This window comes from Pseudopodoces humilis, chromosome 3 (assembly GCF_049639895.1).
Source record: "Pseudopodoces humilis isolate 2021_Gansu_Grassland_sample_001 chromosome 3, ASM4963989v1, whole genome shotgun sequence".
Classification (NCBI taxonomy): Eukaryota; Metazoa; Chordata; class Aves; order Passeriformes; family Paridae; genus Pseudopodoces; species Pseudopodoces humilis.
The window spans coordinates 95,221,130-95,473,267 of record NC_142202.1 but is presented as its reverse complement, the minus strand read 5'-3'; the positions used below and the strand labels follow the sequence as shown (position 1 = coordinate 95,473,267).

The window sequence follows — 252,138 nt, the reverse complement described above, 5'->3', positions numbered from 1 at the left end:
AAAATAACACTCTTGGAGATATACACTTATACATTTTTAAAGTGCATCTCTTCATTGCTACAATATTTGATTTGGTAATTTACACTGTACATTCATAATTTATAAAAAAAATAATTGGTGAATATTTCTCCAGTTGGATGCTAATAACAGTGACAAGGAGCACATATTCCATTGTAGAAATCACTTTTGAAGTGTGAACATATACAAACCATTCATATACAGATTTAAAGACAATACTGTGACAATAGCAAGAGTATCACTACAAAGTGGAATTACAGTATACTGTACGATAATAGATTCTTGTTATAAAAGGTTATTTAAAAGTGCAAAATATATACACTCTGCCTTTATATTACTTCCAAGTTTAATTTTTACTACCTATTAAATCCCTTTCTGACTTCCTGAACAGATAAAATTACAGTAATTTTACACTATGCAAATCTATAATCATGCACATGTTGAGAGGCTGCATTTCCAATAAAAAAAGGAACAAAAGCAAAGCTGCACACACAAAAAATGCTGCATTTCAGATGTCTTTTTTTAATTTGCCAACTGAAACACATAAAATGTGTAGTAAAATATATAATGAATACCATTTAGTTGTGAAACACTATGAGTATGAAAAATTTTTGTTCATTTTATTTTGATCATAGCAGGACTACCTGCAAATAGTTCCCTATACTAAGATGATCACATATATGGACTCATTTTGTTGCATTCTAGCCCTCAGTACCACCTTCCTTCAAAAAGGAAAGAAACCTGCAATATGAAAAACCCCAAAGAGCTTCAACAAATACTTAATTACCACATGGCAAAGATAGACAGCATTCAGTCTTTATGTGTCTATATAGAATTTTGACAACTATTTAGGTTTGGATCTATTATGAACTGCTGAACTAATGCATTTTTAGGATAGAGATAGTGAACTGTCAGGAAAAAATTAATAATGAATAGTTACTGGCTGCAATAGAGTATGCTAATTCAAATATTCTTCCAAAAGAATTTCTGAGATCACATTGTGTAAAATTTTAAAACAGCAAATCTTGTGCCAGTTACCTGCTGTAGATCACTTTTTTCCCCGTTCCATAGACTGAAATATACTTGATTGTTCAAAACTTATGTCAGTTACTGAAGAAAATATGATCTTTCCCTTTCAATAAGATTTACAGGGTATGAATAAAAATAAATGGCAATTAGAGGGGAATACCTGAGTATTAATGTCAACACTGAATATTTAATCCTAAAGCCCTGAGTTCTTAAGGAATTCTGCCAATGCTCACTGACTTTCAAAGGCATGTCTGGAAGTGGTTTGAAACATTTCCTATAAAGCGTCTACGTATCTTTTTCTTCCTTGGGTGAAAAAAACATTAAAAGGAATATCTGAAATATACACCTTTTTTTCCATGAACAACAGTAGCCAGGAGTCAGACTTATGCCACATTGAGGGTTACTGATCAGAATATGAAACTCTGGACATCATTGTCAATGACGCTTACACACTGGAGAAAAGCACTGATTTCATTAAAAATCTCCACACTTCTCCTCCATCACATATTCTTGCATGTTTTCACTAAGAAGTGGCAATTGCCTTTCACTTTGCAAACAAGATTGCATGATGGAGGGGCGGAGAAGCATCAGTTGCGCATTTCAAACTGATTATTTTGGGATGGAAATTCCCACAGATGTACTGTGGGATGCTCAGCCACTGATGGTGCTTGCCACCCGCACTGGACAAACTGTGGTATTTAGGATAGTAATTGCTGGGAATATTGATAAGAAAGTACATGTAGGAATGCATGTACTTGTTGTGTTGAAATTACACAAATTTCAAGGACACATAACAACTAGTTTTTTCAAATAAAAAGTCAAGTAGCTTTCCCTTCTTTTCAGTTAGCATTTTCAGAAAGAATAAAGTCATCTCCATTTCTTACAGCTAAGTATAACCTGAGAACATCCCAAGAACCTTAAATACCTTGCTTTAAATCATACGTGATTTATAGATTGTTGTCTCTTTCAACATAAGTAATTGGTCATGTTTCTATTGAAACTAACAGACTACAACTCAACTAACATACCACAAAATATGCCAAAATAGTTAAATTAAAAGTTGACATCCCCAATGTCATTGCAAAATGTTTCTTTTTTTTAAAATTTACTTTCCAGTGGATACAAAGATAAATACAGATCTGAGCATGTAACAATTTATGAATTGTTATTCCCTTTTTAAAAAAATCATGGCTTATATAACAAATACACAGTTTTTTAATGTCATGGATAAAGAGAATGCAATAAGCATGAATAATTAATCATTTATGTACACCTGATACAGTCAGTGTAAAAAATTTGAAATAACTGACATTTTGTATTGTCAATATAGTAAGCTATCAGAAAATTCCAAATACGGCTAAAACTCCTATCTCCATCTGTTTTTAAGAGACTTAAGAACTCCAAAATATTGGTTGTAAATAAAAAGTTTTGATTAAATTAAGAGAACACAAAATTTGTTTTCCAAAGGCACTAGACAAGATATGTGGAAAAACCCAACCATTCAAGGATGCTCAGTGAAAAAATACAGTAAATGGCAGAAATACATCCAGTGAACAGACACCTGCTGTGGGAAAAGTGAATTCAGAGGAATGAAATGAGAAAATTTTCAGTGAACCACCAGTGATTTGACCTCTTGGAGAATGGAACTGCATCCTCTGAGAGAATGTTTTCATAATTAATATTATAATCTGAGGAACAGGGCAGTGAGTTATGAATTTACATGCTTCAAAAAGAGATATAGAAAGTACTTGCACTTGCAAAATCACTCGCACAAAAAGGGAACTGAAACCCAAAGGTTTCACTTTCTCTGATAGGACCACTGTTTCATAACAATTGAGCAGTATTTCTGCTCACACTGTTGTTACTCAACAAGTAATTGCTGAATAATTCTCTTTTACTTCTCATTTGTAACCGTGCATGCTGCCTACCCTGGTTGGCATAACAGCTTCTCAGGAGTTAGTGTATTCCCAAGCACCTGCTTCCATGCTGTTCCAGTTGAGTTCATCAGTTTGCTTTTTTTGTTTGTTTTCTGTTCACATCCCAAGTTTTTCATTTGAGTGAGTGCTTTTACAGTTTAAATGTATTCTTTTCCCACCACTGAATTAATTACTTACTTTTAAGTATCAGTGGTGTATCTAACTGTTCATAGAATAGAGCATGTGCTCCTGCTCTTTATTTCAAACACTGCCACAGCTATGGCATAAAGAAAATGATTCAACAGCAGTTAAGTTAGCTGTGCATAAAAGGTGGTTACAAGTACTTATATGTGCTTTTGCAGACCTTTGTGTTCTACAGACAAGAGCCTTGTGAATGCAGCTATCTCATTTACAAAATGGTTTTTACATAAGTTTTGCATTTATGACTGTAATCATGTAATGCATCACAACTACTCTTTTCTCATGAAAAAAATTAATTATGTTTGAAACTAAATGACAAGTCGCTCCAGAAGACTGGTCTCTACTCGTATACTTAAAATTAGCACATTGTTGCCCTTACAAGGTGAACAAGAGACAACTGCACAAATTGTAGGCAGTGAATTAGCCCAGCTCTACGTCTTTGGCATGAACAGACAGAATTTTCAACAGTGGTGGGTCCTGTGATCATCATGGTGATAAAAAGCTGAGGACACTCAGCTAAAATCATGGAATCATATGGAACCAGCATGATCAGGGAACACAAAGAGGAGATTCAGGCACTGCTCATTTCCAGGACTTCATAACAGTGAATTTGCTTCTGCCCTGATCTCCAGTATGGGGATTTTTAATAAAAAAAGGGTATTTCTCAGTTTTTGACTGGTTACCCCCAAAGCTCTGCTGCTATTAAAAAGAGAAGAACTTGGAAACATCTTTATAATCCAGGGCCTGTTTTCTGAAATGAAGCGTGGTGGCAAGAAAACTGACAGGCTGAGAATTCCCCAAGTGCTGGATCCCGGAGCCTCAAGTCTCTGCCGTCTGGACTTGGACAGATTGATTGCTGGTTGGGAGGCAGTGCCAGATGCACAACAGTTGTGCTGGGATGCACGGAAATCTACTTTGTTAATTCATCCCAGTAAGTACTCTTCCAAATTCAGCTTATAATTAATGTTAGAGTATCAGAAAAACATTTTTTTGTGTGGGTAGAACAGTTCAACTAGGAAAAAAAGCCAACAAAAGTGTAGATGACCAAAAAAAGTAGAAGAAGAAAAAATCAAATTAGAATGTATTTCTCTATAAATACTCATCTTCCTTCCCTTGTAACAGTTGAGAATCATACCTTTATTTCACCCTGTGTGTGTACAAGACAAGTTTAAGCCACACTTGCTAGAACATTTGGAGTTCTTGTAATCCTATTTGACCAATTCATGGAGGCTTAGGGGAATGCAGAAAATATTTAGGAACACTGTGCTAAATTAAAGGGGTTTTTCCCCCCCTTTAAGATAACTTTCAGAAACTTATGAACTCTTTGGATTGGAACAGAATATTTGCCCCTTTTTATTTTTGTTTCAGTTTTGATTCAAGGAAGGAAAGCACTTTTCTTCCAGGTCTAAACATAAAACTTCCTCATTTTCAAAAATCTGAGACAAAATGCACATAAGAAATGGTGGCTCTTTGTTTTCTGACACAGCAGCACAGGGACTGTGTAGGATGAAAGGCCTCCAGGAGTAAGTGGCAAAGGCTCTGCTTAACAACACAAATGAGTCAGGCATGCATTTAAAGACAGAAACATAAGCAATGATGCAGCTGAACAGGCAAATGCTCTGAATGTCATTTCACATTTGAAAATATGACAATACTACAACTTAAAGTATGACTTTCCTACACTACATAATTATGTTGCCACGAGTACAAAATAAATGGGTAATTTTGATATAATTAGAAATCCTTGGAGTTAAAAAAAATAGAGATGGATTTCAATAGACTTTTCAAGTACATCAAGCGTGCTTATTTTCCTTTACTTTTAATACAACTACTTGCTTGCTCTTGCCACACTAAGAATATTTTGTAGAAAACTTCTTATATTTTTAATTTAATTATAAACCCACCACTGAAGCACACTTCCACTGGAACTAATCCATTTGACCTGCAAAGTCCAAGGATAGATTCACAGATAAACAGCCACAGGTAATCAAGCTATTACAGCTTAATGATGACTTCCACTCATCAACTAAGGCACAGCAATCATTTATATGCACACTCCCAGCTGGCTGTAATTATTAACTGAAATATGCTCAGTAAACAACTGTGAAGGTCTAGGAATTAAAGGTGAGTGCCCAGTGTGAGTAGATTGTTGTTCACTTAACTCATTTTCATGTAGGGTTATCTAAATAATCACTTGCACATAGTACTAGAACAGCTGTATCTATTTCCCACTGCAAGATCTCCTTAGCAAGGTGGAAGTTGATTATGGGAATCTGTTTCTTGAGTTTCCTGTGAAGAAACTCCCAAGGACATTTAACAGTTTGCATTCTCACTGTTCTCACTAACTAGAGTTCACAGAGGAACTGCAGTTTTATTCCACCTAAGGAAGGTCTTGCTTGACCAACCTGATGTCCTCCTATGACAAAATGACCTTCTTAATTGATGAGGGATAGGCTATGGATGTAGCCTACCTAGACTTCAGTGAAGTGTTTGACACCATCTCCCACAGCATCCCCTTAGAACAACTGTCTGTTGGCAGCTTGGATGGCTCTTCAAAGAGCAAAAACTGGCTGGCTGGCTGGGTGGGTCCAGAGAGCTGTGGTGAATGGAGATAACTCTGGCTGGCAGCTGTCTCTAGCAGTGCTCCCCAGGGCTCAGTATTGGGGCTGGTCCTGTTTAACATCTTTATTGAAGATCTGAACATTGGGCTTGAGTGCACCCTCAGTAAATTTGTGTATCATACCAAGCTGGGTGGGAGGGAGCATTGATTTGATTGAGGAGGACAGGAAGGTTCTAGAGAGAGACCTAAACAGACTCCACCAATGGGCTCACTCCAACTCACTTCAAAAGGGGTGTTGAGGTACTGGAGTGTGCTCAGAGAAGGACAACAAGGTTGTGGAAGGACTAGAGAACATGTCCTGTGAGGAACAGCTCAGGCAGGTGGGTTTAATCTCAAGAAGAGGAGGCCCAAGGGGGACATCATCACTCTCTACAAATTCCTGAAAAGAGGCTGCAGTGAGGTGAGGGTCGGTCTCTTCTGCTGTGGCTGCAGTGAGAGGACAGGAGGAAATGACCTTTGGCTGAGACAGGCAAGGATCAGATTAGATATTAGGAAAAAAATGTCACTGTTAGGATGGACAGACACTGGAATAGCTTGCCCAGGGAGGTGGTGGAGTCACCATCCCTGGAGGTGTTTATAAGAGCCATCCAGACCTGGAGCTGAGTGTTATGGTTTAGTGGTTACAGTAGTAACTGGGTAGGCAGTTGGACTTGATGATCTTGGGGATCTCTTCCAACTTTAATGACTCTATAACTCTACCTTACCCGGGTTAAAAACTCTGTATCCTTTTTGTGGGTATTTAAAATACATCTGTCTGTTGCTTTGTTAGATGGAGGTTGTTTTCTGATGGAAAATCCTACAGGTTGCAGATTGCAAGTAGCACACAGTGAATGCTGCTGGGTTATACTGTCAGGTGCTAGAGTTCAGCTTTTAAAGTCTGGTATATAATGCTTTAAAATGACAGACACAAGAAGTCTGTCTACACAAGAAATTTTCTGAAGAGTTGAATTTTTCTGGAAAATTCCTCTCTATGTGTTTTTTACTGGTCCCTGGCTTTTCTAGGTGATATAAAACAGCCAGATACAAATTGGTAGTTACTATGTCCACATTGTTTGCAAACCATTTTAATATAAAAATAACCCCACACGCCTGATACCAAAATGTCCTCTCTTCCTTATGCTATAGATACTTAATGGAACACCTATTTCCTTGGTTGCAATTTTATTTGCAGTTCAGATAATTAAAGTAGAGCTGCACACAATTCTGGCAATTTCCAAATTCCGGTGTCAAACAATAATGCCCAGTAATCTGCCCATGTATATACTTGTGAGGTTATTTCACACAGTTTGAATTCTTAATTTTTGAATTTGGATGGCATGTTTTCCTGCCACACAGACATAATTCTGGGTGTGTTTTGAATGTCAGAATTAAAAAGGAATGTGAGAAAAATAGGATGGAGCATGCAACTAAAATTTACAAATATAACTTTCTTCTCATTTTTTGTAAAAAGAAAATGAAGAGAAAAAATAACTTCAATGAAGCAAGTTGTTGGAGAACAACTACAGAGATTTTTTTTCAGGCAACTGAATTCTTTCAGACCAAGAGCTGAGAATGTAACTCTAAAAGAAAAAAGATTTTTTTTGAAGAGCTGTAACAAATGAACAGAAAATATAATCTTTCAGAAAAATGACCTTGATAAAATGGAAGTGGTATGATAAACCTAAGGGTAGTTTTTATTGCAGATTAAAACCTACCAATAAAAATGAAGAAATTGATTAGCTAACATTGATCAAAAATGGGACTCACTCTTAGACACAGTTTACCACGCAAGCATTTTCAGTCTATTGGAAAAGTAGTGCAGCTTTGGATGGTAGAGAATATACTGAGCACGCTGAAAATAATTAAATAAATAATACCTACACCTTACCTGCCTGCCTGTATCGTTACAAAAAAAAGTATCAGTCATGTTAAACTAGGAGAATGTTGTCTTTGAAGGATGAGGACTAAGCAAATCTGAGTGAAAAGAACCACTTGGAGACTGGCCATGCAATTTAAATTAAGCAAAAAAAAACTCCAGGACACCTATGTATCTTTAAGACAGATTAAGTAAAATCATGAAAGCATGCCTTATAAATGTATTTACTACTGATGAAAGGCATATATTGTTGAAGGCTGTATAACAGCATGGCAAAGACCTACTGCACTGCTGTGCATACTATGACAAACCAGACAAAACTGAAGTATGGTACAAGTTTTTCCAGGAAGAAAATCAGTGAAAGATCTTCATGACTAAAACAGAGAAACCTTGTTTACATAATTTTCATATGAGCATTCAGAAACTATCTTTTTAGGGATAATTTCCTGATTGCAATTGAAGATATTTCTCTACAGGATATAAAATGCTGAGTGAGAAACTTATTAAGAAATTAAAAGGAAATTAAATAATGTTGAGGGAATGGAAATGGTTAATGTGTCAAAAAAAGGCATTAGAAGCACTTGGCTTTATAGAATTAGGGTGACAAATACTGTAATGAAACAAAAGAGTTTTAAGAGTATTTTGAGATACTAGTAAAACTCTAAAGTGCAAAAGAACTCAAGAAGCAAATAAAGGGAATTTGAAGGTTTGGGAAGAAATGAGCTCTGTGTAAAGTGACCAGGAACCCAGAATCTGATGTTATCATAAGAGCATTTTTACCTACCGTATGGAGTGATTTAACTGAAATTCCACAGTCCCTTGGTCCAAAGGAAGGAAAAGGGCAAATTAAATATGTTTGGTTATGAATCTGATTACTTTTCCTTTCATCCTGCTATGAATATCCCAGTGATGGGGAAAACTAGATCTCTAATAATACTACAAATGCTGATAAAAATCACTGACCGGAATGAAGAACTGAAGCCCAGAAATGTCTGTGACATTCAACTTCGCAGTCATTTGGAAGTTGCTGTTTCCTGCTTCTCTCTGACTTCACACATTTCCCATTTTGAGTTCTGTGAAAGCATCAATATGTCTCAACCACCATGATGTGATATGTGCTAGTAACTGCTGGGGCTTTTGTGGAAGCCACTGTGCTTTTAGTTATAGTCAAATGAGGAAAACTCCTGCCTTTACTCCAAAGATTCTTCATTGTATTGAAAACATAATTAAAGTACAAGACTGAAGCAAATCATAGCACTTCTCCAAGTCTTAGTGCGAAAAATTCAAAAAGCAGTTTTTCCAGTTCTATCCAGGAATAAAACCTACTGGTTCAGTAAAGGACTTCTACTTTAAAACACAGGGAAAGCTTTATCCCTAAAACAAATTTAGTATTCATATTCACTCCACCAGGGAATACTTGTCTGTCTTCTGTGCAAAAAGAAAACAGTGAGCTGATTATGTACTCTGCTTATGGATGTTGTAGAGTAGTAATTTAGCTCAGTTCTGAATGTTAATTGAACAAAGTGCTTAAAGACACAGTAGAATGTCTCTAATATTTTTTTTATGAGTAGCTGTGTTCCAAGAGCCAGTGCATCCCCTGAGACATAGAACTCATCTATGAATTAATACAATTTCTACTATTTCTATTTCTACTATACTATTATAAAGCATTATAATCTATATTTCTATTTTAGAAATATCTTCTAAGCCCCAGGTAGTAACTCCTAGCTGGAAAAACAGGCTAAGACCTTTTCTTCCCTCCCCTCTGCCAGTTACATGGGATGACAAACTTCTGATTTAAATTTCTTTCACGTCAGGATTGTTTTATTTTATTCTCACAATCCTGCAACACTGCTAATTATTGCTACTTTTTATTGCATTGGGACATAAATCTGATATTAAACCTATCGATAGAAAATTGAACTGTCAAAAATCTGTGCAGTAGTATAGCTTGTTGATGGAGAAAGATGACTTCTCAGAACATTATTCAGTCCACTGGTTTTCGGCATCTATTGCAGGAAGGAATAAAGCACTCCTTTGGATTTACTGGTTATCAGTTGAGACCAGATGATTAACATAGACTGGATACCTAATTGCTACATTAATTCATTAATAAGCATTGAGTATGACATTTCCATTATAGTTGGGAATTTAAAGACTTGTAAAAAAACAGTAAGTTAGTCTAAGAATATAACAGAAATAATGTTCCAAGAATTGTTGGTAGGGAGGAAAGACATATAAAGTTCTTACATTTAACTTCCTTTCCTTGCTTGGTTGTCTTGCAATCTTAGATATCTATTCAACTGAGATGTTTCTGCCACTCACACCTCCTGATGTATATACTTGCACAATAGATCATGTCCTTGCACTGAAAAAAAGTCTGTGATCCATTTAAACTTGAGGTCGGAATACCTGCGTAAGTGCAACTTGTACAGGGCATCATGACAGCTGTTCCAAAAAAAAAAAGATTATGGCTTTCAGCCCAAATAGTTCTGATTTTGATTCCCAGTCAGCTGTTTTTTTCAATAGGAATGAATCCTTTAAGTGAACATGTAGGCTCTATTTATTATTTAAAATCATGTATCTTTCTTTCAGGCAAAGTCCTGCATAATTTATCGGGACTTAAAACAGCAGTAGATTTTGGCTCATGTCCATGGAGCTTGATAACTTCAAATTTCCTAAAAATACTTTACTTAAGAATTTTTTGTGGCTGAGCCATATTAGAATGCATATTTGATTTTATCTTGCATGCTACACAAATGTGTTTTGCACTTAATAAAGTTACAAGATCTTTACTTCACAAAAGATAATTGCTTCTTTACATACTTCAACACAAAAGTATCTAAACATTTTTGAAGCATAGGTTAAAAAAACCCCAACATGATTACATGATACATTTTACATATTTCTTTGCAGTCTTTAACTCTTCAGCATCCATAACTGAGTGGATAGAAACTCAAAGTAAGAGAACTACACTAAAATATTAATTTCCTGATAAAGTTCCAAAAATGAATCAAATGAGTTCCAAGAGGTATTTTTAGCTTGCATACCTAAGTGAAGGCATTTTTTAAGATTTCATGGTCTGTCTGTCCATTCCTCCCCTGCTTCCATTTTTGAAGTGCCTTGTCCCATTGCTCATGCACAGGAAAGATGGACAGAAATCCCCACTTTGCCACTCATAAGAGCATGGAGAAAAATACTTCATTCCTGACACTGACCTTCTTTGCTCTGAAAAAGCTTACTGGAGGACACAGGCAAACTATATTAAAAAGAAAATCAACCACAGAATAAACAAAAAGCAGAAAAATTGCATTACCATTATACACACCTCACTTTGAGCACTGTGAGAGGAGATACTCAGGTGGGCAAAAAAGTGTTATAAAATACTGACAGTATTTTGATAGAACCATTTATGGAGATGTACTTAAACAGAAATTCAGCCAGTTTTAAATTCTGCTTAGGCCACTACAAAGATCAGACTACACATTAAAGGTTTTGTGGAAAGGGCATGCCTTGTCTGAAGTTACTTATGAATTAATGTAGTTCAGACAGAACACAGGAGTTTGGATTAATGGTTGCAAAATGGTTCTAGAGCTTAGTGTTCCTCCCCCAGAGAATTATTTTTTAAGCTTCAGGCCGACTGGCTCAAGACTGAGAATAATTTTGAAATATTTTTTCTAAGATCCTAGCCTTAGAAGAATTCAGTCAGATTTCCACAACTTGAGCTTTGGATCAGCACAGCTTCAGCCTCCCAGGCTTTATGATTACAGGCAAAAATAAAACAAAATATTTTAAGTCAGATTAAGTCACTGAAATGCTCTGGTAACATATAAATTTATAACTATAATTGTCAGGGCTTGTTTTTTCCCCGGGGGCCATCTGGCATAGCCTAGCCATGTTCCCTCTATTAAATGCTCTGGTGTTTTCAACAGGGTAGCACAACCAAACCATGAACTGAGAACAGAGCTCAGATGACTTCAGTTTGATTGTGAATAAAATTTTTTTCTGCAGATTTTACTCATGTTATAGCAAAAACTGTCTGAAATTATATTAACAAATCATCGGTATGATTCAAGTCCAGTGCCTAAGTCCAGGCTGTACCACTCCTTAATTTATAAGTCACTGATGAGACTTGTACTAATTTCAATTAACAGTACTACCCATTTGCTCAAAATCATGTTTGTAGATGGGATTATTTTTAGCCTTTTAACCAAGTATTGAGTTTAAATAAAGGCATAAAGATAATTTGGACACACAGAGACTGTCCTCTTTTTACTGATTTCTAATCACAAGCGGCTATCTTGATTTTGTGATGGGGTCCACTTTTATAACTCTATGTTTTCATGCTTCCTTCCCTAGCCTGCTGTTTATGGTAGTGCTTTAGCAAATGCTTGTCTTTTCCTACTCCTTATTCAATTCTGGGACACTTGCCTCCCTAGGGAAAAAATAAAGAACTATGAACAAATACATAATGAGGTAGCAAGACTAAAGCTTAATATATCACAAGTATTAACAAAGAATAATAAAATTTGTTTTATGATCTCATTAGAAATTAAATATTTGACATTTGAAAAGCCTAAAGCAGGTGTCCTCTGAATCAGCCTGCGATTCCTGAGGGTTGACTTGGGAAGGTATCTACCAGCAGATCTATTTGTGAATCCTAGTATTTTTCTATTTTGAGGTGTTTAGTGAGCTGAAATGTGGTGCAAATAATCAAAACTTTGACAGAATAAAACACATGCATGATGTATGATCCACATTCTGAGGGCAATGACTAACGAATATGCTTTACTGATGATTAAAAATCTGACAAAGAAACATAAGCAACCAAACAAACTGGGAGTGCAATATCTTCAAATACATGTTATATGACTAAGAAATGCAAGGTGCTGTGGAAGTCCTACACAGCCTATATAACAGCTGAGTAACTGGCAATCCATTAGTTTTATTCCAGGCTCTGGCAACTTCCTCAAAAAACTGGCCTTTAGTCCCTGCCTTGAGACTGTTGCAGAATGTGAAAGGAAAAAGCAAGTGAGCTAATAGGAATCTTCAAGTTCCTCATTAAAAAATATATTTGGAGAATTATTTTTAAAATACAATGGTAAATTTCAGAGGGTGAATTAATAAAATTTTTTCTCTAATATTCCTTGAGATTGATTTGGACATACAGAATAAATCTACTGTCTTGCAAAAAAAGCAGCTTATCAAAAGACTAAAATAATTTAGAAATTCCATTAAGCAAATAACAAAATTAATTAAAATCAGCATACGCGACTTCATATAAGAGATTTGAAAGTGCTAATGAAAAAGTGAAATATCCAGCTGCTCTGGAAAAAAAATCAGTTTTGGAAAAATGCTCTTTTTGAATTGCAAAACTTTATTTTTTGGTAGAAATGAAAGATTACTTAATAAATTTGGCCTAATTTGTTTTAAGGTTTTTTTACAGTATTTGGGGAGATATGTTAGTTTGTAATCAAACGGTACTTAAAACATTAAGTCAAGATGTCTGACTGTAGTACCAGTTCAGCACTAGCTGGTAGAGTTTTCTACTGTAACTAACATGTTAGTACTGAACTTTTTAAGAAAATATTAGAAAATCAAAACTGAATTAATTCTTCATCCTGCAGAAACTGTGACGTTTTTAATTATTCATGCTAATAAACTGAATTGAGAATTGGTTGTAAGAAAGATATTGTAATGTTAATGCGGTGATTTGTAAATGTTAAAACCTTGGTAAATACAATGAGCTGAAAATAAAAAAGGCTGAGAATTAAATGAAACATTTTCAATAAATGCTCATTCAAAAAAGAAAAGGTTTTAAATTTTTTTCTTGAAATAAAATTATTATAAAATTGCATTACAAAAATGTCTGTTAACAATGCAATAATGGCTCTAAGGATTTATTAAAAATAATAAAAAATATTTATCGCATTTGCTAAATACTGTTTTACCAGAAGCTAGCACTCGTACTATGCCTCATTGCAAACAATACTGGAACCTTAAACAACACTGGAATTAGAAAAAGAGTCCACACTGCTCAAATTAATTTCTCGATGGATAACACTTAGAAACAAGTAATCCTTCTGGTGGGAATAAATCACCTGCATTAGACACTTTCTTTGTGCCTAAGCTTTAGGTGGACAGAGAAGCATCTGTTGGAAGCAAGTGCCCCTCAGTCTGCCAAGACAGCTGAAGACCTGAAGGAGAGAATTTAGCTGACTAAACTTAAGCACTAAGTTTATGTAAAAAACACTCCTCTCTTGAGACCTTTCAAAGGCGCCAACCTCTTTTCATTTGGATACAGTAACTTTAGGCCACAACTTTAGCAGGACATCTGACAAGACTCCTAAAATTTAGGGAGGACTTTGATGAATTCACTCCTTATCCATACTTAAGATATTCTGCTTGTTTGATTTTGATTGTTTTATTTTCTTGATGCTGCCTCAAAAATACAAGTGAGAAAAACTAAAACTTCTATTACAAAAACCCGCAATATCTGGTATGACTTACAGGGAATATGTCCTAAGAACAAAATTACTTATTTTTTAATAATTTTTTCAATAGCAGGAAGAATTATCTATGCATTTAAGATTATGATTTCAGAAGGAAGGTTAAGTATATGTCAAAAGTAAAACAATGTTGTTTCCTCAGCAATGATAAAATCCACTTTGCTTGACTATAAGTAAAGGTTAAAGCTACAGGAAAAAGAAACACAGATGTCTCAGAAAAATATTTGTATTTTATGTTCATCTTATCTTGGAAGCATTTTACTCCACATAAAAGCTGTTCCCAAGCATACAGGATAGGTGTCAAGTCAATCTGTGAATGAATAAACAAATGGATCATGGAAGTTTTATTAAAAGATAAGAAAACCCTATGGCAAGTTTCTTAAAACTAAGTGTCTATAGTCAGGCTTCTTAGTTGAGTCTAAAGCTCTTCACAGTTGATCTACCATGATACTTAAATACATACTTAACATTACCTTGCACATACACTGGGGCTACTGAGTATTCTCAGAGCCAAGTGTGTGCTTAACTTTGTTCCTGGATCTGAAATTATTTAGTATTCAGTGTTTTGCAAGAGCTAAAATCTCAGGCCTTGACAGAACCCAACCATGGAACTACAATTTTTCAAACATATAAAAGGAAGATGGAAGTTCAATTTGTACAGCAGTTGTCTTCCATAATTACTTCTTTTCTACAGTGAAGACTGTCGTGATTGTCTGTATGCCCAGTATTTTTCAAAAGAGATTTAGAGGCCAAATTTTGGACATACACTTTTGAAATGTTACTCCACATTACTATCTAATAAAGGGGAGAATGTATCATCATGAGAGCAGAAATCAAAATGATTCTACAAATATTACTGAATGAATATTCACTTAGAATTTTAGATTAATACTGAATATAACAAACTGTTTGACTTAGTATTTTTTCACTCATAGATTCAAAATAATTATCAGATTGTGAAAACTCTTAACATTACAGATAACACAATTATAAGCTTCTTATAAAATCACAAAGTTGCAATATTGTGAATGAAATAACTACTTTTGTTAAGAAAATAATTTATTTTCCATAGTCACAACATATAATCCTAGTATCAGTTACTGTACATATATTTTCTTGCAATACTCTGACTGTCTATGAATACTGGATCCACAGATGCCACTTTTGCTGCTATAAAGGAGTGAATACAGTGTAAAACTGCCGTCAGATCCTGAAATTCAAGTTCCTGAAAGTAAGAGAAAAAAAAAGAGAAAATTTGAATTCATTTCAGGTTTATGAACATTTTACATGAACACAGACCAGGCTACTTAGAAAAAAATAATGGCCTTTACAGGAGAATTGAGGTTTTATAGGAAACTGCAAAATTAAAATAGTTAAGAATAAAAGCTGTATATCCATACCTTGTTAACAGGCAGTGCCACGTGTAAATTTAGTTTTCACTCTTTGCTACTCTATTGTTTACATTGTACTCAGCTTGGACAATGAAATCAGTCAACTTGAAAGAACATTCAAATATTGTAACATAGAATAATTCAGGTTGGAAAAGATCTTGAAGATCGTTGAGTCCAACAATTAACCCAGCACTGCCAAGTCTACCAGTAAACCATGCCATATCTACACTTGACTTATCTCCTGGGATGGTGTGATTCAACATTCCCTACGTAGTCTATTCCAGTGCTTGACAACCCTTTTGGTGAATAAATTTTTCTTAATACCCATTCTAAACTTCCCCTGGCACAAGGTAAGGCCATTTCCTTTTGTCCTATCACTTGTAACTTGTTTCAGGCAATTGTAGAGAGTGGCAAGACCTTCCCTGAGACCCCTTTTCTCCAAGCTAAAAATTCTCAGCTCCTTCAGCCACTCCTCAAAACGACATGCCTGTGTGATCCTTAACCAGCTCTGTTGCCTTTCTTGAAGTGAGTGGCCCAGAACTGGACACAGCACTCAAGGTGTGGCCTCATGAGTGCTGAGTACAGGGGGACAATCCCTGCCCTGCTCCTGCTGGCCACACTATCGCTGACTCAGGCCAGGATGCCATTTGCCTTCTTGGCCACCTGGGCACACTGGCTCTTTAGCTGTGGTTAACCAGCATCCTCAGATCGTTTCCCTCTCCAGGCAGCTTTCCAGCCCCTCTGACCCAGCCTGTAGCACTTCCTGGAGCTGCTGTGACATCCAAAACATGCTGCATGGTTTACAAGGGCAGGACTTGGTACTTGGCATTGTTGAACATTATTAAAGTATTTGACAAATTAAGGCTGTTTGAGGATGATGTGGTATCAAGTAGATAGGGGGAGGAGATCACATCTTTTGTCAGCCTCTGAAGGAGAGATGTGAAGCCAGAGGCAGGGTGAAAGATAAGGTGAAGTCACACCACACACCACACCTGAGAAACAAACATGGCTGGGTATGAAATTCATACACATTGATTCACAAGGAAAGGCAGAATTATTCCCAAACAGTTCTCAGATTTGTTTGCTTTTTACAACATATTTAATCTTGTGTGCACAAGTTAACCTTCTTTTTCCCTATGAACCCAGACAGTAATAGATATTCTGATACAATGACATGTAAATATAGTAAAAACAAATATAATGTAAAAAACGTGTTCAATTTAAGTTACACCACTATGTGTGAAGTCTGCAGCTGGTAAATATATTGTGGGGACACCCGAGACAGTTTTTGGTTTGAGTAGAAGACTATTTTTACCAGTCTGATGGCTAACTAGTTGTTTGTTGAGGCACACTCCCTATGCTTGTTTTTAAGCAAAAAAATAAAGCACTAGACTTCTGCTTTTTCTGTAACAGAACTCTGTAGTGTGTTCTAAACAAAACTGGCCCAAACAGAATATTTGGAATTCAAGCTTACTGCTCCAGAATAGCTAACCATCACATAATTTTTTATCCAAGGCCAGGATATTGTTATGTTATGTTATATTTATATTATTTATATAGGATATAAACCCTATTTACTAGGCACAAGTGGCCCTTACTACTAATGAATTATTCATTAGTATTTTTGGGGCATGATTTTGTGAGCCTATTTGGGGCACAACTGGAAAATTTTTGGGAGTAGAGGGATCTGCAGGCACAGCCTCTTCAAGGAAAGTCTGTGTCACATACAGAAGGTTCTAGACAGGTTCAACTAATGCACCACCAGGCACAGCTGAGCCCCACAGTGAGGCAGCGGTACATCAGGGAAAATATATGTAAGAAAGGGCAGAAAGTTCCCCAAAAAGGTAAGCAAGGCCAGTGAAGCAAGAGGTGCTCCATAGCAGAGCAGGTAACACACCTGAAGGGACTGAAACTGATAGAGAAGCCATAGCGGAGCAAAATAAAGTGTGAGTGTATTTAACCACATGTCATCTTTATCATAAATTTTGGGAGCAAAATGCTCCTGTTGTTTCCATTTTAAATGACATTTAACTGACATTTGATGAGAAAATATAGAAGTTTCTTAAAATACATATTATTGATAGCAGATGTTGACTTTAAATATTAATACAAATTAATATAAATACTTCCAGGAAAAATCCGTGCAATGCCACTATTTAAATCTCTTTATCTAAGTTGTATAAAACTAAAATTTGGTACATAGTCATGATTATTAATGAAATATGAAATAATACAGGCCTCAATACGTAAGTTTTGGCTCAATCAAATGTTTTACATCTACTGAAATTCCATCTTCAAAACCAAGAAATTAAAAAATATGACCATTTCCATTAATCTTAGATTTGCTCCAAAATCAACTGAAATCACCCAGCAATTTCACCTTAGGTTCTGACATTTGACACAATGACCAAACACAGGCAAACAGAGAGAAGGGAGCCTTTCACAGAATTCCCATTTCTCAACTCCAGCTTTATGCACTTCCAATCTATAAATGTTTATGGATACAAGCAAACAGAGGTAACCTAACATGTACTGCAGGCAGGATTTCAGACTGTTCTAACAATATTATTTGGAGAGCTCTGGGTTTAGAAAAGGGCAAAGACAGGAACATCTTATCACTGTGAGTTAGTCTTTCCCAATGTCCCAGATGCAGAGTCCTCTGTTTCCATCGCAGTTCAGAGCATCAAACTCCAGTAGCCCCTCCTCAGTATCTGAGAGAAGTCATCTAATCTGTTGTGAATAACCTTTTGAATACTAACATGCTCTTGTTTCTGTAAGATACAATCTACATAGAGGTGGAAGACTAGCAGTAACACTAAACCTGTATTTTATGTAACAACAACACTATTTTCTACAGGTAATACTGCAAGTCTTCCCTTTTTGGATTATTTTCAAGCATGGTGTCAATTCTGAAAGTTATTACAGAGTTGGAAAGCAAAATGTGTTGCATATAAGCACTCCTCATGCAGTTTACCAGCTGATCCTCTCTTGTCTCTCACATCTTCACTATTTAATGTTAGGTTTGTGCAGTGAGAGCAATCATCTGCGATCATAAAACAGGAGCAGAGCTCTGGAGATGTTGTCTTGCAGGCCTCAGTTAGATGTGGCCTCCTATGGTGGCATCAGAAAGGTGGGGCTCATATGAGGCCTCATGCACCAGGACTTCCAGAAATTCAGCTTGTCACAGTAGTATATGATCCAGAAGTCCACTAATGGGGTAAGACTGTGGAGCTCTGTGTCTGAGGGATGTTTGATGCCTGTGCTGACTGTCTTTGCAATCCTGCAGCCAGCTAGTTAGCTGTAGATAATGAGGAACAGTCACACAAATCTAAGGATAAACTAGGGTGGGGATTTGCTTGCATGTAGATTACAATAGGGGAAGGGGAAGACCTTGACTGGTGGTTAGTTTGAGAATTTGGATTTAGTAAAAGATAAGGATGCCTTTCTGACTTGTGAAAATGTAGATGTTACATAGTCTGAAGACTCGGACACAATATGTCTCTTTGCTATCTTGAATACAGTTTTATAGGTGGAAATTTAGCCTTTTTAGCTTTGGAATGTAGTATGAATTCTTCCTAGAAAACAACACCATGACACTTCTTTCAAACAAATACATTGCTCTGATAGATTACTTTTTTTAAAGTAGCATTTCTCTCTGTGCTCAGTCAGGCAGATGAGTAACTGGTAATTTTATTTGTGCTATATCATCTAACAGCACTTGTGGGAAATGGAAAAATAGAAGCTTCCACAGAAGCTGAAGGGTTGAATCAGCAGCCTTGGAAAGAGCTTGGGTTAATGTAATGATAAAGGTACACAAACATTAATTAAAAAAAAAAAAAAACAACTCATGCTCCTATAATTGTAAGTAAGAATACGCCTTGAGTAAGTAAGAAATTATATTAGATAAAATAGTAAGAAGTTTAAGCTGTAATAATGTGACTTATAGGGTAGGCTAAGGATCTAGAAGCTATAATAAAGGTGTGTATGGGTATGTGACCTATCAGTTTATTGGCTGAAAGACAAAAATTAGGCAAAATTAGGCAAATGTGATAGGTTATTAAGCAGAAACAAATTTTGTGTTGTCTATTGGACCAAAATGTTATATATTGCTGTGTGAAGAAGAAACCTGTGACTACCTTTAAGCTATGGCTGACTTGTTGCTTCTCTCCAAATCTCATGCCTTTGAGACTGATATCTTATCTGGCTTACTTAAGCAATAAATCATCTTAAATAGCACGGTGGCCCCATCCCTCGTTTTTCATCTCGACAAGCATCCTTATACTTGATTTCATTATATGAGTTTGCTTTTTTTCTTTAATTGAGATTGTCAGTTTTTAAGGAGAATCTGTGCATGTCTAATATTTCAATATCTGAAGCTATTTCAGTTTACTGTATGTACCATAATAAGCAGATTAAGTACAACAAAAGCACTAGAAGGAAGACACTGTGAGAAGAACACAAAAGGTTGGATTAAAGCAGTGGGAGGACAAGACTGCAAAACCTCCTGCTGGTACTGAAATTATAAAAAATGAGCACACTGCACTGACCTCCTTCACTGTATGTACAGAACCAAGGAAGAAAAATATATGCTCTTATTTCATCTACCCACTAGGAGAGTTGGATTTATTACATATCATAAACACCTTGACAGGCGTGTTGCGTTATTACCATGCATGCAATTTTACAGAGAACTTCTGAGAGCTGTTGAGTCACTATTAGAACAAGACATGAGCCTGTAGCACATAAAAGGCAAAAATAATGGAGATGCTGACAGAGTTATTGTGCCCTGTGCATTTCATGACTTTGAAGATATTGGTAAGCCTCAGTGTATTTGTTGACCAGAGCAGAACTATTACCATTGTATTATTCAACATATGTTTTCCAATCAGACTGATTTTCTTTTTAGTTATTGTGGGTTTTTTGTCTGTTTGCTTGTTTGTTTTTGGTTTTGTTGTTGTTTTTGTTTTCTGTTTTTGTTTGTTCGTTAGTTGGTTTGGGTTGGGTTTTTTATCAGGTTAAAAGCCCAAATAAAGATACCCAGGTTTTAGCTCCAGATAACATCCAAGTCAAAATGGAAATCAAAATTCTAAATTTGGTTCAATATCTCAACAAGTATAGCATGGCTTAGCTGCCATATCATGGATGAGAAGAATATTCAGGGCTCTTAAATTATCTTCTTGTAATAGATAAGAATTTGTGAGACCAGCAACATCTACTTCAATATGGCTCACAATACTCTATTGATCACAATGGTTTCTTTCTTCAATAAATATTTGAGACTAATATGAAAAGGGAATGGTTTCTTACCTTTCTTCAATAAATATTTGAGGTTAAGTAAGATGAAAAGAAAAAGGAAATGCTCAATTAAAATATGCTTGGGAAAATAGTCTTATCTTCCAGATATATACCTACTGTTTAGCAAAGGGGAATAAAGCATCAATACAAACTTGAAAGTATTAATCTTATTTTTTTTCTTTTTTTAGAGCAACCTGGAAAATTTGGTCAACAAATACCTACTATTATTACTTGTAATTTCTCAATACTAAGGATAGGTTCAGGGAAGTACTTTAGTGGGAAACTATAGGAAGTTGTAGGGAATATGAAGAACCTGAAGGAGAAACAGGAATCTTTTCTTTATTATCTCCTTTCAACAGACAGCTTTTTAAATGGAAGAATGTATTGTTCACCTAAAATTAAAATGCAAAGGAAGATGTCCTTGGCTTAAAATTTAGAAGTCAAAATAGGAGAAGAAACATCACATCTAGCTAGTAAACAAGAAACAAAAATAGAATTCCCAACTGTGATTTTTTTTTACCCACCCCTACCCCCCCAAGAATTCATAATAATATAAAATTAGACATAGTCTGGAAATTTCTTTTGCAACCTTGATTCTCTGTTTTCCACCAAGGGAACATTAGTCATTTGCATCAAACTCTCTTTCTTGCATAGTGGCTCATTTACACAGGAAAAATGAAATTTCTATTTTTTGATAACATTCTTGTTTCTCATTGTTGGCTGCATTTCACTGTATTGCACCATCTGGCCCTATGAAATTTCTTTCAGTGCAATAAGCAGAGGCAAATACTAGACTGAACTATGGGCTGGGCATTTTCCAGCCAGCCTGTAACTCTCAAGTCTAAGAAATCATACCATTTAGATGGTGGGCATACAATTGATTATATATACCAGTTATTGGAAGTTGAGAGGTTGCACAGCTGTGTCCCAGTCCCATTTAATGTAAAATCCTAGTAGGTAAATTCCACTTTGCAGAGGCAATTGTAAAAGGTGTAATCACTGAAATGCTGATAAATCCTCAGGTACTTAGTATCAGCTTTTCCTCTGGCCTTTAATAAGCTTTTCCTGGAATCTTCCAACATTTACAACTCATATGTACTTTTGGATACATAGATATTAAGAATTCTGTATGAACCAATCCCATATCAACTTCCATCTGATACTTTCAAGGTACCTCACAAATATTCTTGTGAATTTTGCCAATTACAAGATGTTTTCATTAGAGCCATGCAAAAGAATAATTTTTAATGTTTTAACAAATCTGTCTCCTGAAGAAAATTTACTGCAAAATTATCATAAGGACTCACTTATAATAATTTTAGAGATAATCAAATTTTCATAAAAATGCTAAAATTTACAATTTTTCTATCTAAGGAGTAAAATCAGGTAAAACCAATTAAAAACAATCTAATTTTCACAAAAAGTAACATTTAAATAAAATTTAAAAGATCAGATTGTTTACCACAACAGAAAGAGGAATGATACATTATTACAGTAATAGAATTTTACAAACAATGGAACTTCAGCCCTCGGCTAATCACACACAGGGACTAATGATTTAATGCACAGACATACACGAAGTAGTTTATGCATGAGTACAATCTTCCTGTCTAACCTGAAACAAGTTATGTAAGCTCTCTGCAACAGATATCACATATAAAATGAAGACACTAGTCCTTTTCTGTCTCCAAGGACTACTGTGAGAAATGAAGTGGAAATGTCCTGCTAGTAGACAAATTATTATACATTTTACCTTTTGTAACAGATATTATAATATCTTTTACAGTAGAGCCAAGAAGCAACTCAGGTCAAGCTTGCTGATGAAATTCTGAATCGTTTACTAATACAGATGTATAAAGAAAGATATATTGCATGTACTGTAACTTTATGATAAATAAGGAAGGTTATGGACTTCTTAAAATTTTTTGAACATCAGAAGAATAGGCAACACAGATCTTTTGTGTGTGGTCAGTATAGAAAAATATCACTTTAGAAGTGACTTTAACCTGTACAAATCCAGGTATGAATATTTGAAAACTTTCACAGGTCTTCAGATACTTTTTCAGTTGTTTCACTGGCTTTTGTCAACCAAAACCCAGCTGAACCACACTCTTATCTTCCTCTTCTGTGTCATTTCACACGAAATTTCTCCTAATTCTTTTTAAAACCACATAACTGAATGTATTTACCAATTTGAGTTTCCCAGCCAGTGCACCAAATAAACTGTTTATTTTTCATTCAATAAAATCAAATTTTACTTTTATCTTTTTTAAATGCAGATTTTAGACACTGTATCTACTATAGGTTGACAGAATAACTTCAGAGAAATTATTGTTTTGAAAGAGAAAAATACTATCACAACACAACAATAAGAGGCTTGTAGAAATAGTGCAATAAATCTATGGGTATTACATTGCTTCCATGTATTGTGGAGTTTCTACAGAACTGGCAAAAAAGGATAAGCTGTGGTGTGTTCAACATGTGTATGTCCCAGTGAATGGGATTTCTGATTCTTTGACAGTAATTTTATGTCATGTTTAACTGAATTGAAAAAGAGGATGTTGCTTACCTTTGTCTCAATTTGTTTGGTGTCTAGATTTTGAAAAAGCAGCTTTACTCTTGTTTTCCCATCATCTGATGAGCCTTTGAGCTGAGAGAATTTAAACCTCCACAGCACATTCTAAAGGAAAAGAAATTTGATTAAGGACTCTGCTACATGTTTTTACCTAGAACTACAGAATGATGATAAATGTTTGTGTAATAAAATAAAGCACTTCAGCAGTAATGCAGTGCATGAGAAAAGGTTCTTTGCAGTGCAATTAAAATTAACATTTCTGTACCCTTTGTGAAAGCAAAAGTTGCAATATTAAAATTCACTAATTAAACAATTTTAAAATTCTCTGTGATATATATGTTTCAATTGCCTACACAGCATAAAGATGTCAAAAGCTTAATTCCATAAAGATCCATGAGGATATTTGTATCAGTTTCAGTATGAACACAATTCCATGCCATATCTTGATCTTTCCTCTTTCAGCTGGTTCATTTGCATAACATAGGTAAGTGTGAATTACACAGATATTGCAAAGCTGAACTTACTGATGTGTGAAAAGTGGTCTGAAATTCTAAAAAAAGCGTTAGCAATGCAAAAATATTATTATTGAACATAGCCTCTGAAACCATAAACACGTGTCCTACATTACATAATGGTTTGTAAAAGACTTCTAAGCTTCTTGGTCTCCCATAGGTTTATGTATGGCATCTTACTAGTGTTGGAAAATTCTAGATTGACAGATATGCTGTAATATTTATGGAGATATTTTGTAAAAAAAACAATTGGGAAATTATTTTTGAAATCAAGGTAATTTTCTGTATTTATCTGAGTGTTTTCTATTCATCACATGTGTAATTAAAAAAAAACCCCACAAGGTAACAACTTGCACCCGGACTTCCTGCTGACGTTTCCTTTAATGCCTATAATCTTAATAAAAATTCTCTGCACATGTTGAAATGTGCTTCAGTCCCTGGACATTGCTGAATAAACACAATTGAAATACTTGGGAGGTTATCTTAAAAGTACACATTGAAAAAGAGTTTGCTGTGTTCCATTTTCCAACCTGCCTCTTCTCAAGGTATTCTTTTAAGTAGACCAGTGCTACTAGTGGTCTTCAGAACCCTACTCGTAGTTTAAAATGGAATGTCCTATAAATTAAAAACTCCTAGTTCCCTGCAGACATAAATGTCACCAACTTCTTAGAGAGATATAACAGATGAAGAAAAACTGAAGTATGCTACAGCACTGTGATGCTGCTTAAACTTTATATTCACAAACAGATTTTAACTGGGTCCAGAGGGCCTAATTAGACCACCTGAAAAGTGTTCAAAACTTAATGAGTTTGTCTTATACATCTAGGATAGATGAATGTTCGCTGTGTAATATAACTGCTAAGGTGGAGATGAATCAAGAACTTAGGAACAATACAGTAATAATAAGCACTGCTGGAGTCATCATCTCTACCAACAGTTGACACCGAGTGGGAAAGACAAGAAATAGAGAGCACTGGAAGATGGAAGAGAATGCACACTTTGGGATTCCTTTATACTGGAGTGGCTGGAGGCACAGGATGAGGAAGATGAACCAACCAAGCTGACAAGATAAAAAGAATCTCTATAATGAGATATAAAGCAGATGCAGGCTACAGAAGTATCTCAGTGATGGGCCCAAAAAAAGATAAAAGCTGAATGAATTAAGCCCATCAAGAGCCTCGAATGAAATATGCAGGGAAAGAAACTGTTCTAGGAAAGTTCTTAAAAGAGACATTTATTGCGCTGGAGAGACCAGTGCGAATAGGAGAGAGAAAAAACGCTACAGTTACCATGGTCAGTGAAGAAGAGAAAGGAGGTGCTGTTCCTGAAGGATTGCACCTAGTGGGAAGGACCCATGCTGAAGCAGTTCATGAAGAGCTGCAGCTCATGGGAAGGACTCATGCTGGATTCTGGAGGACTCCATGCTGGAGCATGAGAAGACTGTGAGGAGCTTTCCTCCTTAGTTGGGAAGAGGGGCAGAGACAACATGTGGTGAGCTGGCTACAGCACCCGCTCCCAACCCGGCTGTGCTGGTGGAGAGGAGGAGATAAAGAAAATTGCAAAACAGAGAGGGGTAGGGGGAAGGTGTTTTAAGATCTGTTTTTTATTTCTTATTAGCATACTCTGATTTGATTGACAATAAATTCATTTGTCCAATTAGTCTGTTTTGCCCATGATGGTCACTGGTGAGTGACCTCTCCCTGCCTTTATCTTGACCCACAAGCCTTTTGTTGTATTTCCTCTCATTTGCCCAGCTCAGGAGGAAGCCAGGTAAACCACCCACACTCCAAAGGAAAAGTTCTTGTGCTCTTTATTTCAGAATTTGTAATAAGAAGACTCTTTTAAAACTGTTTTTCAAAATGTAAAAAAGAATGTTTTTCAATGAGTACATGAGCTGGATGTCCAAAATTTGAGATCCAGATTTAGAGTCATAGAGCAGACAGAGGACTGACCTTTATTTTAATAATCCCCTTTGAACACTTGCTGGGATGTAAGAGGATTCTTTGCATCAGTAGAAGACTTAAATTTTTTCATTAACTCCATGAAAAAATAGATTCTTCAGTAAAATTGCTATGTCCCTAATGAACTGTTAATTGCTTGACCACTTTAAGAATCTTTCTCGCACTGGTAGGAAATATTCTGAAATAGCTATGCATATGGGAAAACACAGTAAATTTCAGGTGACAATTATGGGAAGATGAACTGCAGAAGTCACCCATTACTGCCTCATTCAGGCTTGAGGATGCAGAAAACATCTCTCACACAGATGAAGAATAAATGAACTTGAGCTCTCCAGAATTTTTACTGTTTACCAATGGCATCAGTCTATACGTTGGTATTGTGTTTCTTCTTAGTTAAGCAACAATGATTCATCCAAATCCTCCTCCTCATCAATACTGAAGGTAGATACTGTGACATAAAGTCCTATTAATAAAGTAAGGTTACAATTTTAAAGGTGGGAGTATATGCAATCATTCTTCACATTTAAAAGAAACCCTTTCTATAGGCTAGAGAGATTACTTCTTACAGTTAATCTGTGGTTACGTGCAAAATGTGTATAATAGTTCAAGAAGGAAGATTCCAGAATGCAGTATAACCTGAGGAAAAGAGTATATAAAAGCATTTTCTGAAATTTTTTTCCTGCTTCATGGGATGCACACTTAACTTAATTAGTCTAAATTTTCATGCAATTTTAGTCATTATTTCTCTGCACAAAGATTTCAATAGATTTGAAATTTTGGGGCATTTTTTCTCCAAGCCCAAAAAATGCCAACATGCAAAAACTAAATAATGTATCAGTATTTCAAAAGGCAATGTGTTCCCTCTTTTCTCAGAATTTCTACTGAAATTTCTGATTTTTTTTATTTTTAAAAAATATTTGAGAAGACAGACCTTCTACTTCACAGTTCTATCAATGCAGAAACATTTTTTGTATATATGTTTATTTCTATTGCCAAACAAATGTTAAAATCCACACAGAAAAATATACATTAAAGTACAACTAAATTATATAGAAAATAGTAGCATTATAGACAGGGCTTGGAAACTGGCATGTATCATTAACCATTCCTTGTAGACACTTTCTATATAACCACTGTTTTGCAAGATAAGTGTGTGTAATCTTTCTGATTCTGACTTTGAAAAACATTTGCCTTTATTCTGTTTATTTTAGACATGACCTAAATTTCTTATGATGGAAGAATAATTAATCCTATTTTATATCTGTAGCATCAAAACAAATAGAATCAGGTGACATCTCATTTTTTTCATTCCTTATAATCTTTTATAAATCTTGAAGTTGCTTCATTGTAACAAACCAAGTTCTCTGCTAAATATAACCTTCCTTTGCTTTTATTACTTGAAAAGGAAGTTACTTTTTTTATATATTTCACAAAAATGTATCTTTACATGCTACACAGCTATAATCACCCCTTTCAAGTCTCAAACTGACTAAATTTCAGTAGGGCTAAATAAATAAATAAATAGTACAGTATACTGGAGGAATAAATGCTGGACATAAACATAAAGAAAATGCAATAGATGATAACTTCAATAAATGTAAAACAATACAGATATGTTTTCCTTTTCTTTTACTCTTACCTTTGTTTTACTGTCAAAACAGGTAAATCCTAGAGCAAAGTCGACTGTGAAACACAGGGTATCCCCTTGCCAACTGCACATATATGTTTTAGACTGAAAAAAAAAGTATGATTTTTGAGAGGACAACCATCACTGTAAATTATAGTATTAAAATAATATTTTATGCAGGTATTTTTGGCTGAGAAGACACTCAGCTGACAGCAGTGGTACTGCTTTATATTACTGTGTTTGAAAATGGTCAAAAACTTCTGCCTGTAAATCAGTGTCACATCTGTCAGTTAGACATTAACTGCAGGTCTTTTACATTTCAAGTCACTCTTCTACAAAATATATTCTTGAAAACCAACCCCTGAAAAACACAACATAGAACAAAGAAAACCAAATCTGACTACTCTAAACTTTTGGAAGACTGCTTAGACCTCAGCTATTAATGACTTCTGATATCACTTCCAGAAAATATGCAGGCAACAATGCCTAAATGTTTAGTCATTGCAATCTAATTATAGAAAAGCATTCTGTCTGCTTGACCTCTCCATCTGATTTAAACTTTATAGAGAATCTTTCTAATTTATAACACTTTTTAATTTGGGTCTGGTGATATGTCAGCACGGCCCTATGATAATGTTAGTTAATGTAATTTAATAGTAAGACCTAATAACTGTCATGTCATAGTTAGCACTGATACTTGCTAGACACCGCTATATCTATACACCAATTCCATGGTGACCTTTCAGATTAGAAAGGAAAAAAGTCTGTTTTATTAATGAAACCCAGTAGTTCTGGTTAAAGTTTTGTAAGTTGAATAAGCTTTACAGTAAAAAGTCAGTTAACTCTTTCCAGGCATTTTTAAGGCTCACTAACAACTTCTGAGAAGACATGAACAAGATTTGCTGTAATATGGAGCAACTCAATAACGTTCACCACTGACAGACAGTTAATAGAAAAAAGCTCATTGCCTTCAGCATGAGTAGAGATCAGATCATGTCTCCAGTCTTTCCTTGCCACACCGTACCAGCTATTTTTAGGATTATACCCTTGTCCCTATGAAATCTGGATTTTTTCTGTTTCTTTCAAGGAAGCATTACTTCACTGTCATTGATGTATCATAAATCTCAGTGTTGCCTCATGCTTAGACATGTGTTTACACAAAAGTTTTGTATCTGGATAGTTTATTTTAATTAAAAAAGACCTAAACCTTTACACACAAGAATGCTCTAGAGGAGACTGAAAGCATTAATAAAACTTGCCTAAAATTCAAACTGCCATTTGAATTGGTTTTTTTAAGTTCTTTTTTAGTATAGTCTAAAACTTTTGGATTATTGTAAAGGTTTCATCACTCTAGTATTAATAAAAATAGTTAGTTACAATAAAATAAGCATTTTTGCGTTACAGTTGCAACATTTTAAAAAGGATTTGGAAAGAGCTAGGAGTAATATCAGTTAATAAGTGCAGATTAGTATTATAATCATCCCCACAATAATGGATATGTATAATATTTCTGAATAAATTAATTTGCTCATTGGTGTTCAAAGACCATGTTATTTGGCATTTAAAAGGTTTCAGTGATTGATTTTCAATTAGAATGACATTTATATATCCTTACATTTCATTCAGTAATTAAAAGGTGGCATTAAGCATCAGTCATAACTTATTCTCCATTATTTTCCAATTAAAAAAGTCATACTAGCTGAGCTCTGACTGAGCAAAGCAATTTTTAATATGAATAAAATTAGATTACCCTAATGGGTAAACATCTAATTGCTCAGCCACAAATGGTGAATACTAAAATGAACTATGCACAAATAATGAGCTTGGAGTACTTTAAAAATATTCAATATTAGGACATAATGGGACCGGTTTTGAAATTATTCTCAAATACTAGAGACAAACATAACATGCTTAATTTTCACTGTTATTAAAAATAGATATGTGTTTTGTACTTATAAAATAGACTCACAGGGTTTTCTTTACAACAAAATTAGTTTGAATTTTTCCATATAAATTTAAAAGCCTGCTCATGGCACCTCCTCAGTGGCTCTGAACAGGTTCTCAGAAAGCCCTATGGTAAGGAGCCTCATCTCGACACATTAACACTAGGACAGAGTCTCATTCGTTTCCATTTTTGCATTTGGAATAAGCTTCCCATACACTTGCAATTGTGAACACCCTTGGCTCTCCACAACAATTTTTTACATGGAAACTTAACATCAGAAATCTAGGCTCAGCTGTCTTTAAGTGAATTTTGAAAAAAAAAAAAAAAAAAAAGCACTGCGTATTAGCTAGATTAGTGAGTCAATATTCTTTTAACTCATGAAAAGATCATTAAGTTGATAATATCACTGCTCAAATAGCAAAAGAACAGTGTGTCTGACTCATTTATGACAGAATTCCTCAGACAGACCACCCGTTGCTGATAAGAAGCATGACTCTTGTCAATCTCTGGCTCTGGAATCTGTACTCCTTAAGGACAGATTAACTGTTAAGTCTGAGAGGGCTTAATGGTTACAATGACTACACATATACACTCTCTCTCTTTCCCATAGACAGAGATTTCCCAGAAATAATTCTGCTTTGAACTATGGTGGTCAAGAAACAAGTGGGCATAGCACTTAGTGCCATGGTCTAGTTAACTAGGTGGTGATCAGTCTAGTTTGACTTGATGATGTCACAGCTTTTTCATCAGTTTTTACAAAAGGGCAAGGACAAGGGACAGTTTGCTTCAATACTCTAAAAGAAAGCCTGATGTAGGGTTCTGTCAAACAGAAAAAGACATTACAAATATAAACAATGACAAGCCAATTAATTCCAAAAACAGTTTCTATGGTTATGAATTACTGTGACTCTTTCCCTCAGGGGAGAGAATGTGTTTGTAAACAGATCAGCTAACAAAAAAACAAGGGCTTTGAACTCAGTTTATCGGTGCTGGGTACCCAAGACAAGAGGTGAGTAAACACTCAAACTGGAAAATGAATGCATGGGAAAAGACAACAAGAGGAACTTATTTCCGCTCAGATAGGAGAGCACAAATATACCTCAGATATATGTGAGAGACAAAGCCTGAGGGAAAAACAGAAAGAGGGAGCACCTCATGGGATATTCACCAGGCTGTGATGAGGCCAAAGCACAAACTGGGTGGGTACCAAGCACCACTGCAGCCCAGACACAGATGTCTGGGGAAGGAAAGGCAAGGATACAGAGGAACCAAATACTTCTAAACAAATCATGACATGCAACAGATTTTTTGCAATAGACTTTTGTTTTTCCTGGAATATGAATTTATTTCAATACTTTAGATAGAGGGCTTAAATTTGCCCAAGTTTTGCCACAGGCATCCAGTGTAGTATCTCTGGATTCTTTTTTAAAGACAGAATCCTTAATGTTACTCTGATGTGAGAGGGATTGTGTTCTGTCCAAGAAACAGGAGTTCAACTTGCTTTTGTTTCTCAGTAAAATTCTTTTAAATCAATATAAAAAGAATAACTGTCAATTGAGATACCACATTCTGAGATCATCAACTAAGATTCTTAGTAAAAAATACCATTTAACATAATTTTTTAAGAATCAGGGCACTGACCTTTTTCAGTCAGTACTCCTTTTCCTAAGTTAATGCTAAGTAAGTTTTCTAAGGATCAAGCCAGACTCAGTGATGTTGCTGATGTAAGTGTAACATGAAAATGACATAGTGTATATTCATTTTAAAGGATATTGCTTTTACAACTCTAATGCCGTTGGTCCTAATGTCCTTCTTGATTTAGTTTCAAAAATTCAGCTGATGATTGGCTACATTGCAGTTAATTATTGTCTTGCATGAAGGAAATCCTCATTTTGTTTTAACTACAGTACCAATATGCAACATATTCACTAATTTTGGACTCAGACACATTCTATTGAGCAGGAATTTTAGTGTTTTTAATCAGCCAAAATAAAGAAATAATACCTACCTTCTAGTCTAAGTGAATACAAATTGGGCATGCACATGATTTTGCTTGTTTATTTTCCAAAAAGCAATTGGAAAGTTGGCAATACCATTACACTTTCCCTGCTATGCTGTTAACTATTGCATAGATATAGATATACATCTGCTCTAAGATGAGCTGTAAAGGTTTATTACATGCAAATGGGAACACAGACATTATTTCTCAATATATTCATAATATAGAATTTAACACACACTTTCTAAAACGAAATTATAACCAGAGAGCACAGCATGTAGGCAATAGCCATATCCACGAGGTGCACATATTGTATACTGTATTCACTTTAAGTTAAAATATGTGCTATGCCTCTGTGTGGAAATAATACGCTATCAATGTAAAAAATGCTAAAATATTTCTGAAAATTTGCCTTTTCTTAGAAAAAGTATTTAAATTAAAATTAACTTATGCTATGAATCCAAAGAATATATTTTTGGAGTAGAAGACTCCAGCATTGCTAACTTGAACTGATAAAATTTTAGCATCCTCCAAATATCACTTCTACTTGTTTCTTTTTATTTCTGCTACCAAATCCTTCGCCATGTTATATTTAATATTTTTCTTCATTTTTCTGTCAATGTCAGTAAAAACTGGGAGGTATTTTGTAGGACTTGTCAGAGGAAGTTAATGCCTGAAAGACAGAAGGACCTAAATTATATGTTATTTTATTCTGCATTAGAAATAAAATAATGCACACCAGCATTTAAGATACAGTGAGAGGGAGGGAAAAAATTATACCAACAGCAGATGGTTTGGAACACATTTTTGCATTAAGACTTTACACAGCAGCTTTTTACAAGCTTCTAAATCATACAGACATGAGAGGAGTAAGGTGTCTTAATGCATCCAATGTATTTACCAAAACACAGAGTTTGGTAAAAGCCTTAATATGGGACCAGTTATGTAAAAAAAAAAAAAGTCTTTATGAAAATTCCAATTTCAGGATTAAAAAAATCCAAGTAGGATGTGAAAATGAAGATAAGAGGAACCAGAGTTATTAAGGTTGTACTTAGAAATATATATATCAGCCCACACAGAGAGAGAGTACTAGAAGGCAAAATTAAACCCCTTAATTCTGAACCCAGCCTGCAAAACCTTTTAGAGTCTTTTTGCATAGAATTACTAATGCTAAACAGAAATGCTTTTTAAACTCTTTGAAACAGCAGAATAATTGAATTAAAAATGCAGATGCTTTGGCTTTCTCAAATTTTATAAAGATATTGTTTTAGCATAAAATATTTTATATATATATATTTTTTAAAAACAAAACTTTCAGAACATATTTATAAAGTACACCAAAAGCATTGTCACTCTGAATTCACATTATGTATGAGAAAAATGAAGCAACAGTGAAATCTGTCATCCATCAAAAGCATGAGAGTTTTCAAAAATTTAATCTAGAATGGACTCCCAAAGTGCAGGTGTATTCCTCTTCCAGATATCAGTAAAAAAGGATCAGTGAAATAATTTCAGTGAGAGTGTACAAATGAATATCATCTTCACTTAAAAACTGTGGCAGATCCCCTTATTTTCCCATACCTTTAAGGAATTTGTTATGTCACAATTAAAAGGTTACAGAACTTTAATAATTATGGATAGATACAAATAAATCCACTTCACTGAAACAAACCATATCTGATTAAAAATATTGTATATTCCTTTAAGATCTGCTGCTGCTGCAGCTAAAGGAATTACATCTTCATCTCTGAAAATGACTGTTTTCTACATACCTTGCTGGTATTAGTATGAAAAGTGCATTCTCTTATAAAAGATGGTAATGTAATCTGATGATTTCAAGAAGACATTATAGTTTTTTTTTTTAAACATTCATGCACATTTGTGGTTCAGCATATATGTATGCAAGAGACAATCTGGCAGTAAGATTTTTTCAAAGCAATCAAATGATGGCTCATTGTATTTTCTCTGAATTTCAAAGAAAGCTTCTATTTATTTCAGTAGAAGTGGAACTAGCTCTGTGCTTTAGAAAATACCTAGGTTTAATACATCCATGTTTTAAATGATGGCTTTCTCAGGATATTGCTCAACTTTTCCCTTCAGGTAACTTATTGAAATAACTATGTGATCTATTTGTAATTTTAAATTTGTAATGCTCATGACATTACAGCAGCTAAATGCAAAAATGGTTTGCTTAGTAGAGCACTCATCAGATAGACTGTCCTTTCAGAAACTTTCAGCATCACTGAGATTAGGCATTAAACCACCATTCAGATATTAGGATTACATGTACATGTGGGATGAAGTGAATTTTACTCCATAGGGAATTGTGTTCCTGCAGGAAGACCGAGGTGAACTTGTAGGTTCAGCTATTCCTTGGCAAGACAGATAATGCAGTGGTGGGTGCCTAGCCTTGGCTATGGCATTTTCCCTGTAATACAAACCTGCAACTAAAGTAAATCTAACAGAAGAAAAGACTTGCTATTTTCTTTGCTGAACAGGCAGACAATGGCCTAAATTGGTTGTAGGAAAAGGCAGTGAGAAAAATGGATGCAGGAGAAAAATATATAAGGGCAGCAGCTTAAAAATGTTTATCTTCTATCAGGGAAAATTCAAATTGTGTTCTTTAGCCTTTGCTTATGTCAGGATGAGATTGTGCTTCCTCATCTCGGTGTCTCAGCAATGGCTTCATCATTTTGCAGCAACTAATTTTTCCATAAAGAAAGGCAAGAATCAACAGTGACATCAACGTTAAGTTTCCTACATTTAGCAGATTTTTGTAAGCCTGAGGCAGACTCTCAGTGGCAATCACAGCAACCAAGCTGACACCGCTTGTTTTAGTAGAACCAGTAGACCACTACTGGCTAACTTCAACAAAGACAATGACTTCATTCTGATGCAGTTTGTTATTACATAATAATAAACATTTTTCTTTGGTGACCTATAAATTCTGGAATTTCACAGTTGAAAGGGGAATTTACAGAAGTACCATCGAGAGACATTCCTGAGTACACAATTCAGTTGTGAATCAATGATGCTTTGACTTGGATTTTGCTCTTCTGCCTGATTCTCCTAAATCATGGGTGGAGAATAATAGGGAACACCAAAATTAAAAACAAAATCCAGCGTCAAAATTCTAAGGTAATATTACTCTATAAATATGTAATTCCATGACAGTAAATTCTTGACAGATTTAAAAGAATCACAGAATGGTTTGGGTTGGAAGGGTTCCAAAATAGGCCCATCCACCATGGACAGGGACACTTTCCACTGCACCAGGCTCGCCAGAGCCATGTCCAACCTGGCCTTAGCCTCCTTCAGGGATGGGGCATCCACAGCATCTCTGGGAAACCTGTTCAGTGCCTTCCTGTACAGAATTTATTTCTGATATGCAATCTAAACCCACACTCTTGATTTAAAGCCATTCCCACTTGTTCTATCACTACATGCTCTTGAAAAAGTCCCTCACCAGCTCTCATGGTTTCTTCCTTATTCAAGTCTATAAGATCCTCTGGAAAATAAAAACAAAACTAGATTCCCATGACAATTTTTATCTAAATATTTGGATTTGTAAATAAATATATGTAATATATAAAAAATTATTTACATTTATTCTTTCAATAAAAATAAATGCAATTTTAAGAATATATTTTATTTTCAGAAATAATGGTGAACTTTTTATATTAATCATATTTAAAATACAGAATATAGAAACAAGTTTGAGTTCAACAGCCTTGTAAACTGGTACATTCTTTCGTTGTTTTAAGAATTCTAGTAAATGCACTGCCTGATTTTCATTTTTTATGTGAATTGTTGAATTATTAATAACTATTGAAAATGTATTTACTACTTATCTGTATGGTTCTCAGAACCTTTCTCTGTGGTAGAGAATGGTGGGTTTTTTGCATCAGTGTAAAAATGAATTAGAATCTAACACCATTTCTAAAGGTGACCAGTTAAATTGTAATTTTAATTGTAATAAGCTTTCTGTGCATAATGAAAACAATCTAAAACTTAATTGTGTAATTAAACTGAGTGCTTCTTGTAACAAACCGGTGAGTATCTTTTAATGACACTTTAAATCTAATCTAATCTAAATGCTATTTAATATCTCACCTGAATATAAGGAGAGTATTTCCTTTGTTTAAATGTTTGTCTCAGAAATTGGTTCTGAAATTAGCATATGGTGGCATTTCTGTTCTTAAAGGAATGGAAAAGTTACATACAACTGTGTTTCATATATGCTTTGCAATCATCACAGAATAAAATAAAAAAATCCCACTGCCAATTGTATTTAAGATTTTTGCAATTCAATACATTATTTGCAGCTCGCAAGGCTTATGCTGTGATCAACCAATCATGTTTCATTCAGCCTCTCAGGTCACCGTGAAGAATTAATAGAATCATAAATGTCCAATAATGGATCACAGAAATGACAATTACTTCCTATTAAGACTACTTAATTTCTGCTAGGTTTTGCTTATTTAAGTGGACTTCTTCTGGCTCAGTCTCTGAGGGTGGTTTAGACTACTATTTCTGCAGCACCAATTAATTCCCAAAATGCCCAGAAACAATGACTGTGTTTGTTTTGATGGCAGAGTTAATAAGACAGTCAAAGTTCTGAGCATCTCAGAGTCAGGTAGCTAGAAGAATTAAGCTTTGATAGATGAGTGAAAAGATAACTAATCTCTGGCCAAGTTCCAGTGGGGACAACGTCTCTAAAATCTATTCTGATTATGTCTAACTTGAGTTGTAGTAGGATCAATTCAAAATGCCACTAAAGAATGACTAGAAAACACATTTTGTATATAATGTTGCAGGAGACAGAGGAAGTGATACAGCACACATCAGTCTCTTAGTGACTTGTTGAACACTCAAATTCAAACAAATATAAAGGCATGTTGCTAAAATATGCATTGAAGTTCTGTTTTCAAAAATAAATTATTTAGAAGCCATTTGAACTTCTATGTAAGGGATTTTCTCATCTGACTCCTAATTTTGAAATCATGAGGAATTTATAATTATCTCCAGAAGACAAATAATAAAAACCTAACTAAATTAATTCTGGCTCTTTCTTGAGCTGCTCAGTGCATGGTAGCTATTTATCCACCAATTTGGTGAAAATGTGAAGTCTTAAAATGTCAGTGCCATTTTGCACAGTTCTTTCTTTTTGATCTTTTATCATTATGTGGTTTTACATACCACAGAAGCAAGTATGTGGTTTAAAATATAAACACTGGTTTTCATGTTATGAACCAATTACTGCTTGTGACTGGTTAGTAAGTAGCATGTATGCATACAGTTACTATTACACTGTTATTTTATACCATATAGGCAACTGAATGCTTTTAAAGGGAAATTCTGAGAAAAAATACTAGTTTCCCTGAAAGGTTATTGAAGTCAGTTGGAAAGAAGTTATTCACTTCTGCATGTCTTAAATGAGTTGTAGTGAACCCTTTCAGAGGATTTTTAATAAAGATATGCATCTAAAATTAAGTAACAGTCTAGAACAAACAGCAAGCAGTTGTTGCAACAAGGAGATGTTGCACAGATTATTTCCTGAGCTGCAAAGGAAGCATAAGAGGGAAGCATTACATGGACAAGTTTTATAAAGAAATCTTTAAACCCATAGCTCTTTACTTGAAAACCAAGAAGTGAGAATCAAAACCTGTCAACAGTATTCTGAAAGGATTTGTACAATGAACAATGTATGTTTCATGGAAAGAAACTTAATTTTCTCAGATTAAAATCTGAGAAATTTCTACATTCATTTTCTCAGATGAAAATATTATGAATACCTTATAAGTTAATTCAAACTGATGAACTAGCAAAATCTATGACAAGGTATTACAAAGAAATTAAAAACATGGATAGAAGAGAGGATACCAAAAAGTAGCCAGGACCAGACACTTAGTGTAAAATAGTCCATCAAGCAATAAGGTAAAGACATATAAAGCTGAGGAAAGGTTATTGAGTTAAGCACTTCTTCAAAATAATTACATGATTTTTTGGTTGACTGGTCGGTTTTAAACATCAATAGATGATTGCAGACTCCTCATGTATTTAATACAGATCAGCCTGAAGAACACACACTGTATTGGGGGAAAAATGGACCAGGAAGATAGTGAACTAAGCATTGTATAAGGTATGTCACTCTCATGTCTGTCATCTTTATTAAGCGTAGAAGACTCAAGTTCACAGAGGAAAACAGTGACTAGCTGGAAAAACTAATCTGCAAAAGCAATTAACTGTTACTTACAAATAAAAACAAAATTATCAATTGCACTTGTCTATTATTTAATTTTTTAGGAATCATGGCATTTTAGCAGCACGATATTTGTAGAAAGAAAATTAAAAGTTTAATGTGGAAATCCTATAGAAATGAAGCTCCAGGTCTGCATGCACAATTATTCCCAATCATTATTTTTGCTTTATCCAGGAACAGACATAATGTGTCCGAGAGCAATTCTGAGTCCTATATGCAGCATCAAGAATCTTACTATAGTGAATGGTTTGGTGTTTACTCCTAGGAAAATAAAGACATGTCAAAAATGCATACAAAAACATAAAACATCCACAGAATATGGGATTTACATTAATTGATTTTAAAAGAGGGGAAACACAGGATAACCGCATCATACATTTATGTTCATTATAAAATGGTTTTGGATTTCCAATAGTGATAAGCGAAGTAATCTGCAACATTAGTTAATCTTCATTTGTTTACTTTGTTTGCTTGCTTTATTTACTTTGATTTTATTTGTAATATATATTCTTCACATCAGGACCCTGTATCACAGGAATATGAAGTTTATTGCTAACTTTTCTCTATATATTCATATCTCTGACTTGAAAAAAATGTATTATAATTTTATTTCAATTTTAATTCTCTGTCAATGTCAGTCACTGAATCATGAAACAAAATGGAAAGAAGTCAACTAGAAGTACTTACCTTTAAGCATGGAAAATAATGAGGCAGCAAAACTTCTTGATTATTCTGTTATAATTGAATGGAATACAGCTTATTTGAATTCTTGGAGTAATTAATATTAAACAAATATTTTGTCCAAGTAACACAAATGGTTTCAATACATTACGTTATTCAGCTGTATGAGGATTGGAAAGAATTTGCAGCATCTTCATCACAGATGGAAGTATGAAGGGAAAACTTGTGTTAGAATTGCTAGTGAGGAGAGTTTGTAACCATGTCTTATCACTGTATGCCAACTGCAGCTACTTTAGAGCCACTGTGGAAGATAATTTTTCCACTGCATGGGTTTTTCAGTCTCCTGAGAATTCTTTCATTTGTAAAACAGATTCCTCTCCTCTGTCCTCTTCCAGCCATCAAACAAAGCTTACATGTACAAGGTTTCAAGATGATAAAACTGTTGGTCTAATTTTTCTATAGGTGACAGTAAAATATATTACTGTCACTCTTTCCCCTCTGTCCACTACCAGATACTATTCCAATATTCTCCTCCATCCTCCTGCTGAACAGAACTGATCCAAATCATCCCTTTGAGATGTTCCTGCATTAATTTAGTAATCATATTCAAGACTCAGATGAGTCAATATAATTTCCTTTGGAAAAAATAGTCTGAGGCAATGGAGGAATACTGATTGAGAAATTTAAAAAAGACATTAAAAAAATGTGGAATGATATCCTATGCTACTGACAAGATCAACCTGAAGGTTCAAAGAATTAGTAAGAGCTCTGGAAAATGCGCTAGTCTCTGGTTTTTGAAGATTTTATACACCATAAAAATAAGGAAAATAAAAGAAGAAAAATTTCCTAATCTGAGCTTCATTTATTCTTCTTGCACTGTTCAGGATGTTCCAGGTGAGACAAACATTTTTGCTGGGATCTGTGGGAGATAATTTAACTTCAAGATATGACTGAGGGGATTTCATTGCCTATCTTCCACCATTGCAATGCTGACTTTTATCAGCTTCATGGAAATACTTTTTAACAGCACTTTTTCTCTCTTTCAATTGCCTTTCTGCCTTAGTTCTACTGCATTTTTATTGCCCCCATCTATCCAAGTTATGCCATCAGCAACCACAACAGTTTTTCTGGGAAAAAGATACACATATTTCTAGTACATGGATTCAACATCTGTTTGTTTGTTATCATTGTCTGCAAGTAGATTAATTTCACCAGGGTCACTGAATTTCAGAGTTTCTTGATAAACTTTTTGTACATAATTGCAGCTTGAAATAGGGCTATAAGATAGCTGGAAGGGGAACAATAATGTGAAGGTGTTTCCTCCTGCTTTATTGCATTCTGTCATCTACTGCTGCTACCATTTTCAAAAGAAATCACACAACATGGGCAGATAAAATTCAGGAGGACCACTGCATCTTATCATTTCTTTTCATAAACTGTGTAAGGACAGAATCTTCTCAGAAATACAGCTCTCATTATAGAAACACCAAGTACAAGGGGTATGTACAGCTTAAGATTAACAAAAACTCAAAGGCAAGATCCTAACTATACTCAACAGTAAACAGGACCAAGTCCCATTTAAATAAGAATAGCTAAAATGACAGAGTACAATCCAACAGCTGCCATGAACCTTGCCCAATCATTTATGACTAAAAAATAATTTCCAAATTTCTCCAAAAGAAAGAACTTTTACAGACTGACATACCAGTGATAAGCTCAGATTTTTCTGGATACTGGAATGCCAGTTCTTTTTCTATGGCTTGAAATGTTCTATGTAATATTACATTGCACCTCATTCATGCTACTCTTGACATCATTCTCAAAAGAAAGGCACTCACAACAGCATTTATGCTTTGAAGGAAGAAAGAAAATAGTGCAGCCGAAAGACTTTTCACTGCTGGAGAATGATCACAGTACTCTGAACTCTACTGACATAGTGGTTTACAGTAAATCTGAATGTATCCAACCATGTGAGAGAAAATTAAGACATAGGAAAACACATATGGAGACTTGAGCACTGTAATCAGGATTTTATTTGAATGACTTTCCTAGGGGCTTCAGATAGGTTAAACCACAGATGCAGGAAATTTTAATGTCTTTTGTGTAAAGTGAGTCTATATGACTGACTCAAATGACAAAAGATCATTCCACAAGCAAAGAATCATTCCTCAGTCTTAAGGATGTAAAGGAAAAGCAAGTTTTGAGATTTAATAATAAATATTCAGAAATTTAATCAGATAAGTAGCTAGCTAATCTCCATACTTGTTATACTTAATTTTAATTATATGTTATCTGTTTTTTATATGGATAATAAATATGAGGATTAAATGGTTGGTCAAACACTTGTATCATAATTTCTTGAAGAGTTCATGTGAAAAAATACTTTATGCATACTCAATATGCATTTTTATTCCCTCCTTGATGCCCAAGAGGATTTCAGAAAAAATCAATTTTTTCCTAAAGAACTGCACAGCTTCTCAGAAGTTTTGGATTAGGAAATGTTACAAATTTTTTTTGTGCCTTCATCAGTCTAAACAGACAAACAGAAGAGAACCCAAAAAACTCTTTAGAATGCTAGAGATTTGGAAATTTAGACGAACTAATTAACCACCTGCAATAGGACTCCTGCTCCTTGCAAGTCATGTTTATACAGTCATCCAGTGTTCTCAGAATTTCAAATACCTCTAGGAGGTCCACAGGGCACTGCAAACCTGAGCATACAAAATCAGGCTGGCATTTGTGTTAAACTGTGTAAAGGTATTTTTAACTGGAGAAGGCCTATAGTCTCAATGCATACACTCCCATAATATTTGTCCAGTTCACTTCAGAGTATGGATCTAGATTTACTAGTCATCAGAAAGTGATAATTTGCTGTTTAATTTTGAGAATTCAAGACTATTACAAACTTCTTTTCACTTTTATGCTGTCTTTAAACTCTTCTATTGTTAACAAGGACAATCCCAAATCACAACTAACAATGTGAGAGAAAAATATTTCTTCTTTGAATACAGACTCATTATGTAAAACATAACATGTTTACCTTATGCAAGAGGAAAATTAGCTTTCTGGAGGAAAATGTTCAAGGAGTGAATAAACTCCTGAGAGTTTTCCATTGGTAAAATATATTAATTTCCAGTTTTTAATAATCAAGGTGAACTTACGAATGACTTTCAATTTTCTATCTGTAATAACATGCTTATTGACTGTTATTACACAGTCATTGACAGAAAAATATTTGATGTGATGATGAAGCTTTCAGAAGTCTTCAGTGTATTAAATGTACTCAGATCCTTAGTCATGGAGGACATCAACTGAATGCAATTATTAAACATACAAAGAATTTAAACTCTTGTTGTGCTTATTTTACAGATTAAATGATTTAAATTGTTTACTACTTACCCCTGTTCTTTGAACTTCCAAGAAAATTGCTCTTTGAAATGATTTCTCCCACACTGCCAATTCACTGCCCAGCTCTACGTTGAAATAATGGCTCTTGCCATGTCCAACCATAACACTGAAACAATACGGCCTCTGGTCTTCAAGATCGAAGTCCTGGTGAATACCTAAATACAAGTTTGCTTGTAGCCAGCAATCATCAGCAAGCCAGAGCTGAAAGACATGTTTCAGTATGTGATTCTTCATCTGGCAAAACCAAACAATTGAGGCAACACTGTCTTCTGTAAGTGATGGGTACTTGGATTATACTACGGCATCATGTCAACAATTATGTTGAAGAAATGTTCTAGGAGTTAAATAATTATTTCAAAGACACCTTCTCTCTTTGCTTCTTCTTTGCTTTATGCCCCGTCTTTTAATCCAAGCAACTACTGCAGCTCCAAAGTACTGTCAGAATAATGTAAGCAATACATATATAATTTAAAATGTGTTTGTACCAATATATTGCTTACAGTGAAAAAAGAAGGAAATCCCTGAATGCTACAATACATGCCAAGAGCTGTGTACCAGCTCGACAGGAGGCTATAATTACTCTGTTCTATTTGGGTTCCAATATTCTAAACCCCAAGGAATGCAGTAATTTAACAAGCACCCCAGGGCTAATTCTGGAAATGACAACATGAGCATGTCCTCTGATAGCTGGCAATGCTGTTCTGTAATTACAAGGAGACTGAAGCAAGATCCTGCCATAACCTTCAAGATCAAGAGAAACTTTGCATTAAACTTTCATAATAAAAAATATACCTGCAATAGAATGTTTTGTAAATGCAAACAAAGTACTACAGGAAACTTCCCTAATATTTCAAGACTTCATTGATTAACATAAAGGAAAAGAAAACTAGATTAAAAAGCTACTACTTATATATCTAAGTACTTTCACAGCCTGAATTTCCAAATCACACGTATTTTTATTTTTCTATTTATTAGATAGACCCCTTCCCTATCTCCATTTCTCTGTGATATAATGGGCCAGAAAAGACTGAAACCCCAAAATAATTAGCAATGATTTCTGGGGCATCTTGGAAGCAGCACATATTGCAACCACAGTACACATCACTGTGTTGTCAAAATTGACCCGGCAGCTATCTGAGGAGAGAACCGATTTGAAGAAGCTCACTTATTTTACAACACTCCTTTGCACTGTTGAAAAGGAAGTTGAACAAAATTCCTGCATATATTCTGGTGTTTAGCAGCTACGGAGTGACTTGCATTATATCGGCTTCAGGATTCAGTGCTGCATATCCTGGCTTGTAGATTTACTGTATTAGCTGTTTTAGTTTTTGTTTTTTTGCTGTTTTTTTTTTAATTTGCATGTGAAAATACCAGGCAATAAAAGAAAATAAAATGTTCCTAAGTGACTTTAAAAATGTACATGATTACAATAAGAGTCTGAATTATGAGGCAAGCTAGAAGAATAAACACGTGATGCAAGACATTACATTTCAAATCATCTGGTTGCTACCACCAAATGACCAGAAATATGCAAGGGCATATTTTATATATATATATATATATATATATATATATATGCATGAATTTTAATTCACGTATTTGTACGTATGTATTCATACACCCAAATCTAAAATATATCAAACATTCTGTTTTAAATTTAAGATCCATATTGGATTCTTATTTACCATGTTCAACTCTTGCATCATAATAAACATAGATGAGAAGTCAACAATTAGGTGTGTAAAAAGAGTACTTCTCCTTAAAATCCATCTTTCATGAGAAGGTACAATAACACTCCCCTGCAGTTTTGCACTACTTCTAACCAGCTTCTGAAAATCCTTACGAACACCCTCCCCAAATGGCAGCTTTTACAACATAACTCTATCATGTGTAATGCAGAAACTTTAATCCCTTACAATTTTTTTGGATTTGTTCTGTTTCCCTCATTGTCATTTATACCAAAGAATCAACAGAAAAGAGGTTAAGGAGTTCAATTTGAGCTTGTGCACTTTAGCTTACGTATTCATGAAGACTGGCAATTAAGCATTCATTTATTAAAATGTCAAGGACATTAAAGAGTTGAATCTTGGGTAGTTTATTTCCCTACTTCTTTTTCTTAATGAAAAAGTACTACAGAAGTTGCTGTAAGGACAGAATATCCTTGAAATTACCATAATATTCCAGGAAGAACTGAGTTTTAGCAGTAATACTTCTAGGAGAAAAAAACAAAACCAAAAACCAAGCCACAGCAAAATCTTCTCAAAAGGCTTACTGTCTACATACTTCATTGGTGCCTGACTTATTTATGAACCAAAAGTAAAATTATAAAAAATATGAAGGAGACTAAATAAATGATCTGTGACAGAACATTTACTTTTGTTGGTATCTTAGCGATGGGCAGGACCTGAATTTGCCCATGTGCTCCCAGCTGGAGACATGGTCACACAAAAGCAATCCCATTCCTACAAGAATATGGCTCTTCTCCAGCTCAGCTCCAGTGCCTCTGGAGCTGAGCTCTAGTCCTGAACTCCAGGACTACTGTTTTCCTGGCATGGCAGTGCCAAAACACTTCCTTCCCATGTCCTGAATAACTGTTGCACATCAGAAAAAAACACAACAAATAAAAAAGCCATTACAACACAAAACCCACCCCCACATCCCAAATTAAACCAAAAAAAATCAACCCACCAATGCTAAACAAAAAACCTTAAGCTGCTTCAGTGCAGGATCTGCTACAGATAACAGCAACAACTAGCCTTTCGATGACATCAGTGCATGGTCAAGGGAGAAACAACAGAGAAGGGCAGCAGCTGGTGAGAACTAAAGATGACCTTTAATTTTTCACTGAAAAGATGATTTTTTTTTTCCTGAAAATATTCTTTACTCTCATAAGCAAACACACTCTCATCCTAGCATAGCCTTATGTCACCTGCAAGAGTTCTGTTTTCGCTGGCGAACAAAATTAATCTATCTGATGCAATTTATTAGACAATATATTCTGTAAGTCAATTATTTACACAAAGTGCTAAAATTTTGCCCCAAATCTTTGCTAGGGACAAGCTAGACAAAAATAACAACTGTGTCTTGTTGAGGGAAGAAAATTAGTTCTATGGGACACAAAACAAACACGTTTCCCTTTGTAAAGAGAAACACACTATAGTACTTGATACAATAATCAATACATATGATACAACAAGGAGATAATTTTATATTTTACTTAATTAAATGAAAATATCTTCATATAGATCAAGAATTACAGTAAGAGCATTTTTTGTCATATTTACTTGAAAATCTGACCCCCTAAGAAAAAAACAGTATCATTATGCTCAGCAGTGTGTTTCACTGATACTTCATACAGCTCTAATACTGAAAACTTCAATAAGAAAGCATTTTAGTAACTTGTTCATTTGGAGCTTAACCCATTTTCCATATTCTCTTATACTTGCACAGCTAATGCACTAGCAATTGCAAACAGTTTTTTATAACAACAGATGAACTATTTCAATGCTAATTATTCCTAGTTAAGATTAATTTGAGTTTATCAACACCAGGAAAAGGTAAACATTCTTTACTAAATAAAATCATTGGAACCATTGGCAAACCTACCTTGTGAATTTTAAACAGAACCTCACAGAGGTTATATATTTTTTCAGCTCGTACCCAGTCTAGTGTGCTTACCTATAATATAAAAAAAAATTATCAACATATTCTGTATTTGAAAATCCTGTTCAGATAAAGAAAACAAAAAAGGTTTCACTCATCATTATTCTACTGGATCCTTTAAATACAGACACATCACTACATTTAACATCCAGCATTTAGAAAAGACTGTCAAAAAGTATTAAATTTTTACAGACACAAGAATTAAAAGGTGTTTTTTCTTTTCCCGGTATGATGGAAATCTCTTTGTAATCTCTATGGTTAGTTACATAAGCATTTTTATTTCTCAAGATGCTAACACAGAGATCTCAGTCTCAGAGTCATTCAGCTTCACGACTCAATATTAAAAAAATCTTACGATCAATAGACCAAGAAGTATTCCTAAATTTAGTTTTGAGTTTACATGCACTAAGGAGGCACTAACTCAATATTTAGTCTAAAAATAGAAAAGGACTTTGTGACTGAAATATTTAAAATCAAGAACAATATCAACTGTGTGCTCAATAATATGAAAACACCTGTTTTTTTTCTTTTGATTTCATTACTTAATCCTGTTGACATGACAGGCTGTAAATATCCAACAGCAAGAATGATGTTTGAAGTTTTTACCAAAATTCTACTTATGATGTGATAATCTGATAATCTGTTTTCTTTTAAAAACAGTACCTAGCCTACATAGTTCAAGGAAAAAAACAACAGAAGTCATAAACAGGAAAAATTCAACAGGAATATGTATTGTTTTTGCTTACATGTTTTAGAGCAAAATTTAGGCTCTTGGGGAATGCCCAGGAATGGCTGATCAACAGATGATGGATTTGACTAGGTTGTAACTGTGCAGCTTTTGGCATATGGAAGTAAGTGTTTTGGTAACTTTAGTAGTAACTTGGATAATTTAAAATTCTAGGGCTGATACAACTTTCTTATTCCCTCCCCTTACCCAAAAGGAAGAAAACAGTAAAAATAGAAGATTAAAACTATTAACATAAAGAAAAAGTTGTTTGTCAAACATCTTGTATATGTGGATGAAACTGAACAAGAAAAACTATGAAATTCAATAGCAGATTCTTTTTCTCTATGTTCACAGTAGCACATAATTCACTTTTAAAAACATCTAGCATTTCTCCTGATGACTTGCATGGAGACATCGACATGTTCTGGTTCTTTTAAAATTAATTTTAAAGTTTAGTTTTCAAGTCTCTTTAAATTCTAAGCTGAATTGTGATATGTTGATTGTAATAATTTGATGAGAATGCAAACCACTGCAACACTTACAGGCCTCTGATGGGATTTCTGTTGATTATAAAATGCTACTTCAGAATCCTTTGGAGAAGTAATGTGGACTTGGTGTTAGTTTCTTTCTAATCTTAACAATCTGAATTAATTCTTAATAATCTAGCCTTCTCCCAGTTTCTCTTAGTCTTGGATTAATTTTTTGGGATTATTAAATTTAGATATTATGAACCACTACTGAAGTGGGACTGAAGAGATCTGTAAGTTCTAGCGCCACATCTTTTCAGGCTATAGAGGGACTCTATAGGATTCTTCATTTCACAGTTTCTATATCTTAACAATCAAATGGCAAACATCACTTGAATACAATAAATCCACTAGAACATGTAAAACAGGTTACACAGTTTGTTTTACGCTAAGCAAATTAAAGTTAAAAAAAATTAAAGCTCATAATATTACATAGCTAATTTTAAAATTACATGATAAAAGCACGTAGCACTACTTAAACTTTTTCAAATTTAGATCTAATGTCAGCTGGTTTAGAAGTTTAAAGAAATTTTATGTATTAACTTGTCCTCCCATTACTTTATAAAAGGTAGCAATTTTTAAAGACATACCTTTCTATTTTTTAGGTTTTCATTTCTATTTTATTTCTTGTACGTCCATTCAATATTTTATTTGCGTTCTGCAATTTTAAGTATTGTACAAATAACAAATTATTTAAGTTTTGAAACAGAGGACTTATAAAGCTAATTCATCAAGAAATATACATCTAACAGCCTCACAATAGAGTAAGTACTGCAGGTCTTTGCTTAATCTTATTTCCAGGGAAATATTTTGTACTTTGATGGTTGTTTTGAAAAGAAAATAATTAAATAATATATGTTTTACCCCATTACTGTTGATCCTCCAACGGGGTACTCATGCTTCTTACAAAATAAGGTTTAGAGTAGAATGGGGGTAGTTCATTATTTGGTCTTGAATTTCTCAAAGGGAAAGGATCTTTTCCATCTCATCTAACAACAGGAGAACCTTTTATTGCTGTAAGCGGCTAGACACAGAAGTGTAAGTGTTAATTCATTTGCTGTTTTTGAAACTGAGTTTGGTGACATGGGCTGTGACCTGAAAGCTGTTGAGATATGAATGGACTTTAATTTGCTCATACCATTTGTTTTGATTCCTGAAGATTAATTTGAACTGCTGGGGGTTTTTGCACTATTAATAATGGACGAAGGTGACACTGCTGTGCCATTAAATTCATTCTGAATACTTCAGACTTCTTCCCATTATTCCATGCATCTCTTTGATCTTTTGATGCTGTGTAACCTCATATGACTTTTTCAGCATATGCAGGCAGTGACAGTGACAACTGCTGGCACCTTCATAAGCCAAGGTTTTCTTTACCTGTGTATGTCAGAGAAAAGCTACCATACTTACAGAGTGGAACAGTCTGAATACCACTGTGTGCAAGGTGCTCAGAACATAAATGACATGGTGAGAGGAATTTTAAGGAGGCAAAATAAACATATTACAAAAGAATACTAGAATCTAAACAGACAGTTGACATTATTTATAGTTTTATCAGAACTATCATAGTACGTCTAAATTTAAAATGTTACTATTATAGACTGTTTTACTTTCAAAAAACCCACAAATAACCATATCTTCCTAGTCAAGGAGAAAAACTGGAAATAATCAGGGAAGTTCATGAAAATTGCAATATCCTTCATTTGATTCAAAGAATGTTCCAGTTTATTGCAGGTTATCCATCATCACACATGTAATAACTGGGTAATAAGTAAGTAAGATAAATGAGATACTCAAGTATATTTCTTAGGCAATAAAATAGTTTTTCTCATTATTTCCCCTTGGAATTGTTCCTGCAGGTATTCTATACATTGCAATTTCTTGGCATGACAGTATTATTATTTTTTCAAAGCATTTGACAAAACATTTCAAACAGCTGTATTCAGAATAGATGACTTAATAAGACATGCTTGAATTCATATGAATTTAGTTCAGACAGTTTCAGAAATAGTGTCAAAATGCAAGAGAGTTTCAATTAGCATTCAGTAAGCTTCTACTTTAATTCATGCTTGTCAGCTATATCAATTTATGACCAAGAGGAGCTGAAGGTTGTTATTTATATTATTGGCAGACCAACTCCTTAGCTAACCCAGTGCAGTATCTATTGAATATTTGGTTCTGTAGACATTTAGCTATATTAATCCTTTCAGGAACACTGAAAAACTCAGACATTTGTAAAATCACAGGTAACACTGAGCTTATCAGAAAGATAATAAAACCAGAGTTACAAAAAATAGGAACCTGAAATTACAATTCTAAGTGTTTAATGAGGGGCTGAAATAGGTACATGGAGTTACAAAAGTCCAAAGTGTTGCAGAAGTGCTTTTTACTTTAGCATGAGTTTCTGCAATTTCCTCATGGTTTAAAATCAAGCATTACAGTGGAGTTCTGAAAATAAAAAACACTGGTAAAATCTAGCTTTACACAGATCAGGTGATCTCAGCAGCAGTTCAAACTCATATTCCAAATATACTTACCTTTAAATATGTGTGTTAATCATTGACTTTTCTTAAAAAAGTTATGATTTAAAATAAAGAAAAAACAATAAAATTAAACTCATTTTGACACATACATGCAGTAAACAATTAGGTTACGAAGTTACTCCCTAGAAGAGAACTCTGCAATTATAAAATAGGCATAAAAAACTTTCATGCCTTATCAGAGATCACCACTAGATAAAGAAATATGGGGTGAATGTAAAAAGAGACTCATACTCCAAAACTTACTAAAATCAAATTAACATAACATTCTCTTAGACTTTCTCTGAACACAGAATCTGATTCTAGAAGTCTCCAGAGCCCCCCAAAATATTAAAAGCATTTGAATAAATTTAAAGAGTAAAATGTAAGAGGGGAAAAAAGCAAAGTGTGTATAGTATTTATTACTAGAATACAGCAAATGATGCATTATCTGAGAATTAAGCAGAAGCATCCAATCTGCCTAGAAGTATTTAAAAGGTCTAAGGAGAAGATTAAATACTTCTAGGTAAAGAGTAATTAATTTCACTGGTCTCTTCACTCCTAAATGGAAAAAAAATAAACCAAGAATAATTTTAAAAATTATTATAAAGTATTAAGAAGGAAAACAAGAAATCAAGGCCTGTTCCTGAGATAAACTATGATATGGCATAGTAAGAAGCCTAAAGATGCCCCAAACAGCTCAAACTGGGTGATACAAAATGCACACTAAAACACAGTGAAATCCTAGCAAATCCTGTACAGCAGAAATACAGCAAAAATGTGTAGAGTTAGAAAGTTCACCAAAACTGTTCATGGTCAAGTCTAAGCCCTCCAACTTATTTCCACCTTGCTCCTAATACGTTACATTGACATCAAGTGTAGTGTAAATTACCAGCAAAAGTATTTAGAACTTACATGGCAGTATTAAAAACACTGCTTGTCTTAATTACATTGTGCTTCTCTATACTGTCAAATGTGGAACTATTTCTGTTACTTTCACAATATTCCATTTATTCTCTTCTTAAAATTATAAACAGAACATGCATTGATTGTCTATCTGTCTTCATGTTAAATTGCTTCAGTGCTATTTATTTAATCCCATTCAAAAAGATAGTTTTGCAATTAAGGGTTACATAGGAAATGTAAGGATATGGCTATTTGAAGACTAATGCAAAAACATAATGAGCTATAAGGAAAACATAAAAAAATAAAACAGTAGAAATGTTTCCTACATCTAGCCCATATTCCATTAAAACATTAAATTATTTTCTGAGAATTTTCAAAGATATAAAAAATAGCTTTATTTTAAATGACAGTTTAGAATACTTTTCCTAAATTTCTTCTGGGATCTCAATTTAGAACTTTTCCAATATCTGAAAATTGACAGGAATTTTATAGATGCTTTTAGAATATAATACAATACTGCTTGTATATTAAAATTGACACAAGAATAATTTCTATTGTTTCAGTGGTGTTTCCAGTTGTGCAGTTTTCAGAAATGGGTCACACTTCCAATACAGCAGTCTGTAAATGAAACCTGTAAATTTTTTAAATGCAATCAGATAACCCACTTCAGGAATGCAAAAAAGACAATTCTCTGTTAATCACACCATTCTTGATATTTACTTCTGTGGTGAGGCCTCAACATTTCTGGAATTACCATCTGAGATATTGTAGAAATAGTGTATAAATAGAATATTACTTGTCAGAGTGATTTCTTTCATGGTATAATATCCTAATTTTTTCCACAATTTTCTTTATTTTTGCTCATATATAACTATGTTTTCAATTCGTATGAATATCAGCAGCTGTATTTACATTCACATCATTTTTTACACACAATGAAACAGAAAAAGGGTGGAGATTTTACTACATCCTTTTACAAACAGCTGTAAAATTATGGATAAGGATTCTAGAGTGAGCCATGGGGAAGGCGTCAACAAAAGCCAGGGCTGGAGGTGCCCTCAGGAGACTGAGGCTTTAGTGTGGCTTTAGATCCAGGTTTAAAGTCTCCAGAGAGGAGGCTGCTGGAAACTTCTAATTGGGTGTTTAGTTTTTAGGGGTTATTCCCCGATGAAGGACATCTGGGGTATGTTAAAAGAGCAAGAAAACTGGTCAACAAGTTTTACGATTTATAGATTCTGTCACATTTACTGGTGCATCATAGCATTGAGGGGACACAACACATTGATCAAAGGGATCCCCTTTGTTCATTTTTTGAAAGCTAAGGTTCGTACAAAAAAAAATTTAAAAGCGTAATAGATTCTGTCAAGTAATTTATACTACCAATCATCCCCACTTGTCTGTTCTCACTCGAGTGCCGAAAATGGTAAATGAAGTAGTTTATCCCAAATTAGTATCATATAGATGTATAATTTTAATTTCTTAGAAACAGGTCTGAAGACAATAACTAAAATTTATTTAGGAAAATCATTCATATGGTGTATTATTTATTTGTTTAATATTTCTGCATAATTTTCACGTTTTAATTGGACTGTAGTAATTTACTCAAATTTTAGTTCCTTGGTTTAACATATGAAACTCCCAATTTTTAGACAGGGAAATTCCTTGCTTTTCCCAGATGTGTTGTCTCATTTTAAAAAGAATACTGTTGGCCATTTTAGGATGCTGGAATTTAATTGGAATCATTGGATTAGTAATTTCAATCCTGAAAGGGGATATTTTGCTTATTGCATTTCATTGAGGTTCATAAATAACTTTTGAAAAGTATGTATTTCCCCAAGGTACTGCAAAGAGTACACATAAAAGGATCAGATTTTCTTTATATCAGCAGACAAAACTGGGAGACTGAGCACCTTCTGAACAAAACTGTAAGCAAGTGGTATAACTGAAATTGCATTCTAAGTCCACCTTTTAGTCTTTTATGATATGTTTAAGGCAAAGGTTTTCTGGAGAAAAAAGAAAGGATTAATATTATTATGAGTTAAGTATGAGTAATTTTTTTGAACAGTTTAGAATTCTACAGTTCATTTCCATTTCACCCTTCTAAATTAATTTTTAAAAAAATATTAGATAAGCCACCTGTTGTGAAACAGAATTCTTGTCATGAGGTATATAAATTATCAAAGTAAGACTTGTTCAAACTGTACACTTAGTACTTTGATCCCCTGCTTGTGTGAAAAACCCACAATTATCATCCAGTATTATGGATGGTTTATTTCATGATGTATCTTGTCTTTCAGAAAGCAGAGTAACTACCAATTCATTACATCTACAAAATACTTTAGAATAAATAAGGGAAGAAATATTAGGCCTAATTAACCCAAATAAAACCTGACCTTGACAACTTCAAAAAAAAAAACATCCCATAAGGAATTCTTTACAATATTCAGATACAGCAAGGTTTTCAGAGGACCTTGAAACAGGCTAAATATCTACAGTTTATTGAAATTCAGTGGCAACTGTGACTTTCACTTACATTGAAATCTTAGCTGAAAACTTCACTTGATAAAGGGAAAAAACCCCAGACATAAGAAACAGGTTTCCATTTACAATGAAAATTACACAAAAATGTAATTTTTTTTTACCGGTGGAGTGCTGAAAATGTAGAAGGATGAACCCTTCAGGGCCAGAAACTTGAATCTGTAGAGCTGAGATGAATCAGTTCCTTCAAGTCTCTCATTTACCCATCCCATATGTATGACCTGTAAAACAAAATAATTGAAAATTAAAGATCTCCTTCTCAGTAGATCATAAGAGTGATTTTAGTAGAACAAGATGCATCATCTACTTTACATTTGCTTTCCAACCATTTCCATATTCTTGAAGTGCACAATGTCATACCAGTGTGTCAGAAGTCCTTGAAGAGACTTAAACTTGTAGTACAGGTAGTCTGAATCTTATCTGAAATAATCCCTGTTTTAAAAGCCACCTAGGCAGGTCAAAGCAGACTCTCATTTGAGCCCACAGAAAACTTACGTGTACTGAAGTAGTTCAGCAGTTTATAAAAACTGTAACAGCTTATCTATAACAGTGCCAAAACTTGGACACACTGACATTTCAATTACATGTACCTCTAAAGAAATACCTCTAAGCAAATCACTAGATTTATCTGAAATCAAACAGTTTTCATCATGCTCATATTTGTAACTGTTAACAAAGTCTTTGTAATACTTGTTGTCTTTCAGAGTTTATATCTTTTTTCATATACACTTTAACACATTTATGTTTTCAAAGAATTAGATATCAAATTCAGTTGGTTACACAACGTTAGCAGTGTTACAATGAATGCCTTTATTTTTCAGATAAATTAATGCTAAGAAAAAATGAAATGAAGAAGTAGAATTGCATGTTTCCCTTTTCAGGTAAATACAAATTTATAAAGGAATGCCATAAATAATAATGCCATAGTGTGGTAGCAGAATATCATGAATGTCTTTACTGAAAAATAACAAAGCAAAAAACATTCCAGGCTCCATTTTGCACACATTAAGAGGATATATTGCTCTTGAAACAGGTACTCAATTCTAGAGTGAATCACCAGTCTGAATTTGCAAGTACTGCTGAGCAGCTTTCTCATTTTCAATGAAGGCTACACTTACAGACAGAAATGAGCTATATGGGGAAGAAATGCCAAAGCACTAGCTAATAGTATGGATGAATGTTCATACTTATGAAAATGTCACAAATTGTTTTCTAATGTTGGTATTCAATGTATCAATTATGTCTTTTGTCAATAAATTTATCAATAAATGAAGAATAAATCAGTATGTTGAACCAGACAATCCTTCTCCATACTGTTCTACTGAGCTCCAGCACTAAAAATTTAAGAAGAACTAAGAAACAGCAAAATAAATACAGCAGCCCTTCTAGTTCTTGATTTGCTATTCTGTAAATTGAATAACTCTCACCAAAACATTTTTTCTGTAGTAGTCAGCAAAAGCGTAGAAACAGGATGTTCAGACACTGCATTACTTTAAAAAAAAAAAAAGATATTATTGTCGATAGTCTACTACAAAGATATTATATACCCAGTTAATTGGGGTCTTAATATCAAGTAACACAGATGAAAAGGATGATATCCAATATAATTTTAGGAGTTTTTACTTTCTTTCTACAAATCTTTCTTATTGACTGCTTTATTTAATGATCATTTAGACCTCAGAAATGGAGAAAGAATAGTTATTCAGTTCAACAAAATCTGTATGGAACAAAAGCAAACAAGTTGGTTGTTACTCAGTAACAAGCTCTCAGTGGTTTACTGGGTTACTGAAATTTTAAACAGATTTTTATTGAAACCTGCCATTTGAAGTTTTCAGGAGTGCTCATAAGGCATTATTCTACAAACTGTTCCTTCTCAGCACTGCTTTCACTACTGTTTGAAAACTGCCCATACATCATTGATATATTAGTTTCTAACATGCTCTGATACACTTTCCAAAAGTTCCTGTAAGAAGAAAATGAGCAATGGCACCCATTACAAGGAGATAAAACAAGTCACTAACAAAATGCAATCCAATCATAGCAGATAAATGAAAGTTCTTATTTGCACTTATTGTTTCCCTACAGCAATAAAGCAGCTAGATGGTGCAATAACTAGAAATTCAACACGTTAAATTTAATAAAGCACTCAGTACATGTTGTATATTGTATTTTTTGTTAAATACTTATGAAAAAGTAAATGATGCAAAACACTCAGGAGGGAATTGAAGTAAGAAAATCAAGTAGATCTCTATGCACAACACATCAGAACAGACAGATACACTTATGTAACTGAAACGGGATAAGAATCTACAAGATATGCCAGATTGACCTACAAGTTAAGAACCAGTGTCATACCATGAGGCACAATGGAACTATAACAAATTAAGAAAGCAAAGAGAAGTACATCTTAAGGCACCTTAAAAAATCATTTTTGGGGGTCTTTTCCAAAACAAGTGGTAGATGGTAAATTTTGAAGTGAACAGCCACTGGGACAGGACTGGGAGGGGGGACAAGCAGTCCTTACAGATACATAAAGTTTAACTAAAAAAAAAAAAAAAAAAAAAGGGAGATTGGAATGCTGTAAGTTTTAATGTATTACATTACTGGTTTCCATTGTACATCAGTTGCTTTTACTTATGTCTGAATGGCCACAATTCAAAACTAAATGTTCTAGAGAGCAAAGTATAGAGGAATTTAGAAATTATGACACTCAAGTGTTTAATGTGCTTTAGTTCAACAATGAAATTTGTAACTCCAAGCTGGCACAGATTGAACACCACAAATAGCAACATATCCACACTATGCTGAAGGGAACTATGAAGACAGCTATGTATCTGAATTCATGCATCCTCCTAGGCATTGTCTGCCTGGGCAAAATTAAGATTACAAGTCCTTTTGGGTAGCAATAATGATTTCTTCTCTTTGTTTGCTTGTTTTAACAAGAAGGCTGGTAAATTCGACCTGATGTCTCTCACCTTTACTCATTACAGCCTTCTTGTTCAAGTTAGGATCCAAAGCAGAAAACTCTGTCTTGAAGACAGCTACCACCAGTAAGTTGCTTTAATGGTTATGCATTCTTATAGCAGATCAGGAACATTATTTATGCAGCAGGAACTAATCCAACTGAAGAAAAATGGAAAATTCACATCCTTCACAACTCATTTATTTGTTTGTTTATTTTTATTATAGGTCTGCTTTGTATTTTAGCAATATTACAACAATATCAACAAGTGGAAAAATAAAGACAAAACCATTTCAAACTATAGTTGTTTATATCATGGAGCATATTTACCTCACAGCACTGCATATTAGCTGACTAGAGGTTAAAACATTGAGTGTTTTTAAGTGGTACTTCTTCTGTTATAGTACGTTTTTTCAATTTATGATCTGAGGTGACAAAAAAAGTCTCTGAAGCAAATCAAGGCAATTTCATTAGGAAATTAAAAATTGTCATCCCATATAAATAAAGTAAAAGAAATTACCAAAGAAGATCTCCATTCTATCTTTATTTGGTCTCTTTATGCTTAAAGAAATTTAGTCCTTCTCCCTTTCAACAAGTGTAAGCTGTAAAATTATAGTTTTCAATAACCTAACTTTTCCAGACTATTAGAATAAAGTAATTTTATTGCTATATGTTATATTTTCAAAAACATTTTTCTCTGTTTTGAGAAAAAAAAAAAGAGGAAGAGAAAGGAACAAAAAATGGTCTTTCAAGAAAGGTACAGGGTTTCTTGTATGCAGGATGAAGCCAGGCAAACATGTTGATGGCATGCCTGCATTAGCAGTTCTGCTATGAGGAACAATGAGAAAACCCTTCATATTTGACAAGTTTCTTATTTAGAATTATGATCTTATAATTATCAAACCAGAATAGAAAAAAGGCTTCTGAAAAACTTATTCAAGGGAACTGGATCCAGATCAGACCTCTTTAGCATTTCTGAAAATTTCATTTCATTTCATTTCATTTTGAAAGTGAATCATCTATACCTAATATTGGATTATACAACAAAATCTGTGCAACTGAAATCTGTACAAGCAAGTATAATACTTTTTAAGAATATTTAAAGGTCAGAAGTTGTCAAAAACCTTTCTGGAATCAAGACAGCAATCTCCTGACACAGATCTACAGGATATATACAAAAGAAAATTAGATTGGTTGTCACTATTTGTTATTGACAAATCCTTCAGGGCAATCATTTCTCATATTTCTGCTCCACACAGGTATTTTGTTTATTTATTTCAAATTTCTTTACAGGGATTGAAGTCAAATAGACTAGTCCTTAATTGTCCAACTTCTCCTTCTTTATTCAATTAGCAACCATAATTTTTGCTCTTTCCTAATGTTTAGATATGCCATCTGGCAGACACAAAACCCCTGAAATAATCATGATAAAAGCTTGACTCTTAAAAACATAAGAAACTATTCAGCAAACAAACCAAAAAACATTGCAAGTATTTTTAGTTGTGCAGAGAGAGAATGGTTTAATTTGCATTAATAAAAAATAAAAATCAATCCAGTAGTTAGTATTTTTGGAAAACTGAGTCCCAAATCTAACCAAGATCCGAGTGCTTTCAAATCTCTGGAGTATTATAATAAATTATATCAAGCAAAATCAGAAGTTATGATGCTTAGTTGCTGTGTTCTTCATCCTTGACACAGGTTAAATAGACACTTAGAACCAGAGCTTCAGAAGTGCTACTTATTTAGTGCCTTTTGAATTTGTGTAATCCCTGAATATTTCTTAAAATCTTGTAGTCTTTGACTTGGAGTAACTATCATGGCAAGTCTTGGTATACCTAGAACTTGGCAAACAATTTTCACAGATAGTCTGGGATTTCAGCTTTGGCGGAAAAAATTTCCAACAGGCAGTTCAAATGCAAACACCTTGCTTTGGTGGGAAAAAGGAATTTAAAAGTGTGGAAGTAGCTGGACCAATTAACTTCATGACCTGGTACTGTTTATTTGAATAGTATAAATAGATCAATAATAACTACAGCTTCTACTACCTTGCCTAATACCTCTAACTTTGGGCCACAGACACAGCAAAAAATCATAGAATCAGAGAACCACAGAATATTCTGAGTTGGAAGGGATCCACAAGAATCCCCAAAGTCTAAATTACAGCCTTGCACAGGCCAAACATCATACTATGTTTGTTTTACATCTTTTGGCAAAGAGACCCATAAATAAAGCTGGTTTAGGCCCAAGAACCAGTACCTTAGTCCTTTCCCATATTCTTTATTTAAATGCATATCAAATTCATTATGTTCTGGAGATTCAGTTTGCAGTAAAACCAGTCGGAGGCAATATCAAAAACAAAGAGGAAAGCAAGGTTTAACGAAATAATGTTTTACATTCTCAATAACCCTGAATTCTAGTTTGTTAATGGCCTGTGATAAACAGAATCTGAATGAAACCTATCCACATCTAACCTCCTCCCTTTATTAAAGGTTAAGTTGGACTCTAAAAGCGATGAAGAAAACTCACCACAGGCAACACAGTAATGAAACTCTAAGGATCTGTTTAATTCTTCAGGAAATATCCATGCTCAAAAGGAAAGAAAAATTTGCAGCTATCACCAGTTTCATTTCAAGGCAGTTCAAGTGACCTTCAATCTCTTAAGGTTATCCTTTCTCTAAATTTTAAATCAAATGCCTGAATAAGAACTATTCAGGTCTTTATAAATATTACACATCTGTCACTAATAGGCTCCATTAATCTAGGGCAGAACTAGTCCTCTTCTGTTTTCAGTTTTCATTGACAAGTTTTATATGATGCCTTTGTGATATATATACCCAAGAATTCACATTTTGATTGCTTTTAAAGCAAATTTTCCCAAGACATATATGAAGTCTGAGTTGTTCACAATTGCTCCTTTAATATTTTAATGTTTTCTAGTTTTGTTTACTTGATCTGCCCAAATTCATTACAAACTTCTTTTTTTCTCACTTTTTGACAGAGAACAATCCAATGTTTGTTGCTCTCCAAACTGTTTGGAGAATAATGCAATGTCTGTTGCTTCAAAATTTAAGCTGTACCTTAAATTTTCCACTTCTGAAATTAAGGTCCTAATTGTTCTCCTTTTTATACTTGGAATGGAAAAAGCGGGATAGATTTGTCCCACCTAACTTTAGGCACCTACTTTAGATGGTAGACTGAGGCAAGTCAAGATAGTAAAAGTGGCTCCTCTAAAGGATGATTTAAAGCTCTGTTACCAAGTTTCACATTTGAACAGCTCTCTGGAACAGAATAAGTTTCTGCACTGATTATTTAGGCACTTTATGGAGACTAGCCTGTTTACTTAGGAAATCAAATTATGTATCTAGTGGTATCTACATAATTATATGACTGTCCCCAAAATTTCTGAAAATTGAGGGAAAGTCCTTTTTTCAACTGAACTCATTATGTGTGCCCAAACTGGTAAGTAAAAGCTCTGAATAGTTACTAAAGTACTTGCAGTAGACAGTTCATACAACAAAAGGTATCCAAATCAAATATTTTTTCCCCTGGCACTCATAGTCACGTGTTTTTCATATTGGTTTAATTAATAATTAAAAGCCATAGCAAAGAGAGTACTTAAATCACAGAATTATAGAACAGTTTGGGTTGGAAGGGAGTTTTAAATGTAACAGAGGTCAACCCCACTGCAAAAAGCAGGCACATCTTCAACTAGATCAGATTGCTCAGAGCTCCACTAACTTGACCTTGAATGTTTCCAGGGATGGGGCATGCACCACCTCTCTGGAAAACCTTTCCCAGTGTTTTACCACCCTTCATGTAAGAAAAACTTCATCTTTATGGCTAAATCAACACTCTTTCAGTTTAAAATCAGTACCTCTTGTCCTATCACAATATGTTCTGCTAAAAGCTTGTCCCAGTCATTCTTATAGGCCACCTTTAGATACTGAAAGGCTGCAATAAGGTCACCCTGGACCTTATTCTCCAGGTTGAACAGCCGTAGCTTCCCCAGTCTCTCCTCAGAGGTGTTCCATTCTTCTGACTGTCTTTGAGGCCCTCCTCTGGATCTGTTAGAGTTGGTCCATTTCCTTATTTTAGGAGCCCCAGGGCTGGATGCAGTGGTAGTGAGGTCTTACAAGAACAGAGTAGAGAGGCAGAATCACTTGACCTGACCTGCTGGCCACTCTACTTTTGATGCAGCCCAGGACATGGCTGGCTTTCTGTTCCCCAAGTCCTCCCTGCCCTTCAAGCGCTCTATCACAACTTCTAGGGGGATCTCTTCCATGATTTTCCCAGAACATGGATGAGGCTCACAGGTTGGTAGATACTGGGTTCCTCCGTTCTAGCCGTTTTAAAAACGGGTGCAATGTTTCCTTTCCACCTTTCTGCTTCTCACCAGGGGCTTCCCCTGACTTCTGTGACTTTCCAAACATCACGTAGAGTGGCCTGGCAACTACATCAGCCAATTATCTCAAGACTTTAGGATGCATTTCAACAGGTCCCATAGACTTAAGCATGTTCAGGTTCCTGAAGTGGTCACAAACCTGATCTTTACTTACAGTGGGAGGGTCTTTGCTTTCCCATCATCAATCTTGCAGTCAGTCAGTTTTAAAACCAGTTAGTTTTAAAACTGACTAGACGTGTATATGCAAGCTCTACAAATTTTCCAACAATGTAATCATACAAATTTAAAAAATTGGATAATATAATGGAAATCTTACCTGGTCAGAGGGAGAACAGCATTTATTTGCCATTTTCATCTATGAAAGAGAGATGGAAGAACACAAAGAGCTATTAGTATGCTGAAAAGTTTCTGTGATGCAATTAACACCGATTGACTTAGTTATTGAATAATATATTAATACTTCCAAATTATATTTGTAAGAAATTTTTTCATTCAGTGCCTAAATACTAGATTTTTATTATTATAGTGAATTTGCAAAACCAAGGACTTGAAAGACAAAAGCCTTTTATCAGTGTTTGCCTTAAATACCTCATAAAGATTTGCATTTATGAATTTTACTTTGCCAGTCTGAGTGAAAATACTATACTGTACTGTAGATATCTCACTTAGGTCTCAGTTAAACAATTGCTTAAGCAGATTCTTAAATGAGGTCTGTAATTAAGCTCTTGTGAAATTATGACCATGGAGTATAAGATATATTTAAAGCTAAAATGAAAATGGAATGGGCTTTCCTCTTAGTTTACTCTTCAAGACAAAGTTTTTCCTCTTTGTTTAGATACAGTTTCAATAATTTTGACTTTTCTCTGGCAGTCATAGTTTGTACAGATAAGTGGTAGACAAATACTGACATATATAGTACACAAATACTTCTTTAAAGTGTAACATTTTCTAAAGTGTGATTTTATTAAAGTACGTGTAAGAATTTAGAAAGAAATATATTAGCATGGAAAATCACATTCACTACATGCTAGGAGTAAACTGAAAACTATCCTAGAGTTGATGAATACTTCCAAAGGACCATGCTGCCAAAAAGCCCGTTTTATTAGAAACAAAAGGCTTGTGATGGAAGAGCAAAATCCTACACCTATGCACAGGGAAAACTACAATTGCCATTGGAAACGAGCAAAAGAAATCCAGGGTTATTGCTTGTAAAATAAAATCTGTGGATGTAACTCAGTTAATATGGTGATGCCATTAACTGTTGCGGTGGGTTGACTCTGCCAGCTGAGCACCCGCATAGGTGCTCACTCCATCCTCCCTACCAGCAGGAAGGGTGAGAGAATAGGAAAAGCAAGAAAACTTCTGAGTCAAGATAAACAGAGCTTAAGTGAAAGAAACAAGAAAAATTCAAATGATATAAATTCAATTACTCTCTGCCTCTGTGGTGGATTTGCACTAATTGACATTTGGTGAGGAGGGAAGAAGCCATCCACAAAAATGATTTTTCTGGGAGGGGCTGCTAAGAGCTTCTTCTGTGCCTACCAAAAACCAATAGTTGGCTAGCTCTGAGAACTGACAACCTACTGAATGATTTAGAAGCTGTGTCCACCTCTGTGAGATTCACATTTTAAAGATGGGCAAGCCTGGGAGACCTCTCTTGGCTTCCAGCTTTTGAAGAGGGCGCTGGTTGGATCATCCCCATGCAGCTGGACTGGGCCAGCCCCATGTGGCCCAGCCAAGATTTTCAGCCCCCTGAGGGGTGGTGAGTGGGCTGCTGAGCCCCTCACTGGGGAGTCCACCAGGTCCCGTCCCACCGGGTGGCTAGGCTCACTTCCCAGAGGGGCCAGGCTCCTTCCCGGCAGAGCCCTCAGGTCTTTTTTCCAGCGGCACTGCTAGCCCATGCCACCCAGGGCTATATTTGCACCGGGAACAGCCATGTGGCCAGGACCAATGCCAGGAGCGGCCCTGTGGTCAGCACTGGGGATGGCCCTGAGGCCAGGAGTGGCCAGGGGCCAGGAGTGGCCACTGCCATCCCGTACTGGGAGCAGCCATGTGGCTGGGACTGCACGGCTGAAATCAGCGCAACCAGGCCAGCGGCACGTGGCCGTGGCCGCTTCGGCATGGCTCGCAATGAAATTTGTTTGTTTAGCTGCTTTGAGCCAGCCATGCTGTGGACAGAAGGACAAAAATGGCAGCAGCAGCTTTTCTTGTTTTTGGCACTCCACATAAAAAAAAGCGCTGAGTGGATCTGGCAGCCGGAATGGCTTGCAGGGTGTCGGCAGAGACTGCGTGACCAGCAGCAACAGGCACAGCAAGTGATCTCCCTGATGCATAGCCTGGGTGAGATCAACATTTCAGCGCTGCAGAACTGTATAAAAACTGTTTCAATTGATAAAGCTTGAGAACAAATGAACCTACGAACACCAATTCTCTCCCAAATCAGGAAAAGGAAAGGGTGAAGACACGTAAGGAAAACAACATGGGACACTGAGGTCAGTAAAGGAGTCAAATTCTAGTTAGGAGAGGATTGAGGAGATGCCTTGGTCTTGGGCTGAAATTCTCTTTGTAAGGCTATGGTGAAGATATATTTTTGACATATCACACTTCGTTTTTTCCCTGTAATTCATTAAAGACATGGGGGGATGCAGCATTCACCTGCAGCCCATGAGGAAAGGGCACTTGTGCTGGAGTATGTGCATGCTAAAAAGCTGTAATCTAATGAGAAGCTTGAACAGAGAGAGAAGAGAAACTCTGCCCCAGGGATAAGAAGAAGATAGAAGAAGATTCCAAAGATAAAAGAAGAGAACTTTTGGGTTTTTTATGCTAGAACAGCTCATCCTTAATACCCCATAGCTGACATGGCCCATGAAAGCAGCTTTGGGAAAGCTGCAAGGCTTAGGAGGAACTTTTACACTGTGAACAGATTTTCCTTTCCTGAGCGGCTGATTCACTGTGACACTGAAGCCACAAGAGAAGCGTTTCTTGTGTTCTTCTTGTGGAGAAGTCTCCATGGCATGGCGAGAGAAACTCCTCTCCCTACGAGAACTCATGAAAGACTATTGTAGAGGTGGTAACTGATTGAAAATCCCAGGTTTTTTCTCTACATTGTCAGAGGGAAGGAAAAGAGATCATGGGAAGGGGAGGAGAAGTGTTCAGAAGATTCTATTCTGATTTTTATTATTATTTTAGTTCTGTTAATAAAGTTTTCTTTTAAAAAAGAACCTTTTAAATTTTAAGCCTGCTTTACCCTCCTCCTAATTCATATCTCACAGCAAGAAATGAGTACATACTTCTAGCAGGTGCACTGGCGATTTTAGCCAGCACTAAACCCACCACATTATTTGGTGCATTGGCTGGGAAATTCAAATTGGCGAACTTAAACCACTACAGACTCCCACAAGCAGGCTCCGAGCAACTTAGAAGACAAACCCACACCTCCTTTCTCCACTATGTAATTTCAATTGTGGAGCACAGTGGTGTGGAATACTTCTTTGCCCACTTTCGGTCAGATGTCCCATTCGTATCCCTTCCTAATTCCTTGTTCCATCCTTTGCTGAGATGGGTGGGGTGTGTCAGAGTGAGAAAATGTCAAAGCATTCACCTCGTGTAAGCACTGTTCAGCACCAATCAAAACACTGGTGTTTTACTAATACTGTTTTAGCCACAAATACAAAACACAGCACCTGATGCTAAGAAGAAAGCTATTCCTACCCCAGCCAGACCTAGTACACCTGTATGGGCCAACAGACTTCATGTTAATGGCTTCATGGTAATGGCACAGGCCTCAGGATGTGTCAGGATTTATACACACACATACATACACACACTTGCACCTAATTACAAGCCATTGTTCTCTACAGAGTGAAGTATCTATGATCATAAACAAAATAACCTTAGGACAAAAGGCAGTGTGGTGGAGTAGGATGACAACAGGAATCTTGACTGTATGGACAAAGGGTGATAGCAATGCTCAGGGCTGAAGTAAGTCCTAACCCATCATGGGCCATCAGGGTTTCTTCTTCCTCATATGCTCATTTTTACAGCCCTTTGGAACGAACTGTGCCGTTAAATAGTGCAGGTGTGCTGGGGGGTCAGACAGCTGGGAATGTCTGAGGTAGGGGTGACCAAGCTGCTGGGGGCCTGGGGCATCTGCCAGGCCTGTCTGTCACCCTGGACTGTGGGCTGGGAGATCCTGCCAGGCTCTTACAGTGGCCCTGCTAGCTCCCTGCCACCCTAGAGGAGGAGAAGGGACTATCACAACAGCTGCAGGTCACAGGCACCCACAGCTTAGCACAGGCAGGGAACAATGATGAGAATGGAACTGAAATTCAACTGCTGAGCAGACAGAGGGGTACCAGCAAGGCTCCTGGCAGGTCATGCACAATGGTGTGCCTTTGTCAGCCTGGCACAACTGCAGGGCTTCACTGTGCTGGAGATGGCCTGGAGGTGACTGAGCTTCTTGGTGCCCACAGGACCCCATCAGTAAAAACTAGCTGGAAACTCAAGAACCTCACTCTGTAACTTGATTAAAACAAATTGCTGACATGCCCAGTGTTGCAGAAGGAAGCAGTCACCAGTCCTTTAATCCTGCTAGAGCAATAGTGCAGGACATAATGAAATGACACCTGGAATACTTCAATGTCAGTAGAAATGCTGATACACCCTGCCCATCATCAGGTCCAACCTTTCTCCTGTGCCTCAGACACAAATACATACACAAAGTAACTATACAAAAGCCATGTTATATGCACAGAAAATATAATTTTCTCTCAAGTATCCAAAACCATACTTAACAAGAAGATTATTATAGCACAAACCAGAGCAAGTAAATGGGTTCAGATGTGCCTGGAAAAAAGTGTGTCAGACTGGCCATGCAGGTTTCCTGCACCAAGTGGGTAGAATATTGTGAAGAGCATCCTCATCACCAGCTCAGTTTTCCACTGGTAAGGGTAATAGGGAAGAATGCTTTGGACTCAGCAGCTGTTCACTGCACAGACAATTCATTCCCTGTTCAAAGCAGGACATCTGCAGCCCTGATGTAGCAGTGGGGAGAGGAAAAGATCTGCTTCTATAGCATATCTATATCCCAGTGTCATGGGGCTGAGAAGTATGAGCTCTTCACTTCACCTGGCACCACATGTGCCCTTCACATGTCTCCACAGCTGGTGAAGACAGACAGGAATGCAAATGTGCTAAATTTACCTTGCTGACAGCACATGAGCAGTACTCAGTACTGCAGTGTAGAAATGCGAGCTGGACACAGCGGGGGAGCTAAAACAGAAAACCTGGGTCTGCAAAGACTGCAGGCAACCTGGAAAGGAACTATTAAGAAAATTGCAATTCCTATACTCTGTTCTAAATGGATGCATATGGGGGCAGGAACTGAAATGTTTCACAACCACTTAAATCTAAATACCTCCCAGGTTGGGATTTATCTCACATATAATATACCTTTATACTCTTTCAAGAAAACGGTGCAAGTGAAGAATCTTGACAGGAACCTATTTTTTTCCTAGCTGTATTAGTATCCTATGTGACTGCCTGGCTGAGTTTAGGGGATGTGGATCTTATCCTTATTGACTTCCCTTTACAACTTCTACTGTTCGAACTGTGGTACTTGGTACTTTCAACTGAAAATTTTGCATTTAAAACAACAAAAAGCAGCAGTGAAAAAATAGTGTGTGTTCTGATCCTGGGAATAGAATTGTTTGTATAATCATTGAAGCAGTCAAATTTGTATACTGCTTCCTACACACAAGAATTTCACTTCCATCTACATGTACCCCATATTCTGCTGCTGTGTAAAAGCAAGTCTGTCTCAGTCTTCTTTCTTTTCCTTTTTTTAATGTATGTTTAAAGCTTGTATTTCATAAGTCTCTTCCTATTACAACAGAAATGTCACACAACTGCAGTACAGAGTATCACTCAGATATGTGTTTACATGAAGAAATAAAAAAGGTTTACAGACTATGACATATATAATTAAAAAAGCTGTCATGGGCATAAATGTAATCTGGATTAATAACCCTACTTTAATACCAAATTTTAAGTTTCTACCATCCTCCAATAAAACAGCTGCAATGATTTATAAAAATCATAAATAACGTTTAAAGTTGAACAAGTGCATCATAACTTGTTCTATGATCTGCTTATGACCTACTAATTTATTTGCTGTTTTTTTTTAAAAAGTAACATGATTAGATTATATTCAGAAAAATCTACAAAACCTTGAGAAAGTTTTAAATATAAGAAAATCTCTATAATGTAAATGAACTGACAGCATTACCTTTAGGTGCTTCTACTGATTATGACTAAAGTTATGTTCAGTGCTAGATTTCAAAGAAAATAATTATGATCCATGAGAAAACCTGCATACATCTAATAGCTGTCAATCCGAATGGTGAAAAACAGAGAGAAAAATATATATTATCCCAAAGACCTTCTCCTAAAAAATCACAGCCATTACAGCATTGTCACCTCAGCCTACAAAGAATCCTTTAGCTCAAGAAATTAAGCACAAGAGCAGAAAGAAGCACATACAGATTAACTTGTTTCCTATGCTTCTTGTTTCATCATGCAAGACTCACTGCCAGTTTCTGTTACCCTTTTTCCTCCAGTTTCTTCAACTTTTTCCTTCTGCAAGAAAAGAGGTGTATGAAGAAATAAATTTGAGGTGCTGATTCACCTGTATTTATCTCTGCCAAAGGTAAATGCAAAAAGCTTTGAAAACATTTAAAATGAGGATTGAATCACAAAGGAAGATGATAGGGTAGTTTCATGCTGGTAGAAAAATATGTGAAAAAACAGAATACGAACAGAGAGATGAATCATTTGGGGCAAGGGTCCTCAGAAATGAAAGTGAATGCATCTTGCTTGTAAAGCTGACTGTAACTAGGAGATTCTCTGAGCTAAGCATGTAAAACATGTATCAGCAATGAGGGCTGAAAAGACACCCTTACATTTTTCTCCACATTGCAGCATTCCCTGTGCTCCTCTGTCATCTAAGAACTAAGCCCAGGCTGGTACCAGAATCATTATCTCTCATCTACCAAGCAACACTCTCTAAATATGCTAACATACAGGGGCAGCACTCCTATGCAGTGACAACTTCCCACTTCTCCACTGTTGAAAGATAGCTCCTCCTATACACTTCATCCCCAGAGAGCTTGCCTTTGTACAAAAGTTAGATGTTTCAGTACTTCAAAAGAGTAGTCTGACATTAGCAGAAGTGTCACATTGTGGCAGAGCTATTTTTGCACTACCTACACTAGGACGGTCTCCTGGCATCAGCAGATCTGACTAAGAGCTGCTGAACATGACTATATTTGGTTAAAATAAAAAAAACAAACAAGTATATTAGGGTAAAGTGATACAGGAAAGATTGGGTGCCCTGTATAAAAACAATTAATTCCTATAAGGAACTCTTTAAGAATTAAAATTCTGAAAGAAATTATTAAAATTTAATGCAAATATGTAGGGCAAAAAATGTATGTAAGACTAAGACAAATAGGTCCAGTTTAAGTTAGAATGACTAAGGTGTGAGAAAAGTTGCTAAAGTAATGAAACAAGTACCAGTAAACTAAAATATAAAAATGTGTGGAAGTAAAACTTGAATAATGGTTAAAATAATTGCTTAAATACCCAGTAATAGCTCAGGTAAGGATGCTGTTATTATGCCAAAAGTGTTAGCAAAAAAGTTCATTGTGATCATGTATCTAGTAATTAATTTCCATACTGAGATGATGGCATGGGACAGAATAAGAAATCAATAGTTTAACTATTTTGAGAAGCAACTGAACTTTGAATCAGAAAGTTCTCATGGAAATAAACCATAACCAGATAAGGAACTCTCTGAAACAATTTCTGAATGCGTAGTGATTTTCTCCAGTCCTGGAGAATGGGGAGATGCTCTACAGAAGTGGAGAAGTTCAGAAACAGGAAGAAGCTCTGAAGAAATTACATATTCATTCCCTAATGTCAATGTCAGAGGTATGATAAGAAAATAATCACTTTTTGAAATTATAAAACCAAGGTAATAAAAAGGATTCCAAATGGACTTCCAAGAAGCCTAATTGAAAGGCCCTGTCCTAAGCACATGGATGTCCTAAGTGTGGATGATGGTTTTTGGTTGCCCAGAATCACAGAGTTGTCCAGCCTTCTGCTACACTCCAGCTTCTCAATCCTCACCTTAAAAGTAGTTTGCAACAAAAGGGATTCTCACTGACTCCATCTCCCCTTTTGATGATCAATAATTAAATAAATGCTCTGGTCAGACCTTTCCAGTTGTACCACAGGCTGCATGCCTGACAAAACCTCTAAAGCTACTGTCTAAGCAAAAAGGTTAACATGCTTCTTGTATGACCTGCATAGAGTTTACTTTGTAACTCACTAAGAACACAAAACATAGACATTCATCATGACTTGGTTCTCAAGCCCTTCCTGGAACAGCCAGTTACAGGAACACCAGACGGACTATTTTGTTGACAGAATTCACTATTAATAGATAATGGAGAAGACTAAGTACTCAGTTTATAATAAAATATTGCTGCCAACAGGTTGCAGCACAATGAAGATACTGTGTCAGGACACACAGTTACTGCACACAGTCCTTTGAAAAAAACAGACTAGCACCCTATGACTAACAAAAGCTGCCTGCATTTACTTTTATTCTTATTCACTTATATCCTTGGAGTGGCTTTTATTCAGTTAATTTCTCTAGAAAGAAAAAAAAAAAAAAAAAGCAAGCTTAGTAACTATGAATTGGAATTGCTCTAGAAATATTACCATACACTTTCTTAGAATTATGGAATAATAATACCCTGTACATTATGTGAGTCACCAACTAGTATTGAAAAAGAATGCATCATAAGAAAAATGTCTTTTGACAGAGATTGCTTAAGCAATTGAATATTTTAAAAGAATTAACAGAATAAATGAATTATTATGATCAAATGTGATTCATGTTTTTTTTGAAGACTAAGAAAACAAATTAAATATTAAGTCTGTTTTAACCAACAGACTTAAAGTTTTATGTTGAAATCTAATACAAATTCTACACATTATAATCTGGAGACCTAAGCAACAGTTTGTTTAGAGTATAAAGCACAAATAAAAGGCTACTAAATCATAATTTATGAAAGAAGTTACATACTTTATACATGTAGAGAAAAAAAAGATTAAAACCTGCACAGGCAATTCTTTCTTTTCTTATTGTGTTTTTATCACTAAATTTTATCATTTCTTAAAGACAAATATACTTTCATTATTGTAGATTATTGAGTTCCCTATTTAGCTTTATGGTTAAGTCTGTAATTATAAATATTTTTAGCTCTTTGTTGGAATAATAAATGTGCTATCCAAATAGTAATTTTCTGTTTCTCTGGGGATTAGTTAATACTTGCAATACTTGTGCTTGCAAAGGCAGTTTTTACTTATTAATTTAGAGGAGTAATTTAAAGTAGTATAAGCATCTTTATACTTCTAGGACGTGAGATGAAATAATCTGACCTTAAATAAATCAACTCTTAGATAACTCAGAGATGTCAAATTACAGTCTCCAGTAAGCCTCAGCAAATCATACTTCACTGTGAGAAGAATTTTCACATGCTTCACATGCTTGTCTCAAAATCAACAAGTGCTGATTTCAAGCACAGTTTAACTACAAAAATGTGAAAATGAAATACTAGGTCACATTGAAAGCTCTGTGAAATTACCACTATGGATAAATATTTTGCCATAAAAATATTTAAAATTATAAACGTAATCTGAGTTTCTACTGGTTTCTGTTCTATGCTAATACTGCAAGCCTTGAAAACTTATTGATAAGTTTGATCAGGCAACCTCTCGCTGCTTTTTCCTTTCTCCTTTTCCACCCCATACACAAGCATTTTATATGTTGTTCTTAAAGGTGAATTGCTTCTTGAACTAGAAATAATTTTACAATAGCATAAACAAGAAAATATGCAGAAAGTAACATACATTTTGAAGTGTCAAATCACTGATGTTAGTTGACATTGCTCTCAGCCAGTCAGCACTCTCCTGGGCTGTATAAAACTGAAGTATCCCAGTACTAACTCCATCGAGTGCCAGCACTTCAAATGCATTAGATCTGCAGCAAGAAGAAATATATCCGTAAAGGAAGATATATCAGTTTTCTGAAACTGCCCAATATTTATCAGTGTTCAAGTGATATTTATGCCTTTTGACAAACTTCTGAGTGTTTAATTTGCCAATCAATTGAAAGGCAAGAAAACCAAGGATAATAGGGCAGTACCAAGAGCAACAGATACAATAAGTACTTTCTCTGTACCAATACATACATGTGCCGATGATCATCTACTTCCCCTGGGCATACATATGTTCATAATTACTGAACTTAAGGTAGTGTATTCAGGAAATATGCATTGGGTCTTTTTGAAAAAAACAAAACAAACAAACAAACAAAAAAAGTGTTTTTTTAAACTAAAATGCCAATTTTATTAATTGAATTTTGACTTCATTTACTAGGAATGTATGAAGATTCAAAGCACTGTCTTCCCTAGCTTTCATTTGTTGGATTCCTAAACTTTCCCATGTAACATTCAAAGTAATGCTTACTTCAAGCACATTTATATCATAAGACTTTGAAAAATATTCTTAGAAATTTCTTCAAAAATTTTCCTTAGCCTTCTCAAAACAGCACTGGCACAGGCTAATGTCGTCCAACTGCACTTTATACCTTTTAATCAACTTTTATGTGTTTATAGCAACTTTATTCTGCAAATGCCAATGCTTTCCTTTCCTTACTATCTGCGGTAAATTAGGCACTGTGTATGTACCTCTGAAATCCCTTGCATTTGAATTCTGGTGGGATATGCTTTTTTAATTTAAGATTTTCCAATAGGAACAAAAAAGTCTCATTAAGTAGAGGTACAAAAGTACACTGATCTAAATTTTAAAAAAATGACATATAATACTTGCAGTAACTAAACTTCAGAAAGATATCCAGATTATTTAAATGCCTATGATAGCTAGGAGAATTAGATTTTAGTTATATACTATTGTGAAAGAACAATTATAATTATCTCAGTGATTGTGCATAAGTTTGTTTTGTATATAATAGAGAGAGTATCACTGCTACCTTTTACATTTGTAAATTATGTATTTATACTTATATGCTATATTGCTCAATTTTTGGTACCTACCTAGAAGAAAGCTAACTACTGAATCAGAATACTGCTCTATGAAGTTGCTGAATATTCCTGGGGTTCTCTGATGTAAGGTGAAGACCTCTACTGCTTAATTGATGATATGTCAACATTGAAAATGACATATTTAATGTCATTAACGGGCAGTTATTAATTCCTGATTTACCAAAAAAGTTATTAACCTAACCTTTGTCATTTCTAGGGAGTTTGATGGTGAACATGAATACTGAACTCTGCATACTTGCCAGAGTAGGTAATATAAACTAGCCATCATACACAATAATACAAAGTATCTGAATAGGTAAGTATGAGATGCTTTGCTTTTCAAGGAGTCGTGAAGCATTATATCTGCTGTTTTCAAAAATTAAGATGCTTGGCCTGGAGACCTAGATATGTATCAGCTGATTGCCTGTTTTTGTTTCATGATTGAATAATCACAGTAACTACTAAAATTTGACGGCAATGGCACAATTCTGTGTCACTTTCATTTCAGTAATATCTTTCACCTCTTCAGAAAGAAAGAAAAGATAAAATAAAATCATTTTACTGCCTTCAAGTAAACTGAGTAAAATAATCACCTCCCAAGCATATTGTTCTTTTTACCTAGGGTTCTGACAAAGATCCCAACAGTGCTGTAACTTATGGTATGATCACTTCAACATCCCACTGAGACAGTGAGAATCTGTCAGCCCTTATGCATTGATACACATTGCCTGGAAGCAGACCTAATTTAATTCTGTGAGGAGAACCATTCCCAATGCCCAGCTTAGATACCCCATTCAAATATCAAAGCTAAGATGCTAGGATCCTTACACAGCAAGAGGACTGTCCAGAGCATTCAAGAGAGGCAAGCAACAGTATGTGCTCCATGGAACCACGGGATGTCTAGATAGTAACTCAGCTTCAGCAGACACACAAAGACTTGAATGCCTTATCCCAGTGGCAGGAAGTTACGCAAGTGGCTGATGAAAGATCACAGAAGGGAACTCCTTGGCTAACAACTGATGCAACCAAAACAGGCAATCAAAATTTAAAAAAAAAACCAACAACTTTTATTATAAAAATTACCAAATATTTTATCATTTGAAACATGATGCTGGTGATAGAGTGGATTACACTAAAACTCCTGTTCTTTATCTTATTAAAACATGGCAATCAATTACAGACAGTTAATAATATTCAATATTCATCTAGAGATCTAACACTTCACTAACAGAATTTTTGCACAGAATCAAATAGGGTGTGAGAGGTCCCGCAAGTCCTCTACTCCAGCCTCCTCACTAACTTTCTTGAAATACAAATCTTTCCCACAGGAGGACCAAAACTGGACACAGAGGGAGCTATCTCAGGTGTGGCCTCAGGAATGCAAGTAGATGAGAATAACTGAAACAACCATTTCCCTTGCCTTGTTGACTATGTTATTGCTAACACAGTCCCTTATATGGGACTTCATCACCAGACCTGTGCTCAGCTGATTCCTGCTCAATGGGGAGACTGCCAAGATCCCCAAAAGCCCTTTCTGAAGCTTGTTTCCTTGCTCCAGCACACTGACACCAGGATGTCTGTTCTCAGAGCTCAGGCTGGTTCAAGGCTTCTGATGTGCCAGTGGTGGTCACATTACCAGGCACATGAGACTGAGACCTACGGGGCATTGCTGTCCCCACTGTGCTGACTTGGCAGGAAGATGGTTGGGCCAGAAAGCAGTTCAGTGTAAATGACGTAAGATAAAAAACAGGCAGGGTTTTCAAAGTTTATATATGCCAGTCATGAAGTCTATGGTAGTAACACAGTGTTTTTGCCCTGAAACTTAATCAACTATGATTGTTTTTTGCTTTCAGTTACAAAAATTTCACTCTGAAGACCCATAATATATTGATATTGTTCCATGTACCACACTGTGTTCTGAAAAGCATAGTGTACAGAATGCTACACGTAAAAACAGATATCGTAACTAAAAATAAAAGCTTAACAAAATAAATCCTAAGGCTTTTGTTTTAAGTGAAACAATCAAAGCATGCACCAAGATGGCACAGGAATCCATGAGAAAATAAATCCTACAGCACTATTGCTGTTAGCTATCAAGGAGGAGCTTTTCATTTAGTATGAAATAGTAAGTTTGAAAGGTTTCAAGATGCTATAAAGTTGCTGTAGGCTTTTTATTTTCTTTGCTGGTTTGGATTTTTTGGTTTTGTTTTGGTTTTGGGGTTTTTTTCTGAGGCCCTAAGATCATTTTAAAACACAGAGTGAATTGCTACATCTCCCATTACTGCAGTTATGCTACTGACTACTGCAACTAGGACAAGAAATGAATATTTTCATTTCCTAAATACTAGAAATTTGTGTTGCACTGCCATCATATTTCTTACCTTGCGATTTGTCTCCCTGTCTGTAACATTGTTTCCTTCAAGCATTTCTGCTAAGGATCATGAGGCACCCTTTTCATACTCAGTATCTTTCTATCTGACTTTCATAGTGAAATGATGAATGGATCTGCATTCCTGGTCTCTTCTGGAGTTTGATTTATTTCTTTATTTAGGCATTAATTTCTTGTAATAAAATAAACACTACCTTTGTGAGTGTATCAGTCAGAATAACAGATGAGCACTGGTGGACTTTAGGTTCTCTTCTTGAAATTGACACCTTTAAACAAATATTATTAATTAATATTAAGGAAAATTTTCCATGCAAGCAGTTTGCTACTATAGAGGTGTTAAATCCAAAGATTTCTAAGATAAAAAGTATTTTCAGTGCCAGCTGAAATGGGAATAGCTGAATTTTTGCTTTACTGGAGAATAAGAATTCCAGCAAAGCATATTTTTATATTTTTTAGTATCTGTGGCATGTGAAACCATCTCTCTTAGACTTGTATAGGTATTTTATTATATAGATATTTCTACAAAAATCTAGATGTAGGTTTGACAGCATCTCTTTTATCTTTACTAACATACTGATACAGACAGATTTGATCAGCTTTGCATCTTCCCAGATCTTGAATCAGTATTCCCTCCTGTTTGTATGATTTTTTGATGTTTGAGTTAGTTTTCATTGCTTTTGTTACAACATTTTCTTGTGGCTTGTTTATAGTACTACATGGCCCTCTTGCTAGAATGTCTACTTAAACTGAAGTTTTAAGGACTATGGGTAGATGGGAGTGGAAATTCTCCAAAAATAAAGGATCTGAAATAAGGATCTGAATTACTTAATCTCTTTGAAATGTCATGTTAGAAGTAATGGAATTCTGTATTGTAAATGTCACAGAATCTCATATCTTACAAAATGTTTAAATGTGCACATATAACTGGACTATTAAGAGAAACTTCATAGCTCAGAAGATCAAAGCATTAAACATAAACTTGGACTGCATTTTATGTTTGTGGTTTTTAGGTGAACATTCTGCTTCCAGTATTGTAACTTTTATTTTTATTACACTTACAGCAATCAAATAACAACTGAAGTAATACAGACACTTATACTTCTACAGATATTTTCTAACTGAAGTGTCAAAACTATGGGGAAGCTCACTCAGGTTTTGTAACTCAGTGAGATTATGCAATTAATTCCTAGATGTTTTTCAAAATAGTTTATTCAATTTCTTAGTTCTCGATCGTTTTATCTAATTAAAGGCATTTTGTAAACTTACTGGAATGATAAATGGAAAATATCATTCTTCAGAAAAAATCTGTTAAGAAACCTGTGACTGCATTAAAAAAAAAAAATACACAATACTTTGGAGTAATTGCAGTGGTCAGAATACCAAGAAACAGAAAATAACACTTAAGTCTAATTAAGTTTTTTTTATAATTGGCATCATAGATACATGGGCTGATAGCTACTGGGCCTGAATTACTTTTATTCCACTCACTATTTCAGTCTTCTATATTCTAAATAAGCATTTTTTCCTTCAGCCTCTAAACTCATAATGTTCAAGATGTTACAGCAATTCTACCTTTACTCAAAGCTCCAGTCAATATATTGTATAAAAATTATTATTCATTACTATGAGTATCAGCTGTGAGGACTAAAAATAGTTATCTGCATATCAATTCCATAACAAAAATGAAAGACTACAGTGCATCAGCTGTGTTCTCCACCTTCTGAAAGACTACTTGTCTTTACTTTTCTCTCTTAAAAAACCAAAAAACAACAAACAAAAAAAACCCCACCCCAAACTATAATATGAACCACAAACTCCTTTGGGTAAGAAAAACTTGTTTATATTATTTTTCTATTAAACTTATATCACGTTTATTGACCAATTTAATTCTCAGCAAGAAAAAAATGTTTCTGTTGCCAACTACCAAATAAGAATATTCAAAGGAATAGGATTATCACTACATTTATATTACCTGACTTCTTACAGAGAAAAATTACATTGATGGACTGGTGAGAAGTCTAGAATAATAGAAACCGTAGTGCTATATAATAAAGACAACCAAATAAAAAATTTACTGAATTTCTAAGGAATCAAAAAAATTAATTAGCATGCTGCATATATAAATAGACTCCAATCATATCAACAATGTGAAATACACTAATTCAAGATGATTTCTGTAAATACAATGTTTAATTTTCCACTGAGAACATGAATGACATCTACTATGTTTCTTATCTTTCCTTTAAAATATTCTGAGGAATTTTTGTTTTGCTTTTGTTTTGTAGTACTGATAAACATGCCCAGTGTGCAGTATTTTCAGCCATTCCTTTATATGGAAGGAAAATATCTATCCCATTCTCTACTGTTTCTGTTAATACATATGGTGTTAACAGAATTTGAAATATATGAAAAAAATATTCTTGAGTCATTATGTTACAGTCTAAAGACTTCCTGTGAAAAATACAATAAAAAGTCAAGTGAAATGAAGAGCCAAAGACAACTACTTTCTCTTCACATGAACAATGAATATGAATTAAACAGATATATGTGATCTTGGCCATCTCATGACACAGAAGTATGCTGAAAGTATGCCTTTGTTTTTTGGAAAAGCTACTGGAAAACTCAACCATAGTACAGAAAAATTTAAACTTCTCAGTCTAACAGCAAAATAAATAATAGCCTAATGTGATTAGATTAGCCCAGATTGGATCTAAGGCACACTAAAAGTGTACTACAGTCTAACAGACAACTCTATCTTTGTAAGGCATTTCTAATTAAAATATTAATTTTGAACAAAATGCTGACATGCCATACTTTGTAATATTTTGTATCTTTTCAAAATAAAGGAAACAGAAAGAAGGCCTTTAGTAAAATATCTGACTCTGCCCAACCTTATGAGAGACAGGTTTTTTCTTCTAAGTACTGTAAGTATGGTACTTATACTACCAGGAAAAGAATGCTGAAAATATGAAACAATACTGAACATCAGGAAGTACTGTAAATGAGATCAGAGGAAATATCCATGCTGGTAGATGGTAGTTTAGCACATCAGAACAGCAAAAGTAGTTGAATTTACAGGCACTATACACAGGCTAAAAAATACTATGTATTTTTAAAAATCAGAGTACACTAAGAGTACGGTAAGTTCTGCCATAGACAACTGCAAGAATTCCACAGGTAAAAAGATGTTTTTTACATCAGGAAAACAAAGGATTGAAGAAAGCAGAGTCTGCATTTCCTGTGAGTGGATAGACAACCTTTAATAACCTTTCAAAAGCCATAATGTGTTGCATAGTTAAAAAGTTATGTCAAAAGCCAATGGACTATAGGTAATCTTTGATAGAAAGAATTGTATTGACCTCTCTGAATTTAATTCAGGTAAGAAGTAGGGAAAAAGACTTTTCATACAGTTCATCTAGCTGAAAAGAAGGCAAACAGCTGTGTATGTGACACTATAGATGACAGTTACAATACTTCAACAACTGACTTAAAAAATAATCTGGCTGTTCTGATACCAGAGCACCTTTGCAAGACCAACTGAAGTAACTTAGTGGAGAAAACATAATGGAGCATTGCAACAAAACAGTTATGAAAAAGAACATGCAGGAGACAAAACCTTACAAGTAAGGCAGACTCATGGACTCATACAGTACAGAAAATACAGGCATGCTGTCAACCCATGTATGCAAGTAGGCTCCAAGTAAATATTCAGGGTATGGCAAAGTTAGGAAATTGGTCTGAAGGGTCTGTGATCCATTCAGGGGAATGAATTCGGACTCATACCAAGGGCTTTATACTGATGGCTGCAACGTAAAAGGGAACAGAGTTGTGTGGATATGGTTGAAAGTGGGATTTTTATCTAGACTGATCAGAGGTTTTATTTCATGCAAAGCAGATATTTGATTTTGGAGAGAAATTACAGAAGAAAAATGTTGGACACTGCATATATGAACATGGGGAAATGCAAAAAAAGGATACAAGCTGGATAATAGTGAAAATACATACATGCATTTCACAGTAAGAGCGGACTGGTGTCCCTCAATCAAATAACAAACACTTTTAGTAAGAAAATGGGAAATGCCTCATCCACAATTAACTTCAAGGCAGTATCCCTTTAATGCTCATATAGCTGTTTTTGTTGTTTCACCAAAACAAGCAAGGAGCACTTTAGAAGAAAAGTATCATGGGATGGTGATAGGCTTTATGGAATTATTTCATCTTCCATCAGAGTGTATACAACAATAATAAAAACTCACTAGTAATTAAGGAGTGGAATATAAACTAAATCTATATGGATGTGAGATACATCACAAGAGAATGTCTCTTCAAGACTAAAACTGAAAGCACCAAGTTCCTCAAATCTTACAAGAAAAATATATCTATGATGGGTTGATCTTGTGCCAGCAGCCAAGCATCCTAACTGCCATTCAGTCCCCCAGCCCTCTCCAGAGGCATAGCAGAGAGAATATGAAGAACAGAAAACCTCATGGACACAAATAAAGGTAGTTTAATAAGCAAACGGAAGAGGGAAAAACCCCATTGTAGAAGCTAGGGCCCGGCGGTCGGAAGATATCGGGATGTAACGGAAAGATAGTCACCCCCCTCCTCTACAGTGTATGGTAATGACCCCTGTAATTAGCCCATAGCACCTAGATGTGATGAAAGCAGATGGGAGTAACAGTGTGAACCTAGGTTATAAAGTGTCAAATTCTACAGCAATAAACGCCATTTCTGCCATCCATCACATTGATGCCTGTGTGTGGGTTTGGACCGAGTGGCCTGAGCATGGCCACCGTGTTGCTCTTGAACCAGGGTGTCTGCCTTGCTAGGCAACACCCCAACTAAATTACAACAAAACAAGTGATGCAAAGGCAACGGCTCACTATCTCTCACAAGCAGAATGATGTCCTGCCAGTCTCTGAGAAATGGCTCTCTCTCCCCAAGCCCTCTCTGCTCAGTTTTTATTACTGAGCAAAAATGTTACACAGCATGGAATATCCCTTTGGTCAGTATGGGTCACTGATCTTGCTTGCACCTCCTCCCAACTTCTTGCCTACCCTGGGTCTATTTACTGTGTAGGAGCAGAACAAGAAAAAAGGAAAGCCTTGATGGTGTGCAAGCACTGGCAACAACCAAAATACTGGTGTGCTATTAATATTGCTTTAGTCACAAACCAAAACACAGCACTATATTGACCACTATAAAGAAGATAAGCTCCATCTCAGCGAGACAGTACAATATCTGAAGGCATTTTACTTCAAAGAATTCTCAAAATGAACATGGAACTCTTTTGGGAATTGGAATCCCTTGGGATTTCTTCATCTAATGTGTAAACTGCACGGCACAGGAGGGAAAGTGCTTTAAATTATTAGGGTGATAACTGAAGTCAGAGGTTTAAATGTTCTGTCCTCTTCTGTTTATCCTTGAGATTCTAGAACACTGATGATAAATTGAAGCCTAAATGTGAACCCTGAGATTTGTTTACTTAATTCAGAGAACATCTAAGCCCTGAATGGTTGGAGGTCTGTGATAGATTGGACAAGGCTAGACATCATGAACTTGTCAGCTGAAGTAGGAAGAAAGTGGTGGAGGAAGAGATGAGACACTAAGTAAAAGAGTATTAAGCGTTCAAACAAAGTCTGTGGAAGAAGCTAAAACTTTTCTGGAGCATTTAATATTCACCTGTGATGCTTTAACACAAAGTCTGGAAGAGGAGCTGCCAACTGCCTTAGAATATGAATTGCTGTAAGTTAAAGCAGCATATCTGTCCTAATAGGAAAAAAATGCTTTTCAGGTACTTTTTAGGAAAAATCAAGCATATATCAAGAAAGGTATTCAGATGAATTTCTGGTACCTTCTCATAGAAGGTGACCTGTATATTGATTCTTCAACAGAGATTCCAATTATCTCGTTAATATGTAAATATAGAGCAACCCATAAAGACCCCTGTTCTGATAACTATGGAGAACTGTGGACTGCTTGGACTAACTAAAACTACTAGTAGATTTGAGGCAGTTGTACCACATAATGATTTGCAGAAAAAGCTTATGTATGCTGCAATGTGTCAAACTTTCTCAAGTATATTGAAGCTTTATTAAACTCCACTTTTGCTTTCATATTTCATGAAGCCCAGTAAAATAGCACAGTTACTTTATAAACCATTAGTTGTGTCTCTGAGATGCAAAAAAATTCTATGATCAAAAATACAATATATTGTACCACATACTTTGCCAAAATCTTGTCAATATGAGTTTCTATGTCACAGTAACACAAGCATATCTATATGATATGATAGCACAGACGTGATGATTATGCACTGTGTTATCATTTTTAATGAAAAAGGAGAGTTAATTGACAATATTAGACATGGGGAATATAGAATTATCCTATTAGAGATACAGACGGAAATGTAGTAGCTTCAAAATTAATTCACGTAACACCAGGATTAACCTTTGTACTAGCTGCTGATGCTAACTGAATTCCCAAGATACAACAGATTATAGAAACATATTTGTAGGTGCTTTACCTTATCTCTGGTAATCACCATGCGTACCATTAATCTTAGGAGAGGATGAACTGCATAGTTTTTAATAAGAAGAATTGCGTATCTCCACTCAATTCTTATAAAGCCAACAATCAACAATCCACAGCAAAACACTATGTACAGCTAACTAACCCAATGCCTCCCCTTTTAGATTACAAACCTTAATTTATCTGTTCCAGTTTTGTACCTCGAGATTCGAGCCATCGACAGAGGAACTGATAAGGTGTCTAGCCAGCGCTTCTCGTATTTTGGTTCATTAGCTATGGGTGAAGAAGGTGATGATGGAGCCTGTGCAGAATAAATGAGAAACAGTAGGAGAGCTTATAAGACAATATAGTGAGAAACCTATGAATATGCATCTCTGGCTCTGTCTCAGAAGTGAATAATCATCACAATAAAAGTATTCAAGAAACTCAGGATGGAGTAGATAAATGAAAACTCATATGCTAACCATCTGGATATTTTGCTCTTGATGCAATTTCAGTATTACTTTAACATTAAACATATTTAAATTTTTGTTAATATTAATAATTGATACTAGAAAAGAAAGAGTTTTCAGTCATAGATGCCATAATTTCTTTCTAAAAGCAACATAATACATATTTGTAGTTTAAATTAATTTTTTCTGTACAACTCTTTTGCATGCTTCCATCATCAGAGAAAAGGACATAAATAATATCCTTGTTAAATACTACACTAGGAAATTTATTTGTGCATTGTGAGTTTTAGCTATCATTTAACAGAATTAAAATTCTGATTTCTGTGTTATCATACTACAGATGGTTGACTTTTGAAATTTTATCTTTGAAGTCTTCCTTCAAATGCCTCTACTGGAAAGACAAGAGTTGAGCATTTCACTCTCTTATAAAGATAGCAGTAAAATTTGCACAAAGGAGGCTGAGAAAGATTCACAGACATACATATTTAGGTCAAAGTTAGGTGTTTGTGCTGTTTCTGAAACAAAATTTTTTATCCCAAACTGTGTGGAGAACTTTGCAGCAGAGAACAGATCTGAAAATTGCTTATTTTTATATGAGCTGTAAATAAGCGCTGAGTAGTATTTATGAAAGCAAAGAAACCACAGAATGACCCAAATTCAGTTCTGTTCTGCCCAGGTGTTCAAAAGCCATAAAACTTACTCCAAATAAAATGCATTCTGGGAATTGTCTATTTCTTTTTTTTAGTCATAAGGATTTAGGATTATTTTTTTCCCCCTAAAGCTCTTTCTTACAGTCAACAAGAGCTGATCTTTCTATTTACTTCTTTAAATAAATCAAAATAGTGAGTTCACAGTCTAACAAGATGACTGAGGCTTAATGGCTGAAGTACATTTCCTAGTAAATGAAAAATTTATAATGAAATTGCTGGAGTTGGTAACACTAAGGAATGTTTTACACAGCAATCTTTTTGGGGACAAAAATTTAATTTAGAACGCTTCCTATCCCTACAACCATACAGCTTTCATTTGACTGAGATCTCCTGGTGTTTTTTGCAGTATGAGTATTTCATAATCAAGTCCACAGACTAATTTTGTTTTATAAAAGTAGACACAAAAGGCTAAGGTTTCTTTAAAATCTAGAATAAATTTATTAGTATCACAATCAAGAATATGATACATATTACAGAATTCTACACAAACTGAAATAATTGGCAGAAAGCCATGCAATTTGAAGTTGGAAAGTGTCCTGGAGTGACATTATGCCAACATAATCTAACACTGTCTGTCTGGAAACCAATTCCAATGCCTAGGAATAAAGCAGAAGGTAGCTTATTGCAGTCAGATATAAATACTTGATTATGGTCACTGAATTTAATCCAAGGATGAGAAAATAAAGGAACATAAAAATTTCTGCAACAACCTAATCTATTGTTCCTATCGTCTAAACTCTCAAGATGCAGAAAACATCTAGACAATTTAAATATAAGAATCTATCTTTTTCTTATGAACTATTAGTTGTACTTCTTTTATCAGGTTATTGAACAACATTCTGTAAGATTCTAGGTAATTTAAGAGCATTTGGCAGGAAAAAAAAAAAAAAGTAGGTCAAGCAGGCAATTTAATGTTTCCATTTGAGTCCCTTATACTTCAGTCAAATGCTTCAATAGGGTATCAGTGAAAACAAAAAGTATCAATGTAAGCAGAAGTTAGAATTTTAGAGAACGTACATCACAGCAATTCATTAGACTAATGACTTGAAGGGGGAAAAATGGCCAACATCACTTGGTCAAAAATCTATTAACCCTACAGCTATGAAACTGCAGTATAGAAATATTCATGTCAAAAGCTAAACTGTGAAAACTGCTGTAAACTCCTAAAGCAAATGGGTCTTCCCCAGACAATTTTAAAGATGTGATATTTGAAAAATACAATAGAAGGAGTAATTTTTTTTTTTCCCACAGTTCCAAACTACTAATATCTGCAGAAACCGTGCTGCATGATCTGAACATTAATGGCCAAGAACATCAAATGGATATGAAGGGGTCAAACTAGTCTAAGTTACAAATATGTATTTCTTATGAAGCCATATTCTGCTAACCAGTTTATGGTAGAGCATAAAGTCTGAATTACCCCTCTTCATCTTCTTAAGGACAAAACAGTGTATACGTATGTCCATAAGACCACTGCATAGAAACAAAATACTATCATAGGACGAGAAGCTCATTTTGCTCTATTTAACCTATAATCTAGTAACATACTGATTTGAGATTCCTCTTCAAAACACATGGATAATAATAAGAAACTAAGGAGGAAACAAGTAAAAAAAATAAGAGAAAGAGCTGTTGAAGGAGGTCATTATACTGAACGAGAGATAAAACTACTGCTAAAAATATAGTAAATATATGTATAGCAATACACATGAAGAAAACCAATATTATCTTTCCCCACACTGTAATGCAATATGAACAGGTGATCACTACTCAAAATTTAGATCTTGAAATTTAGATGTTGAACAGAATTGTTTTTGAGCAATTAGGTTAACAAAGATTCATTGGTCTGGAAAAGAAACTGCTGAGGGAATTGTATGACTGAGGTACGTGAAAAAGTAAATAACATAGAAAGAGGTTAAGAAACAGTGGTTTACTTGTAATTTTCACATAAGTAGCAGGGGATTGATTAAAAGACAGTAGGATATAAACAGAAACGAATGTGTTAGTCTATATAACAAACTGGCTCAGGAAGCACCTATGTCAGAAGTCACCAGAGGTGTAGGAAATATTCCCTAGAAGTAACTGTACGTATTTCTTCTGCTCTTGCATTCTCTTGAGGGCATGTGCTGAGCTTTTGGGCTGGATGGTTCATTGACTCAGTGTAGTGAGTTGGCTGACCTTCAAGACATTTCTCCACTATATAGCTGCTGCTGCTGATCTTGAAAACTCTTCACATCACTCCTCCAAAGCACTAAAATAGAGATCATCTCTGTAATCACAGCTCGATCATTTTATACCTTCAGTTTTCTGCTAAGGTCTCCAACAATTTTGCCGATTTATGCCAATTTTCTTATAACACCTGCCCATTAAGAAATAGATTGAACACAAAAATCTCATTTTTGACAGAACTAGAATCAAGTTTTAATGTCAGATAAACACTACCTACCTGGGATAGCTGTGTACTGTTGACCTGGAGGAGGGTCTGACTCTGTATCCTATTAGCAGTCACTGACCTATGAATGACACTGTAGGCAAGTGCTTTAGTGCCTTCTTAAACAGCTATGTAACAACTCATTGTGGTGCAACCAGAAAGTCTTCCAAGAAGTAGAGTAAGTCCAGAAAGTCCTTCACTAATGGGGAGATGTAATCAGACATGTCTCTATACTGAAGTTTCCACTAAGAACATAGGAAGGGAAAAGATACCAGCTGGCTGCAACTGTCAGTTTTTTATCTTTTTGTGACATATAATTTGCAGAATTTGGGAAACTCAGCTACTTTACCTTACTTTCTTTTAAACCGTCTTTGATTTTCAATCTCTGCAAGAAAAATATCATGTCATTAGAAGGAAGTCTTTCTGAACCCTCTCTAGCAATTTAAGTTCCAGTTGCTGCTAGGGCCCTACCTTGAAAGCAGACACAGTTATTTTAGGTTGATACAGCTTTTTCATTAAACATGGGCTTCAAGAAGGCTGAAGCTGGGTTAATTCACTTGGAATCAGAAATAGTCACGGTCACATTACTCAGCATGATTAAGCTTGGTTTTAAATGTATTTTTAATCTCTTTAAATATTACAGTGTCTGCTTAGCTGAAAGGCAAATGATGCCCCATCTTTGGAAGTATCCAAGGCCAGGCTGGATGGGGCTTTGACCAGCAACCATCCTAAATTCCGTCATGTAGCACATGCAGGACAACTAGCTGACCAGGTACAGCCAGCATGGCTTTTGGAAAGGCAGATCCTTCTTGACGAGCCTGATCTACTGCAAGACCTAGTGGATGAGGGAAAGGCTGTTCATGTTATCTACCTGGACTTCAGTAAGGCTTCTGTTACTGTGTCCCACAGCATTCTCTTGGAAAAGCTGGCAGCTCATGGCTGTACTTATCACTGGGTAAAATCTGGTTGGTGGCTGGGCCCAGAGAGTGCTGCTGAATGGAGTTACATGCAGCTGGGAGCCGGTCACAAGTTGCAATCCCCAGGGCCCACTATTTGGGCCAGTACCGTTTAACATCTTTATATTGGTGATCTGGAGGAAGGGATCAAGGGCACCTTCAGTCAGTTTGCAGAGGACACCAAGCAGGGTGAGTGCTGATCTGCTGGTAGGGTAGAAGGATCTGCAGAGGGATCTGGACAGACTTTATCCACTGTATGAGGTTCAACAAGGCCAAGTGCCAGGTACTCCATGTGGGTCACAATGATAACCTGCAGTGCCACAGGCTGAAGGTAGAGTCATTGGAAAGGTGGAAAAAGACCAGGGTGTGCTGTTTGACAGCTAACATGAGACAGGATGTGCTGAGGTGGCTAAGAAGGCCAATGGCTGGAGAAAAGGCAGTTCTAGGGGGTCCTTTTCACTCTCTACAACTACCTGAAAGGAGGTTGTAGCCAAGTAGGTGTTGGTCTCTTCTCCCAAATAACAAGTGATAGAACAGGAGGAAATGGCCTCAGTTTCACCAGGAGAAGTTTAGGTTGGATATTAGGGAAAACTTTCACAGAAAGGGTTGTCAAGCACTGGAACAGGCTTAAATGGTTGAGTGACTGTCCTTGGAGATATTTAAAAGATAAATAAACAGGACACCTAGAGACATGGTTTGGTGCTGGACTTGGCCATTTTTGATTAAGCTCAGGTTGCATTTATTGATCTTAGAGGCCCTTCTAACCTAAATATGTCTGTGATTGTACCATTATATGAAATAAGAATCAAGTGTGATAGCCATTAGGAAAAAATAGAACCTTTTACTGATAATTTGGAATTTATCCACTTTCTTCTTTAGATGATTTAATATTTCAAAGTGCATCATTCTCATAAAGCCTTGATCCTTTTCCATAAACATATATTTTTACAAAGCACATGTAAGAGGTATGACTAATCCTGATTACTGTCCTTGTTGACACTGGTTCAAAGAGAGATGATAATGATGATGCTGTTATTTATTTCTCAAAGTAATTTTGGTAGTTTCCATTTTAGTGAGCATTGCTGAGAACTTCTGGAAAGAATATAAAATATCTCTCTGTAAAATATCTATATGAAAATGTTAGCAACATTAATATATTTGATATTTATATTTTGATATATTTTCCTTGTAAAAACAACTCTGTGGCTTAAATTATAGAAATATTAAGTCATGGAGTACCTCAAGTTGAAAGGGATCCATAAGGATTACTGAGTCCAAATCCCTGCCTCTCACAGAACTACCTAAAACGAAATCGTATGACTCAGAGTGTTTTCCAGACATGCCTTAAACTCTGAAATGCTAAAATAGCTTGGTATAGCTTCATTGTCTTAAGCTGTAACTGAAAACACTGACCGTTAAGTTTCAGTGGATTTCATGACAATGAAATATTAGCTTTCGTGCATTTTTTGATGCCAACTGGAATGTTTTTTGTCAAAGCTTCATTACTAAAAATGTTACAGCATACTAAAAAAAAAAACCGTCAATATAATAAGCTTTTCAAATAGACAAGTTTGTCTTACACTTATTCTGAAGAAAGAGATTTAGCTATGTAATTTCTTGCAACAACACCCAGCAACATTCATCTCAGAGTGAACTGGATGTCTTCTCTCTATGGTTTTTAGTCTGGTCTGTGATTGAAATGTATGCATATATACATATATAGGTAGATTGATTTTCAGAATATCAATGAACCAATCTGACCTACGGATGGCTGAGCACTTACTAATACCTATTTATTACAGGGACAGACAGAAAGCAGGGGCTTTATGTTGATTGGAGGAGAAAACATGACTGCTCCATTAAGCAGTAAAAGAGTCTCACATTAGCTTACTTTAATCATTGAACAACACAAATACCAAATGTTTAGCCAGGAGTAGAGACATGAGTGAAACTCTTGTGATGCCCAGCCAACAAAACAAATTATGGTGATATCTACTGTAAATAGGACTCAGAGCTTTCAACTTGTCTCAGAATTCAGAGGGATTTAATTACAGTATCAAAATACCTGTACATTCCTTTGATGCAGCATGAATTCAGGAGAGGTTCTGTATTTATTTATTTTTAATGGAATTCTTAGATGCAGGTGCACAATTCTGTGACAGTTTTAAGAATACAGTAATTATCTGGTAAAGTATACATCACCGAATCATTTAATAGATAAAGGCTTCTATAGAGGAAACATGCTCTTTCAGGTGAAGTAACAATTTGGACTTGTAATATGATGTCTTCAAAATTCACTGAAAGCAGCACCTTTTAATTACACAGCTCTATCTACAATATTTTAATTGACAGATGTTTAATTAAATGGGAGGAACATGAAAAAGCATGCGAAAAACTCTTCCTTTCCTACCACAGAAAAGAAACACTTTTAATTCTAATGCTGCATCAGATACATGCTTTTGAAATATGATTTCTCTGTAAGACATTTAATTCTTTTTAATTAATATATGAGTTTACAGACTCTGAGCACCTAAACATGATGTTTACATAGAGCCTGTATAGCAGTACATGTTAGGGACTTACACTGCCTTATTCACTGCAATAGCTATGCATTTAAATCAATTGGATTACTATTCTGCCAGTGAGGAAAAAATTAAAACCCTTTCAATTATATAAATTTCTCTAGAGGCGATTTACAATGGAAATGAATATTTCATTACATCTGTGCTGCTAGGTGCGAATACATTATTATTTTTTTAATGAACCAGTGGGGTACAAGCCTGAATAAGATATTTTTAGAGAATACATATGGACTATTTGTCAGAATCTTGCCCCTTTTTCTTTAACTTGTTTCCCTTGAGCTAGTATGTAATTGGTTTCTGAGTAACCTGAACAACCTTGCCTGTAACACCTTTCTAGATATATTCCTCCCTTGGGGGTAGGGGACAGAGTAGTTTATATTAAATCTCAGTACAAAAAGTAGAAAGTAATTATGACTCCTCAAAAACCAGAAATCAAAATACAACATTAAATGTATATAAGGAAAAGATACAATGTTGAGATTGTTACAGTTTTACTCTATAAATGCAAGTGTACCCAAACTGCAGCTGTTAGACATGGCTTTTGCCAGCCTTTTATATCCCCAAATGGGGCATGCTGTCCTTGCTCAGAAAAATAGCTCAAGGTTAAGGAAACTCTTTGAACTTCACACAGTCTGCACACCCCTCAGGAAAAATACGAGCCTTGACTCCTGCTTCTCTTCCCGAGATCAGTGTCAATTTGTTGCCAGAGCTTGTGGAAAAACACTGGATGCAACTTAGTGGGAGAACTTTCTACCTCAATTTTACTATCAGTTTTCTCTATATGCCACATACACATGTACCTGAACTGCAAGGGTTCATCTATGCTAACATCAAATTTAGAAGCATTTTTGCTGCTGCTGCTGCAAACTCAAAATGAGAAAATTCATAAGAACTGTAATAAACAATGTATTCACATGCAAATGTGAATGTATGGGGAAAATATGTATAATTAAGACATAAAACCAGATACCTAACAAACTGGAAAATTTCTGTGCAGAAGAAATGATCAACCTTATCAATCAAATGTTAAATACGAGAAGAAATAACTCTGCTGAAAGATTAGCAGTGACCATGGACATTAATAAAAGTAAAAAATACCTTTAAAGATACCTTTTATTCGCTTCATTAATGTCATAGCAAAATTCCCAATCAACTCTAACCACAATTAGAAAAACATAGTAGTTCTGTACAGCTACATCTACACAAACATTTCAATCCAAAATATTTTCCTTACAATTCTGTTGTCATGAAATAGGTGTTATTTAAAAGTTTTCTTCCAGCTTCTATTGCTACGATTTCTGAGAGGTATAATCAGAAACAGAAAATCTGGATTATTTTTCACTGAGGTGGAAAAGGGATAGTCACTTAATATTTTATTAATTGACAAAAACTTACTTGCAGTGTGTTTACCTCATTCCATAAAGGTCTTCAGCACAGCAGCAGTCCAAATTATTTAACTGCAGCTGGCTGTGTTCATCTGTTTTACCGCAAAAAATGAAAGACATGGTGACGATTACTTTCATGACAGTAGCCACTGTGTACCTCTAAGTGAGATATTTTTTGTATTTATTACATTAATCATTTTATGAATTTACATTTCCAAATAATACACTGTGAACTGGATGTCAATTCAAAGTTACCTTGCTTTCATATTCCATGAGAAAATCATGGATTTTCAGATCAAGAGCTGGCAGAGGCAACTGGTATCACTTGTGAAATCATTCTAATAGAAAAGGTATTGAACTGAAATCCTGAAGTTTCTCTTCTTAAAGCGAGCTACAGGATGACAAAAACTATATAATAAAATAAATTTTAATAACACTCAGTAGTGTAATTTTATACTAAAATGGAAGATATTACAGGAATATTCAAAAAAGCAATAGCATTGAAGCTTTCATACGTAGGGCATCCATTCAATTGCAATTCAATATTCTGGTCATACATTCCCCTAAAGTATCCATCAGAATATATTTACTCTCAGAAAAAGGGTGTCCACCTCCCTGTCTTGAATCCTCTTCCCTTTTTGCTGTTTAGTGCTCAGGATTGAGTCATTATCATTTTCTCACTCTGGAACTAGGACTACCATAGACATTAAAGATGTAGCATTCTACTGGTCCCATCAAGAGCTGAGCATTTGTACTTTTTTCTTTTTAAAAAAACTTGATGATGAAGTAGGAAATGTCTTTTCTAAAGCAAAACTGTTTAATTTAGCATATGAAACAATGGCATCAAAGAAAAAATATTTTAAAGCAATTTAGAAAAATTTAATGCTTGTTTAGCTTCATCTAACCAACTATACTTAACATACACTATCAAAATTAAACTAAGAGTTCTTAAATTACATGGACATATAGAAAACAGCAATTTACTTTAGTCTCACTTCAATTGTTAGAATATAATTTTTAGACAATTCCAGGAAGCTGGAATCTCAAATAAATGAAAACCAAGTATATTATGCCTTTGCATTGTAACTGTTGTATTATCCCATGGTGTCTTAAAACAGAAATTTGTTTTATTTGCAGTATTTTTTTTTTCCACCACCAATTTCTCCAGGGAGCTGGCCTGAATCTCTAGGACATTTGGACATGCTGTCTTTACAGCACTTTTTTCATTGTTTTAGAGTTAGAACTCTCCAAGTAAACAACCTCATTAGCCTTGAGACCATCTCCTTTGTATGTTTCATGTTCCCCTCTGCAAGTTTACATTGTGTTCAATAAACCACTTACAAGGTACAGATGAATGTAACTGCCACTGTCAAACCCTGTAGCATTTGTCACAGTGCCCAAGCACAAAATAATTAGGTGTGAAGAGAGCACTTCAGCTCATTTCTCCGGGTTTCAGAGAAACCTGTTAAAGTTCTGTACTGCAAACTGCGCTGATATTATAAAACATGTATATAAATCCTGAAGATGGTATCACATCACATACAACAGATGCTTCACAGCACAGGTGACAGAGATAGATCTAATAGAGGCAAGATAACACCAGAACTGAAAATGGTACAATCATATTAGACAGCTAGAGCTTACTGCTAAGATGGCTAAACTATCACCTCTATTATACAAGCCAGCTGTAGTGCCTTGGTACTGTTTTTCAGAAGACATCCAAAATGACAGCTTCGTAAAACTGGTGTAACAGTAATTCTCAGCTCTCATTCCTGTACTTTCCTTTACATGGTGTGCTTTTTGGAGTAGAATTTCCACTTTAAAATATAGGTGCATTGTCTATTATAGCATGGACCTGAGTGTGGTTAGGAAAGTACATAAAACGGCAACACAAACTTGCAAGATGCAGTGTTCAAAGTGAGTCAGATCTCCCCTAACAGGGCAAAGTAAGAACAGGATTCAAATATCATTAGCCTTATTAGGTAATACCATTACAGGAAATGCCAGTTCTGTTTTTACTTTACCATAAAACTGAAAATATTTAATTGAATAAAATAGAAGCTCTCACTAGATGGTAGCTGAAACACATTCACAACAACTTTTCAAGATATGAAGCTCAGCTACACTCACAGCTTAGTTTGAGAGAAGTTTGACCATACAGAGCATCATCTCAAAATCCAGTCATTCCTGCTCAAAACATTTAGAGCCTTGCTTTTGAATTTCACAGTAAGATTTCATTTTGTTTTCTGTGAAGGGAGATCATGACTTCTATGGGCTACGATACAGATTTTCCTGTTTATTCCACTTCTAGGTTATAGTGTTTGTTGTATACATAGCTCTCCACATGAGTTTATGTCAGGCTTCAGAAAAATTAAGTGTTGTATAAAATCAACCTAGTACCTGACTATTACTCCTTTTTAATTTCTGTTTTTCCACTTATATTTGAAGATTATACCCAGTCTTTTGTGTGCTATCTTGGTAATTAACTCTAAATTACTCTGTTACGAGTCTACTACAAAACCCCAGCCACATATTTATATTTTTTTAACACAAGAAGTTCAAAGTGTGCAATTCCTACAGCAGTCATAATGATTATTAAAAATTAATACACTCATTCTAGCATTTAGTAGGCAATAATTTACTAAAATGTGCTAATGCAATCACTGGCCATAGCCCTTTTCTTGTAGTGCAGGCTCTTTGCAGGAAGGACTTTCTTTGCCTGCAGAGAGCTTGGCAGACAAACATTGCAGAACGCTGAACTCTGAGCTTTGGATTCTTTAGTAAGACAACAGTACAAGGCAGTTAAAGGTAATAATAATCTGGATAACTGCAAACAAATGAACATGAAACCTTTTGTATCTATGACCAGTTTGGACACCAAACACTAAGGTATCAGGTATCAGGACAGAAAAGCATATTTCTATTTATTTATTTACTTACTGTACATAATTCCAGTTATATTATCATCTATGAATATATTTTTAGCAGATGAAAATAAACTTTAAGGAGTAGTATAGAGAGAGTGCTCAAGGAAGTGCAAAGCTTGAGAGAAGTACAGTCAGTATCAGACAATGATATCACTGTCTTAGAAGAAAAGGAAAAACAGAGAAGCCTTCTGTCCATTCAGTGGGTATTGTTTCTATATAATCCAATGGAAAGACTAGAGCTGAGATTTTTAGGTGTGAAACAGGCTTTTGAGCATGAAGATCAACAACTTGTATAACTAGTATTTACATCTTCAATCTTCATTACTAAAAGGATAGCACTGTTGCTTACTAAGACATCCTATCATCTTTGGTGACTACCATTTTTCTTGGAGAAGGGAACTTTTTTCTTTCTCCACAATGCTACAATTAATTTAATCACAGTTGTTCACTGCAGAAAAAAAGAACTGAATATCCTCTGGGCTAAAGAAAGAGACTTTTTTCTTCCCTCTTTTATTTCTTTCCCTTTTTGTCCCTATCTTTCCTATTTAAAAAGTTTGCTTCAAGAATTAAACTTTAAATTATGTTCTTAATTCTACCTGCATTTCAGCATCTCCAGCTGGATTAAATTCAACAGTATAATGCTACAATTCAACAAAGTATGACAGAAGTTCACATGAATTCGTGTCCAATAATGATTAAATCTTACTCTGTTCACTCTTCCAAGCTTCTCAGCTGTCTCAGAGTAAAAACCTAGCTGTTCAGGGCCACATGTTCAGGACTTTGTAAGTACAGAATTTTACCGTATAAGCACTTAAAAATCAATCAAAGCAAACAACAAGAACAAAACTAGGGTGGTCTTACTCCAGCATTTTGAAGCACAAAATGGGAAAAGAACTTACAGAGCTTATACCCACCATGCTTTTATTATTCACTTGCTTACCGTGTTAGTTGAGTTTCCATTTAAATGTAAGCCACTGTCAAAGAGAGGTGATGAAGTTCCACTGCTGTGATCACTGGATGGTCCAGGGGAACCTGGAAATCAGATCAAGAAAAATAACTGTTGATGTGAAAAAAAAATGCATACATCAGACAGTATCTACTCAGCTGTAAAACACTGGAAGAATTTTTAATATAATTCACCAAAGACAGAAATACTATTTGTATTTTAGAAAGACAGACAATTAAATATCCATATGCTATACTTAATGTCTAGAGAGAAAAAAGATATCTAGATGCCATCTGAGAGGGTCTGTGCTCATGAGATCTATTTGTATGTTTAACTGTTTGCAGGATTAAGCCTTTTTTCACTGAGAATATATTCAAAACCAAGTAACAAGTTCAGTTACACAAAATGCATTTATTAATTTAAAGACAAATTTTCTATCAATTCTTGGAAATCTCACCTTAGAGTATAACTATGGACTGAATTTATAAACAAAGAGAATAGGAAACTCTCAGGCAAGTAACTGGACACATACATACACTTTATTACTGGATATATCTTTTCCTTAAAATGCCAATTATTTTTAAAAAATATGTTCCTTGTCAAATTCAGAAATTGAAAGCAAAGAATCACCCTGAACTGTTGATACTATGTCAATATTCTAAGACTACACAGTTACAGTCTTTAAAACCTCTACTTTTAGCAGTCATGTATTATGATCTTACTTTAGTAGTTAAAAGTGAATCCAGGAAAGCTTAATACTTTTGTAAAATATAGTAATAGAAACAGCACAAAGTCACATAATTTTATAATTTCTGCTTAAATGTAAGATGTTAACAAATAGCACTAATAATATACAATTACTGTCAGACAGCACTTGGTCTTATCAGTAATTCACATAAAATCAATTGCACAGCACTATACTCATCATCACTGAAAACCCTTTTATCCATCTGAAGAATTCACCTGAAATTGCCTGTAAACCATCTCACATTAATAAGTTAGTCAAGTCTAACATCATGGAAGTCAAAAAGCCATTCTTAGTTATGTATTTTTGTATGTATCTTTTCCATATATCTGGAAGATCTAGCAAAACAGAACTTAATTCCATTTTCTCCATTACCTGTCAGTTCAATGCTGAGGTCTCAGAATTGTAGCCTGAATTCTGGAGTTTCACCATGTTTTTGTTTGGAGTCCTTTCTGTACGGTACTAGGTCATGTCAGCAGGAGTCATTATGCTTTGCTCCTATGGGTCTAAACCACCACCGACTCTATTAAGTACAATGTTTTGTAGCTACTATATATGTACAGCAGCCACAAGAATTTATGTTTAGACATAGACAACTACAGTGACTTAATGGAACAGAAGAAAATTTCTAATTTTTTTAATTAAAAAAATTCAAAAACCCAAAAAACCAAAAACTTGGCATTAAATTCTCCACTGAAGAGTCTGCCCACTGGGAAATCTGACTGTCTCCAGCAGTAGACAACCATCACAGGTTCATGAATCAATCAGATTCTGAAAGTGGACATATCCCACCTATTCAGCAATCTGAGCATACCAAAAGACATGAGTTCAGGTATTTACAAATCTTTAAATCCAAGTTTTACCCTAAGACAGAATACTACATTAGAATAATTGTTTATTTTTAAGTAGAGAAAATTTACATCCATCTCATGGGAAAGCTAGGAATAAAAGGTTAAGAAAGAAATTTCCCTCCTCTACAGTGTCCCAGCAGATTTACTTTTCAGCAGCTTTCTTCCATTTTCTGTGTGTTCCTAGCTACACAGCCTGTCTCAGGCCATGCCACCTCCATCACTTGACTGTAAACAAGTTCACAAGTCTTTTAGTTTCTTCCCTGCTGTCTCTGCCTCACTTACTCATAGACTACTCTGTCATGGCCTCATTCATCATTTTAGAAGTTCCCACTGCAAATGCTCAGCTGCTTTCATTGAAAGTGCAGTGCCTTCCTGAAAGGAACTCTGCCTTCCCACATGGCAGCCCTAGAGCAATCAGGGCTGTTCCTGCTCTTAGGACAAAACACAGTATGATCCTACTATCTGCTACTGCAGCCTTTGCTTAAGTAGATGAAACTCCAAATCAAGTGTCAGGTACTAGTGCAAACTCTGGAGCCTTACTGCAAGAAAGACTATCAAAATGCTTTTGCTAAACAAAACATCTGCTACAGATAATTTACCACTCCATGGCCATAATCACAGAAATCACAGAATATTCCAAGTTAGAAGGGATCCACAAGGATCTCTGAGTCCAACTCTCAAGTGAATGGCCTGTACAGGGAGCAAACCCACAACCTTGGTGTTATTAGCACCATGCTCTGACCAGCAGAGCTACAGCATTCTATTGGGTACTGATGCCATGAAAAAAGGCATTTTTGATGTTGTGAAGTTTCCAGCAATTGTTACTGCCTCAATGTGTGATCCCATCCAAACCAAAGACAATCAGCCTAAGAGAAATACAAACCTACCCTATGACAGGCATCATCTGTTAATTTGCTTATTCTCAGCTTTGGTATTCTTGCTCTTTTGGGAAGATGGGATTAGCAAAGATCCTGTGGGAGAGGAGAAGATCTCTGCCCGATCTTTACCTGAGCAATAGGCGTGTATGCTCAGAGGAAAAAGAAAACCACAACATACCCTGTGAAATAAGAAGGGGTCAGAGAGATGTAGAGATGGCAAGGACACTAGTCTGCAGTTCACACAGGAGACTGAAATACCCTTGTGGATAGCACAAAAAAGCTAGGCAGGACTCCGAGGTGAGGGAAATAAACTTTTTAAGGCTCAGAGATGGTTTTGGAGAGCCAGCAGTAACTCAAGGAATCAGCAAGTTAGCTGACATTGAACCTAACACAAGAACTCATTTGCAGTGGTACAGGTAAGAGTTGTTTATAAATACTTTTATAATACTTTTGCCAAATTTTTCAATTTAAAGCAGTTATTTTACTATTTAAGAAATTCTAGATTTTATTTTTAACTTTAAAAGCCTTATACTTTCTACACCTAGAAAAGTCTCTACTAAAGTTCTAGACTTCAACAGTTCCATCAACAGGAAGTAGTTTATTTCAGTCAGTGAGTTACACTAAATCTCTAAATAACAACCCTCAAAACACACAACAGCAGAACAATGTACAGCAAACAGCAAGACTTTATTATGAACAACAATTTGTCTTATGACTGACATTTCTGAATGATACTGGAGATCTATTGCACATGAATAAAAACTTGTGTGTTGAACTTGCTGATCAATGCACAGGCAACCTCCAAGATACAAAAAAGTTCATTCTAGGATAGCCATAGAATTACAATCAAAGAAAACATTTTTGATGATCTTTAATTATACTGTAAGCTTTTTAAATTCAGAATATGCTGATCATTTGGAGTAACTATCAAACAGAAATATTTTGAAAAAAGTCTGTTTTACCAGAAAATGTCCTCAGTTTTCCTAGCAGCAGTGAATCTTACTTAAATGGGTCCTATAAGCGCTGCTTACCCATCTGGGGTGGGTAATGAATGTAGATCTAGAGAATCCTTAATGACAAGACCCAAGAGCTGATGCCATAATAATTCTGTAACAGGCTAACATATAGCCTCATAGTCAATTTTAACTTTCTGACCCAGCTCAAAAATCTAAAATTCCTTGTCTTGGCTTCAAGAAAGACAAATCTATCTTCTCTCTAGCTGGCAGACACATTACAGAAAGCCACAGCCATGTGGTGAGGAATTATCCTTGCCATGGAGCTACACAACTGAGTGAAGCAGACCTTGATGGTCCATAACAATTCTGATCCAGGCCTGATAGTTTTTTGAGAAATAACTATTTGCCCTATGTAAAATTCTGCCAAGCATTCTGCAATATTGTATAAAATTGCTGATTAGAGAAATAACTGTGGCAGAGAATATTTGTTGGAATTATTTAATTTATTATTATGGACAGTTTTAATAGTCTAGTAAGTGCAAAGTGTCCTGGATCTGCTGTGAAAGAGACAAGGATCAATACTGGCATATCACCCTTGATTGGGACTGCCTCCAAATACAGAAACAAGCAGTCCTTGTCTCATCCTTAAATGATACTTTATCAGTATCCACAAATAAACCCATGCCAAATTTTGTAATCTTTGTTGGCAATAACGAAGGAATTTAACAGACAGAAATATGTTGTGAGAACTGTTGATAAATATTTCCGTGTTATGGAATCTTGTGCTTTTGCCATGACATGAGATGGTGTAGGGAAGGGAAACATATGACAAGGAAGCAGGGGAGGAGGCAGATGCTACTCCTGATGATGTGTTCATAGTGATGATATGGGTTAATGGGAAGAGACAGTATGATTGCAATTGAAGTGAACGTACCACAGCACTAAAACTGCCAGCACAGCAGCTGGTCTGACCAAATGTTGGAAGGTAGGGGACCAAGTGCCTGAGTCTTCTGGGATGCCAGGAAAAGCCAATATACTTCAGAATTATGCATGTATGTACTTTAATTCTGCCTGCAGTGTGATTTGCAAATTTCTTTATTGCATAATGGAATTGCTACTTAGCTTTTTGAATGTGTCATGTGATGCTTCATGACTGGAATTCCCTTTTGTGCATGGAATTCTGAAAAGCTCTTCTTGAAATGGGGTGCTATTCTTTGTAACTTCAGTTTATTTATTTTCTTAAATCAGAAATATTCTCCATAACTTTATCCACCTTATTTGCTTATTTTCTCACCACAAGAAAGAATATTTATAGCAAGCAATTTACCAAAGATCGTTTAACTCACAGACGCTGGTTTCAGCCTCTTTTGAATAGCTACACAGAACATTCTAGAGAGGCACATCTAAGCTCTTGTGGAGATCCAGGTTCAGTTCAGAAGGGCCATTTCTTAAGTTCCTCACATGTTTGATCATAGCTAGCAAGTTCTTTTATTTGAGCATGTGGTGTAAGGCTGGGGTCATGCATGGGACTGGGTAGGGTAGTGTAATGCTTGGCAAAAATTTCTTCATGCTCTGCATAGAGGAATCAAGTCTGATAACCTGCCCAAAATTAGCAGTTTGTACACAAGACACCTCATTTCAGAAGCACTGCTGCACTCACTGATAGTCTGGTAGCTTGTCTAAAATGGCATTGTCCTCCCTATTCCAGAAAAGGCTTTCTTTGCACTACAGTAATCAGGTGCAGGCCCCAAATACTGCTAGCTGGTCACACTGAGATGGGAGATGGCCCCCCTGATGATAACTGCTTTCCCTTTCTAGAAACAGCACTTTATGGAAGCAGCGCCATGATCTCAGCCTCCCAGACAGGAATGCTGAAGTATCTCATGGCCAAGTTCTCCATGATGTAGAAAGAGGGCACCAATATTCCTGTACCTATGTGAACTACTTTGTGAAGGTGGCAGCCAGCTCATGTAGAGTGTGTACTAGGTCTTAGTGGCAAGGGTTTGTGGGATGGAATGTCTCCAGAAGTGGGAAATGGTTGGGGCTGCCCTGTGCCAGACACAGACAGTTCCAGCCAGATCCCACATTACCATTGAGCCATGCAGCTGAGCTGGTAGCACCTCTGGGAAACTATTTAACAAAGGGTAAAATGCAGTAGAACAGAGACAATAGGAAGGAAAACAGTGACTCAAAAATCAAATTAATCTCAAGATCAATCAAGAAGGTGATGGACAATTTATTTGTCTTTGTTTCTCATTGCCTGAATCTATTTTAATAGGCAATACATTTATCTAAGTTTCCCCATTTGCCTCTGCTTTGACCATGATGGTAATTCATAGCTAATCTCTTTTGACCTAAGAGCTTTTTTGTTCTATTTTCCATCCATATTCTGTTGAAGAACAGGGCGTGAGAGAGTGTCTGAGTGGGAGTTTGGCTCTCAGTTAAGGTTAAACAAAGACAGGCAATACAGTTCAAGTATGTGATGTCAGTCTACAAGATGAGATACAAGTTCTAGTAGGACTATCATAGTCACAAATGAATATGTCCAATAACACAGACACTACTGTTAAGATGCTACTAGATTGCCAAAATCATGTTTAAGCTTGGACACAGTTATCCAAGGCACTGTCAATATCATTTTAGAGTTGTCTGATGATCTAATAGGAAAAGTAGGAAGACCAAACCTGAAGATTCATTTTAAGAAACAATGACCATATATTATCAAATGAAAATGATAAGCAGTAAGCACTGAAAAAAAGGTTTTAGCATAAAATGTATAGTTCAGCTTAATAGAGGCCTGTCAAGCTGGCTTTTGACAGATATAAAAATGATTAAATGATTGACACTCTTGTAATAGCAAGATACAAACTATGACACCTGTGAGTCTGTTGAAATTAGGAAAAAAACAAGTAAATAGTTGAGCCCAACTTAAATAAAAATCAATCCAAAGAATGTGATACATTTCAAAACTTTTTGCTTATTTTGAAGAGAAAACAAACTGTTAATATAAACAAGTGCAAATTTGTTTAATCTGATGAAATAAACTTATTTATTATGAACACTTTTCTACTCGCTTGATCACAACTGTGCAACTTGAATATTTTATTTGCTAACCAAAAGAGCCCCAAAATTCCCTGATTTATACTTTTCATACGATTTTTAATATTGCTACTGTTACACTACTCAGTTGCCGACATAATTCTGCTGACAAAACCAATCAAAATAGTAAATTAATTTATGAAAATATGTAATTAATGTTATCCATTTGTTTGGTAACTGTCCTCAAATATCTTTCAGTGTAAATGTATGATTCAAATGTTTGCAAACACTATTTTATTATATTCAGGCAAAGCTTCTATTAAAAAACCTTCAGCTATCACCCATGACTATACTGCATTTTAATGATTTTTTTCAGTTTTATTTTGAATACATTATACATAAGTAGCAAGGCAGTATGCATTTGATTCTTATATGTTAAACAGCAAAGTAGACAGACAATTTTCTATTTCTTCCTGTAAAGCACTCAAGAACTGAATTTCTATTTCTGTCACTGTCAGCTCATTACAAGAATACTGCAAAGAGGAAAACAAATTACTCCTATTCACTTATTTCCTCTTACCTAATGGGAGCTTTAAAAATGATGGAGCTTCCCTGAGGTATTGAACTGTGATGGTAACTTCATCGCCAGCATTTCGCAGCAGGTGTACCTGTCAGCGTGACAAATAACAACTACTTTAAACCAAAGAACCATCAGTCACGGAAAGCACATTACTTACAATGAAATCAACATTCCTGTTGATCTATAATAAACTCAGTGTAAGCATTTCTGACTTAGAATGTAAAATAGCTTGAGGATCAAGCCACACCAACAATGGAAAGGAGTAGACAAGACCAGTGGAACAACCTGAATAAATAATTTTCTGTGCAACCTGATATTACATACCAGCTGAACACAACTTCCACTAACTGATTTTATAAAACTGACATGGGGTAATAGGGAAATATGTGTTTATTTAGATATAATACATTAATTTTGTCTGTATACAAACAGAAAGACATATGGAAATATATTAATACATCATACACATCTTGGTTTTAAGTATTTGGTTGGATTGATTTGGGTAACAAATTAAGCACGCTTTTGCGTTTCAAATACAGTATTGTGTTTTGTGTCTTTATTGTCTATAAGCATTTGTTAACCAAAAGGGAACACATATACACACACACACACATATAGACATGTTTTAAACCATCAGGATTCACTTTGGGGCATAGCACACTACCACATAAAGTGTTTTTTTAAATGCAGAACTGCAAATAATATCTCTGATGGACCTCAGCTCCTGCTACAGGGCAGAGGTATTCCCCAGTTTCACATCCACGACTCTCAGGAAATAGGAAATGCATTTGGTTTGCATGTGGGCTGTACACACAGGGTCTGCATATCCCTGATCCAATCTGTCAGAAATGGATGCTACAGCTTGTGGCCTCGAATCTGCACACAACCAGAGCATTCATCCACCAAGCAGAAAAGTAACGAATTGCAGAAAACTGGCTTATATAGATGCATTTAATGGTTTAATGTACTGGGAGGAAGTTGGTGGTTGTGTTGTTCCAGACCACTGTTTTAGCACAAAGCCACATTGGCCAACATCATGAGATGCAGGATTACCTCAAACATTTTATGTTTTCCACTTGTGTACCTAAAATAAAGCTTACACCAGAGACTGATGTACTCACATGAAAACTTCAAGCTTACGTCTGATAGAAACCAAGAACCTTTTTTCTTTTGTTCTTCCACCCCTCTCTCCCCCGCCAGTTCAATCTGCTTTTAAATGATTTACTATGAAAAATGCAACACCCAGTGCTACATTCTCAACCCCAGAAATCTGAGTGTTGTGGTTTTTTGACTACTGACTCTAAGAGAACCTGAGGTCTCATTGTGGGAAAAAACACTGTGAGAAAAATAATATGATCACTGATTTCTGACTAATTCATTTGAAGATGGTCACAACAGGAATAAACAGGAATGACAGTGTAGCAAACTTTGCATGCTTCTTTAAGGTCATACGAAAGTATGTTAGGGCTGCAAAGCAAACCAATCTGTCTTAAATTAGAAGGTGCAAGAAAACTTTGTCTCCTGAAATCCCCCGCCCCTCATTTCCTGCAGGAAATTTCCTATTTCCTAATTTAGACATTTATTACTCAATATACACTGAAGATGACTGGTAGCTTTGCTAGTCTCACTCTACTGTTACAAAGATAGGACAAGCAATACATTCCCATTCAAATTAAAAATGGCAGAAAGTATCAGGGCAGGGAGAAGTCACAGTTGGCAAAAAAAATACATGATACTGTTACCAAGTGCTGCTATACTTGCAATACTATTTTACTTTTCATTGCATGCTAAATCTATTAAAAATGCTGACTTTAGTTCATAATCAGTACAGAAGAAAAAAACTATTTTGCAAAAATTAAATAGAAAATTTCAAAACCAACAAATTTTAAATGTAGTCATGATACTGTCCTAATATATCTAATGGGAAGAAATATAAACCAAATAAAAATTAATACTGAGAACTTACTTTCTTATTCACAAATGCTTTTTTAAACAAACCAAAAAAGGGAAGTACTTTAATTTTACCTTTGAAATACCAAGAAAGAATTTTAATTTCTTAATAGAAATAAATCTTTTGCAAACACAGAACAAATATGTTTCCTCTTAATTATGGAAGTAATATTTGCACACAAACATTTATATTTGTCAAGCAAAGAGAGGAGACAGTCTGACTGATATATTGCCTAATGTACTTTTGGAAGACATTAGTCAAATTTTACAAAGAGAAATCCAAAACTGTTAGAACAACACAAAACAGTAGACAGAAACTGTTGCAGAGTATGAGATTTCAGTTTTTATTTCAAAACACATTTTGAAAAGGAAATAACTCTAATATTAATGATTTAGTTTAAAATTCTCAAGCATCAGTACTACCTTAAAAGATATTCACACTGTATCATACTCTTTGGAAGCTGCTTAGTATTTTTCAGGTAGTGGCTGAAGAGGTCAGAGTGTTGAACCACACACATACTAACAAAACTAAATCAATTTCAGTGATCACAAGGTCAGAAGGTCACTAAATAATGCACTGCTCTGTGATGCTGAAGCTTTGACAAAAGTCCACTAAGTCCAACAGAGATAATCCAGTACCTTTGGAGTAACATTTACTGTTACACTGTTGTAGTAATAATATAAAACAAGGATTGCAGAAGTGAGTGGGTTTTGGTGTTTTTTAAAAGGTTTTTAAAAGACTAAATACATTTAGTGCAGCTAAATCTGAGTGTGTATGTGTGTTTATGCACTTACTCGTGTCTAAAGGAAAAAGGACTTCAGCAGAAATGCTTGCTTCTCATGCTGGCTTCAGTTTGCAGGTTTTGTGTATCTCTAAGTGAATTTATCAATCCAGGACTTATTACACTTCTCGTACGCATTGTTCAAGAACAAAACAATATTACAAATATAAATAGGAGATTCTATATCTCAATTAACTACAGTACAGAGTCTGCTGAAAAAATACGGCTCATATTGTAGGAAAACCTAATGACCTTTGCCATCTAATTTTTACTGTTGACACACAATTTAGGGAAATGCTATATACTCAGCTGACAAGACAATGGCACAATGCATAGCTGCTGTGCATTCTTTTTAAATTCTAGTTTACATACCTTGTGTTTACTGTGATTTGTTCTAAATCTTAAAGCATCCCTGAACATTAATATTCACACTGCTCAAAGATTTAAACAAGGCTCTGGCTGTTTGAAACAGGTTTTGTCTTATCAAGAAGAGCAATTAAAATTGAAATGAAGAATGCTTTTGATTAATGAATTCACCCATATGGATCTTTAGCCAATACCTATTCTATGTGCAGAAGTCAAATCATTTCACTTTGGCCATTTAAAAGATTCAACTCTAAAGTATTTACTAATACATTTTCTAGAAATCAGTAAAGATCTTAGGATACAGAGAAATCCTCATCCACAGATACATATCCCTACATACAGAGAATCTGGATGATAACCTTATACTTTAAACATATGAAGTTAAATTAATCTTATCTTGCATGTATTGAAGAATATTTAAGTACCTAACTCAGACTAAAAGTCTGAAAAAAAAATTCTGAAGTAGAAGGATGTGAATCACCTGATGAATGCTTAAGCTTGAGGTACAAAAATTTCACAAATAAAACACTTGAAAGTCACTTGAAGTGCAAGTCCTGGACTTGACAAGTATCTGGGTGGAAGGTTATGTACAAGCCTGCAACAAAGCAGGCAAACAACCAAAATGTAGTAAAATATATGAAGAATTAGACCATAACACATAATAGTAAAAAAAACCAAAAAAAACCCCAATGAAATCTAGAGAACTAGAAATTTTTAAAAATTCTTCATTTTCAGAAAGAACAATAGTATGTAACACTTAAAATGCCTCCTAGGCAAAAGTATACTTGGAGGTAATTTAAGAAACTTGGCAGTTTCAGCTTAAAGCATATGAACAGTGTTAAAAAATCTGGTATGTCAATGAATAGGCAAGGAAAATGTGTGATAAACAGACACCTTGCAGTACAAATAGACTTTAAGGTAATAGTAGACACAAAATGTTTTTAAAATTAAAATTGGATTGCAATTCATATTGGAAGAATATGGAGCAGAATTAAGCTAGTTCAAGAAACAGTGATTTCTTGATACTTGTCTCCTTTCCAATGGCCAAATATGGAGTGTTTTCAAATAAATACTTTTGATTCTTATCTTCTTTAGCTTTGCACTATTCAATAAGCAATAATGTCTTTCTAAACTCTTAGCTGCCTAATTCAAAGCAAGCACTTGTCCGAACAATTTACACAAATATGCTAAGAAAAATGGCGGTCAACGCAGCTCAAGGAAATTTTCAGAGACTTAAACTAAACTGCAGCTTCTCTTAGTTTACTCAATCCTCACTCTTCTCTAATTTCTGCCTATAAATACAGAAAATGACATTTTTACAGATAGCTTCAGTATCAATTTAGACAAATAATTCTTCTTCTGTATGATATAAATATTAGGCATTATGGACAAAAAATATATTTTTTTTCATTATTGTGTACATTATTTTTCTATTTAATTACACACTCTTGAGTGTAATTAGCACTGTGTAAACAATGCTTGCAAAACTATGTGGAATATGAAAGACATTGTTACACACTGTGCATTGGAAAATAAATTTTGAGTCAACTCAGCTGTTCCCTGAAGCAATTAAAGTTTAAATAATTTTGCTTAAGGATAACTATTACCGGAAGCATGACGATCCATTTCTGATAAAGTAACTTTGCCATTTTCAAAAAATCCCAAGAGTATCAGAGCATTATGGGGACTTCTCTCTGGTAATGCAGGTCAGTCTTAACTGTAATGGGTGTGCTATAAATAAAAAAGGTTCAAAGCCACAGAACTCAAAATTAAAGAAAAAGCAGTATGTTTTATTGCTTATCTACTGTTATGCATTGCTTGTAAAAAGAAAGAATTGTATAAGGCACCAAAAACTCGCAACAGACAGATACACATATCTGACTACATGTAATTGGAAATGCACATGGTAAACTGGAATCAGTATCCACAGAATTGTAAATATTTCTGTCCCAAATGCAGAGAAATGTTCAAGCAAAGAAACTGGAACAGCCTAACCCTGCAGGTTCATAATCTTCAACAATATCTAGAAATCTTTCTAGATGATAGTTAAGTGGTTGCGTTTATAAAAACTCGAATGAGCACAGATTGAGCTAAAATGACTAAATGCAGATTTTCATGCACACATTACTTTCCATTTTTCTTTGTTTGCTTGTATCTATAACGTACCTGTATAGCTCTCAGAAACAGATTTTATCTTACCTGAAGTTACTGAGGAGAGAGGTATCAGCAAAAAAACCCTGCCATCATTTAATGGCAATAGTATAAAATGATGATGAAAGTAACTTCAGCTAAAGGATGGGAAATATTTAATGAAGGTTGTCTTGTGCTACTGAATGTAAAAAACAAAACCAGAAGGTTTTGAAGTTTTTAAACCCAGCAGGTCATATGCTGCATTCTCTGATTTAGAAATTGTTAACAATTGTTAACCATCTGTTAATTTTGTCATAACAAAATTTTCCACAATGATCCCTTTGATCTAGGTCTTCTAGTCTAATCTAGAATTAATACAGGATTAAAGATAGGAAGCACTAAGAAGTGCTTTTGTTGCCTACACATTAACTGCTGAAGTACAGACTAGAAGACCTACAGAGTGATCAGTTGAATGGAGTGCCCTGCAGTTTGAATCAGCCATAGAATTTATCTATAACCATTCATATGTTCATCCTTTCAGATTTAAAGAACTGGGGCACCTAGAACACAAAAACATTTCTCCTTTACTAAACTCCTTACAGCGTGTAGATGAACATGCTGAAAGTGTAATAGGAATACCTATGGATAAAGTTCAGCACTACTGCATAGTAGTAGTACCCCACTATGTTAGCCCTTAATGCTTTTGTTTCCCCAATTCTGCAGACATGAAAGTGCTACTATCACCATAAACCATCAGATCATCTGCAATATTCAGCATACATCAGAGAGAAATCTTTTTTAGGCAAAGTCTCACACCTAAAACTTCTGTATACTGTCTCAGGACCATAGTCCACGATTGCTTGTAATTTTTCTACCGTATAGGCTAATATTTATTCAGCACAGATCACCATGAAGTATATTATTTTATTCAATACTAAAAATTTCCTGTACTGGGAAAATAACACACTATTTGATAACGGGAATATAATTTAAATCCCATTGTCATGTTACAACCTTCTGACTTAGCTTCTCTTCCCTCAGAGTAGTGAATACAGTTAAAGCCATAACTGCTTAAATACAGAGCTATATTTTTTCTACTAGACATTTTTGTATTAGACTTTTTGATGCCTAGCATAATAGACAAATCAAAAAAAAAAAGACAACACCAAAAACCCTTTTGATTTCCTAATCCAGTCCTTTAATATTTCTGATGCAATGTTCTAGCTTATTTGCCATTTGAAATGTATGAATACACTCCTGCTCCATGACTGTTTTGTGTGCTTTCTACCATGACAAACAAGAGCCAGTGCTCTTACTCATCCTCCACTCAGCAGCTGAACAAATGAGCCTGAAATCTTAGTGATACCTAGAAGATCTATTCACTTATTTAGATCACACTCCCATTAAGCCAGTAACTTTCTGAAAGGAAATAATACTTATGTACAACTTACACAGTTAACTCAAAGGGGTTAATCTCTCTTGTGATCAGAAATACACCAATTTTATTAATGGGTTCATTTTATGGGGTTTTAAATCCTCTATATAACTTATATTTCCCTTTCAATTTCAAAAAATCTGAAAAAAATACAAAATAACTAAGTTTCACTTATGTAAACAGCCTAAATCTAATCTTCCACAAATATTTAATTAATTGATTTGGAATCACCATTAAGAACTCATTATTAACTTGTAGCTCTGTTGTGTTGATAACACTGAGCTAGAGTGCACAGGACTTCAAAGTTCTTTATACTCTGATGAAATACTGAAGGTCACATAATTTAAGGCAGACCATTAATAAAAAGCACAAAACATTGTTTAGACAGGAAAAGGAGTGAGAAATGAGAGGTGATACTGCTTCAGAGAAGTCAGCTTAGCCAGACCAGAAACCGAGTGACTAAAAAGGAAGAGATAGACTACTTTGGGAGCAGTATATAAGGATCAAAGGAAGCAGGAGTGGGTAGGTCTTCATACTGGTTATCAATGATAACAAAGGATATAATATAATATTGTTCCTAAAGCTATAAAGTAGCTTTTTCTTTTCCTACCAGCCCTTTCAAAGATAACCTCTCCCCACGCACATCCCTCCCACCTTCCCCACTGATTTACCCACAGATAGCTTACACCCTTTTGTTCTTATTCCAAGTCCCTTTTTTGTTCAAGTATTTAATCTACCTCTACAGTACTCAGTTTTGTACAGGTGGGAGGAGGAGGAGGAGATGGAAGAAAGTGCCCCTCTATTTATGACTAAAATGGCTGGTATTATTTCTCATAAATCCTTTGTACATCTTTCCACATTTATTAATGAAATAAATAGAAATTTTAAAGGGTTAAAAGAAATGTCTTTTTTTTTTAAAAAAAATTAAATATCTTAACTCCTTGTATGCATAGCAATTACTGCTTAAAGGTGTAGCTGTCCAGTCACACTCCTGTGCTTTACCTAAGTGCTACATTTTGTGTCCATAGCTTAACAAAGATTTCAATTTTTCATAGCGCTCCTTTGTGTGAGGTACCTCAATTCTTCCATCAATTTTAATTATAGTAATTCTGCTTTTGTGCTCAAAGATGATGCATGTTGTAAATGCTCATAATGCCAGCGTACATGCTGCTTCTCTAATGCAGAGAATGATGTTCCTGTGAAATGATGGAGGTAAAATAGTAATGCTGAAATATGAGCTACTTAATTGTGAATACTCTCTTAACATATTTAGAGCTTGAAAAAAAGTTGATTTCCACAACTACATTACAAATGTTCTGAAATATTTTGAAGTACATTTTACACAAGTACTTATGTTACTCCATTTTTTAAAAATATTTATCTGAAATTTTGCTATCTCCTACAAAAGCACAGTAAAAGTGCAAATGGATGCAAATTTAAATGGCAAAATAGTATCTTAAAGCATGTGAGTTTTATCATTTGCATGTGAAAGTCATCGGAGACCAAAAGTATCCTATAACCTGTTTCTTAGTGAGAAATGTTGCCAGATGCATTCAATGAAGAAATAATCACACTTCTTACAGCATCTGGAAACAATGAGGATGAATTGTATATTCCACTAAGTTTTAAAGTTATACTATAATTTGATGATTTTATGCAGCTTTATTTTTATGCAGTTCTGGAACGCAGAATACTTATGACAAATTAGTACCTGGAGAAACAAAATTAAATTCAGTTGATTTTCATCCAAGCAAGGTGAAAGACATTTAATAATTATTTGTCTCACTGTCATGATAAGTCCTGCTCTGCTGTGGCTAAATCTCCATGAAAGTAGCTCAGGAAAATTCTGTAGGGTAACTGAAAGAAAACTATGTCCAGCAAATATCACATACCGGCACTCTTGCTGTTGATGTTTATTTCTACCCATATATATAGCAGCAGCAAATTTTCTGAAGTACAAAGTCTTAATGAAAGTGACTACATTAAACTTATTCATAAATGCTGCTCAATAAGAATTTGTTCACTTCTCCGAGTTCCTGCATCAGGTCTGATGCATGCAGCTGTCCCGCAGATATACATTCAGCATTAACAGGTATTTGCTGTCCACATAATAAATGACTGAAACATTCTTTTAGAACTGAGGCAATGACAAAGGAACACTGAGAATTACTACCAGATAAAAGTTAAGAAAGTAAAACCTTCAAAAGCTTGGTATCTTCTTTGGTGTGTCTGTAGTCCTATAAATATATTACAATGCATTAACTAAACATAAGCTTCATGAATTTTTTCACACGTAAAGAGCTTCTCAATGAAAATGAATTTATAGGAATTATGCGGTTTCTTGAACAGCTGTGTGTCAAAACTGCATTGTGTTTGAAAGTAATCTACAAATGGTTCCAAATCCATATGTTCACTTTGGCTGATCCCAAATACGAATATAATAATGAAGAAAGCAAGGGGTCAATCTGAGATAATTTCAGCAAGCTCCCTGTCAATAATATTCCTGGGTGATGGATTCTACCCATGCTGTTCACATGTCTTTGTGTAACTGGAGACACTCTCTTAGTCTGGAGCACATCAAAACCTTATGCCACTGAAGTGTAAAGATACACTTACTCCATGCCCAAAACTGTCCATTTAAAGAAAATGGTAACAGCACCATATTTGGATGACAATATGTGTAATCAAAAACTAGTGAAAGTTTCTTACACAGGAACTAGTAATAGAAAAATTGACATTTCCGTTTTGAATATCTAACGACAATGTAGGTCAGTGGAAATTAGCTAGAGTGAGGAAAGTACAAAATGCTAAAGGTTTTGGCATAAACTCTAAACAGAAATACTGTACTATAATCTAAACAAACAAAAGCAATAAAACAATCTAAAATCAAGCTCTGGAAATTGGCAAGAAAATGAGAGAGCCACGCAGTTGAAGAAAGAAATCCAATGGTTTCATGACATGCAGAGGAATCACACAATCTTCACATGATTTGAGAAAAACTCAGTTACTGGTTCCTCTGGATCTGGTAGAATTACCCTTCCAATATTAAGAGAATAATTCTTCTATGGTGAGAACACAAAAAATTTGCAGTGCCAAGGCTGAACTATTCACGTTTTTAGCATTGCTAAAAGTACTGTGAAGTTTCATCTTGGCACCATTATGATAGACTCATTCCAAGATGAGAATGACAGATTTCAAACCAAGAAATTCAACATACACAGTTTGTCTATGTGGAAAAATACTCGTTTTTCCTTCATTTAAGTGGTCAAGCTCTCATTTTATACTTGTCATACTTGAATTACACTGTTCATTTTTACTTCTCAGCATCTTTTCTGTTGGGTGAAAAAGCATGTTCAAACCAAAAAGCTTCCCACAGGAAAAACTGCAGAAATTCAAGGAGTAATTTTAAGTTAATAATCAGTCTTTGGTCGGAGATATGTGTAGGTCTGTAAGGGTACCTATACATATTGGTGTAGCAACTACCTGGGCAATCTGGCTAAACAAAAATTTCCTTCATCTTTGGTCTGTATTGTTAACTATTTCTAGCAGTAATCTTAAGTTTTTAAACCTTCTGTGTATATCAAATAAAACCTTTATTTTTAATTTCTCTAAATGCCCTAAGGTTGTTGCCTTAAATATTAATGAATTGCACATTCAAATATTAACATGTGATTTAACCAACAGAACATAACACTGCAATTTTTACATTGTAAATATGTATCTCAGTTTTTTTTAAGATTAATGATTTTAATAACAGCATAAATCAATAAAATCTACTCATGAATATGACCATATTACTACAGAGTAAAATCTGTAAATAAAAAACATTCCTTTTGCTACTTCTTAAGCATCTATTTGAAAATATATTTTATAATTATTTTTATGACTGTATTTTATTAATCAATCATTCCAGGTCTGTTTTTTTTATTATTTTATTAGTTTTGATATATTGGTTGAGTAGTTAAGCATTATGCACCTATTCCAGCTTGTATTCTCTGATAATTTTTCTATGTAATCTCTTTTTTTCTGACATCATATGGATAAAATTCATAATCTATGTTCCATCATTTGGAACTGAATTCCAGAAGACCATGCAGAGAACTTCAATTTCAAAATAGCTAATGTAGAATGGATAATGGATTAAAAGAAAAATGAAAATAAAATCTCACTATCTAAATGAAGATAAACAATTTTCAGGTTCAATCCTTGCATCTCAATTAATCAGCCTAATGAAGAACAAGCTCATCACTGCCATCCAGACATGCCAATCATACATTAAACAGCATTACAGCAAATATCTAAAGTACTAAATATTTTAAAAAATTAATTACTAGTGACTAATAACTGTTCAAATTCTGAAAATCTAAAATTATTCCCACTGAATGGATTATCTGTTTTAAGGGTATTGTTTATTTAGCAATGTTCTTCTGTGATAATATTCATAAACAAAAAGAAATTAATGTTTCCAAGTACTTTCCTGGATCTTTGAGCAAAATTCCAACAAAATTAACATTTGTGTGGAATACTAAAAATGTGTGAAAGCTACTAATTTACTATAAAACACACAAATAAGATATAATAAGAACTAAATAAGATATAATAAGAACTAAACTCCCTCTCCTGCATTTTCTAGTTAATGGAAATAATCAATTTTTTAATCCTTGAGATGTGATTAATTTCATACAAACTTACATTTTAACTAATCATAGATACACTAATCATAGTCTATATGAAATTATGCAGAACCCTGTCCAATTCCCCTATGAAAGGCAACAGTGATGGTTTTTCATCACATCTACAATTTGCTTATAGTGGAAACAAACAGGTACTTCTAGTACATTTCACAGTGCCCTCTAGAGCAGAGGGCAGTGCTTACCTGAGGGACTCACAAAAATCTTTCTGAATCTTATTTTCCTCTTTCACTAACAAAAGGGAGAGAAAAGTACCCAGACTCATACCACAAAATGCCAGGAAGTGTGTTCAGCCCAGTGATTATCAGGTGGGTCAGGAAGATGCTCAGAGGGCTGGGCCATCTCTCCTATGATTACAGCCTGTGGGAGTTGGGGATGTCCAGCCTGGAGAAGAGAAAACTCAGGGGAGACCTTCCAGACCCTAAAGGGGGCTATAGGAGGGTTGAAGAGGGATTTTTTACAAGAGAATACAGTGACAGGACAAGGGAGAACAGTTTTAAACTCAAGAAGGAGAGGTTTGAATTAGATATTAGGAAGAAATTCTTTACTGGGAAGGTGGTAAGGTACTAGAGCAGCTTGCCAGAGAAACTGAGGATGTCCCATCCCTGAAGTGTTCAAGGCCAGTTTGGATGGGTCTTTGAGCAGCCTGGTCTACTGGAAAGTGTCACTGCCCATGGCAGGGGTGTTGGAATTAGCTGATCTTCAAGGTTCCTTCCAAACAAACCATTTTATGATTCTGTGATTCTATGAATCCAAAAAATTCTGTTGAATCAGAAAACTGCCCTCTTGTGTTACATTTCCTGTCACAGTTTATTGTGAATAGCTTGAAAATTGAGGTCCCAGCCAGACGGACACCAAGCAGTACACCTTTGTGAACTTCAACCAAAATACTCTTTATATTTGCTTCCCTCTTTCTCTCCACTCAGGAGATCTGACTGCTCCTTTCATGCACAGTGACAACCTGATTAGCCATCAGGAAAAGAAAATTAAATTGCCTCTCTGATACACAATACAGAAACAATATTAATCTCAGAATTAACATTTTCTGTATTCAGTCTCTCCACATCAGTAGAATATTTCTAAAAATAAACTTACGTTTCAAGGAAAAGAAATTATTTTCAATTTTCAACACTACTGTATTACCTACTACAAAAGCAGAATTTTTCATGGCACTGATTCCAAATTATATATTCTATCCATACCCTTATCCAGAACTAATGTGTGATAGTAGCAGCTTGGATAATTGTGGAGAAAAGAAAATCCTAATATCAGAAGCAAAAACCAGGAGAGCCAGTTTGTTGTTAAAGTGTTGCTAACAGAGCAGTTAATTGTTTGGCTTGCCAAGAAGTAATCGAACAACAGACAGAACAAACTGTCCTCCTTTCCTAAAGTTCTCAGATTTTGTAGCCTTCTCTGACATATATTAATTTTAAGTCTTTAACACCTGTGAACCATACGGATGTGCAATTACACTTAAGCTTCAGTTTTGTAAAATAAAGGTTTTCTGATTTTGTGCTGAGTGCACTTCCTCACATCCTGCAAGGGTGACCCAGCAGACATTCTAAAATGGCAGAAAGTAAGAGCAAACAGGGGGAAAAGTCTGAACAGCAAGGAATGCCATTGTGAAGGAAACAAAGTAAGAAACCGAAAGAAAATCTTTGAAAACATTTATTAGAGTTACAATTTAAAAAATAAAATAAACAAACCACAACAAGAAAAACAAACAGAAAAAACCCATCAGATCAACACCAAAAAAAAGTAAGAAACATATTTGCTTCTGCCCCTTAAATGGCTTATCACTGTGGTTGGACTAGTGGAGTAATTCAGAATCTCTACCTTTGCCAGCAGCATCAGATTTAACAGTTCATAGTGGGTTGATTCCCATTACCCCCCCATTGGCTGGGAAGAGAATAGAAATAACAAAGGAAGAAAATCTTCATGATATAACAGTTTCCTGAAAAAGACAATTTAGTACCTTAAATAAAGACAAAAGTAAAAAACAAAACAAATGATGCAAAGGAGATCAGTCACAACCTCCTGGCGCCCATCCAGTCTCTGAGCAATGGCTGCTTCCTCCAGAAAATACTCCCCACAATTTTTATGTTTCATGGTATGGAATACCTCTTTGGTCAGTTCAGATAGACTTTCCTGGCTGTATTCCCTTCCAACTTCTGGGCCACTCTCGGCCTACTCACTGGGAGGGGAAAAAAACTTAAGAACAGAGAAGCATTGATGGCCTACAGGCACTGCTGAGGAATATCAGACAGTCTGCCAGTTATTCATGTTAGTTAGTCATGAACAAAAATACAACACCATACCAGCTGCTACAAAGAAAACTAATGTAGTCTCAGCCTAGACCCAGTACACAGTCCCTTGAATCACATAGTACAATTCATAACCTTAAGTTAGGTGTTTGCAATAGAGGCCTCCTGTAGCCAGAATGCAAGCAGCTAGAAATACCTTCAAACTGTAGGATGGTATTTCAGGAGGCCAACTTTGAAGCAGATGACTGAATATATAAGAGACCACAGTGCCTGATGCATATAGAGCAAGCCAAAAGAATTACTCAATAACCTTTGACAGGCTTCCATTAAGTACATTGTATTATGTTAACAAGGTTGTGTAAACTTGAACCCAGAGTGGATTAAGAATACCCAAGCCTCACTGATGAGTGTCTTTTGAACTGAAGTGCTGGAGCACCTGTCTTTTAACCTGAGTGACATTTAGAAAACAGGACATCTTTTACAGAGAGAAGATGTAGGTATGATTATGTAGGTTAGATGAGTTCTCCATCCTTAACCTCCTGCTTTCTGGACGACTACCTATAATTACTGTATTATATTACTAGCTTAATATATTGTAACAAGCTTAATATGTTATATACCTTCTTCAGTGGTGTTTCTGGTACCCAAACGTTCTTTTTAAAAGTATTTCCTTCAAATTGCAAACCCACCCTATTCAAATAATGAGGACTTTATCTCAACCATTATTTTATAAAAACGTAAAGACATAATTTCAATAAGAGAAGAAATAATAAATCTTCCATTCTCTCAGGAGCTTTGGCAACAGCCCACCTCATTTCATAGAACTAGCTCTTTCCTCTACTGTCTGACATACCCTTCTAACCCCATTATGAATATAGTAACAAGCTGTGGTAGCAGAAATTTTGCTTAATACTTCTACTGAATTCCCATATACAGGGCAAGGAGCAAACTATGCATTTCTCTCTCATTCCTCATCTCTGTTGTGTTACACTGACAGTTCTAAAGCACTTCTTGGTTTTCACAAACAATCCTTAAGGAAAGTAACTTACCATTTTGTGAGGAGTAATGTCGCAGTCTGTTTACTGAATTTTGTCAAAGTTCAAATTGTTTGCTGGTTTGTTCCTTTTCCCCCCAGGTTAAATGTATTGTTTTCTCCCTGTTGTTATCCCTCCCTCACCTTGACGATCAAGGCAAACCCCTCCCTTCCTTCTTGAAAGTTCCTTGTCTGTCTCCCCAGCCCTGCCCCTACTCCCTATCCATCATGGTAAACCCCACCCTATCTTCCAGATCCTTCCGTGTCAGTCATTTGTCCCTCGAGGCCCACTGGTTAGTGTATCTTGCTCCCTCCCTCTGTGTATCCCTATTGGTTTTGAAGTTGCAATTCCCCTCCTCCCCTCAGGATTCCCTACTGGTCCACTGTTTGTACCCTCCCCTGGAGATTAACCCCTTGCACAAGAGTGCTTAGGGCTCTCTTGGGCCTTACCCCTTTGAGAGTGATCCCCCATTTCCTTAATAAATATAAATTATCCTTAATTATTAATATATTAATTATCCTTAATAAACATTGCTGGGAACTTCACTCCGGAGAGACTCCTCTACTTTTTTACCTCCACCCCTGATGCCGTGCACTGAAGAGCTTGGGCCGGCCCAAGTCTCTGGAGGTTTCACTGAGGGAAAAGCCAACATCCTAGTGATTCCCCACTCTTGGCGCTCGCCCGTGCCAGAGGGAGAGAAGGAACACCACAGAGCTAACCAGAACTCTGGTGCAGTGCAGCATCAGAGTAACTTTCTGGAAGTCTGATTTTTTTTCTGTGCAATAACAGTTCAAGCAGCAGGAGGGCAGTTAAACAATACACAATAGATCTAACTATGCTTTACTGAGATTGTCTGTCAGAGAGTCAGCTTGATGGTATTAATCAACACCAGGGAAAGGACTGCAAGATCATGCCAGGTGCACTTTATCTTGACCTAGAGAGATCACCTTCAAGTAATAAAAACAAGTTTAGTTCCTTTGCCCATGTAATTTCTGACTTGCTGATAAAACTGTCAAAGCCCATGTCATTTATGGTTGCTACAGATGCTATTCTGAGATACTGTTTTCAGTGAATCAACTGATAACTGCCAATAAACAGACAACAGGGGATAACAATTTTTATCTATATGGCCTTGCACTGCAAACCAGAAAAGCACTGCACATCGAGTAAATGTGAACTGGCTTTGTCCTCATACAGTCAATCTAATAAATAAACCAAATCAGTAAAACCCGTCCACTATTCAATAAATTATTTTGTTTCAGGTTAGACCAAACATTGTGGTAAATTGTATCTCAAAATGGAATTAAATAACTGGAAAACTTTTAATCAAATATATGACAAGCCTGATCATAGCACTGTCTTTATAGTAAAAAAGAGTAAATTCATTTGAAACAAGGCCAGAGACAGAACAGTTTGGACATGAGATATTTCTGTACACCTGTAAAAATATCAAGGTGGAATGACTTACCACTTCTTCATGGGTAGCACTTTCTACATTTATACCATTAACCTAAAAACAGATATGATAGAGAGAAAATTATTTGTAATACGAAGTTAGTTACTGAAATAAAAGCAAGTATGAAACAAATGTCTGTGGAAAAAAGTGAATGTTTACTGACCTGTATTATTGCATCTCCTATAAATAACATTCCTGTCTGTTCAGCTGTGGGATTACAGAAGGAGTAGATTTTAATTGATCGTAATACTGAAAAAAATGCCATATTCTCTTCCAGCAATTGGTTTAACACACTCTTTGTAATCCTCGTTTGAAACTGATTTGGTTGAGAAAATACCAATGGCACAGCAATCAGTATTCATCCAAAAAAGGTAATAGATTCCTAGCAATTTAAAAAGAAATTAAGAGAGCTACTTTCCAAGCATGAAGAACTTGTTTAGTATGGAATACAAATGTCAATTCTCACTAATGAAGGATTTCATTAAATTATGTGGAAAATGTGATTCACACTTTTCATTATTCTTTCACAAAAGGGAAACAGGAGTTTCTGAAACTTCTTAGCAATTCCTTTCCCCCTGAACAAATTTACAGGAACTGCTGTAATTAAAGATGTTGTGACTAGAAATTAATACAATTTTTAGCATGAATTTTGAGTTAGTTTTGCCCCTAAGAGCAACATTATTTCGATCTACAATTTGCATATTTCCTGCCTTACAGAGTTAATGGGAATAATGTCACAAAACTTCAAACAACTCTCCATAGATACAAACAATGACATTTTTGAGGCCTATTCTCTAACTTTTAAACTTTTAACTTTTTTTTTGTTAGAATTTGAGGATGTTTCTCTCAAGAAATGCATTAATTAATTAATAGTAAGGTGCTTATCCTGAAAAGACTGATTGCATTAAAGAAGTCCTATTAGTTTTATATATGACCTTTAAGGTCACAGTTTGAGGCTTAGAAGAATGCCATCAATGTATTCATCAAAGTATTATGAGAAATGAAAATAGAAGTAAAAAAGAAAGAAAAGACTGCATAGAGTATTCTTTATTTCTGCAATTTAGCTGTTGCTCCTGCAAATGTACCTTTGTTACAAAATAGCATTTTTAAAAAAAAAATTTGTTCATCACTCATTTGGCAGATTATAGTTCACTAGTCAATACTTAGGAAATTTCACTTATTTCACTATTTATTTTAAAAATCATGTTACAAATTGCATTTGAGGTCTTTATCCCACTTCTCATCCTACTTTGTATTTAAAAATATGCATATAATTAGTAGTAGCTGGTATAGAAAAGACATCTATGTACAGAAATTTAATGAAATTAAAGCAGTTCAAAACTGTCACAAAGCAATCTGAAGTAGTTTGTCCTGGGTACATACATTGGTAGAGGTGCTGAACATTAGCTTGGGCATCTCAGTACTATACTTCTATTTGAGATGTTAGTAATACATACACCAATAGTGAAAAATGTGAAGGATTTTTAATTCAGTGCTTATGTTATAGCCATTGGGCCATTTTAAAAAAAGAGGAAGCATCCTTGAATTGGAGCTAGAAGGAAGAGGATAAATTTGAAATTCCAGTTGCACCAAAGCAGAAAAGGGTGAATTCAAAGGATGCATGCCTTGTCCCCTGTGTCTTTGACTCACAAGTGAGTGGAGAAATTTAAAGCATGTTCCTATCATCAAGTTGCCATGGTTTAACCTCAGCTGGTGACTATTTACATGCAGCCACTTGCTCAACCCTCCTTTCCAACCCCATTTTTCTACTCCAGGCTGGCCCACAGGAATGGGGAAAAGATTTGAAAAAAAACTCTACACCAAAAACCTCATGGGCTCAGATTAAGAACAGTTTCATAATTGAAGTATAATAATAGTAATGGGAAGGTGAGAGTGCGCGATAAAACCCAAGAGAAACAAGTGATGCAAAATACAATTCCTCATCCACTGCTGATGCCCAGCCCATCTCTAAGCAGCAACATGCAGCTCTCAGCCAATTACCCAAGATGATACTCCAAGGATGATGTTCTATGTTCTATGAATATTTCTTTGCCATGGAATATTTTTTTTGGCCACTTCAGGTCACCTCTCCTGGCCATGCTTGCTCCCAGCTTCTTGTCTTGTTTGTGGGTAGAGCATGGGACAGTGAAAAGTCCTTGATTTAGGGAACACCCTATTTAGCTACAACTAAAATATCAGTGTGCTATGAACATCATTCCCATGCTCAATCAAAAACATAGCACTGTACCAGCTAATAAGAAGAAAATTATTCCTATCCCAGCTGAAAACCAAGATACAGAAGGCATGTGTGAAAAGGCAGAACAGAAAGAGATCATTCTCATGGATGTTCATCTATGTGCAATCCACTGCATAATGACACAATATCACAATTGTGCAACATCGTCTAAATTTTCTGAGAAAACTGCTGCCTTGTAACAAAAGTTATAATAAAATACATAGACTAGTATTCATGCAAAAAAGGAAAGACTAAGTTGTAGACACAGCTAAAATTACTGAAATAGCACTGTTTAAAAGCTCAAGGCATAAAAAGGAAAAGCAGTGATTTGAAAAGGTATAAAACCTCAAGGAAGAAAACTGGGTAAATGGAGGATAGTTACTTGGCAGCACAGAAGACAATTCCCCTTCCAGGAAGCAGTGGAGGCTGAGCCTTTCCCCTGGGACTGTTGACTGCCAGGTCACCAAAGACACATTGCTCATTCTACAGGGATGATGAATACTGCAAGATCCCCAGCCACCTCATGTGCATTAGCCAATAAATTTTATAGTTTAAGAACACGAAGCAATTATATCCTGCTTGCTGAGTCTCAAAAAACAATCAAGCCTATCCACATTAAGTAAATGAGAGAAGGAGCATTATGTGGTCAATACCAAACACCCTACAAACTGAAAGAAGCACAGCATTTAGGACAATCAGAGAACTTTCTCTAGAAGTGCACTGTACTCCATTAAACCAATAAACTGGACACTTGCTGCTGCCATCATGGCTATGCTTGCATGCCTGTGATGAAAGACTTTGGGTTTAGCCATGGTCTATAATTTAAAATCAAGGGTGATTACTAAAAAATACATTTTCCATAAATCAAATTGTATAGGGTGTGTCACTACTATGCAGAATTTACAATATAATTTAGAAATATATTAGAAATAAAGTGACTCGAGAAACTACTTGGAAACAAAAAGTCAGCCCCGTTTCTCTAAGGCATATTTTAAAACTGAAGACAAGACATCTGTTGATGTTTTCATGAAATCACATTCTCTCTCCATTTATATAATATGACAAAAATATTAAGTAAAATCTTCCACGCTATGTGAAACTTTATCCCACTGGCAATATCCTCATATACAAAGGTGCTTATTGAAGGCTGCTCTAAAATTAGCAGTCACTATGTGTAAAATGAAGCAATACTAAAACCAAAATACTTCAAAAAGAGCTTTGGGCTACCACAGAGCATATAACCTTATTGACTGAAATGATAAACACGACTTTTTCAGAATCCAGTTTGCCTCTTGAAGTTTTACTTGAAATAATATTTTAGTAGAAGTAAATTGAACACATACAGAAAAATACTAAAAATAAAATAATCACAAAGTACTGATAAGCAGAGATATACCAGACTGTAAAAGAAAATGAGGCCCATGTTACAATAAGTAGTGCTACATCACCTTTACTATTCATCTTAATTATGTTTGAAGAGGTTAAATGCTGATTAAATGTTGTACATTGATTAAACTCAAATGTAATACTGAATGAAGGAAAGCAGGACAGAAACTTAAATGGTCTTATGTTGAAGTAATGGTACAAAAATAATCATTAGAAAAAGCTAAAATCATATTTTTAAGTATATTGGATTAGAAAAGTTTTCCCAATGTAAATGATCCATCATTCTAATATTTTAAAAAAATAAACCTCAGGCAGAGCCATGAACTATTAAAAATTATTTTGCACTCAGTGAGAAGGGAAAAGAACAAGTAATTCAAGCTTTGCTTTGCTTACTTTTCCTACCCACTAGGGCTGAAGAAGGGCTGATCAAATTTCCCAAAAGTTTCAAGGTAGTGAAATGGTAAATTTACTGAACAGAGTATCTAGAAATACTTACTTACAGTAGTTAATTGATGCACATCTCTCTGCCCATTTGAGTCTGTAGCTAATCTGATATCTTTATATTTTTCAAGGTAGCTCACAGTATATATTTTAACACAATTTTTGCTGAATTCCTTAATCACATGAGAAACATACAAGGTACTATGTCTTATGACAAAAAATGCTGCTTAAATTACACAGTGAGCTGCACTGACTTCATCGACCTCTCAATTCACAAGCTTAACATTAAATATATGCACAAGTATTTAACTGCCTGAAGAAAATCTAAAGGAATAATTAAGAAACTGGATGAAATTAAAACACTGGAAAAAATTAAGGATGCAAAGACAATTTTAATATACCCAGATTTTTTTTCCCCTCCTCTTCCATGAATTGGACATGATGAAAAATGACTGTAAAGATGCACCTGGTGTAAGCAAGACCTTTAATATGTGATTTAAAATACATTAACTCAATTATGGATAGACACTGGATCTTAAATACATTCTCCTTAGGTTGAATAGAAAAAATTTCCTGAATCACAGATCAAAATACCTTGCTTTTACTTGTTGAGTGATCTTCAACAGCTCATTATAAGATGTTCCTTCTAATAAGAGGTACTGCCTTTCACTGCCTGTCTAGTCTTGAGAAGGCAACAGTTAAAAAGAAATCCAAAATTTTAAGAAGGTACTTCTATGCCTTCTGAAAATAAGTTTAGAGATGGAGGCATAGGTCCATGAGAAAAAAACAATGGGTATGCTAATTTCATAGCATATATATCATTATGCTATTTCATATATGCTTATGATATTTCATATCATATATCATTAGCCTTCTAATAATAAAGAAAAATAACACTGTCAAAGATAGTAAAAGACTGACAGAAAATAAGATTAATGTTAAAAAAAAATCTGAAAAATTTTTTAAGTGATATTAGGAGATAATGTCCAAAAATTAAACACCACCCAGCCTCAACTGTCTTGTATTCTAATGAGGCCTTATGTTCTAATGAGACTGTATGTTCAAAGATGGCCTTGTATTCAGCCTTTACCTTCATTAGCACAAGGTGTAACAAATTTCTGATCCATTCTGTCTTCCTTATAAACCTAAATACCTCTATTTTTGCTTAACTCATCCTTAATATTGAGCTTGCTGGCTCAGTGGAATGAAGCTCCAAGGGTGAGGAAACTAAGGTGAATACAGCTGTACGGATTAAGAATATCAGCTATGGATACAACCACACTGTGCAGCTTGGTGCAATCGCACATCATGCTCACCAGCTTGTTCAGACTAGGCTGGGTTATTGTACTTGTACCGTTTTGGTGACTAGAGCCAAAACCAAAACCCAGAAATCTACCTATGGAGGAGGCATCACATTCACACTGAATCATCTTTGTTTGGCATGTAAGTGAAACTGTTAAAAGCCCTCATCAAACTGATGCCATGTCCTCCAGATGGTCCTGAATGCAGGCAGCCAGGATGTGATATTTGGACACAGTCTGTGTTTGCAGAGCACATGGTTGTAAGCCAAGAATGTTTCAGTTGCTGAATGTCTGGAGTTCATTCCAGTCCTGCCAGGGTATACAGCATCAGTTAGAAATGGACTTAACATAAAACAGAAGATTTTTCAACACAGTGTAATGTGAGTTATGAGTCAACTTTTGTTACAGAAGGTGGGAAAATGCATTCACAATAAGATTTTTAATTAATTTTGGCTCTTAAGGGAGATTTTTTTAAAAACTGGCACAATGCAAACTAACCCTATTCCACTGGGATTTATTTCATTTTATTTACCTATTTTCATCACCCTTCATGAGCTGAACAAACTGCTCTGTTTCATCATTGCTGCTTGTCTGACTCCACATATTACATGAGCTATGAGCAGAACTTGCAGCAGTAGTCAAATTATTGCAGAGGGTCTCACAAAATTAAAAGTTGCATCAGATAAAAATGTGATTGCTAACTGGATAATTCTGCAACACAAAACAGTACTTTATTTTTTGGTGTTGAAACAATCAGTATTTCCAATATTATATGCAGTAAATCACTTGTACATTGCATGAGGTTAGATTTCAAAATCCATTCATTTTTACAACCTCCACTATCTAGATTCCACAAACTCATGAAGAATCTTTAGTAATGAAAAATGGGAATGGGCAGAGAAATATGTAAACACATGAAAACTTGTACACTTTATACATATATAGCACCTGAAGATTCTCTGAAGTACTTTTAATTGATCTGATGGATTCACAGTACAATAAGTAAACCTGGCTGATATGATTACTTTCCAAGTTCTGGACATTACGTTACACAGCTCTAAGGATAGGATTCTACATTTATTTGACTGTAAATGCACAACAATATTTGCCCTGAAGAAATTGTTAATATGATTATAGCACATACATAAAAATATACACACTTAGAAACTAATAGCAAATCACCAGTGTACTACATCTTAAGCCAGTTTCAAAAGGAAAACAAGAAAAAAAATACTGTCTTAAATTACATTAAAAAAAAACCCAAAACAAACCAGCCTGAATCAAGTTTATAGAGCATTACTGAGAAGTTTTAACATCAGTAATTCTTTTCGTAATCTGGGAGATTATCAGCAATGTTGCTAGTACCCTGAGTCAACAGATGATATAATATATGGGTAGGAAAAAATCCTGGCTTCGGAAGTAAAATAATTTCCTATGGGATAAACATTATTCTGTGGCTAATTATATCACATAACTCTTGAGATTATAACTCTACATTGTTTTTTAAACATTGTAGGCTTGCATTTATTTTTCTCGTTCTGTCTGGCACAGAACTTCTTTTCATTTTAACTTAAATTAACTTTAGCAAAAGCTTTGGTGGTAGAAAAAAAAAATGTAACCTTTGCTAGAATGGAAGACAGAATCATTTGAAAAAATGTAAAAGGCCAAACTTGGTGATGAGTCATTGGAATTAGCAAAACTTGCTCTGATACCGTTGAGGAGGACGTGCTCAGGAAAAACTCAGGATATTTTTTACTGTGATTTGCAATAGACTGGACACCAGTCTCCAGCACTGAGTGACCAATTAATCTTGCATTTCAGAAATGTAAAGTCATGCTCTTGAACTGGGTTTCTGTGTATGTTTCAGTGAATTTGTTCAGGAAAGAAAAGTGATCTAGAATAACTTAATTTGAAATTTATAAACACAGTGATCACAGCTGAGAGGTCAAAACTGTAAGGATAGTATTTATAGGCACTGCTGCTACAGATGTGCTTCTGTGGAATAATGAAATGTAATCCTATTGAAATGTTCATCCTATTTCAAAAACTGAAGCAAAAATGCTGTCAGCTGATGCTTAGGTCAGTACCAACAAAATCACTCATCTGATGCTTAAAAAAATTAGAGTACAAAAATAGACAACTAATTTAGATAGCACAAAGTTTATAGAGACCTGAAAAAGAAACAACTGTTTTATTCTATTATGCTTCTACATTTGGAACTAAAAAATAGTACTATATACAAACAAAGTAAGGTTGTAAACATGATTTTATACTGTTGTCACATAAAAGGCATCAAATTTCATGAAAATTGTCACAAATTATCAACCATTTTAGGAAATCAGCTCTTTAATTAATATGGAGAATTTTACTCATGTATGTTCAGGCATTTTACTCGAGTAGAGATAGCAGTAAAATGCCTGATAAGAAATTGCTTTTTTATCAGGTAAATTATTTATTTTCTAATGTTATTGCACAAAAAAGCCTTTTTAATTTTTTTAAATTCAGTATATTCGCTTGAAGCAGCAACGAATCTCACTGCTTAACTAAAAGCCACTCTTAAAGCCAGCCAATCAGTTTCACTGTTATTAGTTCCTTGTTTAATGGAAGTCCATTGGTGATTTATCTACATTATGAATACACAGATTTTCAGTCCAAAACTTGATTTTAGATAAATCTGTACTGGTCTCATTTCTCTGTCATGCATAACACTTCCTCTCCTTATATTAAACTTTTTACAGATACTATTTTATATGTAAATACATCTGTGTTTTGGTATGCATGTCTAGCTATATATATTATATAAATGGAAAGAGAATGGACATATTTGTAGAACACTTCTTATTTTCCTTTAAATAATGTTACCAGATTATTTTCTCTTGCATTTAAACACTAGAATCTAAAACCAGAAATATTGCCTTGATGTCACCTGTGAGATAAATTTAGACATGTTCTCTCACTTAATTTCCAATTATATATGATACTAGAAGAGTAACACTGAATAGGTCTGTGAAAAATCTTCTGAGGAGTAATTTTCAAATTTGAAGTAAAAAGCTGACCAAATAAAAATCATTGTTGCATTTGTTACTCTACAAATAAATACAGAAAAAGAAAAACTACTCACAATATACAGAACTCTGAATGTAAGTATTCTATATACAAACTCACTACTAACCTTGGTTGAAAGTACTATGCTCTAAGAGAGCAGGCCTTATCTTTCCTTGGTGATTAATTTCCTGAATTACTTCCCTTAGACCTGAATGCTTATGTTATTATTATTATTTTCATGTACATTTTCTTGGTATTGTTTATTATACTGTGTATTTAAGGAGCATATCACTGTTCCATATACAGCAACATAATTGATATAAAAACACCTTCTCTTCCTCAGTGCAGAAACAATATTATAAAAAGAAATGTAAGTACTGTACACAGGAAACTTGAAGCAGTTTCCAACAGGATACAGGCATAGACAATCCATTCAATGCTCACTAGATATCAGATGAAATCAGGTATTCATTTTAAAAAAGGACCCCCTGAAGAAAATGCAGTGGGTAAAATCCACTAAATATAAAATGCAGAGGATAAAAATCAGCGCAGTCTGTGACCTAGTAAAAGAGTGAGTCTAAACATGGTGTGAAGCAAATGTGCTTCATCTCCATTACAGAAAAGTAGGAAAAGAGCCTGATCAGTTCAAAAGATTATGTCAGTGGCTTTGAGATCTTTAAGGAGGATGTGCACTAAGGATTATGTCTTTGTCTTCTTCTGAAGGAAATGTTACATGAAATGGGTAGATTTATACTAGGGAAGAGAGGAATCACGTATCAGCTTTGGAAAACAACAAATCTTATAATACGTAAAAGATTGCCTCAGAAAATAAAAGAACAAACTTACCCCCATGTCCACATCTACCAGAGAAGAGAATATGACTCTGCTTTTGAACATCTAAGATCCTTAGTTGATGTTGCAAGGTACTGCCCACCCACATGCAACTTTTCCTCACTAAAGAGACCCTTTCGGTTTCCAGACCAATTCTCCAACTTGCCAAGTTCAGTCTTAGTTCTGAAAAGGTCTCCCAAAGGTTCCTTTTGCTAGATAAATGTCAGTGTAATACTTAACTGGGATAGACTATACTGATTTAGATGTTGTGGTATCCTCACCATATTTGTAAATATTACAAATCACTCTCTGCAGGCACCTTGGCACAGCTAGTCATACCATATAGAAGTGAATTACTATGTGGGGAGAAAAAACATTTTTCTATCCTTTGCATTAAAAAGGTTAAGTACATCAATAGATTTCCCATGTCATATATATGTTTTTGTAAGTAACTTTAAATATTTTGTTTATAACTGTCTTACTGAAGTAAAAACGGATTCCTGATAATAACTACAGTACTATATAAGTAAACAGCATAAGTTACCTGCTTGGTCTTTAAATATTTTTGATATGACGACAGGCACTTTGTGCTCAGCACCACCCTGTAAGAAAGACATATTGATCATGAGATCTCAACACTGAGGTGGTTGTACTGAAATTCAAAAGAAGAAAATAGATGTTACCCATACCTTTATGCTTAAGCCCAAGCCACCAACTGGTTGTCTATGAAGTGTAACAGTTCTGTGCTTTAAAAAATTGTAGAAAAAATAAATTTAGGTGAAAATACAATATCTGTTCCTAGGCTCTCAGTTACTTAAAAAAAAATTAATTCTTAAAAGTAGTCTAGAATCCAAGTGATCAGTTCTGAAGTATCATTCAACATTGATTTATAGGCACTTAATTAATTCCTTATCACAGAGAGCAGAACTTGTGAGTTGTGTATTCAGACTTTAGTATGGTTTTCTATCTCTCAAGTGATATTCTTCCTGAACAGAAATTTGCACATTTCCTTTGACAAGGGAAAACTATATGAAGAGCTCATATATGTGCATTTTCATAGCAATTGTGTACGTATATTTGTTCTAATTTCTCAACCAAGAATACCAGTGTTTTCTAGTCTACATCTTCAGAACCCTATGTATTTTTTTTGTACCACATGCTGCAAAACTTTTAGTGATAGTCTGTTTCAAATGTTTAATTTTTTCAGTTCAGATTTAAGTGCATAAGGAAGATAAACCTTTATCAATATTTTTCTAGAGAAACCTATCATATGTTTAACAGTGTGCTGAATTTGATATTTCAATAATGTGTAACTCATGGTGCCTGACAACATAATAATAGCACTTCATCTGTTGACAATAATTACACAGTCGATGGTAACTTTTTTTGGAACATGCTGAACAGCAGTGAATAGAATGACATCTTTACAGTTATTTCTGAACATATAAGATTAATTTTTTTTTCTTTTTCTGTATGTTAAAAATTGTATATAAGATTACTCCTACAGGTATACTTTCTGTCTGGGTGTTTTACAATTTCACTGATTCAGATAAATATAAATTTTTATTTCAGTAGTCAAGACCATAACCTTATAATGACAAGTTATTTTAATATATATACCACTTTTTTTTTTGTAACAATGCTAGCACTCATCATATTGAGTCAGTGGAAAGTGAAACAAAATAAAACTGAAATTTCAGTTTTATTTTAAGTGTAAAAAAATAATCTATATGATAAAAACAATTCGGAATCATTTAATACCTTTTCAAAATTGCTTCTGTTTTCATGAATACTGTACACTAGTCTATGCTAAAAATGGAAAGCTGCTGCATTCTGAACATGGTACCTGACATATCCAAAGTTTATAGGATTCAATTTCAGCTGGTAAAATTCAGTTTCTTTGAAATTCATGCTAATGCAAATTTTTTCACAGGTTTTTTCTTCATTTTGAACTGCATCAAAACTTTTGCTGAAAATTATCACACTTGCTGACAAAGTTCAGATCTGATCTGAATCAGAATACATCCCTAACTTTGAATTCAGTGATTCATTCTCAAGAGATGTTTTTCAGGTACTAATAGCTGTCTGCTTACTTAATTCTTGTTTTATTCCATCTACTCTTACACCTTGAAAATATATTACCCTAATATATCCCGTTATGAGGAATGATGAAATAAATATTTCCAAATTTTAGTCCGCTTTAGCATGATCATAAAACAAACAGAAAGCTGCTATGTGGATAGCTTTAGCTGTTTTATAAAAAGGATAAGTACGGTACTACTTACTGGCATCTTATACTTTGAGATAGAGCTAACATGCATTTTTGTATGATTAACAGGTAGCCCTATGAAGCAATCTATTTGCATAACATTGGTATAATCTTGATATTTCTATCTTAATAGTTCATAGCATTGCTTACTACAGATATTAAAATACTCTTATTAAAAGAAGAAATTAAACTCATACTTAAATGACTTCTACATTCTTCTAACAGCTTAGTAAAGGCTATGTTTAAAAAATGCAAAAGCTTTCTTCTTTCCAAGATGTTCAAATTGCAAATTAAAATGCTAAAAGCTGATCATGATTAAGTATCATGATCAAGATCATTTACACCTATTTATTTCAGTTCTATGATCACATATCATTTGCTATGACTAGAAAGGCATAACTTTCTTGCCCTGTTTGACTTTTTTAAGGAAACCTTAACAGCTGCTGTCAGAAAAAAGACAGTGAGATTGATAGACTTTAGGTCTGAATCAGTCCTGAATTTGTTATGGAAGGACAAAATTTCATGACTGAAATTTGAACTGAAACCCAGAGTAGCTTTGTACGTAATTATGAAAGAAAATTCTACTCCAAAACATCTTGCCATAACTGAACTGCAATATTTGTACGGAAATAAACCTAATTGTTTGTTTGCACATATGCAGCTGAAAACCCAATGTGTATGTCTCAGTCAAACATACAAACAACTTCTTTCACTTTTTCATTGCCTGCAGCCTAGTTATAATTTTTCTTTCCAGAATTTACTTATGGTTTTAGAGTGAAGTGAGGCAGGCATTTGTATCAGTGTTAGAAAAATAAGAAAATACAATGCTATTGTTGACTGTGTAATTTTATTTCATTATGGGCAAGGAAAACCCTTTAGACTGTCTTACTAAATATCAATCTATACAGCAAAACTGAAAGTACATTTTTTTTTAAATTAACTTTTTTTTTGCTTTTTAACTAGTGTTTTGTTTTGTTTAATAGTACCTACAGTTTCTTGAAACTCTGTTCTCACGGGTTCCAAAGCACTCGATATGTCCTCTATAAGCTACCAAGCAGAAGCAACTATATATCCGCTATGGCACAACAGCCTGTTTTGTTTCCTGTTTCTAGGAGATTAGAGGACAAAGTAGTATTCCACATAAAACTTGAGGATGCATTTGAATTGACAGACTATAAGTAATAAAACTGTAATTGATAGGATACCAATATGAAATATTCCTATCTTTTTGAGACCTTTTATTTCTGCAAGCTGTTAACTGGTAAGGCAGAAGATTTCAGGAACTCCAAGAACGATGCCAGACAGGGAATATATTGAAAAGCAGATATGACAAAAAATTTTAACCATGTAAGACACAGACACCATTCAAAAGAACACTATGTCAACTACTGTATAGAGAAGAGACTACTTGTTAACAGGTGTTCATAACAGCTAAAATGAATAATACAGCTGAAAAAAAATCTATACTTTTATTAGTTGCAAACTGAATGACACTTTCAAATGTAATGGGGAGAACTATATGGTGAAACACCCATCTTTTAGGTATCAGATAGCTCTACACAGAAAACCTATTAGATTCTGTTAAAAAACAATGACATAATAGAAAAGTTTATCTCTGGGAAGGTCTTTTATGTCTTGGTATTTGTTCATATGAAGTGGTACAACTGGAGCTTAATGGGAAACATGAGAAGGCAAATGCAGTGCTTATTTCTGTTGCTGTGTTTTAGGAAGATTTTATATACAAATATATATGCCAATGCCTACCTGATACATCATTATTACCATTATTAACATCCAGGACTGGCCCTTGTGGTAAAGGATCTCTCATTAGAAAAAAATATTATATCTATCTGTATATCTATCTGTATATCTATCTGTATATCTATCTATCTATCTATCTATCTATCTATCTATCTATCTATTTGAATAATACATTATGGGGATTGCAGAATGAGATTATGCTTGAAGAACTCCAAAATCATTGATATAAAGAGACAATTTTTAAAGAAGATTCTGTATGCACAATACTTTACTTTTCTGTTCCAGTCTGCATGAAAATATTAATTAATACATATATTATTTCCAAGCATAAAACTGAAGTACATAGCAAAAACGCTGGAGCACCTGGCACAGACAATGTTCTTCTGGTTTTGTAGAAACTGTTCTAAGAAAATAGCTCATTCACAATGGCTAGAACAGGTTGGAAGAGACAGATCACCGACACTTTAATTTTGTTCTTTTCCCTTCTACTTACCCGTAAGACTACTGTGATGACCCTACTAGTGTCCTCCTGGACTGCCCTGTCCCCATAGCAAGGAGGTCAACTGGGGAATCCCTGTGCTGACTTGTCTCCTGTGTGGGTATCTTTCATGCTGCAGGACCTGGACGCTGACAGCATTAAATTTGGCAGGAATAATTGTCTTAGAGTAGGACCATAGTTACAAGCTGGGCAGAGCTGTAAAGGTCACAACTCCTCATGTTCCCAATAATGGCCTTGGGGGTAACTAAGCTGACCACTGCCCCAGTGTGATGGTGGCACTTCCTCTCCAACTTTTGTCTTCACTGCCCAATAGCATTACAAGGCTAAATTCCTGGTACCAACTCCAGTTGTTAGCCTGAGCCTGTGCCCATGGGCTAAGAGTAGCTGGGCTAAGCTCTGCAGTTATCGAGGGGTGCTATGTGCCTTATACTGCTTCAGACAGATATTGGCAAAAATGGGTCAACCAATAGCCGTAATATTCATAACAATGACCACACCAACAAATCCTGTGGAATGTAGGGGCACCAACAGGTCCAGTATCATGAAATATCATCTAAATTACCAATTAGGACAAAAATTACTGGTCTTGACTTAAGGGGACTGGTCACATTTACTTAACTCAGAAAAGGAACAGGTATAAATTATATGTGTTCATATAATATATAATACTCATGACTAAATGTGCCTTGGTACCTGAGCTTATCTAGTCCCACACTCACACCACAACAGACTATTACCTTAATAGATAGCAGTCTAGTCCTTAAACACAAAAAGTGAATAAACAGGAAGATAAGAAAAAGTGAACAAAGAGAACAAAGAAATCATAACTGCATTGTTTACAGGATTTTTTAAAAATAAATTTATTCTTACTTCTAAATTTGTAGTCTAGTATTTATTGGAAAGAGTAGTCTCAGAAGTTCTCCTTACTTGTTGAAAGTAAGATGTCAGATTAACTACAGACACTACATGGCAGCTTTGCAACAGAAAAAAAAATAAGAAAAATGCAGAGTTTGCCATCTAGGCCCTTGGGAAACATACTGGGGAAAGGAAAAAGGAAAACAAGAAAGTGCAAAAATAAGACTCAAAAGAGAAGCCTGTAACCTGTCCTGCATCAACGCAAGGGAAGAAGCAGTCTGATACCTGAAGGGGTAAGAAGATTACACTAGTTTCACTTGGGATAGAGTTTGTTTTCTTCTTAGGACTTAACATATCAGCCATATGTTCCTTTTCTTAGTAATTCTTGAAGGTACCGCAAGGAATTTATGAGATAGGAAATGACTGAACAGATCTTGTAAAAATGTGAGACCCAGTAAAATGCATCATAAAAGGCAGATATCTGGCTGGTTGTTACATATTTCAAAAGAAAAAAAGAGAATGTGGTGAATGAGAGTATGTTGAAATTTTTCAGGGAATTTTCTCCTCAAGAAGGGGAGTTCCCATGATGAGGGTTTTCTCAGTTCACACCCTCCACCTCTCCAGACCTTGAGCTCCCTCAGCAAACTGTTCAACATGTATTTAGCATTTAGCCAAATAGGTATTTTCACTTCCTCTCATATGACCCTCACTTTTCACTGACTGGCAGCGAAATTCCACCTACTCAATGACTGCAGGTTGCCATGCACCTGCTGGCTGACTGTGGCAGGACATCTATCCCCCATTCTCTCTACCACAGCTGGTGCACATAGAAGAGATAACCCAGAGGCTAAAAGGCCCAGCAAGGGGTCATCTCTGGTGCCAAAAGGGCTCAGACCTCAGCTAAGAATCAACATCTCAGTCTAGAGAGCATATGTGAGAAGAAATAAAAGAAGTATTCTTTACTAAGAGACACCGTTTTACAAACTATAAAAGACAAGATATCGCAGAAGCAGAAGCCTCTTACACCCTGAAGCATTTGAGACTTGTCCCCAGAGTTTGGAAGCAAATCCATAGTTACTTCCCTCTAGAGACTGAGGGAAAGGATCTCGATGAGTGCCCCACCAACAATTGGATGGTTAGATACATTGAATCCTAAGTTACATTATTTCTTTGCTAGCTGTAACATTAAAAGGTACCTGTAACCTTGCAAGGTATGCACCTACTAGTAGTTTCTCTTTTTTTCCTTAATCCTGTGTAGTATTAGGGTAAATCTTATGTCTGTTAGTTTTCTGGCTATTAAATAAATAATTCATTCTATAATAGACCAAATCAGCCATTATTAAAGAACTTGCAAATGAGATTGGGTATTGAGGTGCTGGCTGCCTCAATAAAGCTAGTGCCTGCTGCCAGAGGCCTGGGTAAAAGACACGAACGTATCTAAACCCCCACATCCATTTGTAACACTGACTGTCCTTATAGAAGTATGGATTTAAAAGTACAGTAGGGGCTGCTCTTGCCGAAATTATTTCCAGATAGAATTGAAAAGAAACACCATACTGAGGAGGGCATGTATGTGCAGCACACTAACAAGAGATAGTGCCAGATTATAGTTAACCACTAAGTTAACAATAACAATAACTAACAATATAGGCATCTACATGACGAGGCTAGAACCATGCAGCATTATGCTAATATGTAAAGATACATTATATATCATACAGCACACCAGAGGAGCTGAAATGCCTATACCTAGGACTGGAACAGAGACTCCTTCTTTCAGTACATGGCAGTCAGGATCAAAGAATACTTGACTATAAGCCAGAAAGCACTGAGTTTTGATTGCTGCTTCCTTACACATTGCTGTTACTACTTGTGTATGTCCTGAGTAAATGTAAATCTTAAAAAATGAATGCAGCGTAAGAAAAATGTAAATGTCACACTGTTAGCCACAGTCTGACTGAACATGCCATTTCTGCATTTCCACAAGTCCTTAATACTGTCCTCTCAGGGAACTGTAATCATAAGCATCTTACATTAACCAGGTAAACAACCAAAGAATGCTTTGAAAAATAATGAAGCAGCTTTTCTATAAAACTACAGTGGGGGTGGGGTCTGAATTAGAGAGCTCTATTACAAGTAGGATTTGCTATAATGTTGGTTATAAGATCTGGTTTCCAGGAAAAGCTTTTTGTTCGTAGGTATCTGTATAAAATTTAGTTCCAAGTCTGGATCATTTTTAATAACCTTCTATATTCTTAGATATAGTTTTATATAAGACATATATCTTTATATATAGATATATATCTTTATATATAAAGACAGTGTAACTCATAAAATGGAAAAAATTATTGAGACAACATATATGTAAACCAAGAAAACTTCAAGAAAGAGAGGGAAAGAAAGAAATTAGTCCTCCATGGTGACAAGTGATGCCTCATTCTCCATGTCCATGAAGTGAAGGCAAGGTGTAATAAGGAACAAGTAGACAAAAATCAAAATATTATTTTGAATGGGAGAGTTTTGAAGCTTAACTTCTTGCACTGCACAGGTTCTCACCTTTTTCTAAAAGGACAAGAAGAATGTAGCAAAAATTGACTGAAGCATGCCAATTGCTGTTCAGCTTTGTATTAAATCAAAGCAGACCTTTTCATGTGCTAAAAAAGACCAGGGACATCTGCATATTAAATATAATAACATTTTTATCAATTTACATTATTATCTTATTATAAATGTTATATTATCTTATTACTGTAGATAGAAGTTGGTGAGTTTTTGTTTGTGTGTGGGGGTTTTTTTGTGGGTTATTTTGGGGATTTTTGGGGGGCAAACTGTATTTTTTTGGCAAATTTCTGTAGAGTTTTTTAGACAAAAATAAAGTCACTAATTTTATTTACAAAGCTAGACAAGCTAAGGGAGGATTATACAACAAAAAACAAAAACAATTGTTCTCATAGGTGTACAAAGAAAAAGCATTAGAGGCAACAGTCAGAACTTGCAACAGAGGAAATGCCAATTGAGCATAACAATAGGAAAGAACTTCACATGGTTAAGCATCAAGAGCTGCCCAGAGTGGTGGTAGCACCTCCGTCCTTGAAGATGTTCTAAACATGAATGGAAAAAGCCCTCAACAGCTTGGAAGCTATCACCATTTCCAGCAGTGGGTTGAATTAGATAACCTCAAGAGGTCCCTTTCAAAATAAATTATTACATGATCTGTTCTAGTTAAGATGACTAACAAAGCTCATGGTGTTTTATTCCTCTGAGGGAAGGGATCACATTAATGTGTCTGGATGAAACAGTCTCAGTATGACTTCAGAATAATCCTCAGGTGCTCCTCCACTGATTTGTCAAATACTCAGTTGGGACAGGAGCTTTTTTTTGGCAAGTGGTGTGAAAAGACCCCAGACTCTTCTCAGATACAAATTACATCAATGCAGACCATCTACAAATACGGATTTCCAGAGTTACTAATAACACGTATAGGGTCCTGTGTCAAGATATGATAATACTTCTTCCATTAAAAATTAGTTGATTACTTTCAATTTAAAAGGCATCCTGTAAAACCAAATTATAGCTAAATTCTGCCAGAATACAGATTTTCTCTGAGTAATGCCAAATGCATTCAACTTTGCACAGCATTTCACAGGTTGGCTATAGTGAGGATGAACAATAGGAGTTGAACCCATCAATATTCCAACAAATATTGATGCTAGGAAGCCTCATACTTTCATCACAGTCAGACAGTTCAGTCTTAACTGCTACAAGACCTCTCACAATGTCTACATTACAATTTACCAGTCCTGACACTGTCATAGCTTCAAGTATAATAGATTTATTGAAATTTAAGTTAAAGGACACATATATTGATGTATATGTGTGGCTTACCGAAGTTGTGATGCCTTAATTTTATCTTGTTGGTATGAATACTCACCCTTCTTTCACTCTTTCCACATTTCAGGAAGAGATTGTTTTTCAGGGTTATTCTAAGTATCCTTTGCAATCTTCTGTTCTGTTTATCAGCCTTTTTTTAAAGCTACTTATTCTTTCTACCTTTAATAATAAAGGTTTTTTGTCATGCTGAGAAACACTCATATTTATTTTGTGATGCAAACTTCTAACTGTTCTCAGAGTGGCAGCAAGACAAACATGTGATCTGCCATAATAAAGTTCCGAAGGAATTACTTGATATCTATCTTCTAAGTATCTAGGTCACCTTTCCAGACCATGGAAAACAAATGACAAACGGTTAAATAATGTATTTTCTCCATACAAGTGATGTTAGTTTCAAAAGGAAGACTTAATAATTCACTTGATGCTTCAAAAAAGATAGAAAAAAATATAGAAATTGTTCATTGTTAGCTTTTTTAAAAAAAACAATTTTGAACTAAAATACCTCATCAGCAATGGCAGAACAGTCACAGGGCAAACTGCAATATTAGCAGTTCTTGAGACAGAAATTCCCTTGCATTATAAAAAAACAACTTTTAGATTTTTTTGCAGATCTGTTCCCTAGACGTTTTCTAAAATAACATTCTTCTGTGTCCTTATTAGTGTCTGAGTTATAAAGGAAAACCCATATAAATTTCATCAGGGATTTAAACAGTATTTTCAGACATTGTTTTTATTTTTTTAATCAACAAAACAACTAATCTTGCTGTTTTTCTTCCTTATTCACTTTGTTTCCTTCTAAAACACAGCTTGTGAAGCTGGAACTTTGAGTATCCAGCATGCAAAGGTTTCTATTAGACTCAAATAAGCCTCTGAGGAGTCCTCTTCCAGTCAAGATGCCATCTGCCTGCATTCAAAACCTCTTTGCCTGACCCCTGACCAATTCAGAGACAGTTCAGCTCTGTGAGAAGGACCAATTTTGATAAAAAAACAGATGGATTTCTGTTCTTTTTCTTACAAAAATAAAATACAAAATAAAATAAAGAAAATTCTAATGAAATTCTAATGCCATACCCAGGCATAAAACTATGGACTGTCAACAGAAGGATGAAGCAATATACATGGATGAAAAACAAAGACTATTAAGGACAAGGTACTGTATGCAAGAAATTAATTTTAGCAGGTAAAGTGAGAAAGAGTTAAAGTACAATAGTACCTTCATTAAGTTCAAAATGTAATGCTTTCATGTTTCTCCTTTAACTAAAATTGATTTCTCCCTGTCTGTCATACAATTAATTTATTTCTGTGAGTATTGTTAAACTTTAAATTTAGGGGAGAAAATATCTTCTGTTAAAAACACTTGGCAGCTAGGGGAAACTATTTATTTTCAATTCAGTATTTCCGTCAATACTTTTGTGCTTGGATTCTATGAGTGTGCACCAATTCAGGAAATCACAGAATGAGTTTGGAAGGAACCACATTGGGTCATCTGGTCCAACTTCCCTGCTCAAGCAAGGTCATCCTAGAGCACATGCCACAGGACTGTGTCCAGACTGTTCTTGAATACCTACAATGGAGGAGACTACAACCCTTCTGGGCAATCTGTTCCAGTGCTCAGTTACCTGTGAGTAACTGTAACTGTGAGTATACTGTGAGTATACTGTGAGAGACAAAAAGCCTTACCAAAGCTGAGGTACAGCTGTTATCCATCCAGATAGCTGTTTCATCATAGAGGGCAATTGGGTTGGTCAATCATGATTTACTCTTAGTGAATCCATGCTGACTATTCCTGGTCACTTGCTTGTCATCCATGTAGATAGAGATGGCATCCAAAATGAGGCATTCCATCACCTTTCCAGGGATTGAGGTGAGGCTGACTGGCTGGTAGTTTCCTGCATCCTTCTTCTTTCACTTTTTTGAAGACTGGGGTAACATTTGTTTTCTTCCAGTCCTCAGGCACCTATCCTGATTGCCACAACCTTTCAGGGATGATCATGAGCAGCCTCTATGTGGTATCTGGCATCCCTCTCAGCACTGGTGGATGGATCCCATCTGGGCCCCTGAACTTGTCGATGTCAGGTTTGCCTAGGTGTTCTCTAATCCAACCCTCCTTGACCATGGGAAAGTCTGCCTTCCAAGAGTCCTTTTTCCTGGTTTCTCAGGTCAGAGATTCAGAGGTCTGATCTTACCAATGAAGACCTGTGCAAAGGCAGCATTCAGTAATTCTGCCTTCTCTGCATCTTCTGTTATGAGGGTTCCCTCTCCATTTAGTAATGTGCCCACATTATCCTTAGTTTTCCTTTTGCTATTGATGCATCTGAAAAAGCCTTTCTTATTGTCCTTGACATCCCTGGCCAGATTTAATTCCAGGTGGACCTTGGCCTTTGTTTCACTTCTACTTTGACAACCTCTCTATGTTAATTCCAAGTGATCTGATTCTGCTTCCGTCTCCTCTGCATTTCCTGCTTACACATGAGTAATGACAGGAGTTCCTTTTTATCCATGCAGGTCTCTTTCCCCCTTTGTTCAATTGCTTGCTCACTGGGTTGGTTTGTTCTTGAATGTGGAGAAAGTGATTCTTCAATATAAGCCAACTCTCGGACCCTTCTTTGCTGAAAGGTCCATTCCCATGGGATTCTTCCAAGAAGATCCCCTGAAGAGGCTAAAGGTAGTTCTTTAGCCCTGAATAGGCTGAAGGTTACAATTTACTTGCTGCCCTGCTTCTTCTTGTTCTGTACTGAACTTCACAATCTCATGGTCACTACAGCCAAAACTGCCCCCAACCTTTACATCTCCAACAAGGCCCTCTCTGTTTTTTAGTGGAAGGTCAAGGAGCACACCATTCCTTGTGGGAACCTCCACTCCCCGTGTCAGGAAGTTGCCATCAGCACTTTCCAGGATGCTCCTGTGCTGTTTGTGCTTCATGGTGTTGCTTCTCCAGCAATGTCAGGGTGGTTGAAGTCCCCCAGAAGAGCCAGAGCCTGTGACTGTGAGGCTGCTCTGAGCTGCCTGTAAAAGGCCTCATCCACTCCCTCCTCCTGACCAGGAGCCTGTAGCAAACACCCACAACAGTGTCACCCTTGCTACTCTGCCCTTTTATCCTACCCTGCCCTTTTATTCTCCTCTGCCCTTTTATCCTAACTCATAACTCTCAATTTGCTTATCATCCACCCCAAGACAGAGCCTGATACATTCCAAGTGTTGCCTCACACGGAGGTCAACTCTATCACCGTGATTTGGATGCACCTATACATTCTCCTTTATGCTTAAAATCTAAACACCTCAAACGTAACACAGTCATGAAGACTTGCTTAAAACACTAGAATTTGCCAAGTCTGAAGATCTGAATTGTACCTTGATGGAAAAAATTGCATGTTTCGAACATAAATATAAATTATATAAATATTTACAGTTACATAGAAAATTATTTTTATAAATTTTATATAAATATATTATATAAAAAAGCACTTCAAAATATTACTTCCCTAATTAGCTGCAAATCCAGAAGGATTTTTAGAGATACTTAAAAGCAGCTTGTCTACTGTGAAAAAATCAAATACAAAAAAACCCAGCTAATTCTACATTATTTTTTCTATATACCCCTCAAATGTCAAAAAACATGTTTTTCTCTTATTACTCTCTCATCCAAGTCCAAGACTGAAACAATTGAAATGGGCTGAACATTTAATTACAGTAAGACAGGTACAAAATTTCTCATCAAAGGTGAAGCTTTCTCAATGCTTAAAAATAGCATTTAAATGAATGTCAGATTACAAAATATGAAATAGGAATAGAACTAGATGATGGTAGTAAAAGGTATTTTATAGTAAGAACCTTTTGTCCTTGGGTATAATCTCTGTTGCTGAAAGTCCAACTCATCACAGTAGTTCTAGTGATCACTGATGTCTTTGCCAGTCCTCAGTGTAGCATTCAGAACTACAACAGACTGGCAGAGCTAAATATGCACAGCTGCAAATCCTGTCCTCAGTGTTCCTCAGGATTAATGAACCTGTCAGTAAAAGAGAGCCTAGAAGCAAATGCATCCCACAAATGCCATCCCATGTAAGTGGCTGGAGAAAAAAGTATTACCACAAGAAGAAAAAGAACTTTCCTTTCCAATAATTTTCCATTCAAATATCCCAACTAAGAGGAAAAATCATACTACACTCAGGTTTTTTTTCTCATTCCATGCCTTTGCGGTAAGTACAAAAAGAAGGCACAAGTTGCCTTCTTTTTTTTTTTTTTGTCGCAAATGAACTGGTTTGATGAATAGCCATGTGTAAAATAAAGATTAACTACAAGTACCTGAGAATCCAAAACTAGAGAGAAAGGAGAATAAATCAGTAAGACAATGTGATCGTTTATGACTGCTATAGCATTGACTTTCAGGTTGCCATTTTCTATTAATATTTTGAATCATACGGAACAGGGATGAAAACTATTCTGTTTAACCACTCGAAATATAAAGCATTTATCTCTGGAATTTCTATCATGTAACTGTAATTGTAAAATTTACCAAGCTCAGTGTTAGAGAACTACCAACTATTTCAGCCTGATTTCAAATTTTGCTTTTGAGCTCCTATGTACTAGAAATTTATATATGGTAAAAAGCAACAGTGTTTATCTCCATGTTAGTCAATTTGTGTTCGTATTAAATGCTAGCTGTTCAGAAGTTTTTATTTGGTTCAAAATATAATGCAGAAAAACTGAATATGGTCATGAAGACAGTCTAATCCATTTTTCTCATTAGAGTTTGATGACAGAATCCTGTGAGGACTGCAGATAACACTTTCAGAAAGGGACCTTGGGGAGATCTTGTAAGGGACGCAGAAAACCTATCAGACCCTTAAAATTTAGTTTTCAGAGTCTTCAGTGAGAAAATTTAAGGAAAATAAGGGTAACGCTAACAATTTTTTTCCCAGGAAAGGGCAGCTCAGCAGGACTTCCCACTCTTATTTTTCAACAGTATGAGGTAGGAGAAATTCCTTCTGAATGGGTGTCATACCTAGAGCCATGCAATACTTTGCAACTCTAACCTAAATTACCATCTGTATTATACTTGAAATTCACTTACTTTTACACATTAACACTACATCTACAACCAAGAAAAAATATTTCTCTTTACCACAGTCCTAGGAATCATGTCTTTCTATGCTCGACCCATTACTGTGATCACTACTGGACATGAAATACAATCAAGGAACTTGCACTCATTTTATATGCAGTGGCTGCACATCCCAGCTATGCCTCCTCTGCAAGGTCTATTATTTTCCAGAATTTATTTCAAAATTCAATTCCTTAAATATTACGAAAGCTTGTCTCCCTGTCTGTCTTCCATCAGGAAATACTATTTAGGGTACCCATGAAGTGCAGGAGTAAAAAGCATTAAAATCAACCCAAATCTTGATACTAAAAGGAAGAGGCAGGGTTATTCAGGGTGGGGTTTTGTACTGTTTATGTTGGAGTTTGAGAATGTTGGGTGGGGGATGTCCTGCTGTATTTTGGGTGTTGATCAATAAATACACAGATTTGATACAATGTTTTCTCAGATGCAACTAGCTTGTGCTAGTTCAATCAAGAAGTAACCTAGGACTACATAGGATAGAATTTTGATTCTTTTCTATGAGATTCATACACAAGGCGTTTAAACACCATTGAGTCCATAACAACCATGTATAATTCTATGCACAGACATATATACTGAAGTCTCATTATATTTTACTATGACTCTTGCAACAAGTTTGCATACAACTTATCAGCATTACCAGCAAGGACTGGTAAAAAAAAAAAAAGCTGTGTTTTTTCATGCTTCTCAGTGAAGAAAGTAAAAAAAAGTAAGAAAAGAAAGTATATGCAAAGCTGATGATCGAGGCTTATACTTATCTCAGCAAACCAACCAGAAGTGGACATGCCTGTCACCGATCAAACTTTCTTAACATTTTAAAGAGCAAGTTATGTTCCACAGAATTCCACGGACAAGTACATAATGTTTTGAATTGCTAAAAGCTATTTCAAATTATTTTATGTGTGATATTAAACAATTTATATGAATACTGCAGCAGGAATGAAATATTTACATATTATAGAGGTAGACTCTCTAACATACTCACATATATACACACACAGACACCCATTATATGCTTTTTTGCTTCTAATTCTTAGCAGACTATCACAAACCCACTCGATGTCCCCAAGTCCCAGATTTTAAGCTTACATGACACATTCAATACAGCAAGCAGACAGAAACAATCTCTCTTGGCCCCTCTGAAGAGGATGCCATGAACTGTGCGCTCTAAGAAACACCAGCAAAGTTCATGAAATTGATTTCACTCAGTTAAATTAAGTATATGTATTCCAATTTCAAGAAGAACACTGTTTCACTGTTTATATGAGAAAATGAAATACATTACTTAAGGATGTTGATAACCTAGACACTCTTGCTGTACTGCTTATGCAAAATGCCACCATTTTATCTGGTGACATTACCAAATGGTCACACAGACCATAGAAGATTCCTCTATAGCTTAGAGGCACCACAGGCTTTGAAAATGCAGCATAACTGAATTTTGGTTAAAAAAGCACCAAATATGTGCTGGCGCTAATTAAGCTCCATCTGTGCCTGAAAGAGAATTACAGTGAAATAAGTGCCCATCAAGTGTTCTCTCAGTCAGCTCAGTGCCCTTGAACAGACATCCTGTCTGGTACACAAATGAAGAAGACTTTGGTGTATCAGTTTACTCTTCAAATGCTTCCATTAGGAAATATTTTTTTCTTTTTCTCCCTTAATTTAATGACCCAGCAATATTTGATGGACAAATGCTTTAATTTTGGTATTTAGAGACGTTTTTGCTTCTGTTAAGATTATAAATTCCATAATAAAGTATGTATAGTACTGGTCAAAACTGCAGTTTTTACACTTATGATTGTAGGTAAGCAAAGAAAAATCAACAACTGGTAATTACTTGTATTTCCATTACCCAATAAAATCTCTTGCACTCCAATAGAATAAGGTGACCTCTGCAGAAGACATTGAAGTGCGTAGTCAAAAGCACAGAGATAAAGAAGCACTTACATTTGCACTGTGATCACTTCCACTAACACAGACGACATCTTGTTTTTGAATTGTTAATACCTCTTTTGTAAGTTTCAGTCGGATGTCATAAGCATTTTCAGATACTTCATCATACAACAATGCAATACCAGTTTTAGTCTGCAAAAAAGAAAGGCATACATAAAAATTTAAGAATATGAACATTTCATAATGGTGAATAACAAGCTCTATCCCATTCAATAAATAAAAAGCATACAAATGAGCATTTTTTACAGAAAGCGGAAAACTGGTCTGCTTTTCAGTCTTCAAATTGATTAGACATAAAAAGCCTCTTTTGTACCGGAAAATACAGACTAAGCGGTCTTTGAAGTAGAAATTAATATGCAAAGAGTAAAAAAAAAAAAAAATTAAAAAAATATCTTCATTGTATTGTTCCGCAAAGAAATGTTGCCAATTAACGATGTCCTATTTGACTTTATTTATATGAAGACTTACGAAAATGTATTCAAAACAGGTAGGTATGTATAAATGTATGTGAACACATTTTCCATTTTTGGCAAGAAGTGAAGAAGTGAATTATTGTTCCTGTCTTAAAGATGTTTGTTCCACTATGTCAGAAAAAGAACTGTACCCTTCATAAAAGTTTCCATTAAGCTACAGAGTTCTGTTACATTAGAAAACTATGTTTTCACATTTAAAACACATCATTAAACCCAGTTGTTACAGAATTTCTTTCGTTTAGGATAAGATGAACATACATTTCTTAAGTTACATCATCACTGGACTAATAACTAGCAAACTCCATAGGATGGTCAACTATTTGGTATAAACAACATTTTCTCCATAAGTAGTAGAAAAGAAACTTTATTTTAATTTCTGGTTTATTCACTTAAATTTCCCACTAACATTCAGTCAGGTATTTCCTTAAACAAAAACTCGTATTAGGACTGTTTACAGAAATTTGTTAAAATATGCAGGCAAATGAAATTTCAGATCTTTACATTCACTGCACAGAAGAAAAAAACCCACCTGTTCTGAAATGAGTGATCATATTTAAAAGTACTATTTGTTTATCAATTTATAATATATATTACAGCATCATCACAACACTCCAGTTTATGCAAGTGAAGAAAAATCAAGCATTAAGTTTTTGTACTTTGTATTTGTTTTTAAAAGAAGATTTAATATCAAGTTGTTCATCTATGTTTTCCTAAATGGTGGACTGTATAAAAAAAGAGTAATGGAATTATAGAAGAAACATGTCCTGTGTACAGAATGAAAGCTTGAGGGATTTTAAAATAAAAATAAACTGAAAAATTAGCTTCATAATATTTCCATTTCCATAAAATTAAGGTGAAAGGTCTGTGGTGATTGTCAATAAAACCTTTCAGTTATTAAAAACAGGATCAGCTTAAGCTTAAGGCACTTACATTTGGTGTAGCTCTATCCTGCAACTGAGTGTCAAAACCTCCCTTATAGCAGAAATAGAAAATGCAGCCTAGACAACAATTAAATTTGTCCTGAATTATATACACAGCAGTTGCTCAGATGAATTGTTCATGTAGTTAGGCTATCCCTGGGCTCAAAGCAATTGTCCCTAGGTAGGTCACTTCTGCCATTTAAGACACTAGGATATCCTAAGACCTCTGAGCATGCAAAGCTGACACAGGCTTTTTGGGATATCCAGGTCCTTTTCTAGCTGGAGGCAAGACCACATTTCCATGTTTATAATGAGATACAAACACTGGTCATGTCAGCAGACATCCACATGTAGGTATCTTCAGCCTGTAATGGATGTCACGAAAGGTTTACAGTGCAGAAATCACAGAACAGCTTGGGCTGGGAGGGTCCTTAAAATCATCCACTTTCAACACGTTGGAAGAACACCTTCCACTTAAGCAGGTTGCTCAAAGCCCTGTCCAACCTGGCCTTCAGCACCTCCAGGAATGGGATATCCACAGCTTCTCTGAGCAACCTGCTCAAGTGCCTCACCACCCTCACAGTGAAGAATTTTTTTTCTAATATGTAACTTAAACCTGTGGTCTTTCAATTTGAAGCTACTCTGCCCTGTCCCATTACTTGTAAAAAGTCCCTCTCTGGCATTCTTGAAGGTGCTCTTTAGCTACTGGCAGGCTGCTCCAAGATATTCCTGTAGCCCTCTCTTTCCCAGACTGAAAAACCCCAATTCTCACAGCCTCTTTTTTGTGAGAGAAACCCACATCTTTGCTGCTTTGAATCTGTCCAGGCAGCGGTGAGACTCTGAAGTGTGATTCTATCTGATCTCTTTTATACGTCTATCTAGAAGGGAACAAATGAGTCATAGCTCTCTGCGTTATAAGGTAAATATAAGTAACAACTCAAATATAAGTGTCTAATTGTGAGAAGACAAATCTATTCAGTGTTTGCTGGATATGTCTCAGGGAAAGAAAGTTCATTCATGGTATAAAGCCTTACTCATTCTTACTCGTTTGGAATCTAACTTTATTTTATTTTTCCAAGACTTAGAGTCTTTCCACATTTTCAGCATGTGTGAGTGAATGTCCTATCAATACATTTTTGTGAGTGACAATACATGAAAACTATGCCAGTACTATCTGCCTAAAAACCATGCTACCAGGAAGTATTTCCAAACAGAACTTCAGCCTTGAAAAAACAATGTCCCTGAATTTTGCTGCTGTTCAGATGTTGAGCATCACTGTCCCACATGGACTGGTGATCACTGCTACTTTTGCTGTGTACCAGAGCATGCTTTACAGAAACACTGGAAGAAAAGAGCTCTGGAGCACTCTTTATACAGCTTAGACCCAGAACAATTCTCTTGCTAGAAATTGTTACATATGTTTAGAAGAATCACAATGAAAAAACTCTGAACTTTCATTTGTACCAGATGATCAGGTAACAAATGAAATATGCAGAGTGACCTATTAAATAGTTTAGCATTTTCCATCACACTATTTCAACTGAAGTCCAACTGAAGCTCATCTATTACCATTAAAATCCAATACCTACATTACACTTCATCTAACTGCTGAAGTGATCCAAGATGACGCGCAGCAATACCTTATTTGCTTTCAGAATCAATAAGATTAATCTGGATTTCTCTCAACCTTTCAAGTTAGCTATTTTTAGACCATTATAAATAGCTTTGAATCGAAGTTCAGCACATTCCCTTTTTCTCTCTTTGTGTTAAAGAGCTGGCATACATAACTCTAGGGGGCAAATCGCAGTCCAGACAAAGGGTTTCTTCAAACAAGAAACTTTAAATGAGAACTTAGTCTTTGCATGTAGATCTCACATTTTAACTAACTATGTTCATCTCGATTTCTCATTTAAAAACTATCTATACAGTGGCCATTCTAGGTAACTGATATCAAGAGCTGAGGACTGAAAAGTCAAAATAACTCTCCAAAATGACATAGTATTGTTAGAGATCATATGTTTTGTAATAAAAAGCATGCAGAAAGTTCATAAGGAGTTGCATCTCAATAGTATTTCAGTGCTTACATTAAGAGGTAGGAGAATACAAATTTAAATTCACTTGGGCAGAAGAAGAAATTAAATGTTGATTTTCATATCTCTAACAGTTTTCTAGAAACTGGCTTCAGGAAAAGGAGTGTGTGGGTGTTCATGTGTATGTTCACTATGTGGTGGGAGGAAAAGAAGATCAGTAGTATAAGCATCATAGTAGCTGTGACTTGTAGGAAAGCATAGACACAAGCTCTGTTTTTGAAAAAAAAAAAAAACAACACTGAAACCTGCTTTCTTAAACCAGCTCAAAAACAGTCAGTACCACAGAAAACATTCCTCTCTAGAGGGAGCTAGAACAGCAGATGAATCTTTTTATCAGTTTTATTGTTGACTACTTAAGAACGTCCCTAGCCAGTGTACTTGCTTTGAAGCACTCCCTGTTCAGCATAATGTTTTGGGACCCTACTCAAAGTAACATGACTCTTTAAATGTGCTGTCTAAAGCTCACAGCTGCAAACTGTGCTCCGAGGTAGGCATCCCTACAACAAATTTCAGTCTTACTGGTATAAAAAAATTGTCTTCACTGCTGTTTTATTTTGAAATAGCTTGCAAAAAAATTCTCTGCATTAAGTTACATTTGCTCTCCAGCAGAAAACATTATTTGCTGATCTTAGTCTTTAATAAACACATCCATAGCTTCAAGGGCACTGCAGTTCAATTTTATATGTTAAAATTCACTCATAAATGACTTTTCTTTATTTGTAAATAAAACTCTTTAAATATTGTATTTGAACTTTTTTTTTCCCCATTGAAATGCCACATTACCCAGACTAATATTTTATCATCAACATTTATACCTCACAAGTCTAGTGATAAAATTCTCTAATCCAGTTTAATTTTTTTAAAATGAAATTAACTCTGTTGAAATTACCTATCTGTGGTATACTTATAGTTGGAACACTTGCAGAAGACACATAAGAACTGGAGTCACTGATTTTTATCCTACATTATTTAAGATTAGGAAGAAAGAGAACTTCAGGAAGTCCCTCATAGTGCCCTGAGCACTAAATTGTTGCAGGCTCAAATCCAGTTTCTCTCTCACAACATGTTTGATGTTGTCTGCACCACATTTCCCATCATGATCAAAAAAGATACTTTCTCAGAGGAATTAAAATTTAAAATAGCCATGACTAACATAAAAAGATTTAAAATAGGATGAAATGTAAAGGGAAAAAAAGCATGAGGTGTTACACTATAGGCAGAACAGTCATCTGTACGGAAGAAGAAAAGCTCTTCTTCACCATGTCATAAGGAATGGAAACAGGTATGTAGCACTGAGATTTGGCAGAAAAATATGGGCATCAATATTTTGTTGTTGCAATAAAGGCAAACACATGCTTTCTTCATATTGTTTCCATTGATTTGTTTTTTCCCAGTCTTACTAGACAGTACCTGAAAGTACAAATAAAAATACAGTTCTTTAGTTGGGGAGTTGAGAAGGTTCCTTAAACACTGCTGATTGTGAGGGAGCAAAATTTCATGCCCATGAAGTAATCCATCATCAGTGTTGCATTTAATACATCTCAGTATATTGTTTCCTTTTATACAGTATTATGTCAGTGTTGTTTCATGGCTACACTACATCAAAGAGGTAATGAGCTGAAAAGGGTCATGAGAGAAACAAAAAAAATTAGAAGTGGTCAGAGATCTGTAAAATAGGATGTGCAAGTAATTCAAGATAAATTCAGTTTATTTTGTTTCAAGACAGCATATACAAGAACACAGTGACAGTTTTAAGTACTTCAAAACATATTACTAATAGAGCAATCAAGAAAGAAAATAATTCAGAAATCTCCTCCTTTGAAAATATTCCGGTTACAAGGAAATGCAAGTCCTTGAACAGATTGCTTGGATAAATTATGGACATCCATTGCTAAGGGATTCTGAGAGAAAACTGAACAAACATCTTCCCAAATGGTACTGGTAATCCTCTCTCAGGGCAAAATAACATCTCCTTTAGATCTATTTCATGCTAATATTCAAAATTATGTGACTTCTTGCATATGAAGAACTTCTGAATCAATGAGAAAACCTGACTGGCTTTACAAGGACACCTAGACTGAATAACTTGCAACTGCCATAGGATGGGTGAAAAATAACTATTAAGGCCTGAAGTTTATCACTTTAGGGCCTAGATATCGGATGAGTGCTATTTACAACAAACTGTAAATAATCAAAATTTTCATAGCACTTAATCTGAAAGATGACTGTACCTTAAGAAGAAATGTGCTTGCGTCTTTCATGATGAAAAAAAGATAGTTCTAGGCTTAAGGAGCCTTGAGTAAGAACAAATACACACTTTTCAATGGGACAAATTTGGACAAATGGATAAGGCAGTAGAGAGTGAAAGCAGTAACACATCTGTGGAACACAGAGAATCAATGATTCCATTAGCACCACAAACACACCAAGAACCAACCATTCAGTAAAGCTAACGCATACAGAAATCAATTATAACTTTCTGAAATGAGTCATACAGAGCTCCTTTACAGAGTATGTTTTTTCCTGTAATTACTCTCAGCTTTAACATACTACAACTTTTACATCTAATGACACTGTACCACTAATTCAGAGACAAAAATACCTCAGTATTCCTTCCTTTAATTCTGACTATAATGATAATGAAGCCATTAAAGAGACTATTTGGAGAATAGCTTATGGTTCCCCAACACTATGAGGGTGAGCGGTTCTGTGAACAAGTCAGAAGAAGCGTCTCAAAAAATGTTGTGGAGAATAAATGCTATGGATTTGTCCCTTATCTCAGAAGAGTAGTTCAAGTCTCCTGTATTAGGAGAGAAAACATTATTTTACCATCACTTATAGGAAGGAATCTGAAAAGGTATGAAGCCCAGCCACAAAGGCAGTTGTGTGACCAACAGCCCGGCTGAAAATCTCTAAGGACAGAGGCTGTTCCCCACTGCTGGGCAAACAGCTCTACTGCTTGCCTGTCCTCATGAGAAAAGGCTTTTCATTGTGTCCCATTTCAAGTTCCGCTTACTGTCTCATGTCCACCCAGGCACCATTACAAAGAGCTTAGTTCTATCTTCTTGATCTCCTCATTGACATGGAAAGGCTGCATTTAGGTACCGATGAAGCCATCTCCAGGCTGAACAGGCCCAGCTCCCTCGCAGGGAAAGTGCTTTCAGGCCCACTCAGGTTCAGGTATAACTCACTACCCAAAAAGGTCCCCTGAAACTCTTCCTATGAGCTGCACCACAGACAGGCAGGCCCTGGTCTGTATCACTGCCAGGAACTCTTCATTCCCAGGTGCAGGATGTGGCACTTGTTGGATTTTATTAATTTAGTTCATTAATTTCTTGGCAGTCTCTTTGTTAGCCTGCCTAGGTGTCTGTCAAGGGTATACTGACTGTACCCTCCAGTTTGGTGTCATCAGCAAAGCTGAAAACCAAGCCCCCTGTGCCCTCTTCCAGGTCACTGACAAAAATGTTAAAGAAGATGGGTCACAGGATAGACATCTGAAGAACACCACTTACCACAGTAATCCAGACAGAGGATACCCCATTAACCACTACCCCCAGTCTGAGCATCAAAGCAGTTGTCCACCCACCCATATAGAAGGAGGCTATGGCAACAAAGAATCAAACATTTTTATTTCCTTAAACTAAAATGCTATTAATACCAATAACAATGTCAAAGAAAAACTGACTCTTCATTTTGAGACATAAATGCATAAAAAACATGTTAACTTTTAAAAAAATCAGGAAAAAAATCATCATGCTTATTGCTACTATAGGTAAAAACGTCAGAAGATGATACAGAAAATATCTGGATGAGAGCAGTATCGGGTATCTTTCTGCTCTCAAGTACACTGCCCACTCTCAGCAGTATCCAATTCCCATGTACAGAAGGATGCTGCCCTTACATCCATTAGGCTCAGCAGCCCTGACCACCCTACCTCAGAGTCCGAAGGCGAGGACACACCTGCAGTCATGGCAGGGGCCACAACCCCCCTTCACACTCTCCACATGAAGCCCCACATGTAGTCCATCAGCAGCTGCTTCTGCCTCCTCTCCCAAAGTCCTGCAGCTGGGAAACAGCACCAACACCAGTGCTGCTACAGATGATAAAACTTGAGGCTGCTCCAGTGGTCCAGGCCTTACCCTATTGCTCATGTCTGAGGGCAAATATTTCAAAGTAGCTTGAAGGGAAATATTTCAAATTAATATTTGAAAAAAGTTAAGTCTGAATTTCATTCTAGCTGGAAAGAAAAACTATCAATATTACTTTTTAACACTGAATAGTGTATCACAAAATTTTAAGTATTACAAGATCAACAACCCCCCACCTAAACTAGAATAATATACAATCAAACTGAGCTAATAGCTACCCAACTTTTATAATGTACTTGAAATGTTCAGCTTCTTTCACGTCCTGTTCAAAATAAGCACACCCACAAGACAAATGGATGGGAAATTGCAGGAAAAAAACCCACAACTGCATTATAGCCTCAGTAAGAAGCTAGTAAGAATACTTATATTTGCCATACCATGTTATAAAACTGATATTAGACCATACATTTTTATTAGAGCTGTAACTCTATGTCATAGTTTCATAATGTTCACAATTGTGCTCAGTGAATAGAATCACAAATTTCTGGTAACTCCTTTCAAAATGGTGATTCACATTCACAAAAAAAGACAGTGGAATATTATCTGATGGACACCACTGATTCTTGTGTAAGTCAATTCAGATTAAAGATACTGAATTAAAATGTACTGTAAATTTTAAATGCACTCTTTGATAAGAATCAACATCAGAAATAAAGATGGTCAAAACTAGATACTTAGGAAATCTTTGAATTTTTCCCAAAAGCATTGATTATATCTGAAATATGCACCTTCAATAGTACAATATCAATTCAAATCTTGATAAAGATGTTTCTTTTTTTTTTAATCTGCATTTATTAAAAACAATATTATGGATTTGAATTTCAATATAAACAGCTGTAAAAGGTGTATTAGCATTACAGCTTTTAAGAAGATTTTAATAGCAGCATGACTTCATCACTTTCTTACAACTCAGAACAGTTTTTCCTGAATTATCAAGGGTGATTATCAAGGTAACAGAAGTTTGAAAAGATGCTCTCAATATCCAAAATTTTTAAGTCTGTTTTGTTGCTTACATCACAACCTATCCAATAGTCAAAAATAGCCTTAGGGATAGATATCTGCTAATGACATTAGCCTTGGAAGAAAAGTGATTAACAGCTGGCTCACAATATCTGTGATCTTAATCAGCAAGCACGAATATCTTGTTTAATTACTGTAAGCTCAGTACATCATGAGCTAATTGTTGCTATGATTGATTGTTGTCATTCTCATGCACCTCTCAAAACATCTGACACAAATATTTAAATTCTCTATTGCACATTTGAAAAATGAATTTCCAGAATGCCATGTCAGAATAAAAATTGCCTTCTTAAAAACTAACAAATGCTAATAGAGACACATGGTTAAATGTTCTAAATTCTAACCCAGAAAATTGCTAAGACTCAAAATAGTAGAAAAATTGCCTACTTTTATTTTGATTTAGATAGTATCTTTAAGTAAATGGCTTAAGAATATAAAACCTCAGAATATAAAGATGTACCTATGCTTACAGCAGTTTCTTACCAGTCAAACAAAAAAACATAAATTTCACACTTCAAACTAAACCACTTAGCAATAGCTGGAAAAACCTCACAACATTCCCTTCAGAGATTATTTAGAAACAAGATTATCAGAAAGTTAATGTGATTATTTCTATTGCTGATACCATGAATCTAACCCTTGGTGAGGCTTCAGCTGATTAATAAATACTTCTGTCATTATATAAAAAGGCAAACAAAAAAACTAAGAACATAATAAAAACATCGCACCCATTTTCTTAACCTAGAATAGCCAAATAAGAGCAATATGAAGGCATCAATTTTTTTCTTTTTTTTTTTAATAGAATACCTGATTTTGATTCATCCTGTTCTTGCTATCCTTCCCTTTTTGACTGCTACAGGTCCACCACATTCATTCTTTTTCAAGCTTTTGCATTAAAATTGTTGTTGGTTTTTGGGGTTTTTGTCCTATTAAACTGTTGTGTCACTCTGCCAAAATCAAGAAAAGAGCCATATTCAACTACTTAATTTCTGAATAAGGTGGAAAAGAAAACAGGTCCAACTAGGAAAAAAGTACTAAAGTTTTCTGCAAAAGACAAAAACAAAGCAAACAATCAAAACAACAACAAGAAAAAAAAAATGAAATAAAATAATAAAAATAATAAAAAATTAAAAATAATAATAAATAGCCAGCTTCAAGATCTTAAGCAGTTATCCTTCAGAAACTGGAAGCATTTAAAGAAAATAGCACAGAAGAAACAGGAATCCTAAGCTGAAGGGTTTTTGCAATACCCAGTAATTGAAGGAAAACTGCACGTAATTTAAGTATTGAAAATTCAATGATTAATTTGAATTCGGATTTCAGACAAAGATTTCTTTAGATGAAGAATATCTATTCTAGACCACTTTTCATAAGCAAGAAAACATGTAATCAGAAATAGCAAGTAGAGATACAGATTCAGCTCTCATCAAAAAAAAAATACTTGGTCTGGGATGAATGTTTGTCCAGAATTCAAAGGTCGCATTTTTAAAGCATATACAGCCTAGTTTCATTAGCATCAAGACAAACAAGAAGATCAGTACTAAGAAAAAAAATCTGGAACTGATGCTCAGTCTAATTTTGGTAGCTGCATATAAAACTTGTTTCATATCTTTCTCAACTTCAATAATTTGCTGACTGACAACCAGTACATGCAACTGATTGATACACAGGCCCTTAACTGTTAGACTTTAGCCTACGGAGGTGCATTGCACATTTGGATGCATGTATCACAGAACAAAAATAAAACTAGGAAAGGAAACTAGGCAAGAAACACACATTTCTGAGTAAAAATATTCAAAAGTAAGATGCTTGACTAAAGAGCTGGACATTTAAAGGGTTTTGATAAAATGTTGCCAAGGATCTGTATTTCAGAGTGATAAATGTGCAGCAGAATTTAATTTTACCCAAAATCATCTGCCCAGTGTCATCTGTCCCTTGATGCTCTTAGTCACAGAGCACTGGACTGCCACAGTATTTCCATGTGCCACATGTGCTACATGGAAAGTCTCATTCCCACAGGCCAGAGATAAAGCTGATCTGTCACCCACTGCAGACCACGGCAGAGGCTGCTGAATGAGCAAGGCTGAAAGGCCTGGGCAGCACCTCTGCTGGGCCTGCCAGTGAGCCAGCAGGAGGGGAGCAGGCAACCAAGGGACAGGATCACCAGTTTCTCTCAGTACACGTCACAACAGCAGTGAGCTAGGAAAAGAGAGCTCCTGCATAAGGTAAGCAGCAGTCAGTGCTTAGCAAGGTGGAGCATTAAACACAAGTCAGCTGGCAAAGTGACATGAGAATTTTTAACCCAAGGATCCAGGAAATCTTAAGATAACCCTCCTGTCCCAGAAAGGTATTCACCAGACCAATACAAGCAAACTTATTTCTGAGAAACAGCAGGAGAGAAGGATGGGACTGAGGGGATTTATTTTAAGTTCAGAACATGGAACCAAAGAACTAAAACAGACTCAGAAACAGACAAAATACCTGGCAGTTAAAGGAAGAGAAAGCAGAAATTTTGATTGTTCCTTTCCAGACAACATCAACTGTATCATGAAGTCATACCAATACCATGGCAGATCTACTGTCAGGTTATCCTAGTGGTATTTCACAGTGGAAAGGCTGAAGGAAGTAACATCCATGAGTACACAAGCATTTTGGTGATGAGGCACTGAGAATACAAACTGCTTTGTTGTGTATATTTGAAGCATACTTATGAAAGGCCTGTGTTCAGAAAAAGTACATGACCTTAAATACACTATAAACATTTTCACAGTTTTATGCAAGCATATGAGTCAAATTTGCAGGGTAAGAAACATGACTGTATTTTTTGAAGGAAAGCAGAAGCAGAGGTGTGGATGTGAAAAGACAGAGAATAGTTCTTGGTATAACAAAGCTTAGTTATGTAAGAGGAAGCGAAGATCTAAAATAAGAACAGAAAACCGTAAGAGGAATTAACATAAATAAAGGGGAAAAGATAAAAATTAAAGAAAATTAATATTAAAAAAAGGAAATTTCTAGAAATTGAATGCTTAAGAAAAAGAGTAGCTGTCCACTGACAAACACATCTATCTTTTGTAGGAATGATCACAATAGGTTACTAATCAATAAAAGAATCTGACATATTAGCTCTACTTATAGTATTTAAAAATATGTTTGAAATATATAAACAAAATTTACAAAAGCTGTGTGCAGCAAACCTGGTATGCAATATTTGAAAGTGCATCTAAAAAACAAGCCATAAAACATAGCTGGTGGTAAATAGGATCCTGCCTGAGGTTTACCACTGCTTCTCCCACTATCACACAGCTCTCTGGGATGACCATTAATGGAAACTGTGGAAACTGTGCCTTTGCACTCTACTACTTCCTTCTCATCTCGTGCCAGCCAAAAGATGGGCTGATCACTGATCATTGCTTACCTAATCCCATTTTTGCTTCCACACCTATGCTTGTGTGTTTTATACCTCTTTTACATACTGCCATACTTACTATTACCCCTTTTCTGCACAGTAGAAACCAAGAAAACTATGTGATTTTCTAAGGAAGTGTTAAGGGGATAAACAGTGAGAATATTACTGTTTCAGTCTTTCTGTGACATACTGGTTTCAGATGCAACTACTCCTACAGCTGAAAAGTTACTGTGCTTTGTTTTTTGGTTTTTTTGCAAAGCCATAGCACATAAAGCATCACATGTCAGGATTTTCTGTTTTGCAGATAAGGACTTTTTGAGTAGAAGGCGCAGTACAGGGCGCCTCCCCTGCTCCTGCTTAGGTTCTCTTCATTACATGAATGTCAAAGGCTTACTTTAGCTTTTGTTATCCTCCTTTGATTTCTGTACCACAGGGATGCACATTTTCTGTATTCAGATGATTCTCACTGGTGTTCACGGGCCATTAAAAATCCTGAGAGTAATCTTAGATAATCTCTCTCCATTGCTTGTACCTGAAACTCAGCTATTATTTTCTTTTTATAAAAGAGAAACAGCATTCTAACACAAATGCTCAAAAAAATCCTGGGAATTTAATTTTAGTCCCAATGAAGCTGAAGTAAATTGAAAATTCTCAGTCAAGTCAGGCTTTCATTGTAAAAATAATTAGTTTAATTTTTTTCACAAATGTTGACAGCTTTTCAAGTTGTAACATTCATAGCATAGTTACTACCATCGCTATAAAATGCATGCAGAAGGACATATTTCAGGATTCTGCAGTTTTCTTACAAAAAATTCACCTACCATTTTGTCAACTGCTATCAAGACCCCCCCAAACAATGCTGGTTTTAATACTCATTAAACTGCAAATGTTTCTTAAAACTTATAGGTTAATACAATTTGTTATCTGAAAATAGACAGTTGATGAAGAATTGAAGAAAGCTCTTGCATGTGGAAAAAATATGATTTTTAAACATTTTAAGTTGCTATTTCAACTTGAAGTTATTTATATTACTTACAAAATTTACTGAATTCCTTTCCCTGATAAAGCCTCAAAGCAATTCCTAACTAGTTTGGTTAAGTTACAATATAATTTTGAAATATCAGTATCTACAAAGCCAAAATAAGCACCAACTCTTGCCATTCTCCCCCAGAAAATAAGAAATGAACATACCAAATGACCAGTCCTGCAGTTTCAATGGGAGATTGTAACATTTCCAATACATGCACACACACACACGTATGTGGGTGTATATCTATTTTTTTCTCCCACAGAAAAATATACATATATAGAACATACACAAAGTAAAGTAGCTAAGACTTTTATGATATAGTTAGGAGAGTGAAAAAAGATAAGCTGTTATAACATAGTGAGTTAGAAAGATCAGTTTATCATATAGAAAATTTTGTCCAGTGAGAGCACCACACTGCTATGATTAAGACCAGGTCAGTCACTTCAGCTCTCTGTGTAAGGACCTCTAAGTGCACATGAAGACTGGAACTCCACATCTGAAATCAGTTCTGTGGACTCCTTTGGGTTTTTTTAGGCATTAGGTTTCACTTGATATGTTCTTACTGGAGGCAGTGTATACATTAGAAAATTGTTTCAAATAATTTTGAAATTATTCAAAAAAAAAAAGAGAAAAATATGGTGTAATTGTAAAAATGCTTGGTTCTAGTTTTACTTGTAAAAGCCACTTCTAAGTTCATAAATTGCCTGTCAGTCTGTAAGTGAAAGATTCTCCTCCATCTTCCATTCTTTCTTTCATCCAAGTGTCATAAGATTGGCTCACACCATGCAGAAGATAAAGGATATTATAGATAATTGGCTCTCTAAAATTGCTCTGTCTATGGTCATAAGAGCTGAAGGATAAACCAGGTAGCAAAATAACAGTCTGAAGTGTCTTTTTTACACTAAAAAATATTTAAGATTGTAACATAAAATTAAGGATACAGCAAGAACAAGATATGTCTCAACTAAGAGTACATGGGACCAAATAACTCCTATCAACCATTTCTCTACTCCATCAGCAGTGAATAAGAGAGGAGTTTTGGGAGTCAGATAATAGAAACCTGTTCAAGTTAACTTACAATAAAATTCTGAAATAAACCCGCAAGGAGATTCAGTTGGTCTAACATGCTAGGAAAAAAAGGCAAGTGTATTCTCATTTTTTCAGCCAGGTGTCTCTACATAAAATATGAGCGCCGAGCATATGGAAACAAGCTTGGTGGTATAAGTGTATTCTCATTAAAAAACCTTTAAAAACCAGGTTTTGGAAACTCTGGCTTGAGGGAGAACTTAGAACAGATTATTTAGTATTAGGCAGTAAGGTTAAAACAGATGAGGGATAAAATTGCAGGTTCCAGGGCATCCATGACAGTGACAGCTACCTGATGAACTCGCCCTTCTGATAGACATTTATTTATATTTTTTTAAAAAAGGTTTTCAGCATAATTAAGCATTTGATAAAGGGTGGAAACAACAGTTATAAAAGTAAAAAGAAAATTAAAAAATTACAAATATTTTAAAATATCAATAAAAATCAATAAAAATAAAAGCATATATCTTATAAAATGCAATTGTTAGTTAAATAAGAAATTATTGAATTTAAGAAATTAATTTTTCATTTTCTGTTATAAGTATTCATATACCTTAGGACTGTAACTGTTGTTTTTTAACAGTTTCAGTGTGTTTTACAGTCAAAAGCAATATGAACAAATCTTTTAGAAGTTACGTAGGTAGAAAAGGGACTACTAATCCTCCTGCTAAGTGGATTTACTGATTGTACATTGCACACAATAACTAGAACCTTAATTATGGACCAAAATCCCTTGCTCTGTCTGTACAGAGGTACAGAGATAAATTCATCACACCAAATTCTAGATACTTTACTGAAATCCCTAAGATTAGAATATATTTATACTAACCTCCCTGAAGTTTCAGTGAACAAAGATAGTGATCCCCGAAGAACTCAGAGATTAACCACCCTTTGAAGGTGCCGCTCATGCAAGATATATCCTAAAGCAGCATCATGAAAGAAAAATGCTGCAATAGCAATTTTGGGTTAACACTTACCATGTATTAGAGCTGAACTATAGGGAAGCTTTTTTAAGAAACAATTAACCCATTCAAAAATAAAACTTCCAAAAACATTATTTGAAATAAAACAAGCTGTGAGGAAATCAGAAGTTGGCATTATGATATGATTACAGGCAAAGGCCAGCCTCATCACCAAACAAGAGTAAATAAGTAAGACAGAAAGAGGCACTAAACAAAGAGGAAACTAGTCTTTGTTTGGTACAAAAACTGGTATAAAAATGGTACAAAAGGGCAGAAAGAGCAATGAATGGAAAAGTTAATGTCTCACAGCCTGTTCATAAATCACAGGCCTCCCTAGCTCAACATTATGTTCTCTCCACATAGTATCCAACCAACTTAGGTTTGTCGCAGCTGAACATTCCTAATTGTGAAGATCAGGTAAAGAGGACAACAAATAGTTTTTACTTTCTTCAGACATGTTCAAGTCACACATACTTTGTAAGGACATCTTCCCAGCATAAAAGAAGAGCTGTGAAGCCAGTTACTAACGCCAGTTAAACAACTAGAACTATGCTTGTTCCACCAGCAGTGCATTTTCTCCAAGCATATGTATTCAGTGATAACCTTATCGTTCAAAAATATATCCCTGAAAAACTTTAGCTGGAGGGAGTGAAATACAAGTGAAAACTTTAAGACTCAAAACTATCGCAATTGTGTCATGCATGCCATCACCAGCATCATAAACATATGATCCTAGTGTACACAAAAGTCTAATTTTTAAAACTATGGAAATTAGGAAATAGGCATACCTAATGTGTATGCAACTGTTACCTAAACATACAAACAGTGAGTGGCTACTGTTAGTGTAACTTACATTTTTAGCTATAAAGCTCACCTACATTTAAAGGGTCTGTTGCCAGAATTTTTCAAGAACTGCAAATTATATCATTATATAATGCTATAATTCTAACTCTGATCCTGAATTTGGTTGTTCAACTTCTCAACTTAATATATCTCAAGTTGTAAAAATTATAGAGTCAGATGTCCTAAATAAAAATGAGCATTCCTCAAAAGATAAATTATCTCTTAAATTAAAAAGTCTTTGTTTGATGCAGCAGGTTTCTACCTTGACTATCTCCACTAATATCTTCTCTCCTGCTTTTCCTAACTTTTCTCTACCAAAGTATTTCCGCGGGTGTCTGCATAGTCACCTACACCTAGCCCAATATAAGTTGCCTCTGGTCTTGTTTGCTTCCTTGTTTATTTTGTTTTTTTCCTTTATAATAACCACAAAATGTCACTTATTATGCCTTTATTGCATATGGTAGATTTTCATTTGAACATACCCCTAAGAAAGGCCTTTCAACATTTCTGACTCAGTCCTCTCAATGTTAAATTAGGGATAATTCATATTTCATGTACAAAAAGAGCTTTTTTTAAATTTTTTTAATTGGACCATTATTTTGGGGAATCATGTTAGGTTTACATGTGAAAAGCATCCCAAATTATGTAGGCAGAAATAAAAGTGTGAGCATTCTTCTGAACATTTAAATTTGTCCCACATGAATTCAGAAATAAGTCTTCGTTTATAGTTTGTGTTATTCATATCATTGGCACAGAATGCCAAAACAGGACAGCCAATTCACAACACAAGAAGACATACTCCTATTTTTTTTTTTTCCCACTACAATGCTGAGATTTTTACTCTGCAGTACTTAGTCTCAAGATGGATATTTTCCTACAGGTTTTGTTTGTTTCTTCCAGATAAAACAATGTTTTTGCGTGCTTGTTTGATATCTTTCTATTGGTTTCTTTTCATACATTTTGAGACAGGACTAGTTTGGAGAGAAAAAAATAAGCAAAACAAGACGAAGAACATCATCCCTACTGAAGCAATAACATAGCCTACAGCCAGGGATTGTCACTTCTTCACAGAGAAGAAACCAACAGAATTCTTCTGGAAGATATTGATGACACTGCAATGGGGGTAACCTTCCTTAAGATGGCAAATCCACCCTAGGGTCAAAGGGAAGTAAATATCATATCCACATGGAATTAGTGAGTTTAAGCTGATTATTTTAAGGAAGCTTGTGTGAGCGGGAAAAATAAGATTGCAACAAGCAACATATAGATAGATACGAATGGTGCTCTCCTACACTACATGATTCCCATCATGAATTTCAATAATGCCAAAGCAATTCTTAAATCTGAGACTGAAAAGAATACAGATTTATAATGCTAAAAATGTTCATTGCTCTGCAGCCTGTTCTCAAATTAGGTAAGATCATGGAAGACCAGCAATAGGATTTGGCCCTCTACATTTTTTTTTTATTTTGTAGGCAAACACTGCTTTCCACTATAAAATGCTCTCAATCACCAATAGAGAAATTACTGTAAGTATTTTTAATTATTCTAAAATTAAGAAATTATTTCATTACTAAAAGACACTGCACATTCCTCAGGACTTAAAACATCAGTATAGTATGCCAAAATATGGTAGTATGTCCCGATTATTTACTGGTGAATAAAGAAGTAGTGAGTAATTTCTATACATGCATGCTGAAAGTTTGCTTTGTAGAGAGACCTGAAAGGTCATCTAATTCCAACACGCCTGCCAGACGCAGGTATACCACCCACTAGATGAGGCTGGTCAAAGCCCCATCAGCCTGGTCTTAAACACTTCCAGTGCTGGGGGATCCACAACTTCTCTAGGAAAGCTTTTCTAATGCCTCACCACCCTCACAGTAAAGAATTTCTTCTTAACCTCTGATCTAAATCTCTGTTAGTTTAAAACCATCAACCCTTATCACTACAGATCCATGTAAAAATTGCTCTTCTTTCTTATAAGTCCCCTTTAGGCACTGGAAGGCAACACTACAATTTCCCTACACCCCAGACTTTTCTCTTCAGGCTGAACAACCCCAACTCCCTCAGCCTGTGTTAACAGGAGAGGTGCTCCAGCCCTCTGATCATCTATGTTGCCCCACTCTTGACCTCTTCTAATGGGTCCACATCTTTCTTGTGCTGGGGAGCTCAGAGCTGGAGGCAGCACTCCAGCTGCACTAGCACTCTCACTAGAGTGGAGTAGAGGGGCAGAATCCCCTCCATTGCCCTCCTGGCCACGCTGCTTTGTATGCAGCCCAGGGTGTGGTTGGCTTTCTGGGCTTCAAGTGCACACTGTTGGCTCATGTCCAGCTTTTCATCCTATCTCAGGTGCATCCTGTCTCCACAGGACCTCATCCTTCAGCCAACATCAAATATGCACATTTCCATCCACAAAGATAATGTAAAATGCAGTGTATTGTGCAGACAGAAAGCCTTAGCCCTTGCCTGAGTCCTTGGTCATCATCCCACAAAAGGAATATAAAAATACAGCACAAATGCTGCATGAATATCTGAATTTTCAAAGCAGCCTCATGAATTTATTTCAGTAGCTTAATTGTAACATAACAGTAGCTTACTGGGGTGGGTCAGATGGGAGGTCAGATTGAGTGTGTGTCAATAAATGTATTTTAAAACATTTAAGGGGATTAATTTAAAAACCAAGTGAGCATTATAAATTTTAAATAACACTAACCGTAGTAAGGTCAGGTTTTAGAGTCAAGTAGAAATCTTTCCATACACACACATAGGCAAATCCGTAAAATCACCATAATTATATCAGTTCTTCTGGAAACACACAAAATGGCTAGAATGAAGAGATGTCACTGTCCTAAAAAATACAATTTGAATGTATTTACATTAAATGGGAAACTTAGGGTATCTGTAAAAAATAGGTGATCTAACAAAATAGGTGACCTGTCAATGACTCAAAGTTTGCTCAAGACTGAACTCAGCAAACCACGTTAGTATGTACCCAGGATTTAACATGAGCACTACTGAAATCCAGTTCTACTCCTAAAATCAACAGCTTAGCACAGGTCACCAGTGCCTAGCTGGGTGTGCCACACATGGGGACCTCCACCTTGCTCTGCCTGCAGGATCTCAAGAGCTTTTGCACCATGACAAGCCCCAGCAGACTGTGAGAAGAGGCAGGGGCACGTACAGAACAGAAGCAACCATACCTCCAGTCAGGGATGGAAATGTGGTGTGTGTCAATAGGGATTGTTTAGAAGTTTGTGGATCATACTAGTACTGGAAGGATAAGGACAGACAAAAATGAGAAAAGCTTAGAAGCAAACTGTACTTATGGATGAACAAGCCTTATGCTAGTGAGTATACCCTCTGAAAATACATGTGTGAATTAACTGGCTGTAAAATACTTCAGAGTGTTCAGAGCCCCTGTTCTGCAGTTTTGCACCCCACTTGATGTACTGTGCACAAAGCTAAGGTCTAAAAGAGAATAAATGAACAGAAAAGGGGAAGGATGCTGAAAGGAGCATAAATGACAAAATGCAAATAAATGGCAGACCACCAGACTAACAAGCACAGATGTGAGAGGTCAAGAGGCCAAAAGAACTGAGAAAGAACACCATAAGCAAGAAAGTTAGATTAAAGCATATCTTGGAAAAATGGCCATTAAAGATAGAAAAAATAAAAATCCTGAAAGATAGGAAAGTCATTAGAAATCAGTAAAAATCAGACTTTATAAATTGTAAAAATCTGAGAAGGTAAAATAAAACCAGGATGAAGATAGGCTTTTAAAATTATGACATCTGCCATCAGATAGCAAAAGAGTGCAACTCACAACATATCAGGACACTGATGTTAATTAACAAATCATGGAATAGCAAGAAAATTCCAAATGAATATTGAAAGCACACTGTTGCCCTTAGATAAGCAAATAGAACATCCTAGGTAACTACAAACAGATTAGAAGCTATTATATACAAGTAACTTAATGATCATTCTCTGATATTAAGACACTGGAAATAGTCACCAAAGTTAAAGGAAAACCAACTTCTCAAAATGGCCTTTATTTCTTGGAGAAATTCACAAGTCAGTTTGATAAATGGAATTTATTTACTCTAAACATATTGATAAATTTGAAAAATCTGCAGTGACCTGGTGAATCAAGTGGTTCCATGAGCAGCAAAACTGATCTTCCTTGGTTTTACAAAGATTTCCATCCAATATCCTCATAAAAAGCCTGTTTTTATGTCCCCAGTTCACCATATTCTCCCTTTCTAAGTCTCCCCGCATTCCTTGGGTTGCGCTCCTTCCACAGGACTGGGCAAGCTGCTGGACACAAGTACATGCACCAGGGTATCCATGAGAACAAGTGCTACCAGCCACACCACAGCCATAAGTCTTGTAAAGACACTTTACTGCTCCTACTGAAGTAACTAGCTCAGCTTTCTGTAACAAGTTATATTTTTACACAGACTTCACTTATTTGACAGTAACAATTAAACAGTCACCAAGCGAAAACGAAGGAAAGAGGAAGGTGGACTAAGGGACAATTAGACCAATGGACTCAAAACTGGCACACATGGCTAATATTTAGGTTAAAAATAAAGGCTACCAAGATGGCTTGTAAGAAACAAAATTAAATGATTAATGAAGAAAAAAACCTTCATTGGGGAGTATAATTTAATTGTGTGATTTTTGATAATGGATATTAAAACCTGTATTTCAAAGAATATACGTAGCAGAATCAAGAAGATACTTTGTGAAGAAGCAAGATAAAGCCCAACTCAACACAACAATCCAACATGACATATAATAAATCTTTAATATGAGTGACAGCTGATACCTACATGTCTCTGCACAGCACATATAAAGCCTAAAACAATCAATTAATTTATGACACTATGTGTTAAAAAATTAAAATTAGAAAACTGAGTAAAAAGCTATAAAAAAAGCTATAAAAATTGCCTTCAATAACTCAATAATGAGAAAAAGATGAACATTTTTAATTTTAATGAATTAATCAATGATAATAAATAATTTGTTAGGGATATTTATCTAAGTATTGCCAAAATGTAGTCTAAGTTATCAAAATTTTTATTAATGGATATTCCTGAGCTTTTGAATGTGTGGGTTTGTTTGTTTTTTTAGACTTTGGCATCCTTTTCACTTAATGTTTGTTAATCAGTATGGTTTCCTGGAGTTTCTCTCCAGTCATCTAAAAAATGCTGACATAAATTAATCATTAAAAAAATAAATTCATTTCTTGATTCAATTATGGATAGTGAGATAAAAATTTGACAAGCTTCATGAAGTAGAAGATGCAAACAAGAAAAAATGTTCCCCAAATATCACATAGAATAGCCAGTTTCATACATTTCATAGAGGTTGTTTGTCCTGAAAATTGCATTTTGGTGAATACTGACTAAAAAACCCTGGAAGTGAGCAAGACACTGAAATGAAAAAAAATCGGCTTTTGAATGAGTTGTGTCCACTGCCTTACTGCCTCTCCTACAAGGGCAGACAAAATATGTCCAAGTGGAAGGATACTATTGTCATCCCTCTTCATAATTTCAATTACACAATATCCTATTACTGTAAGAAAATGAAAACCATATTTAAATTCACCACTCAAGATCTCCAGGATGTTCTCCTGGAGTTGGCAAGAATCCATTAAATGAAGCCAAAATAAACATTTCCAGTAAAAGAACAAAAAGCAAGGAATGAGCTCCTTTCTCATTCCTAAAATTCCCTGAAAACCCATATGAAACTCACTTGTCTGCAAATCTGAGGGAAGTTATAATTTGTCTAAGCTTCAGTTGGCTGCTGACTGCTACCGCAGTCATTAGCCTTCAAAATGCCTGGATTTTCTCATGGGCATATGGATCCTCAAATTGCAGAAGGAACAACAGCAGGTAAGCCAAGGAAAAATGATACATTTGAATCACCACTCCATTTTTTAGAGTCTGCACAAGGAGAGAAGTCATGGCAACCTGGATTTATGTGCAGATGTTCCTAGATAACACCCATGACCTTCAGAGGCCTTCAGCCCTTTAGTGAAGAAGTCTTTTTCATCAACAAACATTCTAGTCTACAACCACCTTTTGTTTTTGTTTTTTAATTTACATTATATTCACCAAGTTAGCCAAGTAAGTATGATAAACACATTCAGAAGAGACAGGTTAGATAAAAGAAATTAGTGAGTGGTTTATCGCATGGAATGCATTTAGTCTGGAAGAATTTGCATTATGGCTTAATTTAAAACTGCACTTTCAAAAAGTAGTTTCCCATATTTACAACAAATAATTTAAAAAAGGAGACACAAATCCAATGAACATTGTCAGTTCTCAATTCTGCTTTGCCTTTATGCACGCAAAGACAGTAACAACATATTTGACTATGAGATTAATTTGAGAATAATATTAGTATAGTCCAGAAAGAACTCTTGCTATGATAATGAAGTTGAGTCTAATTTGATTTCATATTTCTGTCACTTGATCCATTTGTAAAAGATCCAACTGAATCCAAGTCAGCCACAAAATATAATGAAGACATTAGAGCAGAAAAAAAAGAGAACTGTCAATATTTCATTGACACTCTTGCAGCACTATCATTATCAGCACTCTCACTCTTCCCTTCATTAATCTTCCTCCTTCTAGAACTAAACACTTGGATTCCCCTATCTTACATCCATGCATGGTGAGAGCTCTGTAGAGCCCTTGTGCCTGGCTGTTTTTCCACAACCATTTGCATTCTGTTCAAAAAGCTGTATTAGAAATTTGTAATGGACTTATTCAATAAAATATTATTATAAGCTAGTTGTCATATCATTTGGACACATGACATTGTCATCTCATCCTTCTGTCCTTGTTTTACTGCCTTTTCATACTGTAAATCCCCAGTTGGGATTCCAGGAACATTCCCAGGAACAGAACCAACCGACACCAAAAGAATCTCTCACCCGTTTAGATTTTTCTTGGATCAACATTAATTAGCCTCATGGTATTTGTATAAGCCAACATTCAATTGAAAGCACTTTAAAGGGCAATACCCTTCCATGATCCCCCATCTGACCAAAGATCAAAGTCTGGAAACTACTACTGCAAGCACCACAGTCAGAGCTTTCCTGTCAGTGCCATTCTGCAACAGGACACCACTCTGCACAAAATGCACTGCAGTGATAGCCTAACTAGATGGCATTATCTACATGTTCTAAAATTACATTCTATACTGAAAAGGAATTATTTTGTCATACATATGGAAGAGCTCACTAAATTAGTCAAATACACTGAGCTTGAGTGCCTCCAGTAGTAAATAAACAAACAAGTTCAAAGATTAAGAAGGCATTTTCATAGAAGTTATTTGGTTAGCAATATGAAAAGGAATTGTGAGAAAAGGTTATGTATAGACTGAAAAGAGCATAGTGTACTTCTTTGTAAAGCATACTAAATCCAACTAAATCACTCTTCTACAAAAAAAATCACTAGGGACCTAAGATAATGTATTCAGTATTTGATATAAGTCTACAATGAAAATAAATCTGCAATACAAAATTCTGTGCTATGTCACAGTACAATAGACAGACTGAATATCACATACCAGAAGACACTCTATACACATTTTTTTCCTTACTAACTGCTGATACAAGGATTTTCAATGCTCTAATGTGTAACTAATGCTGCATTCTTTCAATTAAGGTGAGAAATACTAATTATATTGAAGTGTATCACAAAGTTTGGATTTTTCATGCCATGGGGTGGCTTTACCTTTAAGATAACTTTGGGAGCTAAGGAAGTTGAAACTGCTGGTGGCTGATGGGAGTCTTTCCTCCTGACCAATTATCAGTCATTTCTAAGAATTGACAGCAGTTTTGACTATTAAAACGTGGAGTCAACCTGTGAACACCTCCTTAAGATGTAAAGTCAGAGCACTCTCATCTTCTTTTGTTTCCGGCTTCTGAGAAAGTAACAAGGCTCTGTCCTGGCCTCCTCCTTCCCCCCCCACCCCCCCCAGGCCAGACAAGGCTGCAGAGGACGAAGGGGGGTGGGGGGAGGAAAAGAAAGCAGAGCCGGCCAGCCTGGTTTAGTTTTCAGTTTCTGCTGCTGGACTGAAACCTGACACCATGAACTCCTGCAGCTTTTCTAAGACTTTAATTCTTTTACTACCTGGATAAAATATACAGATTACTCCTTTTTCTCAGAGAGACAAAGAGAAGACATCATAGAACCACCAAAAAACAGTGAGAAAAGAGTTAAGTTTTAGATGGGGGAGAGAATAAGGAGATGCTTTATAAGCTGAAAATATCTTTCTGGTAAAGCTACGGAGATGGACAATAGTAGCTTGAAAAGACTCCTTTAATTCATGACAGAGTATATTGGGAGGAATGGAGTGTTCAAAGTGTGGATTTTGAGCAAAAGAGAGAGTAATTGTGATACAGTGAGTTGCTGGAACAGAGTGAAGCAAAGATTTGAAGCCTTGGGGGCAATGAGAAAACTGTTTTCCAGGAAAGCTCACAGAGACAGATGAAGAAGACTTCTGCCTTTGAATAACTCATCCTTAAAATGACATCCCTAGACTCATGGCCCATACACACCTCAGAGTGATGTGAAATGGGAGGAGAAAATCTGATGATAGATTTCTGGGCAGCTGGCATCAGGGCAATAGAAAACTATAACAGAAATAGTTTTCTTGTGAGAAACTCCATAGATAGCAGAAGGAGACTTCTGTTTCTCTACAAAGACTGATGAAAAGACTAGCAAGAATTGGGACTGTTTTTAACCACCAAAGTTCTAAAGTTTTTTGTCTCTATGTTGTCACGTGTACAAAGGAATGGTCAAGTAGTGAGAGATAAAAGGGTTTTCTGGAAGTTTATTCTGGTATTTTTATTTTTGTAGTTTTGTTAATAAACTGTCTTTATTTCTTTTAAGTTTTAAGCCTGTTTTGCTCTTGTTCTAATCCATATCTCACAGCAAGAAATAAGTAATTTTTTTAGTTACTGGTTTAAAACCACAACAGTGTTTTACCGTCTAAGGTTAAAAATCTAGCACCAGCACTAATAACATATAAACACAGTAATATAATACTGTAATATGTAATATGATATGTATTATATACTAATATAATACATACAGAAAAAAACAGTATAGTGTGCTCATTGTATGCCCTGACAAAAAGAAAGATCATTCTGTGTTTGTGTTTTACAGTAATGCCTGAAAAAAAATCGGTATTATACTGCATTAAAGTCCACAGAAATGCAAACGTAACAGTTTGTGTTCTGGAAAACATACTCCTGCAACATCATTAAAGCTGGAAGAAAGAAAAATATCAACAGATAATGAATAAATTATTATCGACAACATCTCCTAAATTATACTACCTCTCCCACATCAATTTTTTCACTACTGGAAAGAAGATATGGAAGGCCTTTAATTTATTCATTCATATTACCAAATTAAAACATGCTGAATCAGAAAGCATGATTTAAACATAGTGTACTCCTACCAAAACAATAGTGGGTGAAAATGGCATTAGAGAGCCTGGAAAGCAACGAAGTTCAGCCATAGTCTTTAAATGTCTTATTCCACAGCAACAAATTACTAAACATTAAAACTCATTGTAAAGTCTCACACTGTACTTCTACATTAGATGCCCCCTTCGTCTCCACCGATTTTATTTCAATAGCAAAAAATTACTTTCAAATTGTCCCTACCCAGTCACAGCCTGAGTGCTGCTATTCCCAGCATGTGAAAACATAAGTCTAGATAGGAGTGTGTAGTTTAACAGTTCCTCCACAGCAGTTTGCTCACTGTGGTCTACTATCATCCTCAAGTAAACAGAGTTATATTATGAAAAGAGATAAGCCAACAGACATTCATCACACTGCAGACTGATGATGAAACAGTTATTTGGGAATAAATGACATATTTTAAATGCAGATACTATTTGCACCTTTGAGATAAAAAAAGAAGTGCATTCAGTGGTAAACAGCTGGTTGCATAATAAGAGTTAATACTTTCACGGGGAAATAATAGGGAAAGCAGTATTCAGACCTTTACTGTTACACAGCAGAAGTAACAAATGGTGCTGTTCTCAAATATTATTTTTCATCCTTTTGTCATACCATATATAACTACCCTTTGCAAAAGACAGAATGCTATACTAGGCACTATTTTAAAATAATTTATTTACAAAATACCTTTTTGTTTATATTTGGCATCTCCACAAATCACAATTAACAGCTCTATTTTTGACATAGGTGTGAATGCAGACATGTACACTCCATGAAGCACCTCTCCCACAGTACATGTTCATACAGCCTCCAAAAACCTACATAAGCCAGACAGAAATGCATTATTTAGCATTTTCTGGATTCACCAACAAGTTATCTAATTTAGACCTAATAATGTGAGGCTCTAACACCCTAATTAGCATCAGTGAGAAGCTGATTGGCAGAAGAGAATAAAAGCAGAAGCAGGGCAGCCTGACAAATGGGGGAAATAAGCATGTTACAAGGTCAAGAGAGCAGCTCAAGCTTACATGGGAGCATTTCCTACACACAATGAAGTTGTAAAGAGGTTGTAAACAAGTATCTATAAAAAGCATGTCTAACTGTAAAGCTTTAAAAATTATTTTTGGTTTTGCATTAACAGCATAAAACATGCAGATATTCTGAATAACTCCCTTTGCATGCTCAAATAAACTAAGAAGCAGTTTTAATTTTATCTCTGGTAACTGAGTATTGCAGAGCCTCATTAAGGAAAAACTCCATAATACAAACTTGAAGTTTAACTTCAAAGAACAATAAAATGCCTTGAGTTTCACCAGCCAATAAATGTCTTCATAATCCTTGAAAGATACAACATGTAGAAATTTTGTTGAGTGTACACTGAGGGCTAAGGATCCTGCATGTGGCAAGTAGTTTATCTGCTTAAATTTATAGAAATATTAGATTCTGAATTTTTATTTCAGTTTTGCTGTGTAATATTTGTACCACTACTGTCAACAGCAATATACTTACTGAGTCACAGTCTTGATTTGAGTATGAATTTTTCTGGACTTAAGATTTTGCCGTTGAGGGGATTGGGGGAGAGGAGGGGGAAGTTGTTTTATTTTAGGTTTATTTAGGTTTATTTGCTATAAATGGATCAGTTTGTTTTGATTTTACAGGAGACAATTAAAAAGTACCTATTGAGTTGTGTGTGTCATCTGATCCCCCTCCCCCCCACCCCGGTTAGGCTCTGATTTTTAGTAAATTGCAAATCCCTATCACAAAGAAATCAATAGTGAAGGTATTGCATAGGTGAATATGCAAAGGCTTGTAAAGACACAGGCTATACTCAATTAAAAAAAAAGCTTATTCTAGATGGAGCCATCTGACATGGCAGATGTTTGTTAAGGCATTTCTGAATGAACCAGCAAGAGCTTGAATTTTTACAAGATCACCTGATGTTAATATATATACATATCTGTATTTAATTCATCCTTGAAAAACATAATTATATTAACCCTCTATCCCCATTTACATCCTTCCATAAAGAGCAGTCCCTGCACAAAACAAAGTTGAACAATTATGCCTACAAATTATGGTGTCACCCACATTTAACTGAATTTAATTTTTAAAAAAATTAATTACTTCTTTATACATTTAATAAACTTAATTTGTTTTACTTTATTGGTAAGACAGATGAAGAGAATTAATTTTGTGTATTAATATTTTTATTTCTTGTGAGCTCCAATCTCTGGTTCCATCCTATTAAGAGGAAACAGTGGAAAAAAAAGATCAATTCAAGATGCAGCTGAGGGCACTACAAGTGTAGGACACTTCAGAAACTCAGCTCCATTTAGCATGGTTATGAAGTTTGCCTCTAAAGCAGACAATATAATGGAAACCATAGCAATTGCTCAACTATGGCAAAAGAGGCAAGAGCATGAACTATAAATATTCAAATTGCGTGCAGCTTATAATTTTGCTTTTAAATGTATGATTAATAAAGAACTATTTAACTTTATACAAAGTATGTTTTTGTGTAATTTCCACTAATGCTGAAGTTTCAAAGGCTTCTGAGGAAGACACAACAGTCACAGCACAATGAAGAGATGGCAGTCAAGTTAAAGTCTTAACCATGAGTCATATAAAATATATTTTATAAATTATGTTCTTACCTATTAACAGCACACATCACAGCTTAGGACACCCCAGTCAACACTTAGGTAAGAAGTCAGACTTAGGTAAGAAGGTAGCAGTTCAAAATGCCCTTCTCCTCCACCCTGGACACTTGCTGTAGAAGCTGAAATCTTCCTTTGAATTTGAACTAAATGTATTTACCTGGCCTCTTCTAGTTTCTCAATGTTCTAGAAAAAAATAACTTCTTTAATACTGGGTTTTTGACTGCATTATTTAGAAGTTACATGAAAAAATAGCCAATTGCATCTCTAGAAAACCTTAAATGTATCTAAAGCATGAGGTTTCTTTCCTTTTCCACTTCCACTTGCATATTCCATCTCTTGTTTCATATCAGAATGGCAGAAGATCACTTAAAAGTTTTTCTAAGGTTAATGTTCAACAAGAATAATTCCTTGGACTGGACCACCAAAAAGTTGTACAGCTTGACTGCAATAGGCATCTGAAAATAGGTATTAGCTTCATTGAATATGATATGATGTTCTCAGAATCTAACATAAAATTTTTAAATTGTGATTTTTTTGTGTCTTAAACAACTTCAACTGCTTTAAGAAATAAAACTTAAACAAAAAATATAAGAGTATAATCACACAAGTCAGGAAAGCATCCTGTATTTTCCAGACGCTGACCATTACAAAAAGACATTCATTTTCCTTCTACAGGATGAAATGGCAGATGGGAAATTTTTACACATGGCAATTCATCTTTCAAAGGTATATTGGATTACTAGTTTAGCTTTAGAGAAAGCACACTTAGATTCCTAATTTAGGCTTGTAAACAAATTAATTTGGACAGAAATTATGCACTATTTTCCTTGTCTAATCTGACAGAATTTTATCAAAAGATATGAAATAGAAAACTGGTTCGTCTATTTCATGCTTGGTGTGAAGAATTTTCAATTCACGAGGTAGCATCATCTTAAAATCATAGAATCACAGAATATGCTGAGTTGGAAGGGGCGGGACATCAAGTCCAACTCCCTGTCCTGCACAGGACACCCCAAGAGTCACAGTATGTGCCTGAGAGCATAGTCCAAGTGCTTCTTGAACTCTATCAGGCTTGGTGCTGTGATCATTCCACTTGGGAGTCTGTTCAGTGCCCAACCACCCTCTGGGTGAAGAACCGTTTTTCTAATATCCAACCTAAACCTCCCCTGACACAGCTTCAAGCCATTCTCTCGAGTTCTGTCACTGGTCACCAGAGATCTCAGTGTCTGCTCCTCCTCTTCCCCTCATGAGATGTAATGAGGTCTCCCTTCAGTCTGCTCTTCTCCAGGCTGAACAGATCAAGTAACCTCAGCCACTCCTCATATGGCTTCCCCTCAAGGCCCTTCATCACTTTTGTTGCCTTCCTTTGGACACTTTCAAAGAGTTTATATCTTTCATTGTGGTGTCCAAAACCTCAAGGTGAGGCTGCCCAAGTGCAGAGCAGAGCGGGACAACCCCCTCCCTTGCCCCGCTGGCCATGCTGGGCCTGATGCCCCCAGGACAGGGCTGACACTCCTGGCTGCCTGGGCATTGCTGGCTTGTGTTCAACCTGTCGTTGTCCAGGACCGCCAGGTCCCTTTCCATGGTGCTGATTTCTAGAATCTCATTCCCCAGTCTGCCTGTACAGCCAGGGTTTCATTCTGCCTGTGCAGAATCCAGCACATTCCCTTGTTGAGCTCCATACATTTGGTGATTGCCCAGTCCTCCAAGGTGTTGAGGTCTCCCTTCAGGGCCTCTCTGCCCTCAAGGGAGTCAACAGCTCCTCCCAGTTTTGTATCATCTGCACACTTGCCTAGTTACCCTTCCATTCGTGCACCCAAGTTGTTTATGAAGATGTTAAGAGCACAGGGGTGAGGATGGAGCCCTGTGAAACCCCGCTAGTCACACGTCCCCAGTCTGACATCACCCTACTCCTTGCAACCCTTTGTATCTGACCCATGAGCAAATTACTCACCTGTCACGTGATGTATTTATCCAGCTGTGTGCTGGACATTTAGTCCAGAGGATACTGTGAGAGACAACATTGAGAGCTTTACTGAAATCCAAAAAGATTCCATCAACTGGATTCCCCTGATCAAGTAAGTGGCTTACCTTGTCATAAAAGGAAATTAAGTTTCTTAAGCAGGACTTTCCTCCCAATAAGTTTACTCATTCTCTACAATTTGGGACAGGAGTCCGTCTCTTCTCCCAGACAACCAGTGACAGGATGAGAGGACACAGTCTTAAGCTGTACCAAGCAAAGTTTAAGCTAGACATTAGAGAAAAAAAAAATAATTCCAGAAAGAGTGGTTGGGCATTGGAACGGAATGCCAGGAAGGTGGTGGAGCCACTGTCACTAGAAATGTTTAAAAAAAGACTGGATGTGGCACTCAGTGCCATGGTTTAGTTGATAAGGTTGTGTTAGGTCATAGGTTGGACTTAAAGATCTCCAAGGTCGTTTCCAACCTAGTTAATTCATCAGAGTACCGGCCAAAATATAAAAATGGTCTTTCCCTGCTTTTTAAAATAAAAATTTTCAGGTTCAGTAGTATTTGTTATTTTTATTATTTGTCTACAAGTTCTGTACCTAAGTAAATAAATTGATACAATTCCCCAGAATATGAAACTTACGGAAATAATTCTCCATTGTAATGAAGTATTGCCAGCAATTTTCATTATTGGTTACTGTAAGACCCACAACAGTTCTTCCACTAAGTGCTCACTTTTGGCAGGAATAGATAATGTAGATAATCTATTTTTAAATATACTCTGTCCTAAGCACTTTTCTCCTTACACAGAGATTCTATCAGATGAATGAAACACTGCAGTATATACAGTGATTTGACGTCTACCTGTCCAATTAAACATACACATTAGGCTTTTATATAAACACCTGCAAGATAACACCTTAAAATGTCAAGACAAGTACTTCTGAACATAAGAACATAAGTTTTGAGTCTTTTCACAACTCCAAATTCAGTACAGAATTAGCCCTACACTCCTAAAACACCATATGCAATTATGTCTGAAGAAAAGTATCACTTAATTGTTCATCTAAAAGGACTCAGATACAACATTTGGATTCTGCTCAACACTTCAGTTCAGTTACAGGTTACAAATAAAATTGAAGCAGATGACCACAATCAACTTACATCTTCAATCTGCTTTAACCTTTAATTTGATTTACAGTTCACTTATATAAACATCATGTTGTTTCCAAGTATTCTTCCTATTTTTCTCTTAATATTCCTACTCCATTTTACAGATTTCCTTATGTGAATTATCACATTCACCTTTCACTCACATTGTCACCATAATCTACAATGTAGTTCTTAAATATTATTGTAAAGATATCCACTGACTATTGTTTGATCACTAATCAACCACATCAGGTTTTTACGAAAGTGTCATTCAGTAAATCAGTCCATGTTATACTTCTAATGGCTGGAAGTTCAGCAGAGTCTTGGCTATCTCCTTCCAGTGAACAAAAATCAAACTTCTCTTAGAGGAATCTAGTATTTCATATTAAGGACTCATTACCTGTGCTCCTGAATCAATGCAAATTACTGTACTATTGCTATAGAAATCATAAAATAAATTTTCTTCATTACAAGAACCTGCTCATAATTGATGAATTACTTATTCTTCCAAACTTAATGCTGTCTCTAATTATGCTCAAGACAATTAGGATCTACAAGCACAGAGGGTTACTTTTCTGTTTGTTTGCCAAGACTGCCAGTATCCCACTTTGACTGAAGGGGACATTTGGCTGCCTTTACTAAAGCGGTATACTCAAAACCTTTCATCAAACTGGAAACGGTTCTTCACTAACAAAATTATACTGCTTTCACAATGAATCTGGACTCTCTTGCTGGCACAGACTATAGATAATAGCAACACTTATTTATACCCCTTTACTAAATGTAACTTCAAAAAATCATTGGACTGCCTTAACAAAGTGATTTGGAGACCTTGATTTTAACTTGTGTCAGTTTTCGATTTCTTAATGTGTAAGTAGCAGCAATAGAAAAGACCTACTGACTAGAAAGTTTCTTCTATTCAGTGTTCCTACCTATTCAAATACAAACGTTTCTCTAACTGTCATCTTCCTTGCAGTGTTTCGAATCCCTGGCATGAACATAACTGCCTCTAGTACAATAGAAACCTTTCACCAGTTTCACGAAATGTCTGTGAGCTGGGCAGAGCAGTGTGTGTCACCAAGTACTTCAAGGGATATCCTGAAGCTTTTATTGTAAGAAAACTTGTTTTTGGAGTTCTTCAGTTTAACCTCATATGAACAAGAACTGATTTCAAATGAACAAATACATTTTTCTACTTTCACCATATTCTCCGACCAAATACAATCACAGTCCAATATTTTTCAAAAGTTATCATTTAACTTGAAGATGCAACATCTGTTAATAGCCAGAAGTCTCATTTTTGGACACAAAATATTTCATAGTGGCCTGAACCAGTATGTGAGGACATTGAACAGATGTAACAGTAGGCAACACTGAATACATCATTAGTTAAAAAGAACAAAACATTATACAGATACACAGAATAGTTGGAAAATATTTCCCATGGATTATAAATCTATTATTATTCATTACTCTTTATTTTGAACTTAAGGAATAAAAATAGAGATAAAATTTAAATACATATTCATGGATGGTAGACTGACAAAATAAAAGTGAAACTCCAAGCTTTACTCCAGGATTTTTCAAGTATTTCATAATTATGAACACCTATATTTAATTAATAAAATATCATATAATGATTTGGCTTGGAAGGGATCTTAAAAATAATTTAGTTTCAACTCCCAACTTATTTTATTATTTTTTTAAGAAGAGAAACTAGAAACTACACTCTAAATCTATACAGACCAAACCAAAAATTTGACAAGTAATACAGTGACCATACAATTGTCATTGTAGTTTCTAAACATAAAATTTAATCTTTTATTTGACTTAATAACTTACCTTACAATAGCACTCAATCTTCTCTTTTAGTTACAATGTTGAGAGTCTGGCAAACAGAAGGGATGATATTCACCCACCTCTAGTGCATTTGTCAGTCACTTGTTGACAGAAGCCTCTGGTTGCACTGTTCTGTCCCCACTGGTTCTAAAGCATTTCTCCAATGTTTTTCCAGAACCTGGACGCAGTTTTTTAACAGATCCTATGTCACATCACACGTACATTTGACATGATGATAAAAGGCCTTTTCTCATTTGTAGATATAACGCCTGAAACACAGTTTGCTAATTTTATACATGCAATTGGGTATACATGCTCTCTGAAAAGAAACCAGCTGTCCTGGATCCCTCTTTCCTCCAGGAACTGCATCCCATGGGATGAATTGGTTCATGCCGATCCTTGACCTAGCTAACAGGTCCCTAAACATGAAAAAGGTTTTGATCTTCATGAAAGAAGACCAGATCCTTCTTCAATACCTCATTTTATTATTTTCTTCCCATAAATTCAGTTTCTTCTTCTTTACCTTAACACTTCTCACCTTTATTTCACCATCTATCATTGTGCTCAAGAGAAGAGATCAAAAAAATTACATAATTACTCTTCCAGCTTCTCTCAAGCTGCATGACAAAAGGTCCTAAAGTCTAGTTGTGTTCCCAGCAAGAGATGATCAACTTTATTCTCCCTCCCTTACCAGTCTGCACTAACCCAGTGAAAATGTTACTATCTTTCAGATCTCATCCAGATTTAAACTAGACACTGATTCCAGAATTCCCTTGGGTAGTATAGGAAGAAGTGACAGAAAGTGGCTTATCAAGCAGAGATATAAACAAGGGTAGAAGATTTTTCCTATAAGAACTTGTGTCAAAACATCATCCAGAGAAGTCAAAGATAATAAAAATCATAAAGACAACTTTGCAAAATGGTAAATTTTCCTGTACCGTCAAAGTCTCATTTTGCTCAATAACTAGGAGAGTTTACTCCTTCGAACTTCTCTTTGGAAGTTTTGTATCATAGTCATTCATACTCTTCAAATTTCAACTCCCAGTTTTTGTCTGGGAATATTAAAACTCATTCACTGAACCTTATTGCGAAATGTTTATTTGCACATTAAACCATTCTCACTAAGAAAAGATAATACAAAAACTCTGAATTAAAAGGACATTTTTTACAATGAAAGGCTGAGAGAGCTGGCCTGTTAAGACCTGAGAAAACTTGACTGAGAGGGAACCTCATTGAAGCCTCCCAACGAAGGGAGGGTATCAGAGGATGTTTCCAGGCTCATCTTGATTGCACCAAGAAACAGAACAAGAGGTGACAGGCAGAAACTGATGCACAGGAAGTGCATATATTCATATGCATAATGAAATTATGGGGATGCTGACAGAGATGTGTAAATGAAATAGCTTCTCAATGATACAAAAGCAGATAGTATGCAGAGGTATAAATACAATGAAATTTCTATGCTTTCATTGGGACTGCTGTCTACTGAGCCTACATCACTTCTCAGTGAAAGACAAACCCTCAACTCTTCAAGCTAATAAATGCAAATGAAAACAACCATAACAAGTTTCTATCACTAGAATATTTTGGAGAGAAAAGGGGAAACTCCCCAACACACACAATAAGCTTTCCTTGATAGAATATTTTGTAGATTAAAGGGGAAATTCCCCAAAATTTAAACTGTTCCTTCACATAAATTTAGATTAATTTCCTATAAGATATTAAAGCCCCTAAAAAGACAAAAAAGACCCCAAAAAACCAGAAACAAAACAAAACAAACAAAAAAATAAAACAAAAGAACCCCACAATAAATCCAAAATAAAGTCAGAGGGCTGGAGCACCTCTCCTATGAAGACAAGCCAAGAAAGCAGGAGTTGTTCAGCCCTTACAGCAGCCTTTCATTACCCAAATGGGGCATACAAGAGAGTAGGAAAGAGACATTTTACAAGGGCATAAAGTGATTGGAGAGGGGGTAACGGCCTTAAACTGAAAGGGGTCAAGTTCATATTAGGTATCAGGAAGAAATGTTTTACTGTGAGGGTGGTGAGGCACTTGAACAGGTTACCCAGAAAAGCTGTGGCTACCCCAAACCTGGAAGAGTTCAAGGCCAGGTTGGATGGGGTGTTGAACAACCTGGTCTACTGGAAGGTGTCCTTGCCCATGGTAGAGGGGGTTGACACTAAGTGATCTTTAAGGTCCCTTCCAACCCAAACCATTCTATGATTCTATGGTAAATAAAGTTCAATACATTTTAGGCTGCAATTGTAATAAAAAAGATAAATAGTTTTCCTAACAGTTAAAAACCACATTTAGCCTGATAAATGTAATGGATACAATTAGACAACCCATATTCTTACTTTAGCATTGATATCTTTCTTGAATATATCAGTTTTCTGAAGAAGTGTTCGCAATTATACATGACTCCAAAATAATTTAAGTAAATCTTGCATGTATACTGCCTCAAAACCTTTAACACATAAACTGTCATTGAAATAAGCTTTTAATTAATAGTGTAACAATTCCACACTGTAACAATGAAAAGTATATTTGTCTTTACATTGATTTTCTCTGCAAAAAACACTGAAAGTAACAGACACAGTAACTCCCTTACTTGCATGACTGACTAAAAAGAAGTCCCTGGATCAGTTCTGAGCAGAAATTAATGAAGTTTTGCCAAAAAATGTATTATATTCTAAAATTACTCTTTCATGTCATGGCTGTTGAGCTGGTAATGAATTGGTGCACCACCTTCTCCAATTCTGGGCTTGTTATGAAATTAATGCATGTGAGAACAGTCTCTACTCCTGAAGCTGAAGTGTCACTCAATTGCAGAACCAATAATTCTGAATACCAAACTTGAGATATTCCATACCAAACAGCACACAACAAACTACACCCATCTTACTCTGGAATCCCTCTTCTACTTCCAGTGATAAAATTCAGGGCATCCACTCAACATAGCACAATTTCTACATGTAGTTCCAGTCTCTGCATCTCAGGGAAGACACAGCAGAGTTAGACGTGTACAGCCAAGGAGTGAAGCAGCTACCCTACGTATAAATAAATAAATCTGGAACTCTCAGAAATAAATGTACGCAGAGAATATGAGCAAGTTTTATAACATTGGTTATAAATATATTGGTTAAGCTCTGTGCAACACCAAAACACAGCATCAACTCAGTAACCAAACAAAAATACCTCATTTAGACAGCAGGTAGTGAACTTGGGAAATGTGTCATCATGAAGGTTCTCCAGGCTGACAGCATTATCTGTACTACCGGTATTATTGAAAAGAGAAATTAGATACAATAAAGGAAAACAGTTTCCAATGTTATAATATGATTTAGCATCTTGCACTGTCACTATCAGAAACAGACCGGTGGGGTCAGACTGCAGCTCTGACCTCAGTAAGAACCTGCTTCTGTTTGAATTCTTAACTTCTATTTTCTTAACCTGCATTTGAAGTGTACTTAGAGGTATTGCAGATCCTGATCCCACAAAGATCAGTTTTCCCTCCTTTACTTCTGGCCTTCTTTGCAGGAAGACTGCTAGAAAAGCCTGATAGATTAATTTTACTACAATATTTAAGAAGTGAACAGCACTATATGAAGGGCTTCATACTATTATGCAGCTCACAATAAAGAAACTGGCAGCTAATCTGCATCAACCTTTGCTAAGCCTTAAAACATCACCATAGTACTGTAGAAAAGCTCTTTGTGACATTCAGACAAATGATTTTCTAACTTGAATTTAGACACAGCTAACTTCAGTTGTCAGGGTTGCTATGTCAACTCTTTCAAACAATTTTCACAGGATTCATTCAATCAACTGTGTGGCAACTCTGTGCAGCAGAGGCTACAATCTGTAAGAAACAGATCTGCTTGTAGACACATTCATATCATCTATCGCTTATGTTACCTCACACAGAGACCTAAGTATCAAATCTTGATCCTCAATCTGTTCTCCAGGCTGCTTTATCAGATTACTTTTTAATCTCAGGAAACTGTTCCATCTGGGGTTTTATCTGAGGGCATTACTGCAAAAGAAGACAGGAAGTCTGCTTCACATTGAAAACTTTGCAAAGATGATGGCCTGAGAAAGCTCATCCTTATAGTAGTCATTATAATCCTAATTCCTTCCAAAAAAAACGTTAGTTTATGACATCCAAAAGAGTTATGACAGTGGAAGGAGCAAAAAGTGCCAGTTTCATTGCAGTGGGATGGACAGGAGTTTTCCATATTCAGTATGAAAAATGGTTCCATTAAAAACATTTGACTACATATTAATTATTTTTCTGGAAATACCAAATACAACTTCAGGAAAGCTAGCTAAATTTAAAAAGTTTCAAAGACACCTTTGAAGAGGACAAAAAAACCCAACCAAAAAAACCCAAAACCCCCCAAAAAACCCAAAACCAACCAAAAAATCACAACAAAAAACCAACCAAAAAGCCCTCCCCAACAAGTAATGTAAGAGAAGTAGAAACATTCAAAAGTGCCTTCCACAGTGAAGAATGTAATTTTTCAAGCCATTATTAGTATGCTATATAAAATTTGTGAGGTATTCAATTTTCTACAATAGTCCCTTTGTGGAGGAAATATCTTTGCAGATTGAAGAAGACCTTCCATGTGAAAGGGATCTGAACTTCTGAATGACAACATCAGAAAAAGAACAAAGTCAGTAACAAAGATGTTTCTTAAAGATAGTTTTTGCTGTGTGACTGAGCCAATGAACATGAATTCACTACCTTTCATTTGTCCATCCCTTCTCTATTTTTTTTTATTTCAGTTTGTGCTTATGGCATACAGTGTAATGTTTTTCAGCTAGAGGTAAGATCATAAAAACAATTTTTGTTCCTATTTGTAGAACAATTCACAAAGTCTCCACAGTAAATCTAGTTTGTAGCAATTAAGTCATTTTGAAGATTGATTATTTCTTCTTTTTCTCAAAAACTCAGAATTCTGAGAATATTCAGAGCACAGATTATATTTCCTTCTTCAGAAAATATTCCAGCCCTGCAGGACTCTTTACATTTTCACTTGTTCCACTGAAACAATAAACATTTTACATGGTCATTTTATTGTCCCCAAAGTTTGCATTGACAGGTTGCATACTGTGTGCCCCCAGTATTATGTATATTATCCTCCTAAAAGCGTATCTATGGTATCATTAATTCTGAGTAACATACCAAATCTATTAGTCTTTTCTGATTATTGTAAGGCACTCTATGTGCAACATGCATAATAAATGCAACTATAAAATACTTAGGGTACAAGGAGTTTTACACTAGCATTCAATCTGTATTACGAAGAAGTACACTAGATTAGAAGATACTAACTAGACTAAAAGATACTATATTCCCTTACTGAACTAACAGCTATGATAAAGGCCAGTAGGAGTGAAGCAGAGATTAAACATCAAGATGAAGCAAAAAAGTTGAGAAAACTGATTGCCAAGCTCTCCTCAGATTTTAAAGCAAAACTCAGCAATGTTCCAGACATGTTTCTGCATATACCTGTTCTAGCTCAATGCTGTAATTTCATCATGAATACACCAAATGATACCAGCATGCCCATAAGGAATATCCTTGTATCATACTGCATTTTCCACAACATTTGACATCATATGCTAATTATACCATGTAGAAATTTCCTGCAAGGATTTCCATCTCTCTTGCAAGTAAGCTATAAGTAAGAAACCATTTCCTCTTGATCCATCTTCACTTGCAATTTATGTGATTGCACCTCTTTGGTTGATGCACAACATCAACCAAAAATACTCAGACATGCTCAAAACTGCAAACAAGTTAAAAAAAATCCTACACGTCATTCATGGTATAAAACATCTTACAGTAACTAATATTACAACAATGCACCATGTAGATATTAGGAGATACGTGGAACACAGGCATGAGCACATACCTGCTATCCTCCTACTACAGAATGCTAGAAAACAAAACTTAAATAATCTTAAACAAACTGTTTCTTTTTTTTTTTTTTTTTTTCAATACAGAGCCCAGATTGCATGCAAGGCAATTATCTAGGATGCTACTAAGGCATTCAAGCCTGTACATATAACCTCTGGTCTAAACCAGCAGCTTTAGGTAAACTCCCACTTTTTAAAGTATCTGATAACCATTTTGTCTCTTTTTCTCAAATACTCTCCCTCCTTACTGTATTTTCCATTTCTCCCCCATGCCATGCAAGATGTCACTGCTCCGCTGCACACCTTTTCCATGTCTTTAAGTATTTTTTTACATATTATCTCTCTGTATAGTCCTTCTGAGTCCAGGTCCACCTGCTTTACAGAGGAATTATCACAGCTGCTTGTCCTATTCTTGATATCTTTAGGTAGCAACAGAGGAGATGCTTGCAAATTAAGCACATGATGGCTAGCCCTGCCAGTCATCCAGATTTACATAAACCCATGGCCATATATAAATACATACCAATATTTAAGTGAATGTAAAGAAGACTGCACAGTATCAAGTACAACTGTTTATCAGATTTTTTTCTAGTACTCCAACACTTGATTTTTGAGAAAAAATACATTATGACTATATTCAACTTGAAAACTGTTTAGACCATATAATAGCACACTACACCAACACTACTTTTAAGTCAGTTGCTCTATGGCAGAAAGCACGTGGTGCAAATACAAAAATGGCAATGCAATTATTAAAGGTGTCTAAATATAACTGCTGCACAAATTATTTGGGCTTCCCTAACATACTGACTTGTGCAAGGGCTTGGCCCATAAAATACCTTTAAGAAAAGATGTATTATTCCCCATCAGGTTTCTTTCATCAGAAATGCCTTCTCATTTGCTAAGAGTGTTTTTTTTCCTCAGTCTTTGATAGAAGTACCTAAAGGAAACTGGAGTAAAAATGGAGAGACTAGATGGAATGTTGAGAGAACTTTTTTTATAACAAGTCTTTCCTTAAGGTTTTATTTAAAGATAAGTTAAAATTTATTAATATATCCTGAAATTATGAGCATACCATTTATAAATTAATTTATGAGCATACCATTCATAAATTATTTTAATGTTAGCACACATGGCAGAAAAAATCAGAACTGATAGATTATTAACAAAAAACACTTGGAAAGAACATAACACAGTAGTGTTGTGTCCTCTGCAAATGCAGAATGGTGAAAAAGTAACATGAATGCATATACATTTCAAAAGCACTCTTTCCAAATACTGCAATGGGACACTTGGGTAAACAAGAATTTAAGATTTAATTAAACCTTGTTTAGTGGCAATGTAAGAATACAATGAATCTCTGATCCCCCAATTTGCAACCTCTTAAGTTACTTCAATGAAACTCTCTATGGGGCCAGGCTGTAAATTAGCTTAATTAAAGGAAGTGGTCAGCAAAACTTAATTTCATCTTATTTGTTCCAAATAAAACAACGAGAAACTACACTCTCTTGCTCAGACTATCCTTAATTTTTGTATCTAGACACATTCCTCCATAGGTGTGCTGGAGTTAAGCCAAGCCTGAGCTGCTGCCTTGGAATTTTTTCAAGCATCTCATTGCACAGCCAACTTTCCTGCTGTCTTTTTCCATAGAGCAAGAAATTAACTACAACCAACCCAAACAGAAGAAAACTGTGATCATGAAGCACTTTGAGATGAGGAAAACACCCCAACTTTTTACTTCCTTGGTCTGCAATTCCACATACCATTTAACTTTAATATAATGGTATGTTTTATTATATTTTATATCTTGGATGTATTTCTGGTTTGAATTTCTAAAGCCAATTTTACTTCATTCCAAAGAATTCAATCCCTTCCTGATCAGTAACTGAACATTTCTGAGCTGTTTATAGCTCTGGGATATGTGTGTGTCATCCTCTGTGCCTGTAACTATTGCTTTGCTGTCATTCTATGCCTCTGGTCCTCTGAGCTATACCTTTCTCCTATGGTCATAGCTCATCTTACATACAGTTTGCAACTTATTACACTATTAGTCATAGAAATGCATGAGAGTCTGTGGGAAAAAATGGCTTTTCAGTACACAATCCTACAATACTAAACTAAAATCAAAACAGATAAGGGAAAAATTTCTTGGTCATTGTGCAATTGCTATTACATTTGAAGAAGCTGTAACAGAGCCCCAGGTAAGCCTAAGAAAAGTACAAAATATGCCTGACAAGCCTTGTCAGGAAGCTAAGGTAAGTCTGTAGGCAGTGACAGACAATGAAAATATTTCTTGTGATACAGGTATGAGTCTGCTACGTGAGTAGGGCTCCTGGTTTGGAACCAGCAGCTGTGGTACTGCAAATAGCTGATCTGTAGGCAGAGCAAACACAGCAAATGACACCCGAGACTTTCAACAATCCTGCTGGGCCAAGATCAGTCCTACCCACTTTTAGCACTGGAGGTCAGTTAGATGTTCCCTAGTTGTACTTAGCTGGACACACATCAACCCCTGGGCACTGGGTGCAGCTCTGTTTTTTTCAGCCAATGTTCAAAGCTCAGCAGCTATTCTGCCTGCAACACAAACCCCAGAGCACTTCCAGAAACTATTTCCAACTTGAATCTCCAGTAAAAACCAGATTTACACATCAGGTTCACTTTTTGACTTTATTGCTTAAAGTGGGAATACTTCCATAATCAAGGTCTTCTTCCTCCACCCTGTGTCTTCTGAACTAATTAATCTTTTAGCCAGGTATCTACTTGTGAGTGAATCAGCCACATAAAATGTGGTAAAATATTTCTTGACAAACAGAGAGGACATCACATTTCCTTTCTACTAACACTAATTCATTCAAAAATCCTATTGGAAGGGTCTGACAACAGTCAAGACTCCTGGAATAAAGAAATCAGTAATGGGAGATGAACAGCTCTACTATTTCTTTGAAATAAAGTAACATAGAAGTATCCTTTTTTGCTTTCAACTACTTATATGGGAAAATTATAAAATATATATTTTGTAACCAGAAGCTGACAAGTAGAATAGCAAATTTCAAGTGAAGATGGACACCTACATATTCCTCTAAATCCAGAATTATTCAGAACTTAATTTTTCTACACTGTCTCTGCTGAATATATATAGTGTTTGCTGTATGGATTTTAGCCCTCTTAATTTTTTTAAATCATTCAGTTAAATGAGCAATGTACCCCTTTACTTAAAAACAAACAAACAAAAAAGTACTCATTTGAATTAGGAATAAGGGATTAATCAGAAACCTAGTTCTACACAGAGAAAATCTGCCAAAATCTCATTAATTCATTGAGAGATAGGTCTGCAATGAAAGAAAAATCATATTTTTAAGAGATTCTTGTTCTCAATCATTTAAATATGCACATTTCACTTTTAAAGTTATGTTTTGTCTTCTAAGAAACGCAAAGTAACAAAAATATCTAGTTCCATATACCTGAATATTTTTTTAATACTTAAGAGAGCCAGCTAATATACTTGTGAAACTGAAACATACATTTGTTTATAAACTAATAGTTCAAGCAATCAATTACTAGGTCAGCAATTGCATGTGTAAGCAGGTGCTAAATGAATCATTTTCCACATGGAAATACTGTTCAAGAAAATAATTTTTAGAGGCTGCTCTTAATACAGAAGGTTTTCATGTTTCAGTAATTTAATTTTATCTGTTAGAGCCATGCAAGTTGCCAAGGATTAAGTTTTTTCCTTCAGCATAAAATGAAATGTATTTTACTGAATGCCTGAAGCCTTTCTATATTTATCTGTTATTCAGAGGAGTTATTGCTCAGTAGTCAGTGGTATACACCATTGCATATGTAAGTCAAAAGGTTTTCTTTGAGGGGGCACAGAGTTCCTGAATTTGGATAAGAAATGGCAGAACGGATGAAAAAAGTTACATGGAAAAGCAAATGTTTTCACAATTGGAAATGTATTCCTCCAGATGATCAAATGAACTCATAATCCTCTGCAGTAGCACAGGAGACCTTCCTGCTCTCAGTTTCTGTGCTCAACATTAGAACAAAATACAACACCAGTAGATAAAAGCAATACAGATAGTTCTTTGAGATTTCAAGACTATTTAGAAATTTAAACTAACATTTAGAACTGATCTCTCCGAGTAAAGGCTGCGGTCTTGGAAGAGATTCATGCCAAAGCCATGTGAAAGCATGAGGGCAAACAGCAGAGTAACTGATAGCAAATGGTTTTATTTACTGGACAGTTGAACAAATTACCACAACAATTTTCTTCAGCCACACGGGCTGGGCTGTGTGTCCGTGGTGATCACCCTTCTCCACACTGCAGAAGCTTTTGCTGATTTCTTATACGTTGCAAAGTCTCCCCCTGAGATGCCCTGCAGAGATGCAGCTCTGCACTGCAGCTAGAGTAAGGTTGTATCTAATACACTGCAAAGCCTTCAGACAGTCTTTTCCACTGGAATCACTGGTAGAGTTTCTGAAGTAAAAATGAGTAAATAAACACATAAAATCATTGTTTGAAATAAACAGACTTTATATTAAAAAATTCTAACTATAAACTTTGCAGAAAAGCTTACCAAAGGGTATAAAAGTGCACAGTTTAACTAGTAGCTGTAGCAGATGTATCTAAAGTACAGCTATAATTTATCTTTTTGGGAGGGAGAGGATACTTCTGCCAAGACATAAACAAAAGACTCAGCACATGTATTGCTATGCTGGCACATAATTCAGGGTCTTAGTCACAAAGTGAGGTAAAATTACTGTAACATAATTAACTCCCTATAAATTCAGGACCAAATGATAATTTTTGTAGAAAACACTACTTAATGAGAGATTAAAAATTCCACATCTGAGCTGACTTTACGCAATTCAAATTAATATAGGATTAACCATGTAGCATGTATTAACAAGTCTGAGAAAAGTATTTTCCTTAAGTGTTATTTGATGTTTTCTTTTTCCTGTGAAGGCTGTTTACATGGAAAAGAATGGTTTGTAGCTATGTCTAGAAACACAAGATAAAAGTGGAATCTTTACAGCACAGACTGCTATTAGCTATTCTAGGACATTTTGCCACTCCTAGTAGGAGGGAGGTGATCCCTCAGCCATCTTCTATGCTAAGAAACTTTCTGAAGGAGTAGGGAATAAAGGTTAGCTGGCAATTAGCTCTACTTTTTCTTATCTTTTGCATCCCCACCAGTCAATTTCCCTACACAGAATTAGAAAAGATTTATTGAATTAGTATTCTTGCACATCCTTCTTGCTGACAAGACATTTTTAAATTACATCAACTTAGCTGAAATTTATAAGAAGTAAGGTTCAGATATTCTACTGAAATTAATCCAAATTAATTTGTAAAGAACAAAACAGATTAAGAATTTACATAATCACAACAAATTACTATACAATGAGAAATATAGTAAAGATAATTTTTATTCTTTTGTGTTACTGTATTTTTACTGCCTTCACTGGAATGCAGAAATAAAATTTTGGGTCACTGACATTTTAAGATGTGGTATCTCTGACAAAGGTAGAGAGACTTGAAAATACATTTATCGGAAAACATAAATTGGATAAATTCTCAAACACATTACTCATTTTAATTCATGCCTGATTCTTGTTGCCAAAAGAGAACAATATTCATGTGATGAGATTTTTAGAGCATCATAAGGGACACTGGATAGTCAAAACAATTGTTGTAGACAAGAGGTGATGTCCTCTCTAAGAAGAACTGTTTCAAGGGGTTTTTTAGTATTGTCTAGTTTACTACAAAGTCTTACATAAAGCTTGCAAAGATCAACAACACCAATTACTGCATTAATCACAGTAATTAAATGATGCAGTTATTCAGTCAAAATCTCTTGAACCAAACATTGTTTTTCCTTAAGATAGCAAAGACACATGAAAAGCATGATCTGGGTACTTGAATTTAGCTTCTTTATAGTCTTAATGCATTCAGTCATTTATGGAATTCAGCATATGAGTTGTTTATATTGAGTTAAGAATATATGAGATTCCAATACTATTATTTCCTGAATGGTGCAATTATCCTGTAGTTTCTATTCCACTGTATGTTTTGTGGAAAAAGAGAAATAACTCAAATCCAAGAGATGTTACTGCTTCTCCAGAAATACACGGCAGCCCCAGGACAACGCATTTTAGCATGAATGCAGAATCCCCTATAAGCACCAAGTGCATGCCCCTAAAGACAAAAGGGACACACTTTTTCCTCTGCTGCTGGACTGTGGGATACTATTGCAAAGATTAAGACTGGAACAAATTATGGCATCCAAGTATTTTCTGTTTTGACCCAATAGTCCTCTACCAGTCAATAAAATCATCTAAACATTCTGGACATCTAAACTACCCTGGAGAGAAAGACTAGTGTCAAAGACTAGTAGCCGTCTCAGGATGGGATGCAACATTTTTACTAATTGTTTTCTTCTGAAAATAAATGCACCAGCACTTCAAATTCACCTCCTAGGCTTCTGGCTATTAAATTGAGAATTTCAATATGATGAGAAAAACATCACCCTTGTGTATCAACAAAATCTGCTTAGCACAGAAATAGGCCTTTAACGTTCTGCAAATATTTTTGATAAACAATATTACTAAAGATCAATTCAGAACCTAATGGGAAAATAAATATTATTTTAACATGTAATGAATTTTTTTTAGTTGAATACAAAGGTTGAGAGAAGCCAATAATGTCCATTTGTATTACTTTCACATACCCTTCAATATCACACACCTCTTCTGTTCAGGAACACAAATGATTCAATGATAGGAAAATTCTGTTTCTGCCATACTAATATGATTTGTTATACTCATTAGTGGTATTACACAGACCCTAAATCAAGTTAAATATAAATACCACAGTACTGACACTTCACAAGAGCATACACAGCAAAAGCTCCCAGGGACCTTCCCACTATTACCACAAGCTAACAGACTCGATGGGATAAAAACCAAAATAATTCAATGGAGCCATGATCATCCTCCATCACTGAGGCCAGTGGCAGGAACAGCTCAGGTCCAGCCTGATGATCTATTTTACCCCTCAGAAGAAAGGCAAATACACCTGTTGTGCACTGGGGACAGCCTCTATCCCAGTGAACTTCCACAGGATGAGAGAAGAAGAAAGCTGCACAGTCCACACCAAAATCAAGCCCAGGAAACCTACAGAAACCCTCGAGAGCAGAGGGCTGACCCATCTGACCAGAAGCATCTCCTGGGCTATCTCACCTTCCAGATGTTGTCATCAGTGTACAGAGGTGACATACTGGCAGAAGTTGCATGATATTCAAGCATTTTGTTTGGCAGTTGTTAAAAACAACATCCATAATTTATAATTTTTACTTTACCACAGTAATAGCTTCTTTGTATTTGTCAATACATATCTTTTTTACCATATTATATAACCCACATGTAAGTCCTGAAGAAGGGAACTTTAAATCCGTATGATTACATCACCTGGTTTCCCTTGATCAACTACATGGATTACCTTTCATATAAGGACGATAACTTTGACAAGCAACACTTTCCACTCATGAAACCATGCTAGCTGTGACCCCTATCTATGTTGTCTGTACATGTTTCAGTATCTCCCAGAATAATCTTCTTCATAATTTTACCAGCCACTGAAGTAAGACTGATAGTCCTGTAGTTTCCAGGGTCATATTTCTTGCCTTTCTCAAAAATTGGGACAAGGCTGGCCAGCTTCCAGCTGGGGCCTCTCTGGATACCCGATTCCATTCAAAAATTATTAAGAGAGGCCTCACAAAGATATCAGCCAGATGCTTGGGTATTTTTGAATGATTTCCACCTATTACCTTTTGGATAGAAATTGCCCAATGTTTTAAATCTGTTTGGAGGAAAGCTGTTTAGAAAAGGTGGTACAAGAACTTGTGTATTTCCAGGATACATCAAATTGTTTTCTTATTTTCTTCGTAAGTAAATTTGAGTGCTAAAACATTTGAGATAAATACTGAAAACTGATCTTTCAAAAAAGTTCTGTGTCTCTCCTTGAAAATGATCTAGGGTTTTCTAAAGTAGATCTTGCATCTAATTCATTGATGCCTATGTTTCAAAAGGATGTTTGAAGCAAGAGAAGATTTTATGAAGACGCTTATATACACTGAACTCACTTTGCAATGAGTTCAATGGTTGCCTTAAGCTCCTCACTGTTATAAAGAAACAAATTAGATAATGCCAAGTATCCAAATGAACATCAGCAGCGCTAAGACATCTTACTGATCTCAGATTTTTGTAATGTAGGAACATCTTATTTAATTCCTGGTACTTTATCTCAGGATCACCAGTAGTATAGAGCCATAAGCTAAATTCAGACTAACCTTTGTAAGAACAAAAAAAGCATTTAACTGATGAAAAAGAATACAACCTTTCTCTAAGAAACTGACTCAAAAAGATGTTGCCATTCAACTAAAAAAAGTTAGGTTTCAGTTGAGAAATTTCACGGTCTGTTTTTAGTCATTTTAGCAGCACAAAATCCTAGCTCAGAAAATTTAAATGTTCATACAAAACTTTGTCATCTCCAAAAATAGCCAGAAACAATGTGAACACACTGTGTGTTTAAGTGCAAGAACATGATTACAAGACACTCTACACCAGCATCCATTATCTGAAAGTTAACTAAACATTCTAGGAGATGCAAGAAAATTTAAAATTAGTTAATTCATACATACCACTTCCTACTAAAAATGCTGCAGTGGAGATTACTGGATAGAGCTTTATTGACTTTAGAAGAATTTATTGTTAACTAAGTTTATGTATTCCCATTATCTTTTAAAATACAAGAATCAAGGGACAAACTGGTCTGCTTAGGGGCAAGAGTGAAAAGAATTAGCTGTGCACAATTACAAGCAATTATATTAACTGAAAATAAATGGAATTTTCCATGTAGATCCTGAGTTCCAAGACTATAGTAAGATATAATCTTTTCAACTAGCAACAGAAAATTAATGTGTGTCTACTCTTGTAGTACACAAGAAATCATAGAATCATTTTAGATAAATTCTCTTAGCTTACCAAGTACAACTCTCAAAGTGTTTCACACTACTAACTTCCATATATTATGATCTATTAAATCATGTTCATTGCTTGAGATATGACCAATAAAATATCACTGAATCTTTTTTAATCAATTTTCTGATAGAAAAAAGCATGTCTTGTCATTATTTTCATCCATGCTCCTCCTTCTATTGACTGTTAGATCTCAAAGGAGAAGTGAACCCCAAAGGCATTTTCTTCATAACTTTACTCAAGAAACACCAAATAAAAAAATATTCAGCAACCATTTATACAGAAATCTAGTTTTTCACATCTCACTTTTTCTTTGCTTTGATATGCTCACCTAAGATATGACAGGGTAAAAGAACCACACATCAACACTGAACTAACTGCATGGCACAATGCCACAGAATATCACTCAATGCGTTGCAGATCGCCTACCACATGCTCTTTCATCCCACTAAATGATCTGTGTTAATTATGGTTCTAATGCTTGTAGGTAGTTTTGGTATTTAAACACAAAATGGTAAGGAAAAGTAAAAAAGATTGGAACTACTTTTTATATTTCAGGTTGTATGAAGCATAGACACAGAAGACAGTATCTTTCTACCTCTTCTTTCTTCCATTCAAGAAAAGGTGCTTACAGAAATACACATCTTTTCAGGAGGCACCAAAAATGCCAGAAAGGGAAAGGCTACGATAACGCCATTATCTTAACAAAGAGTAAACAAAAACATACTCAAAGAAACTTAATTCAAATTAGTTAAAAAAATACCACGTGGAACACAGAACATTAACTGCCTGAAAGAAGATTTTCAATATTTTTTTCATTTTAATTGGTCACAGTAACAGCAGAACCTAACTTCCAACACAATTAAAAGCTCCAGGACCTTTTCCCTCAAAATCAGAAGTAGTTGTCATGTAATGAGAGGAACCTGTTGTACATCTTGAATTAGTTGTCAGTGAAGTAACTGGTTATTAAGGGACAAACAAGTATGTAAAGTGAAGGAAAGATTCTTCTTCTATAAATTCCTTTCTTCAGTGTCAAAACAATTTGTGACAGAAGACTTGTGAATTGCATTTTTGCTACCGAAATGATAGAGTTCACAGTACCTATCAGACATTTAAAAAATTAAATAACCCTTTGTCAAAACCGTATTATTTTCACCAGTGTCTGGCACAATGGATTACATCAATTAAAATACATGCTCTAGAATGAATGAAATTTCTGCATAAGTAGAAGTAAAATCTCCACAGAGATGCAATTTATGATCAGATTTGAATATGAAACATGGACCCTTTTTTCTCTCTTTTTATTGACTTTTTAGTAAGCTTTAGCTCAAACAGACTTCTTTTATGGCTCTATTTGTAACTTCTCTGTAAAGACCATGCTGGGCATGCAAGGCTACAGTCAGCCTTCACTGCAGTGACCATGAGACAGTGGGGTTTGCGAGAAGAGGGAAGAAAGCAGAAAGCACACTGCTAATACTGAGCTTCAGGCAAGACCTCAGCCTGGTCAGAAAACAGCTTGGAAGAATTCTATAGAATCTAGTCATGCCAAGGGAAACCCAGAACAGATGAATGATTTTCCAAGGATAACATTCTCTAAGCTCAAGAATGGTTGATCTTAACAAGTAAGAAGCCAAAGGTGGCAAGATGCCTGCAGGGGTAAATAAGGTGTCCCTGACTGGACTGAGAGAGAAGAAGGAAGTATTCAGGACATAAAAGCAGGGACAGGTAATCTAGAAGGAAGAAAAAGACACTATTCAAAGGTTAGGAAAGCCAAAGCCCATCTGAGCATCTGATACTAAGAGATGCTGAAAGATTTGGAACTGTCCAGCCCAGAAAAAAAAAATACTCATGGAACCTCCTCAGCACATACTAATACTGATAGGCACAGCAAGGAAGAGAGACTCAGATCCAGAGGAGACAAGAGGCAACAAGCACAAGCTGAAATAATGAAATATGACCAGCAAAAGTAAGATTAGAAAAGAACACTGATTAGATCAGTGGACTGTGAGGTGGACTAAAAAGCAGAGGCTAAATTCAAAGGGTAGTGATGAGCAAGCAGAAGAATTTCCAGCTTTAGGCCAGTCACTAGTGGAATATCCAGGAAGTAGATACTGGGACCAGTACGGTTTAACATTGCAATTTATGACCTGGTAATGAGACAGAGAACACCTTCCAAAAGTTTTCAGACTACACAAAGCTAGCAGGAAGGGTGGTAGAAAGGATGTTTGTGTTTCATTCAGATGAACCTTAAGAGGCTGCAAAAACAGATCAAGAGTTTAGTGAATTCCAAAAGAAAGTGCTCAGTCCTGGGAAGGAATAACCTCATACATCAATGCAGGCTTGAGGCAATTGATACTGGAGAGCATCTTTGCAGAAAAAGATCTGGGGCTCTGGGTGCACACCATGTTGGGCATGAGCAAGGATTGTGAGCCAACAATACACCACTGAAGAAAAGAAGGCTGGAAGCAGCCTGGGCTACATGAGGGAGATTGTTCTCCGCAGGTTAAGGGAGGTGATGCTTTCCCTCCCCACAGCACTGGTGTGACATGGAAATATGGGAGCAAGTGCAGGGAACTGCACAAGGAGACAAAGACAGCTGTGACTGTCCAACCCAGAGAAGATAAAGCTCTGGGGACATCTGCTCAATGTGTATCAGTACCTGAAGAAGACAGTGAAGATGACTGGTCCAGAGAGATCCAGATCAGGCAAGAGTCAATGAGCACAAACTGAATACAGAAAACTGCATTTAAACATCAAAGAAATTGTGTTATTGACAGGATAGGTGAACAGTAGAACAGATTGTCCTGGGAGGCTGTGGAGTCTCCACTCTGGGAGATACTCAAAACTTAACCAGCTACAGCCCTGAACAACCTGCTGCAATGGATCTCTTTTAGGAGCAGAGGGATTTGACTAGATGATCTTCAGAAGTCCCCTTCCAAACTGAAAAGTTCTGTGATCCTTTTCATTATGTGTTTATTCTGTCTGTTACCACTTAATTATGCTTGGGCTAGAAACAATATTTTTTGAATCTGGAAGCATGATTTTTACTAGAGTACCTATGGTATTTTAAGATGGAACACATACTTTCTATACTCTCTATGATAATTTAATGTACTTTTATATAAATAATTTAAAAATTTTTTGCTAGGATTTTCAATCTAAGGCTTTCTGAAAAAATCATGGTGCCAAAAAAGAACTCTACAGCTACTGCTTTTGAAATCCTCTGTTGTATTGACCTTTAAAGATGTTGGAGTGTTAAATCTGCAAGGAGAGTTTGCTCTTTTGTATATAACCATTTTTAAATATAAATCCACTGGAAAAAAACCAAAATGAAAAAATGACGTAGACCTATTAACCAATGTAGTGAATAAATGTCCAGTTTATAATTATCAGCCACCACTACACCAGTTATTTCCTTGTTGTTTATAGCTATCAGATTTTTCTCATGTTGAAGAGTATTTATGTTGTTCACTGTTAGAGATCCATAATTTGAGCTGCAGAAAACAAGCCCAAAGAAAACCCTTATCCAAACAATTATTACAGATTTTGTTGCAATTCAAGAGCATGTTTGTTCTCAACATGCAATCAAATAACAACAAACATATTTCAAGTGACAAAAATGCAGTAAGTTACAGAAGGCCATTCTTCTTAAAGAACAAGGCTTTAGCGTGGACAGTAACCACAAGCTGAGATGATCTGAGTCAAGTACATGCTAAAAGTGATGACAAACTCTAAGGAAAGCCTGTGACTTTTCCAAAAGCATATTCATTCTAACAAACAAGCAGGGCTGGGACATGAACAGAAATAACACATACTAATTAAATGTTGGCTTTACTCCTTGGCACAGTTTGGCCTGTACTCACTAACATTCCCCAGAAAATGCACCAGAACAGGTTAGGATACAGCAGTGACCAAAGATTGTGTCTGACAGGAGGTACACATGGGACAGAAAACTGATCAGTTGCTTTTAACTGAGCTGTCACTTGTCCTAGGATAGCATCCTCACAAAATTCTCTTTGCATCCCTTTCTCCCTGCTCAATACTTTCACCTCACAACCACAGAAAGTTCAGCCACACACAGAGTTGCATCAGCCCCAAGCATAAGACAGGGAACACTGAATGTAGTATCTGTCATTCTTAATAGAAACTCTAAGTCAAAAGTGTGCACTAACCCCTTAATAAATTACAGAGCTAATTACCATTTTAAAACTATTTTTTAATAACTACTATTAAAAACAAAACACCAAAGAAAACAAAAACCCCAAACCCAAACCAAAACAGAAAAAGCCCAGAAACAAACAAAAACTAAAAAAACCACACCAAACCCCACCAGAAAATAGTCATCTATGAAATATTAGTGTCCTTCTGTGAAGCAGTAATAAACTGAAATTATAATCTTTAATATGGTATATAGCTCAATAAATGTTTTCATGTTATCATTTAGATGAAATGTTAACAAGCATTATGCTCCTTATTTATAAAAAGCCCTTGTTAGAAAACAATTACATCAGAGAATATAAAATCTAATTGTAACATATTACAAAAGTAAGTCATGCTTAAAAGTTATAAAAATGAACCACACAATTTTCAAGTATCAGTATGACAATTTACTCCGAAGAAACCTAGCAGGACCCAAAGCTTAAAAAAAACCCAAACAGAACACAGAATGCTAGTCAGAACAGAATCCACTTGCATTTTTAACATCTCACAGTTTTCTTCCAAATCCCAGTCCCCATTAATTAATGTATGCCAAATGTTCCAAAGTCACTACAGATCTGGATTGCTACACAGTTTACATACCCATTTAGCAAATGCATTCCTCAAAACTGTGACTAAGAATTGGGCTAGAGGAATGCACTGGCTTTATTTGCAATTAATGTTTTATTGGGGAAAACTCCAAACCTTATGTTCCATTTCATTTTAAGAGGAGATTGTAAGCAAGGATCAGTTTTTAGTTCTCAAATAAAGTGAGATGCACATATTTTGACAAGAGAATTCAGTTTACTAAATAGCTGTGCAAAAGTTCATCTGCAGTGTCCCACTGCCAATTAAGGCCAAGATACCTCTCATCCTTTAGACTGCTTGTGGATGTTTTCAGGCAGTCCTTACAAAATATTTATTAATATCTCTTAATTAGGCCAAATATTTCTTTCAGTTTAGTTTTTTGTTTAGTTCAAAGAATTTAAAAATTCCACTCCTGTAGTCTGAACGCAGAAAGCATAATACAAATTTATCTATCAGTTTTATGCTTCCAAAACTGTCCCTTCAAATAATAATTAAAAAAATAAACAAAAAAACCCCAAAACCCAACCCCCCCACCCCCCACCCCCCCAACCCCCACCCCGCAAAAAAAACCCCAAACCAATAGTGGAACTTGCATTCTGAAAGACAATATACAAGTCTTTCTTATCTCCATACAAGCTGAGCAACACAGCACAACATATGGCACAGGCATAATCATTTCAAGATTAAAGGAACAGAAGATGCCCTCTGAAAACCAATGAATACAATGAAAGACCCATTACAACAATATATATTCAATCTTTTACATTTAATATAATGCCACTCCTAATTAGCATCATGTTTCCATATATTACAGATGCCATTCTAACATATGATTCTCCCATCACTATGCTATACCACCTAACTATAGGCTGTTACCTAATTCTATAGGACTCCTCCCTTTCCAATTATCATCTGCTTTAATCATCATCTCTATGAACAGAATGGCACTTAAAAAAGCCCTTTGAATACCTTAAACCTACACTGTAAGTCCAGAAGATAGAAAAAGCTTTATCATATTGCTGCAGGGATTATGAAACTCAGAAATAGGATCTTCTTACTGTTAGTAAAAGGCTCAGAAAATAGTTAGCAAGCACATTCATAAAGACTGCTCAAAGTATCCTACAAATACTTTTAGTCTACATGATCTTAAAGAAAAGTGAGTGTTACCCAGAGAACTAATTAGTCTAGAAACAAGCTAGACACACTGTACTTTTATAGTGAGCGCCTGAGTAAAGTACAAGAGTGTTTTGGGTTACAAGGGAAGGTAGAACCAAAAGTATGTATCCTATTATCATGAAGCTGTTAAAATAGATGTTGCAGTGTTCTTTGTCTTCTCCATGACTCACTCAGTCCTGATAACTCCCTCTGGGAAAGCAGCAGCTACCCTGAGGGGGCCATCTCCACTAACGGGCTAATCTCAGCTAATGGGCTGTCAAGGTGACTCATAGAATTACATCATCCCACTGTGAGATGCCCCGCCCTTGGGGGAGGAACCAAACATTCCTACCTGTATGTAACCTGAGACTTGGAACACCAGAGCAGCATTACCACTGGATTCCTGGAGGCCAAGAGCTCAGTAACTACCACTGGACCTCCAGAGAAGGATCAGGCCTTGCTACAGGATCACCCAATGAAACCACATTCATCATCCCAATGACACTTTAGCCTTTGATTGGACTGCTAACACCACTCTGACCAACAGGATGTCAGGTTGTATTCTGACTTTGTCAATTTAAGCCAGTGTTTCTGTACCATTGCCTCTATTTTGATTTTCCTTTTAAATTTTAATTTGTAGTTGGATCTCTCATAAGATATTTGTGTGGAGTTAATTCCTCCTGCTGGTTTGCCTTAAAACCAGAACAAAGAGAAATATGCATATCTCAAGATAGAGTACTCCCTGTTAGCATGTGACACCTGTCTAGGGTGACTAGGCCAAGAGACATGAAGAACGATCCAGTACAGTCAGAGCTGATCACCTTGGAGTCATTTTTTTTCAGGCTCTCCTCTCAGTCCATCCTGGTCCCCAGCTTAAGTTTTGCTCCATCATCCTTCCTCTACAACATCACTGAGAACTATTTTCTCGTAAGGCCTGAACCACCAACCTGCAAAAAAGAGATTTGCAACCTATAGATGAAAAATTTAGCCTTTCCATATTCATACCATATCTATTAATCTTGCCCAATGCTTTTCCTGCTTTATCTGGAACAAGCAACAGCTGACATTAAATTAGCAGCTCACACTCTCAGCAGCCCTGCTTCTTTACAGGGATGCCATCAAACAGAGGTAAGGTGGGTAGGTGCCTGTACACCTCTACCCCCTCCTGGGAGGAAGCAAGGGAATTTAATCAGTCATGAGCAAACCTCAGGACATGTTACAGAGAAATTTGCTGTGCCAAAAAAGATTATGTTTGGCTTCCCAACTTTCTGACTGCAGTGCACTGCTACCCAGTGAACAGATTCTGTCTGGCAAGTAGAAGCTCATTTGCTCCAGTTCTTCAGCCAAGTACTTTGCAAGGTCAAGAGTGCAGTCAGCTCTCAGTGGAAGCTGAAGACTGCAGAAGTCTGTGCATAACGTATCTACTTTGCTGGCTGCTGCCCCTAGTACGGCTTCAGTCCCAAAACTATGTCTAGACTCATGAATTTAATGTGCCAGAACTGTCCTCTGGCCTGGAGCCCTCCTTAGAGCCCATGTCATGACTGTTAAACTTTCCATCCCAGTCAAAGAGGCCTCACTCAGCTCTGGTTCTTGCTAACCGGTGATCCTGCCTGAGGAGGCTTTGAGACAGCTGTAGTTCTTTTGGATCAAACAATGCTAGGCTTCATGGTGACAGCATCCCAGTGCAGACCACCAAGGTGCAATACCCTGGAATAGTTACCACTGCACTACAATGTACCCAACCAAGGAGTAAGGTGTCTATGACTTGGCAAGATATCAAGACACTACCTCTGCACTCACTATTATACTAAAAAAAGCAAAAAACTAAATGGACCTTGCCTGAAAATGTTGTTAGCTTACAGTTTTCACCTTGACTGTCAGTCTGTTTGGTGCTTTTTTTATAACACTTTTATTACTGAGCCAGCGTTAAAAATAAAAGTATGTAAAAAGGCAGCACTTTTCAAGGCCATATAAAAGGCTTGAAAGTCACAGGGCTTTGAAAAGGAGGACAGTCTCCATCCTGGGATAGTGGCATCACCAGCTGAACAACTTTGTTCTCTGGCCTGAACACTCTACACTGAGAGCTCATAAGCTGTTAAAAAACAAAATGAGACACTCACTGTCTGAGACCCATTAACTACCCTTCAGTCTCCTGGATCTAGAAAAATTTCAAAATGCTATGGTTTTCTGAGACAGCCCAGGAAAGAGGCTTTTGCCTTTCCTTTAAAAGGTCACAGGGAGGGTTTACACTATCCGATGATGTCTAGACTCTACATTTCTAAGAATTTGGATTTGTTTTAGCTGTGCTTACTGTCATCCACCACTGAGGTGAATACTTCCCTATTTGTCCACATTAACTTGGAATGGGTGTTTACAACGAAGACCTAAAAAACAACAGAATCAGCCTTGGCAATGGCCAGCCCCTGAGCAGGTGGGTGAACACATTCATGGGACCATTCCCAAGAGACTTCACCAGCCTGGCTCTGGCACCATGGGCACTCCAGGCAGGGACAATGTCACAAAGGCAAACACCAAAATGGTATAATGATCTTGAATCATCTCCATTGCTTTGGAATAAGCAAAACTGGGGAAAAAAATTCCAAAATATCGTAAGGAATAATTTATTCATATACTATCTAGAAATAATAAAAAAGTATACATTATCACATAGTTGTTTTTTTTTAAAAGACCAAAATCATAATGACTAGTCATATTAAAAAATACAAACTCTAGCATAAAAGACAGTATGCATTTCTTGACAGTCTTACATAGTGACACAATCTACAGATTTAAACATACCATGAAAACAAATCCAGCCATACCTTCATCAACATCCACGCAGACATGAATTCTTCATCCCTTTTAAAACCATCATTAAGTTCCACCAAAGTGTGAATGCCACAAAAAATGTGTCCATCTGACACAGACAAGTCATTTGAATGTCCACACAAAAACAACAAAACAGCTCACACTATGTTGGAATGTAAGGAGCTGGCGACAAACTAAATTATTCAATAAACGTGTTTTTCTTGACATTTTTTATTTCTTATTTTTCAGTTTTGAAATCAATTCAGAAAAACACATTGTGTCTAATCTTGCTATATATAGAAATCACTGAGGTGCAGTGACAGCAAAACCCACTTAAAACTCTGCAGGATGAGGTATTCTGCAAACTTGCTCAAAAAGCAGACTCTGTAGAGCATCTTCATTAAGATCAGAAAACAGTCAAAACTGTACATTCCAGTCCAGCAGGATCTGTTTGATTTTAACAACTGTTCTGTTGGAATATATCCCAAATCATTTTAATTTCATAATTATGGAGAGTAATGTAAGTGCTTAACTGAGAAAAGATTTCCAAAATATATATTTTTGGCACTCAAGCCATGATTTGAATCTAAGCCCCTTCAAAACATGTATCTGGTATTCTAGCCAAAAATGCTGCCTTGGAATGAGCAAAAGCCAATACTTGTGCTCTCCGTGAAATAGGAGAGAGCTACTCGAGGTAGGTTGGCTCTGAGAAGCACCATAATATTAGAGTGGCTTCAAAATGGCTGGAGCCTACTTCATTTCTCAGTAGATAATTGGTTAAAGGACAATAATGTATCTGTATTGCTTTGGGGAGCTAAAAATGCCAGATTCAGCTAGGCAAAGTAGCTCTTCAGGAAATTGCCTTCCCTTACATCAAAAATTCTTCAGAGGTGAAGTCCAGACTGGCTTTTCTGAACTATACCAAGATAGGGACTGTTGGTATGTCAACATTTACAAATAAATACTGTCTCTAAAGCCTGGTCATTTTTAACCTCCAAAATTTCTTCTCCTATCTTCAATTACACTGACTGTTTTTTTTCCCCAAAGAAACAGAAGGCTTTGGTCTATAGTACATTGAACACACAGTTCTAAATTGGTTGGAAATAAGTATCTGAACCTCAAATACATGGATGTGAAAAATATGCTCACAGACTCAAACTAAAAAATTATTTAGATTAAACAATTTTTTGTATAACTTTTTACTTAAAAATCAATAGTTCTATCTCATCCCAGTCACTTATCACTTTTCCCCATCATTCTTCTTTCTTTCCACCCTGCTTATCTTCATACTTTTATCAGTAATCCAGATGAAATTTCAAATAACTACTTTTCTCAAAATCATTGATAACAATCTCATTCACTGAATTAGTCTTTTCATTTACTGACAAGATTTCCCCTATCCTTCTTCTGTGTGTAGAGTTGTGTGTAAATAATCACTTTGCAGTGTAATGGTTTTTAATCATTTGTTCAAACAAACCAATTCAAACTAGAGAAAATATTTTCACTTAATACAGTTGGCTGAAATCAGGTGTACCCAAATAATATATTTAATTAGGACTAATCTATCATAGTATATTCCAGATGAAAAGAAACATTCCCCGAGGTCACCAATTTCTTTATTTTATCTACTCCCAACCATGTCATGGAAAACCATGCATATTTGGTTCTTATTTAGAACTGCTATACTGAATAAGGACTTCATTCACTCATTACAAAATCATTCATTTGGCATGGCCATCCTCTTTTTTTTCAGTTTTATGTATGATTAAGCTAATTTTTGAGAATTGTAGGGTATTAGTAGTATTAACTATTCTATTGATTTAGTGTAGTATATGTGATACGTTCACATACTTAAGTTCTCATTTACAATTTATTTTATAATGTGTATTATTCTTCTTATGTATTTTCACCTTTTAGGGGTTCTGTGCAATACAGGAGAAAAAAAAATCTTTATTTAGAAATTAAAAGTACAGTGTAAGAGTTTTGTTTTTGGTTTTTTTTGTAACATTCTATTTATTCTATGTATTTATTGGTATTATTGCTCTCTGTATGCTCTCTCTTTTATTAGCCCTGGATTTCTTAAATTTAATATAATACAGAGTTAAACATACCTTATTAAGTATTCCCAGCCTTACTTTGCAGCCAAGAGGAGCTGAAGGAATGGCACACTGCTGTACCTCATTATTACATTTAGAAATCCCAGGCAATTAATAGATTAATTTTCTTTTCCCTCTGGAGGTTTGACTGTTTTCAGAAGAGAAATGAAGATAAAAATAAAATTCATATATTAAATAAGGCATTTTTCATTAGGATAGCTGAGCTTCACTCTAAGCTGTATTTCAGCCTCCTGATTGTTCAGGCTGCAGGTTTACAAGTAGGTACATAACAGCTATGCTTTGTCTGACACAACTTGCCTTTGTGATTAGCTGCTCTTTAAAAATAATGGAGCTTTGAACACTGATATTTTTTGGAAGGTTTCTAGGAGTGTGAAAGTTGTGAAATAAAATATAAAGAAACACCATTCTGTCAGAGGTTTTGCATTATCCTTCCTCTTGAAGATAAAGATAAGGTTTTATAGAAGGCCCCACAAATATGAAGAATAATTGAAAACATACAAGTCTCTCTTTTTCTCTTCCATATACACCACTGTAATTATACAGTTTAATTATTGCAGCTCTGTTTTTGAAGTTCTTGGCACCCCAATTCCTTCCCCCAAACATGTTGGAAACATTGTATTTGAAGGTTTTTGGTTTCCCTTCATTCTGACTTCCAATTAACATTAAAGATTTCCAAATTATTTTTCCCTTGCAGAAGAATGAACATTTTGTCCTTATTCTTTACAGTGCTATTTTTTTACCTTTACAAACTCACCCACTCAGACTTTTGTGCAGCCTCTCCCTGGTTTGCTCTGTCAGAGCAGTAGCAACAAGACACTGTTTGCATCCATGAGCACAAAATAGTACCATGTATTTTCCTATCTTATTCACAAGAAGGTACTTCTGTTACATAAAAAATATATAAATTATATATAAAAAGCTTTATATAAAAAGCTGTTATTCTCTGTTGATGACCAAGAATATTTGACTAGTTTCACTAGTCGACTGAATCGACTCTGTGGACGTTAAATTAAGCATGAGACCTTGAACTAATCTAAAGAACAATGTGTAATCCCCATGAGGATTTACAAAGCAATGCACTCAGACCAAGTGATTTGAATGTCACATGGAAGAGAAGCCATTATTTTGTTTAGGAGAAAAGGACAAAAAGTATGGAGCAGTGTGGTAAGGCACACCTTAGATCTCTACCTAAACTTCAGCTGAATATAGTAATATAGGGAATGCTTATCCTTTATCAAGGGGAGTAGAAATTAGAGTCATAAATTGCTGTGGCTCTACTCTTGGTCATACTAATATGTGCCATTGAGAGATTTACTGTGAGGGTGGGTCAAGCACTGGAAAATGTTAAGAAGCTGTGTTGTGTCCAGCCTCTCAGATGTTCAAGACCTGACTGGACATCACCCTGAGCACCCTCTTCCTGGTGAGTCCACTCTGAACAAGGGGTTGGACTGGACAACGTCCAGAAGTGCCCTTCCACCCCAGTGGTTCTGTGACTCCAAGAACTGACACAGATTGCCTGAAAACGTTCATTGGAAGGTCTCCCCAATGGCTTCCAACCGTCTTAAATTCAAATGTCTACAATGAGCTCCTTAGACACCTTTCCATTCTGCAACACTTCCTGAATCTTTACACCATCCTTTTGTCCTTTGTCTCCTCAAAAGGTTTTGTTTACAGGCCACTAAGATGAAAAGAAAACCAAACAACTACTCCCAAGACCATATAATGAGTAATTTTCCTTTCTATATTAGAATTTAAGTTCTCATCTGTGAATGTATCACTTGCTAGTGAAGATCAGGATTTTTATGGGGTTTGCATATGAAGAAACATATAAAAAATGTAAAAAGTAACAACACAAAATTTAAACAAAACTAGTGCTGAACAAGCAACATGAAAATGCTGCTGTATAACTCAAGTATGAAAATACTGCTGTACAACTCAAGTAATACAAGCAAATAAACAGCTAGGAATAAACATTCATTATGTATCTGTACGCAGAAAGCCTTTTAATCAGAACTCACTCTAACTCAAGCATGGAGTTTCCAGAAATCTGACCTACTTTCATTTTAAAACAATTTGTGTAATGTGCATACATTTCAGTGCCTCATATTTAATCTTCACAATGCAATCTAGAATAGTTGCAGAATGACTTAAAAGTTTGCAAAAAATTGCAGAGCAAAGTGAGAACTATTTTCTTAGTTTTAATTACTTATGATTACATTCTGCAGTCATATATAGGTGATGATCTAAAAAGTGTTGAAAAGTCAGTAACAGAAGACTTAAAAGCAAAGCATTATTGTGAAATACTTTCTGAGGAAGAATGAAGATGTTGAATTTTGTCTTTGATAGAGTGGTCACATGAAAAATGTAAACTAGCAACTTTCTTCCATATGCACGTATTTTTATCATTTAGCAAACTAAACAGAGCCCACATGCTCTTTCCCAGCACTCAAGAGAGACTGTTCTCCTGGTTGCATTTTATGTCTTGGTGAATTTTAGAGATGCTAAACTAGCAATGTAAAATTTAAAGCAAATAAAATTGGAGCACATCAGTTGCTTGATTACATATTAGTTCCATATAATCTTGACAAAAATCCCAAACAATTATATTTAGATATTTTGATAATGTCACAAGGGCATTTACATATACCATGTAATGACAGATTAATGGTTTTATAGAGAGAGGCCTCTGAAGATTTCATAACAGCAAGCATTAATTAATTCTTCCTGACAATTGCTACACAAAAATACACTGAACGGCTTAATGCTCCATAGCTTCTCATTGTGCCTCTCCCTGTTAGCAGCAATCTTTTCTGTTCCCAGAGTTCCATAATCCCCAAGTCTCTGCCACCTCTAGGCACTAGCAGTGCTTGTGGCACCTGCATTTTGAACTTAACATTTGCCTGGAGCAAAATCTACATTGCTCCATTTTATTTTCCATTTATGCAGCCCCCCACCAAATAGTATTTATTTGTCTGTTACCCTTTTATACTCGCAGTATTAAAATTTTCACATCTGAAACCTCCTTGCCTAACAAGATGGCCAATGTTCCTCCCTTTCCACAAAGCCAGAAACCATTTTGAGAAGATCGGTATATATACCTCAGCTTTCTGAAAATCAATGCTTATTTGAGTCAATGCTAAGATTTCTACTGATGTTAAACTGGCTTTAGACCAAATTGGAAATGTTAAGTGTATTAAGCATCAGCAGTTTCAGATATCTAATCTTAACATTAAACATAATGACTTGTGAATACTGGAGCATTTGGTGTTCCATCTGGTTTTTGCCTTTGTAGTTTATATTGTAGTATGAGATCCACTGATCATTAGGAAGCAGACAAAATAATAAGCATATATTTCAAGTGGAAAAATAAAAAAAGAAATTAAAAAAAAGCTAACTTTTGTAACAGTCATTCCTTTAAGTTGCCAGGTAGAAATATAAAATTTCTGAAACATTTAATCTAAATATACAAAAGCCAGAGCAGAATGTGCACCAATGCTATGTTTTAACTGACTTAAAATTAATTTAAAAGGAGCATTTTCTTTTAAAACTGACTGAATAATGAAACATTTGTCCCACATTCATCAAACAATATCATTTTTCATGTTTAAATTGTGTTAAGTACAACTCAGCACATCTAAACTTCCATTCTGAAAACAAATTCAGATTCAGTGTTGTTTGCAAGTATCTTAAGAAAAATTTGTTTTCTCATAAAACCATGAATAATATATGGAAGTATTTAAGTTGCAGAATGTTGCTAAGCATGCTTTCTCTTTCTTCTATAAAAATGAAGGTTTAGTAGAAACTACATAAATAAAACTAAACTCTTTAGATACCATTTCATGTAATGGTATCTAAATGGCTCTTGGAGTTGTCCAAGCTGAAAGAAAACCAATCCAAAAACCTGCCTTGTGTGGAAAAAAAACATACTCCTCAAATTTCTTTTCATTAGACACATTGAGTTGTCAAAGTTATAGACTAGTCATCCAGAACAGAACAGAATAAACAAAAAATCCCTCCATGCTTTCTCTTTTTAGCTCATAGTTTAATATTTTCATCAACATAACACAGGAGCTATCTTGGCTGATTTTAATTCACCATTAAAGACAGAAAAATTGACAACAACCCTTCCCAAACTGACAAAGGCTTTCCTTTCCAGGAGGAAGAAGAAACAAAACTGACAAGAAGTGACAGAATGTAGTTGTTTGTCATGTCATTCCCTGTGATAGAAAAAAAGTGATTTTTTTCAGAAAAAGCTTAGTTTTTAAAAGCTTGCAAAAAACTTTAAAACCTTTTTGCTGGCATGAACTAAAGTAGGTTTAGAAACAGACTGTTTGTGAAATAAATGTAAAAGCACCAAAAATATCATGAGAAGTTATTCCTGACAGAATACATTGTAAGGCAGTATTTTGGTGTGTATTAATCATAAACTATAGAATCACTAAGGTTGTGAAAGACCTCCAAGAGCATAGAGTCCAACTTTGAGCAAAAACTGTTTTCCATTAACTTCTCCAATATGAGTCCAACCCATGAGCAACAGCTGTCTGAAAATTGCTGCAATGTGAGTCCATCCCATGCACTCAAATTGCCATGGACTCTTCCATGGGGTGCAGTCCTCTAGAACAGGCTGCTCCAGCCTGGGACCAGAGCGCCTCTTTCCATGGGTTTGCCACAGGATCACAGCCTCCTCTAGGCATCCAGCTACAGTGGTGTGGGGCTTCTCCACAGGCTGCAGGTGGATCTGCATGGGCTGCAGGGGCACAGCTGCCTCACCATGGTCCTCACTATGGTCTGAAGGGGAATCCCAGCTTTGGTGCCTGGAGCACCTCCTCCCCCTCTGTCGCTGTTGGACACGAAATAAAGAGCGTGGATTCTATTCAACAGGCAGAGCGAGAATCCACAGAAGCTTTATTTTCCAAACTTTTCAGCTTCTTATAGGGTGTTACAATACAGGTTTAACATGATTGCTAAAGGGAACACCACCTGGGTTGTCCCATTGGTGGAACAAGGGAAAACACACTCATCACAGCTGTACAATATTGTTTTGAGAACTATGAATTATTTACAAAAATAGTCCTTGAACAAGAGATGTTCTCAAGAGACTCCCTTGGGAACAGATCAGCCACTTACAGACTGGAACTCTCTCAGACTCAGAAAATCAGGTCCACGCCCCTCCTTCTGCACTGACCTTGGTGTCTACAGAGCTGTTCTGCCCACATATTCTCACTGTGCTTTTCTCTGGCTGGAATTAAAACCGCTTCTACAATCTTTGTTTTGATTTCTTCCTAAATACACTAATAACAGAGGGGCTTCTGCCATCTCTAATAGGCCCAGTCTTGGCCAGTGCCATGTCCCATCTTCAGAGCCATCAGGGCCTGGCTCTGCTGGACATGGTGGAAGCTTCTGGAAGCTTCTCACAGAAGCCACCTCTGTGGTCCCCTGCTACCAAAAACCAGGCCATGCAAACCGAATACAGCGTGCTAACTGGGATGAACCGAACTTAACATCGTTATGAGGAATAATACTGACCCCAGGTAAAATAAGGTCCTTCACAGGCAGTAAATAACACGTCATCTTTTCTTTGTAACATGTTAAATCTCTGCATATTATTTTTCCATTTTGTGCTCTTTAATACCTACCCAGGACCTCTGTCAATTTGGAACAGAGAATAGTTGCATACACTGTGCCTTTCTTCCATCTCCACAAGAACTGCATTGATAGAAGACTAGAAAAGGAATGGATTAGGCTATGCACCTTTTTATTGGACTGTTTTGCAAAAAGCAAACTGTTATTAAAATTTTACAAAGTATTTCTTTATGAAAAATATTGATAGCATGGATATTTATTTTCTTGTATAATATGTACATTCTACTACTTTATTACTATTGAGCAGTGTAAAAATGCTGTTTATTACATGCATCTAGAGTATAACTCTTAAGCCTTGAGATGCATATTAACAACTTCTGCCAAGACTTTATTTCTCTATTCTCCCAAACAGTACTATGATGTTCTCTTTCAAAAAGTAATTTAAATATAAAAGGAAGTCTCTTTAAAGCATTCGCTACAGAAATTTGTTATTTGTTTCTAAATGAAAAAAAAAAAGCTTTCTATTAATACAAAAACAAGAATATTTTCATAACTAATTTACTTTTGGTCATAATATGGCCTTAAAGGATTGCCAGAAGTACTGTACTTAATCATAACAAATTAAGTCTTTCATTGGATTTGCAGGAAAAGCCTGAGTGACAGCCACAATAGTACAGCATTACAGAAATTGAAACATTAATATTTTTCATCTTCTTGCAAAAGTAAGGCTGACCCATCAAAAATTAATTTAAATTATTCTATTTTAAGCTGATTAAGACTCATACCTGGAGCAGTCAGTTATTTTTCTGTCTAGGACAGCTCACTAATCAAAAAAAAATCTAATTAAAAGGATGAAGAAGATAGAGAAGTCAGTAAGAAAGATACTGTCTTCCTAAGTATGTGAAGAAAGTCCAAATACAGTACATGTCAGCAATCCCTCTTGTAAAGTTCTTTATAATGCGCTTTCACACAACATCTAATTGTTTTAGAGTCTTGAAAGCATTTCACAACGGGTTCATGAGGCAGAGCACTGTTTGTTGGCTCTGTAGATTCCCAGACAAGGAAGGCTAGGAAGGGCATGACTGCAAGCTACCAAGCAGTCAGAGAGGACCTTCCTCTGCCTTGCTCCACAAGGACCTACTACAAGTAAGTTCCAAGGACAAGATAGTAGAGATATGATAAACTTCGGAGCCATTCCCAGAATTCAAAATAACCAGCACTAACGTGGCTCTACATAAAAATTTTTGTAATGGAAAAAAAACCTGTGATGAATAAAGTAGCTAACTCACAGTTCTCTGAGAACACACTTGAGTGAGCTGCCATTGTTCAGCCTGAAGAAGCGAAGGCTCCAGGAAGACCTAACTGCACCCTGAAGGGAGCCTACAAAAAAGCTGGAGAGGGACTTTTACTTGGGTATACAGTGATAGGACAGGGGGGAATGGCTTCAAGATGAAAGATGGTAGGTTTAGATTAGAGTCTATGAAGTACCCAGGCTATACCTTCACCAACAACATTCTCACTTCCTTTTAAGTAGAAAGACTCAAGACCCACACAACTATTACCAGATTTGATTTCTAAAGCTCTTTTTAATGATTTTCAGACACATACAACTGTCAACACCAATATAATTGTTCAGTGTGAAAAACCCCAAATGATTTGACAGAAATTATATGCAAGGAATACTGGAATGGTGGCAATGAACTTCTGCATCTCACAGAAGCACCCTCAGACACTTAATGCCACCACAGTCCAAAGGTCATTTCTTAAAAACGACAGGTGAAAAATCTGCAGCTGTACAAGGCCAAAGTGGGAAGTATCGGTGAGGAAACGTTTGGATGGCATGTGAGGAGTCCTGCAAAGATACAAGGATATAGTTGGCCAGGGATATTTTCAACAAGCGGTGTTAAAAGAGAAGTAACTGGTGGTGAAATAGAAGAAGCTCATTGCAAATCACCTTAAATCAGCTATAATTGTATTGAAATTGGGATTATATGACTAAGACAGAAAATAATGAAGTGCCCTAATTGTGCCTCAAGACATTTAAATAGAAATTATATGTAGGGCTTGTATAAATGTCACTTTATCAGATGTTATAATTTTCATCAAAATTACTCTCTGTAATTGAGTAATTCTACTCAATTAATTGCCTTACTTCCTCTGCTCCCCACAAAAGTACAGTTCCCAAATGACTATGTGAATATCAACCGTTCTTATTTTACTGCATGAATAATAAAGCTAATCTATGGATATACATTTACTCAGTTAAAACTAGTTGAATTCTGCTAAGATGTGTATTATGGAAAGAAAATGGCTCCCAGGAAACACAGCTTAAGAACATGCCCTGCTTCTTTCAATAGCCTTTAGCATATGCAATTACCCAGCAACTCACTGGGGACAGAAAACAAATACAAAAGGTTTGGAACATTCTTGCTTCAGTTGCCTAAGAAATTATTTTTTTGCTAAGAAATTATTTTCACTTATCAACCTTTGTCTCTTTACGTAGTTACTTGTGTTAGTATTACTTATAATTATTCTCCAAATAACTACAAAATATAAGCATGCAACCATCCCTTATACTTCTGATTTTGTGTTAGCTACTATGTAGTACATATGTTAAGAAGTCTCTCTCCGAAGACATTGAGTCAGCTTTAATTGTGTATGTAGTTTTAGTAACACACTTTGAAGCTAGACAGCAACTCTTTGATCTTTAAAAGCTCAAGTGAGAGATTCAAGTGTATATCCTAAAACTTGCAGTTAATCCGAATTAAGACTCAAAATGAGGGACTGATTCACGATTCAAATTAATCAGACATCTTAATATGACAGTGGCTAACTGATTAGTGTCTGGAATATGTCATTCTTATAGAGAAATAAATCCTAAGAAACATTTACCCTGTAACTTTTATTGGTAACATTCTGATATGAAGACCTCACTCAATGTGTAATACACTCATAGAGAAGGAATTTCAATTCTTCTTGGAGTCAACAGACACTGTACTCAACTGTTCACGTAACAAAAAGATTTAATAGTTTCAGTGCTGCTCTCAGAGCACAGCTAAAATAAGGTAATATTTCAAAATTACATCACTGCATTTCACATCAATGTAGAAAATTCCACAATAAGTGAAGAGTGAAATGTAATATTAGGTTGCTTTTTCTTTTCTTTGCATAATGGTGGTTTGATTTTATCCACATTCTTTCCAAAAGAAGAGGTATTTGTTCACATCTTTCCCCTTCACAATTATGTCCCAGCTGCACTCCCAGCACAAACATACCTTTTTTAAATTATTAAATCAGCTTCATCTAGTTTTGAAGAAAGATGAAAAGAACACTAGTACAATAATTCCTGATGTTTCAGTAACATCACATAACGCTCTTGCTTGAAAAGGACAACACTTAGAATAGTGTCCTAGTCTAGTTAAAATTATGCTTGGTAGTCTCAAAAAAGGACACAGAGACACCTGGATTTACAAAGAGACTGTGTTTAAGTCTGAAAAAAACTCAAACAACTTAGTACAAAAGTGTCCTGCTATGATTCAACTCTTGAAGGTTGGGGACCGCCCCCCCCCAGTCTCTAATCAGTATAAGGAGACAAATATGTTAGACTTTGCTAAGCAGCTGCAAATCAAGCTCCCACACCCACCCCAGCCATCCAGCTGAAACTGCAGAGATTCTGGCTCTCTCCCAGAGCCCAGAATGTGAGCAAAGTCTCTCTACTCCACCATATGAGAAAATCATGTTTACTGCCTCGTACCAAAAAGGAAGATTACAAAAACATTCACCTTAATATAGATATTAGGATCCTGTGATGCTATAAAAAAAAATTAAAATGTTTGGAAGAAGGGAGAGTAGGGATCTGGGAAAACATCCAGCTCAGAATGCTTTTGAGTCTTTCACCCTCACTTGGAGAAATATAACAGCACTCTTCTCAGATGCATTTAATAAACCTGCAGCTACTTAACCATGTTCCTCACCGTGAGCAAATGCTGCTTGCTCTTACATGCAGTAAAAAGTAAGTAATCCTGAAATCCTCAACTTAATGTCAGTACAGAGCCAGCAGCTGACACTTATGTGTGCTACAGATTCCTTACATGCTCAGCACTGGCTATAGTCTTCAGCTTTTAATCATACCACAACTGCAGAGCCATGCTAACAGAAAGTGTAGCCTTCAAAATGAGATATAATCTCATTTTGTCAATTAATAAATTTGTCATTTATTGCAAAAGTCCTAAGGAGTTGCTTCAAGTTTTCCTCTATTATAGCTAGTTTTCTACTTTCTCCTCTTTATTTTAATATTAAAGGCATATGAATCCAATAAAGGGAGATAAAATAAATGCTCCAATTGATTATTCAACCAAGTTCCATTGACCACAGGAGGTTATGAAAAAACTTGCATGCACAGCACAAAATAAAGTTGTATTATCAACTACATGAAACATTATTCATACTTACATGTAACTGATTTAAAAATATTAATAAATTTTAATGTGAGAACTATATAGCTTCTCCACACAGAATATAATAACCAATTCATTTACTATCCTGTAAAACTTTTTTGGGGCCTCTAGACTGCTAGCTACAGTCAAGCACTGTAATCACACCGAGTAGCTGTGGCCTCAGATTCAAGATTTCCATGCTACATCTCACAGTGGAACATATGTCAGTCCACTGCAAATACAGATGTTCTCTGGATCACAGACAGTCTTAAAAAAGTTTTGAAATAACATAGAAGCATGCACTGTAATCACTGATCTTCTTGATGGGAGATGAATTGGCGAGATGACATAACAGACATTACTAGATTTCAGAATTAATTTTCTGCTAAAAATAGTGAGATTATACATTCTAGTGTTGTCTTCAGCTAACTTTGGGCTCCAATGAGAACCAAATACTGTCCTGTATTTTGCCTAACCTTTCTCATCTGCATTTTCCACCTCACAACATATTTCATGATGAACCTGTGAATTTTCAATTTAAAGTTCTACTATATATGGAAACAATTTTAAATTACTTAAAGAGATATGCTGTATTATTTTCAAATTACAATGAATACCAGTTTCCACTATTTAAACTCCCCATACATGTTGCTTTCTCTTGGATTTGGTCAAGCTTCCTCCAGAATACAGATAATTTGCAATCAAAAGTCACTTCTTCATGGAAACACATAGACTAAATACTCCTCATTTGACTCTTTATCTCCAACTTCTGTTGCCAGACCCTTTAATCAGACCCTTTACTGGACAACACAGACACATTACAAAGAAAATTCTTGTAGTAGAGATGACAACTAGTTTGTAATGTACAATTACAGATTTGAAAGAAAATCAGAATCAATTAATTTCATTTGTTCTTAATGACAGAACAAGAGGCAACACTTCAAGCTGCAGTAGGGTACATTAGCTGCCCTACCAGAGGAAAAAATTACACTCACCAGATCATTAAACAAACTGCCAAGTGAAGTTACAGACTCATTATCACTTGAAACATGACACCTATCAGAGAAGCCAGAAATAATAAATTTGCCTTGCCAAAATGGTAATAGGTTGTCCATAAATTCCAGAAGAAACAGATTCCAAAACTAAAATGGCTTGATTACATTACAAGAATTACTTGTTATTACAGTCTGCATCATTTTGTTTAGTCAGTAAGAAAGAACATGAGAAGTGCTACAGCAAACAGCCTCTTGAAATATTACTTGACTGGCAGTGTATTTAATGAAGCTTTTTGTTATAAACATTCATTTCTTTTCTTACTGTTTCAAAATTCGTAACTTTGCACAACACAATGCAGTTTTGGGCAGGAAATAAAATCCTCTCAGTTGTGTTTTTTGCATGTATTTTCTATACACATAAAAACAATGCCACCTGCTTGTCATTTATCCCATTCTATACCTTACGTGAGGAAAACCATCAGGTATGGGACTAAACACAGCCTCGGGCAACCACTGTGGCATGGCAGAGGCCCAGCTGTCACAGGCAGCTCTACACAGAGGGCACTTGGTGTCCGGGAGCAGCAGGAGCAAGGGATGCTCCCAAGGTGCACAGCAACAAAGCAACAAAGGTGATTTGGACACCAGGCTCTGAGAACCAGGTAAAGGGAGCAGACAAGGCCAAGCCAGGAAGTATAAAACAAGTTGTGAGAAAAGCTAGTGCTAGTGTGGGTCAGTCTGGGGGGAAAGCAGGTCAGGCAGGGCTGAAATAGGGCTCCTGGGCCTTGAGCAGGGAGGTTGCAGGCCAGTGGTGCTCTCAGGGTTCAGACAGTCGACCCCCATCATCAAAATGCATTGATTCTGGTTTGAAGGCACAAGGGCTTAGTGAAATGCCATGGTGCAATTTAGATTTTACATTCTGGTTTGTTTCTCACTTTTAAAGCAAGTTTTATTTACATTGGTCATCTAATTGTGAAAATTAAACCATTTCAGTACAGGTAGGGCAATCTGTCTGCATGGTATAGTTATTCCTGCACAGAGACAGGCCATGCTTAAAATGAGCATCTCCACAGAGTCTGCCACACCGGGAGGAGGCTTCCTGACAGCTTTAGTAACTTCAGTAAATGACACAGAAGTCTAAAAGTGAAAACTGTGAGAACATTAAGTTCAGTAGCATGCATACATTCATTAGAATGAAATTAGAAAGGGCAGTAAAAAGTACTACAGCAGTGACAAACACCACAGTGCCTGATTTGCAAGCACTGTCTTTGAACAGGTTCCCACAGCTTAGGAGAGGGATTATTAACCCCAGACACCCATAAATTTAACCCCAACACTCATAAATTTTCCTACATCTCAAGCTATACATTAAACAGCTTTCACAGACGAAACATCAAAACACATGCACTGAAGCTTTAACACAAGTCCTCTTCCAAACAGAACAGTGATTGTCAGGCTGACAAAGAACTGATCTTGGTCCAGAAGGTCACACACTTCACTTTCAAGGACAGCCCAGAATAACTTTGTGTAAAGAGCATGAAAAGGAAATACGTCAAAAAAATTAAAAGATAGAATCTTGAGCATAGAAAAATTCTAACTGTGAAATAGCAACCAAAGTCAAAATGATTGACAATTTAGCAAGGTTCTTTTTTTCTTCTTAGATATTAAAGTTAATTAAAATTGGTGAAGTCATCAAGTCATTTGTGGCTTATCCTAAATGTAATATAATCTCATCTGAAAAGCATGAAATTGCTCTGCCTATATCTATTACTTCAATTCTTGGTAACCATTATAGTCATTCAATAATCCAATTACTATAAATTACATTGCAGAAGTAGGTCTATGCAATAGCCAAAACAGAAAAGGGTTATGACATTGTCTGCACAACATTAATTGACCAAAAGAAACTTATTAGATAAAACAAACTGAAGAACACAATTTTTTGACTTCCCACAATACATGTTTGTTCAGCAGAACAGAACACTATGAACATATATACATTTTTAAGTGCAAGAGTCAGAATGTATATTGAATCTAGAATGTAAGATTAACCTTTGCTTTCAATGCAGTTTGGAACGTATTGTTTGACATCAGTAAATAGGCACTCTTGGATGCTGATCAAACAAACATCCTAAAATACAGGAACAACAAACTTATCCATATAAAGTTCCATTTTCTGATGCCTGAGATTTAAGATTCAAGATTTGCATGCAAGGAAAAAGTTCCCAGAAGAAGGGATATTTAATAAATACTAGTATTAATAGTCTACTTCCAGTGGTTTAAAATCTGGTTTCAGTTCAGAGCTTTTTAACACAAATAAATATTTATCTTAAGTTTATAAACATGAGGAATAGTTTATTTTGGCTAGAGTTTCGCCAAAATGTCTGATAAAAATCTAGCATTTCAGTGTCAGCTCAGGAATCAAAGCCAAAATGACACATGTTAAGGGAGAAAAGATGATATCTAAAGAATTCAAGGTTGCAAAAGGTTTGACTGAAAGGGTGAATGGAGAGAAAATCAAAGCTGCTTCATTTTCCAAACATTTCCAATGAAAATTTTAAATGTAAATTTAAACCCCACTAAATTAGACAGGGAAAATGATGCTTTGGAATATGAACCCACCTCACAAACAGCGAGTTTAGAAAAATCATTAGCTGTTATGCAAAGTTAGAGATATGCTAAATGGTAAGAAACAATATTTGTATTTATCCTGTTTTACACTTCAGTTTATGAGGATGCAACATTCAAATGATCAGGCCATCAAGCCTGAAGGAAACACTGTCAGTGATGTCCACAGCCAGCTGGGTTCTGTGGTCTGATGACTCACATCTACAACTAGAATCAGTAAAACCCAGTGTCCCCATCCATAGCTACACAGCATTATCCTTCTTCATGATACAGAAAAACATATTAGAATTATCCTAAAAGAGTTAAGGCTATTCCAAATTTCCTTCTTTGCCTGTATTTACAGAAGGAAAACACTTTACAGAGCATTTAAAACCGTCCTATGAAACAGAAAGCATGGGGGGGTTATTTTGCAGATAATTGGAATGTAATGATCACACAAATAACTTTTCACTACATATTTCACTATAAGTAAGTAACAAGTTTTGTAAAATCAATATCCAATAAAAGAAAACCTCCAAACAAGCCAAGCATTAATTATCATAATTTGCAACAGAAAAACTTCTTTTTCTTTTTGAAATCATTAAAATATCAGGCAAAAATCTAAAGTTTTTGAAAAAGTAAATATTCAGAAATTATTGATGTTGTTTTCTTCTTTTCCTCTGGACTAAACAGCCTAGAAAAAAATTCTGTTCCCATATATTTCTTTAAGGTATTTAGCTTTCATATGTATCACAAATGAAATCTCTGTCTCATGGAACATGAAAGCATATTCTCTGAAATTCTTCTTAAGTGCAAAGCACAATCTGGCTCTGTAAATCTCCCGAACTATCAAGAAGTGAGGCAGCCAAGAAAAAAAAAAACCAAACCATATATATACACACTCATGCACAAGGTAAAGTAAGAGTCAAACCCAATTCTGACAGATTAATTACAAAATTTCATACTGATTTATAAATGGTGCCCTCTCACTCAACACATCCCACAGAAGTTGCTCTTGTATTAATGAGATCCAGTGGATCTAAAGTTACTGTCATAAAATGTAACAACTCATGTGGAGTGAAAATGAAAAAATAAATAATTAAGCTATAGTGTTAATATAAGTTGTAAAATAACTGCATATTTATTTGAATTTCTAAATGGAATTTCATACAGAAAAGAGATCTGCTTACTGTTTTAGTTTTTGAGACAAGTAAAACATTTCAGTTACATGTAGAAAATGGTGACAACCACCACCGTGGAAGAAAAAAAGGTTTTCCTTAAAATAAATATTATGTTTTGCTTTTTCAGTTTTTTTCTGATATATCACCTTACATTTTGCTCAGTACTCTTCCTTCTTTTTATACCTCTGCATGTTTTAGTTAGTTGGTATTTAATCATTTTAAATACATATAATTTTTCCACATGGTTACAAACACATTTTTTGGTTCTCTGTCCTAGTTGAGATTCCAATTTCTATTCATGATCTGAGCACTTCTATTATAATGAAAATCCTGAACAGCACAACACATTTTTATCAGCTACTATTCATTTAGCTTCAGCTACTTTTTAAAAAGATCTGATATTAAGTAATTAAAAACTGTAACACCAAAGCTAAGTTTGAATTTGAAATGTAGTTGTGTCTGACCCAGTAATACATCTCCAATATTTTGTCTATTTTTAATAGGTAATTTGCCATCATTTGCCAACAACACCAAGCTGTGTGGTGCAGTCAGCAAGCTGGAGAGAAACGATGTCATCTGGACAGACTTGAGAGGTGGGCCCGTGCAGATGTCCTGAAGGTCAACAAGGCCAAGTGCAAGGTCCTGCACCTAGACTGGGGCAGTCCCAAGCAAAAATAGAGGCTGGGTGAAGAATGTATTGAGAGGAGCCCTGAGGAGAAGACTTAGGGATGTTTGTTGAACAGAAGCACAGCATGATCTACCCACGTGTACCTGCAGCCCAGAAATCCAGAAATTCTGGGCTTCATCCAAGGAAGCATGGCCAGCTGCTCAAGGGAGGGGATTCTGCCCCTCTATTCTGTCCTGGTGAGACCCCACCTGGGGTGCTGCATCCTGCTCTTGGGTGTCCAACAAAGGATGCGGACCTGCTTAAGTGAGTCCAGGGGAGAATCATGAACGTGAGTGTTTAGCTCCCCTTAGAAACTGAGGAAAACTTAGAGCAAAAAACTACCCCTGAAAGGGTCCTACAAGAAACCCAGACTTTTGACACAGGTTAGTATGTGTTGGGGCGTAGGATTTTTTCATTTGTTTCTTCCTCTTCGGGAATTTTCTCCCCTTTTGTTGCTATGAAACCCCGCCCCACCGTGCCTCTGTTACTGCTCCGGTGCTTTTGCTACACTGTAGCTGTGCACCCCTGCCTGCTGGGGCCAGCTCCTGCTACAGCTGCAGAGGCTCTGATACACCTCATCTGCAACTCCAGGATTTACCTCATCCCTGCCATTCCAGCTTGCCGCTTCCGAGATCCCTGCGACAGCTCCTTTTGCTATCCAGAGGCGGCACTGGGGATCGGCTGCCCCAGGGGAGCTGTAAAGGAAGCTCCTTCTCCATCCATTTCTGCCGGCTGTGGCCGCCGTTACCGGGTGAGGGGGAGGCGGCTGAGCCCGTGCCACAGCGCCCCCTGCCGGCACGGGGGAATCATCACCCTGCCCGGCCGGCAGCCAGCAGCGCCCCTGGCGGCCGTGCCCGGAACTGCGCCGAGGGACACTGCCTGCGGCCGGGAGAGCGGCTGTCGCTGGGCCTCTGGCTCTGCTTGTGCTCCTGCTGCTGCTGCTGCTGTCATTTGTTTGCCTTTTTATACATACTAGTAAGGAACTGTTATTCCTTTTCCGATATCTATGCCTGAAAGCCCCTTAATTTCAAAGTTATAGTAATTCAGAAAGAAGGGGTTCATATTCTCCATTCCAAGGGAGGTTCCTGCCTTCCTTGGCAGACACCTGTCTTTCCAACCAAGACAACATGACAGGACAAGGGGGAATGGACTTCAAGTGAAAGAAGGTAGATTTAGATTAGGTATTAGGAGAAAAAATTTAACTGAGGGTGGTGAGAGCTTGCTCAGAGAGGTTGTGGATGCCCTGTTCCTGGAAGTGTTCAAGGCAAGGCTTCCAAACCATTCTATGATCCTATGATATGAAAATAAAATCCATTACTGAATGCTGGAATTTTCAAGCTTTTAATAAATCAATTGTTGCAGAAAGGCATTATACATGTCACATTATAGAAAGAAGAAATCAGAAGTATAACATTAGCTTTCAGAAGTCTCCTAAAAATGCTTTCTCCATCCCACTGCTATATATCCATTAAGTTAAATCTTTCTGTTAGAAAACATAACATTCCTAGCTGTTGTTTAGTAACACAGTGTGCCATGGCCATTTTACCATGTGGCTTTCCTACATTTTGACCAGGCATTAGATCTCCTTCTGCCTTAATTAATTTTATATTCAGCATCTTCAAAGGAACAAGAGCTTTAATTAAACCTTTTTTTTCTTTTTACTTTTTTTTTTTCCCCTGACAAAATTCAAATGTTATTATACTAATTAGTACATTATCTGAAAAGAAAGTACTGGATACTGGTTCTGTAATTCCATCCAGGTTATCTTACATTTCACCTCTTGAAGTACCACAGAGAGGTATGTGACCCTGGTATGACACGATCTACTGCAGGGACCCCTGGAGATGTCTACTGCAGCCTTCTGCTCGAAGCAGAAGGGTCTACTGTGACAAGTAGACCCACAACCACTACCTCCAGCGTCCAGACATTTAACTCATGTCACCAATCCAGATCATAATGTACCTGTGTCCTTGCTATAAGAATACTATAGAAGACAGTTTCCAAAGCCATATTAAAGTACAGGTAAACAAAATTTGCTACTCTATCCTTTTACGCAAATCCCATAATTTTATTATAAAAGGTTGCTCAGGCATGATCTACCCTTGCGAAGTCCACACTGACTTTTCATAATCACCACCTCCTTCATGCACTCATGAAATCTCTGTCACATTCTAAAAGGATCCAACTCCACAATATTGTGAGGGCCCAAGCTGAGGCTGCCAGACTGTATTTCCCCATATCTAGCTATAGGTCTGTAATTAAGATTGGTGCAAGGCAGAGCAAAATGACAGCCAAAGTACAATATTAAACATCAGAAATAGTGAGGAAAGTTTACAAACAGGACCAGTTAATGCATGAACAGACACATATACCCTCTTTACACATGATCAGATTAGAAACATTCTCTCTACTGCCATTCACCTGATCAATAATGAGAAGACTTTGTGTCATATATTTATTTCTTTCTTTTCACTACCAAAAAAACGAAATTCTTGGCAGACTAAGAGTCAAGTATTAGCAATAGTTGGCAACATGAAACAGGAATTGAGAAAACCTGGGAATTAAGTTATTAGGGTAATGGGTACTGCAGTCACATTTATGTACTGCTTTTCAGAGGCAGAAAAAGCCCTATGTTACTCTCAGGATATGGGTCTCATCTCATGTTCAAGGATGCTTTGAACTAGAATTAAAGCATCCAAAATACTCTTCCCAAAATATTTTTTTAAACTCTAATCTTCCCCCAATCTTTTGGTTTTTTCACTACTTTTCCTGATGAATTAATAGCAAGAAAAGTTTCATCTAGCAAAAAAATAAGGTATTTTGCATGCCTCAAAGATTAGCCACATCTACTATCTGAAATATTCTTCACTAATCTGCTGTACCTCATTTCTTAGAAGAACCAAGTAATAATGAGTATTCTGCAGTCCATGAAGAAGAGGAACAAAACATACAGCAGAAGTTATTTCCTCTAGAATTCCTCATTTGTGTAATTCAGGAAATTTGCAAATTGAGGGAATATTTTCCATCTTACTTCTCATAGCCCACCTGCTAATAATTCTCAAAATCACACCCTCTCAAATACAAAAAAATATTAGGAAGGAATAGTAAGGAGGTGTAAGAGAAAGAGCTGTCAATATTTATTGTTTTAGCCTGACCTCCAGTGCTATACACCAGTATCTAAGGAAAGTGGGGGATTTAGCAGGGTAGGCAAGGAAGACACAAGTACTTTCTTCATTTCTACACCGGGGGGAGGGGGAGGGAAGCTGGGGGAAACGAGAGAGACTGGATAGTAAGGAGACTGCATCCTGTACTCACTTTAGGAATATAAAAACAGAATCAAATTTACTGCAAATGTACTAGTTTACTACACAAACTAGTAATGCAGTATAAAACAAGTCAATCTGCAAAGAGTAAAACTGTTTTTGTCAGGGATGCAACACTCCTACCATCAGCATTTTGAAGAGATTTTAATTTGGACTTGTTATAGCATGGTCATACAGACCGAACCCTCAGTGGATCTGCAATTAATCAGGTGCACCTATGAAGCAACTTTCAATTTAGTTCCTGATCTGAAAGCCTGTATGCTTCTCTATCAGCATTTCAGTTAGCATTAGAAGCAGATTTTTGAAGCAAATCTCCTCCAGTCATTCCTACTTCTTATACCCTGGTCTCCATCATAGCATAGTCCCAAAGCACATGAGCTGGAGGTGCTCCAGGGGCAAACCTAGACAGACCAACCACTAATAGTCCACAAGATCCAGCTAGAGCTAATCTGAAATCAAACTAAATTGGTAATGTTCAGTCCCTCTGCCTTATTCCACAAATCTGCCTGTATTTAGATGTGCTATTTGTCAACACAGGATATAATTTTGATGCTCACCAAAGCCATGCCCCTATCCAAAGTAAAATATCAATGCATGTGTCCTAGGATGAAATAATTTTTTGAATGGATTATTTTCCATTGCTTTATTCTGCAAATGACAGATAATCTAAATACTTATTTTTAAAAAAAAAATCCTTTACTGAGATCACTGATGGCAAATTTCCTTGAGTAAAAGGGTCAAGAAGTCTCAAAGACTTCTGAGCACATCAAGTTAGTACAAGGACGAACAGGCAGCTAAAGCAAGCAGCTGAGAGCCTGAAGGTCAGGTGGCACAACTCGTATGAGTGAATTTAAATGCTTTTGCCCTTCCTGAAGACATGGACCACAATCACACCTCCCACAGGAATGGCTAGTTCCAAGTCACATTTTGGATATGATCTGAAAGACTGCTAACTAGCAAGTACAAAATTATGTAAAGGAAAATGCTAACATTTTAACAGTTATGAACAAATGCATTTTTGTGCTTGGCACTCTGCCATGGCCACTTTTGTGTATTCTTACTGACTGCATCTCTGTAGTGTAGGCAGTAGTAATTCCCACAGAAGGGTACCATTTAAATGGAATGTTAGTCGGCTTATACAGCAGTTATTCAACATCCAACAAAACTCCCAGATCCCAAAGCAGGACTATACCTTTAAGTCATAGGTTACCCTGTACCACCAGTGGAAAAGCTGGAAACTCTTAAGTCTTGAAAAAATAAGGCAAGGTGTTATGTTCCAATTAACTGAAACAGTCATGAAAAGTATCTGCAGAACTCATTAGTGAAAGCACCTTAATTTCACATAAGAACGTGAATTAGTTCCACAAGATAACTGATCTGTAAATATCGAGCAAGATGATGAAAGACTGTTTAGACTGCAATTTATAACTAGTGTATCTAATTTTTTATCCTGTCCAATTATGTTCAAGATGACAATTTTCCTTTATATTTAAGTAAGAAAATACTTTTCAGTCTTTCTTGCAGATTATATATAGAGAACACAGAATACTGCTCTGATTGTTCTTTCAAGCCACATCCAATTAAATATAAGATAATTAGATCTCAGTGAGCAGAAGCCTTCCTAATGAAACATCAACACCACAAATAAAACCAGAGATCATAGTCAGACTAGTCAGTTATAGAGCAATATTATTCTTAGACCTAAATTTTGTTTCCTCATCTTTCATTTTGGAGAAAGTTTTGATTACTTAATTTAAATGGAAAAGATTCCTTCTCCACAGGACAAGAGTTTTTCAATTTATATGAAAAATAATAATAGTCTCTTGACTGGCCTCTATTTGCCAAAGTTTCACAGAAATACTTGAAAAATAATTATGCTTTGAAAAACAATCTACTTTTTACCAATTATAAATTCCACCCAAAAGGAATTTATAGAATGTCATTATGTTAATCTCACACCTCAGTGCCATAAACTATGGCAATAGGTTGATGGATTTGTTTTAGTTTTATTTCTTAGTTCTACTAAATATGCTAGGCTAAGCCATATTTTTTTTTAAGGTAGAATAGTCTGCCTTACAAAAAAACATTTTTATAGTTCTCCCAGAGCAGAACTATAAACACTAACACTAATTGCTTAAAATTATACATGAAGCACTCTCTGTACTTCTTTGTGGCACTTGGCAATGAATCACATATTGGACTAATAGAGGGGAAATTTTATAATTTTAAAATATAAAGTCTTCATTTTATGCTACAAATTGATGAAGCAAGAGGTTTTTATAAAACAGTATTAGTTTGACCCTGGTCAGATTAAAATGATATTGGTATTATGAGAATTAGAGAGTCAACTCAAGCAGGTTTACTACATTTAGGTATTTTTCACTATGAAACTACAGCAAATTGACACTGAGTTAAACTCAGCAACATTCATAAAAGTCTATCAAACTGCTAAAAGATGGAAAGAAGAAGGAGAGATAGCACAGACATAACTATGGACTTTCTCTATTACATGAAAATACAAATAATCCATTAAAAACAACCCACTACTCCCTGAGGTCTAGGCAACATGTGTCTGCTACTCACCCCTTTCACATCCACTTTCCTTTTAAAACTACCCTGTAATGTTTCTGGTTGTATGAAAAAAAAATCCTCACTTCATTTCTTTATTAACTGAAATGGAGGGCCTACAAGAATACATGTTCAGCTAATTAGAAAGTCTGATTTATTTTTATTAGATCTACAGTGAAGATTATGAAGAAAGAGCACAGACTGGTGAAGTACAGAATTAGAGGAGTAAATAAGCACAATAGCACATAAGCATAATTAGTCACAATAAACTAAAAGTTGAAGAGATTATAAAAAATCCCTACATCAAGTCAGCTTGTCAGCTGTGGTTGGTTTGGGATTTTTCCTTACTGACAGTAAAATATTACAACTTTTTCTTCTTTCCTGACATTTGCAGGGAATATTCTTGAGCATTTAGTCACAGCTGGTTCCAACTGCTACAAGACTACCCTCAGTAAGAATTACAAATCTAATTTTTGTTTTCTTATTCAAAAGGTTCAATTACAGCTAGTAAAAGTAAGAAGAACGAAGCATTCTTTCAAGCTACAATTTATATTATCTGACTCTCTGTCATAAATAACAGAACTCCTTGGGATTATGCATGCAAATCAGATCTAAACGATTTCAGTTGAACCACTAGGTTGTTGTGGTAGCATTTTAAAGAGAGGACACAGTCTTAAGCTGCACCAGGGGAAGTTTAGGTTGGACATTAGGAAGAAGTTCTTCAGAGAAAGGGTGTTTGGGCATTGGAATGGGCTGCCCAGGAAGGTGAAGGAGTCACTATCCCTGAAGGTGTTTAAGAGAAGACTGGATGTGGAACTCAGTGCCAAAGTCTCATTGACAAGATGGTATTAGGTCACAGCCTCCATGATCTCAAAGATCTTTTCCAACCTACTTAATTCTGTGATTTTGGGATTTTTATAACTCAGACTGCATACTTTCTTCCTGGGCCGTCTTCCTAAAACATCTACCTTTAGGAGTATCCACCTATTTCAAAGCCAAATATGCTTAAAGCAGACAGCTTTATTATTGGATTAGGCATGTTTTCTGAAAAGACCATGCTGCTTTTCAAAGTCCTTTGAGAACAACACATCCAACTACATCCCCAACTTCAGTTGTTTAAACAGAGTTGTGACAATGCCATGCTTTTGTTAATGTCCCATTTAACAAAAAAACTTACAGCTCTTAAAACTTCTGAATGTCTAATTTCAGTGAAAAAACTAATTTTTTGTAAATGAAAGGTACATGAATAGATTTAAGTCTCATCTTCTGAAACTTTATTAGAAGAAAGTTCTGTATCAAATTTTATTTGATTGGGAGCAAAGATGCCTAACTCTAAACAGTTAAATTAGCCCATATACAATTTCTGCCATCCTTCCCTTGACACTATGGTAATGACACTATGGAATGAAGTGGTCAATCAGCCTTAAGCTAATGTCAGTCAATTATTTCACCTACAATACATTTCAGTAATTTTCTAATGTAAAAAAGAGTGTGAAGTTTGTCAAATATATGAAAGAATTTAGAGGTTTGTGTAGAGTTAGATAAAGTGGGCTGAAGTATATCTATTGCCTGCAGGTTATCTGAAGACTGAGAAGGTCTTTGCTTAATGTTTGATAATCTTGGAGGACATATAACTTTTGCAGATTGTAAGAATAAACATTTCTTGCCTTACCAATTGTATATGGTACTACCATAATTTATTCTGTGATTATCAGTCACAGAAGTGGAAGAAGTATCATATAGCTAGCCCATGTATGATACAGTTTTTGTCAGAGAATAATGTCTTTTTCACCCCTCTACTTTTTGGATATTATGAATACAGACACATATAGGTATGCACACATGTTCCACTAGAATCAAAGATTCCTTTAATGATAACAAAATCCTGTAAAACCAGCTTGGAGATTTTAGAAGAGTAAAGTTACTCTTCAAAGCACGCTAGGAAGCTTAATCCTTTTATGTAGTGTATTTTTCCCCTTATTATTCAAAAAAGAGCATTCTGTTTAGCACACCCAGCATATGCACCATATGATGCACCAGATGCTTTAGTAAATAAATCATCTCTTAATGAAAAGTACAATAAATAGTTGCATAGAACTGTGTGACGATGCAACTGATAACTACCCTTTTAAAACTAGGAAAAGAGGAGATTTTATAAAGAGCAATAGCTATATCACAAAACAATACTGTCAGACTGATCTGGCAACATATGCTTAATTATGCTTCAACTGTATTCTGGAAATGAGTACACAGCACAGATTACTGCATATATTATTATATTGCTGCTCCATCAGGGCTCATGAAGGGTGGCAGAAGAATGTCTAAATGCTGCATTTACAATGCCTAAGACAGCAGGATAGGTTGAGAAATAGAGGAAAAGACATATGACGTAAAATAAGATTGTAATGCCTGCTTGAAGTGAGTATTTTACTGGTATAGAAGACACTAGCATTTCATTAACACAACATCTATGAGTAATTCCTAAAGCCTTTCTAAAAATGTGATTTAATACTGTTAAGATAGGATTTGTATGAAAAGATGTGTCCATGAATTTCCTTGCAGTGTCTATGCCTTAGCTGCAGCCAGTGAAACAAATGAAAAATCTCTTTGACTGTTGATTTAACAGGCTTGCTGGAGAGAAAGATGGCAACACACTTGTGACAAACGGCTTTCAAACATGCATGTGTCCTCATGCTATCCCATATGAGATCAATTCTTGTGACACTTTCCTCCAATAAACTTACTATTTGCACATATACCTAGAGGAAAAACACAGCTTCTATAGAGGAAACAAAGTAACATTCCTTACTATCTCCTATTTCATTTAGCACTGTTTTGAATGTGTATTTTTGTTCTTCTCTATTTTTCATGTTACATATCAGCATTATATAAGCAACATAATATATCCATGCTCATGGTAATCCTAAACATACTAGTCCTTAGTTAGACAAGCATCATCAGCCACTAAGTTAAATGAATGAGATTTCTCCAAAGTCTATATCCATTACTGGATGTGAAAAGATACTGCATGATATAGTGAGGGGAAAAAAGTCTAATTGAGATACAAAAGAAAACTTTGAAAAAGATTCTCTGCATAATATATGGGGAAGTTTTGTCAGGTATTCACAAAATATAAAGTACTGAAAGACAATTTCCTCAATCCAAATTTACAAAGAAAATCCCAAAACCAAATTTCAAAACCTTAACTGAAATCTCTTTCCTTCAGTTTTTCAATGGTAAAAGTAGGAACAATAATGCTCACCCACTTCACAGTGTGTTCTGAAACTTACCATACTGTTATTTACATTTTCTCTGGTGTAAAGATAGCCATCAACATCAGTTAGTAAGAAACAGTGTTGTATCACTGTGGAAACACTGTCCACCAGCATGTACAGTGCAGCAAACACAGTTTTTTACTGTCTGTATGAGAACAGACCATCACAAAACAGATGCTGAACTACTCTGATCCCCATTTCAATTCATTCCATTGTAGTCAGGCCTCCTGCAAAACCTGGGCATAAACAAGACTTCCCATCAAAAGGTAAAACCGGCAAACAATTGTTTTGTGGCAAGGAAAAATCACCAAGAGCTGATGATACAGATTTGACACCAAAAGGTTTTGATTCCAGCCCTGGGTATGACTGCTTCTGTGGTCCTCAACAAATCAATTAAGCCTGCACCTCACTGTAACTACTCATTTCAGTCAAGGAAGTGCTGTGGAATTCAGCCACTCAGACTCTGGGAAGTCACTGTGCTTATCGTGTGGATGTTAAGCACCCATGTAAAAAAGCTACTCCCAGATGCACTTTGCACAGTAGATAGCATTACACAGAACTTGCCTGTGTAGGGAAAAGGTTTCTCCTTAGCTTTTAATCATCTGGTGACTTAAAATTCTCAGATAATCTCTCCAAAGTTAAAAATCACAGAACAACAGGCATGAAACAGTCGTGCAAGTTTGTCATGGTGGAGGGAAGCATTATAAGAGTAATGATTTTAGAGTATCACACAGCACAAGCATGTACAATGCCTCTTTAAACACAGTACAAAAAAATCCTGATATTTTTCATTGATTTTTCTGCTCACAACTTCTATAAATACTAGAAATGCATTTTGTCCCTACAACAATCTGAACTTCACAAGGAGATGATAAATGAGATAATATTGATTAGATTGTGCTAAAAGGTTCCAGCTCTTCAAGGTTATATCCTTTAGACTGTTTGTAAATCTCATTACAGAAATCTGCCTGTTGATATACATAAATAAAGAGTGGCAGAAGGGTTCCAGCATGACAGCTCTCACTGGAGTCATGCTGTTCTTTAGACAGGAAGTTCAGACAAACAGGTACAGAAGAGCTCAAAACAGTAGAATCGGCTTCCCTTTTTCAAAGAAAACAGACCAATAAAATTTAGATCATAACTGCTCTAAGAGTATTACTGACAAAGACTGTCTGTAGTGAAACACAATCATGGGCCTCAGTTGGCTCTAACTGTCAACTTCATCTGTAATGTGAAGGATGAGTAAGTCCACTAAATTGTTCCGACTAGTTTAACATGCAGTTCTCATAGTAAATGAATCTTAACTTCAGATGAAAGTCAGCATGAGCCTTTTCTTGCTTTTGGTAGTGAAAAAAATAAAAAAAATATCAAGGAGCTCACAAAAAAGCAAGTACAATAATCTGCTAAATTCCCCTGGAGTTCTGCATTCACTCTCAACTAAAGGAGGATGAGAAGAGGCATTTAAACTGGGCATCTGCTCTTTAAAAACTTCAAATTTCTCCAAGACATGGCAGAGGAGAGGGGAGCGGGTGGGTATGTGTCAGGTGTGGGGAAGAGTATACTGAAAAGAACCAGGGGTCCTTCTGTCCTGATGGGCAGGAGTCACCACTGCACAATACCAGCCACAAAGGCTGACAGCATTAGACACAACAGAGAGCAATCCATGTAATCATTTCCTTTCACTTGGCACTCATTACATGCACCCAGGAAGTAGGGGCTTCGAGGGAAGAGCTAACAGTACACCCCCAATTCACCAGGAAAACAACCCAGCAGGGAGAAGCTTTCACAGAGAGGTTGAGCAGTCTCCATCCTTGGAGGTTTTGAAGACGCACTGGGAAAAGACCTGAGGAACTCAATCTCAATTCCACACAGTCACTGCTTTCAGGGGAAGGTTATGCTTGTGGACCTCCCAAGGTCCCTTTCAACTTGAATGAATCTGATTTGTGTTTTCTGTCTTCCATTATTGTGATGCCACTGACAAGCAATATTAGGTGTCAGTTTTGTAGGAACACGGTCATGCTCTGTTCCTTTCTGCTGAGCTCTACTACCGTTTCTATTCTAAGCAGTCTCTGAACTCTCAAGTGAAAATGATTCTATTTATATTCATCTCAAAATGTTTAAAACATCAGTAAAAAAAACCCAAAAACTACTTACAATTTGAAACACAGATCTGAGGTGTAAAAGGAATACCAATGCTCTTATTTTTCTGGGTGGCAGGTGGGCACAAGTCCTATTTCCATTAAGATGTTAAAGCCATAAGCTTAAGTATGCTTCTTTTTTTTTTTTTTTAAATCATTTTGGTAAATGTTTTAATGGAGATATGTACAGGTAAAAGACATATTCAGATTTGGTTTGTGAAAGCAAGGAAGCCAAGTGAAGAAAAACGAAACATTTGGTTACTCTGGTATTTAGTAACTGTTTGGTAAAGTTTGTTAATATGATCTTGAAACTATTAATTTAACAGATTTTTTAGGGGGAAAAAACATCTTCCCAGATAAATGGGAAAGAAACAACAAAAGTTACATTAGAAAGTAATTATCAGGCTTCGCACAACAGAGTACACAGACACCTTCTCCCTGTCATGAAGATCCACCATCTGTTTTCTTGTGTTTGCCATTCCCAAATCAGAAGACAAATTCTGCTCACTTTACAGCTAAAGTTCCTGAAATTAGCTTTTGACAAGCAAGAAATGTTAATAGGAAATAGTATCTGGGAGAAAAAGCTTCAATTAAGTATATCCTATTATTTGTATTGTGGCATAGACAGATCTTGGATGTAATCTTGAAATCCATGCCACCTCGGTACTGATAGTTTCTCAGAAAAACCACAGGAAAATTGAAGCTTCTGAGAGTCACACAGAGTATGACTGAATGGATTCCAAACTTACTAAAATACTGGTGTGGAATATAATGGTGGTCTTCTATTTTACAAAAATGTCACGATTAACTGTTGACCCTGAAAAGATAGGGAGGAGACAAGACACCGGTGCTTGTGGTAACGTGACACCTAGTGTTCGCTTCCAGGAAGCTTCAGTATTGCTGGGTGCCAGATGCTAAAGAAACATCAATGCCCCAGGACCTCTTTCCAAATTAATAAAAGGCAGATATTTGCATCAGCATGTCTAAGCAAGTGCCTATATCACACAGACACCGTGAAAACCGAGAGGAGGAAAGGAACAGAAAATCTGCTTGTGCTGCACTTGCCTTTCCTATTGAGTACACAGCTTGGGTAACTGCAGAGAAGAGTGCTATCCAAACAAGTTTCATGTTCCTGTATTTTTTTTCTTTGGGCTTCTGCTGCAAAAAAACCCTGTCTACCTATTGCCGTTTTTCTGGTTGTGCATGGAAGTTAATAGAAAACTGGATCTACTACATATATGCACAAGTTTAAGAGAAGAGTCCCTATGGGGAAAAAAAAAAACAACAAAACACAAAAAAGGTTTATTTATACATAGCAATGAGCTGTACATTTATTTCTTAACTTAAAATCATGGTGTAACAACAGTACAAGTGCCTGTTACGTTTTCATTCCCTCCAAGCTTCCAGCAACACAATGAAAACCAGAGTAACTAATGCATACTAGATCAATGAGACCATAAAATCTATGTAAGAACATGGCACAAGCACTCTAACATTGCAATTGCTAAGAGATATGACCCCTTGAGTATTTCCAAGTGCAAAGGTGGGAAAGGATTATATGAGAAATAAGAACAAAAAGTTCACTACAGATAGAGGAAACATATACAGATTTTTTAAATCAGATGAATAAGAATCCATGTCTGATAGTGAATAGGTGTCAGGAATTACACTGAGATTAGCAGAACGTAAGAGACAAGGTCTGATTGAAACTTCACTTCAGAACTGAACATAAACAACTGCGCTTCAGGAAGTTTATAGATACACTATGAGAAACATTCTTAAAAGATAATTAATGTTAAGAATACATGCATGCAAAACAAATTAGTATTGTATATCAAATCTAGCATTGTCTTTAATTTAGAAGTATGCTGAGTTATTTTCCAGGGAGTAGTGTTTAACTGTTATCCTTCTGAAGAGAAAAAAACCACACAGACAACACATCTATCTTTTTGTATTAATATTGTCTAGCTACCAGAATCCCAAGCAATTAATTTGACTCAGCAAGCAATATTTAGTAAACACTAAGTACTGTTATTATACCTTATTTCTGAGAAAAATGTGCACACAGTCAATACAAAGGTATTAAAATACACATTTTTCTTTTAACAAGGTAAACAGAACTATATTCCAATACTGCTAAATAACTCAAGAAGATGCAAGTCAAGCACTTGTCACACTGTGAATTATAAATCAAGTTCTTATTTTTCAATATATTTTGAGCATAATTTTCTCCAGAAGTTTAGTATGTGACATATCTGGGGAGCCAAACAATTATGAACTCACCTAAATAAATATCTGCCATAAGATGTCCATGCTGAACATTAGTCTAAATGGCTTTTTTACTAAGACTATATATTCATTTATTCTTTCAATCACATACCACTATTTGAAATAGCCAGGAAAGTGAGGCTAAATTTGTCTGTTGGAAACTGACAGTTTGCCAGATTCATAGCATTATTTCTCATTTGGGGTCAAGGTGAATTGTGTAGTCACATGCCTTTAGCTCCTATTGCTCTTGTCTAAAAGGTCAGGTCGCCATTCATGAAGTGTCTAGTTTGGTCCTAGGCAGAAGTCCCATGAGTAACAGCAGAAATGGCATGTCCTATCGGTGTTAAACGTACACATTTGACACAACTACAAGAATAACAGTCATACATTTCACCTAATGGTAGTGATTACCCCTCACCTTTAACGCTGAAATATCCTGAACTGCCATACAACCTACTCGGCTGTTAACATTTTAGATAATTGCTGCACAAATTATTTTTGCAGTTCCTGAACAGGTCTTACAAATTAAGAACTGTGAAACAACTTTCAAACACAGAGGATTCAACAGTAGGCTTAATTCCATTATTTCTTTTTGAATTATGGAAATTCTAAAAGCCCAAAGGTTAAATTTATGCATCTCCTTACACACAGTCAAAAGATAGATGCAAATACAGGCTGTGAAAGCTTCTCAGACAAGACAACAGATTGCTTCCACAGATTTATGTGAAACTGTCATACATGCTTATGACGTCAGGTATCCTCTACCCTTTTCTTCTACACTTGAATTTCCAAATATTACTTTTATTATTATGAATACAGAAGCTTGAAGTAGTTACAAACTCACTGTGAGGGAGGACGTGTCTCTAAGTCAGCTTTCATGCAGCTGAGGCACCTTCTAAACAACAGTGGATAAAACACCAAGAAGATAAACATAGTTTTTCCTTTAAAAATTGGAAGGCTGTGGTCACCGAAACAGCTCGAAGGACAATGCAAAAAAAAAAGTGTTTATTTTAGCACTGGTACACGTTTTATATAAGTACAATGAATAATTTTTTAGCTGGTGATCGAAAACGATTGCAACGAAGCTTCAACAAAACAACTTTACAAGCCAAAAAGAGCGGCATGTTAAACCACAGAACCTGTAATGATTTCTAAAGGTCCGCAGGGCAGACCTACTACATTTTATATAAACCAAGACAGCGGAGAACCGCCATCAGAGGGCATCATTCATGAATGATTTGCCAAATACGCTGCCGTGAAGTAGCAAGTTATTTTCTAACTCCCTAACGGGCTTCTCCTAAAAGTGCACGAGGTGCTGAATACATCCAAGTAGATGACTTCTTTTTTTTTTCTTTTTTTTTTCTTTTTTTTTTTAATTTATCATCTCAGGCTTGCAGCTGGGTTTGAAACTGAGTATTTCAACGCGGTCCCCGGGAAACTCGACCCTCACAGGGGAGCAGCCTGTCAGGGCGCGTTGAAAATCGCGGCGAGGATCCAGCGGGACACGTCCCGGCCGGCCGCGCTCGGGCCCCGGTGCCGCCCGGCTGCGGAGGGAGGCGGGATGGCGGCCGTCCCGTCCCGTCCCGTCCCGCCCGGGGAGCGGCGGCAGCTGCGCCTCGTCCCCGCCAGAGCCCCTCCGGCAGCCCGAGCCCGCACCGCCCCGCTCCCGGTCCCGCTCAGGCGCCTCCCTCCCGCCCTCCGGGCAGCGCCGCCGCCGGGACCCTCCCCACCCCCGCCCCGCCGCGGGAGTTGGCACCGGGTCGGGCTGAGGGGGAGCGGTACTTGCCCAGGTGGGGACGAGGAGGCTGCCGGGCCGCTCGAGCGGTGCTGGAGGAGGCTGCTTCCCCGCCACGCTCATCTCCTCCCATGCAGCTGGCGTAGTCCTGTCAGACGGGCGGCTCGGCGGGACACGGCGCCTCCGGCACCGACTCCAAAGCGCCCGCCCCTCCCGGCAGCGCCGGCGTCCCGGCTCCGCGGGGCAGGCTGGCTCCGCGCTGCCCTCCGCCGCCCGCGGCCCGGGCGGGGCGGGGTAGGACGGGGGACGTTCGCCGAGGGCTCGGGGCCGGGAGGGTAGAGGAAGGCGGCGGCGTGGCGCTGGCTATTTAACTTGGCTCTTCGCCGGGGGAAGGTGCCGCCGTTCCCGTTCCCCTCCCCTCCGCGGCCGCATCCCGACAGCCGAGCTCTGGGTGATCCTGCGAGCGCTGCCGCGCTCCTCCCCGACACCGCAAGGCTCCGCTCTGCCCGCCCGCGCCGCCCCGCGGGGCAAAGGCGGGCGGGGGCTCCGGTGGGGCAGAGGGGCTGCTGCTGCTGGGGGAAGGTGGCCGACGTGGTGGGGCTGTGGTGCTCCGAGCGCAGCCCCCTCCTCTTGTCCGCGCCTGCAGCGGGCAGTTGTGTCATAAGCGACTGCCGCTTGGTTTTCTGATGGCCCTCGCTCGCTGATCTCTGAATCAAAACCAAGAGAGTAGTTTGGCATCCCTCGAGTATTCTTGGTACCTTCAGCATTGTGTAACACCTGGGAAGGAAAAGTCCCCTGTCCTAAGCATTGTAATGAGATTTTGCTCTTCTGTGAATCTTTAGCTTCCATCCAATTCCTGACGAGGGTCCTTGGCCCAGACTATCAGTTTTGTGGGAACTTCTTGCAGTCCATTAGTAGCAACGTTGAAGCTGATCCTAAGGCAGAGAAGGTCCCTTAACATACGACTTTATTAGCAGACATATATTTCTATTCTTAGGGAGAGAGAAGCTTTTTAATTTTTTTAATTTTTCCTATCAGTTGATTTAAAAATATGTGCTTCATGCACATACCTTTCTGGTTTTTTTACCTAAATGTAATTTGAAAAGGCATCTCTGTCCCTTTTGATGCCTTTACCTTTGTCATGCACAGATAGATAACGAGGTATGACTGGAGTTAATTAGACTTTTTATAAAGATAATTTTGGAGTTGGGGCTTTTTTCCTTGCTAAAGTGCATGAGTAAAGCAGGAAAGAAGCACGCATCATCTTTTTCTTGGAGGTAAATCCATACAAAATATTGTTCAGGGCCCTGCACCTGTGCTTGACTTGTTTTCTTTACCATGCACCAAGGTGTAGAGTTTGACATGCAGCAAGGGGTCGATGCCGTTCTGCTCAAAAGCTGGAGTTAGTACTCAAGCCAATCTGCCCCAATCCATTCTGTGTGTAAGAAGGCATTCATCTCACTCCGTGCCTGTAGAAAAGTGCGTGCCAACACACCAGAGTGTGAAATGTTTGAAAAGATCAGACTGGGGCACTGCCTCGCATGACCATCCAAACTTAGGTGCATGCAGACACTGTGAGAGGTTAAGAGTCTGCTTCAGGCTAAAAACAATCAAAGAAGACAAAGCCACACATGAGAGCTGCATTTACTTTGGAGGTGGACTGCTCCAGGCTCCATGGGTGTTGCCAGGATAACAGCAGTAGTCCCGGTGGGTATTTGGTAGTATGGATAATAGTTTTCTTGTGATTACAAACTTGTTACCTCATCCGGCATTGCCTCTCATGGTTCTTCATCATAAATACGGTACATAAGTGGGGATTAAAAACTGGAGATGCAAGTTAGTGTAAACATAGAATAAATAGCATAGCTGTAGGCTAATGTACAGGGAATACATATGGGAAATTACTTACAGAGATAAATAAAATAGAAAGAATTTATTTTATAGACTGTTTCTCTTTACCTACAAGCTGTGCTTTTTAAATTTAAAAAAACATTGTCAGTGGATATAATTAAGCCTTGTACACAATATATGACTTCCTGAGTGGCATATCTTAACACTGACAATTACATAAATTATTTCTGGAATTCTTAAAAAACTGGATAGAATCAGCCAAGGAACTATTAATGTTAAATTTCTTTTTGGAATTAATAAGTGCCCTTCACTGAATTATATATTCCTGTGGTATTGCTGTACTGAATGTAAGCAGGTACATATAATTTGGAGAAGGATTAAGAAAAACTAAATATTTTTTACTTAAGTTGAGCTAAGCCAATTTGTGATAGCTTCATCTAATGCTTTATTTCAGGGGCTGATCAGGTTTAATAGCTTAAGAAACCCATGAGCTTCTTTAGGAGTTGATGTCTTGTCCAGTTTGTTGCTAGTTGAAAGCATGTATGCATTTTTCCCTTTCTTCTTTTTGTACTTTTTCAGTTTTACTGTATCTCTGATCCTGAAAAATCTTTTGTTTTTGCCATTTCTGAAATAAAGCAAATGGAAGCTAGCAGTCACATAGCTATTTTAGTGATGATACTTTTTGTTTTTCTAGATTACATTAAATCCTATAATTTGAAAATTACATCAAAATCTACAAAATATCAAGAAAGTAATCATGCAAAGAGATGGCAGTTCAAGACAATGCAGAATGTTTTTAATGACTTAAAGCCAAACTCATTATTTTGGGGTGTTACATTAGATAATTGCTAAGATGTTTCATTCAGATCTGACTTGGCTCACAATAGGAAAATCAAAAATTGTTCAAAAGATTTTAATAAAATCAGCATGCATGAAAACAGATGCAAACTGTTCAATCTGGAAAATATCACATTACAGACCTGTCTTTATTTCCTTCTGTTTTCATATACATGCTTTGCATTTGTACATACAAGCACACATACAGAGATGATACATGTGAAGGATCAGAAATAGATGGAAACAAAAGACTATTAGCACTAAAACAATAAATAATTTATTTTACTAAGATGTCAAGGACAAAGACTTTTTTTGGAGAAGTGAATGGAAGAGTGTAATTTGGTTTTCCAGGAAATGTAGGTATGCAAACATTAAAACTTAGCTCTATACAAAAATCTTCACAAAGCTGTTGAAGTCAATTTGTTGTCTTAATACAAACTCTAGTATTTGCAGATGCCATTTTACTTTTTAGATATTAATATTTCCTGTATGTTAATCAGGAAGGAGGCCTTTTGTAAAACTTAATTGCTTTGTGAACTTCATTACACCTAATATTTTACTATGAAAATAAATGATCTGTCATTTAATTTTGTGCTGTGGGAAGACATCAAAAGAATGGGGAAGCAAAGAGTACTTTTGAAAGTACATTGGGTTTGCATGGCCAAGCTTTGGTAGTGCTGGGGGCTACAGGGGTGGCTCCTGTGAGCAGCTGCCAGAAGCTTCCTCTATGTCCAGCAGAGAAGATGCCAGACAGCTCCAGGATGGACATGCCCCTGGCCAAGGCTGGGCAGAAATGGTGCTAACAACTATGAGATAACAGAGTTAAGAAGAAAAAGAAAAGTGATTGTGCAGGTGTGATTGTGGCCAGAGCAGAGCAGGATGAGAACATGTGGGCAGAACAGCTCTGCACACACCAAGGTCAGTGCAGAAGGAGGGACAGGAGTTGCTTCAGGCACCAGAGCTGATTCCCCTGCAGGCAGTGGTGCAGCCCAGGTGAGGCAGCTGTGCCCCTGCAGCCCCTGGAGATCCACGGGGGATGCAGAGATCCACCTGCAGCCCCTGGAGATCCACGGAGGATGCACAGATCCACCCACAGCCCCTGGGGATCCACAGGGATGCAGAGATCCACCTGCAGCCCATGGAGGGGACTCACGCCACAGCGGGTGGTTCAGAATGCCTGAGAGGAGGATGGGGGGGAGGAGGTAGAATTGGAAAGAAAGGAGGGGTCAGGGGAAGGTGTTTTTAAGATCTTATTTTACTCTGCATTATCTTGCTCTGATTTTGTTAGTAATAAATTTAATATCTCTAATTGGCATCTGTTTTTCCTGTGACAGTATTTGGTGAGTGATCTCTCCCAGTCCTTATCTCGACCTATGAACTCTGTTATATTATCTCTCCCCTGTCCAGCTGCAAAAGGAATGAGGGAGCAGCTTTGGTGGGTGCCTGGAATTCAGCTAGAGTCAACCAACTACAAAAAGAAGTTTCTGACTTGGGAATTGTAGTTAAGGCATTGTAAAAATACCAAATGTCCCAAGGAGACTGCTGCCTATCCAGATAAGGATGCTGCCATTTAGCCACCAGTATTTTCCAATTTAGGAGGAGTAAGGAAGGCACTAGTATGATGACAATCAACCTTAGATCCCTTATCTCAATCTGCTCTCCATTTGCTACTTTTATTGTGTCAAGCTGAGGAATAAGGGGTAAATTACAAGAAATAACAACTGGACAGCCTATCAGAGGACAGTAATGTTTGAGTCTTCTTAAAATAAACACTGGTAAATCACTAAATTTTCATGGATATATTCTTTTGCTTCAAAAGACCAACATACTCTTGCTCTCCCAAAACTATAATGTGCATATACCCTGTCAAATACCCTGTATATTTTCCCAGAAATTTCTTCAGTTCATTGAGTTGGGTAAAAAACTGTAAATGTACATATGGCAGTAGCATATTGGAATAAAACACTGAAATTGTCTGTAACATTAAAGGAATGGAAGAGATTAATGTATTTCAAAGAAACCAACAAAAACTTTCCTTGAACAACTGTACATTGAGAAAGGGTGATTGAAATAAGCGTCTCATCCTTTGGGACAGGCAGCTGAGCAACATGTGGGAGAGACTTTTAACAAGTATGCTGAACTGTCTTTCTCCACCCCTTACTGAGGCATAGGTTATGTTACATGTTACCAGGGCACCCAGCTGCCAAATTTAAGGATTGGCTAGGGCAAGCCAGTACTGTTTTGGTGTCACTATCACAGGAGTGAGTATTCACTGCATCAATCAGGAATTCAGCATCCCAGGCTATTCAAGGGAGCAACTCATCACTGCTGTCCTGAGCAAGCTATTACAAAAGATGATCAAAAATGGGTAACTGAGTGACTGGACATCTAAAAGATGTGTTCCCAGTGAGTGTTTATAGAGGAACATTGAATTGATCAGTATGTGTTGTTCACAATCAGACAGTTTTGATAACACTGAAAACATCAGTGTAAACTTCCAGTGCTTATCACCAGCTGAGGAAAAGTAGCAAGTAGCAAGTGGCAAGAAACTGGCTAAATGGCACTGCGGAACCAAGTAGGATCTCAGTGCTGCTTCCTGAAGCTGCTGATAAAATATTCATTCTTGCCTGTCCTTGAAATCTGCCTTGTATGACCAAGCGGAGGAGCTGATGTTCTGCAAACTTGAGTATTTTGTGTGTGCTGGTTCTTTGCAGACAGCAGTGTGCCAAGACATTTTGTGGAAGCTCTGCCAATATGCGAAAGGGAGTATGGTATTTCGTGGCCAAAGGAAGCACAAACAAATATTCAGCTTGTCAGAGGGGAAAGAAATAAGTTCTGGAAACCTACTGTCATTACTCAGTTTAATCCAGAAATTGCTTGGCATCAAAATATTTGCCAGTTCTGGGAAAGAGACAGTAGAATATAGAAATCCCTCCTTCTTGGGAAGTGCCTGTCTCACCGAGATAGGGTGTGATGCTCTTTTTAGCTTTCCATTTCACACTGGTTTCTGCTCATTGCATTTAATAACCAATGTATAAACCTCATTGTGAGCTATTTATTATATCACATAGCTTGTTTGCATAGATTCTTTATTTGTGCTTCAACATAACTTGACCAAAATCTCTCTTGTCCAATAACTATATGCAAGTAACCAAGACTCAATTAATTAAGAAAATGTGTTACACAAAGAAAGTAAACTTGATTGTAAGTGAAAGCACTGGTAAGTTATAATCAATGAACCAAGGCAATGGTATGTGGTTTGTGTCACAAATAAATAAATCAGATAGGAACTTATGAGTACATAATTCATGGCCAACTTCTGTCAAAAACTCCATAGCCTTGTCTATTAATAATTTCGTTACAGATGGACATGATTTTTATGGATTTGTTGCTTCATTTGTGAGTAATTCATTAGCAGAAGCAAGGGTGCAATATAGTTATTGAGTTGTTCAAGTAGCTGCATTCCTATCCTGTCCCATCCCATCCTTATACTATTTTGAATCAATTTATAGCTAATTTTCAAAGGGTTTCATTTGAGCAGACATTCTTTGTTAAGAAAAGGTAAAGTGGACAATTAGAAGAAAGTAAGAATTTTATTGCTGGTTTTATTGCCTGGAAACTGCTAGGACAGCCTATACTTAATAATTCCCATGCAAAATATAATAGGAAATACAAGAAAATGTTCACTGCAGTGGTAATATCCCCTTCCTCTCATCTTTCTATAACAGTACAAAAGTTTGCTCTGTGTACTGACACTACAAAATATTAATTGTTTTAAACCAGTCTTCCTCTAGCTTTTAATCTTCTAAGGTTTAGAGTTATACTTGTGTATTATAGGAAAAATATGCCAAATCTTCATACCAAATTAATTTTTCAAAGACATTTAGCTACTAGTTATTTTTAATTGTTTTTTATTTCTACATATTCAGTCATAGTCATAAGTTGGATGAAGTGCTGATTAAGCTAATTTCCTCTCTTTACAGAGGAATTAAATGCAAGTATGAAGTGAACCTAAACAAAAGTAACCAGTGTTTTTTATACACCCTTGACCACAGACCTTCTAATAAACTTAAGAACTGGCTTCAGGAATTTTCACTGATGTCTTGAGCAACTGTGGGTGTGTAACAGCAAAATGTCATGGGAGGCTATTGCCCCGCTGCAATAGGTTTCGCATTAGCTTAGCCCTGACTGCAGTTGTATGTATGGCCTCAGGATGCAATGAAAAAGTGAGTGGTTGTTGCATATCGAACCTGAGGGGAATAGGAAGAGGCAGGCTAATCAAATAGACCTATATAAAATAACCCTAAGAAGACCCAAGAGCAGAGAGAACAGCAAGAGCAAACTTCCCAGCAAAGAGTTCAGGTCACTGGTGACTCAGTGCAAACCCTTCCTCTTCTGGAGTAGGCTCACAGTAGCAATTTTAGTATCCTGAAGGTCATGGGGAGGGTAATCATAAAACAAGAAGACAGGGTTAGATTGCAAAAAAGTCAGCATACAACTGAAAGGATCAAATTAATGGGGATTAGCAATAATTGGATAATTTGGAATACATGTGTTAGTATCATTGTAGCTAGATTAACATATGTCTTTGTTGTATTAGGCTGCCAAAACACTAATTAGACTACTAATAAATTCATGGCTCTGCATATGATGAGTGTTCTGTTAAGCCAAAACAAATTGCTCCTGGTTAGGTCAACAAAGTGGTGATGTATGAAGACAATGTGGGAAAATGTTGCTGAGAGGACTTGCTGAAAATGTGAGATGGAGAGGAAGCCAAGAGTGAGCTATGGGAAGTTTGTGTTCTTGATGAGAAAGAGTAATCTGAAGAATTCTCTTCAAATGTCCTTGGCCAAGGAGCAGTCCTGCTTCTTCCCTGGAGCAGAGTAGTTCTGAATTTATAGGGTAGCCATGAAAGCTCAAAGAAGTAAGGAATGAAACCCTATAGCTTTACAGAGAGGATAAAATATTAAAAGGGGGAAGGGAAATAAAACCCTGCTGGATCAGGATTTCTGAAGAGATTTCTAGGCGTTTCACTCTGTGTCACGTCCACATTTACTCAGGCACACTTGGATAACTCAGTTCAGACCTGGTTTGGTAGGGGAAGGGGAAACTGATGATGGAGAACAGGCTTTTTCTCTAAATAAGGTAAAGACCAAAAAGCTAAATGACGATTGAAGACCCTAAAATGTCTTGTACCAGTAGTAATTGGGGAATCATGTGTGGAGCTACCAAAATAAATTGCATGTAAACAATATGCATTTGTTTTAGATGCATTAAAAATACTGTAGGCCCAGTATGTCCCAAATGACCCTAGTACCTCAGTGAAGGTACTTATTCAACCAAAACTATGTAAAGTATAAATAGCTTTGATATACTATCAAGAAGAAAGGGCCTGCTCAAATTTAGGGTATTTTAAATGAGTTTATATTCTCAGAGTTTTACCAGCTCAAATGCGAGACCTGTATCTAATACGCTACAGATACCCTTGTATGAGGAATGTAAAATTATGTGAGTTTTCTAAATCCCAGATAGGATTTATGTAGTAGGGCTAAGGATTAGATACAATTTTAAGTGCATATCACAGCAGAAGTTCTAAATTTAATCAATATATAGAATCATGTCTATAATCCTGATACCTCTTTCCCCAAGCACACATATTTCTGTGATTTATTTTATGAACTGACATATTCAATAGGAAACTTGGTCCTTTCATTTCCTTCAGATTTTCTTAACAGTTTTGTTTTAATGTACTGAAAGACAGTACAAAAAACTAGCCACTGATTCAGTTGCTACTCTTACTGTCAAAGGTGAGCTGTTTGCTCTAAATACTTATTAACATCTATGTCCAAAGGAGTTTGCAATGAGCTTCACTGAGATGCAAGTCCAGCTGTAAATGTCATACTTTGTGTAAAAATACTGCTACTATTCTGATCAGGTCAACAGCCTCTATTCCATATGCTCAGATCTATATTTTATTAAGCAGGGATAATCTCTTAGTTAAAATAATCTGCATATAACTATTATGTCATGTTTTATACATACTTTAATTGATCAGTCATGACTTTGAATTCTTCTAATTTTTCTTGTAATCATCATTTACTTTTGTGGCTTATCAATTGTTAGTCTCCTATTTTGTTTAACAGTTGGCATTTATGACTTTAGGTAGATCTGAAATTGGATCCAATTATAAATATATATATATATGGATAGGTTATACACTGTAAACAAATCAGCTAAATAATTCTCCACTCACCGAGGTTGTATTGCAAAATACATTTTTTATTTTTTATGCAATAGGATCATTTGGGCAAAAGCTAATTAGTATAAATAGGGTTCATTTTTACTTAGAATTTATCTACTGAAGAATGGAAGAGGACTGTATGGGTTGCTATTTGTATAGTAAACAGAAAAATTATTTCTTCAAAAGTGTTGACAGGTCTTTTTTGTTTGTTGGTTTACTTGCTTCTAGCATTCTTCGTTCTATTTATTTTTGTTTCTTCTCCTTTGAAAGGGAACTATTCTAAGTTCTATAAATTAAGGAACTGCTTTAGCTTTCTATTGAAATATTTAAAAAGAATGCAGTGATACATGTACCTGCATTATTTTTGTGATGGAAATAGAAAGTGTTTTTCAAAAGCTCAAATATATTTTTGTCTCTGAAGATACCACTGTTAATTATGATCAGAGAAAAGCAGCATCAAGAAAAAGGAATCTGAACTTATAAATTAACTATTCTAATATTATTTTCAGTATAGAGTATTTTAATACTATGTTTTAGGACAGAGTGTAGAACTCAAGAAACGATCTAGGTTAGTGAATAGTTCAAAAAGATCCAGAGACTCCAACAACATTTCAAAGTGCCAAACAAAGTGAAGTTCAGATCTAGGCTCTCACAAAGAACAAGAAAGGAGGCTACAATTCAGGTATTAATACAGAGTAATGAAAAAATATCAAATTTGAACTGGAATTTTTGACTGATATGTAAGGGAGGGCTGAGGAAATAACACTGCAATGCAAGAAGAGCTGAAGAATAACAAAGAAAGCTCACTTTGAAAAGTGTCATTCTTAAGTGACTTCTTAAATGTCAGTGGGAAAACAGCTTATTGTCTCTATTTCCATTATTTTCCCTCATATAATTAGACTTAGTTTTTATTAGAGTGTTTTGGGACAAACAAACTAGAAATACTTAAAAATAAAACTAACTTCAGGACATAACAGAATTAGGTCAAGACACTTCATTTACTAGTACAGAAATTAATCTGGTCTGAGGCATTGCCTGAGATTTTACATTTGTGGGATGATGGGAAGAAATCAATAATAGATTATTTAAAGAGAAGAGGTATTAACTTAGGCTGTTTAAAATTTAGGAGTAAAAAAATAATGTTAAATAGGATGAATCACCAGATAAAGCCATATGATTCATTCAAAACTGGGAGGAGGACCATATTTATTTTGGCAATTGATTAAGAAACTTTCACATCCCTCATATGTGTGCTACCCCTTGACTTGTTGCTGTAGACTACATCCATGAACAAATCTATGTTAAAAATTACCTGGTAAGGGGAATGAGCTGTGAGGGTAGCAGATATAACAGAGTCTCCGAAGCCAGTATTTCTTGTAAATCCCTCATAAATCAAAACTTGAGACAAATTATTTGAGTATAGGCCAGGAAACAAAAGACTTGAAATGCTGAAAATAAAAACCAAGCAACCAACCCAAAATATCCCCTAATATTCCAGCACTCCTGAAATTTATCAGCTATAACTACCTAAGCAATAAAATAATTAGTATGGTTAAAAAATATGATGCAGAAAGAGAGAACAGGTGTGAGGACCTTATGCCTGCACAATGCATGTTTCAAGGAGAGTAATTTTTGTCTGGCCTCCTGAGCTGAATACTCCAGCCTTTCAATTTATTTCCAGACAACACATCATCATTATCCTAGAAGAATACCCAAAGGCAGTTTAAGCACTGAGAGTTCACTCCGTGATGCCATCCCAAGCTTGGTAAGTCAGGAGATGCACTACAAAAGTGAATCCAAACTGAAACTCTAATGTATGTGTATTTTTTTCCTTTCAGCTCTCTTCTGAGAAAGTGAAAAGATACTAAAATTTGCTTATTGCTTCCCTGTGTGGTAGGAACAAAGATCCACAAGAACAGCCCAGTGTGTGGAGTACATTAGTGAGAACAGTTCATTCTTAATATCATCTCAGTGGAAAGATCTTTGATTACTAAACCTATAAGCTTTTCTGAAACTTTATGATGACCTAAAAGCTAAAATCGTGCCCTCCCCTTGATTAGGAAGAAAATTCCAGAGGAGAGGCCTGTTTTCTTTCCTCTCACCAGTATAGCATTTGACTGTAGGTCATCTCAAATGTTGCAGTGTTTCATAGTAAGCATGAGATGAATTGATTCTGTTACTCAAGGCTTATAAATATTAGACAATTTAATAAAAATGTTTGAGCCAAAGTCAAGGTGTTGGGCTATGACTTTTAATCACCCGACAGAAAAAATGTTGAACAATCTTGCTTCTGTGCTCTGTATTGTCTGCAACCGGTATTTGAGTTTAAAAATATGATACCAGACTGAATGAAAGAGAGATCATCACTTCAAAGAAGTGGTATGTCACTTCCTAAAAAGCCATGTCTGAAAAACTACTTCCCCATATATCTGTGCAGTTGCTATAGGGTACTGATTAGACAACCTACCTGCCCAGGTTAATTTAGCAAGAATTTACAAGAACCATAAATTTATTTGTAGTGAGTCAGTCATCTGCACTTTTAAGAAAGTATTTGTGCAATACGGTAATTCATCAACACTGTTCCTGTCACTGGGATTTTCCTAATTTATTTGTGTAACTGCCAACATCAAAGATTGCTCATGAAATAAAAAATCATCCCATTTCATAGCAGAATTTAAACATCAAAGTTCGCTAGTGGTTCAGTGAATTTGTATGTTAATTTTTAGTTCCTGACAGAAATGCCTCACTAGGTCAGAATTATAAAGTTTTTCCAGACAGAAACAGTTTGCCTTACAGAAATATAGAATAATTAATGCTTTCATAATTAACCTGTTAGTTAAATATTTTACCTGAAAGAGTTGATTTCAACATATGTCAAGTGCTTTGATGTACTCAGGGAAAATTTTTAGTTTTAAACTAAGAAAAACTTGTTATCAAACATGTATTTTTTATAGCATAACAGGAGCCTCAGTGTATCCATAAAGATCAAGACACAAAGACCGTCTTCTTATAGAAAGGTCAGATGCTTTTTTTAAAACAAAACAGAACAAAACCAAAACCCACAGCCCCACCTTTTCCTCTAATGTAAAGATACCTATCGTAGTCAAACATTTTTCTCCATTGTATCATAGAATGGAAGCTCAACCATAGTTCCAACATATGGTAACCTGGTTCATGATTTTTTCCCTGCTTGTGTTTCAAGGTCACTTAAATCTAAGAACTTTAAAGAAAACTACAACTAAAATTGTCAGATTTTGTTTCCTTATCTCACTTCTTTGTATGTGAAGCTGTTCTCATTTGTTAAAGAATCCATCTTCCACCTCATTGAGATCACTGAGAAGTAAAAACTAAAATGTGAACCAAATGATCAGCTTCTACTCAATATAAGTATTTCCCCTCAATATAAGAAACAAATAATATTAGACCATTCTACTAAAATTCATCAAGCTAGTACACTACAAATAGATTTTAAAGTGAGTCAAATTTTCATAAGGAGTCTCTAATTTGCAAGCCCAGTTTTGTGTACCATTGACAGTATGTCTGATTGAATTTGCAAATTAAGTTTTAAATTGTGAAGGCTTGTGTCTAATTTGTGCTGTTACTCTTTTCATAGAATCATAGAACACCACGTTGGAAGAGACCTTGAGGATCATCTATTTACACTTTCCTTGACAAAATTACAGTCCTTGAATTACCTTTTTGGCCTTTCTCTGGACCCTCTCCCACTGGTCCATGTCTTTTTGCATAGTGTGAGCACTGTGTTGCAGGTGTGGCCTGACAGCACTGGGTGGGACAATGACTTCTGTGTCTCTGTGGTGATGCCCTGGCTGATGCAGCCCAGCGCCGTGCTGGCTCTCTGTGCCACAGCAGCACCACTCACTTATGCTGAGCTTGGCATCCCCAGGACCCTCAGGTCCCTTTCCACAGAGCTGCTCACAGCCTGTGCTGTGCTCCTGGGTTATGTTTTCCCAGGTGCAAGACTTTAGACTTTTAGAAAGTGGTCATAATATTGGTTATAAAAAAAACCTTCCAGGAGCTGTGTTTGGGAACAAGGTGTTCCCAAATGTATAATATACATTACTATAATAATAATATATTGTTACAGGTAATATGTAATATATAATGTTACATGTAATTAATTTAATATTAACATTTCTTACAATTTCTCTTCTACTTATCTTGAAATAGGCCTTTCATGATTAAAAAAGTATGGACAGGTGGCTCCTCTTTTGAAATTCCAGTGTTATTTTTGAAAAATACTCTTGGGCTTCTGTGTTCATTTACTGACATCACAGTTCAGTGGGAATTACAATTTAGATTTAAAATGTAATGACCAGTTGTCAATATTCCATTTCCCACATTCTGCTACTGCTGACATAGTGTATTAATTTGAATAAATTTAAAAATGTGTATTACAGAAATTTACAAATAGGCCACTAAACTATGTAGATTTAAAACAATCTGGATATTAAAAAAACCACCATGAGCTGTCATCATATTGGCTAGCATAGTTGAGTAATCACCCCAAGCAAGCTTGCTTCTGTGATTTAAGCAGGTATTTTCTGTGGACATACTATCCCATCTAGCTCCCATTGCCTGGCCAGGGTAGTTGACAAAGAGATATGGGATATTGCCTCTGCTTCTGCTGCTGCTTATAGTATTTCATCTTTTTGGCAGCATAATAGCATTTTTCTCAGTGTTATTACAAGTGGAGATATGTAATGATAAACACAGTATCCATTAGTGACAAGAATTTTAGGCCTCTATATCTGTAGACTGCTTTCTTTTTAAATCTATCTCATTTGATGGATTTAGAATTGTTAGAATCTTACGGTCACCTAGCTAAAAACCATTTCTGTTTTTCTCTTCTTTCAACCTGATCTCCAGTATAAATATTTGTGTGTATGAGAAGATTTGCAGGGAGTTTGCTTTTCCCCTTTGGTACACAGAGACTCAAGTAAGGAACATCTGCAATATCTGACCTTCTGTACACAGATTCCCTAGTGTGCACAAAAGCATCCAACCCCTTTTTGTTTTGATCCCTCAAAGTGCAGGGATATACCATAAGTCAATCAGAATCAAAATATTTAAATAAATTCTTAGGATTTGAAAATTAAATAAAAGAAGTAAAATCCATGGATTTCCTTGCATTTTCAAAATTTGTAGTGTGTTTCAGAAAGGTCTGCTGAAAATCGATTTTTCATTGCAGAAAGCAGTAACATCAATGAAGTCTCAAAGCACATATTTCACTTGCCCTTCACTTTCCTGAACTCCAAACTTTGAGGAACAGTTTTCTAGATCTGATCTCATCCCACAGGCTTGTTGTTTCTCTTTAAACCTAAATTAAATAATTTTTAGAACACTGTGATAAAGAAGAGTGAAGTGTGTTTCTCTCACACTAAAAGAAAGCAAAACAAAAAAACCCAGTTGCTACATTTTTATTATTATTATTATTTTTAACAGAACCACTCCCACTGCTGCTGGTATCAAGTGATGAACCCTGGCACTGAAAGACTTCTTGCTGTGGAAAACTGCGTCTGCATGTTCTAGTAAACATTTATTTTGAACTGACCAAGTTCTGAGTTCACAAATCACACACCGGGTATGTACAATATATTTACTTATATTGTCTTTATTTTTGCTAAGTTTCTCATATATTAAGGCTATCCCCTATTCTAGATAATTAAATATGTTCTGCAGGTGCATATATCTGAGGAAAAACTTCGGCAGGAGTCCTGCCTGCTGTTGGTAGCATTCATCAAAGAAAACCCATCTACTGCAATGCAGAATGTGAGGTCATAGACTAGAAACATAGAATCATTTAGATTGGGTAAGACATTTCATATTACTGAATCCAACAGTAAACCTAGCACTTCCAGGTCTGCCATTAAACCACTTCCCTAAATGCCATATCCACATGTCTTTGAAATACCTCCAGGGATGAAGACTCAACTAATTCATAGGCATCCAGTGCTTGAGAGTCCTTTCTGCAAAAAGCACAACTTGAGGACTCCTCTTGCTATCACTTGTTACCTAGGAAAAGAGACTGACCCCACGTTGCTACAACCTCTTTTAGGGTAGTTAGAGAGAGCAAACTCTCTGTACCTCCTTTTCTCCAGGATAAACCACCCCATTTCCTTCAGTGGCTCCTCACAGGACCTGTTCTCTGCAAAAATCAAAAGCTCCATTTTCTTTTCTTTCCAGGAACCCTCAAAACTCACAGAGCTGTCATTCTGCTCCCTTCCCCTCTTATGTAATTTGTGAGTCCCATGTATGAGAACTGGTCTTGGGGTCATTTGCTCTGTGAGAAGTTTCCATCTTTTGGGCATAGGGTCTGGATCCTCACTGGATATAAATGGCTTGGGTTTGAGGGTTTCTTAGAGATCATGTAATTCCAAACCCATCTGCCATGGGGGAATGCCACCTGCTACATGAGGTATCCCATGCTCACAGCTGGCCTTGAACACTTCCATGGATAGGGCATCCACAGCATGCCTCCTGGTGGGACATCCTCCTGCAAGTATGCCCACACGAGCCAAGGCTGGGAATCTATTTCACATAAATAGAATGAATCCAGGTATTTTTCCTCTGTTACATTAAGAAATTCACCTGGAGTCTCTGCCTAGGGATAGTCTTCAAAGCTACACATGTTCTGTGATAACAAGTGTGATTCTGAGACAATATTCAAAATATATTGTAGTGGTATCTGACACAAAGGCAGGGGCAGAAAACACCATGCATACCACAGTACTAATGAATGTTTTTAATTAATAAGCGTTTCCTGTCAATGGTTTTGTTCTGCAAGATTTTTATTTCAAAACCTTTAATTCTTTGATATATCTTGGCTGGAATTATTTTTTTTTATATGCAACTGTTGTTGTAAGTTGGTTGAAATTTTGCAGGGAAAACACAAAAATTTCAAGTAGATGTTTGAATGTTTGACTTGTTCAAACTGCTTTACACATGTTCTTATTATTTTTTCAATGTAATGTTTAACAAATGAGGTCTCTAATGAGTGAAAACATACATGAGAGATGGAAGATGTGAAAATATGGAAGCCACTGACCCTTTTTTGCTGAATACTCACTGGAAATTTTTACGTGTCAGAGTATGCTGATATTTAATAAATTTTACAAAAATGTTTCATAATTTTAATTTTTAAAGTCCTATTAGGACAATGTGTACTGTAAGGGAATGAATACCTCTGCTACTAAAAGTATAGGAAAAATTTTATTTTATCTTTTGTAAACAAAGTTGCAAACTTTTATTCAACTCTAATAACAGGCACGTTCCACAAAATAACTATAACCTATGTGGATATTAAGATTTTATTTTAATTATTTATATTAAGGTAGTGTATAGAAGATCCCAATTCTATACATAGACATGTTTTTTAAAATATATGGGAAAATGCTGCTCTCGAAACTTAAAGGCACACAGACTTGGGAGGAAAACTCTTGGCAGAACTTTCAGTAATCATTTAATTGACTTAAGATGAGAAGTCCATTCGTAGTGAAAGGCTTATGCATTTTTGGAAATTACAGACGTGGCAATTCCCCTAAGGTTAAACAGAGTGATATAAAAAATAATGTGAAGTGTATCCAATCCTTTTAATAGATATTAAAATGATACTTTGACTGGAAAACTCAGATTATCTCATATTATCCACTAAATTTAAATAGGTACTATCCTTATCTCCTTTTTTCTTGTTCACATGATCTATAGAAGTCACAAAGAATCTTGTGCAGTTTATTCCCAGATAATCAATCCTTCAGCATAAATTCAGCTGGGTTTATGGCAGCTTTATATAACTGGAGTGGGAACAGAAAAAGCAGTGTTTATATTGCTGACCTGTAATACAACCCAGAAACAAAGATGACTGCTCACCTGTAAGTCACATGTTTGGGGCTTTTTGCAGGTCCTTTTTTACTTGCTGGAGAGCAAACCAATAATACAAGGGTTCTGCTTTTTCTTTATATTGCTACTTCTATTGCAACACACATTACATACACATTCTATATTATTTAAGTATTGAATGGAAGTGATTTCATGCTCTCACCTTTTCAGGTATCTGTGCTGATATACTGGGAGGTGGATCAGCAGGAGCTGTCTACAAAATTAGCTCTAACATGTTTAATGCAAAGGGGAAATTATTAATCTTGGAGGCATCAGCTCCTCCCTATGTAAAGTACTCCGGAAAGCAAATGAAATAATTTATTATTCATTAATTATTGTCTGTAACTTTTAAAACTCTAAAGCCTATTGTAACAGAATATATGAAGAGATAAGGAGAATATATGATATGAAATTAATATAAAATTTTATATAAGGAAGTATTTTATATACAGTATTAGTTCTTTTTAAAAAAGATAAAAAATTCAAATATTTCAATGTTTCATATAAAGAAACATTTTCATGTTGAGAAAAATTGTCTTAAAGAAACAGAAATAGAGAAGCAGAAACAATAACTGAATCACCAAAATAACTTAAGAAGAGTAATCATAAAACACCATCAATGTGAATTCATTTTAACCTCAGTGTCTCAGTGACAGGATGCCTTTACTTATGCTGGGATAGGTGCCATCAAGAGATTATTACTCACGCTCAGAAAGGGGAAGGCTAAAGTAATGTTCAAAATAATAGAAGGTTTAAGATAAGGCAAAAAACCCCAAACAAACCAAAAAGAGGCAAGTGAGATTAGTGCTCTGAAAAACCTGCATTTTTAAACTTTATAATGTTGATGCATAAGGAAGCATGAATTGCGCAGAGAATATGCCAAGAAAAGGAAAACAGAGTGAATTAGGAAAGAAGGATGAAATATAGTTATTGTAAGTCTCTGACCAGTTTGTGTTTGTATTTCCATGAAAGCAAACAGTAAGAAAAGGTAATGGAAATCACAAACAACAGACTGAGAAGTGTAAAGACTTTAAGAATTCTGAGATTATAAATTAATTCTTTTTCTAATACTTGGAACAGAATTAAGAAATTATAAATAGTTTTGAGATGTTCTGTTTAAATATTTGGAACTGAAGAACTCTAAAATTCATTGGAAAAACTGCACCCATCTGAGAGTACTTTCACTATACCCATCACTCAATACTTTCTATAAATATTCCTAGGAGTGTAACAGACCCATACATCATTAAATTTAGCTCCTCTCTGCCATAGCTGATATAGTAAATAGAATGACATAGTTTAAAACAGTAAGACTGAATTTTGAAAGCAAGCTTGATAAGATTGAAAGAAAAATACAAGCACTATCTCACAGTTCCTCCCTTCTAAATTTATAGCTTTTCTCTACCTTCTCTGTCCACCAGCTTTCTCTAATCTCTTACTGGTTTTTTGTCCTGGAAAAAAATTAGCACAAAGTTAAAGTATCAGATTAAAACAACTGAGCACTAAAATGCAAGTGCTGGTTAGTTCAAAACTGTATTATTAGACCAAAAAGAGAAGAAACAGAGTGAAGGTTATAGTTCATGATTTACAGGCTGTCAAGCTATCCAATTTCATGGCACCTTTTAATGCTGCGTTCCACTGGAATTACTAAGAGATGCAAATTTTCACTTCAGTGTAAAAAGTTGGAAGGTTCAAAGCTTATTCAATATTCAAAGGTGAGTGAGTATAAGCTGATGTGAATGTTTCACTTGATGTTTTTGACTATGTTCATGGTTGTGTAGTATCTCTTATTAGTCAAAAGAATGTTAAAATCCTTGTAGTCATTTCTTTAAAATGTAACTGAAGTGTTATTCTCTAAATTAGTTCATTCATTGAGGATTAAGTACAACTAAAAAGTTTGGGGTGTTCAGGATTTTTAATTTTAGAGCATTAACTGTTTCACAATAGGATTTCCTTTTAGCAAAACTCTTCCTTTGTTCTTTATCAGTGTGCAGAGAAATGACAAATCTTCCAAGATAAGTAACTCTCTAAGAAGTCATTTTTGGATATAATTCTTATATGTCTGATATACACATATCTTTGCTGTTAAAAAAAGCAATGTCCCTGAAAGGGTTTTATGTATTATTTTGACATAACATATTTTGGCAAGGTTTCATTGTGCTTCACCCTTCTAAAATCTTGGTATTTATTCCAGGCCTATACAAGCCATTTTGGTAGTCAAAACAGAAAAGATACGTAAGTTCCAAAGGCATGAAACTCCATAAAAGTTAATACATTTGCAGAGTCTCTGGGGAGTTGCCCTGAGATAGCTAAAGGCAGGCTGCATAGACCATTTTAAACTTCCTTCTCTGGCAACTGATTGATTGAGCTAGGGGGACACACAGATCACAGCCAGAATTTTTTAGAATCTGTTTTAATCATTAAGTTATTATTAACAAAATCAAGCTGCTCTTAGTGGCAGGCAGCTGCTCACAGCCTTCATCAGCACGCTTTGCACACTCGCTAAGTTACACGCTGGTGCCCAGCAGGGAGGACAGCCCCAGCTGTTTTCTTAGAAGCTCAGAGTTAGGTTGTTCTGTAGCATGTAGCAGAAAATAGCCTTAGTAATGCAAGACATTATAAATATAATATCTTCAGTCATAAAGATACCACTCATGAAAGAAAGATGGAAACCTACACCTTTCTTTTGATACCTGCAGAGGATATGTGTACTACCATCTATGTATTATCAAGACAAATGCCTGATCACTGCTAGACGTATGACAGTATCTCTCACAGTCAATATTATATAAAGATATAAAGAGTATGCAAGATTAATGATCCAGCAAATTTAGTCTATAACATGTCTCGGTTCTAGAAGACAGGTGTCTGCTAGGGAGAGCAGGAGCTTCCCTTGGGATGAAAGAATGTAGACCCCCTCCCTCCGAATTATTATAATTTTGAAATCAAGGGGCTTTCAGGCAGAGATCTGGGGATAGGAATAACAGTTCTTTACTAGTATAACCAGGCAAACAAACAATAACTACAGCATTAACAAGAAAACAGAACCAAGGACCCCGTGACAGCTTTCTCGGCTGACAGGGATGGAGGAGAGGCTTTGTTTTCACAAACCCCTCGGGCGGGCAGTCCCGGTGCTCCTGCAGGGCTCCGAGGAACAGTCGGCTGGAACAGCAGGGATGAGCTGAGATCCTGGGCTGGTGGATGAGGTGTATCAGCAGGGATGAGCTGAGATCCTGGGCTGGTGGATGAGGTGTATCAGCAGGGATGAGCTGAGATCCTGGGCTGGTGGATGAGGTGTATCAGCAGGGATGAGCTGAGATCCTGGGCTGGTGGATGAGGTGTATCAGCAGGGATGAGCTGAGATCCTGGGCCGGTGGCTGAGGTGTATCAGCAGGGATGAGCTGAGATCCTGGGCTGGTGGATGAGGTGTATCAGCAGGGATGAGCTGAGATCCTGGGCTGGTGGCTGAGGTGTATCAGCAGGGATGAGCTGAGATCCTGGGCTGGTGGATGAGGTGTATCAGCAGGGATGAGCTGAGATCCTGGGCTGGTGGATGAGGTGTTATCAGCAACTCCGCGGCGGTGCCTGGCACTGCCACACGTCCTGGCAGGACAGGGGGTGCGAGGCCACCAACAAAGAGGGGAGAAGGAGAAGAAGCAGCAGCTCCGTCTGGGTGATGGCGAAATTCCCTTCTCCCCACCGCAGCAGCTCTGCGACCCAGCAAAACGAAATGTCTTTTCCCGAAGCCGAAGAAAGCCAGCCAAAAACTGTCCCCACCCTCCTTTCCTGCCCCCTTCCGCCCCCTGGGCCCGGCCACTCCTTGTCCTTTATCAATCACCCACCAAATACCCACAGTTAGGTTGTCTCCACAGCTAATGGGTAAAAATTCCACGGGCAGGCCAGAACGACAAAACCAAAAAAAAAAGGACACCTAACCCTCAACAAACAGCTGCCCCGAACTTATATTTTCCTTCAAAATCTTTGTAGTAATTACAGTGCTTTTACATAAAAATACTTTGGGAAGATTAGAGGGTGAGTGTAGGGTCCTAAGCACCAAGATTTTCTTTATGAATCTGATTCCCACTTGCTGATACAGGCACAATGTACTTAAAACCATTCTCTTTTGCAAAATATTTACAGTTTTAACTATTACTTGTGATTTTGTTCCTGTCATTGTCAAAGCTGGAAAGAATCCATGTCTAGTCTAGATATCAACAGTGCAGACTGGCTGTCTTGTTTCAGGTTCCTTAAACAAGAATAATGGGGGATAATAATGGGAATAATAATCCAGAAGCAGGGTATAATTATTTCTTCGGTATAAATAAACCTATGCAAAACTTGCAGCAT

At 36.0% G+C, this 252,138-nt stretch overlaps 1 protein-coding gene across 1 annotated transcript; it reads right to left on the bottom strand.

Moving 5' to 3' along the window:
• Nucleotides 1-15,241: 15,241 nt before the first annotated feature.
• On the bottom strand, nt 15,242-148,728 carry SNTG2 (syntrophin gamma 2). Its single transcript, XM_088052630.1, has 17 exons — nt 148,693-148,728; nt 141,270-141,407; nt 125,615-125,671; nt 125,470-125,527; nt 115,849-115,892; nt 115,698-115,739; nt 99,578-99,665; nt 92,523-92,614; nt 80,313-80,440; nt 70,027-70,156; nt 60,365-60,403; nt 52,789-52,905; nt 45,411-45,482; nt 41,796-42,038; nt 27,522-27,614; nt 23,404-23,514; nt 15,242-15,373 (listed from the first exon to the last, which is right to left on the bottom strand). The coding sequence occupies exons 1-17, from the start codon at nt 148,726-148,728 to the stop codon at nt 15,242-15,244; spliced, it is 1,620 nt and encodes a 539-aa protein (XP_087908756.1).
• Nucleotides 148,729-252,138: the final 103,410 nt, after the last annotated feature.

What these genes read in the sequence shown, in the direction of transcription:
- SNTG2 (XM_088052630.1), bottom strand. Translation starts at nt 148,728, where the DNA reads ATGACTGCAGGTGTGTCCTCGCCTTCGGACTCTGAG. An exon ending in GTGCTACCCATGAAGAAGTG is followed by an intron (nt 99,666 to 115,697) that starts GTAAGTCATTCC and finishes TCACGCTGACAG; the next exon opens with GTACACCTGCTGCGAAATGC. An exon ending in ATGGAAACTCAACTAACACG is followed by an intron (nt 80,441 to 92,522) that starts GTAAGCAAGTGA and finishes TATTCTGCACAG; the next exon opens with GCTCCATCATCACCTTCTTC.